The 288,358-nt window shown below is 41.5% G+C and overlaps 2 protein-coding genes and 1 pseudogene across 2 annotated transcripts; 1 reads left to right on the forward strand and 2 right to left on the reverse strand.

The window, feature by feature from the left end:
• The first annotated feature begins 76,250 nt into the window (after positions 1-76,250).
• On the forward strand, positions 76,251-78,382 carry BHLHE22 (basic helix-loop-helix family member e22). The gene has a single exon (XM_089518890.1). The coding sequence runs from the start codon at positions 77,283-77,285 to the stop codon at positions 78,273-78,275; it is 993 nt and encodes a 330-aa protein (XP_089375016.1). The 5' UTR covers positions 76,251-77,282; the 3' UTR covers positions 78,276-78,382.
• Positions 78,383-100,298: 21,916 nt separating this feature from the next.
• LOC149317370 (cytochrome P450 7B1-like) lies at positions 100,299-233,056 on the reverse strand. The gene is made up of 6 exons (XM_089517376.1): positions 232,690-233,056; positions 135,752-135,888; positions 120,290-120,886; positions 119,552-119,758; positions 108,735-108,913; positions 100,299-101,894 (listed from the first exon to the last, which is right to left on the reverse strand). The coding sequence occupies exons 1-6, from the start codon at positions 232,773-232,775 to the stop codon at positions 101,607-101,609; spliced, it is 1,494 nt and encodes a 497-aa protein (XP_089373502.1). The 5' UTR covers positions 232,776-233,056; the 3' UTR covers positions 100,299-101,606.
• A 13,006-nt stretch (positions 233,057-246,062) lies between these two features.
• Positions 246,063-247,698, reverse strand: LOC149317371 (early growth response protein 1-like; annotated as a pseudogene).
• Between the last annotated feature and the right edge of the window lie 40,660 nt (positions 247,699-288,358).

Consider the following 288,358-nt stretch of genomic DNA (forward strand, 5'->3'; position numbering starts at 1 on the left):
GGACCTGGCATTGCACAGGAGCAGAGACAGGGTTTGTGGTATGGTTGGAATGACCCTCAGGTCCTTTTGGTTAGGAGGGGGACAGGAAGGAGAGATAGATATTAAGCATCGATCTCGCCTTCCCCTGTAACGCAAGTCCACACTCCTACCGCCATACCTCCCCCTGCCCCTCACTACCTCAATAGGAGCTCTGCTCGCACAAGAAGGATTACCCTCTGCCTCCCCAGCCAAAACATTCCCCACATCCATATCCTCCCCCTCCCCCTGCAGTACAGCAGTGAGGACAGAGAAAAAACACCACAGTCATTCTCTGCCACAGGAACGCCCCCTCCCCGCCTTCTCTCCAGTTGTTCCTGGTTCCCTCGATCCTGGCTGCGATGCTGAAGCCCAAAAGAGTCCATAGGCGGCTTCCCCTGAGTCAATGCACACATGTGCAGGTGTCCTCCAAACACAGAGGAGCCGCACCGGCAACAGCAGCAGCGACAGCACAGTCCTTCGGGGCCTTCAGACTACCATTTGTACCAAATTGTAACCCGGATTAAAAGTTGGAAGTTCCCACTGGCACTGGTTTAAACACATCAAAATTAGGGTTTTGCATACCCAATCCAGGGCAAATCCCCCTTTGAGTGGTTTTTCAAAAAGTGGATTATTTTCCGTGTCTTTTAGGAAATCCCATTTCTTCCCTGCTGCTGGCAAATGTGAACTTGGCCCTGGTCATGATCAGGTCAAGTTCAGGGGAGGGATTTAGGTCAGAGGGAGGGAAGAAAGCAGAACATGCCTCCCCTCACGCAGGCAGCTTTTTCACTCTCTCTCTATTTTTTGTAATTTTATTTTTGACAGATTATGCGAATGCTTGTTCTACAGGTTGATACATATTGATAGAATGTGTCTGCTTATGCTACATTTCCCTTTTGTTTGCTTGATGCCGGCACGGCAGGTCACTTTGCAAGTGGCATTTTTTAAAAAATAATAATTTTGTGTGTGTGTGACAGAATATGTGAATGCTACAATGCAAATGTTACAAATGTTTCCCTTTCAATTTGGCAAATTGATACAATGTGTGAATGCTTTTGCTACATATGTGTATGTAAGGAGAGATGGCATTCTGGGATGGCAATTGGAGGAAAAGCAAAGAAAGAGGATGCACAGATGGCATTCAGGCATTCAGGTGGCCTCCTCTGCAAGCGACATTTGTTGTTGTTGTTGTTGTTATTATTATTATTATTATGACAGATTATGTGAATGCTTTGGGTTGGAAGCGAAGGGAAGAGGCTAGCGTCAGGGGAGGAGGCAAGGGCTTCAGAGGTGACATTGGGCTGGAAGCGAAGGGAAGGGATAGGTTCCAAACAGGAGGAAATCTTGGGCTGGAAGCAAAGGGGAAGCTAGAGGCTGGCATTCAGAGGGAAGGCTGTGGAAACATATGACTTTGTCACACTCTCTCAGCCTCAGTGGAAAGGCAATGGCAAATCTCCTCGGAACCAATCTTGCCATGAAAACCCCAGGATGGGGTCGTTTTAGGGTTGCCATAATCTATATTGACCCAAATATACACACACACATACACCTGGAGGTTTTTTTCAGTAAGTGCTTCATGGCCCATAAATAAAATGATATTGTTCTTGTTGCCATGTATGTTTACAGTACATGTCCAAACACAACTATTTGACATCCTGAGGCCCATATGAAATGGAAATCTTTAAGCCTCTCATATTATCTAGGGGAGAGGCAGGCAACTTATGGCCCACCAGATTTTTTTTTTTTAATTTCCACTTTCATTAACCCTTACTACTGACTTGCTAAGTCTCATGACACTTTCAGTCCAATAGCATCTGGAGAGCCACAAGGGTTTATTCATACATACATATGTATCTTGACCTTAAAATGATATATTCCTGGACAGCTTACAATAAATACAAAACACAACAATGTATTAATATCAATGAATATGAGAATAAAAGCAAAGAAGAGAAATAAAGCACGTTGGTTCTTTTCAAATGTCCCTACACACCATAAGGTATATTTGTAAATATCTGGGAGCAAAATGTATTTCTCTATGTACAATGGGGAACTGTGTGCTTTCCAAACCTAATGGGAGGTAATGTAACCCTTTAACTGCTGACAGTTGCCCTTCCCTGCTATAGTGGGTCTGACCAGCAGGTATTTGCTTCTGTAAAGAGGACACTCCTCTGGAATTTGAAAGTCAATATTGAAGACACTAGCAATGGGCCTGTCTCTTGTTTTCATCTGTTCCCAGGGCAAATACGGAACAGGAATTGGGGAAATGTAACCACATGTCAACTCCATTTGTGGCCACCAAGGGTCCCTTCCCCCTCCCAAGGGTACCTGAAGTATCATTTGTGCCTCCTACAATGGTCCAGAGGCTACACTGTACTGCCATGCTTTCTATTTTGGGTGATGAGAAGTGATGTCACTTCTCCTTTGGTTGCAATTGGGACTTTGGGTGGTCAAGTGGAACTGAAACAAGATTTCAAGGTGCTTGGGAGAATTTTGGAATGAGAGGGAGCATTTTCTGAATGAAAATAAATAGTCAAAAATGTGGGTGCTGCTGAACATTTGCAGGAGTGGAGTGGGTAGTTTTCCAAAGGCATCTGCACTTGACAGCAAAAGGACACACAATTCCCACACTTGAGGATATTTCAACATCTTTTCAGTGGTGTCCCTCAATACACATCAGCCCACTTCCAATCCTTTTCTGATTTCATTTGAAGAAACTGTACATCTTTATTCAGTCAGTTCTTCAGGACAATTTTGTATGCTTTCCATTGCTCTAGGTCCCTATTCAGGATTATAATCGTCATTTGTAAAATCACTTAGACATATAGTTAATGAGAATGGCTCTAAACCTGTAATTAAATGGCTTTCGGATAGTTATATTTTTTGTCAGTCATTCCATGGGAAGTATTTGGACTGCTAGAGTTATCTGCAGTGTTGATGGTTCTTGGGATGTGTGCTGTTTCCCCTAGTTATGATAGGAAAGATTTATTTTAAAGCATTTGGCAGTGAAGACATCACACAGAATTTCTAATCCTCCCCAAAACTATGCCATTAGTTACTTCAGAAATAGTTGTGTTAAGCAATGTCTATGGAAAGGAAGTTAAGCTCTATTCCTCTTTTGGAAATTGTTGCCTAAACATTCTGTGCATCTGCTGAAGTCCTATGTCACTAACTTCAGGTTTGAAAAAAGAAAGTACTTGGTGTATTTTGGAGAAGGCTATTTTTGATAAATCTGTACCACATTACCAAAAGGTTCTCCTCAAGAAAAAAGATGTGCCTGCTAAGAGAATGTGTGGATTTTTTCTGTTATTCTACCTTTCCTTGGCAGCTGCTTGCAAACCTAAAAATACTATGCTCTAGTTGGTTAGAAGACCACCTGACACAGCATGGTATGGAGGAGGAATGCTGGAAGAGGGCAAAATCAGCACACACTGGTTCGTATCGGTTAGTGGCATAAGTACAGCATAAGTCAACTTTATGTGTGCCTATGGGGCAGTACAGATGGGAGGCTGTAAGCTGCCCCTTCCTGCCCGGGTCAGTGCCACAGCAGCTGCACACTGCAGCACCGGCCTACTCCTTAAAGAAGCTGCTCTGAGCAGCTTCCTGGAAGGACCATCATAGGTGCGTTTGTGCACCATGAAGATGCCCCTTCTGGCCAGTGCCTTTTGGGTGCTGCACACCACGGACATCATCATGATGTGCACTGTGTGGATGGCCATATACCATGATGACAGTGGGGTGGTGGAACTAGGGCTCTGAGCATGTGAATGTTCCACCCTAGTTCACCCTTGTATGCAGTCAGGTTGGCACAAAGTGCCGATCTGTACTGCCTCCCTGTCTTTTTTTTTTTTGTCTTTTTTTTCTTTTGGTCTTTGCAGGACTGGGAATTCCCTTCCCTTCTCCACAAGCCATGTCCCATACTTAATGTAGAACCTCTGTACGCACACACCCAAAGCCATTCCATGACTGGTGGAATGTGAGGGAGGATCAGAGTAGTGTCTGGCTATGTTCCTGTACTCAACCATGAAATGATTACATTGTTCACTAAGATCTCTAGAGGACCTTGGTGGACCTCAATGCAATATGTAATCATTTTGTATCTGACTCTGGCGCATTACAGACCGCCGAAAAGCGGCGGCCTGCACCCACCCCTTTCACCGCCGGATCGGGGCCTCAGTGGCCAGAGCAGCAGCCGCTGAGGCCCCGATCCGCTGCTTTCCAGGCCACGGGGAAGTGGCAAAAGGCCACTTCCTCGAGGCCTGGAAAGGGGTGTCCTTGGGGCTTCAAGCCCCAAGGACACCCCGCGGCGGCGGGGAGGAGGAGAAAGGGGCCGCTTGGCCCCTTTCTCCCTTGTGTTGCTGGGCGCAGCCATCTAAAGGCTGCGCCCAGAGACACAAGACCAGGAAGGAGCTCCGTTTCGGAGCTCCTTTGGCGCGTTACAGACCACCATAAGGGACGTCCTCAGGACTTCCTAGGTTTAAAAAGGGGTGTCACTTCTTGACGCCCCCAAGCCTAATACGTCCTGAGGACGTACAAGATGGCAGCGCCCCATCTACATGGGGGCCGCCATGATGGCATCACGAACGCGCCGCCTCCAAACGAGGTGGTGCGGACGTGACACTGTCACACTGTGCAAGGGCGCTTAGTGCGCCCTTTTGTCGGCGGAGGAAGGAGCTCCGAAACGGAGCTCCTTCCTGGTCTTGCGTTGCTGGGCGCAGCCTTTAGATGGTTGCGCCCAGCAACGCAAGGGAGAAAGGGGCCAAGTGGCCCCTTTCTCCTCCTCTCCACCGCCGCAGGGTGTCCTTGGGGCTTCAAGCCCCAAGGACACCCCTTTCCAGGCCTCGGGGAAGTGGCCTTTTGCCGCTTCCCCGCGGCCTGGAAAGCAATGGATCGGGGCCTCAGCGGCTGCCGCTCTGGCCACTGAGGCCCCGATCTGGCGGGGGTGGGTGGGTGCAGGCCGCTGCTTTTGGCGGTCTGTAACGCGCCTTCCTCCACTGACGAAAGGGCACACTAAGCGCCCTCGCACGGTATGACAGCATCACGTCCGCGCTGCCTCATTTGGAGGCGGCGCGTTCGTGACGCCATCATGGCGCCCCCATGTAGATGGGGCGCCGCTATCTTGTACGTCCTCAGGATGTATTAGGCTTGGGAGCATCAAGAAGTGACGCCCCTTTTAAACCTAGGATGTCCTGAGGACATCCCTTATGCCTGTCTGTAACGTGCCTCTGGGACACAAAATACACTGAATGACTTTGGGCAAGTCGCATGCTCTCAGCCTCAGGAGAAAGCAATGGCAAACCTCCTCTGAACAAATCTTAACAAGAAAACCTGTGATAGATTCACTTTAGGGTTGCCATAAGATGGGAATAACTTGAAGGTACACAACAACAATGGGGATACAGCCAGGTGCTCCTCTGATTCCCCCTCCATCTCTGCTCTCCTCTCTCAAAAAGTTATGTGGGTGTTGCAGAGATTCTATGTCCCGGGGGTGGTGAATGGCCAACTCTAGTATAGTTCTGCATGTGCTATTACTACATGGCACTAAACCACACAGGATTCCAGTGATTACATCCCTTCATTCTCAGTACAGAATTAGATAATGCACAGTCCTCCAGATGTTGTTGGGCTGCTACACTCCAATCCTAGTCAACACAGCCAATGGTGAAGGATGATGGAAATCCACTGTATGGGGAGGGGATGGTACATTGCTTGTATCTCTACTTTAATGGGTGTCTTTGCTGTAGGTATTAGTATGTGCCTTACCTATCCTCCATTCATGGATGTAAGAATGTGTATGTTGTTTTAATCTAGTGGCAGGTGGACAAGTGAAACAGAGGGCAGATCAAGTGACCATACAAACTGCTGGAGCAACAAGATTTTACAGCAAGGATAGAAAGCTAAGATAATATATCAGGGGTGGGCAACCTTTTGGAGCCGGGGGCCGGGTTGCTGTCCCTCAGACAAGTCGGGGGGCCGAAGCCGAGGGGTGAAGCTTCCACCCTCCAGGGGTGGGGCTGCATGCTGGGGCGGAGCTTCCACCCTCCAGGGGTGGAGCCACCCTCCAGGGGCGGAGCCTCCACCGAAGCCCCGCAAGGAGGAGGAGGCGTGTGCCCACCCTCTCCTCCTCGGTCCCTTTCTGGACAAACACGCCCAACCTGCATTCCAAAACACACACAACAGCACATTTGTGCATTTCACACTTTGGAAGGTGACACTCTCTCGGCTTCAGAAACAGTGCCTCTCAAGCTCACTCATCATCATCACCATCATCACACTATCATTGTCAAAGCAAGGGAGACTTGTTAGCATTAAAAGCACCCAAAACACACTTTGGAAGGTGACACTTTCTCAGCTTCAGAAACAGTAGTTGCATGGCTCTCAAGCTCACTCATCATCATCACCATCACCACACTATCATTGTCAAAGCAAGGGAGACTTGTTAGCATTAAAAGCACACAAAACACACTTTGGAAGGTGACACTTTCTCAGCTTCAGAAACAGTAGTTGCCTGCCTCTCAAGCTCACTCATCATCATCACCATCACCACACTATCATTGTCAAAGCAAGGGAGACTTGTTAGCATTAAAAGCTAACTGTGATAGCTGTGATTTAAACTAAGGCAAGCTTTTCAGGTAATGTAAGGAGTGTAATGTAATGTAAATGTAATGTCCAGTAAATGTAAGCACATTTAGAAGTGCAAAGAGTGCAGCCATAGTGTACAAGTGACAACCTCTCCCCCCCCCCAAAAAAAAATGATTTTGGAGGGATGGCATGTGCACACATAGCACCACCCAAGATCAAAGTTTGTTTTGTACCAAACAATTATTTTTCTGCTCCTGATAGCCTTCAGAAATGGCACTTGACCCCTCAGCCCCACTAAAACAAATGCCCAAAGTGGACCTCCAAACACTTCCAGTTTTGGTTTCATTTTTTCCATACTTTTGGGGCTAGTTCTGGGGGGTAGAAAATTAGCCCCCAGACCTCCAAAGTTGTCCTTATCTGAATGAATTGCTGACATTAACAAGAACACCAGGGGCCTGTGATTTGAGCGTTTGTGTGTGGGGGGGTACAGCTCATCACCAAGAGATGAAGCCATGTCTGCCCCTCAAAATGAAACAAACAAGAGATCACCAGTGAATAGAAAATTCCATTTCTTTCATGGAACTTATGTTTAGTTTATCTGCCACTTCAAGTGTTTCTTTGTTTTGATCTGCTTCATTCAGAAGCACCCAAATCTATCTACTCACTCTATGGGCTTTTAGAACTAGTTTGATTTAAAAAAAACAACAGAATGATTAAAAATAATAATGTTTTGAGGAGTAGCATGGAGGACCACAAAATGTCAAGCTAAAGAAGGTATGCATCACATTACATAAGTTCTATTCCTATTTGACAACTTCCTGGTGACACCTGGTTATAAATAAAGGTGGTGGTGATGTGTTTCTTTTTCTTTTTAAAACTAAATCAGATGTCAGTATAAAAACTAGTTACCTAGCTCCCATAAGAAGAACCAATGTTACACCAGCAGAATTTTAAGAGTGAAGATATATGTTATGCTGGTCACATGTCAGCTAAGTTAAGTACAGCATAATGCCACCCATGTGCATTACTGCCCTACAGGATTTAATTGATCATTATGTATCTTTACTGAAATATGTTTCTATCCCTGCTATGAATTTCTGGGTTTTATTGCTTACAATAGGGATGGGTACCTTTGTGACTTAAAAAGACAGGAAGCCCTCCACTTGATTTCCAAAGCCTTCTGCTAGCAATCAGTTCCAACCTTTGGCAAAAGTCATCTATCTCTTCTCTGACATCCAGTTGCACCTGGTGGCTTGATAGCCAACAGGGTACTGAATGCACTTTGGGTTTTAATCCAGTTTTTAAAGAACCTATCCAAGGTGCCATATCCTATCCCTCAAAACAGTTTCAACATCTTGGATACCTTTTTAAAAAAAATTCAAACTAAAAAGTGGAACAGATTTCCCACTCAAATGATACTGGAGCCTTTAGCCATCATGGTTGGAGGTGTGTTGGATGGGAAGAAAAATGAAGAGAAAACTGTGGAGAGAGAAAAGAGAGAAAAATGGGTGATGTAAGAAAAAGAGGACACTCTTCACTTTCAGGATCAGCCCCCAACTGTGGATTTCAGCCCCAGCCCACAACTGACAGATTACTCATGAGAGAAAGCCTGTTGCTGTGGGTCTTCACATTATTTCTGACTTATAGTGACCCTAAGGTAAACCTATCATGGGGTTTTCTGGGGCGGAGAGTGTGCAACTCACCCAAGGTCACCCAGCAGGTTTCCATGGCCAAGCGAGGAACCAAACTCTGATCTTTAGAATTATAGTCCAACACACAAATCACTACAGTACTTCTTGGACTACAGCTCCCAGCTTTCCTCAGCAAGCATGGTTACTCTGCAAGAGTTACAATAGGTTGTTGGAACAAGTGGATACGATCTTTTGTGAGTGAAATCTTGATCTGTCATTACATATTGTATTTATGAATTGAAATACTGTTGAAATGTTTTGATAGGTTAAATACAAATGTGATATACATCTACTCTGCTTATACCAACTGGTCTCGTCTATGTATACAAAAACTGTTGTATAAGTTCCTGTATTTGGAGGGTGTGTTGCATTTCCTCTGGAAAGGAAAGAGTCTAAATATTTTTTTAAAAAAAATGAATATCAGAATAAAGAAGATCACATGGAAAGTACAAAAAAAATTCCAGTGTCAAGTGCTCCTTTCCAGTGTTCCAGCCAGCCAGCCAGCCAGCCATGCCCTCCGTCATGGTATTTCCATTTACTTCCCACATCTATTTCTTTTACTTCCCCCCCCCCCCCCCCTCCATCAGTATTTGGTGTTCATTACTATTGTGCTATGGACAAGATTCATATGGAGGAGGTTTAGTTTTTCAGGTGAAACTCCCCTTCTACCAATGATGCCATTTTGATAAACACCACAGCACTAAGTTCCGATATGGTATCTATAAACGAGACCCTGGATGGCTCCAGTAGACTCCCTACCCTTTCTGCAGTGCAACATCGACTGAAATATATGGCAGTGGGTGGTGGAGAAACATCTCAAATATTTATAAACAAAAAATCTAACACTAATCATGGCCTGAGCAGTAAGAGATTCTCAGATAAAGGACAAGTGATCATACATCATACATAAGAATCCACATTCTTCCCAGTAGCTCAGAAACATAGTAAATGGTTTTGATACATTTCAGATGATTAAAAGCATTTTCATAAATGAACTTGTTATTTCTGTAGATGAAGTGTGTATTTCAGATGATTCACGTCATTAAGAAACAGAAATCTCTTCATTCATAACCATTATCACTATGGCGAGTTAGCAGAAAGCTATTACATTTCAATTAGACAAGTTTGCTAAATTAGGCAGCCAATCAACTCATCTGGCATAAACTGAAAATTTGGAGCATCTGAATAGGAATTGCATGGGAAGTTCTATATTCAAAAAGTATATGAAGTTTAACACAGACAGATAATATTTACTATTTGCATACTTTCATTATAACTAAATTGACAATAAAAACAATTAGGGTGGATTATACATTGACATTCACAAACTTAGGTTAACAAAACCTTGCATGGTATGAGTTGTGGGGCATTTTCTATCTCAGTTTCCAGAATATTTCAGGGTATAAAAACAGCTTTATGTCTGAAGGAGTACTTGTGTACACAGGATTTAGTGTATTCCAACCAAATACCAAGAGACTTAAAACTCAAGGCAAAAATTGCCTACTGGTATCTTGTTAGGTGTTTACATCATTGTAAACTGACTTACAATCACATAAAGGTGAATCATGATATTGAACTATCTTTGCATTCTCAGAAGAGGAGCAGAAATATACTTTCATTTCTGGGACCATTGTACAAATAGTCAACAGTGGGGCCATTGCACAATGAGCATTAGACTGCTCTGGAGCCCACTGGAAAATGTGCACCAGACTACTATGGTATTTGTTGCTCAATGGGAAATCCCATTGAATAATAGGACACCCATAAGATGCCCAGTTACATGTTGTTACAATTCACTAGAAGGGCTTCATGTCTTGCCAAGAAGAGAACTACACTTTAGACTGTAAAGGTACAAATCATATGCTTTATGGTGGTACCAGAGCTCTCTGACAGAGAAGGCTAGACAAGCTTGCCTTCTCACAGAACTGTAGTTTTGTAGTCTCACATAACTACAGTTCCCAGGATTTCCTAGCACTGAGCCAGAGCAGTTAAAGCAGTGTCAAACTGGATTATTTCTGTGGTGTGTTTTGGATCACAGCCTCTAATGCACAATCTTGGCTATTTCTTGTATTGTGAAGTATTACCCATAAAAACCAATTTCTCTGCAAAGAAAAAAAAATAGGGCCAAATTCTTGATAGCCAAGTTTACATGTTTGTGCTAAACTGCACTACAGTTTGCTTAAAAATAACACAAAACCTTTCCCCAAAAAACACAGTACAAAAAAAGGTACCCAATGGAATACACACACACACACCAATGGATTTGCTGAGACATTCTTTGTTCCAGCTGTTGTATAGGGGTGGGGAGACTCTACATACCAGTGGCTGAAATCTGGGGACATTGTTTACAGTTGTGCAGATGACAATGTCTGGCATCCTGTTAGTGAGCTACACAGGCATAATACCAACTAGCAATACCAGCATAACCTAAATACAGTGGGACCTCAGTATCTGTGGGACCTCGTTCTGTTGTCCCCAATGATGGTACGTGTGCACAGCCACACTGCCATTAGAGACAACTGGATGGCTTACATGAAGTCACATTGCCCCTAATGGCAGCTGGCCACATGCATGAGCCACCACTGGGTACAATGGAAGCTGTCCCTAATGGCAACATGGCCATGTGCACATGCCACTTAAATCCGCAGATGGCAAGTCTGCAGCTAACAATATATTTAAAAACAATACCGATAAAAGAATATTTAAAAAATCAAAGCGTGAATATAAGTTATTTTAAAATTCATTTTTAAAAAATCTATATACAAAACATAAAAGCCAAACTACATAGCATTAAAGCACATCCCAATCAGTTTCTAAAAGCCTAGTGGCATAAAAATGGTTTAACTTGCCAGCAGCAGGAGAGAAAGGATGGAGCCATGCTGACCTCCAGAAAGAGGGAGTTCCAAAATCTGGGAGGCTTTTTCCATTCTTCCCACCAGATAAGCTTGTGAAGTTGATCGGACAGAGAGAAGGGCCTCTCCAGAAGATCTTAGAGTTCTACTGCTTTCATAACGGGAAATATGATCTTTCAAACAGCCTGGTCCCAAGCCATTTAGGACTTCCCAGAGGACTTTTTCATCTGCAGCCCCCAGACCGTAGAATGATCTGCCAGAAGAGATATGACAGCTGAAAATGCTGTCTGCATTTAAAACAGCATTACAGACATATCTCTTCTGGCAGGCCTATCCAGTCAACTTTAAATCATGACCTTTTAATCTGTATATCAACTCTTATGAGAGCATTTTAATGATTTTGTAGTATTGTATTTTAACTCTGGGTTTATGTGTTTTTAATTGTGTTTTGTATTTTAACATGCTATACCCCACCTCGAACCTTGAGGAGAGGTGGGAAAGACATCATCATCATCATCATCATCATCATCATCATCATCATCATCATCATCATCATTTCAGCACTTTGAATTGTGCCCAGAAAGGGACCAGTACCCCAGTGTTGCAACAAGGGAATTGTGTGCTCCCTTTGACCAGTCCTAGTGAACAATCAGGCTGCAGCTCTACACATACACAATGTGTATGCTAGCCAAAAAGCATAAACTTTCTGAACCTCTGAAGGATTTCTAAGAGGTCAGGAAGGTGAAGTGTTCTTCAGGCACCCAGCTGGACAGTGACTTCTGCCCACTGTCCTTCCCTGGCCACATATCTATATCCAACGAAGAGAATTCAAATGTGACCTCTAGTACCCCAAAAATTCTCCAAAGTGACCTCTTAAGAAACATTTAAGAGTAACTATTGAATGTGACTCACTATACTAAAAATATGGGCTGAAATTTTGTATCAAAGAAACACAGCATAACTTTATGCTCACAGAGTTATGCCTCAGTTGTGCTATGCCACCTTGTTACAGAATTGTGATATTGCACGAACAAATGCACGTCACCTATCTATGCACAAGGCACAGTCAAGCAATCAAGATATTGTGTATCCTGCCATCCCAACAGTAATGAGTTAACAGTAATATTATTTGTAACATGCTACTTCCAAGCTTTGTCCTCTGCCTCTTGTTTCTCTTCTTCTCTAGAAAGCAGGTTGCAAGGGAATAGACAAATGCCTCTTTCAGCCACCCAAACTGATGTTGCAAAGTGTTTTTGCAATTAAGTGTAGGGCCACAAGAAATTAGACCAAGGGTTCAAGGCTTGAATTATAGGGTGAGAAAAAATACTAGTTTTACCATTACAATGTGAAGAAATCTGGAACTTATGGCCAAGAAATGGAGAAAACAATGGATTTGGTGTTTTGTTTTGTTTTTGCTAGAAATGGAGGAACAGTTTTCAACTTTTCAGTGAGCTCTAAAAGCTGATATAGGAGACAAAGAGGCTATACAGACCCACACTTTGTGCTGGCCTGATGAGCCATGATGAAGCATCCGCACGCTGGATGCCGTGACTCCACCCCACCATGTCATGACACCATGTGCTCTTCTAGATGGCGTGCAGCATTATGGCATGGCCCTGGTGCTGCATCTAAACAATGCAGTGACAAAAGGGCATCACAAAGCTGCGCCATCATGGCAATAATGCCCTTTAGAGGGCGCAAAAAGAAGCCAGTTTTTCCAGCTCTTTTTTGTACTCTCTAGAGGCCAGATTGGTGTGGTGGCATGCGGTTGCTGTGGCACCGATCCAGCTAGTAAAGGGGCAGCTGAATGCCGCCCATCTGTCCAGCCCCACAGTTTGCAGTGAGGTTTCATTTATAAACTAAGTCAGGTTTCATATTAGCAACTACAAGTCTTTGGTTTCTGTTCCATCTAGAGGAAACTCATCAAATCAAATGTTGTCTGTTGAGTCAACATGTAGGTAAATCCTATCAATACAGTGTAGAAGGAAGCTGTTCTGAAAATTTCTGTTACTTGAAGAAATAAGAAGTGTGCAACACTGTTGGATAAATGCAAAAAAAATGCTCATGGGGGTATAATTATTGCAGGTGGATGAACCCAAAAGCATCCATGGAAAGGGCATTCTTACTTACATTTTTCCCTTCCCTTTAGAGACTATTTGGACAGGTTACTCAGGCTATTCAGACTCAGAAACAATCCACGTTTGACTAATATGCCATGCTTTGGTTGCTAAACTAGCTGAATGCTGCCATCTTGTGATTAAAATGTTTAAACACAGCAACACTCATTTATGCTAAGCTTTCCGCTTGACTACTGAAAACAAACTTTTGAAAACATTGCCTTTGTTTCATAAAGAGGTCACTTTGTTTGGCCTCAGAGGGAGTGATCAGGCAGACCCAGCAACATCAGGGACTGCCTGAAGGAAGAGGCCCCTCCCTCCTCAACTGTCATCTTGGCCTCAGAGGGAGCGATCAGGCAGACCCAGCAACATCAGGGACTGCCTGAAGGAAGAGGCTCTTCCCTCCTCAACTGTCATCTTGGCCTCACAGGGAGCGATCAGGCAGACCCAGCAACATCAGGGACTGCCTGAAGGACGAGACTTCTCCCTCCTTTAATTGTCACTTGTATTTGTATTGAATTCAATTTTTACTGTACTATGATCATTGTGGAATAGCGGTCTATAAATAAAACGTATTATTATTATTATATGATAAAGAATTCTGTTAGAGGCAAGTTTCTCAGTGCAAGTCTCCATTTTGCATCTCCTGAAACTCATTGTGAAACAAAATGGCCTATGTTACAGGTTTGCAGTGTATTTTAGAGAAATAAAATAGTCACAGAACAATGCATCTGTTTTAACAATGGAAGGACTAAAAATTCACTGAAAAGTATCCACAAGTGAGCTTTAGCCAACAGAGGAAACAGAAAGGACAAATGTTTTTGTGAAATGGAAAACAGGATGGCACAGGAATGCAGGTGAGATCTAAAGAAACAAAACAAAATCAGTTCTAGAAGATTCATAGGGCGGGGTGGGCATAGTGTGGGCCACTGACTGCATGTGGCCCCTGGACCCCAGCTTTGAGACTCCAGAATCCCATACAAACTCCCAACCAAACCCCATAAATCCTTTAAAAATTCAGAATAATTTTGGAGGAATTTTTGTCCCCAAATCATGGATAAAGCCCTTCCAAACATGTGAAAACACACACAAAAACATACCCCTACCCAACTCCTATAAGCAACCTAGAACTTGGTACTACCTCCCCATGCCTCCATTTCTCTCTACAGTTCCTCTCAAAATGGTTACAGAAAGTGACATGAACTCACTTCCTGTTAGCATTTTGAGAGGGGCTGCAAAAGAAACCAGAAATAAATGGGCCAGCTGGGGATTTGCAGCCCACAGACAATTAGGGGAGAATTTGCCCCTTGGCTCCATTTAGTTTCCCACAGCTTCCCTAGGTCAAGGGAGTTATTTCCTGGGCATACAAGAAGATGAGCAAAATAAAAATGGGCTATTTGACTTTTGTGGCATCTTTTTGTGTCAGGTTGGGGGTGACATGTGGTTGCCACATCCCCAACCCAGGGCTTCCAGGGATGGCACGGTGGCCCCTGAGAGAAAGAAAAAAGTTGGCATCATAAGCTTTCATAAACTTCAGTTTACATCCTCAGGTAATCTCAATAACATAAAAGAAAGTGTGAATAGAATTTTTAGAACTCATTCCTATACATTATAAACATTTTGTAAATTCCTGTACATTTTATCCAGCCTATTACATCTGCTGTCTTACCCCCATCAACTACAGCAGTCCAAAAAGAGGCAGTCTTAGAGAAGACTAGATTACCAGAGCCTCTGCATGTTAGCATGGCTTCCACGATCTCAGCTATACATCATATGCTGTGGTACCTGTGGGGACCAGAAGAAGCCACCACTGTAACAGAGAATCTGTAATACCAGATCTAGAAGACATTTTAGCTACAGATACGGAACCTGAGATGCCTCATCTGGCATACATATCAGGTCTAGATATTATCATCTGATGTGGGGAATAGTATAAGGACTTTATTACAACAGGCTAGAAAAGTGGAGTTTTAACAGGATAAAAGCATCTTTGGCTGATACTCATCACACAACATTGTGTCTATCCTGCTGCTGCAAGGCTGTAGTGAACCTTTTTATTGAGAGGCAAAACTCATCAATAGGCTCTCAGTCTCCTGGTTATTCCATTACTGCCTTCATGCAATAGGTCTCTTCCACTGCTGTTCCACTTCTCAGGCAGTCACGTGGTGTGAATGGGCATCATTCTGTTCTTCTCCCACTTGCTTGCAGAAATAGTGGCCACCAACAACTTGCCAAAGGCTTTGGGAGGATTTATAGCTGAAAGTCAGTTAACAAGAACATACAAGAGAGTCTTTTCTATTGTGTTTCTTTCTAGCAGGACCTACATGTCTTGTTATCCAGAAAAAATTAAATTGTCCCATATCTGATGTGAAATGGGATTATTGATCTCCTCTCACTATCCAAAAGGCCCCTATTTTTAGACTCCATCCAGATATCAGGATTTTTTTTTCTAGCTCATGTATGTTTGTGGATATTAATTCATTAAAAACCGCTTTGGGTCCCAATTTTGGGAGAAAAGTGGGATACATAATTAATATAATAAATATATGGTGGCACCGAAAAGGCCACCGTTTCTGTGGCACAAAAAGATGCCACTTTTGTGGCATCTTTTTGTGTCAGGTTGGGGGTGACATGTGGTTGCCACATCCCCAACCCAGGGCTTCCAGGGATGGCACGGTGGCCCCTGAGAGAAAGAAAAAAGTTGGCATCATAAGCTTTCATAAACTTCAGTTTACATCGTCAGGTAATCTCAATAACATAAAAGAAAGTGTGAATAGAATTTTTAGAACTCATTCCTATACATTATAAATTACCTGAGTAAATAGGAATGTTTTTATTTTTAATTACCTGAGTAAATAGGAATGTTTTATAACTAAGTTTTTACCCATTTATAAAGAAGGCACAGAATGCACCTCGTTCTGAAATTTTCAAAGGACTAGCCATGTTAGTCTGCCTTGCAGCAAAAGCCTTTAAGACTAATGAATGTAGGATACCATAAGCTTTCATGGATTTCATTCAGATGGCTCAAGTGTCATGTTAGAAGATTATGCATAAAATACATGATGGATATGATTGGGAGTTAGATAATGGCTGTAGGTGTAAGCAAACACTCTGCATCAACTTCATTCTGACTCCACAGTTAATAGCCCCCCTTCAAGGGTATTCCAGGGCATCTTCTTTCATTAAATAGCATACGTCTGATGAAGAAGATACTTGGAGCAGGTCTCAATAGGAGATCTGCAGGGCAGGGCACTGCCCTAATTTCAAGCACTTTAAAGGATCCAAAGCACTTCAAAGGTAAACATGCCAACATTGTGATGTACCCTCTGAGTTCACATAACTGTTATCTCAGAGACTTCTACTATGGAATCCTATTCTTATTTTATCTCTTGTTACTCCAGGATGAAGACAAATGCTTATCAAATTTGAGGAATGACTTAGGGAGCTGGATATGTTTAGCCTGGAGAAGAGATGGTTAAGAGGTGATATGTAGCCCCATTTAAATATTTGAAGGGATGTCACATTGAGGATGGAGCAAGCTTGTTTTCTGCTCCTCCAGAGAATGGGACCCAGAACAATGGATGCAAGCTACAGGAAAAAAAGATTCCACCTCAACAGTAGATGAACTTCTTGACAGTAAGATTTGTTTGACAGTGGAACACACTCTTTCCTCGGAGAGTGGTGGAGTCTCCTTCTTTGGGGATCTTGAAACAGAGGCTGGATGTCAATCTGTCAAGGATGCTTTGATTGAGTGTTCCTGCATGGCAGGGGGTAGGACTGGATGGCCCTTGTTGTCTCTTCCAACTCTATGATTGTATGATATCAAGCATGAAGCAACTGTTCTCAAATCACCACAAAATGTTAGGAAATGCATATCTGTAGCTCTCCCCCCTACCCTTTCTTTCATTTTGACGGGAGGTGCAACCATCTGTTTTGCTTGTCTCAATTCCTATTTGTTTAAGATGTGTGCTGCCAGAAATGTGAAAAGACTGTGTACAATGACAAGTGATGGAGCAATTTTCGCACTGGACTTATGGGAACCATGTGCTGCCCATCTGTGAAAGACTCATTTTATGTAAATTTAGAAAATATATTTTTACCTTCATGTCCTGGGATAGTTTTAAACTTAGAAAAGCAAGTGGAAAAACCCACTACTTTGTCTTAACCAGTCTATGATTTGATTCTGAAACAGAACCCTGAAAAATACTTATTAAAGCTATAAAAACATATACCTTTCTGTTTTAGCATTGTTAACATTAGCTTTCAGGGAATCAAACATGCATTTTATCTGGTACAGTTAGTAGATAGAAAGGCTTTTGTTTATGGGGAGGGACTAAACCCAGGGTTGTTTTAGCAAATTTACAGCCTAACCCAAACATGTATTCTCCTATGTAGGTTCAGTTGTCCAATGAAAGTTTCTCATGAGTGTTTGGATTGCAGCCTTCATTTCTTCATTGATCAAAGCAAAATCTCTAGGTGTCAATAGCTAGAGCATCTCCTTCTACTTCTGCTACTTCTTCTGATGCTTCTGTTTCTGCTTGTTAATGTTATAATGTTGGTGAAAATTCAGATGCCTTTCATTATGAACACATAAACCATATATTTGTGTTTTATACAGTTCAGACAACTTAGAAAATTTTGGAGGCCTCATTAAGTTTCAGGGGAAGAGATTCACACACACAGCAATTATCTAGCTCTTTGTCTCTTCCTTTAAAGGCAGCACAAGGATTCAGATGGTCTTGGGTGGGATCATCTATCATGGTCATAGTTTGAGTGTACTCCTGGATACCATGCTAAACCTGGGTGCCTGAGTCTTTGAGAATAACTGTTGGAAGATTTTTGCATTTTCTTTCCTCCTCTTTAGATAGATAGGGATTTCCTGCATGCAAACTCTCCTCCCTTCCTCTCCCTCTCATTCAAACTAACCATGTTATTTAGGTCATTCTCCCTTTGGGACTAACAGAAACTAAAAGATTTTCAACTGAACTGTTGGCTTTCCATCTCCTTCCTATCTCAACTTTATTTTGAAAAGTAGTGAGATAAAGATTCCTTTTTACCTGAACAATTCACTAGCTAGATTAGGATATAGCCTCTATGTATATATAGATTAAAGCCATTAATAAACTTTTGTTTAAACTACAAGCTCCTTGTGTTGCTTTTGAGTCAGTCTCAGATCTTAGGGAAGCATAGTTAGGCAGATTTCTGTAATTTAAAGCTAGACCCTAGGCTTGGCTTTGATATTTTTGATATTTAAATATTTTTGCTTCCTTGACAACGGCTGAAGCCTTGGAAAACTTAAATTACTCTACAAGAACCAAGAGTGTGGTTATGCAGCTAAATCTCATGTATCAACTGTTCCTATCCTTGCAGATGAAAGATATGTCATAGGGACACTGTGTAGACAGGCTCTGTGGTGGCCCTCCCTTTGAAAAGCATTTGAAAATTTTGCTAGTTCAAAATTATGCAGGCAGATTATTGATGGGGCCAGTTATAAGAAGCATAGGACTCCCTTGCAGAAGTTTCACATGATACTACTCTGTTTCTAAGTACAAACTACAAAGTACTAGTTATTACCTATAAAGCCTTAAATGACACGAGAACAAGCTGTTTGAAATAACAAGTTCCCCCATACAAGTCTACTTTAGTTTTAAAATCCCAAGGACCAGCTCTTCCCTATAACCTGGCATCCCTAAAAGTATATTTGGAGAGAATATTGGAGAGGACCTTTGCAGTGGCTGCTCCCAGGTGTTGTCAGGCCTTGAAATGGAAGATTAAGCAAACAATCTTTCTAGTTATTTTTCCATCAGGATGCAAAAATATGTTTGTTCTGACAGACTTTTGGCTTTTCATCTGTTTGCTGAAGTTGTTTTTAATTGCTGTGTGCTTTTTGTTGTATTTATTGCAATTCTTTCCCCCAGCCCTAGGAGTCAAGGTGGCTTAAAAATTTCAAACAATTACAAATAAAATTCCACATCCTTGGAATATACAAAAGTTAAAGTATCATTAAATTAAAATTCAAAGCCATTTTAAATTATGCCTACTAAAAACAGTCATATTAACTGATTTGTTTTTAGCTATTTGCTCATATATTGAAACCATAACTTTGTATTTTACCTCATATTTTCATTTTGTTAGCCACCATGATCATTTTTATAGCAGAATAAGTTGAAGACAATATAACTCTGACAAGTATGAGTATTAGGGTGGGCTTTTTGAAAATTATAGTTAAGGCATGCTATTTTGACCTTGTCTTAAATTGCTGTGGATACTAAAAAGAATGTTATACATTGCTGTTTTCTTTTTTAACTGAGCATTTAAATTAAAATTTCAGTGACATATTGGCCACCTGCAAACGCCTGTCAATTGAATAAACAACATATGGGGTGTGACCAAAATGAACATAGCTGTAACATTTGGAACATTTCCTTTACATGATTCTAAAATGCTCTGGGACAGAATATCTGCTGGATTTGAAAGCAAAACTGTGTTGATAAAATTCACTTCACAGAAGCACAAAGGGGACCTCAAAAGTCCAGGCCTAAGTAGTAAGCCTAGTATTGGAGACAGGAATTTGTATGACAAAGAAGGAAGCAGGATATGGTCATGCCCATATATCTGTAGGTAGGTATACCAGAGGAAATAGAGATGGTGTAGTAACCATGGCCTTCAATTTTTATATGTAAAGCCAGGGGTGAAAATTATACAGCCTTCTATATGTTGGTGGATTACAACTTCCAGTTGCCCTAGTCAGCATAGGCCAAAGTGAGGAATGTTGGGAATGTTCGTTTAGCAATCTCTGGAGGGTCATGCAATTCCTAAAGCGTGGATCACAGGAAGTAAAGAGAATGATCCTGAAATCCTAATTTGGGAAGGTAAGTAGAACCTTAGAGATATCACTGAGACTTGTTGGGATCAGACTTGTGACTGTAGCATCATGTCTGTTTGAAAGGAGCAGACCCAACAGACAGCTAGGGGAAGTAGTTTTACATGGAAAGAATGTATACATACTTGCACAGTTAAGAATGGATGCATACTTGCAGTTGTTGATAGTTAAAATGCTGAGAATTCTGGGGAGAAATTGACAATGGAGATTATCACACAGGGATAAGAAACAGGAGAAAAATGGAATGCTCCTGTCATGACCACAAGATTGCACAAAGATTTTCACATGATGTCACACTTATCCGGTACTTCTCCCGTGAATAAAGTGGAATGCTCCTGGAATATCTTATTAATGCTGAACTCCCATTAATAGCTTGCCAATGACATGAATGAAGTGATATTGTGAAGGTGGAGAAGTCAATAATGTTTCATTTGTGCTATTGCGGAGCAATCTGGGACCTTTCGTCAGAGTGCATTTCGGTAAAGGCAATTCATTATCATTGTTATGATTGTTTTTGAAGTGGGATTTCCTCTTATTTTGAGGTATAGGGCATGAATTTGTTTGAACTGTAAGAAAATAATGTTGTAAAATATATAAATTTTATTTTGTTCTGTTTGGGACAGAACCATGATTTTCACACATGCACAGTAGAGGTGAAATGGCGCATGGGTGAAATATTCAATAGCAATACATGAATGTTGCAAGAATGGATGCATGCAGAACACAATTGCATTTCTTTTCCCTTTTTGTATCATGAATATAGCACGGTTGTACAACGTGTCAAAATACCTATTGCTGTAGCACTATTGTATCTTCCAATAGTGAAATTGTAAGGGGACTGTAATGTAATTGGCCTTCATGTGATAATCTTCAATGTCATCTTGCAATTGATAATGGCAACCATTGTGAAAACTGATTGTAGTTCATTGTAGCTGGCTGTGTTAAGAAAATTGCTTTCAAAGAGGTCAGGGCAAAATTAGATAGATTCCGAAGGTTAGAAATTCTGGATGTAAAAAGAAGATGTGTATTATTTATACGTATTATGCTATTATTTCTTAAATTGTATGCCATGGGCAGGTTTACTTTATCCATTTTATTGTTTGTATGTAGAGCACTGTGTAAATCTACAGCGCTATGTAAATAAAGCATAATAATAATAATAATAATAATAATAATAATGAGATTGAGAAAAATTGAATAATAAAGACAGAATTGTTAACTATTTAAATAAAAAAAATCAACTGTGGTACATTGAAAGAGGCCTCTGAAAAGCTGCATCAAAGAAAAGAGTGTTTAAAGGGTTTCAAGTGAAAAAAGTTTAAAAATTGAATCTTTTCACATTATTTTGTATGACAAGGGTGCATCCATACTGCAGAAATAATCCAGTTTGACACCGTTTTAATTGCCATGGCTAATTCTGGAAACTGTAATTTGTTGTGGCACAGAGCTCTCTGACAGAAAAAGTTAAATGTTCCACAAAACTACAGTTTCCAGAATTCCATAGCATTGAGTTATTGTAGTTAAAGTGTTGTCGAACTGGATTATTTCTTAAACACAAACTTCTTATGTGAACTCCATATTAATAATGGAAAAGTTTTGACCCAGAATGGATAAGTTATACTTACAGCTCTGTGGAATATTGCCTAGATCCAAAACAGTCTGTGATCATTCCAAAAAAATATCCTTACTGCATTAAGAAAAGGAGAAAAGCATTACAACTAATTCAAGTCAGAAGAGTATTCTGAGACTGACATCTAGTGGTTAAAATGCATACAGCAGTTTTCATACTCCATTTTCCCCTAGAAAACATTCCACACTGCACTGTTTGTCCTGTTATGTATAGGATTTTAAAAAAAAATAAAACAAAACAAAAATAAAAAAACACACTGCAAAAGAAATTGGAAGATACAGTTTCTGCTTATAGAAAAAACAAGTTTGTGTTATAAATTGAAGGGATCTTGAATTGACTAGATTAACTAATATCACATATGATTGATCCTAACTGCTTATCTAAACAATGTAAGCATTACAAAAGGTCATCCTAATAGACTTCCACTCTACACTGAGTGCTCAGATATCATAATTTTTCCCTGGACTCTGAAAAAAAGCCCAGTAGATAAAATCCAACCCTACTGCCATCTCTAAATGACTGGACTGTGTGTAATATATCAACTGGCATAATTGATATGATTAGCAAGCATATTTGCAATGGCAGTAAAGTGCTGGATCAGCATCATCCAACCACTCTGTAAAAGAAAAATTGCTAAGGTGTCTCAGGCACTAAAAAGTGAACCATGAAAAGTCACTTAAGACAACAACAGAAAGGGGAAGTCTTCAAAGGCAGCAATCTTAGGTGAACTTAAGTGCCATGATTTAGAAATGTCAGAGCATGCAAGGGTGAAATGTTATGGCTTTTTGATGAACAGGGATGGTGATGTTCTCCACCATCATAAAGCTTCCCTGTTCCCTATGAGTTTAGCTCACCATACATGGAAAGCAAGGAGAGCAATGAATTTTTCCCACAACAACACATTGCCATGAACTGTCCCATGAACTGTATTGGGAGATGGCAGCTTGATTTGGACTGAATGAATCAAATATTTTTTTAAATCTGATCCTGGGGGAGATTAAAGCTGTTAGAATTGGATTAAATGAACTTTGAAATAAATTTATCTCCCTTGTAAAGAATCTTCTGGAAAAAAATTTAGCTGATGGTGTTATGCAGTTTGGACACATGTCATGTTCTTCTCATTCAATTTCTCACACATTTTGGTGTGTTCTGGAGTTAAAATCCAACTTGTTAACACCACACAATACCTGTTGCCAGTTTACTGTTCTCTCTGTCTCTCTGAATATTAAAAGTATGCACTGTGTTTGGCTGGAGCCCATATCCCAAGTAGAATCAATTATCTTTGCACCAGTTCTATGGTTTGTCTGAGTAGGGTCCAAAACACACTGCAGAAATAATCCAGTTTGACACTGCTTTAGCTGCCCTGGCTCAATGCTAAGGAATTCTGGGAACTGTAGTTTTGTGAGATATTTATATTCTTTTCTGGATTTTATCGCACAGTTTTAAAAACCGACTTACTGCTGCCAATTTCAGTTTGAATTTGAGATACATCCAGATTTTTTCACATGTATTTTTGCTGCTGATGCTGCCAGGTGGGTGCATCCCAGGTAACATCTGGCTAGAATCCAAATTCAGATGGCCTCTTTTCAAACCAGGAAGCTTCCTGGCTTTGCAAATCAAATTGAATTTGCCATCAGTAAGTCAGCTTTTTAAACTGTGTGATACAGTCCTTTATCAGAGAGCTCTGGAAAAAAAATAAACTACAATTCCCAGGATTCCCTAGCACTGAGTCAGGGCAGTTAAAGTGGTCTCAAACTGGATTATTTCTGCAGCGTGTTTTGAACCTAAAAAGATTTTCCCTCTGATGTGACCACAGTCAAAGCTCCTCATAGCATTTCTTACTTTGAAAAGTCATACTCTTTGGCTGCCTTATTACCAACTTTCAGAGTTCAGTTTCTGTGAAAATTCTGAGGGTTGGGAAAAGGAGAAGGAAATAGAAGTGTTGGCTGATGTCACTCTTGTGTTTCTAGCTATGGGGAGAGGAGGGAGGGAGGTAAATAATAGAATAAGCCTCCTTCACAAGGCTGGTATTTTGAAAGTACAGTAGAGTCTCGATTATCCGACATAAACAGGCGGGCTGATAGTTGGATAGCTGAAAATGTTGGATAATCCGGAGGGTCCAAGAAAAGCCTTGAAATCACTATGAATTGCAAACGTATTGAAGTTTTATTGCAGTAACAGTAAAAGTAACATTGCAGTAACGTTATAAGAATAACATTGTAATGTATATACAGTCCTCTAAAAATGTAAAGAAATCACTGGTCAACATTGTGATGTACAATATGTACTGTATAAACAGTTCAGTCCTCTGAAAATGTAAAGAAATCACTGAGCAGCGACATTGGATAATCCGGAATGTTGACTAATCGAAGGTTGGATAATCGAGACTCTACTGTATAGGCTGTGATCTTGCATCAAATAGAATTAGCATTGCTTCAAAGGTTATGCATTGGCTGGGCTATCCCATCCCATTGCAGTTTTGCAGCATTATACTGTCCAACCTAATGTCAGGCAAGGCTGCATTCTATCACCCTATTTGTTCAACTTATATGCAGAAACTATCATATGCAGAGCAAGACTCAGAGGAAGGAAGAGTGAAGATCAGAGGAAGGAAGGCTAAGATGACATCATAGTATCAGCGAAAAACACCAAGGAACAATTACTAAAGGAGCTCAAAGAAGAAAGTGCTAAGGTAGGCTTAATATTAAACATTAAGAAAGTAAAAATAATGACCATGGAAAATCTATATGAATTTCAAGAAACTTGAAATAGTCAAAGAGTTCCCATACTTTGGATCATACACTCATCAAAACAGAGACTGCAGTCAAGAAATCAGAAGAAGACTAGGATTGGGAAGGACAGCTATGAAAGAACTAGACAAGTTCCTAAAGTGCAAAATTATAACACTGAACACTAACGTTAGGTTACAACAAGCCATTGTATTCCCCATCACACTATATGAATATTAGAACTGGACAGTGAAGGAATCTGATAGGAAAAAAAATTCATTTGAGATGTGGTGCTGGAGAAGAGTGCTAAGGATACTGTGGATGACCAAAAAACAGACAAATGAGAGCAGATCAGGCCTAATCTGTCCCTGAAAGCAAAGAAGACTAAGTTGGCCACATCAAGCACAACTCACTAGAAAAGACAATAATGCTGAGGAGGGTAGAGGGCAGTAGAAAGAGAAGAAGACTGCATGGCAGATGGATGGGCTCAAAAAGGGAGACCATGGGCCTGAGCCTACAGATCCTGAGTGGAGTGATAGAGAATATGGGGTTTCGGAGATGTCTCATTCACAGGGTCACCATGAGTTGATATTTACTTGAAGGTAGTTAACAACAGCCTGAAACAGATGGGTCAAAAAGTTTGGCTTCAGGCTGCTTTGGGGGCATGACAGGCTGGAGGCCATTCTGAGGCCCTCTAAGGTGACGAAGCCACCAGCAAAAGGAGTGGCAAAAGTCCACTCCTAGCTGGCGGCCCATTTGGGACTGCAATGGTGGACGGCTTTCAGAACAGGCTGTCTGGTCGCCATGGTCCCCAGGAGATTGCAAGGTAATTGCGGCTGGAGCATCCATAAGCCATTCCAAGCTGCCCATCTGCTTTTCCCCTACAACAACAAACAACCCAATGTGCATTGTGCTTTGTGCATTCATGCAGTCATAGAATCATAGAATCATAGAGTTGGAAGAGACCACTAGGGCCATCCAGTCCAACCCCCTGCCATGCAGGAAATCCAAATCAAAGCATCCCTGACAGATGGCCATCCAGCCTCTGTTTAAAGACCTCCAGGGAAGGAGACTCTATCACCTTCCGAGGAAGTGCATTCCACTGTCGAACAGCTCTTACTGTCAGGAAGTTCCTCCTAATGTTCAGGTGGAATCTCTTTTTCTGTAGCTTGCATCCATTGTTCCGGGTCTTGTTCCCTGGAGCAGCAGAAAACAAGCTTGCTCCCTCCTCAATATGACATCCTTTCAAATATTTAAACAGGGCTATCATATCACCTCTTAACCTTCTTTTCTCCAGGCTAAACATCCCCAGCTCCCTAAGTCGTTCCTCATAGGGCATGGTTTCCAGACCCTTCACCATTTTTGTCGCCCTCCTTTGGACACACTCCAATTTCTCAATGTCCTTTCTGAATTGTGGCGCCCAGAACTGGACACAATATTCTAGGTGGGGCCTGACCAAAGCAGAATACAGTGGCACTATTACTTCTCTTGATCTAGACACTATACTTCTATTGATGCAGCCTAAAATAGCATTGGCCTTTTTAGCTGCCGCATCACATTGTTCACTCATGTTCAACTTGTGGTCTACTTGGACTCCTAGATCCCTTTCACACGTAGTTTCATTCAGCCAGGTGTCACCCATCCTATATCTGTGCATTTTATTTTTCCGCCCTAAGTGCAATACCTTACATTTCTCTGTGTTGAATTTCATTTTGTTAGCTTTGGCCCAGCTTTCTAGTCTATTCAGGTCATTTTGAATCTTGATCCTGTCCTCTGGGGTATTAGCTATTCACCCTAATTTGGTGTCATCTGCAAATTTGATAAGTATGCTCCCAATTCTGTCATCCAGGTCATTGATAAAGATGTTGAATAGCACTGGGCCCAGGACAGAGCCCTGTGGGACCCACTGGTCACTTCTCTCCAGGATGAAAAGGATGAAAAGGAGCCATTGTTGAGCACCCTTTGGGTTCGGCCGGTCAACCAATTACAGATCCATTTAACAGTTTCTTTGTCTAGCCCACATTTTACAAGCTTGTTTGCAAGAATGTCATGGGAAACCTTGTCAAAGGCCTTACTATATCCACAGCATTCCCTTCATCTACCAAGCAGGTAATTTTATCAAAGAAAGAGATTAGATTTGTCTGGCATGACTTGTTTCTCTGAAACCCATGTTGACTTTTTGTGATTATGGCATTGCCTTCTAGATGTTCACAGACTCTCTCTTTAATGATCTGCTCCAGAATCTTTCCTAGAACTGATGTCAGACTAACTGGACGATAATTGTTGGGATCCTCTTTTTTCCCCTTTTTGAAGATGGGGACAACGTTTGCCCTTCGCCAGTCTGCTGGGATCTCTCCTGTTCTCCAGGAGTTTTCAAATATGATTGCCAATGGCTCCGATATTACTTTTGCCAGTTCTTTTAATACCCTTGGATGGAGTTCATCTGGTCCCAGAGACTTAAATTCATTTAGATTAACAAGGTGTTCCTCTACTATCTCTTTACTTATTCTGTGCTGAAATTCCCCTATTCTGTCCTCTGCTCCATTATCCTCAGGTTGAGCACCCTTTGCCTTTTCTGAGAAGACTGAGGCAAAGAAGGTGTTGAGTAATTCTGCCTTTTCTCTATCTCCTGTTAGCATTTTGCCATCTTCTCCACGCAGTGGCCCTACCGTTTCCTTCTTCTTCCTCTTGCTGCGGACATATCCAAAAAAGCCCTTTTTATTGTTCTTAACCTCTCTAGCAAGCCTGAGTTCATTCTGAGCTTTAGCTTTTCTGACTTTACCCCTACACATGCCTGCTATTTCTTTGAATTCCTTTTTCGTGATTTCCCCCTTTTTCCATTTCTTATACATGTTCCGTTTCAAACTTAGCTCGGTTGAAAGTTCCTTAGTCATCCATCCTGGTTTCTTGAGACACCTCCCGTTTTTCTTTCTCACTGGAACTGTTTGAAATTGTGCCTTCAGTATCTCCCTTTTGAGAAAGTCCCATCCGTCCTGAACTCCTTTATCTTTTAGTATTTCTGACCATGGAATCGCCCTCAATACTTCTCTAAGTTTACTGAAATCCACTCTCCTAAAGTCTAGGATGCGTGTCTGACTCTGCCTGGCTTCTCCTTTCCACTGTATTACAAACTCCAGGAGAACATGGTCACTTCCACCTAATGATCCCACCACTTGCACCCCATTAACCAAGTCATCCTTGTTGGTTAGGATCAGATCTAAAATAGCTGACCCCCTTGTTGCCTCTTCCACCTTTTGGACCATGAAATTGTCTTCCAGGCAAGTGAGGAATTTGCTAGACCTTGAGGATTTTGCTGAGCAGCAAATATCAGGATAGTTGAAGTCGCCCATCACTACTACATCTCTCTTTTCTGACTGTGTGGTCATCTGTTCTAGAAAGATATCATCCAATTCCTCAGTCTGACTTGGGGGTTTGTAGTAGACTCCCACCGTAACACCCTTGTTGTTTCCCTCCCGTTTGATTCTTATCCAGATGCTCTCCACCTGGCTTCCATGATTGATAATAATAAATAATAAATAAAGTTTTTATTTATATCCCGCACCTTCCTTCGATCAGGGCGGCTTACAGTATAAAATTTCAAACAACAATACATACAATAAAATCCAAAATACATCACATATAAACAATAATAAAAAATACAGGCAAAAAAGCCCCAAAGCCCTTCCTCTTGGCCACGAAAGAGGAGGGAGGCCCACAGGATTTTTAATCAGGGAATGCCTGTTGGAACAGGAAGGTCTTCAACTCCTTCCTGAATTGGGCCAGGGTGGTAGTCGAGCGGAGCTCAGTGGGCAGCGTATTCCAAAGGGCTGGGGCAGCAGTGGAAAATGTCCTCCTTGTGGTGGAGGACAATCTAGCCCCAGGCACCTTCAGTAGCTGCTGCCCAGATGTCCTGAGGGTGCGAGGCGGAATGTACAGGGAGAGGCGGTCCTTTAGGTAACCTGGACCCAAGCCATTTAGGGCTTTATAGGTAATTACCAACGCCTTATATTGGGCCCGGAAGCGGATAGGCAACCAATGGAGATCTTTCAATACCGGTGTTATATGGCTGGTCCTGGGAGCACCAGTGACCAGCCGGGCTGCCATGTTCTGAACCATTTGCAGCTTCCGAGTTTGATATAAGGGTTGCCCCATGTAGAGTACATTGCAGAAATCCAATCTCGAGGTTACCAGAGCATGTACAACAGTTTCTAGGTCCCTCTGGGCCAGGTATGGGCGCAGCTGGCGAATCAGCCGAAGCTGATAACAGGTGCTCTTGACCGTCGCATTCACCTGAGCAGTCAGGTGAAGCGACGAGTCAAGAAGCACCCCCAGACTGCGCACGGAGTCCTTCACAGGGAGCGTGACCCCGTTCAGGACAGGTGGAACCACCGCCATTCCTGGACCAGGGGAACCTATAACTAGTACCTCCGTTTTCTCTGGATTCAATTTGAGTCGGTTTTCCCTCATCCAGCCCATTACTGACTCCAGGCACGCCACGAGAGGAGAGACCCCATCCCCAGTCACTGCATCAGTCGGAGACATAGAGAAAATGATTTGGGTGTCATCAGCGTACTGATAACCCCGCGCCCCATGTCTCCGGATGATCTCTCCCAGCGGTTTCATGTAAATGTTAAATAGCATGGGAGACAGAATGGCCCCTTGAGGGACCCCGGTTTTAAGGGGCCTCTCGTCGGAGCACACGTCTCCCAGCTGCACCATCTGGGACCTCCCAGAGAGGTAGGACCGGAACCACTGCAGCGCAGTGCCCCCGATTCCCACCTCTGCCAGGCGTCCCAGAAGGATACCATGGTCTATGGTATCGAAAGCCACTGAGATGTCCAAGAGCACCAACAGGGACACGCTTCCCCTGTCAATGCCCAGACGGAGATCATCGACCAAGGCGACCATGGCTGTCTCAACCCCGTAGCCCGCCCGGAAGCCAGTTTGAAATGGGTCTAGATAATCCGTTTCATCCAAGACCGCCTGAAGCTGGATTGCAACCGCTCTCTCGATCACCTTTCCCAAAAATGGTAGCAGCGAAACAGGCCGATAATTATTATGAAACAGGGGGTCGAGGGAGGGCTTTTTTAGAATAGGTTTTACTATGGCCAATTTCAGTTGTGATGGAAATTGCCCATCCCTCAAAGATGTATTAACTATCTGGCATAACAAAGTTGTTACCGCCGATCCCCCCTGGGCCGCTAACCACGAGGGACAGGGATCGAGAGAGCAGGTTGTCTTCCGAACACTTCCGAGGATCTTGTCCACATCCTCGGTACTTACCGACTCAAACCGATCTAGTTTAATAAAGTCCACGGAGGCTCCGGACACCTCTACCTTAGGTTCTGCTAAAATGTCGGCGTTCAGACCTTCGCTTATCCGAGAGGTTTTATCCGCAAAAAAGTCGTTAAATAAGTCACAGCAGGCCTTAGTAGGTTCAAGGATCTGGTTCTGAGCGGGAGGGAGCTGAGTTAGCTCCCTGACCACCCTGAACAACTCTGCCGGACGCGACTCTGCGGACGCAATACGAGCACCATAGAACAAATTCTTTGCTGCTCGTATTGCCTCTCCGTAGTCCTCTAACAGTTGGTCTAGGAGAGCCTTGTCGTCTAAGCAAAGGTGTTTCCGCCAACGGTACTCTAGCCGTCGCAGTGACCGCTTCCTTGCCCGGAGATCTTCCGTATACCAGGGCTTGCATTTGGAAGCGGGCCTGAGAGGGCGCTTAGGAGCGATACTGTATATAGCCCTTGAAAGACCGGTATTCCAGATAGCGGTGAGGGCATCAACAGAGTCGCCGTCGCTTCCAACCATGGACCCCTCTAAGGCTTCCTGGAACCTTTTGGGTTCCATCAGCCTTCGAGGGTGGACCATCCTAACTGGTCCGCCAACCCCGGGGGGGATCTGGGTAGAGACCTTGATTTTCGCCTCTACCAGGAAATGATCCGTCCATGACAGGGGGGAAACATTAGCTATTTCCACCCACGGATTCTCCGCCTCCGAACAGAAGACCAAATCGAGAGTATTACCCGCACAATGCGTAGGACCCTGTATGAGCTGGGACAGGCCCATGGCCGCCATGGTATCCATGAATTCCCGAGCCGCACCGGATGGAACATAGCTGGCCGTGAGGGAGATGTTGAAATCACCCAGGACAAGTAGCCTGGGTGTCTCCAGCATCAGCTCCGCGACCAGCTGTGTCAGCTCGTTAAGGGAGTCCGCTAGCGCATGGGGTGGCCGATATACTAACAGAATCCCTAGACTGTCCCTAGCTTTCAGGGTCAGGTAAATACACTCAATATAGGAGGTCTGTCAGATGTGGTTCCTGGTGAGGGATACGGTGTTACTGTGTATCAAGGCCACACCCCCTCCCCGCCCACCTAACCTGCGCTGGTCCTTCACCGAGAACCCGGCAGGCAGGGCCTGAGCCCACACAGCATCCCCTTCAGGCCCAAGCCAGGTCTCGGTAATGCAAGCCAGATCACACTTTTGGTCCTCCAACATATCGTGGAGGATGTGGGTCTTGTTGTTTATTGATCTGGCATTGCACAGGAGCAGCGACAGGGTTTGTGGCACGGTTGGAGCGACCCTCAGGTCCCTAAGGTTGGGAGGGGGACAGGAAGGAGAGATAGATATGATGCATCGATCCCTCCTTCCCCTGGAACGCAAGTCCCTTCTCCCACCGCCATACTTCCCCCTGCCCCACACTACCTCAATTGGAGCTCCGCCCGTGAGGATGTTATCCCCGGCCCAGGCATCCCCCACATCCCAAGCCTCCCCCCACCCCTGTATGGCCATTTAAAGAGCAGAGGTTAGCCACCCCAGGCATCCTCTGCTCTCGGGCTACCCAAGCCTCCCTAGCCCAATAAAGCTGCGCAGCTGCACAGTTCCGCAGCAGCGGTGCTCCCCAGTCCGTGGGCGGCACTCCCGGGGCGGTGCCGGGAGGAGGCCGCCCGGCAGAAGGCGCAGCTCTGGTGGCGAAGGTGGTCCGGTGAGGAGGCAAAAGGGGGCGTGTCAGGGAGGGTCCGGTTGCCCGGCGTTTATACCCGCCGCTCTCACCTGGCGGGCTCCTCCCTGGCTTCCCCCCAGGTGTCTCTTAAAGGCCCCGCGCACACTGGCCGCCAAACGCCAAAGCCAGTCACAACGCCCAGAGTCACAAAAGAGTCCCGCTGTGGTGCTCCCCAGTCCGTGGGCGGCACTCCCAGGGCGGTGCGCAGATGCGCACCTCCGACACCCCGAGAGGAGGCCGCCCGGCAGAAGGCGCAGCTCTGGTGGCGAAGGTGGTCCGGCGAGGAGGCAAAAGGGGGCGTGTCAGGGAGGGTCCGGTTGCCCGGCGTTTATACCCGCCGCTCTCACCTGGCTGGCTCCTCCCTGGCTTCCCCCCAGGTGTCTCTTCACTGTCCAGGATCTCTTCACTGGTGTAAATATCTCTGACATATAGTGCTATTCCTCCTCCTTTCCTGTTTGGCCTATTTCTCTTAATAAGGTTATACCCCTCTATTTCCACATTCCAATCATGAGACTCATCCCACCAGGTTTCAGTGATGCCTATTATATCATATTTGCTTTGTTGTACTAGGAGTTCGAGTTCATCTTGCTTATTTCCCATGCTCTGTGCATTAGTGTAGAGACATCGCAGACCATGGTTCCCTTTTACTTGCTGCCTGTGCAAGTTTTTTTGCCTCCCACTGTTGGGTCCTTGCACTGTTTGCCTTGTTTCCTCTACGTCAGTTTGACTATTTTCGCCATCCCTTTCGACTTCCTTAATATTGTCTCCCTTCCCCTCGGAACTCAGTTTAAAGCTCTCCTGATCAAGTTCTTGAGACTGTTGGCAAAAACATTTCTTCCAACTGGCGTGAGATGCAACCCGTCTGTTGCAAGAAGTCCCTCCTCATGGAACCGCAGCCCATGATCGAAGAATCCAAATCCTTCTCGGCGGCACCATCTGCGAAGCCAGTTGTTCACATCTGCCATTTTCTTCTCCCTTCCTGGACCATGCCCTTCAACTGGCAGAAGAGACGAGATGACAACCTGTACATCCATTCCTTTCAGCTTCCTACCAAGCGCCTCGTAATCCCTTTTGATGTTCTGAATGCTGTGTCTTGCAGTATCATTAGTTCCCACATGGACCAAAAGGAAGGGGTATTTGTCAGTAGGCTTGACCAGTCTTGTCAGCCTCTCTGTCACATCACGGATCTTTGCACCTGGAAGACAACACACCTCTCGAGACATCTTGTCAGGCCTACAAATCACTGCTTCTGTACCCCTCAGCAAGGAGTCCCCCACTACGATCACATGCCTCCTCCGAGGCTTAGCAGCGACTGTTCCCTCGGGTGGGACTCTCAGGCTCCCCTGTTCTGTCCCCGAAGCCTGTCCATGCTGCTCTTCTTCATCCTCCTTGATAAGGGAAAGAGCTTAGAATCGATTCTCTAGCTGCAAGCTTCCCGAACAATTCCTTCTTGGCTTACTTCTCTTTGTGACATTCCTCCAGCTGTCTGCCTCCTCTGTTTGGCAAGTGACCTCTTCCACCCTAGCATCTTCCTCTGCGTGGTACTCATCCAAGATGGTTAGTTCTATTGTGTCCAGGAAATCCTCTTGTTCCCTAATATGCTGAAGTGTAGCTACTCTGGACTCCAGCTGCTGCACTTTCTCCTCCAAGAGTGCTACCAACTTGCACTTGGTGCATGTGAAGTTCTCCACTTCTGTAGGCAAGAAAAGAAACATCCCACAAGAGTTGCAGGTGAATGCGGCAGATCCCTCGTTGTCCATACTGCAAAGTCTTTAGTAGTAAATATACCAAGACACAGTTCACCACTATGCACAGATGCATAGTGATACATGATGCTTGACAAGCATAATTCTGCTTTTGTAACCATCAACTGAATATGGCAGTTACATATCAGCTAGTAAAGGTCCACCAACTTGTCAGAATTTACACAAGCAGATGAGAGGTATCCAAGCCAGTGTGGTGCAGTGGTTTGAGTGTTGGACTAAGACACTGGAAGACCAGGGTTCAAATCCCCACTAGGCCATGGAAACCTACTTGTGGCCTTGGGCAAGTCACATTCTCTCAGCCTCAGTGGAAAGCAAGAGCAAATTACCTCTGGACAAATTCTGTAAAAAGTTTGCATTAGGGTTGCCATAAGTCAGGAATGATAGCATCAAATGGCAGGGAATCCAGGAAGCTAAATGGGAAGAAGCTGGAGGCAGTCAAAATTATCGTCTCTCAAAAAAGAGATTTTCTGTACAAGCAGGCCAAAAATAAAAAGAAAAACAAGAGAAGAAAGAGAAGAAGCAATTGATAATATAACACCTTCTCCTGTACATTTTCTAATTTCTTTTCTAATTCAAACCCAAGTATGTTAATAAGGGGGGGGGGGACCAAAAATGCTTTAAAAATAACGGTAAATTTTTGGGAAAGTTTTAACATGCCTTAAAAGTTGAAGGACAAAAACATACTGATCTGACAACATGTTCTCAGTGACAGGGAGGAAACAGGCTAGGAGTGCCCACATGAAAAGGAAAGTGAAATGGTAAATTTGTTGTTTTACATGTAAAGCACCATGTACATACGGATGATGTAAGGAGGAGGAAGAGGAGATAGAGAGACTCACACTGCATCATTGAGGCATGCTCACTAAAGAATTTTGGAGTTTTTAAGGCTGACCTTTAACATGGAAAACATTAACCATATCTGACAGGAACTATTGGAGGAGGAAGAGGTGTTGAGAACTGTCAATCAGAAATACAACTTGAAGCCAAGCAATGAATCAGGTGGAAGATTAAGTTGTTAGACAGCCACATCTAATATGACAGTATTTGTCACAAACACAGACATCGAGGAATAAAATAAATCATGTCATTTTAATGAATCACATTGTTCAAACGGACAGCCAAAATACTACTCTGTTTAAAAAAAGTCAGATTATTTCAGAAATAGAAAGAAACAGATGATTATGGAGAGACAATGTAACAGTGAACAGTGACCAAATTATCAATGGGGAATTTAATTAGCTCAAGGTCACAAGAGGAGGCCTGTTACTACACCTCAGGGATCGCCCCTTCGGTATGTATACCAGGAACTAGAAATCAAGAAACGAGGCAGAGGCTCTAAGTACAATCAATGTCTCTTTTATTGGAAACAGGGATACAAACACACAGGCACATACACACCTGCATTCATACAAGGCTCAGGAAATAACGTGTTAGATGTGGGATAGATATAGGCTTCACTCAGGTAATACTCATCTGATATAGAGGTTCGACCTTGGGAAGTCCAATTTGTGTGAGGATTTGTAAGTCTGCTTAATGATTAACCTGGACCTGGCAGACCAGGTCAGAGCGACTCTGACTTCAAGCAATAAAATCTTGGACTGACATAGATTTTGGCTGCAAATGACCTGAGAGAGGCCGGTGACTGACCTGAGAGAGGCAGGCAGCACATTCCTAAATTTAGGAAACCTTTTAAAGGTTTAACAGGGTCTCTAGATAAAGGACAATCAGTCTTCTAAGAAAACTGTTTGACGTGTATTTCACATCTTAGGTCCATGTTTTGATCTAACCAGATGTCTCTGCTAGAGTAGGGACCCAAATGGCTATGCAAATGCCATTCCTTTGATTCAGATGGCTCCCCCTCAGTCACAAAGAGAGACATTTCCTTAAGGCATCTGCCTGATAGCAGCTTAAGGCAGCTCCTCGCATGATCTCATCCATTTCCAGAGCTGGGAAAGGAAATTCGTTTACATATCAAAATCCATGGCTTCCCCTTGTTTCAGTGGGAACATGTTATTTAGATCCCATGCTAGGGCCATGCAGCTACTCAGGTCACAATGATTTTGATATCAAAGTGCAGGTCAGAGCCTATCATTTAGATATATTAAAAGGTGCAGATCAATGCCTATCAATGATAAGCAAAATCTTGTTTGGATGGTAGGAAGAAAAGCAATAACCAAACTTCACAAAGCCACCAGTAAAGAATTATAAAAGAAGAAAATAACATATAGAAAACATATATGACCATACACTAACAATAAAGATCTTACAAATTAGTTACCATTGGTCCCAGAAATTTATCTGTTAAACATATTGCACCCCCTATATCCCCAAGTGGAGAATAAATTTTGGAGAATATTATATATGATGTTGACTGCAAGAATGAAGTATGCCAAAAAATGGAAAACCCCAGAAATCCTATGAGAAGAGGATTGACTTTTAAAACTATATGAGATGTGTTACCCAAAGAAAGGTGGGGGTGGGCCTGGGGGGGGGGGGTCCCAACAAAATATTACAGTGTTACTTTAATTGTTGGGGAAATTAGCTTTTACAAGAGATTGGGTAAACTTTAGGACAGTTTGCATTTGTATGTATCGGTAATCATTGAAGAGGACTCCTGATTTGGGTAAATTAAGAGACTTTTATTTAGAAAAATGCAGAGTGCAATCACACACATAATACCAATACACACAGACACAGCATTCAGAGCTAACCAAAATGGAAATATGGATAGTGGGGTTTGAAGGGGGGATAATTACATATCCAATGAGTAGACCACAGAAAGATGGAATGGCTCAAACTGGGAGGTCTGAGGGTGACACAGAACATACACAGAGTGCAGGGATGTATGCCAACTGTGTGCGTAAAAGCTAGTTTTTAAGATCAATATTTATACCTGATAACTAGCCTCTGGGGGTGTGCTTGATGATATCTACTACAGCAGTGATGGCGAACCTATGGCATGCTTGCTGGAGGAGGCACTCAGAGCCCTCTCTGTGGGCACACATGCTGTCGTCCTAGCACAGAGTTTGCCAGAGTTTCTTACTTGAAAGCCAGAGGTATGTAGAACTTTGCAATAAATAAGTGGGGTCTGGGTTGCAATTTGGGCAACCAGTCTGTAAAAGGTTCACCATCACTGTACTACAGTAACAAAGACCTGCTGGCTTTTCCAGGACTGGCTGATGACTTTAATTTCAAGGTGGCAATAACAGCAATAAGATCAGGATATCCCCAGAATGGATGGACAGGAAAGTCTGCCTGGGGACTACAGGGGGTAGTTAGGGAGACTAGATTACTGCTTTGTGTTAGGAAGGATCGAATTAGGGGAATTTTAATTAGCTCAAATACAAGAGGTGTGTCCTAACAACGCACACACAGGATTGTGTCCCTATGTGTATACCAGAGGCCGCCTAGTCCATCCCCAAGAGAGAGACTCAGATGCCAATGATGTGCAATTAAAATATAAACATTTATTAAAGCCACACAACAAAAGGGATCACACATGCACACACACATTCAATGCTATAGCAAGGGAGGGGTGAGTTCGGGGAATAATGGGAGGAAGAGAGAGGCACCGTTGGGGATATTTACCTTAGACGTCTTCTCCAAGAAGTTGGATGTGATGTAGGATGGATGGTGGGACATGGCCGCGGGAACGGGAAAGGAAAGAGCGGCCACGGTGGCTTTGGAGCTGAGTTCTGGCGGGCAAAGCTAACTAGAGGCCCCAAAGGCAGTGAGCTTGGCTTCGCTCAAGTGATTTCAGCAAAGCAAGATGCTCTAGGAACTCAGGCTCGGAACTGGAAGCTCAACAAGCCCACTGGAGGGTTGAAAACTAGGACCTTATATAGGGCTAAACCTATCCTCAGGCTATGGCTGCCTGGCAGGACAAAGGCGTTGATTGCTTATCTTTGTCTAAGCTGAACTTTACACAATGGTTGCACAATGCAAGAGGTCTGCCACTTTTCAGCAGAGCAGATACCTTGATGGCTGAGCCATTAAGTTAATTACTGGCTCATTTAGAAGGAAGCCACATCTATTGTCTTCCTTGCAGAGGTCTCTGCGAGTCTGATTTAGCAACTCCCAAAACTTCCTCTTACAGGTTTGAATCCTGAGACTATGCCTTTGCAAGGCAGCTGTCTACGTGGTCTGCTCGCTTTTAGGTTAATGGCAGCTTGCTGTGGAGTCAGTCAGGGGTCATGGCTTCAGACCGCATATCACCCAAAATTTTATATAAATCCATACTCAGTAACATTTGGTTGCAAGGAGATACTTTGTCTCAAGGGGCAAGAGGAAATGCAGATGACTTGAGGAAAGGAGGGAGCACTTAGTACACCCATTTAGATTTTTTTATTATTACCTGGATGTGCACATGCACCCATCTCTCAAGAACATACTGTCTCCAGATCTGAGATACGAAATATGGGTACTGCAAAATATAATGCAAGCTATGCAGGATGTACCATTTCCCCCCCGCTACCCACCCACACACCATTCCCTTCTCCTTTTGTGTCATGTCTTTTAAGATTGCAAGCCTGAGGGCAGGGAACCGTCTATTATCCCCTCTGTTGTAAGCCAGATTGGGCAGCATATAAATAAATCCTATTATTATTATTATTATTATTATTATTATTACTACTCAGGACAAAAGGCTACAGTCAGAATAGAATTCAGAGAAATAGATTGTTTCCAAATAGGCAAAGATGCATTTCCTCACCATACTTGTTCAAATTGTATGCAGAAAACACAGTAAGAATAGCAGGATTAGACTCAGAAGAAGGAGGAGTGAAGATAGAAGGGGGGAAAAATCAACTAAGATATGCAGATGATGTCATATTACTAGCAGAAAACACCACAAACTTGGAACAAGTACTACAAAAAGGTTAAAGATATAAGTGAAAAGGCAGGCCTAATGCTGAACATAAAGAAAACAAAAATAATTAAGAAAGTGAAATAGTTAAAGCGTTCCTGTACCTAGGATCAAACATCTATCAGAAGGAGATTGAAGCTAAGAGATAAGAAAAGACCAGGGATGGGACAGGCAGCTATGAAAGAATTAGATAAGATCCTAAAGACTAAAGACATGCCAGTGTCAGAAATGTCCATGTCATAGTGTTCCCCAACACCAGATATGAGAGCTGGACAGTGAAGAAAGCTGATAGGAAGAAAATAAACCCACTAGAGATGTGGTGCTGAAAAGAGTGTTGAGGATATTATGGACAGCCAAAAAGATAAATAAATAGGTTCTTGAATAGATCAAACTAGAACTCTCCCTGGAAGCCAAGATGACAAAACTGAAGTTATAACATTTTGGCCATACCATGAGAAGGCATGACTTACTCGGAAAGACACTAATGCTTGGAAAGGTGGAGGGTAGTAGAAAAATAGGAAGACTGCACATCAGATGGCTAGAGTCTATTAGGGAATCACAGGCATGAATCTACATGACTTAAGTAGAACAGTGCAGGATGGGGTGCTTGGAAATGTCTCGTCCATTAATAACAATAACAATAACAGTAATATAATTTATTTAAATTCCACCTTTACCAGAGGAATCAAGGCAGATTACAGCAAAAACTATAATAAATACAAATAACAATAAAATCACATCTCAAAATCACAATATACATGATGTAGGGCAGGTGATGTTATGAGGACAAGTGAGAGAGGGGGCTCAGTTAAATAAAAGAGTACATATTGTAACAATGGTATGCCACAGCCTCCCTTCATTACTGCCATGTCACTGGTGCCTCTCTCACAGACAAGCCTTCTCTCAAACAGCTGGGCTGGAGTGATGTTCCTGGGCTCAAAGGTCTGTGAGCCAGCTTTTAAAGGTGCCTCTCTCACAGGCAAGGCTCCCTTCAAACAGCTGGGCTGGGCTCTAAAATTTTTAGAGTGAATTATGAAGAAGTCTGCTTGAAAGTATTGAGATGACAATGTAGTGCTCAGTAGGAGCCAGCATTGCTTGTCAAAAAAAAAAAAAAATCCTGCCAAACTAATCATGTATCTTTATTTTTGATCAGGTCACTAGTTTAGTAGGTGATGGGAATGCTGTAGATGTTGTTTATCTGGATTTCAGCAAAGCATTTAATAAACCCCCCTATTTTGATTAGCAAACTGATTAAATGGGGAATGGATGGTAACACCATCAGATGGATCCATAATTGGTTGAAAAGCCATGTTCAATGAGTCATCATCAATGGCTGTGCTTCAAACATGGAGAGATGTCTTGAATGGAGTGCCACAGGGTTCTGTCCTGGGATCAACACTCATCATTATTTTTATCAACGACTTAGAGGGCACCCTCATCAAGTTTGCAGATGATACAAAAATGGGAATATAGGAACACAATTCAAAAATGCCTTGCTAAACTAGAAAATTGTGCTGAAACTAATAGAATTAAACTCAACAGATACAAATGCAAAATTCTACATTTAGACCTCAAAAAACAAATGCACACAAATAGAATGGGGGATCCTTATGTTAACAGCACTAAATGTGGAAAAGACCTTGAGATTACTGTTGATCATAAATTGAATATGATGCAGCAATGTGATGCTGCAGGGGGGAAAAGTAATATTTTAGCTTGCATTAATAAAATTGTAGTTTCCAAGACAAAAGGAGTAATAGTCCCACTTTAATCTGTGCTAGTCAGGTCTCATCAGCAGTACTGTGTCCCATTCTGCATGCCTCATTTTAAGATGGTTATAGAAAAGATGGAGCGGGTTCAGAGCAGGGCAACAAGGATTGTAATAGTTATAGAGGACAAAATACATGAGGAAAGGTTAAGGCAGCCCCTCATGTTCAGTCTGGTAAAGAAAAGACTGGGGAATTACACAATGACATTCTTTAAATATGTAAAGGACTGTCACAGAAAGGAGGGTGTAGGTTTGTTCTAAGAGGTCGTGGAGACTCTTTTCTCTGGATGTCTTCAAAAACCCTGAATGGCTACCTGCTAGAGATGCTCTGAATGAATTTCCTGCATTGAGCAAGGGGTTAGATTGAAACTATAAGGCAACATTACTCATGCAAGCCAGTTATTCATTTCTTTTCAAAAAGCAAAAGGAGCTTCCTTTTGGAATGTGCTATATGCCTAGTACCTGGGGATGAATTTATTGGTTCTGTCACTTTCACATATGTTCACTCATAATCTAGTCAGCTGTAATTTTACATTCATCTATTTTTAAAAAACAGCATCAAAAGTTGTGTATATATTTGTACTCCATATGGCTAAATGTAATGCCTTCCATTACAAAATTTCAGTGGAAAACCATGTTGGTGTCTTACAGCAAAATCAAAGTTTGTGGTGCCATAAAGACTAGTGGCCAAGTTCCTACCTCAAGGAGATGGAGTGTAACTTTACATGCAGGGAATTATGCAAGAATTGCACAACAATCCCTGTTTAGTGAATTAGGACTAAATGCACATTACGCATACAGTACATGTATGTGTGTGATGCACATCAATGACATTGCACATCAATCACAATGCACATCCATGTACAATGGTACTGCATGCAAAACTCCACATCCACACCCAAATGTGAATACTTCCATTGTGCAACAGTGTAAAAGATCAGACCATAGACATTTGTTATTGTCATGTGCCTTTAAGTCATTTCTGACGTATGGCAAACTTAAGGCAAAACTATCATGGGGTTTTCTTGGCAAAATTTGTTCAGAGGAAGTTTGCCATTGCCTTCCTCTGAGGCTGAAAGCATGTGACTTGAGGCATTCACCTTTTTATGTCACTGGCCAAACAAGTTTTATTTGATATAAAATTTCACAGACTGAAGCCTACTTCATACAATTAACCAATGTGTTGCAATTAACACTCTACTCCCTCACACACACACACACACAGCTGTGGACTGTACACACACTCAGAAAAACACTAAAAATAAGCATCTCAAAAATGAATTGTCTCAAATTACGCATTTTGAAACATATTTATCCAAAGTATGTTTTGATCCACATAATCTGGTCAAAGCCATGCTGGTTATAGTCCAACTGATAGGAAGGCAACTGGTTAAAGAAAATGTAGGCCAGGAGCTGAATCTGACTGCAAAAGCCTCCAGTTTGGATATGACTGCACAAGCCTCCAGTTCCTGACAACCAGCCAGTGGCTGGGAAGAGAAGCTGCTTCTGGAAGCCTTCAGCTGCCATATGCATCCAGTGGTAAAAAAAAAAAAAAAAGTAGCTACTGCCCTCCCACTACCAGCAATTGGCATAAGTACACAAAAGTTTGCATTATGCCATTTGGTTAACAATGACTTAGTATATATGCCCCCCTCCCGACAACTGTCTTTCTACAGTCTCCATCAACTCCTTTCTCACGTATCCCTATGGGAATATACCCTGTAGCTTTTGGGTCTTCATCTAACTTTTTTAAAACTTCCAGAAAATGGATGAGCTGAGAATTCCTTGGGGTTAAGCCTCAAGTATGGTATCTGCCTATCTGAAAGTCTCACATTATTATCATTGTTATTAAAAGGCAGTATGAAAAAGTGAAATTGATGCCACCCACAGAAGGCTTAAGGTCACTCTTGCCTTCTTTGGAAATTTGAGCATAATTACCTTTCTCCCCTGTACGCACACAAAAATGTCAGTTCAGCATCAGCTGTAATGAATTAAACAGAGGGTTTGATTGACACACTCATTGTTGTGGTTATGTGAGAATGAAACAATATTTTCCCCAAAAAACTGTCTCCAAATCACAGAGTGAATACAGTTCTGAAGAAGATGAAATCTGTTCCATGCTATCAAAAATGACCTTAATTACATTGGGGATGATGATGATGATGATGATGATGATGATGATGATGATGATGATGATGATGATGCCCATTTCCCAATCTGGGATGTGAAACATCTTATAAAAGTTAAAAGAGATACCGCTTAAAAATTATATCACACACACAAAAATAAATAAACAAACTATCAATAAAATGGAAAAACCATTAAAAAGCAACCATTCAAAGAACAACAAAAATTATAAAGAATACAGAACATGAAAGGCCCTTCCCCATGAGCAGTCAACCCACTAAGACTTTCTAGAACAAAATGGTTTTCACTTGCCTACAAAAAAATAGCAAGGAATATTCCTCTCTAAAGAAATTCCAGACCCGGGAGCAGCCACTGAGAAGGCCTTCTCCCATATTCCCCCAAGATACAGTGCGCCCACGTCATACGCGGAAGCCGCTCTACAATAAAAACAATGGTGTGTGCACCCGCGCATGCACACCATGCCGCCGCTACATGCACACACCACATTGTTTCCTATGGTGCGTGAGCATACGTGGATTTTCCCATACGTGGCGGGTGGGTCTGGAACGGATCCCCCGCGTATGGAGAGGGCCCAATGTATATTTATAAGGTACTGAGACAGAAAGAAAGGCTTTCTCAGAAGATCTCAAGATGCAAGCAGATTCATATAGCAAGATACAGCCCTTTAGATAACCCAGACTTCAGTTGTATAGGGCTTTTTAGCACTTTGAATTGTGCCTGAAAACATCAGCACCTGGTAGAGCTGTTTCAGCAATCACATTGTGTGCTTCCTGTACCCAGCCCCGGTTAACAATTTAGCTGCAACTCTTTGGTCCAGCTGAAGTTTTTGAACAATCTTTAAAGGCAGCCCCATGTAAGGAGCACATTACAGTAATATAAGGGACACCATTTTACTATGCCATTATGTATAACAGTACTTGAACATCCATGGATTTTGGTATCCATTTGGGGGGGGGGGGTTCCCGGAACCAAAATCCAGCAGATACCAAGCGTTCACTATATGCCTTTGGATGAAGTTTCAGTTTGTTCACCCTCATCCAGTCCATTATAAACAACAGGCACCAGTTTAGAACTGAGACAGCTTCCTTGGATTAAGGTGTCCTGCTTCCCATTCATGATATTATAAAAATGTGGAACTTTCTAGCTCACTGCAATCTGCAGGTCTGCCTATGGATTCACACAATTTCTAGATTTTGGAGTAATAGAGATGGGAGTCCTCTGCATACTGATGGCCCTGGGCCCAAACCTCTGGAGAACCTCTTCCAGCAATTTCAGTCTAAACTGAGCAATTACATTCTAATTTCTTCAGAAAAAAATGAAAACAGAAAAATCAATCTCAACTGTGAATATAAAATTCAAGTACTTTTTTCTCTTGCTTCCCATTCATGATATTATAAAAATGTGGCACTTTCTAGCTCACTGAAATCTACAGGTCTGCCTATGGATTCACACAATTTCTAGATTTTGTCTTGACTAAAAAAAAGAGAACTGAATCCAGATTCACATAAGTATCGTTGTCACACACCCCGAAATTCCATCAGATATAGAAGCCCCTGACAGAGTACTTCTATATAATTTGTGTGAGTATGGTGATAGTTTCAGATTATTCTTAATAGACAATATATATTTTTCATCCAAATTCATCTTGTTCACAATGCCAAAAGGTAAGCCCATTCAATCAAACACTTTAGAGTACCTGGAGAAAGTACAATTGCTTCTTGCTGTTTAACTCTTGCAGACTGGGGAAAAAAGTCTTCTTCGCTGCAGTCTCTAGGCATTTGTGAGGCATAAATCCTGACTGATCAGGATCAATATATGTTATAAAAATGTTTAGCCTCTGTGCCAGGGTTGCTATAAATAATTTCTGATTCTGGTTTAACAATGTTATTGGACTAAATACTGACACATAGGGCTCATTCCCATTTGCTCTTTAAACTGATTTCCGATTCGTCTTCGCTCCATGTGGGTAATCGATTGCAAAAGGTCCCTCGTTCTCACTATGAAAGGAGATCTTTTCATTATCCCTGTGTAATCGCTTCTTTTTTGACATGATTGTCATCCCCACTAGTACCACCGCTTCAAAATCCCATGTCAATCATCTGTGCATCATCAGTGATATAAGCGGCAGCGTGGGCAGCCCAGCTTGAGAACTTATTGGGGAGATTGGGAGGGCAAGATTTCTTCAGAGGAGGTTTGCCCTTCTCTTCCCTTGAGGCTGAGAGAGTGTGACCCACCCAAGCTCACCCGGTGGGTTCCCATGGCCCAGTCAGGGATTTGGACCCTGGTCTCCTTCTCCACTCCAGACTGGAGCACCTGGTAGGAGCAGCCCTCACAGCTTGGAGGTGGGAAAGACCCCCCAGGCTGCCCAAACCTTTCCCCCATCTCCTCGGGCATCCCCCAGACTCCGCCACATTTTCCCCCAGCCACTCCCAGAGGGACAGTGACGCCCCTCCTTTTGTCTCCTCAGCAGAAGAAAGGGCCGGCTGGGACAGGGAGCCCGACACTCCCTGGGGAGAATGACGAAGAGAACAAAGCCCAGCCTCCAAAGCCCTTATCAGTCTCGGCTTTCAGGACCAGAGGCTGTAAAAGCCACCAGTCCTGCTTTGGCCCTCATTTCCCTTTCCAGCCATGTCCAGAAAGAAAGCAAGGACTGGAATTCCCCTTCAAAGAGACGCCAAGAAAGAAAGAGAATTGGGGGGCTGAAAGGAAAGGTCGTTGGAAAGTCCCTCTAGCCTCCTCCTCGCACCGGACCCCTCTCCTACCGGCAGCCAGGGCCAAGGAGGAGGCAAATCACCCCCCCTGCCCCCCACCCTCCCACCCCAGAGACTCCCATGGGTCCCCACTGCAAAGCATGCATTGCATCTTCTATCAATTTTTTTCAAAATTGATAGAAGATGCAATTCATTGGTTCACAACTACTTGCCTCATTTTAAAGTAGTTGCAAGACCAATGAATCACATCTTTCTATCAATTTTATTTTTTAAACACAAAACAGCGCTGAGAGATGGGGGGAAATTGTGGATCTGCCAAAAACTGAGGAGGGATGGTAAACACCCCTCTACCATTTGTCCCTCCTGTCCAGAATGATGTGATTCAGATCTGTCATTCCCACTTGTTGAGCACACCGGAATCGATTCTTTTCAAAAGAACCACTAAGAAACTAGTTTCTGGAAAAGTCGGGTTTTTGCATTTGCCTCACTTTATCACGACAGGAATCGATCACCTTGCAACAGGAACCAGTTTTAAATGTGAGCAATGGTCATTTAAACTGATCAGAAATTCACTTCAGAAATTCACAAAATGAAGCACCCACCTTTTCTGAGGAAGCTTACACAGTAGTGAGAGGATCTAGACAAGCTTCCAACATACTCTTTTGAGGCTAGGTACAGAAGCAAGGATGAATTATTGCATAGGGTACACCAGAGGCAACACTCACCCCATTCATCAGCCCATGGACCCCCATAGGCCACACATGTGCCCATTTTTAGAGATACATATCAAATACCATCAGAGGTCAAAATAAGGTGTTGAGGGGATGGTGAAAGGCTTTAAAGAGAATTGCACTTGCTGGCAGCTCTGAATGTATGAGTCTCTACTTCCAGACTAAGAAAAATATTAGTGACGGAAGGCTCAGTGAGTTTCCATGGAGGTGAATCCAAGGGCAACACAAAAGGCCATGGATTACACGTGGTCCATGGGGTGCACAGTTCCCACCCTTGCCTTGAAGAAATCAGTGGCCACACAATTCCAGGTACTCTAAGACCTAGAACTGTAGCTTTTATACATTTTTGTTTCCACTTGAAAACTGTTAAGCCATATCTGTTTTCAACCCTTTCAAGATTTACTGTCCTCCCAAGGTTCTCTGAAACAGACAATATCTGGACTGTACGGAGATGTTTCCTTATGGCTTTCTTTGTCTTATTCTCAGGATGAACCCAAGACAATTTTTGCCTTAGATGGAGTGATATCAACCTGTGCCTAGATATTACCCAAAGCTGGCCAGGTTGTTTAGGACCATGAGAGGAACACACAAACACATACACAAAAGCAGTTCTCCTGCTCTGTACCAGTAAAAATCCACTAATAGCAGATTAAATTGATGTGATACTTAAAGTGGGTGCATCACTTTGCCTAATGGTAGGACCAGCCCTGCCTGTTCTTATTCAAACAATTAGGTCCTTGGCAGATTTAAGTGACACTTCACCCCATTAATGTTCCTGTGGAGATTTATGTCTGGCATCATCCCACAGGAAACACAATTCACTCCTTCATTGTAGCGTATACCTGCCAAACACAATCCAACACATTAATTTTTTTAAAGTTATATATGCTTAAGTCCACTTAACGATCTGAGCTTTAATGGACTTAAATGTATTAGACTGCAGCCATTTGTTAAAGAAAAATTCATACTATCATCTGTCAAATACTTTGCGTCTTTACTGTTTGGCTATAACAGGGTTCTGTAACATTATTCCTATTAATTTGTAGATATCTCCAAAATGTAGTTTAGTACTCTCTTTATGCATCTACATTCACACTAATGTCCCTGCCTAGTTTAAAATACAATTTTGTCTAACTGAGCTATACATCATTAAGCTGGGGGAAAAAGTTTGCCCATTACTGCTGTTTTAACATCTTGCCCCATCTTGTCTCATTAGCAGGAACTGATTGAGCATGAAGGTGTTCCCTGGCTGTCACTAGATAAAGTAGGTGCTCTTGGCTTTCATCTGTTCTGAGTTCTCCTTGTCTCATTATCTTTACAAGGTCAGTTTCTTTGACACAGGGACTGCTTGCTTAGCACTCTATTCTGGTAATTACTTGCCTGGCAATCCTTACCATAACTAGATTGCAGGGATTTCACAGCAAGGAAGTCTCAGCATATAGGCCAAAATAAACCCTATTAGAATAGTAGATGTGGTTCTCGTATAAGTCAGAAATAAGTAATTTCAATCATTTTTCTAATGAATGTTGACAGTCACTAGTAATGATCAACAATCTTTAATTTCTGCCATTTACAACAAGACAAGTATTACCCAAATGTACCTTTATAGCCTCATTAATTCTGGAGTCCTGATGCACCATCAAAAGTGCATATTCCTCCTGTGCCTATAGACTGAGTCCTAAAGCACTCAAGTTTTCCCCACTTTTTTAAAGGAAAACCATATTTGCTGATTAAAACAAATATTTAGTGTTTTTAAACATCACCCTTCCAGTCATTTGTGATGCTAAATTCATTGGTTTACCACACATTTTAAAATAAGAGAGCAAAAGCTGAAGCACAGTTTTAACCACAGCTGTTGCTTCCTTGTGTACAAATCCCTACTCCTTAGAAGCATAGAAGCATAGAGTTTGAAGGTACCACAAAGGCCATCCAGTCCAACCCTTTGCCATGCAGCAATAACAAACTAAAGCACCCCTGAGAGATGGCCATCCAAACCTTGCTGTTGCTGTGTGCCTTCAAGGCATTTTTCACCTATGGAAACTGTAAGGTAAACCTATCACAGGGTTTTCTGGCCAAGATTTGTTCAGAGGAGGATTGCCTCTGCCTTCCTCCAATGTTGAGAGAGTGTGACTTACCCAAGATCACCCAGAAGGACAGTCTATCATCCTGCAAAGCAGTCTATTCAGTGTTAAACAACTCTTAGTCTCAGGAAGTTCTTTCTAATGTTTTGGTGGAACATTCCTTTCTCATATATATATATATATATATATATATATATAATTTGTCCTTCAAACAAGACTGGAGAGCAGATGGTACCATTCCATAGCAGAATATCCATCTCTGTTCAGGAATTATTCATGTGACCTGCATCCTTCAACTATTCAACATTGAACCATTACTATTATTTGGGAACTGTCTTTCTGGTATTTCCCCTCAAATCTGGCTGGAAGATTTGGATGAAATTTCTTTGACTTGAGTGCAAATTTACACAATATCCTAATATTTTGATGTATGGGATCAGTCTACTGGGAGACCAGTAAATGTAACCCAGGTTGGGTAGAGCTTTTATACATTAAAGTGGCTTCACTGTAAATGGCTAATATCATGCTCTAAGAATGAAAGGAGAACCATTTGGGTACCTGAATCTGATTGGTATGTGGATCCGTTCTGGGCCCGCCCACAAAAATGGAGGCTCGCACTTATTCAAGCCCCATAGGCTTGAATGGAGCGCACCCCCAGGCACACGCGCCATGTGCACCGCGCACCATTGCAAATAGTGGAGGTTGCCCGTCTGCATATATTCAAGGGTGCAGATCTCAGATTCGTGAGTTAGGAGAGATGACTGTATTTACACATTCATTAAACCCATTCACAACCATATTTCAGTACAAACACAGAGTAAGGAACCTTTGGCCCTCAGATGTTTTGACTAACAACTCCCATCAGCCCACCAAACAGACCTAGTGGTAAGGAATTGTGGGCATTATAGATGAACTCCAAATCATGTTAGGGCCAACCCCTGCTGAATGTAGCCACCCCTGTTATAACTTTTGTAAACTATTTCATGCTTTCTAATATGCTGCACTGCTCTCCCTTCCTTCTGTTCCTGTAAGCTAGCATTTCAAACTGTTGTTGATTTATATACTTAAAACCTACTGGGGAAAGTGTCTACCTTTGCATTCTGTGAAGTAAACACTGCATGGTCCTTAAGGTCAAACAAGTACAAAGTCTCCAGAATAAATGATTAATAAAGATATACAAGATGTCACATCTTGTTCCTGGGATTTGCTAAAATACAGATAAATTGGAATCTGACAAAAACAAATTGTGCTTAATAACCCTTAAAGACTTGATCCCTGAAGCATTCTGCAGCCCTCCAGTTTCCCCTTGTCGAACTACTTTCATCTTAATTTATAGGAGACAAAGAGTAGTAAAAATAATGTTGAGACTTTTAAATAATGAGATCAGTTATAAAATCACTCCCTTTATCACATAACCGATGCATTTGCTTCCCTTACCTCCACCCATACACACACACACACACACACACGTACATGCACACACACCACCCAAAATTTTCTGATTATATTATTTAGGAATCACAATTTATTACCAGCTTGAAAAGCATGGTGCTAAAAGGAGAAACAGTGCTAGTCCCACTTAGAGGAAAACTGCAATATAATCTAAAAAAATTGGACAGAAGAGCTGTGAAACTTTCCAGAGAATTTCAGCCATGGAATCATGATATCTGAAACATGGATTTGAAACTCCATGAAAGTTTCAGTGTCTGTTTAAATGTGGGCAGAGGACAGCAAATCCACTCTGTGCAGATGCTCAATGCCATGATGGTGCGGAACCTGTGAAGGTCCAACATCAGCAAACCTCCTGTTCAACTAGCGATCATCAAGGACATTTTTGTGGCCTCCAGAGCACCCTGAGGTCCAAAAACTGCCCTCAAATGCCCCAAATACATTGTAGAGGGTGGGGGCATTTTCACTGCATTTTTGAAACCGTGTACACCAGTTTAAGACTAGGAGAGGCCTTTTTTAAAAAACAGGAACCAATCTTCATATCAATTTGTGTTGTGTTATGTTGTGTTGTATAAGCCTGTCTGGGCATAAAATGGTCCATGGAAGGAAAAATAATGTGGTTAAAATGCCAACATGCCCCCTAGAGGGCATTTGGACATTTGGGAGAAGCAAAACTCTAATTTTTATATAGCTCTCCAAGGTGACCTGGGAAAGCCAATACAACCCCCTAGCCTCTGACAGTTTCCCTCCGCTGAACTAGAAGTGGCCACAGGAGAAGTGGTAGTAAAATCAAGATTGGATTCATGCTGCCTTCCACCCATGGCAGCAGATCCACTGGCCACCCCTGAATGTGAGTGAATCTAGACACACAACAGAAAAATAGAGATTCATTGCAGAAAAGCAACTATCACTGGATTTGTTGTTGACTATCAGTATAATGGAAACCAGTGTGCCGTAGTGGTTTGAGCATTGGACTGTGACACTGGAGACCAGAGTTAGAATCCCTTCTTGGCCATGGAAATTCACTGGATGAAGTTGGGCAAGTCATACTCTTGCAGCCTGAGAGGAAGACTCTGAGGTCCCTGAACAAATCTTGCCAAAAAAAACCTTTACCACAACTCAGAAATAACTTGAAGACACACAACAACAACAACAACAACAACAACAACAACGTAATCCTGTATATGTTTACTCAGATGTAAGCTATGCTAAATTCAACAGAGTTTATTCTCAAATTACGGATAAGATCATAGATTTACAGTATGCTTTTAGCAGTGGTTTTAAATTTTAAAAAAAGACAAATGTCAAAAGTTTGCATGAGAATAAAAAATGGGGAAAAATTTCCTAGTAAACAAAATTACATACATTTTTATGTTGCACTTCAGAACTTTTTTTGCCAAAGTTTGCATTTGCAGAAGGCACACACAGAGATGTGTCTTCAAGTTATGGTGACCTCATGAATTTCACAGGGTTTGCTTAGGCAAGGAATATCAAAAGGTTGTTGTGTAGGTTCCTTTCTCTGAAATATAATCTTTAATACCTGGTATTATTTGTTTGTCTCCCTCCCATCCAAATACTAACTAGGGCTGACACTGTTTAGCTTCCTAGATCAGGCAGGATCTGATGCATTTTGGGTATTTGGACAAGTTTTCCTCAAAAACATTGGCCCAATTCCTATTGTTAGTCCTTGCTAGAGGAGAGAGATTTAATCAGTTGGATTTATTTAATGTTGACTCTCTATTCACCAATTGAATCAGTCAGTCTACCTGAGTTGGGACTAAACCACAGAATTCCAAGCCATTACATTTGGCTTAAAAATACTTTTTTAATGCAAAAATACAGATTTTTTTTCATACAATACAGTTTTATGCAAAGAAATTTTGTATTAAAAAAACACTTTTGCAGAAAAAATTATTTTTGATCACACTCCCTTCCCCTCCTCAAAAAAAAAAAAAAAAAAAAAAATCTGTAAATGCTGGGCTGTGTCCTTTACCTGCCTGCCCAAAATTGAGGACAGTGCAGCATTTTGACACCCACACACATACCCAGCCAATGATAACCCATGGACGCTTGCACCCTCTACCTTAAAAAACAGAAGAGAAGAAAGCACTGACAAGAGTCTTTTTGTGCCAAAGCCAGTACCCTTCAGAGTCTGACACTGAGGACCCAGCTGCTTTTGGGAGCTGGCTGACAAAGGCTAAAACTTGAAGTAATTGTGTCTGAATAGACACCCAGGGTGATAAAAGAGCACATACGGTTTCATCAATGAACCACAAGATTACCACTCCTGTTTTAACATCTTCTTCAAGTTACTGCAAACCAAAAATAAAAATATTCCCCAAATATACCACTGTAGTCCTATACTGGCTGCTTAATTACATCTGGGTAACTAAGTAATGCCTCCTGGCCCAACCTGTCCCTCTTCTTTCTTGAGAACTGGCTGCCATAATAGGCAAAGAAAATCCATTCAACGTCTGATCAGGGTTCACAGAGGAGGATCTTTCCACCCTCCTCCCACCACCAAGAAAAACTGTGGCAAGGACTTGCAATAGAGGTCCTACTTCTGATTGTAAAACCCCCACTTATCATTGTGCAGAGTATATGGAGATGATATCCGCCTCATATCCTGATCAGAAGCTGAAAGGATCTCCTTTGCCCTATCCACCCACTGGCTCTTAAGATGAGCTGGAATAGCATTTATACAGGAGAACAGGAGGACTACACAGTCTTACCAAAAACTTATCACCTATGGCCTATAACTCTAGACTATGAATCAATAACTCCAGTAATGAAAACCATCCTTATATCTTTTGCAATACCAAATCAGTTTTTAAACCATTTTGTCTAAGCTTATAGTAAGATTTGGGGGGATTTTTCTCCTTTTTAATTCAGATATTTACTGGTGGTGGGCAGGATAATAAAAATGCTGAGATATTGATGTGATTAACTGCATTTGAAACTCTCTATTAATCTTCTCTTTTAAAAAAAATCAAGAAAGAGAAACAAATCACTTTCAACACATTCTGCATGTCAGGATTGTATGTGTTGAATAAGCTTCCATCCATGAACTCATTTGAATGGGATGAACCCCCACTATTTCACTCAAAATGCACTGGTTAAGCTAACAGTAGGAACAGCTATGCACCTAACAGGAATCCTTCTGTTCAGAGTTTTTGCTAGCCAGCCATGCTGTTCTCAAAGGTACATTAATGTTCTGGGAGAACTTGAGAGGATCATCATGTGGGCTGGTTTGTCTCTTTAGTTTTTGAATTGTTTGGAGGCTAGGGAATTTATCAGACAAGGGAAATTGGAAGTATAATCCAATGGCAATCCAAACGCAATCATGGGGTTTCACATTATTGCATGATAGACTACCACACGCAAATTTGGGCAATGGGAAGTCAGTCCGAGCACAATCATGGGGTTTCACATTATTGCGTGATAGACTACCACACACAAATTTGGGCAATGGCATGCTATTTTTGGGCAGTGGGAAGCCAGTTCAAATGCAATTCGCATTCATGTAAATTCACTGAACTAGCAAATTCACATAAATGCATTCTGGACCCACTTTCTTTTCATTCGAAATTAAGAGAAATTCCTCACATGTGATAAAGTCCTAAGAGCATTGTGTTGTAAAAGCCTGTCTGGGGCATAAAATGATCCATGGGAGGTGACTTGCCCAGGGTCACCTAGCAAGGATCCATGGCTGAGCAGAGATTCAAAACCTGGATTCCCAGAATCCTAGTCCAACACTCAGACCATTGCACCATGCTGGAACTAAGGAGACATTTTTCAGAAAGCATTTTTCTGTAAGGTGTTCTCATATTTTTCTCTTTCCCCCTCTCTGTCTCTGCAACACACACACACATACAAACAATCCCAAAATCATGCATGGATACAACATTGTGGGAGAAATACCACAAGAGTGTTCCTTTATTGCCACTTTCAGTGGGAATATATACAACAAATGTGAATGGAAAAAGAAAAGAGGAGCTAGGTTTGTTCCAACTCCTGCCAATTATGAACCCCACCTCTGTAAAAATATTGATGGACTTTCCTTCCCCCTGGAGAAATTAGGTGAAGTGGCATTTCCCTGTTCTCTGCCCACCAATAAAGTGGAGCACTTTGAGGCGCTTTGAGATTTCCACTATCACCAGTGTCAATGGGGCAATGAATGTGCTCTAGCATTTAGTCTAAACTTTGAAAAGAACTAGTCAAAGTGGTAAACTTTAGTCCCCAAACAGGTCCACCTTGTGTAGTTATAAGGTTCAAGCTAAACACTGCTATGGATTCATTGCCCTACTGAGACAGCAGCCACCACTGGCTAGAGACATTACTGATTATACTGATCATTAGCTGTTTAGCCTGAAGGAATAATATTAATAATATTAGGCTATAGTATAGACAGTACTCAGATCTAGTAGCTCATTAGATCCCGGACCATTTTTACAATTGGCACTTGTCTGTGAACAGGGATTCTTATCTTGCAAAATAGACAGGCAGACTGTTACTGTGTCTGTAATTCCTGGAGATGGATTGGGATATTAGACAATATGATTGTTTGGCCTCTACATATATTTCCTTAATAGCAGTTCTTAGAAGTTTTAATACATTCCTATCAAGGCTGGCCCTACCATTAGGCAGAGTGAGGAGGTCACCACAAACAGCAGATACTGAGTAATATGGAGACACAGGAGCCTTCTAGCTAATCATTTTTGTTAGCAACTGTGGTTGGTATCATGTTAGGCAATGGACTAGATATGTCATTTTTCAGTGCCCTGCTACAGTATGTCGGAACGCCTTCACTCACTACAGCTGTTTGGCTTTTAAGTTTAGAGGGTTGGATAGGGTGGCAGAGCATAGCTCTGACATAGTTCTATATCCCATGCAGGATTGTGGCCTGTACATCCTAGACAACCATGCCTTAAAACAGTTTGCTGATCTCATGAGAGATGGAAGACATTTTACCTACATCAGTATTGAGATAAGATTGTGTTGTCAGTCTATCTGGATTTTCTAAAAACAACGATGTGTCTGTTTGTCATCTCATCTATCATCTCAGACACCAAAATATCTTGGCAGCTCATAGGCTTAAGGGAATAGCATTTTTGTGATAAACCACTCCTCTTGGAATAGATCTAGTGCACTTGTATTTGGTGCAGGACAAGAGGAACATGGCATGAAAAATGAAATTAAAAAATCACTGTCTGTGTGATATTTGTTGTTGAGTGTCTTCAAGTCATCTCCAACTTATAGCAATCCTAAGGTAAACCTATCACAGGGTTTTCTGGGACTGAGAGTGTGTAACTCATTCACAGTCACTCAGTGGGTGTCCATGGCCAAGCTGGGAATTGAACTGTGGTCTCCAGAGTCATAGTCCAGTATTCCAACCACTATACAACACTGCCTGTGTGAGCTATGATGTTAATGTTTTGTTTTCTACTTGCCAATATGTGACCATTCCTCATTCTCAACAGAAATGCTTTTAGAATGATACAACTGTTATCAACAAATTCACACAGAAATCAAAGAGAAGTCTAATTGCAGTTACACATCAGGCAGTTGTATTTGTTTTCATTAATATAGATAGAATTTAGCAATTGAAAGCAAAACAATACATATAGAAGCAATAATTCACAGTTTTAGGTATCAACTCCAAATCAAAATAAGCACCATTTGCAGTCAACAACATTTGCATGCCACATGTATGTATGTACAGCTGGTGCAGAATTAAATTTGAACACTATTTGCATGGTACACATGCTGCATATAAAGCAGTTTGTCAACTGTTCACTTCCCAAAAAGAAAGGAAAGGGGGAAAGGAAGCAAAACATACAGAAATGAAAACTAGGGAGGAAGGGAGCACAAAGAAGCATTAATGGTGTGTGATGGGGAAAAATACAGAAATTAGGACATAGATGTAACATCTCTTTGTATCTGGAGTTTTGTAATTTATGACAGCCCATCAGTGATGGGGTGTGTGTTAAATTATCACTAACCTACATGATTATGCATGGCTATAAAGTTATCTGGATGCTTCTGTAGAAATCTCTATGTGGGAGATAATTGTTGTTGCATGTGCCTTCAAGTAATTTCCAATTTATGGTGATCCTAAGGCCACCCTATCATGAGGCTTTCTTGGAAAAAAATTAGTTCTGAGATTTGCCATAGTCTTCGTCTGATGCTGAGAGAGTGTGACTTACCCAAGATCATCCATGGCTGAGCAGGGATTTGAATCCTAGTCTCTTAGAGTCCTGGTGCCAAATTCAAACCACTGCACTATGCAGTCTTTCTTTAGATAACTGGCATCTTCCACAAATTCCATATTTGTATAAAGTAAGAAAATGCTAAACTTTAAAATAATGCCTTTTTAATACTATATCTGGCATTGCACAGGCCACATTACAAAATCCCTCACTGGAGGAGTTTCTGATTCACAACCTCCTCCCCATCCTATGATCAAATCATTGTATGAGCAAATCATATTTCATTATGTTCAAAGGAAAGACTGATAGATCTCAAATATGCAGTCTGTAGTCAAGTATGCAGGACCAGGTGATTGAAGTGCTCTGTCCTGTTTGGATTTGTGTGTTTTATTTAAAGTCTCACATGATTTTGTAGTCCTTTGATCACTCTTCGTAGTCTTTCAGTGCCTGTGGGAATACAAAATAAAAATAAAAGGAATGTAATATTAAAGATGTAAATATTAGATACCAAATTTTACAGGAATGTAACATTCTTAATACTGGATGGCCACCTGGTGATGTCTTCTGCATACATAGGTTCTCCCTCAGAAGCAGCTGGACATTTTTTGTCCAATGTATAATATCTGCATTCAGATTTAAGTTTCCAAAAGTTGATGTGGTGCCATTGCACACGGAAATGTGCATTCAGAAGCAATTGCACATGTGCATTTGAGTGTTCATTTCAGAGTGCATACAGATTTGCAATGTTGTCATTCACCCCAAGGGCTGAGTAGCACAATAACACTACGTGAGGACATTTATGCTATGTAACCCTAATATAGCTCTTGACCAGCACTTCATTTTTTTAAAAAAAACATTACCTGTTGGTTGTTTTTTAAAACATAATATGAAGCCTTTGAAGGTCAGGTTTTCTGCATGTTTCATTTAGCAAGGCTGGATTTCACCAGAAATTCATGGGGCCATTGCTACAACCATTTAACAGCTAAGGGTGGGAGTGGAAAGGTGCAAGAGAAAGGTAAACAGGTAGGAGTGACTGCCTCTTGTCCTCTGCAATTTTCTTGAAAGAGAGACAGAGGAAATACAGTGCTATTATTGTTTCTTCTGGGTATGAACTTCAGGGGGAAGAGAGGCAGTTCCCCTATCTAGTCATCTCCCATTTCCTTTCCACAATAATGACAGCTCAAATGGATAGGGCACCTGCCTTTGACGTGGGCTGAACATGGAACTAGAAGCCATCAAAACGTTTCTTATATCCCATTCAAAACAGTACATATGCATGTCTAAAGCAAGTGTATGTCATTAACAGAAGTGTGGCTATCATATTCGTTTCTAAACATTGTTATATGTATTAAGCAGGGAGAAGTGAGTGGAATTGTATGGGAGGGAAGGGGAGAGAGAGAGAGAGAGAGAGAGAGAGAGATTGTGTTTCTGCCCTACAGTGATGGCAAGAGGCATCAGTCACAGGATGCAGGAAGGAAGGGGATAAAGAAGATGGTGGCTGATGAAGATAGAGACACATTTTACTACTTAAGATAAGGCCCAAATGATGCCCTGCTGCCCATTTCCCCTTGCTAGTAAGGCTAACACCTTCAAAACTTTGCATCACCATTCAGAGATCAGTTTGTGGCTTCATCTGTCTCTTCTCATGGCTTCACCTGAAGAAAGACACTTCATCCTGCTGCATGATAAAGCTAGCACTGAGGAGCCACTCTTTCAGTCTGGCTGGTTAGTTCAGTCCACAACTCATTCCTGTCCCATTGGTGGAAAGGCAAATGTTCCCCTGCAACCCTGATCCCTACTTGAGCCACCTACTTACCTAACACTGCAAGGGCAGGCTACAGTGGCATCTACCTGCTTGTTCACTTGTCCAGGGTTGAAAAAAAGGGCACATAGAAGAGCACTGCAGAAACTGAAGTCTTCACAGCAACACACAGAGACACACACAAATACACATGCATATATCCCTACAGGTCCTAGATTTGTATAGTTCTTGAGTCATCAGTTTCAAGCATAGCTGAGCTGAAGAAGACACAAAGGTGAGCTGCAGTGTGGGCAAAAGGAGAATGTTGTCCCCCATAAGAATTCTGCCCTCATTGAAATTTTCCTTCAGTCCCCACATTTCTAGCATTGCAATAACTTAAAACTTCAACTTTAGAACTTCATTTAGAAATACAATTTAGACATCAAAAAATGGGGGGGGGGGGGGAGAGAGAGGTGAAGGCACCAAGGGTACACCAAATGTAAAAGTTATGTGTGTCAAATTTTCAGCTACTCACCCTCCACAGTGCTAGAAATTTGAGAACCAAAGGAAAATTTCTTGGGAGAAGAAAATGCCCCCCATTATTTTGCCCACATTAGCTACACCCCTCTAAACACAACCTCCAAGTATGAACTTGGTTTGTCCTAGACAGTATCCTGCCACCTGAGGCAACAGAAAAGATGGTGCTCTCCTTCCAATACATACACATGAATGCACACACTTGTCCAGTCACCCTGAGACCAGTGTAGGAGACATGGAAGAGGTTTTCAGAGTAAAATGGCAAAGCGAATGATAGGAGCCAAGGGCTGGAACTACATGGGGCAACCTATAGAGGGATTTTGTCACAGAGGCAATGTCTTCCCTCACACCCAGGAGCAGCAGATGATTTAAGAGTGCAGGAAATGGGACATCTGTCCTTCAACCGAGAGAAATGGTCAAAAGGTTCAAAAGAAACATTCAGAGACTTTCACCCTACATTTGCTGCTACCAGAACTCATTACTTTACACTCTCTAGTAACAAAACTGGCTCTGGTCTAGGCTCTGATAAAAACTTGGGTTACCAGGAAATGAAGTTCTAAAACAAATGCTGTCCATTTGCTGGAATTTTGAACAAAGAGTTGTACCTATGGCTATAATACAACATTATTTCAACCATTGTTAGCTTTTGTGTGGCAGCAAAATGTAAAAGGAATAAGCAACCACTAGTCAGAGTGTTTATACAATTCTCTTTTTTAAAAAAAGTTCAAAACAGTGCCTAGGTAATGCTTCCACAGTTTAACAAAAAGGGAATGTTTTAATCACTGGTTATTATTGTTATTATTATTAAATAAAAAGAGACAGATACAAGAAAAAATTACAATCTCTTACATATGTACATTCATAGCTCTGATATTCTGATTTATTATCTCTAAATACATTAACATCTTCTCATCCTTTTGTTTTATTCCATCTTCCATCTTGCATCATTATTCTTCAAGATAAATACAGTCACTCTTCCATATTCATGGATTCTGAATCCACAAAATCACCCATCAAAATGTTTTGTTTAAATATAAATTTCTAAAGGTAAACCTTGAGTTTGCCATTTTATATAAGGGACACTATTTTACTGCGCCACTGTATTTTATAGAACTTGTGCATGCATGGATTTTGGTATCCATGGGGGGTCCTGGGACCAACCACCAGTGGATACCGAGGGCCCACTGTACATTACTTGTTACTCTTGAAATACTTAACATTTAATGTAACATATTGCTAAGATTTTCCTCTCATTTTAACCTAAATAAATAAATAAAGATGTTGCCAAATCCCCTCAACCCCAAAGTAATATTTCTGAAATAATAAAAAGTAGTATTCATTGTGTAAAAATTCTTGTCCTTCAATATTTAAATGCAACAACATTGGTTACTGTACTTTAAAAAGAGGTAATAACTAACATGATTATTTTTAGCCAGAATTGGTTATTATGCAGACTTTGGGGGCCATAAGACCTGTGGAGGGATCTTTTGCTACCCTTGCCTCTATCATACATCTGTCATACATAATCAGAGGACTTCTGAGACAAATGACTATCCACCCTCTGTTTAAAAGCCTCCAAAGAAGGAGAGTTCATCACCAACTAAAGCCATCTATTCCACTGTTGAAGAGCTCTTAGAGTCAAGAGGTTCTTAATATTTCAGTGGAATCACTTTTCTTGTCATTTGAATCCATTGGTTTGTGTTCTAGGCTCTACAGCACTAGAAAGCAAGGTTGCTCCATGCAGACTGTGGTGTTACACTGCGTCCCTCCAGAGATTTGGAGAAGGCCAAAATGGAGTTATGCAATTCACTAAACTCTGGGCCATTTCCTTGTCTTTACAGTACTTCCAGGCTCTGCCAAAACCCTCTTTTTCTTCTATGCCACATGAAGAAATGAGCTAATTTCACCATTGTAACATTTGGGCTTTATACTGATATAATCAATGTGAGATATTATTATGCATTTAACCTACCTCCATGTCCATGGGAAGACATTGTCAAGAAAACTTGGCTGCTTTAAAACTGGAGTAACACAACAATCAAGACAGAGAAATTTTAAACACTTTTTCTCTAAGACGCTTTTTGCAGAATCTATTACAGAATTGTGTCCTAGCAAGCAGAAGGATTCCCAGATGGATAAGATGACCTAAGAGGTCTTTCCTGTCTCTGATTTCTAAGATTTGAATACACCTTATGGTCCACTGTGTAAATAAGCATTAAGAACGGATGTGTGAAACATGTCTCTTTATTTCCATGAAGTTTTCCACCTTGCCTCCCCATGCTCTCAGATATCTATGGAATGTCCTGGGTTTCCTTGTTTTTCCAAACAACTGCTGTGCATGTGGGAAATTTGTGGTGGGATGGAGTGAGGAGTCTCCTGGAAAAGATATTGCACATTATGATACACATTAAAGCTGCAGAGCAATGATGCCAACTATCAGAACTGATTGCAGATAAGAAGGTATATTGAAATACACACTCCACTGAAATTTGCAGTGCTAACAAATTCCTGCAGTCTAGTGTGAGTTCCAAGGCTCTTCCAGCCTTTGGTTTCATCTTTCAGTATCAGCTTCCACAAGAGATAGAGTTAGGTTTAGTGCACATGCATACAAAACACACTGCAGAAATAATCCAGTTTCAGACAGCTTTGGGGCCATTCAGACTAACTTTTGCACCAAATTGCAACCCGATTTAAAAGTGGGAAGTTCCCACTGGCACCGGGTTTTGCATACCCAGATCGGGGTTTTGCATACCAGATCCAGGGCAAATCCCCTCAGCACAGGTTTTCTGAAAGTGGGGTCTTCCCCCTTTCTTTTCTGAAAACCTGGTGCAAGTGAATGTGACCTTGGCCCCGATCATATAGGGTCAAGTTCAGGGGGAGGGCTAAAGGTCAGAAGGTGGGCAGTGGGTGGAACATGCCTCCCCTCTCTCATGGCTTTTTTTTTGTAATTTATTTTGACAGATTATGCAAATGCTACATGCTCCAGGCATGGGTGTTTCCCCTCCTTTTTTTTCCTTTTAAATCTAGCGGGAATGTTCGCATATTCTTTTATTTTGACAGATTATGAGAATGCTACATGCTCCAGGGAGGGAACCCCTCAGCTCCTTCTCTAGGCCCCTGGCTCCTACCCACCCTTGGAGGCCTCTCCGGCAGGGAACCTAGGCAGAGCAGTCCTGTGCTCTCCCCCTCCTCCTCCTCCTCCTCCTCCTCCTCCTCCTCCCCCCTCTGGCTAAGAGAGTGTGACTTGGCCAGAGAGCGTGCCTTGAACCAGCACTGTTTCCCTTTCCTCCTCTCTGTCCTCCTCCTGCTTCCTCTGCTGGCTGTCTTCCCTTACTCGGGCCTCGCTCGATCCAACCATGGAAGGGATCTTTTGGGGACCCTTGGGAGTCCCCCTCCCCTCTGCCATGGCTGGACTGAGCGAGGCCTGTGTGGGTAAGGGAAAACAGATGACAGGGGAAGGAGGAGGAGGAGGAGGAAATGGAGCACCGCCATGCTGCATAATGCCAGTTCAAGACACATTCTCTGGCCAAGTCACATTCTCTCAGCCAGAGGGAGGAGGAGGAGGAGGAGGGCCCATGACTGCTCTGCCCAGACTCCCCGCTTCCACAGTAAATATATTTCTATGTTTACATGTAAACCCTTTTGAAAATTCAGGAAAATTTCACCATAGGTGACCCTCTGTTCAAATTAAATTGCTCTTAATTGAAAACAACATAATGAACTTAATTGAATACAATGTAAGATAGGTTAGGAGAGAAAAGCAGTCTTTTATACAGATGCTTGTAAGCCAAGAGTACTTGTAGTACTCATAATTTGGGGCTACTTCTGGATTCAGCACTCAGCCCAAAAACCCAGGTATCAGCAGTGACCCGGAGTGCCTTTGCACAGCTAAAACGTGTGCACCAACTGCACCCATTCCTGGAGAAGTCAGACCTGGCCACAGTGGTACATGCCTTGGTTACATCCCATTTGAATTACTGTAATGTGCTCAGAAACTTCAGCTGGTCCAAAGAGCTGCAGCCAGGCTGTTAACTGGAGTTGCCTACAGGGAGCATATGACTCCCTTATTGCAACAGCTCCATTGGCGGCCAATCCATTTCCGGGCGCAATTCAAAGTGCTGGTTTTGACCTACAAAGCCCCTATACGGCTTGGATCCAGGCTATTTGAAGGACTGTATCTCCCCAAGAATATTGAGGATATCAAGAGAGGCCCTTCTCTCTGTCCCACTACCCTCTCAAGCATGTTTGGTGGGAACAAGAGAAAGGGCCTTTTCGGTTGCTGCTCCCAAGCTCTGAAATTCCCTCCCTAGGGAGGCCAGGATGGCCCCATCCCTGCTGTCCTTCTGGCAGCAGGTAAAGATAGTTCTATGCCGCCAGGCCTTTGCAAGACAGGGATGCTGTTTGTTTTGTTTTTTGTTTTAATGAAATTTAAACTGTAAATTTTAATAATGTGATGTTTTTAATTGTTTGTATTGTTTAATCATTTTTTAAATTTGTATTTTGCATATTTATAGTGTTTTAACTTGGGCTGTTTTAGATTTGTAAGCCACCTTGAGTCCTGTACTGGGAGGAAGGAGGGGTATAAATAAACATAACAACAACAACAAATACTATTAGCAGCAGCTAGGACATTCATCTTCATAAAAAAGCAAAAAACAAAAAGGAAGAGTCTTTGTCTTTGTAATGAGAGACATTCTGGTCTTTGTAATGTTACTCACAAATAACACCCATTGTTTGGTTTACTTTGGAGTAAACGAGACTAGTACTAACCACACACCTTTCTAGTTAAAACAGCTCTAATGCAACTAAAAGTGGAAGAGGATGAATTGCACTGAAAAATAAGCAAAGAGAAAAGGGTAACGTGTTGATCAGTGATAAGATAAGCTTCAAACCAAACACATCTATTTGTTTACAATAGATGTTTACATAAAGTATGTAACCTTACACATTGAATTCTCTTCTGAAAGTTCTCATTGCTTCACTTCATTTGCAAATTATGTGAAATAAATTCTTACTCCTTGGTCAGGAAGCTGCAAGTTTTCACAGCTTGTCAAGTAACCAATATCCTGTATGCTTAAGGAATAGTGACAAAACTTCATTTGATCCTTATCAATGATGATCCATGGACTTTACAAAACCTAGACAAGATCTGGCGTCCCCAGGAACAAAACTGCAGGAAGGGGTGTTTAGGAATACCCAAGAGATTAAAGGAGAGTTCAGGTCTGCTTTGATCCTTATTTTTTGGTTTCTGGTTTCCATCAGAAATTGGGGGGGGGGGGGGGAGAGACATCTTCCAGCAAGTTCCTCCATCCCCACACTTTCCACATGCCTACATGTCATTCACACTACCTATTCCAGTGTTATGTATGCCACTGAAGCCTTGTCTACTCATGCTGATACCTAATAGCTGGACTGATAAATATATTAGGGGTTATTTAGAGGCTAATAAGCAACAAATTATATTTTATATAACCGGAGACAAACTTTTGGTGGCCATATTTCTATGATGAGGAAAGCCAAAGGCAGAAGACTTTTTAACAAAAATGGTAGAGTATTTTAGTTTATAAATCCTTTTGCCAGTAGTTAAACCTTCAGAGAGGTATTTAAGCCTTTTAGAATGGGGAAGAATCTGTACAGAATCAGAAACTCACCAAATGATGCTATTGGGGAAGGGAGTGTGACTATGTATGGAATTTCCTACTAGGAGGCCATATTGGGACCCAAAGGGGGCTGAATTTGGCTACCAAGCTTGAGGTCTTCATCCCCTACCCACCATTACAGAAAAGCAGCAGTCCTACATGGTATAAGGGTGAAAGGTATCAGGAGATTTCTCTGTTTCTGTTCATCTACTCTCTTCTCAGAAAAGCAGCCCCATACTTTCAAAATGTGTGATATAAATGGCAAAATCCAATTCTGGAAGAAGAAGAAGAGGAAGGAGAGGAGGAGGAAGGAAAGCATTCAGCACTGCTGATTACCATAAGCAAGAGCACACACATTTAAATCAAAAGTCAGTTGAATTGGAAAAGGTTTAAGTTTTTCAATAAATTATTTTTATAATGACTATAAAAGTTATATAGGACCCAGACTCTTGCTAGAGAGAAACACTTTACTGTGCCTGAATTGCCAGTAACACTTCTTGAAATATAAAGCTGACAATCCGGTATCAGAAAAAACATGATGTACTAAAAGATTCTAATATGTATTTAGCAAAATAATCAAAGAAAAATTCCTCTGTTTTATTTGGATTATTTGGTAAGACACTAAGAAGTAATGCAAGAAATCGTTTAACTAATTTCATTTCTTTTTTAAAAAATTGAATTCTAAAAAGGTCTATTTCTGCATTATTTATATATCTGTGACTCTCAGATAACTATATTTCTTGCATCATATTTTAGATATAATGTTTACTGTAAATTATTAAACATATAAAATTATTTTATAGGGTTCATGAATGCTTCTAACTTGGGAGCCTGAGAATTTCTGCCTGTCTCCCCTCTCTGTCTTTCTAATATTTCATGGAAAGATGTGTGACAATTCTATCATTCTCTCTATTTCCAAAGTTCAAAGGGGCCTTACATTACCAAAAACACTCCATCACAAACAAGAGGGAAGTCTGAGAGAACCCCACTGTATGTATATACATACTATATATATGTATGTATGTTGTGTTGTTCTCGTGTGCTTTGATGTTGTTTCCAACTTATGGCCTATCACAACGTATGCCCTCCAGCCTATCACAGGGTTTTCTTGGCCAGATTTGTTCAGTGCCTCTCTCTGAGGCTGAGAGAATATGACTTGCCTAAGGTCACCCAGTGGGATTCTGTAGCTGAGTGAAGATTTGAACCCTGGTCTTCAGAGTCATATGAGTTTATCAGACAAGGGGAATTGGAAGTATAATCTGATAACAATCTGTACGCAATCATGGGGTTTAACATTATTGCATGATAACCCACTACACACAAATTTGGGCAATGGGAAGTCAGTCCAAACGCAATCATGTGGTTTCACATTATTGCGGGATAGACTGCCACATGCAAATTTGGGCAATGGCATGCTAATTTCAGGCAATGGGGAGCCAGTTCGAATGCAATGCGTATTCACGTAATTGCACAAAACTAGCAACTTTAAGTGAATGCGTTTTGGCCCCACTTTCTTTTCATTCAAATTTAAGAGAAATTCCTCCCATTTGATAAACTCCATTGTCCAACACTCAAACCACTATATCACTCCAGCTGTATATGTATATCTGCATCTGTATACATATATATGTATGATATAAACACACACACGTATGTATAGGGGATGGAGAGACAACTTTTTGGGGGCAATGCCTGAAAGAACTCTGTAAGCATACTCATTGCCTGACTCTTGTGCTTTGGGTGAGCACAAAAAAATGAGAGCCTGAGCAGAAGAATGAAGTATATTGGAGCAGAGCACAGGTGACTGATTGCAACAATGGACAGCATCACTGCACCACATTTTGCTGCAGAATGTCCTTGTGTTATTTGTGGTTGCAAATGCTGCCAGATGAAGATTGTATTTCTGGGAACAGATGAAAGATTTGATCTGAAGAAAGTTGGTCCTCCTTAGCTTTTCAATTTGATGTTTGTTGTAACAGATTTTCCCATAGATGTCAATGGTGTGTGTGTGTGTGTGTGTGTGTGTGCACGTGCACACACACTTCAAGTCACCTGTCTATTTATGTTGATCCCATGAATTTTTCATAGGGTTTTCTTAGGTAAGCCTCAAACGTTATTTTGCCAGTTCCTTCTTCTGAAACATAGGAGTTTATCAGACAAGGGAAATTGGAAGCATAATCTAATGGCAATCCGAATGCAATCATGGGGTTTAACGTTATTGCGTGATAGACTACCACACGCAATTTTGGGCAATGGGAAGTCAGTCTGAACGCAATCATGGGCTTTCACGTTATTGCATGAGAGGTGATCACACACAATTTTGGGCAATGGGAAGCTATTTTCAGGCAATGGGAAGTCAGTTCAAACGCAATTCGCATTCACGTAAATTTGATGAACTAGCGAATTCACGTGAATGCGTTCTGGCCCCACTTTCTTTTCATTCGAAATTAAGAGAAATTCCTCCCGTGTGATAAACTCCATAGCCTACATCATCTGGTATTCATTGGCATTCTCACATTCAAGTACTAACCAGGGCTGACCCTACTTAGCTTCTAAGATCAGACAAGATTTAGTGGCTTTAGGGTATTTAGGCTACTCAGCTTAACTTTCTCTGGATTCAAAATGTTTAAGCTATCACTAATAATGTAGTTCTTAAAGGGAATAAAATAGTTCACTTTATTTACAGGGTGTCTCCTGTGAAGTGACCTTGAGTAGTGTCTACTTAGTGGTGTCATTCAAAATAATTAATTACTGGTTATGTTTTTTTTTAAATTGCCAAAATGTGTACATGTTAAGCAAAACTTTTTCAATTGTTGCATGCATGATTTATCATTGGTGAAGTGTTTATGGATTCTTGTTTGCCTGAAGCAGAGGAGAAGGGAAGGATCAGGGTGGGGGAAAAGTTGGAGAACCACTGATATAGCACTTTCATGACATGTCACAGAATAGGTTCAGATTATTTTCAGTTCTCTCATGCTTTCTTCCATGTTTCTCTGGCTCATGGCCAGAGATGTAGCCCTAAACCCATCCTTGGATTCAGAGAAGTTCTCAGAAACCTTCACTTCCTAACCAGGCCCTCTGCATGTTATTGGTCTCAAGTTGTCATCTGTCCCAGCCAGCCTGGACAATGGAGAGGGACAATTATCATTATCTTAAGGGCAACCCAAAGAGAACAGCCATAGGCAACACATTCTTTATTTTTCAAAAAAAGGCTCCTCTAACAAGGTCTACCAGGAGTTATCTGGAGTCCTTATAGTATGAACTATAAGCTCAAGCAAAGGAGTATAATGTCAAAATTTGCACTGTGTCAAAGCTAAGTCAGTTTGCAGAAGCAGCTGAGCTATGGGTTCTGGTTTCCAGGTCAGGGATGATTGTGAATTCACAATGTGTCTTATAGTCTTTAAAGGAACCTCCCATGGTTTTGAATGCTATATGCCCAATATAGCACTTTGGATAACCCCTTTAAACCTGGAGCTGATTCACCACCCAGCTAACATGGACACCACAATCTATCACTATGCTGAACTTTCCTTTAATTTGAGGCAGGAAGAGAAATTCTGTGGCTGCTTTTGCTATCTAGGCTACCATCCCAGTTTGCTTTCCTCCTGCCACTGCCAAAACCTTGCCTACATTTAGGTTTTGTATTTCTATGACAGAAATTGCTTCCTTTAAATCATGGCCGGTAACCTCAAATGCTTTGGACTATCAATCCTACAATCTCTTACTGAGTGAAGCTGATGGGAATTTGGGCCAGCAAACCAGGATTGGTGTAAATCCTTCACCTCTGCTTAAATGAACCTTTTGTCCTATATTGTCAGGAAGAGGGCAAACATGCTCAAGGGGTGGCAAGGAGACACCAAGGAGAGAACAGACATAGACTTGATGCAGCAAGTATTTTAAAGGTCATCACCAATTCTTTAAATAGAAGCCTGATGGGAAACCAATGCATCTGAGCCAGGGCAATAGAAATATGCGCCACATTCATTTCCATCCTAATATGAGCTATAGTATTCTGTGCTGTCTGAGAGGCCTTCAAATAAAGACCCAAGAGAGCCCTTTGCAGCAATCTGGGAGATTACCAAAGAAATAGATGGCTGAGGCCAGCTTTTAAGCCACAGAAAAAAGGCTACAGGCCTAAACTGGTGATAAACATCCCTTGGTCAGTGGCATTTGTCCAGATATTCCTCAAGGCTGTACCTCTCTGATCTTTTGGAAAGCTAGGGCCAGGCCTACCATTTGGAATAAGTCATGGAAGGGTAGCAAACTCATAATTTGGTTTGTTGTCTTATTTTTACTGTCAAAGAATTTAAGAGTAACTTGGGAGATTTTCTGCCTTGTGGTACTAAAACAATAGATGGCTGGGGCAGATGTCACCATTTACTATCTCACACCAAGCAACAAAATGGAGAGAAACATAAACCCATCTAGAATAAAACAATCAAGGTACAACAGTGTGCCACATACCTCTCTTCAAGATCAAAAAACGTTTGCATTTGAATCCTAAACACAGTCCCAATTAGAGCAGACCCACTGAAATAAATGTTGAATGATGAGTCAACAAGTAGACAAATCCAATTGATTTAATGGGTCTACTCTAGCTGGGATTACCAATAAGATCCAAGCCATAGTGTGTTACAGATGGAATCAGTGGGGCTCATCTAGGTGCTGACTTAACAAGACCCATTTATTTAGCAGGTCTGGTTAGGATGAACCATGGGACTTAGTCCATTCCAGCCTGAATCTGACTCTGCTAGACATTAATTCAGGACCCTTTCACACTACACAATTGTAGCGCTATGATTCCCCCTTTTTAAAATTTATTCTATGGAATCCTGGAATTTGGAGTTTAGGGAGGAGTAATTAGAATTATCAGCCGGAGAGCTTTAGTGCCTCACTAAATTACAGATTCCAGTTCCATAGGAGGCAGCCATGGAAATTAAAGTGGAATCATTTAGGTAAACAGTGGTCCCTCCACATTTGTTGGGGTTAGAAGTGAAGGACCCCCATGAATGTGGAAAAACCGCAAATAAAAAAGCACCATTCTTTTTACCTGAGAGAACACCTCTCTAGGAATCTCCAGATCCCACAGTGCAACTCTGTGGTGAACATCTTCCAGAAACTGATCACAGAATCTTGCAGGAGGGCCTAAAAATGCCTAGACCAGTGTTTTCTGGTGGAACTTCTAGGTTCTCCAGCACAACTCTATGGCCAACTTCTGGCCCAGTTGCACTAAAGGGCCTAAAGATTCCATATTAATCAAACCAGCAAATAATCAAATCTGCAAATGTGGAGGGTCAACTACAACTGTGTGGTATAAAAGAACCCCTAGGAGTATATCACATGGAGCTTTTTGGAGATTTTCCGGCTCAGTTCCAATGTGACTGCACTTCCGCCGATGCACATTCACGTCGTAAAGTGAATGTGTTATCAGACGCCATATGGGAGCTCCTTGCGAGGTGCTTCCGCAGTGATTCCAAAGTGACCCCTCATTTTGGTAAAACTGGAAAAAAGGGATTTTACAGAATTCGCTTCCAGGCTCACTTTGATTGCACTGCGAATTGGTCTGGTGTGGAAAACCATTCCGATGTCACCTCCCTTGGCCCCCTGCGTCCTGCTCCATCATTCCCTTCCTCCTCCTTCATGCCATCTCGCCCCCTCTGCTGCCTTACAACCCATCCCATCATTCCCATCATCCCCTATCTTCTCCTGCATCCCGATCCTGTCCCCAGCAACCCACAGCGAGCTATCCCATCATCCCCTGCCTTCTGCAGCCCGATCCTGGCCCCAGGGACACCCGGCGAGCTATCCCATCATCCCCTGCCTTCTCCTGCATCCCGATCGTGCCCCCAGGGACCCCCAGTGAGCTATCCCATCATCCCCTGCCTTCTGCATTCCAATCCTGCCCCCAGGGACCCCCAGAGAACTATCCCATCATCCCCTGCCTTCCCCTGCATCCCAATCCTGCCCCAAGGGACCCCTAGCGAGCTATCACATCATCCCCTGCCGTCTGCATCCCGATCCTGCCCCCAGGGACCCCCAGCAAGCTATCCCATCATCCCCTGCCTTCTCCTGCATCCCGATCCTGGCCCCAGCGAACCTCAGCGAGCTATCCCATCACCCTCTGCCTTTTCTTGCATCCCAATCCTGGCCCCAGCAACCCCCAGCGACCTATCCCATCATCCACTGACTGCTTCTTCACCCCATGAAGGATGACAGCTAAGGAGGGGGCAGGGAAGGAGGACAGCATCCAGAGCCCCACTGAGCATGTGCAAGGGTGCCGATTTGAATCCTTGAACCCTCTGGTGTGCTAATACAATGTGCACTCACTCCCCTTTGCTTGAATCTGCATCACGTGACTTGCTTGGAATAGATCTCGCTTCCCCCTCACTTTGGAAGGACAACAGAAAGGCAACCAGGTGTGGTAAAACATCACATTTGAACCTTAATTCACATTGCTAGACAGGAGAGACTCTGGATCTGGTGTGAAAAAACATCACACTTTGCATTACTAGAACAGGCGTGACTGCGGATCTGAGCTGCAAACCCCTCCCCCCAAGTGTGATATGGTCCCTAGTCTCAAAGGCATCCCTTTCAATAAAGCCATGCTTCCATTTGGCCAGCAGATGGCGCTGTGGATTTTAAATCTTGAGCCCCAGCTTCCAAGGAAGAGGCTGCAATTTCTCTTCTTTGAGAAAGAAAGTGAAGTCCTACTGCAAAACTTTAATATGTGTCAAAAGAGTCACTGTCCCGTTTCTACAAATGTACAACTTTTGCGGGCAGGGAAGGGAAGGATTCTCTCTCATTGTAATCGCTTGACCTCTACATTTTATTATATCACATATCAATGAGGTTTTGCTTACCTGTGGATTATCATCCAGGGCTGCACCCACACTGGAAAAAGAACCCGATTTGGCACCGCTTTGACTCTTTTTGGCTCAAGGCTATGGAATTTTGGGAGTTGGAGTTTGTTGTGGGGCCCATAGTGGAGCTCTAGAAGTTGGAAATGACTTGAAGGCAGACAACAAGAACAACAATTCGGTTGGCTGCATTAAAAATCGCCCTGGTTTCTGCATCCATGAAACCCGTTGGGCAAGTCACACTCTCTCAGCCTCAGAGGATGGCAATGGCAATGGACAAACCTCCTCTGAACAAACCTTGCCAAGAAAAACCCATAATAAGATCGCCTTAGGGTCGCCAGAAGTCGGAAACCACCTGAAGGCACACAACAGTGGGACTGAGATGAAAAATTCACCTAAACTGACTAAAGCAGTGGTCCCCAAACTGTGCCCTTGAAGATATTTTGGGCTTCAGCTCCCAGATGCCTAGGCCATGTTGGCCAATGTCTGGGATTCTGGGAGCTGAAGTCCAAAATCCCTTAAAGAAAGAGCACAGTTGGATTAAAGGGCGGCTCTGTCCGATGAACTCTGAAACAGTGGATACTCTGTTGGGGTTTTAAAAGATTTTGGGGAGCTTTTCCCTCTTTACCCCCATTTGGGGAGGTGTTTAGGAACCTGTGAAATGCACAACGAACAGGACTGTTTTTCTTTGGGGCCGCAGCTTCTGGGGTCTGGTTGACTCAACCTTATTTGGGAGAAGGCAGACGAAAAGGGAAGCCGCCTGGGAAGAAGAGAGGAACGTTTCTCTTTGGCTTGCCTCCTCTGCTTCCCCTTGATCTTTCTTTTTTGGGGACCATTTCCCTGCAGCCTCCTCTTCCCTCCTCGGTGGTCCTCGGGGATTTTGGGATAACTCTGGGAGGGCCCCAAAAAAGAAGCCATTTGCAGCAAAGCAACGATTCCCAACGGGAGAAAGAGGGAAAGGGTGGGGATCGTTTGGGGACATTGGCTTCGTATGTGGCTTCTCTTCCCTGAGAGAAACTGGGGCTGCATGCACACTGGAGAAAGAAAATGGTTTGACACCACTTGAACTGCCTTGGCGCCATGCTCTGGAATTCTGGGAGCTGTAGTTTGTTGTTTATTGAAGGCACACAACCGCCTGGTCCGCACGGCAGAACTAATTCAAGTCGTTTCCGACTTCTGGCGATCCTAGGGCGAACATGTCATAGGGTTTTCTTGGCCAAAAGATTGTTTCAGAGGGGTTTGGCCTAATGGCCATTGCTTTCCTCTGAGTGCCTCTGTGGCGTTACTCCACCTTGGGTCCCTTCTGGGAGAAAGGCGGCTCACAGATTTATTGTAATCAACGCTCCCAAGCAGGGTACGATTTTTCGACAGGCAACTCGGTTGAATCCTCGACAGCGTAGCCCTGACTGGATTGAATCCCTTGCTTTTGTAACGGGTTATGATTTATATTCAAAGGCCTTTGGTCTAAAAGTAGCGCCTGGACTTATGATCAAGGTCTAGGGCAGCGGTTCCCAAACTTTGGTCCTCCAGACGTCTTGGATTTCAACTCCCCGAAGCCCCAGCCAGCTTGGCCAGCAGTCAGGAATTCTGGGAGCTGAAGTCCCAAATCATCTGGAGGACCAAAGTTTGGGAACTAATGGCGGGGGCCCACAGCTTTTTCGGGGGGGCACACCGAGAGGGGGATTTGCAAGTGTGTGCACACAAAGAAATGGTGGTCTGAGTGCTGGACTGAGGCTCTGGAGAAGGGCAAGTCACACTTTCTCAGCCTCAGGGGATGGCAAGGGCGAAGCAAAAAACTCCTCTGAAGAAATCATCCCTCCAGTGCCACCGAGGGAATGAAGCACAGAGGGAAGGGCAGGGAAGGGGGAAAAGATCCCCGCCGCCGCTCCGCCGGTGACAGAGGGCTGCGCGACAATTAAAGCAGGTAACGAGACACCGGGCAGATGGGTTTTCATGGCAAGGGAAGATAAACGCCGCCTTAAATGCCTGACAACTTCCCAGAAGCAATCAGCAAAAGTTTACGAGTGCATAAACCACCAAGACCATGCCTCGGGTGTATATATATATATGCCCTGCATTTAAGGCTTCCTATAAATTCTTCTCAGCTTAGTGTCGTGGCGATTGTCAAATTGCTCCCCCCCGGGAGGAGTTCAGGAGAGAAAAAGGCTGCATCCGCATTGCAAAAAATAATCTGGTTTGATGTCACTTCGACTGCCATGATTCCATGCTATGGAATTCTGGGAATGGTCGTTGGTTGTAGCCACAACCAACGGTCACTCCCAGAATTCCATAGCATGGAGCCATGGCAGTGAAAATAGTACCAAACCGGATCATTTCTGCAATGCGGATACTGCCAAGTTAACTCCCGAGGATGGTTTCCTGGTTAAGGGGGAAAGCATGAGAAAAGTGGCTGATCCTCTTGATGAGGAAGCAAGCAAGATCCAGGCTTGGGGGGGGGGGGGAGGGGGAAAGGCCCTTCTCTGTTCGGCTCCTTGTTCCTCTCCGACCTTCGCCTCCTTCCACCTGTTCCTTCCCGAGTGGCCCACCTGTCCAAACAGTGACATGGCATCCATCACGCCGCTAAACAGGCCCGGCTTGGGCTGCCTGCTGTGGATGATGGACAACCTCCGAGCAGTTCTCTTTTCTCCTTTTCCCAAAGGCTTCCTGGGGCCCAAGGTGAATCGTCAGGCGGAAAAGTTTAGTTTCAGGACTGTCGGGGGAGGGAGAAGGAGAGAAAAAGAGAGGTCATGAAGCATCCTAGTGGATCAGCGACGACGAAACCCTACGCTTTCCCCAGGTACCAGCAAGGAAGATGTTTCCCATCATCCCCATCCCCTGATATAACAGGAGTCTTGCAAAGTCCAGCCTCATCCCAAATCCACCAGACAGTGATGCTTTATCGGGACAGCCCAAATGCTCAAAATACACGATGCAAGCTTTGGGAGCTCCACCGGCTTCTTCATCAGAAAAAGGATGAAGAAATCGACGATGTTTGCATTTGATCAAGACGTTTTGCAAGTTGTGGTTGAACGAGAGAAGGGGGGTTTTCTGTGGCTTGAAAGCGGCTTCCCCTCCACCCTTCAGTTTAGCTCGGAGTGAGAATGGGGAAGCATAACCCGCGATAGGCACACGGAAAGAAAGCCACGTGTGAAGGCTGCATGTTTGAACGAAGTGGGAGGGAAGGAGGGTCAGCCAAGATTTTTGCAAAGGAGTGCATCATTTGCTGTATCCCAGGCAAGAGGATCACTTTCACGGGCTTGGCTTCTGGGTTTGTATCGCTTGTCTATGGGAAATTTGGGGTGTTGTATAGGAGGAGGTTTTTTTTTTGTATAGGAGGGAATCATCGGCCTTTTGTATAGAAGGGGAATCCTGGGCAAGAGGATCACTTTCAAAAGCATGGCTTCTGTGTTTGTATTCCTTGCCTAAGAAAACCCTATGAAAAATTAATGGGGTCTCCCTAAGTCGCCTGTCGACTTAGGGCGACCCCATTAATTTTTCATAGGGTTTTCTTAGGCAAGGAATAGTCAGAGGTGGTTTTGCCAGTTCCTTCCCCTCAAATATAGCCTCCAGCACCTGGGATTCCTTGGCTGGCTCCCATCCAAGTCCTAACCAGGGCCAACCCTGCTTAGCTTCCATGATTCAGATGGGATCTGGCGCCTTGAGGGTCTTTAAGCTTACTTCTCTTTAAAAGTAGGGTGACTCTTAAATCCTCGGGAGATGAAAATCCTTAGCCAATAGAAGGGAGGGGAAGGGGTTGGCAGTGTGTGTGTGTGTGTGTGTGTGTGTGTATGTGTGTGTGTGGCTTGGCTTCTTTCCCTTTTTTCCCAGGTGACAAATGCAAAAAAAACCCAAAAACCCTGGGTCTGTGTTTGTCGCCTGTGCCTTTTCTTTTACTGAGACAAGGCACCCCAACTGTTCCGACGCCGCCATTGGAAAAACACAAAACAAAACCCAGGGTCCTGTGGCAAACCTCATTTGTGAATCTATTACGGAGATTAATAGATTATTTCTTCTTCTTCTTCTTCTTTTCGCCCCCTCCTCTAATTCTCAGTGGGGAAATTTAACCATATGGTAAGGAGAGAATTAGAATTTCATCACATTAGAGCAAAATGTAATGAAAAGAGTCCAACACCTGGGGCCAACTGTGAAAGACACAATTAAAAGGGCTTTTTAAATGAAAGCAGAGAGAAGGAACCCCCAAATTTCCTATCCTTCGGTGAGTCTCTAACACTGGAGCGATTAAATGGAAGAAGTGTCAGGAAATATTCTTTCAGTGCTGCTGTAAAGACGAAGGGGAAAAAATTAAACCCTAAAAACCGGCATTATATGTCCTAATGTTGTATTTTTTTAAGAGAGAGAGAAAGAATGGAATAAAAAGAGAAAGGGCTCCTGTTTAGAGACGATAAAATGGGCACATTTTAAAAGAAGCATTCTGACTCCTAGACCTCACTGTTACACAATCTGCTTCGAAGGCATCACAAAAAGCAAACAAGGTTAGGAATGAAACGTGACAAGATCAGGTCAATAGTTACTGTAATTGCACAGATAATCCATGGATTTGAAATCTTCAGAAAGTATCTATCCTGAAATTCGGTTAGACACACCTGTTAGGAAAACATAATCAGGAATATGAAAGCAAAAGGAAGGAAGGAAGGAAGGAAGGAAGGAAGGAAGGAAGGAAATTACTCACAAACCCGAAATCTTCAGCTTTTTAATTGAAACGGCATTGCAGTCTTTTTTAGGGGGGAAAGAGAAATTGAATTGCAGTGTTTCAGTGCTGGAGGATACTTCCAAGTCAAGATCTTACACTAAAACCGGATTCTGGCTGAACCCACACTGCAGAAATAATTCCGGTTTGACACCACTTTAAGCTGCCATGGCTCAGTACTATGGAATTCTGGGAACTGCGAGGTATTTTGGCTGCATCCGCCCTGCAGAAATCACCCGAGTGGACCCCGCTTTTAACTGCCACGGCTGAATGCTATGGGATTCTGGGAATTGTAGCTTGATGTGGCCTCAGAACTCTCTGACAGACAAGAGCTCCCAAAACTACAGTTCCCAGCAGGGAGCCGTGGCAGTTCAGGTGGGGTCAACCCGGAAGGTTCCTGCAGTGCGGATGGAGCCTCTAAAGTGCAAAGCAGTTTGAGAGTTGGGTATTTAAGGGAGGAAAAGCAGAGACCACGGTGGTTCTCAGTCTTTGGTCCTCTAGATCTTTGAGACCAACTCCCAGAATTCCTGAACAATGAACCTACTGACTGGGACTTCTGGAAACTGAAGTCCAAAATATCTGGAGGCCCAAAGGTTAAGAACCACTGCTCCACCAAGGCCCTCAGAAGAGGTCCTTGAAACTTTTAAGGTAGTGTGTTCCCAAACTTTGGTCGTCCTGATGTTTCGGACTTCATCTCCCAGAATTCTTGATTGTTGGCCACAATTGCTAAGGCTACTGGGCGCTGAAGTCCAAAAAACATCTGGAGAAGCAAAGTTTGGGAAACCCTGCTTTAAGAGATCTTGCAGCCCCTTTGAGACTAAGGTCCAAAGCACACTGCAGAAATAACCCAGTTTGAAACTGCTTTAACTGCCCTGGCTCAGTGCTAGGGAGTCCTGGGAATTGTAGTTTATTGTGGCAGCAGAGCTCTTTCTGGCAGAGAAGGTGAAAATGTCTCACCAAACGACAGTTCCCAGAATTCCCTAGGATTGAGCCAGGGCAATTAAAGGGGACTCAGACTGGATTATTTCTGCAGTGTGTTTTAGACCTATAAAACGACTACAGCTTCAAATTCGGCTTCACGGGTCGGTCTGAAACGCATCCACTCTGTGGGGAAAGGCTAATGCGCATGGAAATGGGGTTGGTGGTTGAGGCAAAGGTGGAAAGAACAGAGAATAAACTTGTTTGGGGGGGGGGGCTGTGAAGGCCATCTTATAATGGGTTGAGCCCCAGGTGAGAAGACTGAGGGTGAGGGAGCAAGGAGGGAGTCCCTTTACGACCCCAACCCGCCATTCAAAAGACCCCCTCAGCGGAGAGACGTCGACTGGGGGCCTGAGGGGCATCGTCTTGAAATTGGAGCCAAAATTACCACACGTCAGCTGCGAGGGTCCAAAAGTGGGCAGGCAGCGAGCGAGGAGGAGCTCCCCCTCCCTCTTTTCTCTGTATCTCTCTCTCTCTCTCTCTCTCTCTTCTCTCTTCCCCCCACAACAACCACCGCCCTCCAACCCAACCCACCCTCTTCCTCCTCAGTCCATTCGCGGAAGGAAGCCAAGCCTTGGCCTCAAGTCGGGGGGCTTTGGAAGGAGGGAAAGTCGCCCCCCTCGTCCAGCTTTGGTCGGGTTCCTCATAAGACTCCACCGCCTGGCGACCATATGCCTTAAAGCTGCGCCTACAGATGGTCGGGAAAAGATAGAAGCAGCAGCAGAAGAATGGAGCAGGCGCCTTTCCTCTCCCTCTTGCTCGCCGTGGCCTTCTCCTTCTCCCTGAAAGCGGTGTGAAATGAGGGGAATAACAATAATCATTTTTTAAAAACCCACCCAAACAACTCGGGAGAGTCCTGGCCAAGGCCAGGCGCCTGGGCTCCTTTGCCACCGTTTTAATCCTATTAATTAAAACGTTAACCTGATTGGGTAGAGAGCGCTCTGTCCCAACAGGCGGAGGCTGCCTCGGCGTAACCTCCGCGGCGAGATAATGAGGGGCAAAGACTCCCTCGACTGAGCAGAAAGAGGCGGCGGCGGCGGAGGAGGAGGAGGAGGAGGAGGCAACAGCGACAGCGGCAGCAAAAGAGAGCGAGCTGCGCTTCCTTTCTCTCTCCTCCTTTTTCTCTCTCTTTCTCCCTTTTGGGGAGGGGTTCTCTTGAAGGTGAAGCCAAGCAAGATAAAACGGTGCGAGGAGAGGCTGGCTGGCTGGCTGGCTGCTCCCAATGCCTGAGCCCTTCTCTGGGTGAGAAAGAGCGAGCAAAGCGAGAGAGAGAGAGAGAGAAGGAGGGAGGGAAGAGCCTCGCCTCAGTTTTGGAGAGGAGCAGCGTCTCAAACGGCGGGAAGAAGGAGAGGAAAGAAGAGGGAGCGAAGCCACGGTGGAGGCGGCGTTGGTGGCTGCTTTCTGAGGCGACCCCTCAGCCTGAGTCCGGAGTCCGACCCCACTCAGCCGTAGCTCTTTCGGTGGAGCCAAAAGGGGGAAAGGGGAAGGAAGGAAGGAAGGAAGGAAGGAAGGAAGGAAGGAAGGAAGGAAGGAAGGGGGGCGGAGGAAGAGGAGGAGGAGTTGGAGGAGGGGAGCCCGCCGGCCGGGAGCATGGAGCGGGTGCTGAGCCTCCCTTCCGACGAGGACTTGTTCCACAAGAGTTTCAGAGCCTCGGCCAAGAGGATGGAGTCCGCCTTCCGCTCCCCGCCGGGCCTCGACCTGGTCCAGCCCCGACAAGCCCCCTCCTCGCCCCTCGGCTTAGGCTACGAGCCGCCGGACTCGGAGGTGCTGCTGAGGGAAAGCGCGGCCGGAGCGCTGGGAGGGAGCGGAGGAGGCGAGCCTTTGGGCGGCTCCGTCTGCCTCAAGTACGGGCCCAGCGGCACCAGCCGGAGCTCGGCGGCCGAGAGCAGCGGCGGGGAGCAGAGCCCGGACGACGACAGCGACGGGCGCTGCGAGCTCTTGCTGCGGGGCCCCGCCGGCGGCGGCGGCGGAGGAGGAGGAGGAGGCGCCGGGATGGTGGTGGTGGGCGCCGGGGGAGCCCTGCTGAAGGGGCCCGAAGGTGGCGGCGCTTGCTCCAACAGCCACCACGGAGGCGGCAGCGGAGGCGGCGGCAGCAGCGGAGGCGGCGGAGGAGGGAAGAAGTCCAAGGAGCAGAAGGCGCTCCGGCTCAACATCAACGCCCGGGAGCGGCGGCGGATGCACGACCTGAACGACGCGCTGGACGAGCTGCGGGCCGTCATCCCTTACGCGCACAGCCCCTCGGTGCGGAAGCTCTCCAAGATCGCCACGCTGCTCCTGGCCAAGAACTACATCCTCATGCAAGCCCAGGCCCTCGACGAGATGCGCCGCCTGGTCGCCTATCTCAACCAAGGCCAGGCCATCTCCGCCGCCTCCCTGCCCAGCTCGGCCGCGGCGGCAGCGGCAGCGGCGGCAGCCTTGCACCCGGCGCTGGGGGCCTACGAGCAGGCGGCGGCGGCGGCGGCGGCCGGAGGGGGCTACCCCTTCAGCGCGGGCCTGGCCCCGGCCTCCTCCTGCCCCGAGAAGTGCGCCCTCTTCAACAGCGTCTCCTCCAGTCTTTGCAAACAGTGCACGGAGAAGCCTTAACCCGACGGGAGACCTGGACTCGCCCTCGGACCCGCCACAGCCTCCCTCTTCCTTCCTTCCTTCCTTCCTTCCTTCCTTCCTTCCTTCCTTCTTCACTTCCTTTCTTCCTTCTTTCCTCCCTTCCCTTCCCTTCCCTTCCCTTCCCTTCCCTTCCCTTCCCTGGGCTGGACATTTGCTGCTCCTGCAGCCGCCTTTTGGGGGGTGACCTGGGGGCCAAAGGGGACTGAAGTGCAACTGAGACCTCAGCGACATTGAGAGAGACACAGGCACTCGCCCACTCTCGCGACCACGGGGTTGTCAGGTTTGGGGTGAGTGAGTGAGTGAGTGTGGACCAAAAGAAAGCGCCCTCGCTTGGCTTAGGGCTTGAGGGCGACCTCCTCTCTCCTCCTCCTCCTCCTCCTCCTCCTCCTCCTCCACGTGGGTTTGTTCTTGACAACTTCCAAGTGTTTGGGAACTTTTTGCTGTAAGCACCCGAGAGGGGCATTGGTTGGGCTTGGACAAGAGGTGGAAGCGAGCTGGATTGTAAACTCGAGACAAATCAAGAAGGGCACTTACAAAAGAAAAACAAAAAAGGTGTTTGTTTTTCCCTTTTCTCTAATGTTATTTTATTTAATTGCTTCTGAGCCAGGAAACAAGCAAACTTGAAACATAGACTTTTTGAGGTTAGACTTGTGCAAAAATTGCTCTGAAAACGCGTGTTATTTTTTATCTTCTCTGAACTAAAGAGCTGGTGAAAGTGCACAAAGAGTTGTGGGGTTCTTTTTTGGGGGGTGAACTTTAAGAGGTGACAAGGTCTTATATGTGTGGCTGAAGTACTGCAGGTTTATTATTTATTTATTTTTTAAAAAAAGATGTGCACCTTGTTCTTTTCAAATTTGCAACTTGCAATGTCGTGTACAGGAAGGTACCATAATTTATTTCAATGGCCCTCTCACGCCAATAAGACTCACCCTGGGTTGAGGTCATGGGTTTTATGTGATTTTTTTTAAATTTAAAAACAAAAAGAAGATGCTTCTTAAAATCCCCAATAACTTAAAACTTTGTGCCAAGTGTTTTCAAAAAACGTTGATTTGCCAAGGACGCGTGGACCAGAAATCTTGATGTATCCCAGCTGACGAAGCTTCGGAAAGGTCGTTTGGATGTTTAGTTGCATCCCTGTATTTTATCATAAAGTGAGCTTTAATAAATTGCTTCAGTCCAAAAAATAAAAACGAGAGGAAAGGTGTATTCTTCATTACTCAAATAAAGTGGACTGTTGGTGATTAGAAACTCTTTTTAAGGCATGAAAGGATTTCTGTTTCTAGATCATTGCTGTGACAACAAGGCATCAGGCAGTGGCTCTTTGTCAAGAATTTGCAAAGAAGGGGGGGGGGGCTTTTCCAGATGGTAGTGTTCTGTTTCTCCTCAGAGGGACAGAATAAGGCCAGGTTTTTGGTTTGCTTTAAAAAAAAAAAAAACACCACCCTATTTATAAACGTTATTTTCCCTGAAGCTCGTCGTTTTAATCTCTCCCTCCCCTCCGCCTCATATTCATTCTCCCATAAATAAAGGATAGAAGGAAGAAGAGTAAAGGAAGACTTGTTGCCCTGGAAAGTCGAGGCCAAAATGATTTTGTGTGGATTTCTTTCCCAGCCAGTCCATAACCCCTTTTAAACCTTGGAAGTTGTGCCATACAACAATCTGGGGGAAAGTGACTTCTCTCCCTTTCCACCCGAACCCTAACCGCATTGACTTTGGTTGTGTTGTGTTGTTCGAACTGGCTTTGGGCTAAGTATGTTTGGGGGCATTATGGGATTAATCAGGCTGCTTCAGGCCCCAAAAATGAACCGAAAGACCTCCTAGTGTACTGCAGAGACTAAGCTCCAAAACACACTGCAGAAACAATCCAGTTTGAGATCACTTTAACTGCCCTGGCTTATTGCTAGGCAATTCTGGGGACTGTGGTTTGGGGAGACATTTTAACCTTCTCTGTCAGAAAGAGCTCTGGGGACACAGTAAACTACAGTCCCAAGATTCCCTAGCACCGAGCCAGGGCAGTTAAAGCGGTCTCAAACTAGATTATTTCTGCAGTGTGTTTTGTGGACCCATGAACACAACCCTTCTGGGATGTATCTCCCACTGAGTTCTGTGGGCCTTCATCCCAGGTTAATATATAGAATGGCAGCCTGAATGGCAGCTTCTTAGGCTGCATCTGCTCTGGAGAAAGAATCTAATTGGATGCCATTTGAACTGCTATGGCTCCATGCTATGGGATTCTGGGAATGGTCGTTTGTTGGGGCACCAGAGCATGGAGCCATAGCGGTTGAAGTGGTACCCAACCAAACTATTTCAGCAATGTGGATGCAGCCTAAGACGCCTTCTCATGTCGAAGATCAAGGGCCTTGCCTTAAATCACCCTCATTTTAATTTTGACTGACTTGATCCTCCTTAAACCGAAGCACTTTGGCAAAACCGGATTGTGTGGCTCTTGCTGCCCATCCCAGGCGGCTCGCCGAAGTCTTCCTCTCCGCTTCCTTCTGCAAGGCTTCTTGTTCCCCACTCCTTCCTTGCTGAGCATCCAAATGCAGCCTGTCAGCTGGGGAGGGCCAAAGGAAGGCCGCCATGGATCTGTCGGCAGGTCAGGGGCGTGTAAAGAGTGTCTGTTTGTGTGTGTGTGAGAGAGAGAGAGGGAGAGGAGAGATATCTATATATTAAATAGGTCAATCAGACGATGACAGCCACGTGTGGCGGCTTGTATGTGTGTAACCTCTGTCGGAAAAAATCTTTATTAAAATATTTTGAACACATCTTTATCCGGCTGTGCTTTGTAAAAAAAAAAGGAATGGGGCTTCGTTCAGACAGACTTCTGGGGGGAAAGAGAAGAAAAGAGGAGAGAGGATGGTCGAAAAGGGGGGGAAGGCTGGAGATGATCGTGGTGTTGCTGTGGTCTCCTTGGCTTTGGCTGGTGCTTTGAGAAAGGGAGGAAAGGCTCATAGAGGCATTTGCAAGCAGAACCAAAAATAGAAGAAAAGCCCCTTAGGACCAACGAGGAAACTGAACAACCCTTTCCTTACTGGCCCTAAGAGAAGAAGTCTGAACTCCGTCTCTTCTTAAAGGATCCCAAGTGCTGTTGCTGTTGGTGTGTGCCTTTCCGACCTATGGGGATCCTATGATGGGTTTTTCTTGGTTCACAGGAGCTTTTGCTTCGGCCTCCCACTGAGACTGAGAGAGAGTGACTTGTCCAAGATCAACCAATGGGTTTCTATGGACCAGCAGGGATGCCAATCTTGGTTCCCAGAGTCACAGTCCTTGGCTTTAAACCCCTATACCAGTGGTTCTCAACCTTGGGTCCTTCGGGCATTTTAAACTTCAGCTCCCAGAATCCCTGATCATTTGGGCAAGCTGACTGGGACTTCTGGAAGTTGAAGTCCAAAACGTTAGGAGAGCCAAACGTTGAGAACCACTGCCCTGTACCAGTCTCAAAGATGCCCGGGTGAAAGGGAGGGGAGGGTCTGGCATGGGGCGGGGGGGGGGCGAGAATCCCTATTAAACCAACGGCCTGTAGTTCTGAAGGAGTAGCTGGAGATCCCTTTGAGCCCCAAGGATGGTCTTCCTGGTGGCCTTGAGAAGGGTCAAGAGTCAGGCCCTCAAACTAGGTCAGATAGCCACAGCCTGGGCATCTCCTGCCCCCTGGCTCTCAACCCGGCTCCGATCGGTATCTGTCATCCTTCTTCCTTCTCTGCTTCTCAAACTGCAGAAGGCTGAGAAGGTGGAAGAGCTGGGATATTTTCTGCTCCACTTTGTATCGGTGGTGGTGATGGAGGGGAGTCAAAGCAAGAGGGTCCGGGGAGGCCAATGCACGGGGCCCTGTCCCTTCCCGAGGCCCCGAAGTGTCCCGGGTGGGGAAGGGGGCCCAGGCCGGGTGGGCCTCTGAGCCCCCGAGGCGCCGGGAGAAAGCCCCGCGCCGCCGCCTGGCAGACAAAGCCCGGGTGCCCCTAATGACGACGATGATTAAAACAATTTCCATGACGGTGTCTTCTATTATGTTAATCCGAAAACAACTGTGTATGAAAACTGTCGGCGATCATACCTAAATTCATTTAATGAAACACATCGTTAAGGCAATTAGGCCTCCTGGATGTGATTAAGGCCCGTAATTACGACACTGTTCGGCGCCGTAATTGGGGGTCTTTAATCACGGGGGAAAGTGATCAGCCACGCAGCCATCAGTCGGCATTGTTCGCCCCGCGCCGTCCATCATCCCGAGGCCAAGGCCGGCCCCTCCCCACAAGGCTCCCACCCCGCCTTTAGACACGTGTCTTTGGGCACAGCTAGGATTGCCCCTTGCCCAAAATCCAAACAGCCACCTTTTCCCCTCTTACGGGGAGGATGATTGGACCATGAAGGTGCCACTTGACCCGGGCATAAGAGTTCCTGGAAAAATCAATTCCTCAGCTTTGAAAACCTTCCATCCACACTGCAGGAATCAATCCGGTTTGGCCACACTTTCACTGCCACGGCTCCATGCTAGGGAATTCTGGGAATGGTCGTTTGGGTTTGGCTTTTGTGGGGGAAGGCATCGCAACTTTAGACTGAGATAGACAGAGAGAGAGAGCGAGAGAGCTCACCTTAGGCACCTGGGATCATGCTCCTGCCCCCTTTTGCTCTCTCCTTTGGATCCATTTTCGGAACCAGCAAGGCATCAAAAAGTTTGGGATCCTGGTGGGACCCAACTGAGACATTCACGCGTTTCTCTGTCTCTAAATTTGCCCTCTATACACCACTGGGTGAGTTGGATTGGCATCCCTTTGAGCTGTCTCTGGATTTTGACAGTGAAGGGCCAGCCTCCTTTGACAAATGCTCCTCTCAAGATCTAATTCCCAGGAACTCCAAAATTCCAGGAACTTTTAGTTCGGAGTGAGGTGTAGGGCTGGGGAGGAGGGGGGAGAGGGGAGGAGAGCTTGCAGCCCTTGATCTTCAACCTGGGAAGGCTTCTAGGCTGCATCCATACTGGATAAAGGATCCAGTTTGATAGCACTTTAAGTGCCATGGCTCCATGCTATGGAATTCTGGGAATGGTAGTTTGTTGGGGCACCAGAGCGAAGCTCACAAAAGACCATTCCTAGAATTTCATAGCATGGAGCCATGGCACTTAAAGTGCTATCGAACTAGATTCTTTCTCTCTCTTTCTTTCCCCCGATCTTCGGACTCCCTTGGCATGGCCCCTTCCCGTCTTTCTGGAATGGATCCCTTCATTTGAAATGAGTATTTCAAGCCACCCCTCCAAAGTAGGACAGTGAAGTCCCTCCAAGCTCACCCACCCCGTTTCCCCCCCCCCCCCTTTCACCTTTATGTTGCCAAGGCAAAACAATCTTTCTCTTTCTCATTCTCATTCTCATTCTCTCTTTCTTTCTCTGTCTCTCTCCTTAGCCCCAGTTCTAACCCGGCCACCGTCCCAGCCTGAGTGACATTGACTTTCCTAATGTAATGACTTATGAAAGATATAATCATGTGTTAAATTGAATCCTCCGTTTAACTGTTAATGGTGTGCTCTGGGCACATTTGCGGATTAGATGCTATGGTAACTAATTACGGCTCGTGAAAGGAGGGAGAATCCACTTGGCCGACTTTGACGGATCGTGAGGAGCACTGCTCACCTCCATCCCTCCATCATTCCTTCCTTCCCTCCATCATTCCTTCCCTGCCTCCCTCTTCTTCGCAGTCAGGAGATCTGTTGGCATGAATCAGGGGCTCAGTGAACTTGGGTTCGTGGCAAGGATGAGCTAATGAACAGCGGTCAAGTGAGTTTTCTTATTAAAACCTCTAATGAAAATGTGATTTAGGGGAAGGGGGAGAGGAGGAAGGGTGGAGGGGAGGCAAGGAATGGAATGTAATTAACGGCGCCATATAAACATCAGAACAGAAATACGTCGGCTTTAATTAAAAAAGAAGAAAGAAAGAGACGCCACGCATTGCCCGTTTTCCTGCAAAGGAAACTTTGCAGGAATTAGCACTGCAGTTTATGGACACCTCTTCCCCGGTAGAGCAGGATGGGCAGGTTGTGGGCATCGCCAAATACCAGCCCTTGTGTTTCTGCAACATTAAATGGCTCTACGGGTCCAAAACACACTGCAGAAATCATCCAGTTTGAGACCGCTTGAACTAGGGAATCCTGGGAATTGCTGTTTATTGTGACACCGGAGCTCTCCGTCGTGGTGGAATTCCAAAGGATAGCGGCGTCAATCTGTAGAATCAGAGATGGAGAGAGATCTTGGAGCCCCTTTGAGACGAACTAGGTTGCTGCACTGCACTGTTATGGCGCTGCTATCCCGCTTTTGCCGCTCTGGCTGCCTCCTGTTGCATCTCGGGTTTGTAGTTCAGTGAGGCCTAAGACGGATGCCGCCTTTGAGATAATTTCCAACCAACCGTCAAAGGGATACTTTGGGGAAACTGACCAATGGACAACTTATTGTTGCATATGATGATGATGACAGCATCTACACGTATGTCTGTCATAAGGACACTATACAAAGGTCCCAGGTGATTTTGGCAGGACAAACTAGAGTTCCTTATTCCCACAAACCGTTGCTATTGTGTAATGGAGAATTAACTTGTCAGACTCAGGTCTGAGAATTTTAAATGCCCCTCCCTAAACTGCAAATCCCAGAATACAACAGGATGCAGCTAGAGCAGGAACAGCAGCACCAAAAGAGTGTAATGCGATAATCTCCCTAACTGAAAGAAAGAAGTTGGCAGCATGAGCTTTCGTAAACTAAAGCCTACTTCCTCGGATGCATATAGATTTTCCATATGCACCTGAGGAAGTAGACTGAAGTCTACAAAAGCCCATGCTGCCAACTTCTTTCAGTTAGTCTCAAAGGTGCTACAAGATCTTTCTACACCAGAGGTCTCTAGCAGAGAAAGCTAAATGTGCCATGAAACTACAGTTCCCAGGATTCCCTAGGATTGAGCCCGGGCAGCTAAAGCGGTCTCTAACTGGATTATTTCTGCAGTGTGTTTTGGACTTTCATCCTCCTGAGGACGGTTTTGTGTGTGTTATATGGCCTTTTAATCCGATCGCCTGGTGCCAGGCCCGACGACAAAGAAACTTTACCAATAAACCACTCTTGATTCTCTTAAAATGCTGTGAGGTGCAGGGTTTCAAAATAACTTCAATGCAACATTATTATTATTATTATTATTATTATTATTATTATTGTGGGGCAACTCAAGTTTCCTAAGGCTTCAGCCTTTGCTTAGGAAACAAAAATATTTAAATATCCAGAGCCAAGCCTGTTAGGCTCTAGCTTTAAATCTGCAGAGGAACAGAGACGCGGTCTTTTAACATCCAAGCCATGATACCTTTATGGGGCCAACCAAAATGCACAACGACATGTTGCAAGCTTTCGAAGTCACACTGGCTTCTTCATCAAGCAAACAGGAGAAAAAAATTGAAGATGTGACTCATAGGCCTGCACTTTCTGTTTCTGGTCTTAGTGCAGATGGTAGGGAGGGCTATCTGTATGTTGGCACCTTCCCCTTTTTTGGCCACTGGGAGATTTTCAAAGCCAAGGAAATTTAGTGTCCATCTGCAATTCAAGGAAGATGCTTCCTTGGAATCCAGCTTGTCTCCTTGTTTGGCAAGGCTTCTCTAAAAACGGAGACTGACTCAAGAAACTAGATGGCAGTTTAACCAAAGTTTCCTAATGGCTTGAATCGACCTCTGCAAGGAGGCGACAACAGCCCAAAAAATGAATAGTTTAAGTGAAAGAAGGACTCTTTAATCTCACCATCTCTAATAAGAGCAAAGAGAATCTCTTTCTAACTTTCTAACAGGAAACATTTCCAAGGGTAAAATTCAAAGATATAGCCGTGTTAGTTTGGAAAATCAGTATGCAAAGGGATCTTGCAGCACCTTTGAGACCAACTGAAAGAAAGAAGTTGGCAGCCTGATCTTTCCTAGTAGACTTAAGTCTAGGAAAGCTCAGGTTGCCAACTTCTTCCCTGCAGTTGTCTCAAAGGGGCTACTAGATCTCTCTCTATACTGATTTCCAGGGGTGGACAGCAAAGTACAACATCATCCAAAACCCACAAGACAGTGATATCTTTTATTGGATCAATCCAAATGCACCTGGTATCCACGTTGCAACCTTCCCAAGCGCCACTGGCTTCTTCATCGATCAAAAGTGTCAAAAATGAGACAGGAGAGAGAAAGAAAAATATTTTGACGATGTTGGTCCCAAACACCTCAGAAACAATAACAATCCGGTTTGAGACCGCTTTGGCTCAATTTGACGGAATCCTGAGAACTTGTAGTTTTGTGAGACATTTCACTTTCTCTGTCAGAGAGCTCTTTTGCCACAGCAAACTACAATTCTTAGCTAAACGTTCTCAAACTGGATTATTTCTGCAGCGTGTTTTGGACATATGGCTGCATCCAGACTGGAGAAATAACCCGGTTTGGCACTGCTTTAACTCTCTTCTTGCCCAAGGCTATGGAATTCTGGGAATTGGAGTTTGTTGTGGGGCCCACGACAAACTTCAGCTCCCAGAAATCCATAGCCTTGGGCCAGAAAACTGTTAAAGCGGTGCCAAACCGGGTTATTTCTCCAGTCTGGATGCAGCCTCTGTGTCTATTTCTAATCGTGTTTATGAGGGTTCCCCCCCCCCCCCTTGGTCCTGTCCTCCATTTTTTCTGGGATGTCCTCCACTTCGTGGTTAGGAAGGCCCTGCATCATCACCCCCTTCCCTGCAAAGCAGTACTGTATTTCTCTTTCTCAGCCGCAAGAAGGAAGCGGCCAGTCCTTCCCCTCCCAACCGGCTGATTGACTTGGGATTCAGAGGATCCCCTCCGGCTTCCCTTTCTCCTCCAATCAGAAGGCCGGTTACGCCCCTTTCCCCGCCCCCTTAGAACGTTCGGGTCCAAGCAACCCTTTCGCTCCCGGAGTCCGCCTCTAGCCTCTTAGGTCCCAAACACACTGCAGAAATCGTCCAGTTTCACACCGCTTGAACTGATCTGGATCAGGGCTAGGGATTCTTGGGAACTGTTGTGGCACCGGGGCTATCTCTGACAGAGAAGGCTAAAGGTCTCCCAAAACGACAGTTCCCACAATTCTCTATCGTTGATCCAAGGCAGTTAGACCGGTCTCAAACCGGATTATTTCTGCAGTGTGTTTCAGTCCTTAGGGAGGACTAGTCAGCATGGAGCAAAAGGAGACTAGAGTCAGCCATGGAAACCCACAAAGTCACACTTTCTCAGCCTCAGGGAAAGGCAATGGCAAACCTTTCCTGAACAAATCTTGCCAGGAAAATCCCATGAAGTCGGGAACGACTTGAAGGCACCTAACAACAAGAAAGTTTGGTTGGCTTTTAAAACAAAACCAGACCTACCTATAGAAATACATCCCAGCACCCGAAAGGCCCATCCACACTGGCTGACTCCACACTGCAGAAATAACACGGTTTGACACTACTTTAACTGCCCTGACTCAATGCTATGGAATTCTGGGACCTGCAATTTTGTGAGACATTTAGCCTTCTTTGTCAGAAAGCTCTGGTACCGCAGCAAACTGCAATTCCCAGCATTCCCCAGCGTAGAGCCACAGCAGTTAAAGTGGTCTCAGACTGGATTATTTCTGCAGTGTGGATGCAGCCTCAGTCAAGGAAGCGCGGGGAAAGGAGTTCAGCCGCGATTGCTCCCCTGATCTTTCCTGCTTGAACTGGATTCAGGGAGACCAGGCATCCTCCTTTTCCAGGACATGTCCTACACTTCAGCCTTCTGTTCAGGAGAAACTTGCATAACATCCTCCAGTTTGAGTAGGACAAAGAAGAGGAAATTTACATTTCTATGAGCGTTTTGCGCATTTCCCCCCTTGAAACTCCTCCATTTCGCGCTGCCTTATTCCTCCTTTGTGGTGAGGAGGACATCTGGATCACCCTTGGCTTGATTTCCCTTAAATATAGCTTTCCAAAGCATAGCTGATGTCCATTGTCGTTGTTATGTTGTGTAGCTGTGAGTCTCCTTCAAGTCGCCTCCAAATCATTTGTGAGTTCGGACGACCCGAGGGAGACCCTATCTTGGCAAGTTGCCTCTGAGGGAGTTTGCCATGGCCATCCCAAGGTCTCCCAGTGGAAGGAGGGTATGCTTGAGTGGGGATTTGAACCCTGGTCTCCAGAGGAGCAGCATCCAACACTCAAACCACTATTCCAAGCTGCCTCATAAATAATCCGCAAAACAACAAACCCTTTCCGGAGCTGTCCTTGGTGCTGAAACTTAACGAAAATGTTCCTCTTCTTTCCTTCTGCTCAGTTCTTTGCTAACTTCCTTCTCTTCCCTGCCCTGCTGAGAAGTAGCTTGCAAAAGTTTGCTGAAGTCACCAGATCCACATTGTAGAAGTGACCCGGTTTGACACCGCTTCGACTGCCATGGCTTAATGCTGTGGAATTCTGGGAAGTGTTGTTGGTTGTGGCACCAGAGCTTGACCCTGGTGCCACAACCAATGACACTTCCCAGATTTCCATAGCATTAAGCATGGCAGTCGAAGCGGTGTCAAACCAGGTCACTTCCACAATGTGGATGCAGCCCTCTCTTTTGCAAGTAGGTTCTGTCCTTAGAAAAGCCCAGATCAGGGAAGGAGTTAAGTCTTCTTCTTCTTCATGGTTGCCCTTGTCCTCGCCCCCACAATCCCAAGGAGCTGCAATAAAAAAGCAAAGGGGATTTACAAGGTGTTCTTCCATGCACTTTTATGGCTGCATTTTAACATTCAGGCACACACAGAGAGAGAGACACCCAGAACCGCAGGACCTTAAGATGTGCGAAGGAGTGTCAGACTGCAGAGCATCCTCAGGCATGGAGCCTTGGCAGTGTCAAACCAGATGGTTGAAAATGTGATATATATATTCACATTCACATTCAGGGCTCATTCTCCCCACTTTTGAGCAAAAATCACACACAACAGAGTTGTAAACTCCCTGCAATCCAAGATCACAAAAGTCTCAAAACCTTGCTGGCATGGCATCTATCTGAATGTTTGGTTAGTAAATGGCCAGGTTTGCAAAGGGAAGAGGGAGACTGTTCACGATCTGTGGCCATGTCATATTTGGGTTGCCTTTCCCCCCTTCATCTAAGGAGTTTATCACACGGGAGGAATTTCTCTTAATTTCAAATGAAAAGAAAGTGGGGCCAGAACACATTCACATGAATTCGCTAGTTCAGCAAATTTACGCAAATTCAAATTAAGTTCAAACTGACTTCCTGTTGCCTGAAAATAGCTTGCCATTGCCCAAAACTGTGTGTGATCACCTCTCACACAATAACATGAAATCCCATGATTGCGTTCGGACTGACTTTCCATTGCCTGAAATTGTGTGTGGTAGTCTATCATGCAATAACGTTAAACCCCATGATTGTGTTCAGATTGCCATTGGATTATACTTCCAATTTCCCTTGTCTGATAATGTCCCAACAAGGTTATCACACCTGATTCCAATTAGGTTTGACCAGCTTTCAGTTTACATTTTAAACCATACTGGTTCTGTTCCTGGACATGATTCATGTTGAGAAATTAAGTGGCAAAATGGATGATGTTGAATAGGCATTAAAGTAGTTCACAAGGCAAGAAATGACTAAAGTATTGACTTTCTGCCTGCTCAAGATTAACACCACGACTATCTAGAGAAGTGATAAGGGCAAGTGCAGAATGATATATCCTTGGTGGTGCTGGCATACATTTACTGCTCTGTATGAGGCAATTAGGATTTTCTTTCCTCTGCTGATGTTAACTGTTCAAAGGGGTGGTACCTCCACAATTAAAAGAGAAAGCAAGCTTGCATTCAGAAATGGCACACTACTTTTAAAATGAAATCTCTTCAGTCTATGTGGATCTCAAAGTGGAAGTTTAATTTTAATCCGGCAAAAAAATTATGAAGGGCTTGCATAGATCAGGGTTAAGACAGAGACATCTGAAGAAGCTTTGCAATAGGAGGAATGACCTATAATAAAAAGTGGACGGCATTCTATCAATATTCTCTAGTTATAGTCACAGTATATTCTTTATGTTTTCACTTTGTTCTTCCAGGTATAGAATGAAGGGAGAATGATTTGCTGGCAAATTACAAACCTTTTGAAATGTGTAATGTGTCTTACCTGCTTCATATGATACATTTGACAAATGAATATGCAAAGCCACCATTTTGGGGGAAAATACGGCAACAAGGATACATTGGAGTTATTTTCTTCAGTATAACAACTGTACGTTTGCAGACAAGATCTTAAAATATTTCAGTCTACAACAACCTGTAGTTTTAATTGCATTAAAAGTTCAATAAACTGAAAGGTTAGCTTCTCTGACATATACCATATAATTTATTGCACTTCATATAGCTGATGTCAAAGCAAATATTACTTTCTAATACCATAAAGAGGAATGGTGTCACACAATTTTTGCCAATTGTAAGACCAATATCACTATAAAATGGGCAATTTATTAAGAAACCAGCATTCTGTAGCAATTAGCTTTAATACGAAGAAGAGGTGAAAGCTTAATGAATCATTTAGTGTTAACAGGCTTTCAAAATATCAGTCCATTTATTAAATGCCACAACTATTCATTGCCCTTTTTGTGTATATTCACCTGGTGTACACAACTTATATGCATCAAACGGTAGCTCTCTTCAATCCCTGTGTAACTTGGAACTGAATTAATTTTTACATTGAATATTATGATCGACAGCAAGAATAAATTGAAGTGCTTGCTAATGGCCTAAGTTGTGTTGCCCATGTAAACCATGTGCCATCACTAGCAAAATACCCACAGGTCAGAGTTTTAGAAAAAGAATGTGTTTATTGAAGTGACCAATGGAAGGCACACTTTTTTAAAAAGCAAATTTATCCTCCGAAGAGGATCTTTCTCAATAGAATACCACCCATTCAATTTTGGCTACAGAAAGTGCTTTCCTCATTCTCATCAGAATGAATGGCAGCTATACAGGTATTTTTTATACATGCTTCTATTATATTCCCAGGGTGGATTACATGTATAAAACAATATGCTTCAGTACTGCATATATACAATTTAATATATAAAGGTATTACACAAATAGACAGGGCCAGATTATCAATTGTTCAGTTGGTGCAATTGCTTCGGATCCCTCACATGTTAGGGCCCAGAACTGAAGGAAAAATGAGTAGCTTGCATTCTCTTTCTACAAGCACTTCATGAATCTCCTGATGCTTTCGTTATTCTCAGAGTTCTGTGTGCAACTTGCATAACTGAGTAAAAATGCATGGCATCAGGCTGTTAGCCCCACTAAAATGTCAGGATTAAGTTGCATATATTTTCCAACAGACCTTTTTGAATAATTCAGCCACCCATTTGGTAGACTATTATGTAGCCTATTTATTTTATCATATCCCATTCTCCAGTTTATTTGTTTTTATTTGTTTTAATTAATCTTTTTAGTATGAATTTTTTGATATAACTGTGATTTAATTGTTATTTTAATGGGGTAGGGTATGGGGACTACTGTATATTGTTATTTTAATATGTTTTGACTGTTTTACTGTAAGCCGCCTTGGTCCTAATTGGAGTAGGCGGGATAAAATAAAAGATGATGTTGATGATAATGATGATGATGATTATATAAAGATTTTTGTGCTGTTGTCTATGCCTCTGTCTATCTATCTATCATATCGATTCTTCTATTTATCATTAATTAATTAATTAATTAAATTAATGTCTTTGCTACCACCTTTAGAATAGGCCAGACATGCACAGAAAAGGACTGCTATTTTTGGAACTGCTCCAGGGCCCCAACCACCTTAATTTAGTTTTACACGCGCACACACACACACACACACACACACACACACAGCTGAAAGCTAGAAAATTCTAAAAGCAGGAGAAAAAACCTATCTGTATTAAAACAGTGTTTAAAAACAAAAGAAAATGCAGTGTGTCAAGAGGACAATAAGAAGGCAAACCCTTCTGAGGACAGCAGTCATTCTAAGCGGTTCCTCTACTTCCAATGAATTTGATAAAAAAAGGGAAAACAGAGAGGTTTTGTTTTGTTTTTTGGATGGAGGGTCTTATTTGGATAACCTTTATTCATCAATTTTATAGAGATGTTAAACAACCTGAGGGACAAAACAGCATCCTGCAAGATAGTCTAGTTAGGGATTTATTTATTATATTTATTAATTTCATTTATATCTTACCTTTCTCCCAACAATGGGGCTCAAGGTGGTTGACAAACTATTGAGAGCAGAACAGATTGCAAACTAGGGGGGGGGGTCATTAAAATATAAAAGTTATTTTTAAAAATTGATTAAACAATCCATAGCATTACAACTATTTAAACATTCATTAAACGGCAAGATATATCCCTCCAGTAAATCAACACATCTGTTTGCTCTTTGGAAAAAAGACAAATAATTGAACAGTAGTCCTGCAGGGTCGTGTTCTGCATTTGGCCTTTTAAAGTAGGAATGAAACCACTAACTACCAATACTTTCCATATTGGCTAGTCAATCCCGGAGGACACTAGGGCTGCTGGTATCAAAAGCCACTGAGAGGTCTAGAAGAAGCAGCAGTGCCACATTTGTCTTATCTTTGTCAGTGCATCAGAGCAAGTAGTTGAACATTTATGGATTAGAGTGAAGGAATGTTATCAGATGAGTAAAACAGAGGGGCCAACCTGCCTCTGGTAGCTTCAGATTCTGAGCAGTGTAGAGCCCTTATTTGTCCATCCACCAATAATCCTCCTTTCTGCATTGCAGTCACTCTAGAAGGCTGTCCACAACTTTCTGAGTAGCCCTGCCTTGAATTATTTTTCCCTGTCATAGAGGCAACTATGCTATAAAAAGACAAATGGGGAAGCTATCAAAATGTACTGTCTTAATACTGTATTATAGTTATTGTTCTGAAGCATTTGATGGTATTAAAACAGATAATTTGGCATCTCCAAAATATGATATCTCCACATTGTTAAAGATATGTAATGTTCTTCCTTATGAGAAACGTTCAAATACAACTTTTGTCAAGATGCAAATGATGAAGACTAAATCAAATTAGGCTGTTTTGAAATGGTTAATAATGAGGCAAACATTTGCAGGATACGGACGAACAAAGATCCTTATTTGTACAAAAGTAGCATTACATTATTTAGATTGAAAGAAGATCTGATAGAAGTGCGTGAAAACTTGCTCCTTGCTAGGGCAGGATCCAGCCAAAGTTAAGACCAGCTGATGTCCAGAAGAAGAAGTCATCACATATATGATTCATTCCCCTGTTCAGGAATTTCATGTGTTCTAAATTCATTGTGACTTTAAGTTTTTAAAAGGTTTTAAAGTTTATCTCAATATGTCTCATGATATTTATGCTGCAATCTCTGCAATCTTACTTGGGGATAAGAGCCATTGACCTGAACAGAATAGCATGATTTTCATGACTGTTCAACAGCATCCTAATTCACATCAATTTTCATTATTTTGTGGGGAAGGGGGTCGTTTTAGGTTCTGAGGGGTCATGTGGTGATAAATAGTGGGTGCATGCTGCAAATGTGTGTGCATATGCATACCTGCATGTATGCATGCATACACATATGCGTGCACACCCTTTTTTGTTTTCCCATTTCAGAGAGTAGAGATGAGCAGGTTTAAGTCCCTCTACCTTGTGTACTGTGAACAGGAATATCGGAGGTGGGTAGATTAGGAGGTTACATTTTCTCTCACCGCACACTGGCCCTCACTGCTGCTGTTCCCTTCCCTCTAATTTGCAGTGGAGATGTAGCAATCCCAGCAGCATCAAAATTGCTGTGGGGCTGGTTTGAAAATCTTTTACCAATCATAGTCAGCCAGTCCAAGATAGCAGCAGCACTGGGTGGTCTTTTCTCAGTTTCTTCCCAGATAAGTAAGTCAGTAGAAGGGAAAAGTCAGTGAGGCTGTATCATAAGTTGTATCTGCACTGGACACTATGGCCCACATATCACCATCACTACTACTAGTTCTCCAAATGATGGCCCACTGATATCTAAAGAAAATAAAGTGGGGTGAGGGAAAATACAGAGGTCCCAATCATCATCATCATCATCATCATCATCATCATCATCATCATCATCATCATCATCATCATCATCATCATCCCACCTCTCCCTACGGAGAGGGAAAAAGTGTGCACACACATGTGGATGAGTTGTGAGCTATGATTTACACATTCTGCATTGCGATTATGTCCAATTCTTGAGGTCAGGACTTTGCTCTGACCTTCCCAGCCACATAACTTTTCAGGAAACAGAACAAACCCCAGACTCACAGTGAGGAAATAGCTTCATTAGAATAATCTAAAAATCCCATAATAAAACAGACATTTTTTAATTCTGCACATCTTAAACTACATTTTTAAGAAAATGGTGAGTGCTGACAGTCCAGAGAGTCAGTGTGGTGAAATGGTCTGAGTGATGGACTATGACACTGGAGACCAGGGTTTGAATCCCTGCTTTGCCATGGAAACTCATCGGGTGACCTTCACCAACTCTCTCAGCCACAGAGGAAGGCAAAGACAATATCCCTTTGGACAAATCTTGCCAAGAAAACTCCATGATAGGTTCACCTCAGGGCTGCCGTAAGTCAGAAATGGAAATGACTTGAAGGTATACAAGAACAAAATGAAAGTCTACGCTACATCCTCCACTATAGGACTGAGTTGAACTGCAGGTGCCATGGCTAAAACATGTTTTCCAGCTAAATCTTTGGTGTCCCATGTTTGTCCCTGCCCTATCCTAATTTTTGCTATCTAGCTTAATGAACAGTTCTACAGAATTTAGGCCCGTTACAGACGGGCCTTTAAGTATGGAGTCAGTCCATACTAGGGTTAGGAAGGTGAGGTACTTCCGCACCCCCCTAACCCTAGTACGGACTGAGTCCGTACAAAATGGCGGTGCCCCATCTACATTGGGGCCGCCATGACGACATCACGACCGTCCCACCTCTATACAGGGCTCTTTCCTGGTTTGCGGCGCTGGGCGCAGCCTTCAGATGGCTGCGCCCAGCAACGCAAGGGAGAAAGGGGCCAAGCGGCCCCTTTCTCCTCCTCCCCACCACCGCGGGGTGTCCTTGGGGCTTGAAGCCCCAAGGACACCCCTTTCCAGGCTGTGGGGAAGCGGCCTTTTGCTGCTTCCCCGCAGCCTGGAAAGCGGTGGATCGGGGCCTCGGAGGCTGCCGGTCTGGCAGCTGAGGCCCTGATACCCCGGGGAAAGGGGTGGGTACAGGCCGCTGCTTTTCAGCGGTCTGTAACGCACCTTTGAAAATTTTGCATTATTGTGGAACTTTTGCTGGCCCTAAAAAGACATTGCCCTGTTGTAGAATATGGAATTTTGTTTCTTAATGGAACAACATGGTCACCGTCATTTCATTTCTTTTAAAAGAAAGTAAAGAATCTTAGCATTTATGAGAACTGTATTTAGCAGATGAAGAACTGAAGTGACACCAATTGTTGTTGTTTTAAACAAGATTCAGTCATAAACTTTGCAGCAAATCCTATTTTAAGATCCAACAACTCTATTCTGCAGGGTGGGGGCTCAGTCTAGCACTTCCCAGTATGTTTCTATTTGCAAGGAAAAATAATTTGAATGGCAGCTGGGCAACTAGCAGCCAATTGTGCTCTTCCACAGATTTCATTTGCACATTTACAAATGCTCTGCTATTGGCTCCAACAGAGACAGTTCAGTTACAGTTTTGTGATTAATCAGATGTATGCTTTGCTTTTATATTTGACAGAATGCCATTGCATCCTATCATGTTATATTTCAGCACATGATATTTATAATGCAGAAATCCCAAAAACACAGTGTGAATCAAAACACAGGTCATGTTTAAAACAAATACCTGTTTTTCATCTTTCACAGTTGCTACCCAAAGGGTGCCAAAGAAAGATTGTTACACCTATAGCAGCAGACATTTGACAGTGTACAATTTTGCAAGAATGTCTGTAATTCAACACTGTAATGACATCACACTTTTGTTCCTGAAAACAGAATGTAAAACTTAAGCTGAATTGTGAGCTATGACTTACAGGATAGCATCCTCAAAGACATTTGTTTGTCTGTATCAGTATACAAAAGATTCTTGTAGCACCTTTGAGACTAGCTGAAAGAAGTTTATAGCATAAACTTTCATTGTATCTGATGAAGTGGATGCACTACAGAGAAAATGCTGTTTGACACTGCTTTAAGCTGACATAGCTCAATGCCACAGAATTCTGATATCTGTAGTTTTGTGAGATATTTAATAATAATAATAATAATAATAATAATAATAATAATACGTTTTATTTATAGACCGCTATTCCGCAATGATCATAGCGGTGTACAGTAAAAATTGAATCCAATACAAATACAATGTGACAATTAAAGCAGGGAGAAGTCTCGTCCTTCAGACAGTCCCTGATGTTGCTGGGTCTGCCTGATGACTCCCTCTGAGGCCAAGATGACAGTTGAGGAGGGAGGGGCCTCTTCCTTCAGGCAGTCCCTGATGTTGCTGGGTCTGCCTGATGGCTCCCTCTGAGGCCAAGATGACAGTTGAGGAGGGAGGGGCCTCTTCCTTCAGGCAGTCCCTGATGTTGCTGGGTCTGCCTGATGGCTCCCTCTGAGGCCAAGATGACAGTTGAGGAGGGAGGGGCCTCTTCCTTCAGGCAGTCCTTGATGTTGCTGGGTCTGCCTGATGGCTCCCTCTGAGGCCAAGATGACAGTTGAGGAGGGAGGGGCCTCTTCCTTCAGGCAGTCCCTGATGTTGCTGGGTCTGCCTGATCACTCCCTCTGAGGCCAAGATGACAGTTAAAGGAGGAAGGAGCCTCTTCCTTCAGGCAGTCCCTGATGTTGCTGGGTCTGCCTGATGGCTCCCTCTGAGGCCAAGATGACAGTTGAGGAGGGAGGGGCCTCTTCCTTCAGACAGTCCCTGATGTTGCTGGGTCTGCCTGATCACTCCCTCTGAGGCCAAGATTTAGCCTTCTCTGTCAATGAACTCTGTGCCTCACCAACTACAAATCCTAAAATCTGATAGCATTGACCTATGGCAGTTAAAGTGGTGTCAAACTGCACAGTTTCTGCAGTGAGGATGCAGCCAAAGGCGCATTACAGATCACCCAAAACGGGCAGTCTTGTGCCGCTGCCGGATGCTGCGTCCGGGAACCACAGCAGCCAAACTGTGCGGTTCCTGGGCGCAGCAACAAAGAAGTGCCAAAATGGTGCTTCTTCCTGCGCCCTGGAAGAGGTGCCGCAAGGCATGAGGCACACACTTGTGGCACCACTTCCGGTGTGTGACGTCCGGACGCTGTGTGTCTGTGATATCAAAAGGCGGCGCCCATCTGTATGCGGCACCGCCATTTTTACGTAGTCGTTACGCATGAGGGACAAGGCGCGTCAGGAAGCACCGCCCCTCGTGCGTAACAACGGCACCCCATAGGGCCTGTCCGGAACACGCCTAAGTCTAAGAAGGTGCATGCTACAAAGGTATTTCACTCTTGATCCCTTACAAGATCCCATTCTAGGCTAGTATCCTCTCAGTGACACATGCAGATGTATGTGGACAATGTGCATTGCTCATATTCAGCTGACAAACGCATAAGTGGAATTCTGTATGTGGAACTGTTGTGCATGAAGTAGCATGCTCAAGTTCCTAGAGTAGCATGTGAAAGCACATTTGTGCCTTGCAACTGCACAATGGGATATCAGCCAAGCACACTGACCATTTATCCATATTAGTTGTTTTTACACTACTATTCAGTATAAGGGTTACATAATGAAACCATAATGTCACTCCTCTGTGCAGATATTATACTATACTGAAGTAATGTAGGATCTGATCCACTATATGCAATAGCTGCAATATCCACAAACTGCCAAAACTATCAGAATCTACCAGGAACATGAAAGTCATTGGATATGAAATACACACAATCCCAGCAATGCTGGCATCTGAGGAAGTAGCCTCAAGTATACGAACGCTCATGCTACCAACTTCTTTCAGTTAGTCACAACAGTACTACAATATCCCTCAAGTATTTGGGAGACAGATAAATGGCTGGAATTGATGATCTCTTGGATAGATTTTCTGTTGCTTTTAATATGCCTGCATTTAGAAGCATATTGTGTTTTTCAGCCTACTTTCCAGCTCTGGTAAAGTATCTTTGTCGTTTTTAGTCTAATTAATCAACTGTGGTATAAAATGAAATATAGATGAACTGCCAATGCAATCCCATGCATGTCAACTAAATTCAGTGTGACTTGCCTCTTGGTAAGAGCAGTCAGCAGCAGCAAGTAACTAGTGGTCCTTCTACTGTAACTGGACTGCAACTCCCATCAGCACTAGGCAGCACAGAGAAGGGCAAGGTATGCTGGAAACTGCAGTCCAATAACATTTGGAAGACCACAGGGTACCTATACCCAATTGAATTAGGATAGAGTAAACAGAGTGCAGTCCTGGGATAGCATGGGACCCCAAAGCTATTTTTGTGGTTTCCACCTTTCAAAACTCATGAGAATAACTTTTATTTTGGCTTCCCAAGGTGAACCACTCCTTCTATCTGCAGTATTGGCAATTCACCTTTTAAATAGGTAATGGTGGTGGTGAGGGCAGGCTGCACTATTTAAGATTTTAAAGTATGTGTTTGTCAAAACCAAAAGTGTATTTCAATTCACTTCCGGTTTTATTTGTTGGCATGTTTAGAAGTCCACACAGCCCCTGGAGAGTCCTGGAGGGTGGCAGAAAACTTTTCCTTTCCTAGATCCATTATACCATTTCTCAATTAGGATTACTTGACCTGAACAGTTTTGTCCATCTTATGGCTATAAGAGCACATTTCAAACGTAATACATAAATTGCTCACTGAGAGATAGAGATCTGAAGGAATACAAGGGAAGCCTGCTCTTTCCCCATGCAATAATTTCAATCTTTCATATAACACCAATATCGAAGTCACTCCACTCGCTGCCTATCAGTTTCTGGGCACAGTTCAAGGTGTTGGCTATCACCTTTAAAGCCCTACATGGCTCGGGCCCAACCTATCTAAGAGATCACCTCCTTCCATATAATCCGCCCCGTACACTCAGGTCCTCTGGGAGGAATTTACTACAGCCCTTAAACACCAGATTGATGTGACCTCCCAGAGGACATTTTCTTCAGCCGCTCCCAATTTATGAAATGGCCTGCCGGACAAGATCCGTCAAATTACTAATCTAGAGAACTTCAAAAAAGCCATTAAGATGGATCTCTTCCAGCAGGCCTTCCTGGAATAAAATATTTGGCCACGAATAATACTTCCCTATTTATCGAACTCTGCCCATGGTTATGGTTATTGTTTGGATTTTAAAATGTTAGTTTTAGTTTTATCATTCATTATAATGATGATGATAGTTTTATACTGTTCAGTCTTGTTATAAGGGGGGGTACGATGTATATAGGGATATATTTTAGCCTGTTGTACGCCGCTTTGATTGATTGGCAAAAAGCGGGATAAAAATAAAAAAAATATTATTTTATTATTATCTCTTGTTTGCAGGAAATTGACATATCCATATAACCATGAATGTCTGATTCATTCTTTATAATTCTTCCTACGAGTGTACAACCAAAATATTCAAGTTTGCTTATTTGACTATCATAACCATCACTATCATCATTATGACTGAGAACCATTCGTTAGTCAAAAAAAAGATCAATTTATGTTGGAGAGTCTCAGGGAATGTGTAGCTTCGTGGCATATTATGCATGAATACGTTCCTGCCAGCCGGACCTCAGTAATGCCGTCCATGTAAGGCTATATTTATGTAGAATCATCACTGCTGTGAAGCATAAAATGCCTTCACACTACTTCACCATGTCAATGACTATAGTAATTTCCAAGTTACCGTACTTGGTATGTGTGTGGGGTGGGGTGGGGGTGGTAGCGTAAGTGTGCTGTTCGAAGAAAAATGAGTTTCCTGTGCATATGTATCCTGAATTAAATCTATTTGTGCTCAATAATGATAACTTCTTAACAACTGTATTTAGGAATTCAGCATTTATTTATTAATTAAATTTACACCACATCTTTCAGCCAATAAATGGCATTCAAGGCAAAACACATGGCTAAAAATCAAATAAAGACTATTAAAACACAAAGTACTAATTAAAAACATAATCACAAACATATCAGTAAAAATCCCCCATAAGCAAAATCTCAGGTCAGATGTTCAAAATCCTGTATGAATAAAAAGATCTTTGCCAGTTTTAGTGTTACTTCCAGCAGGCCAGAAACTTTATTGATAGGTCAGTGCATGGGATGGACATAATTGTCAGTTTGATTTTTCTCTGGAGTTCAGTAAAAAAAAAAGCTTCCAGTTCTTCCAGTTCTAAATATACAATTTACAAATTCTGCATGTCCCATTAGAAATATGTGATTTGCACATTCAAAAATGAATTGAAGTGAAATTCTCCCATTTGTACCAGCAAATGTAGCTATTCCTATTATGGAGAGGTCCCTGTTGCATCTGTCTGCTATTTTTGTTAAAAAAAATGACGGGTCTTTTTTTTCAGAATAAAGAGATGTGAAGACTAATATAGACCTAACACGACTGACTATGCAGGGATTAAAACCCAGATTTTTAACAGTCCTAGGCCTGATCAATGTATCCATTTTGCTTTGTTCCACACTCATTCAGAAGATTATGAAGAAATTTTATCATCCTAAATATGAAGAAATTTGTGAATGTTGGTAAATGCTAATCAGAAACAAACTGAAACGAACCCTGATCTCTAGCTAGTACTTGTGAATCCTTGAATCTCAAATCTCTTGTTTTCATATATTCTAAGACTTCTTTAAGATGTTGCACAAAAGGTGTACTGTATCATCGAAATATACTTTTTTAGTCCCAAGTAGAGATGCTTCCTTTGAATCAGTGGAACTTACATAAATATTGCCTTACCAAATATCCCATTAGTTCAGTGGATATACTTCAATTTGGACTAGCAATTGGATTTACAACAGCTGTCAGAATTATACAGCCTTCTGGATGTAACTGGACTGAAAGTCCCAGCAACCCTCTCCACCATTGCCAATGGTGCGAAATACTAGGAGTTGCAGTTCAACAGCATCTAGAGGGCCACATGATTCCCACCCATGATTAAGATTTGTGTTTATTGCCTTGTGCAAAAATAACCATGGCTCTTTGCAAATATCATCTGAAATACTTAGCAGCAATCAAAACATGGCGAATTTCATACCTAAATATACCAGAAAGATACGAAAACCATACAGAATTTAATAGCAAGAGCCAGAATGAATCAGAGTAGGATGTTCAGTTAACAACTGAATTTACATATTAAGGCTTCAGCTTGTAACGGAACATAACATCGGAATCAGGCAAGCATATTCCCAGGCCGATTCTACTCTTGTCTAGTCCAATTGATTTCTCTTCCAATAATTCCATATCAAAATAAGACAACAATAAAACCAAACACAGCTTAATTTCATTAACTGCAAAGAATCTGCCAGGGCACATGCTGGCTCCAGAGCCAAAAGGCATCAGAAAGTGTTTTAGTTTCTTCCCCTGTTTGTAGAAACCCGTCTTCTTCTTTCCATTTTCGACATAACGGTCAAATTTGTATTGCTGAAAGGGAAAATAATAAAAATTAATATAGTGATTCCAGAGATGGAAAAATGGATCTATGAAGTGATCAGCTAAGAGCTAAGCCAGGGATGGGGAAAATGGAGCACTCTAGAGCTGATAGGAGTTGCAGACTAAAAGCATAGTTGGTCACTTCTGATCTGAGGTCCGGAACAGACAGGCAGGAAAAAGCAGCTCAATCCTGCTTTTTCCCAAAGCAAGTAGAAACCTTGCTGCCTGCAGAACCAACTCCCAAGGCAGACTGAATGTGCATGGCCTGACCACACAATGTGGCATCATACATGGACATCATCACACAAACACACCCTTGCTGACCCCCAAGTACCTCCCACATCCACCCAGATGCCATCCATTGGATGGGAGTCCCTTAGAATGGGCACACAGTTGCATGTGTGATGTTCCATCCATACAGGGCATCAAAGCACCGTTGTGTGAGTGATACACTGGCAAAGCACAATCACGGAGCCCCTCCTACATGCCCCTTCGGCCCCCTGCACACCATGGCCCCATGTTGGATGGTCTGGTTTGTGTATGTTGTAATTACATTGTAGAGTTGTCACACTTTCATTTCTTTGCTTTGCCGCAGCCCTCCACTTGCATCAGGCCATTTATATAAGGGCACAAAAATGCACATTTTCTGTGCTAAGCCAGACTATCCCGGGTTCTGTTTGTTCCATTTTTTAGCCCTGGAGTGTAGCTTTGGTCTGGAAGTGTGCATCATTTAACCTCCCCCAACCTTAAAGTGGTAACCACTTTATTTTGCCCATCTGTTCCACCCCTAAGTTAACAAGCAGTCTGGTAACTACAGAGGGAAGGGCTATGATTGTGTCTTCAGTACTGATGAAATGAGGACAGATACATGAGAAAGCATATCTAGAGGATTATGAGATTTCATATCTTGTGAAGATAACTGCTCTAGTGTTTTATTAACTTAGGTCCAAAAACACACTGCAGAAATTATTCAGTTTGAGACTGCTTTAATTGTGCTGGCTCAATGCTAGGGAATTCTGGGAAATAATTCACTTTGAGACCACTTTAATTGTGCTGGCTCAATGCTAGGGAATTCTGGGAACTGTAGTTATATGAGACATTTAAACCTTCTCTGTCAGAGAGTTCTGGTGTCACAATAAACTACAATTCCCAAGATTTCCTAGCAGTGAGCCAGGACAGTTAAAGCAGTCTCAAACTGGATTATTTCTGCGGTGTGTTTTGGACTTTAGACAGGGGTGGGCAAAATGCAGTTTGAAAGCCACATGTGGCCTCTAGGACTGTTTCTATGACTCCTCAAGTGTCTAGTATTTACCCACTCTCCAGACCTTTTGGTCCCAAATGCCCTCTAAGAAATATGAGGACATTTTCATTATACTTTTGCCCCTCAGGCCATTGCAGGGCCAGGAATGGCCTTTTAAAAAACAGAATGTGATCGGAAAATGACTCCCAGACACTTTATGTTGTGAAAAACAGAGATAGGACACCAGATGAATAATATTATATTAGAATTACAGACTCCTATGGAAGGGACTCCAATGGCCAGGCCCAAGACCCTGAATATAGAAGAGGTGGGATCTTCCAGCTTCTTAGACTTTTTGCAGTGACCATGTTAAAATAAGTGGATGGGTGCAGAAGCTGTCTTAACAAACAAACAAACCAAAAAAAATGCTCAATTTGAGATACCTCTCTGATTATAATTTAAAACAGCTGTCACAGACTGGGAATCATCTAGATCAGTGGTTCCCAACCTTTGGTCCTCTAGCTGTTTTGGATTTCAACACCCAGAAGCCCCTGAGAGCTTGGCCAATAGTCTTCCATCCATGAAGGTTTGGTTCAGGGACCCTCAGTGGATGGGACAAAATGCAGATGAATAAGCCCCGTATTATTCAATTGTGATGATGTGTTTGCCGATGTGTAAGTGTGTCCATGTGTATGCACCGCCATTGAATAATATGAGGTGTGGCAATCCATGGATGGCCAAATTTGTAGATGCCAGCCCACTGTACTAGAAATCCCATCATCACAAGTAGCACAGCCATGGTGGTGGGAGGATCTGTACTCTCGATTCAGATCCAGTTATTTGAAGGACCCTATTCTCTTGTATGGAACAGTCTCTGTTTTGAGACCTTTTGGGGAGGCCCTTCTCTCTATCTCACCACTCCACAAAGTCCATTTGGTAGGGACATGGGAGAGGATCTTCTCAGTGGCTGCTCTCTGGTCTGCACCTCCCTTCTGAGAGGGGCTAAACTGGAACCCTCCAAATCACTTTTCCATAATCAGGTAAAAACCTTTCTCCTCCCATCCCCCAGCAGACTTCTGAGAGTTTATTTTTTGGGGAGAAACAGCTCTTATATAATGTGCTGGAGTTTTATTTGTTTTATGTTTTTAACTAGTTTTAATTTTATGATAGTTTAATTTCTTTTAAACTTTTTAATGATGAAATGAGTTTTAGCTGCTGTAAACTGCCTTTAATTCAATGCTGACAAAAGGACAGGATATAAAGAAATAGCATCATCATCACCATTCCATCTGGTGGGGACCAGGTTAGGAAAGGTTGGTGTAAAGCGGTAATTCCCAAACTTTGGTCCTCCAGATGTTTTGGAATTCAGCTCGCAGAAGCTTCAACAATCTTGGCCAATGGTTTTGGGATTTTGGGAGATGAAGTCCAAAATACCTGGAGGGAAATCACTGCTGTAAAGTCTTCAAATGCAGCGTCTCATGTCTAACCTGCATGTCTTCTGTTTTCAGGGTTGCTACTGAAAACAAGTCACCACCTCATCATCCAGAAAGCTCATGTTCTGAAAATGTACCTTGAGGATAATGAACGCACTTGTTTCTGATTATGTTGGATTGACTATGCAAAAATTCAAATCAATATTAGCAGACATAAATGACAATGACAAATTTCATAAGACTGGTGTTTAACATGGGGGAAGTTTTAAAATATTTGTGTTTATTTTTTTAATGTAAACCATGCACAAGTGTCAAGAAATTATGGCAGCTGAGGAAATTTTATGGAAGATGCTTGTTTTTCTCTTAAGTACTCCATGCACCAACAAAAGAATGAGAGGTTTCTCTGCTATGGCACCCAACCATGGCACATGCTCCTCAGTGAGTGACTGCCATTAACACCACAACTGCTTCAATACTACATCACACCTTTTTGTCTACCAAGGAGTTGTAATTGGTTGATCTGCTCTATATTTGTCTCTCATTTGTTTTTGTTTATACAAGGTTTTACAATATTTCCATTATAGATGTGTACTCCCTAGTACATGTACACTCTCTGGTACTGATATAAAGGACTGTATAAAGAAGGTAAATAAAAGAAATACATTAAAAACATATACTAGAGCCAGTGCGGTGCAGTGATTTAAGTGTTGCACCAGGACTCCGAAAAACAGGGTTTGGCCCCTGCTCCCCACTTGGCCATGGAAACCCATTGGGTGACCTTGGGCAAGTCACACTCTATCACTCTCAGAGGAAGCCAAAGGCAACCCCCCTCTGTCAAGACAACTCTGTGATAGGTTCAACTTAGGGTCACCATAAGTCAGAAATGACCTGAAGGCACACAAGAACAACAACAACACATGAGAACTGTTTCTTGTACAAATAAATATATTTTGCACAGAAGTCCAGTATTTATATGCCACAGATAGCAAGGTTCCAGATCATGCCATAAAAGGGGGTCGAAGTGTGGATGTCCATGGATCAGAACTTGGGGAAAAAACTTTGGTGCTACAAGTGGCTGATAGTTATGGACCTAACTTTTGCCTTGAATATGTAATTCTTTGGTGTTAAAAAACTAAGGCTCACTGGCTCCTAATTTCAGAACTTGGTTCTTTATACTTCTAAAGGTCGTAGTGCCAAGATACCCCAGAAGACTGCATTTCTCCACATGGATCTATCCACTTAAAAACATATTTGGCTCCACCCTTCCCTCCCCAGCAACCTGTCTTCTGACGTCAGGCAAGTGGATAGTAAACACAGAGTTCTTTGTGGCACTATCCAAAGGGTAAAATATTTCATTTAGACATGTTCACCTGGTTCCATTCCTTCTTTTTTAGATACTATATGTCAGTTTTGTTCTCACAGGCTTTTACTGGTATTTAAGATCCAAGAAAGATTTCTTTTTGGTAATTTTTAACTGTTATTTATATTTGCTGGCTTGCTTTCCACTTGTGTGTTTTTACTGTTTTGGGGAAGTGTTTATTGTGCTAATTGGTTGCTTTAAGCAGCCTTGGGCACTCACTTTGAGAGACAGTGCATAAATTCTGTAGATCACTCAAAGAAATTTATATTGCGGTAGTAATGTACTTTGCAGTCTGCAAGTCCAGAAATGGAAAGCTATGGTAGATAAGGACAAAAATTGTAGTGTACATGAGTCACTTTGCTATTTAACATGACTACAGACATTAGTGAAATTCCAGTTGTTGACCCAATTATATTAAGTTTATTCAATCAATGAGAACTGATTTAGTGGGTCTATTCTAGTTGGGATTAAAAAGTGGTCTTAAACAGTTTAGCAGCAGCTTTATTTAAATACTGCTTCATACTGAACTAAGCAGCCTGTAAGCAGTTTACAACTGTAAGCTAATTGCCCCGAACAAGCTGGGTACTCATTTTAGCAACCTCGGAAGGATGCAAGCCTGAGTTGAGCTTGAGCCCTGGCTAGTATTGAACTCACAACCTTATGGTTTTGAGTGAGTGGTTGCAGTACAGGCATTTAACCACTATGCCACCAGGGCTTCTCCTTAAGTCAGTTAAAAACACTATACTGTATGTATTTGCTATTGTTATCTAAATCACCACATGGTCCTTCAAATATTAATTCTAGTTCCCAGTCCTAGTCATCCATGGTAGTTCATCAGCATCTCAACTCCGACACAGCGTACATTTGAAAAAGAGAAAATTGTAACCATTAAAGCACCGTGTATTTTTAGTGGGGCCAAATGCAAATTTATAACATGCACCAACTGTAATATGTACCCACTAATGGTAACATATAACATCTCTAGCCAGAGATGTATAAATTGATATATATGTGGTCTGTGTTAAATATGTTGTTTTAAAAACATGAACATTTGCATTTATTTTTGTACACTACTGCCTTTAACAAACATTTTGTACCTAAATTTCCCTAATGTATGCATTTTTGTATTCATTACTGAGCTGAGAGTTCTACTACAAAATTTAGAAGGAAAACATTTGACGGATAATTGTATTTCAGTGCACATATTGGGCTGGGAAGTACAAATTCTGGTTTACTCAAAAAGACAGATTACACAAAACTGTTTTCCCAGCTCCTGTGCTGACACACATTAGGGAACATTCCATCCTATACCAATCTCAGCAAAATGTTAAGATAATCAACTGACTCCCTGGTCCTATTGCCATCTCTGTTAGTGGTGAGATACGTCCTCAAAGAGAGAAAAGGCTCCCCCGCACCTTCCATTGTGACATTCCTAGGGTAGTTCGCCAACTTTATTACTTTGTAGGTTCCAGCAAAGGGTTTTAACATTTCAGCTGGGAATTTTAAACAACTAACTGCCATGTTTATGCTTATATGCTTCATATTTATGTTGTTTTATTCTTAAAACTTGTACATTGCCTAGAAACATGCAGACATATGCCAGGACAGAAATGCAGTAAGTCATCCTGAGTGCAGGTAAACATAGGAAACAAGACTGTTTTATTTGTGATATAATTTTCTAAAAATATACATCCAACAAATCTCCTATTATAGTGGGTTGTAACCAGCACCAACCTGTGACATTTTGTATGCTTCCCCAATCTGTTATGGAGAGCTGGATAACTTTCTAGAACAATGGGATGACAGTAGAGTGACTAGGCATTAGAAACAGAGGGCAAATAGGCAAAAAATTCCCTCTCTCCACTTCCATCAATGAACATAACTCTCAGTTCAACCCACTATATCTCCCTTTTTTGTGGAATAGACTGCAATTCAAAAACATCAGAAACAGAGGTGAGACTGGCAAAAAGTCCCCTAATGCATGTGCAGCACACAAAAAAGCACCGACAGTGATTTCTATGGCTGATTTTTGCAAAAGAAAAACAAAACAACCCCCCTCCAACCCCTGTTTTTTCCAGTGCTGACCCCTCAAGTCAGCAACAAAATACCTCAGTAAAAGTCTTAGAATGCAGCTACTCAATCTGCATGCAGGTGATGAACGTCTGAAGCTGTATTAAAGCTGTGCTAGGCTGGATTAATTTCCAGTCTTTGATATTCATTAACTTTAGCTTCAGAAGGGGGGAAAATACAAGGAGATGACACAATTACCCTCAAAGCTTCACAAAGCAACAGCTTTACAATCTTGAGTTGCCATACTAATTGACCACGAAAGGGCCAATCCCTATAAAGAGAGGTGAAAAAGCATCCGGCTACAGAAGGCACTGCTATTATAGGGGCTTTAGAGAGTCAATGATGCTTTGGGGGCACTTAGCTAAATGGCCCACATTATTTGCTCTTTAAGTCACCTTCTATTATTCAGCCTTCTTTGGGCATCCAATGATCCACTTCCAAACAAAGCCCACATTTAGCCTCAAGTTTATGGTAGTCAACGCACAATTGTCAGTTCTTCTCAAAGGAGTAGCAGTCAGTCTGATCACCATATTTCTCTCTTTAGAGCCATGAATACTTTGGCCTGCAGGCACCTTGAAAAGATCTAAAAGTAGGAAAATTTGTTCCACAAGAAGGAACAGCAATGCCCTCCCTCCCCCTTAAGAAGAAAAGAAATCTATATATTACAAAAAGGCCTAGTTGCAAAAATATGCCTGAAGTAGTACATGTAATACCAGCTGAATGTTTACCTCGGGATCCTGGTAGACCTCGGGGTCCATGTGAAGAATCGGAGGATAAATAGCGATGTAATCTCCCTTTCTCAAACTGACTTCCAGATTCCCTTCGAGCTTCAGAATAAAATCTTCCTTTGTGAGGCGGATGTTCATTGAAGATGAGCACATTCGTAAACTTTCATTTATGGCACTCTCTGAATTTAAATAAAGAAGGGGGGATAACAACCCCCAAAGCATTAAAATATGGAAGATGATTGGAAGTTGTAAGTTGTTACAGCTGCCAGGGATCTACAGGTTTACTAGAGCAGACTAGGAAAGGAAATGTGGAGGGAAAGGAGGGTAAAAATGGGTAATAAAACTTTCCCAGAGGGCTAGAAAAAGCTCTGTGATTCGGGACTTTTAAATATAACTCTTACTGATAGATCTAAATGAATTTTGTTAGGCTCGAGGCAGTGCTGTGGATTTTGAGTTGAAAACCATTATTTGGGCATCATGTTGAAAATGTCAACAATAAGAAGGGAGGTTGCTTTCATGCATTTACACACTTTGTAGGCTTGTGAGCAAACACCAGCCACAATAACAAAATCTCTGCTCAGCCTGTTTTTCAAAAGCCCCATGTTACACTTCAACCATGCATTACAGAACTATCAGCTCAAATAACCATGCTATCAACTGTGGGTAACTATATAAGGTATTAAGGAAACTTTGGCAGTATCATTGTCACGCTGAAATTTTGATTACATGCAGGGGTAGCTGTGTTGGCCATTTGGTAAATTCAAACAAAATTTTGTACATGTAATTTTGATTGTTTGCTAAGAAGATTCAAATAATGTATGGTGGTTTGACAAGTCAAGGTGGGGAACTTACATATTTTGTAATATCTTGACAGAAATTCCAAACCTTTTCCAGAAACCCAGCATAAACTTGGAAGGCTTGAGAAGGGAAATGTCCTTGGTTTCCCAGTGGCCTTCACCTCTCTTGCTCCTAGTACGACAGATTTTATGGCTAATTTCCGGCAATTTATCCTGGCAGTTTGAGGAGGAATTCCTTTGGGAATAATATGCATAATTTGCATAAATCATTCTGATGGCATGCATACCAGCATGTAGCTCCTGTCTGGGCCTGCATCTCTCACTTTGTAATCAAAACTGACTATTTTTCCACCAGCGTGGCTGGGTGCTGTAATAGGCGGCATGATTCCTTCAAGTCATCAGTGTGAAAATTAGCCTAATTTTTGGGGGGTGGAAACTCTCCCCCTCCCAAAAAAAAATCCCAGAGCTCTCTTCCCACAAAAGATCAACTAGATGGTTGATATTGTGTTTCTTGGAATATATATCAGCAACCCCACATGAGATTGGATGACCCACCCACCCCCCAGCCCCAAGGTTAGTTTACTAGAGAGAGGAGAGGAACCCCAGCATGGACACATCTGAAAAATATAATAAAAAATGTTCTTTCACTAAAAATTAAATCTGTTGCAGAGCGCATCGTAAATAAAGTGGCCTTGGATGCTTTCTCGCCAGAGTTGTGGTTTTTTTTTCCTTAAGCGTGCATTTGTCTAAAGAAATGAGGCTGCGGTCAGCTCTATGTGGCCAGGGCTGTGATTCAATGTGACGTACAGTGAGGCTGTGCATATTCTTTTGGACTGCCTTCGTTACTATAATCAGAGAGAGTCAAATCGGCTTGTTGGTGACGAAGCCAGAAAAGAACCCCGGTTCCAGAACATGGCCTCTACTGCAGATAGCCACAAGGCACCTGACACGATAGATTTCAATTGGCAGTGTTGTGGCTACAAAAAAAACTTTACATGGTTAAAAAGGCAAGGTCCAGAGAGTCCACTCCTAGGCTGTCTTCAGCCTTGGCAAAATGAAGCTGATAACACCCATTTTAGTCTGTTGTGTGGAAATGGTAGCTGACATATGCAATGCCACTGTACACTGAAGGCTGCGTGTGTTTTTGGGGGTGGGGGAAGTGTGGATGAAGAAAAAAATGCAACAACATTGAGCAAAATAATCAGGGAAGTGAGGTTGCTGAGATAGCAGGTTTATACAGAGCAGCACAAGCTACACAGTCACATCAGATTGGCTGATGGTTTCCCTGGAAAGCGTAGCAGTCTGTTGCCCACTGTGGTATTGCAAATGACAATCGGGCAAGCATATCTTATGCAGGAGTTAATCACAATAATGGAGCTCAAAAGTGTGGCTTAGTGGTCAGATCATAAATGACAAATCTGTTTTACCTTCCAGTACCAGTTATGTGGGGGAAGGCAAGCTTGGCTCTCGCTCTGAGCGATCATGCCGATAATCCTTAGATGACAAAAGTAATGAGTCACATTATGATCAACAAAGGCGGAGGGAGCTTGTGCGGGTCTGTGTGGCAGTCTACCATTAAAACAAACAACAACAACAACAAAAGGGATGCCTTTCCCCCAACATCCATACGCTGCAATATCCCAACAGTCCCTGTTTGGAGGCTGGAATTCTAAGCTGAGAATGACAACTGGATGATAAAGCTGCAGCCTGTACTTGCTGTTGTCATACTTCAGTAGGCAGAAGCCAGTGCTCCTGTCTGACCAGCTGGGTAGCTTGGGAGGCCTTCCATTCTGCACCATGAGGTACAGTAAATTATCCAGCACGGTAGAGCAACATCTGTTTCTGTGCTAGTGCCGAACAAACAAGGCAATTTAAAGCATACCAAGGGATAACCAAGCAGCAAATGAACATGACCCTCATCTCTCCCCCCCACCACTTCCTGCACACATGAGATGTTGAAAATTCACTACAGAAAGAGGGATTGTCAGAAAAGTTGACATATTTTTTATGTTGAGAGGGAAGGGAGGGGGAGAGAGAGAAACCCACAGACTTCCCGTAGTATTGTTATTTTTAGAATCCCCCTGTTCCTCTTTTCTCTTATATAGCCAGCACTCGATTCACCAAGATCTTTTTTTAAAAGTCGAAGCCGTTTCAATATACTTATAAATATTCAGTCTTTAAACCTAATTTGCTATACTTAGTTCACATGCCTTCAAGCATTTGTCTTCCAATTTCCACTGAATAAATGCGTACTAATGAGAAATAGAGCAAGCTGCTGAGGCAAAGCTGGGCGACTTGAGTCTGGCCTGCCACCAGCTTGTGATAGGCAGGCAAATTGAGTTAAAATGAAAAGTCTTGTCAGCTGAAATACAACACGGTAGCCAAACAGCAAGCTGTCAATCATCCAGCCAAAACAAGGGACTGCAGGTAATAAAAGGTCATTGTGAATCATTAGTGCATTTGGCTTCCATAAGCAAGTTAATTTTAATTAAACATGATCTCGATCTGTAACTCTTTAATAAAAAAACTTACTGTGCATAATAGACTGTTAATTTTATAATAAGCATTTAGCAGGTAATAGGACCCGATAAGCATTAAGAGTATATGAAAGAAAAATAGTTGACGGGTATGTAAATATTTTGAAAAAGGTTTTGTTCCATCCAGGGTGATGTGATTATATAAATAACATCTATGGTAAATTCACTTGTAATACTGTTAAGGTCTAAAGAATCTCAAGGATACTATAAGATGCATTTATAAAAGAGTACATGTCCACTGCATCTTTCTGTCTGAGTTAAACCCCAACACTGAATAGTTTTTCCCCTCTAGCATTTAGTAATATCCTGGGGGAACAATAATTCACAACAGAAATGTATGTACCAGTTTAAATGTATTCAAATAAAACACGACCAAAAGCTAAATGAATGCTAAATGTATATCTATTTTACCCACTGGACTTCTGTGATAGTCATAAAAACCAACAGACCATTGTTGTGCTTCAGTTTCTGAACTAAGATTCCCTGTCAGCCTATTATACCCAATACAGTATGAATGCTGCTATGAATGCACAAATAATGTTTTTCCTTTATTTTCTGCAAATCACAAATTAAGAGCTAGAAGTTGACTAGATTGTTATGGAGATTCCTTGTAAAAAGAGGAGGCTAAGATATGGGTTTGGTTAGGATTGGTAGGTCCATCCATTTCACTTTCTCTTATATGCAGGGTGTGTGTGTGTGTGTGTGTGTGTGTGTGTGTGTGTATCCCCACTTTTTCTTATTGAATTCACAGGGGGAAAAATCTATGAATTTTTGCAAATACTAATTAAAAAACCAAATTAAAAAAAATCTCAGTCAACTGCACTGGGCAATTTCCATAGACATACTATTCCCAATAAAGAGTTGATTTACCCGGCATGAAACTGTTGGAGCACCTCAAATAGGGTTGAATAAACAAGGCTTCAAAACTTTTTGAGAGCTAAGCACTCAATACCCTGGGTCTAGATGGGTGACTATCAATTCTACAATCTTCTAAATTCAGTTTTTTAAAATCTCAAATTCTTTGTCAATTTTTAAACGGGAATCTGATAGTTTTGAAAATTCTAAATAAAAAAATATAAGCTGAACAATATTCTCAGTTATCCTTAGATCTGATGGACCAGGATGCCATATTCAGTCATTCAGGATAGGGTTAATTGGAAAGGGAGCAGTCTAAGACCACCCATCTGATCTTGCCTTCTTCATGTGGAGACTGATATTCTGACTGTGCTATGCATGGGAAGTCTAAAAAAAATATTGAACAATAAGGGTTTCTGATGACTTACGGTGGCTGCATGTTACTGTCTGCTTCATACTATCCTAAAATATGAAAAAATGGCAGCTATTGGCATTTTTAAATACTCTTTCTCATCAAATATTGTTGAGAATATTGTTTATACTGCTGGAATAAATCTAAGAGCAGCTTCAAAAAAATCAACTAGAGAAATCTGTCTTCAAACCATAAAAGCAGGAAGAGTGCAATCTGATCACAACTCTAAGTGATGCACATTCAAGTGGGTGAGAAATTATTTTATTAAAAATTTAACCAATTTCACACATTTCATCATAAACAAGATAGAAAGAACTTGAGGTTAAAAGTACATGAATGTTGGGCAATTTGACAGACTCCTCCATCAAGGCAAAGGGCTTTGCCTCCTTAGCTCTTATAAATCCAGTTTGAATTTGTTTATGTTCAAACTTGTTGGTAGTGTACAATTAAGGATGCTAGCACTTTTTTCTGAGATGGAGTAGGGGGGAAAGGTTTGCAAGATTCTCTCTGGCATGAGGTGGGAAAGGACAATTGAAGCAGGATATTAAAATTATTCAATATACAATAGTATATAGTCTGACCTCTGTATCCACGGATTCCTTATCCATGGATTCAACCATCCATCATTTGAACATGTGAATATATATACTAAAAAGCAAGCCCTGAGTTTGCCATTTTATATAAGGGCACCATTTTACTATCCCATAGTATTTAATGGGACATGAGTATCCATGAATTTTGGTTTGTATGGAGGGTCCTGGAACCAAATCCAGCAGATACCAAGGGCCCACTGTAATCTATAATTTTTGTATACAGCCATGACATTTGCAGGGGTAAATGTTATGAATGTTTTGTAGATAAATTTATAATTTATATGTGTTCTTGTTATGTGCCTTCAAGTCTTCTGAATTGTACTGACCCTGTCGTAGGTGTTCTTGCAAGTCTATTTCTTTCCCCTAAGGCTGACAGTGTGATTTGCCCAAGGTCTACCAGTGAGTTTCCATAGCTGAGTGGGAAATCAAATCCTGACCTCTCAATTCAGCCTACCATACTAGCTCAGTATGTTTGTGTGTAGACAAATGTTAAGAATTACAATGTACTGTCATTTTAAAAAAAATGACAGTAGACAGGCAGATCAGTGGTAATAGGTATTAAGTCAAACACATCTGGAGGCCAGGATGTTAATAAGGTCTTTCTTGGATGCATTCACCTTCATATCGATGACACCTATTCTATATGGCACTGACAACTTGGAAAGGCAGAATGGGAGATGAGGACTATGCGTTTAAATGCACTGCACCGAAGAAGTGTCAAAAAGCCACCACCGCAGCTAGGGAGCGCTTTCAGAAGCTGCCTTTTGCGGCTTTTTTGCGCCATGGAAAGGGCAGATTAGAGCCACGGCATGCAGTTGCAACAGCCCCAATCTGGCAAGGAAGGGGTGGCTGTCTGTAAACCCAAGGATATGATTGCCATGTGACTACTGAGTTGAAGGAGCAGAACAACAAAAATCACAGAAAACAGACCATATCTTTCATGTACTGAGAAGACATAGCATGAACAATAGTAAAGTAAGCCTACTACATTTTTGACTGACTAAACTTAGAGGAAGTAATGAGGTATGGAGCCAAAATGCCAACCATCTTATTCACACTAAAGGGATGGCTGCAACACCAGGGGCATTTTCAAGAATCTAGTAGAAATGTGCACCAACTACAAGATTTGATTTGGATCCCAATTCCATGCTTTGAAAGATGTCCTGCTTCTGTTGATAATGATTTGGAGCCACTCCACTTCAGTTCGTGTCCTGAACCCAAGTCTAAATTTACAAGCTTAAAGGTTTGTATATCTCATTGACTAACATGGGGGATCCAAATTTAGTTAATTTTTTTCCCTCTTCATCCCTATTGGAAAATATTAGTAGGTTTAGTAGGCCATTAGAGAAGCATTAAGCTTGCCAAATTTCAGTGAAATAGGTGAAGATGTTTTTTTTTTTTAAATGTTAAACACCTTTAGCATAAAAAAAATTAAGGGGACTGCCAATAACTTTTTACTTCTTGGCAGAATTGGAAGCTCCTACTAGGGAATTAATTAGCTCATTACACCACAAATAAACTTACACACAAGGATAAACAAATGAAGCAGGAACAAAGGTGTATAAAATAAACAACCATAGACCAAGTTAAATTAATTATGCAGAAGATTTACTCAGCACATGTTGGAACAACATGAGGAGTGATGCATGGAAAACCAACACATGAAGGCTGGACTGGATTTCTAATTCTGAGAATTAGGGAGTCTAAGAAAAACAGGGATTCTAAGGCTTCTGGGAGAATGGCTGGGCAGATAAAGAAACATGGAAGACTGAAACTACTGGGAAGTTGGTTATCCCAGATGCTAAGGATTTTAGTCCCAAAATCCAAGTCCTAAAGACAATCCCTAGGATTGCCAGACTGAAAATTGGAGAGGGGCCCTGTATCTTTAGTGATTGTTTAGAAGAGTGAAATTTAGCAGCTGTTCCTTGTTACTGGGAGCCATCTCCAGTTTTTGGTTCGGTAATTCTGATCACTACCCATGTCAAAACGATGTCACAGCATTCAGCCATGTTATATGCTTGATGTGTTAAGCGCATGGGTGCATTTGGCTATGACTGGAGAGCAGGGTTCGAATTCCTCCTTGGCTATAAAAACCCACTGGGTGACCTTGGGCAAGCCACACACTCTCAGCCTTAGTTTGAAGTAATGACAAACTCCCCCCTAAACAAATCTTGCCAAGAAAACCCCATGATAAGTTCACCTTAGGTTCACCGTAAGCCGGAAATGACTTGAAGGCACACAACAACAGAAACGACAGGAAAAATTTCAGTCAATTCAATCATGGTTCAACACCATCACCTTGGGAAATATTCACATTCAGAAAGGCATTGTTCATCTCCTCTTGCTGCCATGTAGGTAATGCAGGAGAATGTGGTGGGGCTACCTCAACATGAAGGATAAAAGGAGAGGCAGAACATTCACTTTGACTTCCTCCTATCTGTTTACTTATGCAAGGAATTCAAGGACTGCTTTAAACTTAAAACTTTATTTTATTATCTTCTGTTATTTCTACTGATGTTCACAATATCAAAAATGCACTTTTGTCATAGCAATATTTGTGATGACACTCTGAATGTTAAAGGAACTTAGTATTGCCATAATTTGGAAATGACTTGATGACAAACAACAACAAAAGGGAAGCCCACTGCCTCAGAAAGTACCAAAACTCATCTGAAGGAGCCCAGTTTGACTTGGGCATTGGTTGCACAGACTATGTCTTTCAAATAAAAGACAACAGGCATAACAAATAATACACACACAAACAGCACACAAACCAACTTTTAAAGACTTGCCCTGAATTTTCTTCCTCTCACCAAAGGCTTGAGCAGAAGGCTGGATCCTGAGACTCAGCCCTAAGTGAACTCTTTGGAGCCCTTTTGGGTGGGGAGTGGGTTTCCAAAATTGTTTGGAAGGAGTGGAAACTATTTCTCACCAGGAACAGCCTGCGGTCTAACTTATGTTCAAGCATCCCACCACAGCAAATTGAAACAAACTCCCTGCTTCAACCAATGCTCACTGGTGGTTCTTGTACTGGCTTAAAATGGCACAGATGATGGGTGTCAGACACACAGACAAGCCACACTAGGAAGGGCTAGGTTTCTGAGTTGCCAACCAGTCAGGGCTACTGGAAGTTACCTACCTTGACCCCCTTGCCTTCTATGGAAGGAGAAAGGTGAGAAAACAATGAACACAACATCAACAGTAGCTGTAGCAGCCACTGTAAGCTGAGAAAGTAGGCCGTTATCATCTCCACCCTCCCTTCCTCCTCTTTCCATGGCAGGGAAGGTGAATAGGTGGAGGTGCATCCATGTACATACATGTCTGGGGGAAGAATTAAAGAATGGCCACAACAGATGCTTTTTAAAAAAAACCCAGTGAGTTCCCTCATGGTTGCAGAAGAAACAACAGGGCACATATGCCCCATTCCTGCCTCTTCCCACTGAGCCACTGGCTGCTAAACCTCACCATTGACATACACCTGATTTTGGTTCCGTACCTTAAGTGGTCAACCTATAGCCCTTTCATCCCCCAGCTTTTTCATTTCTTTTCTCTTTTGACTGAATGAGCTTAGTAAAACATGGGAATCAAGAAGAAAGGAGAGGGCACTAACACATGCACACACACACAATGCAATCTGACTGTGACCCTTTCTACTGGTGCACCAGGAAAAAGACTCTAAATGGCTGGGCTCCTGTCCCAAAACTGATATAGAAATAGAACTAAATTTTCCGCAACACACTCTGCTGCTCCTCTGCACACAAGTACAGTGTCTGAGAGACAACTACAATGTGTAGGGATAGTAGTATCCTAGAACATACTACATTGGGGTTTCATTAAGCCTGTTCTGAAGAGAATGGGTTACTTGCAAGTTGCAGCAGTGAGATGTTGCCAAAGCTTTTGGTGAAATGAGTCCTGTAAAGCCAGAAGTGGAAGAATGGCCATCTAACAGCCCTATTCCTGCCTCAACCCAAAGCACAGAGATCAGAGAGTCTCTAGAAGAGAAGATTATTTTTTCAGTCATTTAGCCTCACTCCCTCATCCAAGCCTGCCCTTTATTTTAAACATTGTCACAGAAATAAAATCTAAAGACCACATGAGGCTTTGCACAAATCCACGTCCAGTTCTGTTGGCCTCAGAAGGAAGCCCACTTTGCCTCAGAAAGTATCAAAACTCATCTGAAGGAGCCCAATTTGACTTGGACATTGGGCTTCATCCAAGGCCAATATGTATCCAGTACAGTTGGCCCTCCTTATCTACAGATTTTTTATCCACGGATTCAAGCATCCATGGCTTGAAAATATTTTTTAAAAAGTATAAATTCCAAATAGCAAACCTTGATTTTGCCATTTGAAATAAGGGAAGCTATTTTGCTATGCTGTTGCATTTAATGGGACTTGAACATCCACAGATTCTGCTATTCACAGGGGATCCTGGAACCAAACTCCAGCGGGTAACAAGGACCCACTGTATTACAGCTGTGTTGAGCTTCACATTTGATAAGAGTTCAACTGCTGAACTGTGAGAAATCTATTTGATGCCAAGGTTGCTAATCCTCAACACTAGAGCTAAAGAGCAACAATTCTTGCTTGCTTGCCATTCACTAAAATTCTTACCATTCAATATGATTTTGAACCAATTTAAAAATTCAGAAAGGATATCTGGTACAGATCGGTTTGAACTAGATTTTAGCATCTCAGAATGCATTGGACAGAGAGAATATATCACTTGAAAGTAACATTAAAGTAATTTATCAGGATTCTTAACCTAGTATTTTCAGTGTATAATTTTTTACATATCTTAATTTTTATATGTGCAGACAGACACTTAGAGCTGTTTTTCCAATTCCTCTCACATGCACTGTATAAAGCTATATTCCTACAGGAGGTTTGTACTGTGCATCATTGTGGATGTTTCAAGTGACTTTCATTCTAACTTACATTTTAAAAGTCAGGATGATAGACACCTTGCTTCTCCAGAAAACTACTACTGCTGCCACCACCATCACCATTAATTTCTATTCAAATATTCTTTTCCAATCAGATGTGTTTTATAACTTGGTTACCAGCTGATTTCCTTGTCGTATATACACTATATTACAAAAAACTGTTTTGCCTGAAAAACATTTGTCTTTCCTTCAGCTTTGTTAATAAACTATCTATACCATACATTAGAACACATTCTTTACTTTAAAGGGTTTTTTAAAAAGACAGATTATTGTAAAACGTAATTATAATTTGAGAGTACATTGATTGTTCCAAATAACTCCCTTTCAATTTAGGTAAAGGCATGCCTATACAATAGAGCACTGAGGCTTTTAAAATGCATTACCACTTCAGCAGATGTTTAGAATCAAACCTAATATGCATAAACTTTTTGTAAATAACTGCAAGGCTTTGATTCAGCCTTTTCCACACCTTGCCTAGTTAATTACCTGGGCTTTTTATGTTTACATGCAGCAAGTGTATCACCAGCTATAAACTACATAATTTATATTTGATGTAAATGGTTGTTATTATGTCAATTAAGCAGCTGTGTTCTCCACCTTCTCACTAAACAGAATGAGTGATAAACTGAGTTTACAGGGAGATACCTACTTTTCTTCAGGTGGAATAAAATAAATTACCTAGGTAGACCAGGTTGTCCAACTGTTCTCTGGTGAGGCGGACGTTGAATCCTGGCCCCCTCTCTTGACCTGTTGACTGCAGCAAATGGTCAATTTCGTCACGCACCACTGCAAGAGCTTCTGGGTGCCGCAGAAGATAATACATGGTCCAGAATGTAGCTGGAATTGTGTTTCCCAGAGAGGCCCACATGAAGGCAAAATGATGTGCTGGGAGAAAATAAGTGAAAAGGAAGATTAATAGCGTTTATTACACTGATTAGATTTGCAGTGTGCTAATTAAAAGATGTTAGGACACAGACCCAGCCAAGGATCAGTGAATGCTAATGAGGACCAATAGGCTTCTGAAGTCTAATTTTCTGCTTAATGAGAATAGTTTGAAATGTAATTTCAGGGTGGGGGTGGGGGCGAAATAAAGAGAGGAAATGCAGCTCTGTTATAAGCTCTCTCATTATCACCATTAAGTATCTTGTTTTACCACCTCTGCCAAAAAAAAAAAAAGAGTGAGAGAGAGAAAGAAAGAAAGAAAGAGAGAGAGAGAGAGAGAGAGAGAGAGAGAGAGAGAGAGAGAGAGAGAGAATCAATTATCGTACAGGGTTGTTTCAGAATAAAACATTTTATCATTAGCCAATTAGAAAAAAAACATTAAAAATGTTCAAGGTCGCCATTTTGCCATTTTATTTCAAAGGTCTCTAATAAATTATCTGATTCTAGACAAGCAATCATTCAAAAGTTTGCCACCTGCTTTGTCGTAGTCTCCAAGCTCCTCATACATCTCAAACATATTTTTTCTGTCTTGGATTACTTCAGAAACTCCCAACCACTTTGCCATATTTTCATGTTTAAAAAAATTGATGAGTTCTTTCCGGATTCCCTTGGTTTCTCCCAAAAATTCAATTGGTATGCTTGCAGCCAAATAGGAAAACTTGGCATCAAATTTGAGAAACTTGTCTCCGATGGCATCAGTAACACTGTGGCCATCTGCATCAGGATCTTTTCCATACAGTGTTCTAAAACTGGCTTCAAATATGATGGAGAAGCAGAACTTATTCACTGTCTCCATTTTCCAATCTGTTACTTGTGAGAACTTTGTCTTAAATATACTTTGGAGGTTTTTCATCATGCTGTCAGAGAGTGTGTCCAATGGTTTTCCTGTAAGGTACTGATAATTCCTGTGCACATTTTCACTTAGGTTTGAGTAATTCTCTTTTAAAATAGATGGATGGTCAAATGCTTGAGATGATATCCGATCTGCAATTTCTTTGAATTCCAGGTGTTTGCCATTCTTGATTACAGAAGCAAACTGCAGGGGGTCCAATACAAATGTAATATATCTACCTGAAACAGAAAAATATATTGGTCAAGCACAATATGACAATTTAACCCAACATGTTTTCTTCTCTGAATGCTTCACTCAATTGGCAGTTGTGAGATGAATACTATCTTCAGTGTGGAAGAGGTGATATCTGGGAAAATACCAAAGTAAAAGGAATGTAAAGTGTTCCAAAACTAGAATAAAACACTTCAGAGAAAGATTAATTTGACGTGTGACAACATGACTACATACTTGGGCCACAGTAGATGAAAGCAGGTATTATAGGTTGAAAATAACTGTTCTTTAAACAAATGTTTGTTCTTTAAACAATCTTTCTCTCTTGTCGTTGTGTGTTTTCCTGTGGTTTCTGACTTATGCAACCCTAAGGGGATCCTATCAGAGGGTTTTCTTGGCAAAGTTTGTTCAGAGGAGGTTTGCCCTAGCCTTCCCTTGAGGCTGAGAGAGTGTAACTTGCCCAAGGTCACCCAGTGGGTTTCATGGCAGAGCAAGGAATCGAACCCTAGTCTCCAAAGTCATGTTCTAATGCTCAAATCACTATACCATGCTGAGAGAGAGGGGGGGAGATTACCTCACATTCCCCCTCCCCCCGAAATAAGTGTTATGCACACTTGTTTATCTGTATATTAATTTTCATCAAGAAAGTATGTCACAGATTATTATTGTACTGCCACTTGTTATTATGTACAATCAAGTTGGGTTTGAGTTATGGCCATTTTAGGAATGAGAGACCTCTAAGAGATCATGATTTAACAGCCCTGATCAGATCTTGTAAACTCAAGACTGTGATTTCCTTTATATCAGTAATGTGATCCTTCTCTAATGCCTTCAACATTTTCCAGCATTACTACCTTTCCCAGAGAGTTGGGTCTTCTTGTGACGTGTCTGAACTGCAATTCCCTCAGTTTAGACATTTTGGTTTCTGGTGAGAATTCAGGTTTGATTTGCTCTAGGACCCATTTATTTCACTTACACATCAACAGTATAATGTTCCTCCAGTACTGACCTTTTACTTATTTCCAATTCTTCTACAGCAAGCATCCTTGCTCTTGAAAACAAATCGATTGCTGTAGTTTCTCTTTTTATAGGTTCATAAATTATTTAACAATATAACCCACAGGATGAATTCTGAAACACTTTACATGATTTCTTATGTAACACCCCAATCCTAATCCCTAATCACTCAAGTCAACTGTCTGCAATGGAGCCTATTTCCCAGTATACTTGTTTAGGATTCCACTTACGCAGAACAATTTTTGGCATGTTTACTAAAAAATATGTCCCATGTGTCCAGTTCATCTTACATGGGTAAGTGTGCAGAAGATTGAAGCCAACACTTTTATTATAACACAATGGCTACAATATATTGGGAAGCATATGACTACTATAATGAATTTATATTTTTAACTGTTTCCATTCATTTGGGCAGACATTCAGATGGGAGAAAGAAACAATGTCATGTTTTGCTGCCCTACAATATAAAAACTAAAATAATGCTCTTGGACACATTAGTCTCACCACATTCAAGAGATGAAAAACAAACTAAAACACCACAAACATAAGCAAACATTCAACCCTTGATTACATAATTTTTCTGAAAAGACAAAAACTTCATAATACTATTCTAGGTGCTTTTGTAAAATATATGGATGAGACATTTACTCCAGTGTTGTAATTGACATTCTTTGATGACCAGGAGGGTGTTTCATTATGTCCCATTGCTCTAATTTGACATAGCACCAGTTATCCCATTTTAATCTTCACTGGCCCATTAGAAATTATTTACCTTCTGTTAGCTAGGTTATCTGTTATGTTTCAGAAGCCTGCAATAACCTTTGAATACAATTTGGTGTGCAAAAGCATGCACAGTTCTCACACTAGCTAGGATATATTTGAAATAAGTAATATCTTAAATGAATTTGACAAGTTTTAAGTGGTACGGTTAGCATCAGTCCAGAATAAAATCTGAGGGAGTCAGGGCAAACTATTGCTTTCTGGAACTACTGAAAATTGTGAGATTTATATTGGTGAGATTAGCTACCACCATTTCCATTTAGAAAGAGTGGTCCTTATACAGATCTATCTTCCCTCATTTTTATAAGAGCGCTTTTGCAATGAAGCCCTGAAGAATATAGCCATCAAAAACGATCTGTGGAGAAGGACAAAAGGGACACCTGTCAGAGTTTTTGCCAAGTGCTTCTGTCTCCTAAGTGATGAGCACTGAGGAATCCATTGCCCCTGTCAAAACGTTAGGGCAAGCGTGGCATCTTAACTAACTCTGGTGTAACTTTTTTTCAGTCCCAAAGCTGGAAGCTTTCCTCATACTGTAAAACCAGATAGAATGATAAAATTACCAAGAAGTGGACACTCTACAACTAAATACAGATAATTAAGATTTACGTTAAGCTTAAGAACAACAGTTTAGGCTGCAAAATGCATTTCACTGTAGAATTTAGTTGTGAAGTTTTTGCAACTATTAAAATCTGAAGGTCCCAGAGAAAACCTGAACCTGACAGTAAGATGTTAGTGAGTCCCTCTAAAAAGAGTAACATTTGGATACAGAGTTTTCTTTCTGTAAACAGAAAGAACTCTCTTTGACAGAAGGGACATTTCTGCAATGAATGAAGTACAGTACTTATATTTGTGAAAGGGAATTTTTTGGATCCAGCTCAGTGCTATTAGACAGATAGGTGGTAGACGGATAGATGGCATGACTGGTTCAATTTGTCAAACATTCTCCTCTGGTCAGAATAAGGAAAAAACACACCAGTCACACATTCCTAAGGTGTGCTGCCTTTTAAATACATCCATTAACAAAAATGACATTTAGAAGTTAAAACCTAGCCTGATCTAGAAACTCCCAATTTATAATTTCCCCAGTTGCGACTGTGAAGGGCAGTGACCTCTCCCAGATACTAATCTTTCATTACCTTTACTATCTCTAGTAAAATAAAAGTATGACGATCCTAAAACATAGTCATATAATAATTGTTTTAGAAAAAGACAATAAGAAAATTCTACATTTTCAAAAGTAATATTGACTTAGGGCAGGTTAGTGTTTTTAGACAAAAGAACAAGAAAGCCTTTAAAGCTGAAATCCTGTATCCATTCAGCTAGGAGCAAATCCCACTGCATGCCATAAGATTTTCTTCTGAGAAGAAACATATTAGTTTGTCTAAAATGGTAGTATTACTATTAGTTTGTCTAAAATGGTAGAAGCAACTGTTCAAACATAAGCTCAGTATATGTGCATTTAAAATATAGCTATCTTAACAGTTTGTAGACAGAGGTAAAAAAATATGAGCTGTCTTCAAAGTTTAGCCCCAAACTGTTCAATAATTTGAATATTCTTTCCCCCTGGCCACAACCCAATCTTTTACAATAAAATCATTTCAAGATTCACTTTTTTATTCCAGGCATCAAAGTTGTGACCAAAAGACTGAAAATACTACACTCTGCTCTGATATTTAACGAGCTGATTTTGAATGCTATTAACCTGAAGATGTCAGCTAGCTTCCCAACTTTGAGCATTCAGGGTAAACAATTTAAGATTTCTTTAAAAATTAATTAATATTAATTTAAACCATCTGTCCGCCATCTGCTATTTTCAGATGAAAAATATGAGCTGCCTTCTTTGTGATCTCCACTCCCAACATTTAGCAAAACAATCCCCAATTCTTATATATTTAAATATCAACACAATGTCAAGCAAATTCTTCTTATAGCATGGGCACACTGTTTACTATCAGCCCTCTTGTGAGTACATTTGCCTAGAAAAAACACCTATATAATTCTAATATCATCCCCCCAAATTATGCTCCCCTAGAAATCATTTGAATTTGTTTCCAAGTCAATCTGTTTAGCACTCAGCTCTCTGTGTCTTTATACACACTTATTCTATGTAAGTCCATTCAAGTGTAGGGCTTCACGCAATACATCCCTGACAAAGGAAGTGTCAGAACATCAACACCTCTATTCGTCTGATGATTTTTAGTTATTACATGCCAGAAAGTGAACCGTCATTTTGCCAAGTCAGTTTTCAAGTCAATACAGAGATTAAAATGGAAATAAATGGAGTAAAAAAGGGAGGACATATAGAATTCTAATACAGAAAAAAAGTATTTTTGTAGCTCATCGAATTGTGTTATGCTACAAATGCAAAACACATTACATGGATGCTTACTACTGCTATTCCTTACTTTAAATTGTGTTTTTCTTTTCTTTTTTAAATGCAAGCCCCAAAGGCTAAAAGGGGTTTGCAACAAGGGAAAACTTATGACATTTTTCTGCACTAGAAAGCAAGTATCTTACACACTAAGCCCAATAAACATGGTACAAGTTAATTCTGAGTGAATATGTCTAGGTTTGGATTCCATGGTCAATTATTCCATAGAGGAGTGTTTATATAGAAAGGTTTTAAATCGGAGTTACAATCTGTGCTGGCAAGTGAATTCATTTTCACTCTAGTAACTGCTTCCGAAAAAGAATCAAGCTACACTTTATCTCACCCTTATGTATGAGCACACAAGACACATTAGGAGGGTAAGTCCTGTGGGGCTGAATATTTTAACAATAAGGCAAACGCTACTACATGTGGCATTTGAGCTGCATAGCTCTAAGAGTTCAGTGAATGTACACAGGACTGGGCCATCAGATTACTTAGAAGTGTCATCTTTTTTTTTTCTATTACAGAATCTAGTGGCCATCCTCACTAGCTTGAATCCTATCGTTAGTCCCAAATAGAGCTGACCCATTGTATCAGATGGATTTACTTACATGATGACTTACCATTCAGCTTTTGATTCACTGAAATTACTCCGGTTGAGACTAATAACAGGATTCCAGGCCAAAACCTTTCCCTAACATATAAAAATGTCTACCAAGAGATGCTGCACACAATGATAAATATGTACATGTTGTGCATGTGTATGTGTGCATATGCGTGTGTCCATCTGAAGCATGCACACCCATCAGTACAAAAAGAGACTAAAACATAATTGTACACACTACCTTTCCACAGGCCAGTGCGGCTCACACAAAACTACATAGTAAAATGAACACGTGGACCTAAAAAATAAATAACTCCCCAACTTAAATGGAATGTACTTACTTTTGTTGGCTGTGAAAATTCATTCTACCGTACTCCCCACTCACCCCCATGCCTGCAGTCAAGACACTGCCTTTCCTACACTTGTTCTTCACCTGTTGAAAAACAAACATTCCTTCCAAATTCGTAGAAATGTCTGGCCAGTTGTAAAATACCCAAGAAGGGTTTTATTTCTTGCTTGAAAACACTGAAAGCCAAACCAGCTCCACCTGCTCATAAGCCAGAGCATCTACTGAATTCAGTTGCAGGAGCTGATTCGCACATCTGCCAAGGAGTTCAAGGGATCAGACCACAAGTCTTCCTAAAAGCTTTCAGTATTAGACTCATTTATACCAGGTCTACAGTGACAGTTTAATGAAGCTCTTCTTACGAGTCTGGCAATGTCTGCTGATGCTAAAATTCTTTCTTCCCCCGAGTGGAATATGAAGAGACATGTCGGTATTAGAGAGCTATGGGGAAATTCTTAATAAGCAGAGTCAGCTTTTCCATTTAATTGCATGAAGGGAACTTTTTTTAAAGAAGCCCACAAAACTTGAAGTGGGTCCCCATTTTCTTCCTTCCTTCCTATGGACACTATGGCCCATTTACTTCTGATGTATGCTACAACCTCTGTGTTAAATCTTCATTCAGTTTGTTTTCTAGCAAAATACCCCAAATGATTAGTAAGATATGAAAAATCTTCTGTTACAGGACAATTCAGTAACCTAGCAATAAAACAGGACAGCAATATATCCAAACATATTTTAATATCAGCAATTCACTTCCTAAATGGAAGTAAATTTACTAGGAAGTAAATCTAAAATCATTACTCTTTGCTCAGGTCAAGCATAGTGAGTAGTTTTATTCTAATCTTGCTTCTTAATTGTTCTATGAATTACAAGTCCATGGTCTGCTGTACCAACACACACATATGATAAAGGAAACAGCCTGCTTGTAGTATTCTATGACACTGTGTTTAGGCACAGGAAGATATGGCTCACACAAGCATTCGAGATTAGGTTTATAAAATTAGTGGCTTCTAAAAGAATAATCGTAAGTGGAATTGAGAGTACCAGGGAAAAGAAGAAGCAAAAACTTTCTACCATGTTTCTAAACGTGGCCAGGGTGGGCCATTGGAACCGACAGGGAGACATTGCCAACACATCTAAGAGGCCTTGGTCCTGCAGATCAAAATCCTTCCCTGCCCCATCTCCAGAACACATCGCTTGACACCACCAGTAGTATATTGTCGTTACACCTGCAGAGCTTTTTAAAGGATTATTGGATATTTTCATATCAGACATACTTTCCCAAAACACACAGAAGATGCATCTGCTCCCCAGAAAGCTTCTGTAGCTGTTAGGAATCTATTGTCAGAACAGTAAGAGGATATAAATGGGGCAATGAGCTTGTAATGAAAGGGCCACCTTTCTATAAAATATAGAATAACTGTATCACAAATATTGCATCTAACCAAATTGGCTCCAGTGCATGAAAGTATGTACCATGCAATGTCACTGATATATATATTTATAGGTCTTTAACATACCACAAGATCCTCAGTTGTTTTGATTAACTTTGTATTTCAGAATACAGTATTTCAGAAGCAGCAGATACTGTCTCATGAGAAATAACAAAGGAAAAACAGAGACTTTCAGGTTAACAGTGCAGATGCCTAGCTAGATGGTTGAGCCATATAGGTTAGGCTTCTAAGAAAGAATTCTTTTGGGGGCTGAAAGAGGGGGAAAGAAGATGATCACATTTATGTAATAGTGGTCTTATTAGGAAGATTTTGCTGAACTGTTGACAATGATGTACAGTAGCGATTCGTTGGAATGACGTTTAGGGAAAACGATTCTGCTGCACCACCACACAAAACCAATTAGAGAACTATTTTCTGCGACAGGTCAGGAATTTACATTGTTTCTCATGGAAAGATGTGCTTTTTAATTTCTTTATTAAGATGACATCCATGTCCCTTAAGACTTTTCAGGATGACAATCATTTGTTCATCACTCGGGAAAGAACAATCAGTGAAATCACGTCACCAGTCTAGGGCAATGCCAGAAACTCCAAGCATCATTCTGTATTTTCCAAATGAACTATTCTGAGAACTAATAATTAGAACAATATATATTGGCAGTATTTTTGACAGGACCTTTAGCAACACACCAAAGCGACCGAAGTAACAAGAAATACACACACACACACACAGAGAGAGAGAGAGAGAGAGAGAGAGAGAGAGAGCAGCAATGTTGTGAAGAGTTTGATAAATCAGTGTATATCAGTTTTGTCAATTTAGAAAAACATAGTGAAATACTATGTATAGTGGAATCTGAAATAATGATGCACAGTAGTTCTAAAGAAGCAGATTTATTGATCTTTTTTTCCTTTATAGGCTTCTAATATTCATTATTAACAGAAAATGAGAAGATTAAAACAATAAGTGTCACAAAGACATAAAAACCCTGGTGTTTGAGAGAAAGAATACCACCTATAACTCCTCTGCTTGTTCTTCACACTGTTCATGGCAGTCATAATGCAATAGGTTAAAAGGTGAAATTTAAATCATAAATACATCGCTTCTCTTCTAACTTGGGCGCACACAGAGATTACCCTAAGAGACAAATGAATTAATTAGCTGTCATATGTTTGAAGTGTGTAACATTATCATTTTATTATCATTATTTAAGTAAAGGTATAAGAAGAGGAACCTAGTTACACCTATGCTGGACTGGTATAGTATTTATCACTTTCATTTGCTGATGTTCAAAATGAGATATTATTCTTGAAAATTTGGAGAGGGATGATAGGAATTCCTAAATTGGTTTTCTTAACTGCCATTTTATAGTGTGTAAAATACAAATCAAAAACAGTTATTAAGAATATATTCAGAAGGGCAAACTTGTTTTGGAATGTTTTGGAGAGAGTGCATGATTTTAGGTGAAATTTAGTTGTTTGAGTTAACAATTGAATGAAAGCTTGACATCAGACCTTTGGCATTTTCCGCAGGAAGCAAGAGCAAGTAAGACTTTCTGCTCCCTCAGGCCCACCTCCTGCTTGCATTGGCCTCTTCCTCTGAAGGCCCGAGCTGGCATTAGACTCTAACTGCTTTAACACCTCAGAAAGAGAGCCAGCTACACCTCTCCTTTTTTCTTTCCTGTCTCTCCCATTGTCACACCTTCTCCTGTTGATCACTGTGTAGTGAATCCCATCCTTCCCATGGCTCCACACATTTCTCCTAACCTGATCCCCATTCGGCCTCTCCCTGTCTCCCTGCTTCCATTCCTCTGTTCCCTCTGGAACTGTTGCTCTGCTGCCCCTAAAGCAGCAGCAATCCATGACTTTTTTCTCTCCAAATCCTTTAATCTTGCTCTCACCAAAACCTGGCTCTCAGCCCATGATGCTACAACCTCTGTTGCCCTTTCTTTTGGTGGTCTCTCCTTCACCCACACAAGCCGCCCTGAGGGTCGAGGAGGAGGGGTTGGTACCTTGCTATCTAACTCCTGCCAGTTTCAAGTTCTACCTTTCCCCCCCAGCTATCATTTCTCTTCTTTTGAGTTTCATCCTATTAGGCTCTTTTTTCCTCTACAGCTCCGGGTTGCAGTTATCTATCGCCCTCCTGGCTCTGCCGCCCAGTTCCTCTCAGACTTCGAATCATGGCTGACATTCTTTCTTTCAGATTCAGTCCCCACTTTGATCCTAGGTGACTTTAATATCCACATTGATGATTCCAATAACCCTACAACATCTCGCTTTAACTCTCTCTTGGCTTCTTTTGGCCTCCAACCACACTCCAACTCCTCAACTCATTTTCTTGGTCACTGTCTTGACCTAGTTCTTGCTGCAAACTGCGCTATTTCTGACTACCTGGCACTTGACTTTCCACTATCTGATCACCATTTAATCTCCTTTGCTCTTACTCATACTCCACCTCCTCGTCATACTGTTCAACACCATTTTCGTAACCTTCAATCTGTTGACTCTAACCATCTTGGTCAGACCCTGGACTCATCTCTCTCTTCCCTAAATCTTGGGGATTCTGCTGACTCAGCAATGTCTTTATTTAACTCCACTCTTTCCTTGACTCTTGACCACTTTGCCCCTGTCTCTGTAAGCACTTCTTCCTCTAAGACTAGGCCTCAGCCCTGGCTTACCCCTATCATCAAGTTTCTCCAGTCCTGCTCTAGAGCGGCCGAACGTCTTTGGAGAAAGTCCAAAGAGTGGGCTGATTTTATTCATTACAAATTTGTTCTTTCTTCCTTCTCACGTGCCCTGTCTATGGCTAAACAAACTTATTACAAATCATTGATCTTCGCCAATGAGAGGCGCCCGCAGCGTTTGTTTGTTTGTTTGTTCAACTCATTGCTTAAACCTCCCTCTCCTCCTGTCTCTTCATCATTCTCTCCTAATGACTTTGCTAATTATTTTGGCTCTAAGATTACCACCATTCGCTCTAAGATAGTCCCTCCTGATTCTTCTTCTGCTCATAATCTTCTTTCGCCCTCCCCTAACAAAATTTCTGTGTTTCCTCCTGCTTCTTTGGATGAACTCTCTACACGTCTGAACTCTTGCAAACCTGCAACCTGTTCTCTTGATCCAATTCCTACTCGTCTTCCAATCTCTATCGCTCCTTCTTTTCTCCCCTCGCTTCTCCATATCTTCAATCTCTCTCTCTCTCTACAGGCTCCTTCCCGTCGGACTTCAAACATGCTCTCATTTCCCCAATTCTGAAAAAACCTTCCCTTGACCCCTCCTCTTTGTCTAGCTATCATCCGATTTCTCTTCTTCCCTTTCTTTCTAAAGTTTTGAAACGGGTTGTTTATTCTTGCTGTCTTGAGTTTCTTGAAGCCAACTCCATCCTCAATCCTTTTCAGTTTGGTTTCCGCCCAAGGCATTCTACAGAGACAGCTCTCACTAAGATCTCGAATGACCTTTTACAGGCCAAGGCTAATGGCCTTTACTCTGTTCTCATCCTTCTTGATTTGTCTGCAGCCTTTGACACCGTTGATCACTGTCTCCTAGTTGACATAGGCGGGTTACAAACCACCATTTTGTACGTATTCACTACGTATTAGGGTTAGGAAGGGGCGGTGCTTCTGCACCCCCCTAACCCTAGTATGTAGTGAATACGTACAATATGGCAGCGGACGTTCCGCACAGTCGCCGCCATATTGACGTAGCAGATGCTGTGCGTTCGCATGTCGCGCGGCGTTTATGATGTCGCGAGTGTGCCATTGGCGCCTCGCAGCGTCATAACTGCACCGCAGGAAGAAGCTCCATTTTAGAGCTTCTTTTTCGCTCCGCACGGGAGTCACACAGTTTGGCTGCTACGGCTCCCTCGCAGAGCAAACAGCAGTGCCGGCAGACCGCCGCAAAGCGGCGGTCTGTAACGCACCATACTCTCTGACCTTGGGTTCTCAGACTCTGTTCTCGACTGGTTTAGATCTTATTTGTCAGACAGATCTTTTGTAGTGGTTGCAAGTGGTCAGACTTCTTCTCCTGTTCCCTTATCTGTTGGAGTTCCCCAGGGCTCTGTTCTGGGCCCCCTTCTGTTTTCTCTCTACACACTGTCCCTAGGTAAACTCATCAGCTCTTTTGGTTTTTCCTACCATCTGTATGCCGATGACACCCAGTTGTATCTTTCCGTCCCTGACCTTTCTCCAAGGCTTGAACAGCAAGTCTCGTCTTGCCTCACAGCTGTCTCGCAGTGGATGCGCCATCGGCGTTTGAAGCTCAACATGTCCAAGATGGAGCTTCTTGTCTTTCCTCCTAAGTCCACCCTTCAACACTCCTTTTCTGTCTCTGTGGACAACAGTTCTATTCAACCAGTCCAGCAAGCCCGTAGTCTTGGTTTTATCTTTGATTCTTCTCTGTCGTGTATCCCTCAGATCCAGACCACAGCCAAGGCTTGTAGATTCTTTTTCTACAATATTGCTAAAATCCGACCTTATCTTTCCGCCTCTACTGCCAAGATCCTGGTCCATGCCCTAGTGATCTCACAACTTGATTACTGTAACATCCTCCTGGCTGGGCTTCCTCTTTCTCATCTCCGTCCTTTAATTTCTGTCCAGCATTCAGCTGCACGCATTATCACATCCGCCCACCACTGTGACCATATCTCTCCTGTGTTGGCATCCCTTCACTGGCTCCCCCTCCCTTTCCGCGTTCAGTATAAGCTCCTGCTGTCGACATTTAAAGCCCTCCATGGACTGGCCCCTCCTTACTTATCAGACCTTATTTCTCCTCACCTTCCAACTAGGGCCCTCCGTTCTGGTAGTCAAGGTCTACTGTCCCAGCCCAGGATTTCCTCTGCCCCATCTCGGATTCGCCCCTTTTCACTCGCTGCCCCTCACTCCTGGAACCTTCTTCCCCCGCGAGCAAGAGCCATCACTTCTTTAACCAGCTTCAAAATGGAGTTGAAGACCATCTGTTCAGAGAAGCCTTCCCAGGCATTGCATAATTGTCGCTTACAATTTGATGTTCTTTTGGTGCCTGTTTTATTGAATCATTTCCTATATTGCTATGTATTTTATATGTATTATCCTACTAGAAAGGCCCCTTCCCCACCACCACTCCCTTTGTGTCGTGTCTTTTTAGATTGTAAGCCTGAGGGCAGGGAACCGTCCAATTAAAAAGATTGTATTTACAGCGCTGTGTAAATTTACAGCGCTTTATAAATAAAGGTTAATAATAATAATAATTACAGTATATGGGGAGACTATCTCCATCCTTTGGCCTACAACATTAATCATTTCCTTTTCTTTTTTGCTGAAGTTTGGTTCCCGAATCAAAGTGAACTCTTTGTTGGCATCCATGAGGGAGACCAGAATGATCTGCATTTGGCACAAGGTGCCATACTGCATCACATGCAGGGGGGAAAAGAGGACCCTATTTAAGAGCCTGTCATCCTGTCTTGCTTCAGCATACAGCAAGCCACGACAGCAGATCTGTTTCTCTCCCATAGTGCTGATTTTGAAATAGGGGGCAGCATAGTTCAACCATGGTTTGTTTATTGAAATATTTGTATTCCACGTTCCATCAAAAAGTTGGGACATCTCCAGTGGCAAACATTCAAGCACGGTAAGAAAACACAATGTGCATAACACTGAAAATAAAGAAAAGGTATAACACAGAGACAAAAGAGCAAAATAAACCAAAGAAACAGATTAAAAAAGGAGAGGCAGATTCAACTCAAAAGCAGATGAGAACAACAGTATTTTGATTGGGTGCCTAAATGGCAGCAGATGGGACCAAATTAGTTTTCCAGTGCAGAGAAAGCCATAGCTTTGGTGTCATACAAAGAAGATCCTACTCAGTATACTTTCTGACATGAAGGGAATGGCATTGAAAACAGGGATTTCAGCAAAGAGCCAAGAGGACATCAGAACATAAACATATAAGAATGCAATATAGCATGCTGGATCAGACCAAAAGCTGATTTAGGGACACATTCTGTTTCCACATTGGCCAGCAAAATGTCAATGAGAAGCCTATAAGCAGGATATGAGTATAACAGCACTCTCCTGTACATCCTTGAAATAAATAAAATAAATAAATACATGTACTCTAGAAACTGGCATTGAATATTGGCGTCAGTATATACTCTGATACTGGAGTTAGTATATAGCTATAATGACTAGCAGCAACTGTAATTTTCATCAGCCTATGTAAACAAATTTTAGTTTGTCCAGATTTCTTGGTGACTATCACTACACAGTGTCATAGGAAATCTCATAATTTGTCTTCCTTTTACCAGAATTTCCCAATAAACTTCATTGGATTACTCCTGATTCAATGGGCAAACATCAGATCCGGTGACAAACAATGTCTTCATTTACTCACCTTTTCTCTTATAGGGGATTTGTTCCAGATCCTTCATTCTTTTTGTTCCCCTCTAATGCAAGGATAGTTAGACTGGACTTACCATTGAAGAAGCCATGTGATACTTTTTAAGTAGGATGTTTTCTTCTATATCTGCTAATTTAATTTTTAATACTGCTTTCCCTCAATTTACATGGAACCAGCATACCCCTAAATTACCTGCAATATCCTGGCTCCCTATTTAAACCATGGTGCTATGAGCCACTTTCTAACCTCCTGGTACAGAATCTAATCTTAGATCTAGTTTCTATTTGAACACAGGAAGCTGCCTTATACTTAGTCAAATCACTCATCCATCTAGACTGGTATTGCCAACATTGACTACAGGGTTTCAGACAGGGTTCTTTCTTCCAGTCTATCTAGACTGAATCTGAAACCTTTTTCATGCACAGAATATCCTCAGTATGCAAAGGGATATTGCAACACCTTTGATACCAGCTGAAAGCTAGAGCCCATCCCTACTGAGATTGGCAATTTTACATTTGTAATTATAGGTTGAAGAGTAACTCATTACAAATAATAAGTTGTAACTAATTCATTTCCCCCAAAACCAAGGCATAAATAGCTCTGTTACATTATGGTTGTACTATAAAGAGGGATAACCTTTGTGGGGCAATTGTAAGTTTCTGTTACTTTCATAATTACAAATGTGAATGGCCTCAATACCTTGGTCTCTACTTTCTTTTAAAAATCAAGAGTTAGTATTATTCTACTACAGTACATTCTTAGTTATTTTTGAATAGCAAGAAAGTAAAGATTAACTTCCTTTGCATACATAAGAAAGGGTGTTTTGATACTTCCCTCCCTAACTGCAGTTTTGTTAGTTATTCCTCACCTCCATCAGCTTAAAAAACAACTACCCTCAATTGGTGCACTGTAGTTGCCTACTGGGGCAAGGAGTGCTATCAGTAGAACTGCAACCAATGAGGTGAGTTAAACCTCATCTTCCCCTTTTGAGGATTCCCAATAAAAGCAATAACAACAACAATGTCGCTACTAGTTATATCTTGGCTTAGATCCTATTATCAGTTCCAACTAGAGTAGACCTATTGAATAAAAGGGATTTACCTCTGTGTTGACTCATCATTCAACAATTGATTCAATGAACCAAATCTAACTGGAAGTACAGTTGGCCCTTCTTATACACTGATTTATTATACACGGATTCAAGCATCCACAGTTTGAAAATGTTCAAAAAAAGTATAAACTGCAAATATCAAACCTTGATTTTCTATTTTTTATAAGGCACACAATTTTGCTATGTCATTATATTTAATGGGACTTGAGCATCCATAGATTTTGTTATCCACGGGGGATCTTGGAACCAAACCCCAGCGTATACCAAGCGCCCACTGTAATCAACAAGATTTATGCCTTTATATTTTAAAATGTATATTTTTTGTACTAAATTGTACTACAGTCGGTCATCTGTATCCTGATTTAAGTAATCCAAGGCTTAAAAATATCTTCCCCCCCCCACCAAAAAAAAAGGATTCCAAAAAGCAAAACTTGATTTTGCTGTCATATATAAGGGACATCATTGTACTCTCTCCCTGTATACAGTGTGACTTGAGCATCCATGAATTTTGGTATCCACAGGGAGTCTTGGAACCAAACCCCAGCAGATGACAAGGGTCCATTGTACTACAAAGGCAGTTACACACCTGGACATCAACTTCTAGGGAACAGAAGAAAATATGTAATGCTCTGGTTTGTGAGCAGTATATGTATTGTGAGCAGTATATGTCAGATGGCTGTATCAAGATGCTGTCACTGACGATGCACCAGTCTGGCTAATCATATGTTTGTAAGAAAATAAAATTTAAAAAAACAACAATGGCCATTGGTACTTTTACTGCACTTATTAAAAGTCTTAGGGGAAAAACAAAATGCCTCTCACCAGCCAGGTAGACTGTGAAAATATCTCCGTGTTTTTGCTGCAAGGATAATAAAAAGCTGGTAGCATCATTTTTAAATTTCAGGGCCTCTCCCAAGAATGGGATCCAACCAGTTTCTAATGGAGGTTCTCCAGGTCTCCTGAAAAGAAAAGAAAAAGGAAGGGGGGAAAAGGGGAAAGAATGATTAATCCTGTAATATACCAAATATGATGAACATTTTATTATTTTCATCAATTAGCTACAAAGGATCTTGTCCAAACATCTCTTTCATGGGGCTAGAGTTTGTCTATCAGTTGGTCTGTATGGGGAGGCTGTAAGTATGCAAGTTAGATGCATACATGGGGCATTCCCAGACAATGAAGAATTTCTTTTTTCTTGTGTAGCAAAACTGCTAAGAATACCAACCCATGACAATTTGTTGTTGTTGTTATGTGTTTTCAAATTGACTCTGACTTGAAGGCACATATTCTAGGGTTTTCTTGGTAAGATTTAGGATGAGAAGGTGTGACTTGTTCAAAGCCACCCAGTGAGCATCCGTGGCTGAGCCTGGTCTCCTAGAATCCCATGCCGAAACATTACACCCATGCTGGCTTTTCATGACAATGCAGTGCAAATGCATGAAAAACAGAGAACTGGATTGTCTAGAAAATCAACTTAAATAAATATTGTAAAGTCATCTACAGTTCCCTTTGGAAACTTATATAGACATTCCAATGCAGATAATCAGATACAAATTATTAACAGGAAAAACAGACAAAACAAATGTTTCATGTTATTGTTAATTTTTTAAAAAGACAATATATTATGTCCAGAAAAAATATACAAGTTCATTCAATTTTTTGTTTACATAGTACAACATACAGCTTCCAACAGATTAAAACAAACATATCCCACTACAATTTCTATTAAATTGAACTATAATAGCTACATACACATTTTCTAATAATACTGATTCAACTGCAAATTCAGAAATGCAGCTGGCATTTGTCTCCTTAGCAGCCCTGCTTAGATTCACCAAAAATGATTTTATGGAAAGGAACAGAAGCCAGGTCTATTATGGAAAGGATTAAAACAAATATAAATATTTTTAAAAGGCACTGATGCCACGGCCCCATCTGGAAAGGTGACTTATTCTACATCCACAACAACTCATTTTGATTAATCACAAGATATTTGCTAGCTTGAATCTAATCAACGATCAAGGGATCATAGGCTTTACTACAATCATACATGCCATGGAAATTTATGTGTCTAGATTAACCCTATCATAGCCTTTTGTGAAAGGTTAGAAGAGATTCTTCTAAATTAAAAAAGAAACCTTTTGCTCAGTATTAATCTTTAAGGTAAAAACTATTGGTTGAATGATATGGATGAGTAAGAATTATTTTTCAGCTTTGACAAAGCTAAGAGTGTCATGCAATGGAGGGAAAGACTTAATTGATTAAAGGAATTAGATTTAACCTCTACAAATCTGCATGTCAGGAAAACAATTGTAAGTAAATATGTACTTTGTATATAATGTACATGGGTTACATCTGGCATTAACTCCATTTTGTTCACATAGAAGACTGAATTCCTAAAATGGAATTTGCCCTTTGAAGTTTGTTCATCTCCCTAAACATATTCTGATGTTCAGTTAACTGGGGACAGATTTTTATTTGTCCAAAATGGCTTTAGCCATGCAGATGGGAGATGATGGGCATCACATTGGGGAGACTGGATTAACCTAACCAGTTGCTTAAAATACATAAATTACATTGTCCTATGCATAGATTTAAAGAATACACACAAGGGGAAGCAAACCCAACCCCCTACTCCCAAAATCTTATAATTAAATTCTGAAAGAAGGGCAGATGAGATGGGAGACACAGGTAACAGATGAGGATGAGAAATATGAGTGAATGTTATTACATATATCCTATATCAATTTACCTGAAAATAAATCCCATTGAATTCAGTGGGATTTAATTCTATGTAGATATGTATAGAACTGTGGTGTTAGGTTTTTCCCCAGTTATGGATGAATAATAATAATAATAATAATAATAAATTATTATTTCTATTTCCCGCCTCTCCCAATGGATCGAGGCAGGATCAAAGCAGATAAAATACATACAGAGCATATAAATTTACAACATTAAAACCTCAAAAAAAAATAACCCTCAAGTTACAAAACATACACAATAATATAATACAATACAGGTCAAATGCAATAGCTGAACCAGAGTTAGGGTTTGTATCTTATGTAGTTGGGGATAGGGAGAAGGATGGATATATAGCTCATGTTGGCTTTGCTGGAAAGGCCTGCCAGAAGAGATCCATCTTAATGGCTTTCTTAAAAGCATCCAAGGTGGTAATATGACGGATGAAGATTGAAGAGTAATACAGCTGGCCCTTGTATCCATAGATTCTTTCTCCACAGATTCAACCATCCACAGTTTGCAAATATTATAAAAAATATACAAATTCCAAAAAACAAACCTTGATTTTGCTATTTTATATAAGGGACACCTTTTTACTACAACATTGTGTATAATGGGACTTGTACATCCAGAGATTTTGGTATCCACGGGGGGCTCTGAAACCAAAACACAGCAGATACCAAGAGCCCACTGTATAAATGTTTCACAGAAGTTTGGAGACATTTTATTATGGAAGATTGACGCTATGTTCTAATTCAGTGATGGCAAACCTTTTGGGGGCTGAGTGCCCAAGCTATAAGGCCTTCCAGCACCGTGTATTACCCAGCGCTGAGGGCGGGACTTCCACCTTTCAGCGGCAAAACTTCTGGGGTTGGACTTCTTCCCCCTTGCCTCCCGGGCCTTCATCTGCCTCTCCAGGAACAGTTGAAGACCCCAGGGATGTGGAGGGGGGGAAAAGAGGAACAGACATGCCCCTCTTCTTTCTCCTCCCCCTGCATCATCCCGGAGAGGCAGCTGAAGGCCTAGGATGGCCAGGAAGGAGGAGGAACAGGCGCACCCCTCTTTTTCCTCTGCCCCATCCTCTGTGTGCCAGGGAAAATGGCTTCATGTGCCATCTCTGGCATGCATGCCATAGGTTCCCCATCACTGTTTTAAGTGAAAAGCAACATGTGAACACAAAGCCCCATTCCCTACTGGGAGAGGTGGAGCTTTGCAGATTATGGAGATAGTTACCTCTATCGCTGATGGCAGATAAAGAGGCCTGTCTACATATAAAGGTTTCAATCACTGGCATGAGATTTTAATCAGGTAGCCAGGGTACTCAAAAGTACCTCTCACAGAGGGTATACCACAGGACTGGCTGAATGACTTGTTGCTGCATGGGCAGGTTTTAGCATTTAGCATTTTAGCATTATTTCTGAGTGGCAAAAGGGATGAAAGCGAACTAGAGAGAGAGGGAGAAAGAGAAAGTGGGCTCTTTCCATCCACATGGGAGGGCCATGGGGAAAATAGGGAGAGAGGATGGACAGGCAGACAGAGAAAGAGATAAGGGGGGAGCAAGGAGGCAAAGGAAGACGCAGCAAAGGCTAGCAGCAAGGCTAGAAAGAGACAGTGAAAGAGACAGCGTAACCTCCAGCTGCTATTCTTGGCTCAAGAACACACACAAAAATGCATTAAATACACATGTTGAGGGATAAAAGCCATTTAGAAAAAGTACATATACAGATCAAATACATTTGTCAGTAAACATGTGCAAATTGAGTACTTAAATAAGAATTAGTATATGCAATTTTTGGAGTCTGAAAACATTTCTCACATTAATACACAAACAAGACACAATAGATGCAGAAATTAACAAAAATTAACAACAGAAGCTGGCTGGCCCATCCATCCCCATTTCCTATTCTATGTTTCTGTGTACTGTATTTTATACTTTGTAATTTCCAACAACTGGTACACGTGGTCAGCCTTCATGTATTCACTACTCCAGAAATTTTCTACACTTAGCCAACTTTAAATCCATTGACTTTTATGAGATTTATGTTGCTTAACTAGATGTAATACTGAGCCCAACATCTTGTAATTTATATTCAAGAATCAGATCCCAAGCAAAAATCAAATATATTAATAGCCTTAAAAAAATTTGCTTATAGTAACAAACAGCTACTAAACATGGTGAAAGTGGGGGAGCAATTGGCCATTCATCCTATACAATAGTGCAAGATTACCTTGTCACCCATTCCAGGGGCTAAGTATAATTTGGTTTGGTGTGCCCTAACTAGATGTTTGGAAACATCTCCATTGCTTATTTCACATTTTGGTACATTACTGGGATGGCAGTAATATGGCTAATGTGAGTGTCCAGCAAGATACTGGGCCTTAGGCACTGGGGAGGTGAAAGATTGTTAGTATTTGTCATCACTGACAAGCTTGAGAAGCTGATAAAAGAAGCACCCCTTGCGGTCTATAAGATCATTGGATGCTAATCATTGCGGAGTGGTAAGGGATCCCTTTGATCCAGCTTCATGGTAGGCAGCCAATGAACTCCAGGTTGGATCCCTGGGCTAGGATGAGATTGTCTATATTTATCTTAGATTTATTCCCATTTCAGATACTGGATGGTACTCAATTAAGGTGAAACTCTTTCATTCAGATATTTGTTTGTGTCCTCATTCTGTTATTGTTGTTTGCCTTTAAGTTGTTTCTGATTTATGGTGACCCTAAAGTAAACCGATCATGTGGTTTTCCAAGGCTGATTGTGTGTGACTTGCTCAAGGTCATCCAGTAGGTTTCCATGGACAAGTGGGGATTCGATTCCTAGTCTCCAGAGTTACACATTGTCACTATGCCACATTGGCCCCTTTCATTTTGGTGAGGGATGGACAGCCATTATATGAGATTATGAACATAGCTGCAAGAAAAGCATTTTCAATAGGAGCCATATTCTTCTTTCCAGCAGTTGTTATCTGGGTAGCTATCATTATCACATTACAAGTGAGGTTCTGAAACTATGGCTATTTTAAAGACTACCAATAAATTTACAGTGAAGAATGTGAATAGTTCTCCTTTCTGATGGCTGTGCTATAAAACTGAAATTTGGCTTTGTAGTCTGCTACTTATGTAGTCTTTGATGCCTAGCTTTTAACAAGCTTATACGCAAGAAATATCTAGCAGTGTGTGTCAGCTGAAATGGCTCAAAATCCATCCTGGATACAGATTCTCCATGAAGTGACAAAATGGAGAGAAATAGAGCTTAGATGGAAATATACCCATAGCATCACAGCAGTCTACAGTTAACTTCTCAAAGCAACTAACCTATGTGGATGGTATAGCTGTTTTTCGTGTGTGTGTGTGAGTGAGTGAGTGTGTGAGTGAGAAAGAGAGAGAGAGAGAGAGCTTTCTTCAATGTGGGAACAGGACAATATATTGTTTAAGTAACACTGTGACAGATACATTTAGATAGGCAGTTTGTCATATTCTAATTGAATGCATCTAATTTCAACCTATCTGCTCTGTCCTTCGGTCAAAAGCTGTATTCTTCACATGCTCTCCCCAGGGTAGAAAAGACCACAGCTCAGAATCCAGGAGGAAATTAACTTAATACTCCAAGTCTGCAGGATCACATCAGGGAGACATCTTGCCATTGCAAAGACGCAAGGGTCATCGTTTACTTCAGACATGTTTAGCTCAGCCACAAGAAGCTATAAGATAAATGGGACCTGCAACAAAATGTTGCTATGTGGACTGCTCCTTTTCATTATGGCACCCAATAAAGTCAGTTCTACCTGTTTTGGGATACTCCATTCCATTCCCTCTCTTGTAATAATAATAATAATAGGTTTTATTTGTAGCTCGCCTTTCCAGTAACATGATCAAGGTGGCATACATACACAAGAAAAATATAACAATACAGAGTTAAAAACAGAGTTAAAAAACAAAGTCAAATACAAGGGGCAGGCAGTTGGGAAGTCAAAGTACAGATTCCGGGGTCGATGATAAAGGGTAAAGAATAAAAAACCATTTAGGGTGGAAAGGCTTGCAGGAAAAGATATGTTTTCAGATTCTTCTTAAAGAGAACCAGGGATGCAGTGGAGCGGAGCTCGGTAGGGAGATTATTCCAAGATTTAGGGGCAGCAACAGAAAAAGCCCTCTGTGTGGTCCCTGCATATCGCGTTTTTGGGACCTCCAATAATTTCATCCCAGTTGACCTGAGTGTGCGGGGCGGTGTAGAGAGGAGGAAGATAGAGATCGGGTTGAGCGGGCAAGAGAGGGGCAGGAGGACCCAGGAGAGGAGAAGGGACCAGGAAGAGGCCAGCTGGAGATGGGGAGGCAATTAAGGGCAACTCCGGGAGAGAGGGGAGGGGCTCCAGGGAGCCCGATAAGAAGGAAGGTAGAGGCGCCACGCGGGGGAGAGAGAGCGGAAGATTTGGACGGGAAGAAGGCTTCGGGAGAGGGAAAGAGAGAGAGCAGCCGGAGTACAGGGAAGGACGCTGCGCACAGAGGGACCCCTCACTGGGAGGCAGGGTCCAGGTTGGCCCGATATTATCTACTCACCCGGCCTGCCCTAGGCGGGAGATTGAAGGAGGTGCCCAGCCGTGGAACCCGGAAGTGAGTAAGAGGCGAGAGGGGCTTAGAGAAGGAGAAGAGCCTTGGTGGGTGATACGCGAGAACCGCTACAGGGGAGCCGGGTTGACGAGAGCCCCAGAGGATAGAGAACGGGAGAACCTCGCGAGGGAGTACCAACCCCAGCGCCCTCGGACCCTGTGAAGAAAAGTCCATCCGTGTGGCAAAGGGACAGACTTTCCCAGTGAAGTAACTGGGTTAGTAACTGGACCGCGCCAGGAGCCGCGAGGTGCAAGGACTCCCCTCCGTTCCAGTGAGGCAACTGGACCTGAGGTTAGGGGGGTTAATTGTGGCTGGTGAAGGTGTGAATAAAACAGTTCGTGGTGTTATTAAACAATCCTCCTTGGTCTTAGTGTGTGTTTGCAACATACCTACAGCAACATGGAGCAAATCCCAGGGGCGGCTCCCGTGGGCCGGGCAAACACGCCCACAGGCGGATTGTATGGGGATAGGCGGTCCTCTAAGTACCCTGGGCCCAAGCCATTTAGGGCTTTATAGGTCAACACCAACACCTTGTATTGAGCCCGGAAGCGAATAGGCAGCCAATGAAGATCCTTCAAAATAGGTGTTATATGGTCAGACCTGGAACTACCAGCGACCAATCTCGCCGCCATATTCTGCACCAACTGTAGCTTCCGGGTTTGGTACAAGGGTTGCCCCATGTAGAGCGCATTGCAAAAATCCAATCGAGAGGTTACCAGTGCATGTACAACAGTTTCAAGGTCCCTACGGTCCAGATAGGGACGCAGCTGGCGTATCAGCCGAAGCTGATAACAAGTGCTCCTGACCGTCGCATCCACCTGAGATGTCAACTGGAGCGAAGAGTCAAGGAGCACTCCCAAGCTGCGCACCGAGTCCTTCAAGGGGAGCATGACCCCATTCAGGACCGGGTGACAGATCTCACCAACCAGAACCGGGGAACCTATCACCAGTACTTCCGTTTTCCCTGGATTCACACTGAGTTTGTTTTCTCTCATCCAGCCCATTACCGACTCCAGACAGGCATTTAGAGGAGAGATGCCATCCTTAGTTACTGCATCAGTCGGAGACACAGAGAAACATATTTGGGTGTCATCAGCGTACCGCGCCCCGTGTCTCCGGATGATCTCTTCCAGCGGTTTCATGTAGATGTTAAATAGCATAGGGGACAAAATCGCTCCCTGAGGGACACCAGATGTAAGGGCCCTCTTATCGGAGCGACAGTCCCCCAGCTCCACCATCTGGAATCTACCCGAGAGGTAGGACCGGAACCACTGCAGAGCAGTGCCCCCGATACCCAGCTCCCTCAGGCGCTCCAGAAGGATACCATGGTCGATGGTATCGAAAGCCGCTGAGATGTCCAAAAGCACTAACAGGGACTCGCTTCCCCTGTCCATGCCCAGACGGAGATCATCAACTAAGGCGACCATGGCAGTCTCAACTCCATAGCCCACCTGGAAGCCGGTTTGAAATGGGTCCAGAAAATCGGTGTCATCTAAGATCGATTGAAGCTGGAAAGCGACTGCTCTCTCGATCACCCCTTAAAAAGGCAGCAGCGATATAGGCCGATAGTTGTTATGAATCAGGGGGTCTAAGGAGGGCTTTTTTAGCAGGGGTTTAACCACTGCTAATTTTAATTTAGATGGAAATTGTCCCTCTCTTAGAGATGTATTAACTGTGCAGTGCAACAAGGTTAGCACCACAACTCCCCCCTGAGCTGCCAGCCACGAGGGACAGGGATCAAGAGAGCATGTCGTCTTCTTAACACTTCGAAGGATCTTGTCCACTTCCTCGGTACTAACAAACTCAAAATGATCTAGTATAATAGGGGTCACAGACACTCTGGACACCTCTCTTATAGGATCTGTATGAATACTGGCATCGAGATCAGCCCTTATCCGAGAGATTTTATCCGCAAAGAAGTTGTTAAATTCATCACAGCAGGCTTTAGATGGTTCTAAAATAGGGTTCAGGGTGGGGGGCAGTTGTGTCAGCTCCCTCACTACCCTGAACAGCTCTGCTGGACGCAACTCTGCGGATGCAATACGTGCAGCATAGAATGAATTCTTTGCTGCATCTATTGCCACTCCGTAGGCTCTCAAATGGGAGTCTAGGAGTGTCTTGTCAGCCAAGCGCTGGTGTCTTCGCCACTTACGCTCTAGTCGTTGCACAGCCCGCTTCTGTTCCCTGAGATCTTCTGTATACCAGGTGTAGGTGTTCTGACCCCTTTGCATTGAGTTTACTCAGCCTTCTTTGGGGGGGGGGGAGGGGCAGTGTCTCCCCCCAAGATAGACAGACAAGCAGACAGACACAGAAACAAACAACTGTACTTTTGCAGACCACAGAATTCCACAAGCACACTGCCTTTCTCTTTTGTTTTACAGTGGTTGCAATCTTACCTGTAATCACTGTCTTACGAAGGCTATTGAAGGAGTTAACCAACATTAAGGCTATGTCTATGTCAGAGAAAAACACAACCCTTGTACTATATGGCCCATAGGAGACTGATAAGAGAAATCAGTCTTTGCTTAGGAAGATGGCAGTAATTTTAATTATTTGTGATTCTCTGCCATGTCTATCAACAATATGTGCATACTTTACCCTCTGAGTACATTTGTGAATGAAATTTGTCATGGCAGAAATCATTAAAATATAAAACACAAGTGATATTGCCTATTATTTTATATTCCCATAAAGTGTAATGCAAAACTTATAATAGAATTTGGAAGCAGAGCTGGCATGATTTGTGCAACTCTGTTTTAGTGAATGCTCTGAAAGTAATGACTCTCCTTCTAAGTGGGAGGATGGGCAGAAGCAACTTGTAGTAAGTACAATCACAGATTTAAAATGGTACTCAGTGGTCACTGAAGTGTATATTCTATCTTGCTGATTTACTTATTGAATAATAATTCTCAATTGCTAGTTCCCAGTTCAGGTCTAGAAGTCATTACTTAACATGGGGTTTGGGCTAAACAGTATGCACAGGATTGGATCCAGACTCCATCATATGTAGAGCAGAGTCAATTATCTTCATCCACTGTAGGTTTTTAATTCAAACTTTTGGAGGATAAGGAACATCACCTTGGATAAATCTTTAAAGTTCAGGCTTGAGCTACTGTAAATGAGACTCAGTCTGGATCTAATTCAGTAAATGGCTGCATGAATTTCCTCCATAAAACTAGAGTCTGCCCATTAGGGCCAGTTGGGTGGTGTCCTACCTTTATGCTACATCTGCCCATAGCTAGCATACTTCCACTTGTCCAGTTACTTACAAACTGTCTGGGGACAGCAGAGTCCCCCCCTCCCCAAAGAAAGTCCCATGTGGTAATTACCATGTGGTAATATGTGCTCGTCTATGGCCATAAGAAAGATAAACTGAACATATGGTAATCAATATAAGAGTTGTTTTTTTTTCATTCAGTGAGACCAGTGGTGGCTAGTAGTTCTAATGCCCATGGAGTGGACTTGAAAGTTGCTGTCTAATATGCAGTATCTATTAGGGGGACTGAGGGGCTGTACAGACTGCCGCTAAGAGGTGGCCTGCAGCTGCCCCTGTAGCAACCATATGCTGTGGCCCTGATCATGCCTTTTCACAATGCAAAAAATGGCTCTTTTCTGTGCTGCGGAAAGAGTGCCACAGCCGCCAGTGCTGCAGCTTTTGGGCACTCCTTTGGTGCTGTGTCATTTAGACAGTGTCAGAGGAACGCTGTGATACTGCACACCGTGTGATGTGGTGTGTGGTGTCATGCTGGCTTGGGAGCAGAATTGGGGCATTCATCATATGAATGCCACACCCTGACTACACCCCCAGGCCAGCCTTAATAGCCGGTCTGTACAGCCTCTGAGTTCAGTACTTTGGATAGTTCCTTTAAATTTAAGCTAAAACTCAGAGTGAATTCACTGCTACATTGACATCAGAGCCACCAGTCTCCACTGGGTGAGATGTTAAATACTGAGGGCATCTACTGCAGTATCATGACAAGGAAGCAGGGGTGGGGGACAGGATGAGTTGGCTCTGCTTAATGGTAACTCCAAATTTATATTTGAAATGTTGGCCTATCACTCCTGCTGGGCAGCAGCCACCACTGCTGGGACCTCACACTGTTTTGATGTATGATCAAGATACATACACTGCTCAGTGTCCAAGGTGGTGCCAGGGAAACTGTTTCACCCAAGCTGTCTAGAAACATTACTCAATTTGCTTAGTTATGAAGGTGTACAGAACTAGCTGTTTAAATAGCATAATAGCATAATTCAAGATTGCTGTTTTCAGTTTTCATGCAACCTGACATACATATTCTTTTGCAAATCTGAGGACTGATTTTGTTACATAACAACCAGTAGACAAGGCCTCCCAAACATGTGAATTATCTTAGACCAATGTATTACACATATATCAAAAATCGTAATACCATTTTAAGGTGAAGACTGAGAAAAATCTGGTGAAATGTAAAATTACCTCCTAAACAAATATTAGGGAATATAAAGTCCTTTAAAAAAAACAAAAATTGAACATATTTTAGTTAACACACTTCAGTTAAACACAAAGTAAGAGTTTGTGGTTTGGGTCTTTGTGTTCAAAGTACTTGATGAGCTCTGGCCACAGAGTTGTCTATGTCAGAGCTGGAAAGTTGCTTTTTTGGACTAAAATTCCCAACATTTCTGCTCAGATGGGTTGGGGGATTCTGGGAGTTGTACTCCAAAATCATAATTATTCCAAGCTCTGGCCAAACCACCCTGAACCTTGGGAATGGGGATGGGACACAAATCACCTCAATAGCTACTAGTGTGTTTCCCTCCAACTCCTGCAACCTCAGTGTTGGGAGGAAGCCTTGCTATTTGTCACCACTCACTCAAGAATGGTATCATGTTCACTCTAGTAACTGTGATATACAGTATACTTCCATGTAGTGTCATTCTGGGCCACTGAAGAAAATTTAAAATGAAGAGTTCTCAGCTCTGTTACCTAGTGCAGATTATGTATAGGTGGGAGGGTCATCTGCTGTCTCCATTTATTTCAGAACATGTGATGCAAGGAATAATCAGATGTTAAAAAGAACACAACTGTAAGATATGGATGATTAGAGGAAAGCATTTTAAATTTTTCAGTTATTGCTGCCTTTACAGCTGATGCCAGCTTGGATATTCTCTGCACTCCCACCTCCACCATAACAGTGGCAGTGATTATGAGACAGAACCTGTAGCTCAAAGCACTGTTATCAATAGTGCTGTATTGTTCTTTTAATACAAGGAGGAGAACTATGTTACCCTTCAGATGGTGTTGTACTGCATACCATAGCAGTGCTAGCCAATGGTGAGAACAGCAGAAAGCTGAAGTCCAACTGAAATGCCACAAAACTCTCACCTCTGTTTTACTACAAGTAAGTTTAACATTTCAAGCATATTTTAGTATCATTATCCAAAATAAAGTATATTAAAATTTGGTCTGCTACTATTCTTACTTAGCTTTATGAAGCAGCAGCAGCAACACTGTCTTTAATTTACCTGCAAAGTAGTCTTAGTGCAGGATATGAACAGGTAAATTCTTCCTACAGAATATAATAGATCATAAAAGTATAACACCTGTAGTTGCCTTTCATGAACATCTGTCTAATAATGTCTGTTTACAACCAGGAACAGACATATAATAATCTCTTGTTTGGGATAAACATTAATCCAGATCTGTCTACAATACGTGCACACATGTGCATGCATGCGCACTTCCACACAAGTTTATTGCTTATGATAATCTCTACTGTGGCCTGTTCTTAACCTTCATCCTCTACCATCCTGTCCTAAATCTAGCAAATCCACTGGTAGCATGTGATGACTGACATCTGCTCTTAACATAACTTTTGCAGTAGCAAGAATAATAGAAAAAGACTGCCATGAAGATGTCACCCCTGTAGGGAACTAGCAGTTCTACTGAATATTTCTCAGGAGGTGGAAACAAAAGCCTAAAGGGTTTGAAAAAGAGCTAACAATGTTGTATTTCCATGAAAAATATCTTTTTCATTTTACAAAGGGTCACTGTTAAATACACATTAAAAGGAACTGATGTAAAACAAAGTCCCGGTTTGATCTGGAATCCAGAAACAAGACTATGCATTCATTCCCCTCATCAAAAAATGCAGACTTTAAAATCTAGCAACATGGACCATTTCTCTGTTAAAAATTGGGTGGGGTGGGGTGGATGTTCTAGTACCTAGATGTACAGCAAAAGCTAATGTGAACATGTCAGAACAGTTTCCATACATTCACTCACTCTATCATAATATTTAAACAGCTTTAACATGCATAAGGTTCCTGGGGGCTTCTAACATTATTGAAACTTGGACTGTAATATGTACAATGAACCCAGAGGCTTTATGGCCCAGAAAGTACTCTGAAGAAATGCAATACAGAAGTCTTCCTTGTTGTTGTTTTCAAAGGATGCTTTTGAAGCATGAAAGAAGTGTAATTAAAAATTAGTCTGTCTTCCATTATAAGGAAACCGTCAGTTTTATTTTACACATAGGCATGAGAAGGGGCCCGACAATTATACAGATTCAAGCAGCTGCTTCAGGAGGCAGCTGCTGGTTGTGCTGAAGAGCTTTAGTGTTTCTTTTGGGTACCCACTCTCTTGAAAGACAAAATTGTGTGTGTTATACAGCCTGTCCAACACCCCTTAAACTAGCCCAAAGTCCTCAGATGGGCTGGAGATTTGTATCTTGTTTCTAAGTGTTGACAGAAGGTTCAACTGCCAGTTAATTTAGCTTCTGAACACAGAATGGAAAGGATGGCCAGTTGTTCTTTCTCTCCAGCAGCAAGATCTCTTGAGCTGGCAGTCAAAGACACAAAAACTTGAGAAATTCACTTGGATCTGATATTTATTTTAAATTCATAGTTGGCATAGGAAGTCCAGCAGCAGAAATATATATATATGGAGAGAGAAGGAAAGCCTCTTCTCCCTTCATTGTCCCCTGCAACTACCTGCAACCCATAAAAGGCCATCATCATCATCATCATCATCATCATTGCATTTCCACGGATCACAATTTAAAAGAGCAATATAAATAAAAAATACAAAAAGTGAACATTAAAATAGAATTAAACTATTACAGTAGTAAAACAAATCACAATAAACAATAAAATGCCATTTAAAAAGATAAAAGATCTTAACAACAGTCCAAATAATACATCATCCCTTAGCATGTTCTTTAAAAACTTTCTGTTTTAAAAGCCTGTCAAAATAGAAAGGGGTTTTTTTTTTCTGCTGATGAAAAGACAACAAGGCCATTGTGGCCTCCCTGAGAAGGGAGTTTCAAAGTCTAGGGGCAGCCACCAAGAAGACACCTAATCATCCTTGCGATGGTGGTGGGATTGAGAAAAGGGCCTCTCCTGTTGATCTCAGAGCCAGGCTAGCTCATACAAGGAGAGATGGTCTACCCAATAGCCTGGACCTAAACCAAATGGGGCTTTATAGGTCAACCAGCACATAACCGGGACCCACCCCAACTACTAGCAACATGGAATGGGATGACGGGACTGCTGAAAAGGACTTGGGGAACTTCTGTGAACTTCCTTATCTTATGATTGAAGACAAATGTTAAAGAATTTTCCCCTTATTCTGTAGACACTGCACTACTTCATATATTGTTCAGAAGTGTCTCCCAATAGTACTGGCCCAACTCATTTTGCTGCTGAGAAAAAGATGAGACTTTTGTTATCATACTACAGGTATATATAAAAATGGCCAGGTTGCTGCCATTTTGTGAAGCTGAGGTGAGAAGAAGGATCAGAGGTGCCGTGGAAGGGGAGAAGACCCAACCAGAGCCCAGATGGTGAAATCCTCCCTGCAGCGGATCCTCGACAGTCACTGCTTTGCCCATGAGAAGGAAGGAAATAAAAGGACCCACACCACCTCTGACATGCCCACCCTGGCTGCCAATGCTGCTTTGAGGAGTTCCAGGTTGGCCTTCAATTGCTGTAGTAATCTGGGCCCAGGGCCTCAGTGGCCTTTTCCCATTGCTCCGTATTTTCAACTTCTTGGGCTTTGAGATCGTGAGACCAGGGCAACCTCTTGTCCCTAAGTGACCCAACACTTGCTTTATGGCCTACACCTTTGAACAAGACTGTTTGGAAGAAGATTAGATTTTGCAGTGTTTTGCCTTGTACAGCTTTTTCTTGTACTTTCTCAGAAGATGACATCTGTAGAAATTTTATCAACATCTTATACATACGCGCACGTGTGTGTGTGTGTGTGTGTGTGTGTGTTATGCATTCACATAAATAACTTCTTTGTATGAATGATTGTGTGAGGCTGCTCTGGTGGTGGTGTTTGGGGAGATGCTGAAAATTTCCAACTTTTGCCATCTTTCGTTCTCTCTTTCTCTCTTCCCCTGCCCCCCGCATTTTGTCTGCGTGTTGTGACTATTCAAAAATAAATAAATGCTCATCCCAAATTTTTAAAAAAAGAGAAGATGACCAGGTTAGCAACTTTTATATCCTCCACCACTCCTGAGGGCTGTCTAGATTAAGTGACATGACAAAATGATGGCACATGTCTCCAACATAGCCTTATCACACAGCTTCTGATGTCTGAGGTAGCAACCACACTGTGCCTAGTTGCACAGCTGGTTCTCCTTTCTTACTCACAAAGGTGGCTTTTGGGGAAGCAAGAGAAGTGAACATTCTCTTCCAATGAACCTATCCTAGAATAGAAGCCTCCTTGGCTAATTATAAAATGACCTCCACAATTACCCACTGTCCACCGTAGTTCCCTATGAAGTAAGAGTTCAAGAATAGGAGAGAACAGATTAAAAGCACCCCCATCTCATACACCACGAAGGACAAAATGTGCAAGCAGCTAAAAGACACATACTGCAGTTTTATTTAATTGTTCCATGGACATATTAAGACACACAAAATTAATCTTGAACCTGAGGCAGGTTATGGAAGCATCTCAATTTTCCTGATCAACAACAAGCATGAAGAACATCTGTTTTATGGGCAGCATGCTTCATTCAAATATATAACAATGTGAATAATTCAATATCATCTGGATCATCTGTATGGCTATTGTATGATTAAGGACCACATCCGGCTTATGCCAAATGATGTAACAGGAGTAGTCCAATCATGTTGTTGATATATAGAAATGTCAGAATGGTGTCCATTAACCATCAAACTGGCCAATGGTTATACTGCTCCAGAACAGTGTAGCTGAAGTTTTCAGTTTAGTATGGACACCAGGGAATGTTGAGATGCTAATGATGTGTGGCCAGAGTTTCGGTATGAGATTTAAAAGTGTTTGTGCCTGGATAAAACTAAATTTGAAAACAGGTGGCCTGGTTGTTCCAGCGCCTACTCGATATCACACTTGTTTGTTAATACACACTACATTTAGTTTTATGAACTATAGAACAGAGTTTAATTGAGCTGCTGACTTGCATCAGGATAAAGAAATGAGCAAGGTTGCAGTTTTGCACAGCATATTAAACAAGGAAAATATCAAGCATACTACATCAAGTCCTTTCTGTAGGAAGAATCTGTATCCCATTATCAGAGCACCTGTTTTGTAAGCAGACTATTTCAGGTTCAACCCCCATCATCTCCAGAAAGGCCTGAAAGCCAGAAGAGCTGCTGCAAGTCAGAGTTGACAAAACTGGACTAGATGGACAAATGGTTTGACTCAGTATATGACTGCTACTTATTTTTCCAAATTCTAATACCAAACAATACTGAAAACATATCCCCAAAGATTTCAGGAGGCCTGACTTGCTTGAACAGTGGAGACCTGGCAGTAGGCAAATGGAATGGGAGCGGGCATATGGAATGCAACAGTATTGTTCCAGGATGATAACAGCTTCTAGGCTGTTAGGATGCTGGGCTCAGCTTGTTCCCCAGATTATACTGATACTTTTTGGTGAGGGGAAATATTGAAGTTCCCTTGATGCATTCAAGAGAAGCAGATGTATAAAGGATGATATAATATTCTTACTGCAAACTATAGCAATCCACTTAAATTTTGAAAGGATAAACAGGCACTTGAAATCGCAAGGATAAGGAGGCAGAAAAGGGTGGCACCAAAGGGTCAAGCCCCCATGACATGTTTCAAATATAACTGAAAGTTTCAAATCTAATTTTATTATAAAAATACATCTTACACAGGTCAGCCTGTAATGTATAGATGGACTCTCACTTGTCACATTTTTGAATGGGACCCACCCATTAACTGGGCAAGGCCTTCTTCATTTAGGTATATTTTGCATTCTGAGTGTTCAAAACAATGCATCAGAAATGTCTTGGCAGAAAGCCCATTCATGCTTTTGTTAAAATCAGAAGTTCCTTCCAGATACATTAACATTACAAACTTGATAATACTTAAAAATAATTTGCAGCACTGGATCTTGGTGGGAGATAATACTATAATATTCAGATATACCGTTATCAGAAATCATGGCTGTCTTTTTAAAATGGCCGATGCTCCCAATATTTTTTTTTCTTAACACATCAAGTGTGATAGAAGCTTCTTTTTGCTGTCAAAGTGATCAAAGAGACATTGAGAGAGAATCTATAAACAGATGCTGCCCAGTGACAAACCTTAAAGAACAAGATTGCAGGGCCAGATGTTTGAGTGACCTTCGGACTACAGAACATGTTGACATGGTGTTGATTTAGATAGCTGGTGGCAGGGCTTTTCGATACAGCTGGTAAAATATATATATCTAAATTATGGAAATTTTTCCCCTTCTTTTCTCCCCTAAATATAAAACCTGAAACTACTGGTCAACAGGGCTGATGGCTGTCAAAGAAGTTGAATTCACCACAGTACTCTGCCAGTAGGTATCACATCAAAAGGAGTTAGCTGAATGAACACGAACATCTCGAGGCTCTGCCATTTTATATCCCCCCTCAACTTTCAACAGCTGTTTCTTGAGTGAATACAGATGCAAATTAATTATACAAAAATGTTTTACATTTTCAGTATTGAACATGCACATACGGCAATGGTCATAATCTAAGGATGCAACAAAACAATTAATGAAAGGTGGTTTACTGATAGAATACCATTTCTAAATATGATTCTTTCCTTTTATTATAATTTGGATGCATTGAATTTTAGGCAAAAGTAGAGCAGAACTTTGAACAAATACTGATGAAGTCTAGAAAATAACAGAAATTATTACTGTTCATAACAGCATTTATTATTTCACATGTATTTACTGGTAGGTCCTTTATGTTATTTCAAAAAGCTTTTCAGTATTTTCTCCATTAGAAATTAAGTTTTATATTAAAAGAAGACAAAAAGATGCTTGTAATCCCAAATTCCAACATCTTCTCCAGAATAAATGGCTATGAATTGCTAGAACAAATATAAAATGGAAAGGTTTTGCTTTGTAACATTAAATGTGATTGAGGACTGTACAGTTCTTCTTACGCTTTTGGACATTTTGTCACTTTACCTGGAGAAATATACACTGCTTATTCTGAATTGCTGCTGATGTCCAGCACTTGTCAAAACTACTCTCTGTCAAACATTTCACAAAGTGTTGCAAAATGACAGATCAGGATGTCTGAATAGATGAAGCCCCAGGAAAAACAGAACAGATAGAAAATTCATGACTCTAAACTACATCAAAGCGACTTCTGTCAACATCATGTCAAAGGAAGAAGGGGGAGAAAATGAACTGTTCATTTCAGACAGTTTTTAAAAATATTATAAAAAACACTTTTTCAAGTATGAGCTAAGTGTAAGGGAAAAAATAGCTTCACATTATAGCATGATATCCCATATGTGCCAAAATTACTCTTGAAAAATAATCTAGGAATAACAGTTATAAATGTATAACAACAGTTATACACTGTCTGGCAATTAAAATCAGTGACATCCCAAGGAATGTATGAAGTATCTATCAGATTAAAATAGGATAAGCCATCTGGCTGTAAAGAAATAGAAATACTCTAGCCTGCATGTTTGTTGAATTCTCAGAATCCCTTCTACTAGTTTACTCATGAGAAAATTTCCCAAGATTAATAGAATGCTCTATTTAAGGAAACTAACTCAGCAAAAACATTAGTCAGTTTTTGTACAAATTACATCTTTCTTTCTTTCTTTCTTTCTTTCTTTCTTTCTTATTTATTTAACTGTGCTCTTGAAGATCTCTCATCTAGGTAACAGGCTGACACAAGTTCCTTCAACTGCAGAGAATGGACAGAAAAAGGTATGCTTGTGGGGGGGGGGGCATTTCAGTCAGCTTTTCTTTAAAATGTATATCTGTTCATATATAAAACGTAACATAAAGGTGAAGCAGCTAGCACAAAAGGTCCATGCTGGGACCACGCCACCACCATTCACCCCAGGACCACAGCAGTCACATGTGTCTAACCTTGATTGGGGCTGCCGCTGCGGTCCTGAACCAGGTGCCAAAACCAGTATTTCACCACTCTTTTTGGGCCAGTTCTTCCTGGATGAGGTGTGCCTGGGGTGGCTTCTGGTCAGGTTCGGGGCATGCGTCAAAAAGAAGGGTGAAATGAAAATATAACAACTAAAACCAACAAAGAAGTTAAAAAGGGGGGAAGTTGCAGCATCACTTAATAATGGGACAGATAAAATTACCAATTACCAGTCTTGACAAACTTAAAAAATCTGGGGCAGAAATACAATGAAACCCTGCTAATTAACTTTGAAGATGTGCATCCAGGCACTGGGAAGAGTGCTCCCATGTTGCATTGTCATGTCAGTATATTTTGTATATACCTAAGTCCATTTATGAAGATGTAAGTACCAAGCAGAATGCCAGCCCTTATGAATAACAAAGATTCAGCCTGATGGTGAACAGAGTTAATACTGTGTGCCAGGCAAATCAATCTGTAGAGAAGATTCCCCAAGTAGACGACACCATCAAGTAGACCTAGAAGGTGGGGACCTAAAGAGACCAAGAGAGGGAAAGTTCTCTCTACTTTCTGTCAAAATTCATTTAACTGTCTCTCAGAGGTGGTAAGTGTGTAGCCCTCTGATATTATTAGTTCCCAACGATTCCCAATCATTCCCATCTCACTATAGCCAATAGTAAGGGATGCTGGGAACTGCAGTCCCACAACATCTGGAGAGCCACACACACTCCCCATATCAGCAAGTAAATCAGAACCTTTAGCTCTAATGGTACAAGGGCTGAACAGGAAAGCCAAAGAAGTGTTTTTGAGGTAAAGTCGAAGGCTTTCATGGCCAGCATCCATAGTTTTTTGTGGGTTTTTCGTGCTATGTGGCCATGTTCTAGCAGAGTTTCTTCCTGAGGTTTCGGCAGCATCTGTGGCTGGCATCTTCAGAGAATGAGCAGAACATGCCACAAACCATCCTGGGCATAAAATACTGTTTGAAAACACTGAAGTTCTGGACCATGCCAACCACTACCATGTCAGCATGCACAGGGAAGCCACTGAAATCCACAAACACCTGGACAATTTCAACCAGAAAGAAGAAACCCTTAAAATGAACAAAATTTGGCTACCAGTCCTGAGGAATAGCAAAATAAGGACTCAGCAAATGCAAATGGGAAACCATTCAGAGTCAGGGGCTTTCCCAGCAGATAATGATCACCAATTAGCAGACATTAATTCTCGTTTGCATTAGTCTCCCAGCCTGAGGCCAGCCATCAGCACAGAACAATAGACATGCAAATCACTCCTGCATTCCCAGGCTCACACAGTATATATACACCCATTTTTTCCAGGCAAAGCATTCTCTGAAGATGCCAGCCACAGATGCTGGCGAAATGTCAGGAAGAATCTCTGCTAGAACATGGCCACATAGCCTGGAAAACCCACAAAAAACTGGTTTTGAGGTCATTCCCACTTAATCTTTTTCATTCCTACAAATGCTGCAACAACATTTACAGCAAGAATAGAATTTCCTTCAATCATCAAATGTCCCATAAAAGCAGGGTTGTTGTCGCCAGCTGCCTTTGAGTCAATTGCTACTCATAGCGACGTTGTGAATGAGACATCTCCATGACCCCCGATGCTCAACCTTTCTGCTCAGGTCCTGCAGGTTCAGGCCCATGACCTCCCTGATTGAGTCTAGACATCTGGCATGCAGTCTTCTTCTCTTTTTACTGCTCTCTACCCTTCCCAACATGATTGTCTTTTCTAATGAGTTATGCCTTCTTATGATGTGTCCAAAGTGTGACAGCCTCAATTCAGTCAACTTGGCTTCCGGGGGGAGTTCAGACTTGATTTGTTCTAAGACTCATTTGTATTTTTTGGCTATCCATGGTATCCTCAGCACTCTTCCCTACCACCACATCTTAAACAACTTAATTTTCTTCCTGCTTTCTTCAGCGTCCAGCTCTCACATCTGTACATGGTAATGGCTTGGCCAATTCTGACTTTGGCATTCAGTTGTACATCTTTACACTTTAAGATCTTGTCTACTTCTTTCATAACTGCCCTTTCCATTCCTAATCATCTTCTGATTTCTTGATTGCCGTCTCCATTCTGTTCAATGTTTGATCCAAGGTATGGGAAATCTATAATTATTTCAATTTCTTTGTTATCTAAGTTGAAGTGATACAATAGTATTATTACCAAGTAAGTTCTGAAAAAGTGGTTCATGAGATCAGACCTGAAATTCTTTCTTCCATACAAACATTAAGAGGAGTTCTCAATATGGCAACCTTAGTGCCATATGCTTTAGTGAAGGATCTCAGTGCCTTTACCTCCAACCATATCTGCACTGAATCTGAAAGGTCTCAAGAGTTTTAGCTTTGAGAAGAAAGAACTAGGCCAACTACATGGTTCTGAAAAGACTTGGCACGAAGATAGAATTCCATATACTGGATTTCTGATCCAAATCCATAAAATCCAATTGTATTTGTACATGTAATCTGAAGTAGAGGAGCTGGGGAAGGAGGATGAGGAGTAAAGCCAGGAGACTAGTCACTGCTGTCCTTGATTTTCCTGATGCAAAAAACGTGGAGGCTTCTTGAGAAATCCATTGTCCTCTGCCTATAAAGAGGCCTGTGGCCTTACAAGAATGGAGGCAGACTGGATTGCATGAGAGGAGTCCTTGTTGAGATGCAACTGGACTGTAAATTTCCTGGGCTTTGAAAATCTCCCACATGGCCAGAAGAAGGAGGAGCCAGCCTGCAAAAGATGCCCTCCGCATACCATCTTAACTAAGGACAGAAATAACAGAATGCAGGCATCTTACTAACATTTCTATTTCTTCTCCTGTTTGGTTTGTAACATCTTGTCTGATGAAGAAGCCAGTGGACCTTTGAATGCTTGCAACAAGTATATAGTGCATTTTGGTTGTCCAATAAAGATGTCACCTGTTCTTGATCAGTGATCAGAGATAGCAGGTATTTCCTTTGGGGCTGTCCCAGGAGCAAGTTTTAGAAAAGGAGTACACAGTGAGACAGGATGATTCCCCCAGGGTATATAAACTGTATGCTTTTTTTAAAAAAAAATCCAAAGAATATTTGGGATTGAATTCTACTTCCAATCCTAGTTCCAATAAAAACTTTATATGAGACATCTGCACTTGGTTGCATTGGGCTGGATCCAGATTTGGTCTACTGGTGTAGATTAATTTATGGGCAAAAAGTTTTAATACTGAAAGTAAACTATGGAATCAAGAGAATAATTATCAATAGAATTCAAAACAGATTACCTCTCCCCTTTGTTAACCAACCTTTTGTGTACTTCACTTCTCCATTTCATTGCTTTATGACAATGTGGGCTCCAAATTAAAAACTATCTAAAGACTAAATATGAGTAATGAAATGTTTCAAATTCGAGAATTTACCACAGTTTGAAATCTGCTTCTAATCATGGTTTCAATTCTGGGTTATGGAAGCACTGTGGACAGCATAGGGGCTTTAAACACACAGTGCTGAAAAGACAGGTCAGACTTCAACAAATCTAGTCATCATGGATAGATGGCATTGTCCTCCATCAAACATGCCAAATGACTAAACAAATGCCTCCCCACTCCTTATCAGATTCTCATACTCCACAGCAAGGAACCCTGCACACTACTGCTGGACAGGACTTGAAGAATCTCTGGACATTATCACCCAACTGGTGCCCCAACCAATTAGAGGAAACTGGTGAGAGAGGGATTACAGGATGATACTGTCAGAGATACTGTGACAGGATCTCTGACCAGCATAGTTCAACCTGACACACTTCTCCTTGCCTTTTCTTTAAGAAAGATCACCAAGGTGTGATGGTGGATTACCCATGAATGAAGAGGATTGGCAGATACAGTTTTTGGTTTGGTCACCAAGACTAGCCAAAACATGTAGACTTATGTCAAAGGGAGGAGGAATTTAGCCAAAGAGCACGAGAGTGGGGGAAATGAAAAGGGCCACACAATACTGAGGAGTTTAAAGATTATGCCAGGAGCTGCAGGATTGGTGTACATCTGTTTATATAGAATCATAGAGTTGGAATAGACCACAAGGGCCAACTAGTCCAACCCCTTGCCATGCAGGAACACAAACCAAAGCACCCCAACAGATGAGCATCCAACCTCTGTTTAAAGACCTCCAAAGGAGACTCCACCACTCTCCAAGGGAATGTCTTCCACTGTCAAACAGCCCTTATTGTCAAGAAGTTCCTCCTAATGTTGAAATGGAATCTCTTTTCCTGTAGCTTGCATCCATTGTTCCAGGTCCTAAACAAGCTTGCTCCATCCTCAATGTGACATCTCTTCAAATATTTAAACAGGGCTATCATATCACTTCTTAGTTGTCTCTTCTCCATCTCTGGAAATTATCATTATCCCCCTTATTCTCCTTCTCATCTTGGGCTGGAGCCATACGCTGAAGAAATAATCCAGTTTGATCCCACCTGAAGTAGACAGTAGCTTCTCTGTAAAATATCTTCAAGATCAAGAGTGATACCATCCACTTAAAACTGTGAATCATCCCAATCTGAAGGATTTTCTATTCCAATACAACCTTGTCCGGACACTGAAGTCTTTCCAAAGGTCTGGCATGTTCTTACACACTTGACTGTCCTTTACCTTTGCTCTCTGACTTGCTCCTGCCCCCTGAATTGATCTTTGGTTCTGTAACTAACTCTTTAGTCCCATGTAATAGCCATGTAAGACTGCTGCCAATGGCCAGGTCCCAAAAACGTGATTGAGAAATGTTACATCTGCACAGAGCCAATGGCATGTTTATACAGCAATTATCACCTGAAAAATGGATCCATTAACAGTTGGACAGAAAAGTCTCATTGGATTGAAAGGATGGTGAGATTTGTGGTTAATATTTTTGTTTTTTGTTTTTTTTAAAAGACATGTTTTAGAATACCCAATTGCACGTGTTATGTGCAAAAATACTGCTATCAATCAATACTGAAGTATAGTTGGAAGGATCGCTGTTTTACTGTGCCAGACCTAATATATCTTGCTTCCTACTTATGAAAAGATGTTTATTACCTGTAACTGTACAGAGGTGTGTGCTTCACAGCAGCCGGGATTGGTAATAAGCCTCCTTTTCTCATTTACATTGATAGCAAGCATTAGTGAAGATATATGCATTTCATTTCATGGTTCAGAAAGAACAAAGTATATGTATATGTGAGAGCGGTGGGTGGTTAATGAAATGGTCTGACAAACACAAGCTAATACATAATCATACCAGAATGCGGACAGGAACACCTGTTCCCACTTCCCAGACTTGAGGCTCTTAAAAGAAAGTTACTGCTTGCAACGGAAACTGCTACTATTTAGACATCAATATGCTCCAAGGAAATTTTTGTCATTTTTTTCTTTCTTTCCTTTTCCTTTTCCTTTTTTTGAAAAACTCTAAAGGAATGGAGGGAGGGGGATTTTAATGATATCAAGTCTCTTTTGCTTGTGTCCTAAGAGTAATGAAAACTTCACACATGCATGAAGCTCCAGTAATTATTTTAAACTGCCTTCTGTTGTCCCCCTGAGGAACACGGTGGTATTTGTTTGATGCAGTTTAATTAGTGTCAGGGTAATTAATGCTATGCTATCTACATGAGATCAAAACCCTTCCTTTGTAACGTTCTAGTAACTAAGAGGCAAGGCACAGATTTCAAAATAGGGAAACTTGGGTAAGAGAGATTCAGAAGAGCCCAGCATGTTACTGTCTTTCCTCTTCCATCAAATGTTCTCTATCCACAGAGGGCGCAAGCTGCCATGCACTGCTCTTGTTGAACAAGTGCTACTTATTTCTGTGCAGTCGGCATTGGCCATCCATTCAAGCCCCATTGAAAGTGTATAGTTTGGTCACTGCCTTCCAAGCCAGGACTAGAATTCTAATTGCTCCAGAAAGTTATGAAGTCCTGCTTCTTTCAGCCCAAGTCAAATTCTTTTTCTATGGCTGTAATTAAATTAACTGAAACTTTCATGGACACTGTGCACCTTGTCAATGTTAATAATCAAATTACAGCCATTTTCAAAACCAGAACCCCATAGCTTTTAACAAGAAAGACACACTGCTTCAGCATGCCTTATGTGCTTATAAACAAAAGCAGCAGTTAGTTTAGGGGTAGTACAATTTCACCTCAATGCCTGAAGAAAACACAAATGCTAACACAGTAAAAGAAGAAGAAAATCTATATGAGAGGGGATATCCAAGATATACATCCATAGATATACACAAATATCACCCCCACCACCTCGATCTTCATAAATTCTCTTAAGCTCCCCCTCTTCTCTTGGTCACCACCGTCCACAGTATAAATCTTGCAACATACAAACTCAGGCTGATTACAGGCTTAAGGAAATAGCTACAGCTATCTTGACTGGATAAATTATATCCTAAAGGTTGTTCCAGCTTTTCTAATAAAGCTCCGGTTTGTGAAGGCTGGGTGAAGGAGAGAGAAAAGGAAAGAGGAATGGAAAATGCTTAAGAATTTCACTGTCTTTTGTAACCATGAAATTACAAGCTTGACATAATGCCTTTGTGATTGCTTTGACGTCAAAAGAAGAAGAAGCAGGAGGGGGGAATCCTTGACATGTTTAAAGGAGAAGAGCCACTGATCTGGCACAAAAATGATTATCCATGAGAAATAATATCCTGTCATTAATACAATAGTTATGGGTTCCTACAATATTAATTTGAACTGTGTTAAGCTTCTGGGTTTTTAAAGTCATATGAAAAGGTCAGTTTCTCTTATGGAAATGTGTGTATGTATGTGCATATGTGCGTGTGTGTGGGTGTTTTCATGCCTTCAACTTATGGAGACCCCATGAATTTCATAGGGCCTTCTTAAGCAAAGAATACTCAGATGTGGTTTTGACAGTTCCTCTGAAATATAGGTCACCATCATAGTACACTGTTATAGGATTCTGGGGAATTCTGGGCTTTGCAGTTTAGTGAGGCCTAAGAACTCTCTGGCTGAGAATTCTAAATGCCCCTCCTTAAACTGTAAATCCCAGGATTCTACAGAAGGCAACCATAGCAATTACAGTGGAATAATGTTGCAATAACCGTTTAGTGTATATCCTACAGCATTTTGTATTTGTTGGTGGTCTCCCATACAAGTATTAACCATTGCTGACCCTGCCTTGCTTCTGAGACCAGATGAGATGCCTTTAGGATACTGGAATGTAAACAATAATCACCCTATCCTGATTTAGAAAATATCTTTGTCTAGATTGCAAAAATTGTCTGACAACCATATTGGTGCCCACCATCTTGGTAGTAAGGCTGAGCTTGCTCTTTTATTTTCAAACAGAGAACTCCACTTAGCAGCATATATCCTAGTTTACAAAGGAATGTCTATGCTGAACACCTCCACTTCCAAACCATTCATTACCAGGCGCCTGCTGGGATCAGCTGACTAGCAAAATATGCTTTTTCACATCTTTAGTTCTGCTTCCTGCAGCCCAGTTGTTTATCAATTAAAGTGATAAATATAAGTGACTTTGATAACACAACCAACACATTATGGAGTAAAGTAACCTCTGGAAACCCTGCCATAAGAACTGTATGCAAAGTTCAACAACTGTGAAAGAACTATTAAAGAGGACACACAAACAAGTGACCTTGACTGACAAGCGCACTTCATTCCAGCAATAAACAGCAGCGGTGCTGATAAGTGTTCATTGGCGCAGAGAGTAATTACCTATCTGTCAGCATTGCTGGTGTATGCGAAATAGTATAAATGAAACATACATAATGTACAGCAATAATACCAGGCATGCAGAACCTAATGTATTATCATCATTCTCAGGGCCCAGGTTTATGTGGCTGCCACCACTGAGTAAATGCCTTCGAGCCACGATAATTTCATTCTAATCTCTGTTCCATATTATAATTTTCATAGCTAAAAGATACTGAGGAGCAATACGTTTCAATCAAGGGCTAAATAGAACACAACCTGTAACTGGATATTTTATACCCCTAGATATGTAGTGATATAAACATGCACGTATATATTATTTTTTATTTCATTTAAAAATAGTCAACTCGTGAACAGAACAAAATAAGCTGTAAATTTATGGATACCAAACGCTGTCTGTGGCAGTGCCGCTACGTCTGAAGATGGGCTTTACATACGTATCATGCAAGAAAAACACCAGCTTTCAGACTTACACAATGCCATTCAGTTGTCCAAAAAATTTCAGCTCACTTTCCCAATGTGAACTGTCGTTCACACTAAACAAAAGAAGTGTAGTTTGATTTTTATGCCATTTTAAAAAGCATTGAGAAATGAATTGTGTTCCACTGGGTAAGCACCTCAAATTCATTACATAACAGTCACAGCCGGTCTGCTAATGATATCAACACCTTGCATCTATGTTTTCAGCCAAGATGCTTTAAAAGCAAAGTTACCTTTTTAAAATTCCACACTTAGCTGGGGGATGAATAACAGCTCAGTGGCAGAGCACATGCTTTGCATGCAGAAGGTGCCAGATTCATCTCAAGTTGAGAAGACTGGGTAGCAGGTAATAAGGGAGATCTGGGAGAGCTGAACCAAGTAACATTAGTTACTGCTAAAAAAATAGTTAACCTGAGTTTTTCTTTCTATCTTAGTCAGAGCATGGAAAAGTCAATACAGATTTGGGGATTGTGAGAGCTTCTGTTTAAAAAAGTAACTGATTTTTAACTTTTTCTTAAAGGGTAGCAGTATTATTCTATTGCAGCAAAAGTGACAAAGAGGCATGTAGCAATTTAAAGGCAAATATTTTTATTCTTTATAATCTTCTGTAGATTGTAACAAACGTCATGTGTCTGATGAGGTGGGTTATAGTTCACAAAAGTTTATGGCTTAATACACTTGTTAGTCTTTAAAATGTCACAGGGTGCTTTTTCTTTTAACTATATCGTTTAGAAACTGCTGCATAGATATAAACAGTAATTGCTGGCTGTGGTTTCATGTTGTCTTCAAAATTATACTTAAGAACATATACGTATCATGCATTTCCTACAAGGGATAGCATGCATTTTCGATAAAGCCTGGAAAATTTACAATTTTTGTAATCATTCTCTAAACTATTGGCATCAAGACAGTCGGCAGCAGACACACCACACCAATTAGTTTTATTTTATTTTATTCTATTTTATTTCAGACCCAAGGTGATTCCCAAACAGAGACAATTAAAAAAGAAACCTTCACAATAAAAATGTAAAAAAACAATTAAAATCCACACATAAAACAGTATAAAAACATTTAACAGACACACAAAAGTTTAAAAAAAAAAATAAAACATCCCAATAAGAAACTCAAGGCCTTTACAGACTGGCCTGAAAGGCTGCCCTGGGGGCAGAGTCAGGGCACAGCATCCTCACGATGCATGACTGATTTCCCCTCCCAGGGCGCCCTGACACTGCGCCCGCTTCAGATGGCGTATGCCATCATGGTGTGCCTCTGACACTGTGTCCAGATTATACAGTGCCAAAGGAGCACCATATAGCCGTACTGCAGCTATGGTGCCATTTTGAAGGTGCAAAAAGAAGTTGTTTTTTGAGCCCTCAAAAGGCCATATCGGGGCTGCTGTATGAGGTTGCCAGGGGTGGCTGCTTATATAAACAAAAGATATCTAAAATATTACAGAAAATAAAATGTTTCAAATGCATGCTAGCACGTTTCGTTGCAGCACCAAAGGAGCTCCATTTAGCCAGGCCACTGTGGCTATGGCGCAGTTTCAAGGGCACAAAAGGGTTCCTTTTTTCAGCTCCTTTTTGCGTCCCCAAAAGGCCAGATCAAGGTCATGGTGTGAGGTTGCTGCGGCCCCGATCTGGCTAGGAAAGGGGCGGCTGCTTCTATAAACACAAGATATCTAAAATATTACAGAAGGTAAAATGTTTCAAATGCATGCTAGCATGTTTCCTTTCATCAGTGACAAGTAACATAGGTATTTATTAATCCTTCAAAAGAGGAGCTTATTCTACTATCTAAACCTGAGCTTGAGACAAAAAGATGTTGCAACAGAAAGACAAATCTAGGCTAAACTAAGAAACCTTGTCCAATAGCACTCCATTCCACTCCGACCCATAGTGAGTGCTATTGGATCCCCAACATATGACTTGGCCAAGTTTCTGGCCACACAATTACAAACCCATATAGGGCAAACCCCTCACTACATCAAGGACTCAGCTCACTTCATAGGAAAAATCAACAACCTTGAACTTAAACCCGGAGACATACTAATCAGCTTTGATGTGGTCTCCCTGTTCACCAAAGTCCCTATAATGGACACCATGGCACTGATCCGACAGATTTTTCCAGAAGACATCACAGCCCTGTTTGCCCATTGCCTCACCACAAGCTATTTCCAATGGGACAATGGATTCTATGTGCAGAGAGATGGGGTAGCAATGGGAAGCCCTCGAAGCCCTGTGATAGCAAACTTTTACATAGAACACTTTGAAAAACAAGCCCTGGAAACAGCACCGAAAAAACCCACAACTTGGTTCCAATATGTGGATGACACTTTCACCATTTGGAGCTATGGAGAAGAAGATCTAGCTGTGTTTCTGAACCATCTAAACAACAACCATCCTAACATCCAATTCACAATGGAAAAAGAAAAGGAAGGAACACTGCCATTCTTGGATGTCCTAGTCATCCGCAAACTGAATCAATGTTTGGGTCACACAGTATACAGAAAACCTACACACAGAGACACACAGGAACTCCAACCTTCACCAAGGACAAAAAAGAAGCACAATAAAAACACTGGTAGACTGGGCAAAATGGATCTGCGAACCCCACCTCTTGGAAGATGAATTGAAGCACCTAGACCGGGCTCTACAGGCTAATGGTTATTCCAGCTCAGACATCAGAAGGGCTTCCAGATCCAGAAAAACCCAGAGGAGCGAAGACAAGCAAGCACTCAAAGGGAAGGTATTTTTACCATACATCAAAGGAGTCACAGACAGAATAGGGGAAACTGGTGAAGAAACACAACATGATTTACAAACCAACCAAGAAAATCCAACAAATGCTGTGCTCAGCGAAGGACAAGAGAGACCCTGTCACAGCCGCAGAAGTTTACTACATATCATGCAGCTGTGGACAAGCCTACATAGGGACCACCAAAAGCAGTGCACAAACACTAATCAAGGAACACGAGAGACACTGCAGACTGGGTCAGCCAGAAAAATCAGCAGTAGCAGAACATATTATAAACTATCCTGGGCATAAATACTGTTTGATAACATTGAAATCCTGGACCATGCCAACAAATGCACAGGGAAGCCACTGAAATCCATAAACATCTGGAAAATTTCAACCAGAAAGAAGAAACCCTTAAGGTCAACAAAGTTTGGCTACCAGTCCAGAAGAATAGCAAAATGAGGACTCAGCAAATGCAAATAGGAAATCACCCAGCATCAGGGGCTTTCCCAGCAGATAATGATCACCAATTAGCAGATACTAATCCTTCTTTGCATATCCTCCCACCCTGAGGCCCTGCCATCAACAACAGAATACACAGATTAACATGGAAATCATTCCTGCCTATTCAGGGTCACATAGTGTGTGTGTGTGTGTCTGTACATGCATGCACAGCTCTCTTCTATGCCAACATTCTCTGAAGATACCAGCCACAGATACTGGCGAAACATCAGGAATAAACTCTAGAACATGGCCACATAGCCTCCAAAACCCACAAAAAACTAAGTACACAACTTGTTGGGACAATTGGCTTACACGCTGAAAACCACTTAGGGAGTGCTAGTTCACTGATAAGCAGTATAGAAATATAGTCTTCCCATAAGATCTGGAATCCTCCATTGTGATGCTGTGCAGCTGTTTACAATGCATCCCAGTATGCCATCTAGTGCCAGTGCCGCTATCATACATCATTCACTCTAAGGCCAGAATGAGGCACTCAGCCTTGTGTTTCCTACTGGGTCTCTCGTTCTGACCTCTGAGCAAATGAGTGTGGTTGTGGCAGTGGCACCAGGTGGCACAACAGAACACGAGTGTGAACAGCCTCCCAGCATTCAATGGAAAGCCCAGGTAACAGTGAATTCTGGGAAGCTCCTGGACTATTCTGGCCCATCCAGACACCACCTTGATTATTCAATCCAAGCTTCAGTCCTTTCTCCTTACCTCAGAAATATTCTTAGATCTTAATGGATCCCAGTGCTCCTGGTTCACTACAGCCTATGGTCCTAATTCAGGCATGTTTCTCCTCTGCCTGGTGGGAGGTTTATTACAAATCTTTCACTGCCCCCATTTGTAATACAATGGCCATATTAACTTTGTTTAAATGCTTCACAACATCATGTTTGACAGAGGACAACAGACTGGAAAATTGCTTATACAAAATGCAATAGCAAGTTGAAGTATTTCCTAGTAAGCAGCATTTCTTTTTTACTCTGCCGATGTCCACACTACTCATTGCAAACCATCACAACTCCTGCTTGCACAAGACATTCTATTGCTACAGCAATAAGTCATTGAGGGTAATTCCAAAGTTAAATATAATATTTTGTAGGCAAAATTAGTAAGTTTACTGATTTCAGTTTAGAGCTTGTCATGAAGGTTAGGCTGGGCAACAAATGAAAGCCAGGGCTACTTTCAGCACACAGCAGAATCTTTGTCTCAAGCGCAAATAACAGATGCTAACATAATCATATTTCATTTTAATGATAAAATGCAGGTTTTTTGAGCTTATGGCAAGGTTTAATTACAAATTACAAATTCTTCTTAAATCCTTTGACATCTTTCTCTTTTACAGCACAGCTTAGGACTGGACTGGGGCAAATTACATTGAAGCCAAGAATATGGTTGCTCGGGATATAAACCTAGCATTTCGGGTCAAGGACATTCTAAAGAGTAGCTGCAAGCTAGAGCAACTGCATTTTGTCAAACATACAGAAAACACATGGGCACAGAAGTAATTTGGCCCTCACCAGCTCCTTCATCACAATAGTAGCCTTCTTAAATATGAGAATGAAAGCCATTGTTTAACTTATACTATTGATGAAAGGTTTTTGTCTGCACCTTGTTGGTTTTTATTTATAGCATTTTCAGCCTACGTCTTAGCCAAAAGGTTCCCAATATTAATTTTAATTATTTAAAAAATTGTAAAACTTCAATTTTATTGATTTTATTTTTTTATATCATCAATACATTTAAGACAATCTCTGTAGGATTAAAATCCAGAAAAACATGACTAAGAAGAAAAAAGAAATATGTGTGTGTGTGTGTGTGTGTGTGTGTATGCACACACACACATGTGCATGTGTGGTTGAGTAGTGGTGGTGTGCAAATAATTTACCAGGTTTTGTGGCACAGAGTATCCCTCCTTTTGGGAAATTTTGTTCAAGACCCAACTCTGAGCTAAGAGTAATTAAGTCTAAGGAACCAATGTGACACAATTTATAGTCTTAAAAATATTGCTCTCAGAATAATGCTGTGGAAACACAAAATCCATGGTCAAGTTATTGAGATCTATGTCTCTCAAGTGCAAATCCAGGTCAGTGGTCGGTGGACTTCTCATAAAACAAAAACACATACTTCTCCAATCCCATTAGAAGAATCCTCTTTTCCTTTTGATAACAGGTTTTTGAGAACAGTATAGTGTCCAACCTTGAAATAAAAGAGTTCAGACTACACAGATCAAAGAACTCCCATTTTATGTCAGGTTTAGCATAAATGCAAACGGGAAGCTGCTTGGCATTTTCCCCAGAATTTATGCTACAATTAAGGTACTATACAAGAACTGACAGACAGAATAGTGGTTGAATCTGTCTAACTGAAATTCAAACTTCCCAATAGCACAAGACAATCCAAATCCTACAAAAACCTGAATAAGAGACACAACACAACAGAAAATCTATGATGGTAACAGACCGGTAGGTATGGCTATTATAACTGCCTAAAATTTTCAGGAATAACTAACCAAAATAAATAAAGTAAGCATCAAAGTATGAAATGTCTGTCTAATCCTCTCCCCCCCCCCCGCCCCCGTCACTGTACTGAGAGACAGACCTTTTAGAGCAAACAAATTCTCAGAGGACTACGGATTTCAAGCTACTCTATAAAGCTTTCAAATGAGCTACCCAGCCCTCTTCTGTTCAGTTAAAGTCTTCAGGGCCTTGTGTGTCCGCCAGATTGCAGTTTGCCTCTGGCTAAAAGGCCATTATTTGAAGGTAGGAGGAGGAAAAGGGTTAGAAACCAACTGGTTTTTTTTTATGCAATTCATTTACAGTACCTCATAAGTTCACTCTTGCCAAGTGCCAGAAGTATCAGAAAAGTTAGGAATTATTCCTGCTAGGCAGAGCTAGTTACATGTATTTTATTTACTTCATTGTGAGAAAAATTAAATAAACCCAAACCAAGATGAACAGTGACAAACGCATTCTTGCTACCCCAGAAATTGGAGCATGAGTCCTCCAAATAGCCTAGAATGTCTATTCTGACTTGTTCTCAATGACAGTCATTTCTCAATTATGATGTTCTCAATGACAGCTCTATGCCTCAATATCCTTTTAACAGATAGGCCCGGAATGAATCTGGAAATCTTCCTTCCCACCACCAGTTTTTCCAAGTTGTCCAATATCCAGTCTTTTCAGGAAAAACCTAATGAATCAGGCATCAGCTGATTCTGTATAGTAGAGAGCTGTCAAACAAGGTAGTGATAGGATGTGAGGGTGCTTCAGCACTGGTAAGGTTGCAACTGAGCAGCTTTGTAGTTGGCATTGATGTGCCACCCCTTCCTGGCATGAGATTACAGCCCAGATTAAGAGCACTCAAGGTAAGCAGCCTCCATATGGGTGAGACCCAAGAAGCTATATGCTACCATATGGCTGAACTTGGGGGAATTTGGTGGGCCTGAAGTGATGACGTGAAGCCATAGGTTGTAATAGGTATGAAACTTGTGGCCATCCTCTGACAGAGAGTCCTCTCCAGTAGTAGTCTAGGGAGGGGGACTCATTCTTCTAAGGTAAATCAAAAGGTTTTCTTATTTACTTGATATCTATCTATCTATCTATCTATCTATCTATCTATCTAATCAATATCGCACCTTTCTCCCAATGTGGGACCCAAAGCTGCTTACCATGTAACTTAAAACAAAGCAGCTAAAGCAATACATGGTACAAAAGTTAGCTGCACTGAGTGAAGGCAGTCTTTTATCAACTAGTCGGGCCTCAAGGAAAATGACATTTCTAGCCCCATCCCACCAGCAATTGAGCTACAACAATTAGAAGCAAGACCCTTGTTGTAATTCCTTATTGTATCCTCACTCACTGCTGAGAAGGGCTTGGAAATCTTATCCTCCTTGCTCCCAATCAGCAGCTGAACAGACCTCCTTTGCTTGATCTGGCAACTGGGTCTTAATGTGGGTTGAGGCAGTTGGGCCAGGAGATCTTACTTTGTTATGCATACATAAACAAGAACCCCATACAGAATATCTATGCACATTATTAAGAGGAATCATATTCTTCTTCAGTACAGGAATTTCTACAGACGTTTCAGTAACTGGTAGTGAAATTTTGCCTGAGAGCCAATTTCCGCAGCTCAAAAAGCAATGACATAAGTCCCTTAACGTTTATTATAAATTCTACGCATCATCTGGGTAGAAGAAGATGTATTTAGAACTATTTTCAAATGTATGTTAGTTGAGAGATTCCTGTTTTTTTGAGAAGGAACATGACTTTTTCATTTTAGGCAAAGTTGCATCCTGGAGAGAAAAAGGGGAGCACAAAATACAAAGCAGTATGCTCCATGATTAAAACTGGCTCTAAATGTGAAAAACATTAGTTGTATGTGACCCAGGTGACAAGATTCCAACATTCAAATACACATGCAATTCTTCACCTGAATCTTTGCCCCTAACAGTTTACAGTAGTCAGAAGTTTATCACCTGTCCTTACATTCTAGAAACACTTGTCATGCCAAAAATATATCTTTCAGATGAACTGAAACCAAGTGAGCTAATACAGAACAGAAAAGAAAAGGGGAGAAAAAAAGAAGCTTGTCGGCCTCATTCCAATCATTACAACTTTGACTCCCTGAATTGATGCACTGAAGAGGTTATAGCTAAGAGGATATTGATGCTCTTGTTTATTCCTGTGAGATGAATATGTTATTTCTCATTGTGCTATTGTTTCTCATTTAGCTTGTACAATAAGCCCCACAAATGTGATGCTGATTTGCTATTTGAGTTGAGAGCAAAGAAGAAAACAATGTTTTGGAAATATAACCTTTTTCTAACAGATAGGTTTAGTTTCCAGAGACAATTCAAAATATTTTGACTTGATTTAAGGCCTGGGGCATAGGAGCCTTGGGTAATCCTCAAAAGAGTCCAAATATACACAAAAAGCCAAAAACATTGAAAGAGAAGAAAAATATGCATAATGAACAAACAATAAGAGTCAAAGAATCTCTGAAGTTATGCAAAATGAGGAAAAGCTAGCTACAGATAAATGTTTGCTCTATAAGTTTGCTATAAAAGTTGAAAATACAAAATACAAAAAAAAGGTATGCAAAATTTGTTTCAATCCCAAGTATTGTGATTTGTGTTAAAGCAGGTGCGGCCTCCAGCCACTCGAAAAGGACCCACAAAAAGCTCCTATAGCCCAACTCCACTCCCAGGCGGGCCCAAAGTGCCAGTCTGTGCAGGACCATTATTATCTTCTTCCCTAGGAGGTCAAGGTGGTGTACATGTTTCTCTTTTGCATTTTGCATGATTTCCTTCCAAAATAAATTTAAGGCTGCATAGTTTCACAAGAGAACAGTGGCAAATGTTCACATATGTATTCATTACATCGAATGTTTTGATCCATTCCATTTTGACTTTTGGCGTTATTGTGAGATTAAAAGGTGTTTGCCTCACCAAATACCAATGCAGAATACTAATGGTCACCATATGCCAAAACCGAGTGCTAGCTTGCTGGTTCTCCTAGACCTCTCCAGAGTCATAGTTCAATGCTCACACTACTGTGCCAGATATGGTCCTTCAAACAGCCTGGACCTATGCCTTATAGGACATTATAGGTCAAAAACAGCACTTGGAATTGTGCCCAGAAATAGACTGGCAGCCATGCAACTTTTGCATCAAGGGAATTGTGTGCTGCCTGTAGTCAACCCTGGTTAACAACCTGGGCTTCTAGGCTCAACAATTAATCACTCCCAAACTGTGAACCTGCCTTTTCATATGCGCAAAGGTATTCAATGTAAAGATTATTTACTGTGTTTAACTTGTTCTCTTTTTGAAATTCAGATTCTAAAATAAATAATCTAGAATTAAGTAGGTTAGGCTGAGAGATGGTGTCTGGCCCATTGATATTTCAGAGATCCAGACTATCTGAAAATCTGTATCTCCCCTGAGTCTTACAATCTTTTGAGGAAGGGTTCTGTTTTAGTCTCACTACCATCACAACTAGTGCTGGTGAAGACACAGGATCTTAACACACTTAATGCAGTTTAAAGTAAGTTACCTGTTGTTCTAGATCTTTCAGAAAGATCCAGAGCTCTACAGTCCTGCACTGCAGCAACTGTCTGCACAGACATTCCACAGTGCCACCTAGTATGTCTACTGCCACCACAGGTCGCTGGCTGTGAAGTCAGAAAAAGGCACACTGCCTTGTGCTCATCAGTGGGCACCTCAATTTGGCATCAGAAGAGAGTGATTTGTGGCAGCTGCAGATGCTCCAGGCATCTCAGTGGGATGCCTGTGCACAGCTCTATGAGGCAGGAACAAAGGGCCAGGTAACAGTGGCAGGCTGGTACAGTTGCAGAGATGCCCCTGGAATATCTGGTTAGTGCAGACAAGTCCTATTTGCCATTTTATGAATGTGGCAAAAGAAGATCTTCAGATCTTCACAAACTCTTTTTATAAATATCACTTCAGAAAGAAAGCATGAGAGTGCACTTCCATGGCCACTTAGTGGACAGGAGAGGTGAAGGAATAATAAGAGGACACATTGCTTTCCTCTTGAGGAAGCATCACTAGCCCATAGTTTGGTGACCTGGAACAGCATTGCCTCCTCTTGTCTCGCATCTGCAAAACTGCAGCTAACCACTACTTGGGCTCCTCATCTCCCCTGCAAACTGAATGGGTATACTCTTCCATTGGCTATGTGGTTTCCAGAGGACCCGTCAACCTGATGGAACTCCAGAATCTCAGCTTTGCCTTTTCTTCCCACAATGAAATTCACACCTTTAAAAAAGCCAACAACCACATTTTCCCAAATGTGCACCATTCATCTAACTTTCCTTAATGACTGAGGTAAGGATGGGAATTGTGTTGCCAGTGGCCTGCATTCATCCCCTTGAGGTGTAGCCCTTGGAGCTTCCATCAGTTCCCCAAAGCCCCTAGCCCAAATATCACAAATTTTGGGGCCCAATTTTGCTTCAGTCCAAACTCCACCACTTAGATTTACCAAAAAAAGGGGGGAGGGGCTAAATAATCTCTTTTCAGACTGGCACTTACCATCAAACAACAAAACAGAAACAATCAACCCCTCTTGAAAGGTATTTGTCACTTCCAGTCATCCAAAATGGAAGTCGTAACGTTTAATAGCAACCCAATATATCATGGTGTGACCCTCCAGGCTTCAGAGCATGCCCACTACAACATAATTCTCTTTATTTTTCCCCAACCACATCCATTTTAGCCATTCACATTTTTAAAAACATGCATTACTTTCTGCATACATTATATCTTGGAAACACCCTGTAAGTCTTGTAGATGTGTGACTGCTTGAAGTAAAGTGAACAAACCTTTTCTCATAAGAAGTCTTGAGAGATGTGAAAAATGCTATTTTCATTGTGACTGTAAAATTCAATTTCTTCCCATCCCTGGATTTCACTGATATTTTATGCATAGCCCTGTATATCTATCCACTTCCCAAACATGCCTTAGAAGGAAGAAGAGAACCTTATTAACAAAAAGCTTAATAGGACATGCTGTTATTAATTTTTTTAAATTTTTAAATTTAAAAAAAAATAGGACATGCTGTTATTATTAATAGACAGCAAATTCTGGAATATCTATTTTAATCCTGTGAAATGCTAAATGTGACTAGAGACACCAGGTATCTAAATAACAACAGCATACCTGTTTTATTGTCTAGTGCACATTGAAGAAGAGATAACAAATTAACAAATTATGTCTATTCTCATTTTACTGAAAAAGACACCAAATTAACCCCCTTTTTTAAAAAAAATAAACAGGCAAGATTTGACTGTACTACTACAAAAACTGGGAATGGCTGGTACTATATAGTGAAAATAGAAAGGGGGAGGAAAGTCTGCAATTTTGTGGTCTCAAATCACACAGAAATATAGCCAAATGGTTCCTGACAAATCCATGACTCAAGTATATCAAGTATTCCTCATGGGCATAATAATGAATTCATATAAGGAATTAATTCTGCGACAGTGAGTTTCTCCCCAAATAATTATTCAGCACCTCCTATCATGAAGACACAGTGACATAAGAAAGTGGAGATAAGATGGTAAAGACTAAGCAGTAAATAGGGGTAAATATAGACAGGAAATCTTCAATTTTACCCCTTTAAGTCAACAAGAGAGGGTTGTGGCTGACATATGCAGCCCCTGCTTGCCCTTTGTCATGTATGTGTTTCACCTCAAAAACTGTCAGTGACTTGTCAGAATCAATCAGAAAATCTGATGCTGTTAGGCAGTGATGTACAAGGTTGGACAGCACGACACCAAATTTCTGGTGGTGTGTGTCAAGAACCATATGAAAACAGTTGTCCTCATTACTCCATTGCTTGGGTACAAAGGATGGCCAGTCTTACCTTTCTGACCCACATTTAGCAATAATAAAAGCTGGATAGGAGAGGAAGCAGAGCAAGTATATTCTATAAAATAAACAGAGGAGATACTACTTTCCTGAAGCTAAAATTACTAGAGTTTCTCTTTTCCTAGAATCTACATTAATCATATCAGAACACAACATCTAGGCTAAATGGTTATTATATAGAGACTGAAAAGAGAAACTGAGTTTCAGAAATTTAAGAATGAGGTAGTTAAATGAAGAGACCTACATCTGCAGTGTCCTCAACATTTTTTTGACAGAAAGGCAGGGTACAAGGCAAATTAATCAACAAGGGAGAAAGCAAGCAAGCAAATTAGCTAGCTAGCACAGAAATTAATTTGTAATGGAATAACTGCTACAGGCTATCACTCAACCATTTCCTTGCTGTGCTAGTTTCTTTCTTGCAGGGAGTCTGTGTATACGAAAACTGCACAAATGTGATCTTCCCCTTCAGACTGAAGTGATGCAGTCTCCCTTTCACTGCTCCTGTTGCATAAACAGGTTGCACCAGAACAATACTGAGTAATACTGAAGAATATATACAAATATTCTAAAGGTGAAAGGAATGTTTAGTGCCAGTCCGGGAAAGCTGTCAACCTAAGAACACTTTTGGGAGAAGTCAAATGTTACTTTGAATGAGAAAATAGATATGTAAGAATGAGGGAGAAATGGAGTCCCAAAATCCACTTTTCATTTATATGCATGAGCCTTCATTTCCATGTAGCAACCAGAGTTCTTGCATTTCTTTTACCCATTATGCACCCTATTAATGGAAGATGTAGATCACTCAGTTTAACACTCCCTGAACAATCCTAATGGGGGAAAAACCCTATTGCTCAATTGCAGGGAGAATGGCAGACAGAAGGCCCCATAACATCTTCAAACAGGAATGGGGAAAGGATTCTGTAGGAAGCCCTAGAGCAGTGGTTCCCAACCTTCCTAATGCCGTGACCCTTTCATACAGTTCCTCATGTTGTGGTGACCCAAACCCATGAAATTATTTTTGTTGCTACTTCATAACTGTAATTAAATAGGTGTTTTCCAATGGTCTTAGGCGACCCCCATAAAAGGGTCATTCGACCCCCAAAAGGGTCCCAACCCACAGGTTGGGAACCACTGCCCTAGAGTCACTTGCAGACTGTCCATGTGATACTAAACTATATGGACCAATGACAGCTTCCTTTATTTCTAATGGAATATGTATTAAATACTTCTATCTCACCTTATATCACTGGATCTATATCATCAGTGCCTTACAAATAAAATAAAATCATACATTCTAAAACAATTTTAGAATTTAAAATAATAAAAAATAATATAAACAACCTAGAAACATGTTAAAATTTTTAACAAATCAAAACAGGTTAAAAGGTTGGAACAGTTTAAAACCACATGCATAAACATTTTAAAATAAATCAAGCCACAAAAGCTTTGATAAAAAGACATGTTTTAAGTTGGTACTACAATGACCTAGCACTTTTTCATATGGGCAAGAGATGGGAACATAGCGCAATGCTCCCATCAGTGTCGCACAATTTGGTGAAGATTTTCAGATGACATCATGCAATGTAGTTATAATCCTTCCATTATCCTGTGAACAAAGAAGAGTTTTCCAGCCACTTTTCATTCATGGGACTTTCCTGTGAATGAAAAGCGGCTGGACAGCTCCTCTTTGTTCATGGGATAATAGTGGGATTATAGCGATGTCACACGATGTCGTCTGAAAATCTTCACCAAATCACGTGACACTGACGGGAGCATCGCACTATGCTCCCATCTCTTTTGCCCATATGAAAAAGTCCCTAGTTAGAACTAACTGGGGCTTCATCTGCACTGCAGAAACAATCAAGTTTGTCACCACATTAACTGCTATGGCTTTAATGCTATGGAATTCTGGAAATTGTAATTCTGTGATACATTTAGCCTTCTTTCTAGTGCCACAACAAACTACAATTTCCCAAATCCCATAGCACTGATCTATGGCACTTAAAGTGGTGTCAAACTGGATTATTTCTGTAGTGCAGATACAGCCTGGGTCTCCAAAGGAAAGGTATTTCAAAACCAAGGTGCCACAAGAAAGAAAGCTCTCATCCATGTCCTTTCACTGTGTATTGTACCCACTGACATTAGACAAAGGAGGGCCCCTCCACCAGACTTTAGTCCCTGGGCTAGTATATAGAGGGATATGTGCTTCCTCTTGTAACATTTTCACCTATAATTGTTTCTATCTATTTTAACTGTGGCTGCATCTGCGCTGCAGAAATAATCCAGTTTGACACCACTATATCATGACATTATGGAATTCTTGGAATTGTAGTTTTGTGAGACATTTAGCTTTCTTTGTCAGAGAACTCTGTTGCCACAACAAACTACAAATCCCAGCATTCCTTTACTCTTACCTACATTCCACCTCCCCGTCATACCGTCCTCCACCAGTTCCGCGATCTTCATTCTCTTAACCTTAACCATCTCACTCAGTCCTTGGACTCATCCTTCGCTTCTCTCAATCTTGGGGACTCTGCTGACTCAGCTATGTCTTTATTAAATTCTACTCTCTCCTCAACTCTTGACAGCTTTGCCCCAGTATCTATGCGCGTGTCCTCCTCTTCCTCTACGACTAGGCATCAGCCCTGGATCACTCCCATTGTTAGATTCCTCCGGTCCTGCTCCCGAGCAGCCAAATGTCTCTGGAGAAAGTCCAGGGAGTGGGCCGACTTTATCCATTTTAAGTTCATTCTTTTATCCTTTTCACACGCCATGTCGATGGCAAAACAAGACTACTTCAGATCATTGATCTACGCCAACGAGAGGCGCCCGCAGCGCTTGTTCTCCTGTTTCAACACACTGTTAAAACCCTCTCCTCCCTCCGTCTCTCCATTATTTTCTCCCTCCGACTTCGCCAATTACTTCATTACAAAGATCACTACCATTTGTTCTGAGTTAACTCCTCATGATTTGGCTCCCACCATTAATCTCCTCGCCCCTCCTACTAATAAACTCTCTGTGTTTCCTCCTGTTTCTTTGGAAGATCTCTCTTCGCTGCTGAACTCATCAAAACCCACCACCTGCTCTCTTGACCCACTTCCTTCTCGCCTTCTAATCTCTATAGCCCCCTCTTTGTTACCCTCCCTCCTCTATACCTTTAATCTCTCTCTCTCCTCGGGTTCCTTCCCCTCAGTCTTCAAACATGCCTTAGTTTCCCCTATCCTGAAAAAACCCTCTCTCGACCCCTCTTCCTTGGCTAGCTATCGTCCAATCTCTCTTCTTCCTTTTCTCTCTAAGGTGTTGGAACGAGTTGTCTATTCACGCTGTCTTGAGTTTCTTGAAACCAACTCCATTCTAGATCCCTTCCAGTCTGGTTTTCGCCCACGGCACTCCACAGAGACGGCCCTTACTAAGATCTCGAATGATCTTTTGCGGGCCAAGGTGAATGGCCTTTACTCTATCCTTGTCCTACTCGATCTGTCCGTGGCCTTCGACACCGTGGACCACTGTCTCCTAATAGACGTACTCTCTGACCTTGGTTTCACGGGCCTTGTTCTCGATTGGTTCACATCTTACTTGTCAGATCGATCTTTTTCAGTGGTCTCGGGTGGTCAGACCTCGTCTTCTGTCCCCTTATCTGTTGGAGTTCCTCAGGGCTCTGTTTTGGGTCCCCTTCTGTTCTCTTTATACACACTCTCCCTTGGCAAACTTATCAGTTCTTTTGGTTTCTCCTACCATCTGTACACCGATGATACCCAGCTGTACCTTTCCACCCCTAATCTTTCGCCAGAGCTAGAGCAGCAAGTATCATCCTGTTTTACAGCTGTCTCCCACTGGATGCACCATTGGCGTCTGAAGCTCAATATGTCCAAGACCGAGCTTCTTGTTTTCCCTCCTAAGCCCACCCTTCACTACTCCTTTTCTATTTCTGTCAATAACGTCTCTTTCCAGCCGGTCCAGGAAGCCCGCAGTCTTGGTTTCATCTTTGACTCCTCTTTGTCATTTATCCCTCAGATCCAGACTACAGCCAAAGTCTGCAGAGTTTTTCTCTATAATATCGCCAAAATCCGTCCATATCTCTCAGCCTCTACCGCAAAGACACTGGTCCATGCCCTAGTGGTCTCACGACTAGACTACTGTAACCTCCTCTTGGTAGGGCTTCCCCTCTCTCATCTCCACCCATTAATTTCTGTTCAGCATTCAGCTGCACGCATTATTTCACTCGCTCGCCATTATGATCATGTCTCCCCTCTGTTGTCCTCCCTTCACTGGCTCCCTTTTCCTTTCCGCATCAGGTACAAACTTTTGCTACTCACCTTTAAATCCCTGCATGGGCTGGCCCCTCTTTATTTAACTGATCTTCTCTCTCTCTACATCCCTACTCGCACTCTCTGCTCTGGTAGCCACAGTCTCCTCTCTCAACCCAGGATCTTCTCTGCCCCATCCCGGATCCGTCCCTTCTCTCTTGCTGCCCCTCATTCCTGGAACCTTCTTCCTCTGCATGCACGGCTCATCACTTCCCTAACCAGCTTTAAGGCTGAGCTGAAAACCATATTGTTTAGGGAAGCATTCTCAGGGAATTTGTGATTGTCATCTGGCTGTCTGATAATATTTGATGTGATGTGATTTGTTTTTATATTTGATGTTTTAATTTTTTTTTCTATATGGTAATTTTATTTATTCCTCTTTTAATTGTTATTATCTTAGAATGTACGCCTTGGGCAGGCTTTTATATACTCTTTAATTTTACCGACTTTGTACAGCGCTGTGTATAATTACAGCACTTTAGAAATAAAGTTTAATAATAATAATAATAATAATAATCCATAGCACTGAGCAATGGAAATTAAAATCGTGTCAAACTGGATTATTTCTGCAGTGTGGATGCAACCTGTATCTGTAGATAATCTTATTATGAACTGCCTTGAATTCCTTGTGAAAAAGTAGGATATAAATCAAAAATTAAGAGCAATAAGTTGTTATTTAAAGTACATGTCTGGATAAAAAAATAGAACAGCATTCTGGAACCTGATAGTCAGCTCTCTGTATTCACAGATTCATTATCCATGGGTTCAACCATTCATGGCTTGAAAATATTTTTTAAAAATTATAAATTCAAAAAAGCAAACTTTGATTTTGCCACATAAGGGACACCATTTTACTATGCCGTTGTATATAATGGGCCTTTAGAATCCATAGATTTTGGTATCCATAAGTGGTTCTAGAACCAAACCTCAGCAATACCATGGGTCCATCATGCCATCATACATAAGCAGTTAAATAATAACAATAGCTGCACTCATGTAAGAATAGTTTAGAATAAAAAGGAAAAAAATCCTTTGACTTGAAGATATTCCTAAAATATTTTAAGAAACCTCAGATACGTTGCCAAAAATTTATGGTTAACAAAAATATAAAGCTTGATATGACACATCCTGAAATAAGCATTAGTGCCTTATCTGGAAAGCAAAAATAACTTGAAATTAGATTGTGTTTCTAAAACTGTGTGCCAGACTGTATATTAAGAAAGAAATACTTGAATCCATCAAATTATACAAATCATGGATGAGGTCTACTAGATGTGTCTAGCAGTAGAAGGCAAGTGAATCATGGAAAATAAGACGTACAGCTATGTCTTTATTTAAATGCAATTCCCAAGGACTTCTTTCCACATACATTTTTTGTTATTTCAATATGTAAGCAATGATTCTAACAAGCAAGACTGCTAAACTTGTGGACACACAGTGTATATTTGCCATACACAGCATTCTATCAGGCAGTCTAAATAAAAATAATAATAAGAGGCAGGCAGTTCTGGTAAAACAGATCATGCAGTGGGACGGCAGGGTCATCATATTAGTGCAAGAAAACAGCAGATGTCTTTGGCAGAATTTAGACTCATCCTAGTCATCATAACAGCAATAGCTCTTACATTGACAAACAATTTTGGCTCTTGCTAGATTATGGGCCTCTAAGAAGAAACTTTGCAGTAGAGGATGGAAAGCAGGAATTTCTGAGAGCTTATTATGCAAGGCCATAACACCAGAACAGTCCTGGTTACCCAGTTTTCAAATAGCATGTCTGGTTATTGTTTTGGGCAGTGCATTTGTTAAGATGGTTTTAAAAGGAAAAGGGAAGGAACTTGATTCTGTCTTACATTATAAATTCTCAACAAGTCTGCAGAAACACACAATCACACAAATATGAACAGACACAGAGGCAATGATGAGTGCAGACTACTCGCTATCACAATCATTCCTTTTGCAAACCTGAAGAGAAGAAACATTTGGCTTCAATGGAATGTTTTTTTCTATTGAGATTAGAGCCAAATGAAAATTTTCTCCACTTGAAAATTTCAAAATCATAGAACTCCCACCTATTTAGGAATTTTATGAGTACAAGTCATATTTAAATTTCAGCACTATTCTACATTATAAATGTTGGTGGGAACATTTTTAGAAAGAAAGCCTTCCATGTAGATGTCTAAAAAAGTACATTAAAAGAAACACACATATACACATATGTGCACATACCCCTCAGCTTGCTTAGAAAAGAAGAAATTACTCTTGGGGGCTGTACAAGCAGGTTGTAAAGGGTGGCTCTATGCCGCCCCTGGAAGCACTGGGTTCGGGATGCAACAACCACATGCAATGGCCCCAACCTAGTAGAAAAAGGAGCCACAAAATGCGGCTCCTATTTCCACTGCTACAGGGGCGCCATAAGCATTGTGGCATGGCCTTATGATACCCCTTGTGTGCAGCGCTGTTTGGCCACTGTGCAGGAGTGACATCATCATGGCACTTACCATCTGGACAGGCGGGCACCAAGATGGTGCACGGGTGCTACCACAAGGGTTTCAAGCATGTAAACGCTCAGCCCTCACAGAACCCTAGTTTGAGTCCAGGCCGGCACAAAGTTCCGGTCTGTACACACTCTTATTCAAGTGTTCTGGATGATTGTCTCACATCTATAAAAGACCAAGAAAAGGGGTACAATTTTTTTTTTATTATACGACTCAAAAGATGCTCACAGGTGACACCACTTGACACCACCATTGAATATTCAAAATTATTTTCCTCTAGCGATCTTCTCAAAATGTACTGTGGTTGCATGTTATGACTGCTATGGCACCGCAGAAGGGCTGAAAGACTCAGAAGTGTAACATCCACTCTCTTTTCTAGGCCACTGTGACAGGATTGTACATAGCTGCTACTCAGGTATTTACTTCACAAGTTCTTTTAACATGCAGTGTGTCATCTCAAATATTACTATGACAAAAATGCATTTCTTTGTATCTTGAACCTCAGTAAAAATAACAGAAGATACTAGAATGAAGTTTAAGTTTAGAGGAGTCCTTGCTGTTTAAAGTATCAATTCCTTGCACAAGCAAACATATAGAAGAAAGTCAAAGCACATATTCTGCTTTTCCTTTTATTGTTCATGTCGGGGCAGCTCCACCACATTCTTCTGCATTACCTAGATGACAGCAAGAGGAGATGAACAATGCCTTCCTGAATGTGAATGTTTCCCAAGGTGACGGTGTTGAACTACAACTGAATTGACTGTAATTGTTCCTGTTGTTCCTGTTGTTGTGTGCCTTCCAGTCGTTCCCCACTTATTGTGACCCTAAGTCAAACCTATCACAGGGTTTTCTTGGCAGGATTTGTACAGAGGGGGTCTTTGCCTCCCACTAAGGCTGAGAGAATTTTACTTACCTAAAGTCACCCAGTGGATTCCAATGATAGAATGAAGTTTTGAACTCTCCTTTCGAGAGCCACAGTCCAGTGTTTAAACCACTACACAAGGCTGGCTCAGAAATACAATCACCAAAACACCAGTACATTTGAGAGCCAGTATAATCTAGTTTTCACTAGGACTCAGGGACATCAGGATTTGAATTCCCAGTCAGCCAGGGAAACCCGCTGGGTGACTCTTAGGAAACCACACTCTCTAAGCCTTAGAGGAAGGTAACAGTAAACTTCCTCTGAATAAATACTGCCAAGAAAGCCCTAGGACAGGGTCATCATAAACTGGAGTTAATTTGAAGGCACACAACAACAGCAGACATTAATGAAATTACTTCAATGAATAAGGGGCAATGATAGGCTAGAAAGAAGCAAAAAAATCTGACTTATTGAACAATGAAATGAGAAAAAGTATTCTGCGCAGATATCACAGAATATTTCAATGGCATTTATATTTGCCCTCCTGTCCTCCAGAATCTATTCAATCTAAGTGACAAGTAAAACTGACCATCTCCAGTAATGCTGCCTCCACAGAATGAAATGCATATGTCATTGAAAAAGTAGGTTAACCTTAGGATTTCTTCCTGTAACCACTGCAAGCCTAGTTTCCCAATGGGTTACCCCCCCCCCCTCTTTTTCTCTGTAGTTGCTATATTTTTCAGTTTATCAACCAGGCAGTTCTATTAATTGTGTCCCAAAATTCTGCACAGTCTGGCAAGAGCTAAATTTTCATTTTCCTGTTTACATCACTAAGTTCCAACCAAGGACAAAACAATTTTATTTCTGCAAACAGCAAAAAATGTTTCTGATAAAAAAAATCAGCAGTCCCAACAGCCATGTATTATAAAGTTAATAGTCTGTCAAGACATTAACAATGTTGATTCCTGAAGAGAAGTCGAGAATTTTAAAAGACAAAACAGTGTTTATCAGATGGGACAGATTGCTGCTTGTCTGACTGACTTAGTTTGTGTGACAGAGCTATGCACTGCCTTTGGGTTCACAAGTCCTTCAAAACTAAAGATTCATGCTAATAGAAAGCTTTTCAGTGGAAAGCGCCCAACAATCTGAGCTAAAGTTTTATTTATCGGCTTTGACCATCTACTTCTGTTATCAACCATAAGGGCCCGCACACTTCATCAACTCTCAACAATAGCCGCAAGCTTGGACAATCTGTCTTGTGTCTTCATTGGGATAAAACTTCAATGGAGCAGCATCGTTTAAAGAGCAACCCACGCATAAAATGGAAACTCATTAAAATAGACTTTTTCAAAAGTGGGGGGACCCTCATTTCAATTGAACTGAACCGTTTTTATCTCAGAGATGAAAGGTCCATTACTTGGCTATACATTCATGTGGTCTTGACTTAAGTGCTCTTTATTTGACTTAAAACTTTGATTCCTTCCCATGTCTTTTTGAGGCTTTAGAAACATAATAGAAAGTCAGTCCTTGCCGCAGACAGCCATGAACCTTATAACAACAATTTCATGGACCTTTTATATTTATCACTGCAACATCTCTTTTATCTAGATGACTGGGAAAAGAACAGTGCTGTTTTCACAATATTTGTACAGATTTTTGTTGTTTTTTAAAAATTCAGACTAAATGGATGCCCTCTAAAAAATAGAAGCTGAACAGAATACAGGTATAGTCATTTACATTATAGATGGAAGACTGCATAAGCAGTAGACGTCAAGAGAGCTTTTCTAACGTGTTTATATGCAAACTGACTTGCAGCTTACTGCCTGAAAACCTCACCTTGAACTTATTATGAGGGCAATAATAATATAAAAGCCACACTTTGTAACCTGTGCTACATGGAAACTTTTGCTGAGCACCCAGCATGCCTGTAACTGTGCAGTCTACAAAGTGTGATTAAAACTAAATAATAATACCCCAAAATGCCCTGAAAGTCGATGATAGAACACTAAATGAAATGAACTATATTCTCAGTTACATACATACACTGAATGTCAAGGGAAATTTGTTTAACATTGTGCAGCTACAAAGAAACATTTCACTGATTTTGCTATCAAATAGCCTGGCGGTGAGGAAAAATGAATCTAGGAACATAATAGAAAAATCTGTTATGTCATGGTCTTGAGCCTTCAAACCCACTGAATGCATACACTAAGTCTATAATATATGTGTAATACTATTATTTTATTAATAATGCTTATAAGGGAGCCAGAGTAGTGTAGTGATTTGAGCATTGGTCTATGACTCTGGAGACCTGGGTTTGAATCTCCACTCCAGCAAGCAAACCTGCTATGTGACCTTGGACAAGTCACACACTCTCAGCCTCAGAAAAAACCCTCTGTACAACCTTTGCCAAGAAAACTCCATGATACATTTGCCTTAGGGTCGCCATAGTCAGAAATGACTTGAAGGTACATAACAACAGGTCAAGTAAGCTGCTTAGTCGCAGCTTACTTGGGACCACTGTTTGTGTTTAGGGAGGGGGAGGTTCAGAGACAAGTAGAGGCATGAACCTGTTCCCCAGTGGACCAGCACTGGTCTGGGAATGGCGCAGCTTACACTAATGTCCTTGGAAGTTTCAGCATGATTGGCTGATCAAACTCAACCTGGATGGCCAATCTGTTTGGCCTTGCCAGAAGGCTTCAGCAATGGATCTAAAAAAAAAAAGGGGGGGAGGATGTTTTCAGTGTGGTCCACTTAGAGAATATACAACTGCTTTCTCAGAAAGGCAGTGTCACTTGGCTGCAGGATTGTTTTGGCTGAAGTTGCCAGCAACAGAGTGCCGGACAAATGATCTGCACATGCAAAAACTGGTCCAAAGAGCCCTCAAGAAGTCTAGGCATGTTTTCCCGAGAAGTGTGCAGTGGAGAGTTACAGGAGGTAGCACCTCAGAGACTAACTTCATGTCTCCCTCCACCCCCTCAGCAGATGAAATCACATAGGGGAACATCTTCATTGTCCCATGCTGCCAATATAGCACATATATCATTATATTTTTCCATCTACTTTCCCTAGCTCCTGGATAGGGAGTTTGAAGCTACATGAGAGGGAACACCGAGACCAACAACTAACAGGCATGCCCATCACCCTTTTCAGTGATGCAAGTGTGTTTCTATTTGTGTTGGACTGTTTGACTACTGGCCTGGTAGGTCTCTAGAGACAAAGAGAGCATAGTTTCATTGCTACTTTGGGGGCAAGCAGCCGATTCAAAGCACAAGAGAAAGAGGTGTAGCAGGCCTCTTTATAGGCAATGGGCCTAAAGTTTTTGCAGATATCAATTAGTTCATGGCTACATTACAGACCCAGGCTGCTTGGGAGTGCTCACTACTTCCAATTCAAAACAATCATAACCACCTGCTCCTGATAGATGTCCTGCCTAAGTTGTAGCCAACTCATGGGCTATCTAGATACAGCAAAACTGTTTAGCAATTCAGGGTTCTTTGGCAGGGCATACACCTTGCCTACAACAAATGCTGGATCCCTCCTTCTGATAGAAATTATTTGTTCTTTGCTCTGAGGCTTATCTTTATCTTTTGTTATTGTTTAAGCAAGGGTTATTTAAAGTGGTGGTCACCACAACAGTCCCTGAACCATTGACTGCTGGTCCCTGGCAAGTTGCCAGAAAAGAAAGAAACAATTGTGCTTAATGAGCACAAATGTGGTGTTAGCACACTGGAATAAATAATAATTCCCAGTCACCCCATTTCAGATGACGACAATGATGATGATATTTATTTCTTACCCATCTCTCATTAAGAAAAACAGTTTAAAATACAGCAACTAATACACACGTAACACCATTAAAAACATGAACATAAATGTATAATCAACAAAAGGAGCATAACATCACTTATATTAAATATAATCAGTTTATAATGTAACAACCTGTAATTTAAATAATTTAAGATTGATCTTTAATGCTGTTTTAAACACAGTGTATCCTAAGAAAATAGGCTAAGGCCTTGTCTACCTTGGCAGCCTGGAGTACCTTAGCACCTGTTGCCTCCATTTCTGCACTGTGGCAGTTCTCTGCTTGGCTGCCTGGCACATCCACGACTGCCATGGGTCACTTTCTTCTTAGGTAAGAAAGAGGTCACATGCTGGGTGCCACATTCTGACCTCAGAAGCAAATGACCTGCAGCAGCAGTGGATGTGCTGTGTGGCCCAGCAGGATGCATGTGCAGACAACTGCTGTGGCATGGAAACAGAGAGCTTCAGATCTTCCTGAAGTAACAGGTAAGTGTTTTTAAAAATCATATTAACCTTGTTATGCCCTGGACTGTCCACACCAAGACCAAAGTTTGGGCCATGCATCAGCCAAACAGGACAACACCAGAATAGGGTTGGGATTGGTGATGGGTCTTTTGGCCCATGCAGCCAAGGTCTTGGAAGTACTGGTTTAAACTGACTCTGGCAAATATGCCATCTAGGAACAAGACATCATATCAGGCTTGCCAGCAACTGGTATCACCACCACACTGCAGGATGCAGAACAGCCAAGCAAGGAAATCTTGAGCTTCAAGGGAAATGCTGCTGAGTAAATTGGAACATGCTTTTGATAAATACTTTGGCCCACTCAAGACTATTTTGTCTAATACATCTTTAATCATAATGGCCCATAGCCCTTTATAGCTGCACTATGGCTAAGAAAGGATTACACACATTAGCCCAAGGTTCATTTGCACCCCTAGGAGAGGAAGAGAACCTGACTCTTAATTATGTATTACTAATCTTTAGTGTGGCATTGCATTTGAACAAAGGCTTGTGTATCTAAGATCAAGCCACATGTAACATTAGACAAGCAATTTAAAACTTATTATTTGGTATTTATTTATTTGGTATTTGGTATTTAGGGAGAGAACAAAGATAAAATTCCCTCTGCTTTTTTCTCTGTTACAAAAGGCTGAGGGAGATGCGTGAACAAAGTGGAAAGCAGGGGTGCTGACCAAGCAGAAAGGAGCAGCTACTAGCACCTGAAGCCAGTGATGGTTGTATGATTCTTTCTACTAAAAGTAGCCAGAGTGGAATAGAGCATAATGTAAAACAGATTGTAAAACACAGTTTAACAGAATTTAATCCAGCACCATGCAAGCAGATGTCTGCTTATGCAACAGGCCTTCCTTCCCTTTCTCTCTGCCCCATTACAATCCTAATCTGCTCTGGAGGGTACTTGAAACCTCTGGTGCAGATTTGGCAGGGGTATGGGGAAATCTAATTTATATTACAATTGGACATTTGGGGCTTGGAGGTATCAAACCATTGAATTTACTATGTTATGTTTTGATAATCAGTTTTGTAGGTTTAAAGTTATTGGCAGTTTCACACAAGTGGCTGGTTAGTAAACCACTTTTGATCCTGAATTCTTGATTGAGCCATTTTATAATATTGCAGTAGTTAATTAATCCTGCTGGTGTGTTAAGTCGGAATATGTTTTCAAAACATAACAGATGACCATTATTTCTGTTGTTCATGCTTTTCACACAGGGAAACATGCTTTGTGAAACTTGTTTCAGAAACCGGGCTACCAAACTTGTTTATTAGTTCATGAAATACTGTTTGGAAATCATAGTTGTAAAACAAGCACTGACTATCAGACCACTTGAACAACTTCCAACTAGTGGTTGGAGAGGATGGGAGCAGGTACTGCTTTAGAAATACATGTTTTCCATTGAAAAGGAATACTACTTTATAGTGCAAATTATATCAGGTTGTGTTTGTTCACTAGTTCCAGTGGCTAATGACAAAGCATTTTCTAGAGACTAGTCATTGTATAGCAACCACACTGACTAGCAGTAGTTTGATTAAATTTAAGAACATCAGACAGACAGAGTTTTATTTTTAATTGTCTCATTTAGTTTTGAAACATAAGGCCCTGCTCACTTCACTTAAGGCTCACAATGAAAGGAAGCCTGATCAATCTGTCTTGTGTCTTCTTAGGGCAAAACTGCAATTGAGTGGAAGCAACAGAGGAACAAAGCCCACATTCAAATCTGTAGCTCATTAAAATATGTTAAAAATAGGGTTAAATCTCAATTGTAAGTGAACAGTGGTTGCCTCCTTTCAACTACATACATCTGATTAATAAACCATACATTCATTAGCTCTGAACCAGAGGACTGCAGAGTTAAACTAAAATTAATAAATCCTATTGTTTAGACCCTGAAAAAAATTAGGCAGGAGAAATTGTATGTGTGTGCATGTTTAACTACTGGAAGTACTATGCCTGATAGAGGACAGTATAAAATGCATCAATCTCAAATTAATTTCAAATGCCTATGGGATTATTTCTCTGGTGTACACAACACTGTGGCACAATCTTGATGAGGTTTTTTTTGGGGGGGGGGAAGAAAGGTTTTGTCTTAAACTGCATTCAGTTTCAACCACTACAAAATGTCTCCTTACCACAATCAGATTTTTAATGTTTGAGTGAGAGCTATCATAAAAGAAAGAGAGTGAAGAAGAAAGTGTTTTGAAGAGAGAGAGCAGAAAAGTTTGTTACCAGAATAAAAAAAGGTATCCCTGCCATAGGAAAAGGCATCATTGCCATACAAAGGCTTTTTAATGCTTGATTGTAGATCATACTAGAAAGAATGGGAGTACAGCAGAAAATATTCTAGGGGAAGAACGCAAAAGTATAGTATATTGCCCGGAGAGCTCCTAGAAGTCAAGAAACAAGAGGTAGTGGAGGAAGATCTCCTGGAGTTTTCTCAGAACCAGGAGAAGCAAGGAGGGAAGAAAGACCAGAGGTAGCCAGTGCCCCTCCTGCCTTCTAGGGTCTTATGTAACTTCACAGAGGTACAGCTCCCAGAAATCTCCAGCTTCCAATAACTGAGGATTATGGCTGGGAATTATGTTAATTTCAGTCCAAAAAACTAATTTTCCTAAGCTCTTCCTTTAGGAAGCCCCAAAGAGCCACAAATCATCAGGATCATCATACATTTGGCCAAAAGAGAAAGATTAATGCATGTGTATTATTGTATGAAAGGATACCAATTCCAGTACAGTATTTCCACTATTTGCCAAACAGCCGGACTTAAACAAAGAGCCTGAGGCTGATGAATGCGAATGTGCCTCTAAAACAATAAAGACAGTATATAGATTGGAAGAAGAAATTCTTCAGAGGCACTTAATCTGCATGCTCACAGTAGCTACTTGAAGAGGGGCCCCAATTGTCCTGATAACAGGGACAACCCTGATTTATCCTTAGTAATTCCATTTATTTTAAAGTTGCTTTTAAAATGTCCTACTTTCTCTTTCTCCCACTTTCCTCTTCTGTCCTCAGCTTACTCCAATTGCTGCAAACTGAGTAGTGCCAAATAAAGAATGCAGAAATCAAGGCGTTCCTCTCCAGTTAGAGGCAGGAAAGATAAAAATATGTTCCATGGATATGGAATTATTTATTTATCTGTATCAAGTCCATATCAAAGAGCATTTTTTCCCACTGAAATGAGGAAAAGGCTCTGAAGCACTACCAATAGCCAAGATGTCTTTTGTTCTTAGAAGAAGCCCCATACCCCTTAAAACAGAGGATTCTCAAATTCCTACCAGTAACCTTCAGGGTCCTTTCACCCTCACCATTGAGATTCACTGAGCTCTCCACCAACATTCAGCCTTGAACACACTGATAGTTCATGAAGAATCCACCCAAGAAGGAAGAACAGATGGCTGGCCTTACAGACCTATGGTGTCTTAATGTGGCCCATGGAAACGTGTCAGGGGCTGAAATCTAACAGTACTGTCAGTAGGATTAAATTTGTATCAGAATACTTCCACTGGGCTTCCATTGTTATCATCTGTACAGCACAATTTGATGCTTCTAGATTACAGTCAGTGGCTGGAGGGGTGCAGGACTCCTGGGCACCAACTAGTTGCAGCTAGTGAAAAGGAACAGCTGTTACCCAGCCAGATAGGTGCCCACCTCCAGCCAGATGGTGTCCAGGAACCTCCTACACTTCCACCAATTTTATGGCATTATATCATATGCCAGCAAGATGAGGTTTCATGCAATGGAGGGGTCACTGCACAAGGAGGTACCAGATTCCTTCTTCTGCAATAAACAAAAAGTACATATATTGGAATAATTAGAGAGATTTTGTAGCACCTTTTAGATTAACTGAAAGAAAGAAGTTGGCAGCATGAGTTTTTGTAGACTTAAGTCTACTTTTTCAGATGCGTTTGGTGACGAAGTAGACTGAACACTACGAAAGCTCATGCTGCTGACTTCTTTCTTAGTCTCAAAGGTGTTACAAGATTTCTCTACATATTGATACTACTGAGTAAAATGGCTATATCTTTGAATTCAAGTATAATGAGAGTTTATGCCAGCATATGCCATGAAGAGGATTCCAGCCAGGATTCTGTTCATGAAAGATACATCTTCTCTGAGGAAAAGGAGGATACAATATCTCTAATGGAAAAATAAATATTTTGTGAGCAAAAAGATATAAGATGTGAATAGTATGGTATTTATTTCTCATTTTGTCCTTGGGGAAGAGTTTGTTAACTGCCCTCGAGTCAATATTGACTCATGGTGACCTTATGGATGAGACATCTCCAAGACCCTCTGTCTTCCACTGCTCTGCTTAATTCCTGCAACCCTATACCCATGACCTCCTTAATAGAATCCATCCATCTGGCATGTGGCCTTCCTCTCTTCCTACTTTCCTCCACCTTTCCCAGCATTATTGTCTTTTCCAATGAGTCCTTCCTTCTCATGATATAACTGTCAAATCATCTTGGCTTCCAGAGAGGTTTCTGGCTTGATCTGCTCTAGGACAAACATTTGTTTGTCCTTTTGGCTGTCCATGGGATCCTTAGTACTTTTCGCAAGCACCACATCTCAAATGAATGAATTTTCTTCCTATCTTCGTTAACTGTCCAGCTCTCACATCCATACATGATAACAGGGAATATGGCTTGTATGATTCTAACTTGTGTGCTCAGTTGTATATCTTTGCATTTTAGGCCCGATACAGACAGTGCGGAAGTGCCATCCTAAGGCCAAAACTAGGGCTGGGGAGTGCGCAGCAACTGCACACTCCCCAGCCCTAGTTCATATGGACGGCGCCTTTTTGAAGGCATGCTGTCCATACACAGCGTGTGACGATGGTGTCACACACATGCCACCTCCACATGGACCAGTGCATGTGTGGCATCACTGCGCCGCTGGAGGGCACTTGCAGCCCCCTATCTGCAGCACAGAAAGCAGCTCCACAACAGAGCTCCTTTTGGGCACGTGCTTCATTCCCGTGGCAATTAGATTGCCACGGGAATGAAGCCAGGGAGAAAGGGTCTGGACAGCCCCTTTCTCCCATGGTTGCGCTTGTTGGGATGTCTGAGGGCATGCAGCCCCAAGGATACCCCTTTTCCAGGCCATGGGGAAGCGGCATTTTGCTGCTTCTCCGTGGCCTAGAAAAGCGCCAGATTGGGGCCGCAGGGGCTGCCAGTATGGCTGCCCTGGCCCCAATCCTCCACGGAAAGGGGCGGTCTGTACAGCACCTTAGAATCTTTTCTTATTCTTCCATAGCCACCCTCCCCATTCTTAATCTTCTGATTTCCTGACTGCAGTTCCCATTTTTATCAATGTTTGATCCCAGGTATGGGAATTCTTTTACTATTTCTATTTCTTCATTGTCTAGGTTGAACTTGTGAAGGTCCTCAGTGGCCATTATTTTGGTTTTCTTTATGTTCAACATTAAATTTGCCTTTGCACTTTCTTCTTTGATCTTCCTTAGTAGGTGTTCCAGGTCTGTGAGGCTTTCTGCTAATACTATGGTGTCATCTGCATATCTTAGATTTTTGATATTCCTTCCTCCTATTTTCACCCCTCCTTCTTCTGTATTCAAGCCTGCTTTTTTATATGTTCTGCATACAAGTTTTATATGTTCTGCATACGGTGAAAGGATACACCCTTGTCTGACCCTTTGCCAATTGGGAACCATTCTGTTTCTCTGCGTTCTGTTCTGACAGTAGCCTCTTGTCCTGAGTACAGATTCCTCATCAGGACTATCAGATGTGTTGGCACTTCCATGTTTTAAGGGCATCCCATAGCCTTGCATGATCTATGCAATCAAAGGCTTTGCTATAGTCTATAAAGCGCATGCTTTTTGTTTTGTTTTTTATTCCCTGGTGTGCTCCATTAGTCATCTTATGTTTGGAATGTGGTCCCTAGTGCCTCTTCCTTTCCTGAATCCCACTCGAACCCCTGAGATTTCTCTCTCCATAGAGACAGGCCAAAATAAAGCTGTTTTGGGTCACTTTGGAGGTATGCTGTTTAAATGATGCATGCATACTAAAAGTCCAGAAGTTGTGCCAAAGCTGTGCTCCAGTCCTTAGGACTGGATTGTGACTTTGGCACAGCATCTGGACTCTTTGGCATAGCATCTGCACAGCATCTGGACTCTTCGTATCTGGTACACCTGCAGATTGGTGCAGATGGTCATTGTTTTAGTAACAACCCACTTTCTTTTTTGTTACATTTTGGTTACTAACCAAAATTAATTAGTGCTATAAAATTTATTGTTGCATTTGTTTTGTTTATCTTTCAGTTCTTTATCATGGCCAGATGAGAGCCACTCTTGACCATGTGGCATCCACTTCCTAATGCATATTTAAATATGTCTCCCGTTTAATGTGCATTTGATCTAGGCTTGTAAATGAAAGCTTGTAAAACCATCAAGAGACCAGACATGAACATTACATTAGGATCTGCACATAGGAGAATTAATTTTAAAAAAAAAAAAAAAGGAATACATTTCAAAAGGGTTTATTCTTGAGACATTGGATGTGTACAACTCTCTGTTTTTGATGTGTGGTTGTTTGCAAACCAATGTTTCTAATATTCATTTTTCAGGCCATGCAGTACTAATATATCTTGCCACATACCATTGAGGACACCGGAGTTCACTTGTAAAAACATGGGGGTAGTACTATTTCAGTTGGCGAAAAGTTTTCCTCCAGAAAAAGATAGACAAATTTGTCTTTTAATCTTGTACTTATCACAAACTCAGCTACTGTTGCATATGGAACCAAACACACTGTAAATGGCCTGTTGCAATTTGATTGTGTCAGGATTATCAATTAAATTAACCTCTCATGCAATAACACATTATGAACTGTCAAGATACATTAAATAAATGCAATTAAAGAAGAAGCTTGTCATACTGGTTTCTGCATTTTGATTTTCTTTTAACTACCATAAGAGATTTCTGATAAATCAAGTAACAATGCAATCCTATACATGTCTGTTTAGAAGTGCCATTACAAGACAGGTGGCAGTAGCTAAGTGCCTTTTTTGACTTTTTCTCAAGAGTACTGTAATCCTATTGGAAACAGAAATGGATTTAGCTACACATGTCCAAGTTATGATGTTGTTGTGTGCCTTCCAGTTATTTCTGACTTACAGTGACCTTAAGGTGGCTCTATCATGCAGTTTTCTTGGCAAAATTTGTTCAGAAAAGGTTTGTCATTGCCTTACTCTGAGGCTGAGAACATGTTACTTGCCCAAGGTCACTCAGTGGGCTTCCATAGCTGTGTGGGGAATTGCCCTCCAGAGTCACAGTCCAACACTCAAACCAATATGTCATACTGGCTATAATATCCTGGGATTTCTTGTGCCTGGTCAAGATATTTACATATGAAACTGCCTTTGAACATGACTCAGAAAGTTCAGCTGGCAGAGATGGAGCTAGAAGGTCAGATCATATTACCCTACTTTTGTATCAGCTGTACTGGTTGTTGGTATGTTTTTCAGACTCTATTCAAAGTGTTTGCTTTGATCGGAAAAGCATTATTTGGTTGCAAATCAGGTGAACTGAATAACCACCTATGATCATTTGTACCTCACTGTGTTTTCAGATCATCTTTGGGAGTTCTGCTCACTTATCTACCAGCAAAATCAGTAAAGGTTGGGGACACTGGAGGAAAGTACATTTTCAGTTTTGTTTCTTGGGTTCTATCACATGGAGGAGGCAAGCGTCATTAAAGCATGATTAAATCGTGATAATAGCGTGATCAGGGGGAAGATTATCACACCCCCATGCACTTCTCCCATTCATGTCCTATGTGTATTCAGTAATGTGTCATTGGGTAATAACAAGAGTTTCCGTTATTACCCAATGACGGGTCCATTACTGTTTACACACGGGACACAAACAGAGAAGCACACGAGGGTGTGATAATCCTCCCCTCGATCATACTATTGCCACAATTTAATCACAATTTAGTGACGCTTGATTCCCGTGTGAAAAAGTCCTGTCTTTGTAGCAATAGCAATAGCATTTATATTTCTATACTGCTTAATAGTGAACTCAGCACTCTCTAAGGCCCTCTCCAGACGGGCCCTTTGCGGCGCATCCATGACGTGCTAGGGTTGCCTCGGGGCGACACGTGCACATATGGAGCCGCGCAGCTGCAATGTATATGCGCCATCTTTGGTGCTTTGCAGTGCAGCAAAAAGGAGCCGCTTTTTTGAGCTCCTTTTCTGCTGCACAGCTGTGCTGCGCAATCTGTATGCTGTGGCGCAGCTGTGCAGCAGAGAGAAGCGCTAAGAAGGCGCCTCTTCTGGGCGGTCTGTACCCCGCCAAAGAGGTTTACATTCTGTAAGCCAATTCCTCCCAACAAGCTGGGTACTCATTTTACCAATCTACAAAAGGATGGAAGGCTGTGTCAACCTTGGAGCCCTGAGATCAAACTCATAACGTTGTGGGTGCTGTACTGGCATCTAACCTCTGCTCCATCAGGGCTCCTTTTTATAATGCCTTCTTTCTCTTTCTATGGCACTTCTTCATGGCTTTTAATTGAAATCTTTATGTTATTTGTTGCTGACAGAAATTTTGAAATGGCATTTCATTGAAACTGATTTTATTTAAAACTGTTTCTATTTATGCAATTTTATTATTATGTTTGTATCAGTGTAGTACTATAAACCACCTGGGGAAATCTATGGTGTTGAAAGGTGGCTAGAAAATTGATTACATTTGCACAGAGTCTAATAGAGTTGCTTTCAGGCAAGTAGATGATGATGATGATGATGATGATGATGATGATGATGATATATTTATATCCCGCCTTTTCCCGAAGGAATGAAGGCGGGTTACAGAACTGGATAACTGGATTGCAAAATAAGTCACCACTTGAATCATGACCACATCCTTATTTTGATTTTTCTCTCTGTGTGAAAGACAATAGATAAATTACATCCATTCCAATGAGAACTGCTGATAATTATGACATTGTTACCAACTCATTACTGCCATATGAATTTGGTTCAGAATGTGAAATATTCAACATTAAATAAAAACAAGATGTCCTCATGTATAGTAATTGGCTGATCATACAAATACTTATTAAATATAAACACATATGCTTTTGTAGATTTGTTAGAAAGATTCGTTAATTGCTTAATGAAAGATGTCTTTCAGATACTAATGTCTTCATTTAGTTCGACAGATTAAATTTTATATGAAGAGATATTAGTATGCATACAATGAAGTGACAAGGCCAACTGCAAAAGATTAAGTGTTAATGAATGAAATACTGCTATATACTAAACTAAAATCGATAATCTTCAATGCATTCACAAAATATATTTCATTTATAAAATAGTCAAATTTAATAAGATCATCAAACATCACAATATGTTTTGATTCAGTTGTTTTGTCTCTACCATAAATAAATAATGAAATCTTTAAACTGTGCATGAATTATTCCTAATGAGCAATAAAAATGTCATCTTTCTATGCTACAAAAACCACTACTTTGCTGACATTTAAAAGTCCAAGCAAATATATTTAGTAATTATTCTGCTTACTAACAATTCCAGTTTGCATTTAGCAAAACCAATCCATTTTAATTGATTAATAAGGGGCAATGCAGTGGTAATGTCAACAATTTTTGCAAAAGCAAATTGCTGGCAGTGCCAACAGACCTGTGTCTTCATTTTTTGCTTTAAGCTAGAGCGTAGTCTGGCATGATCTTTTCTTTTCCCCCAGTAGGGTGCATGAGCCCTCTGGCTTCCAAGTGCGTTTCCTACTGTGGTTACATCTTGGCCAGGTTACAGCTGCTCTGAACAAGTCTTTGCATCAACAATAGGGTCATCCCACCACCTTCTTTTCAGATCAATATGATCGCTACAAACAATAGTTTGATTTTGATTGCTCTATAGCACGCTTGGGTAGACCCTCTGAATGCAAAAGAATTGCTCCAAAACAATGGTCTGGTTCATCATCCAAAGCGTCCCTTTTCAGACAGCTGCCTCTGCCACACTCACCCTGACAAACGTCCAGAAAAACAGATGGTTACAGCATTCATGGGCAGTTTAGTGAAAACCCCAGAGTCAACTATTCAAGACATCGTATCATCAAGCTCATAAAAGGAGCATTTTCTGACGGTAAAAACTGAAAATAGATTTCAAAATTCTGTCCATACAGTGACACCAAATAGTTGTTTTGGTTTTGGTTTTTTTAAAAAAAGTTGAGCCAAGGTGGGGAAAAACACCAATTCTGTGCCATCACTGTGTATGAACAGAATTTTGAAATGTAATCTTAGCACTAGAAATGTTCCTTTTTATTAATTTGATGCTGCGTCCTGAATTGCTCATTTGTTGTTGTAGCCCATTGCAATTATAATGGACCATCATGTAATTCACAGACTTAATGTACCACTTGTAAATAATAAATTTATTAAGGGAGAATTCATGTTAGCTTCAAACCTTCTGTTTTAGTTTTTTTATTTTATTTATTTATGAAATTTTATCCTGCCTGTGTCAAAAACAAACAAACACCAAACCCAACACTTTAGGGCACTAGCTAACATCACTAGTGTTTAATATCACATATTAGTTATGTGATTTAAACACTACAACCATAAAAATAATCAGATTAATTAATAAGTATCCAAACTATTCAAAAGTCTACCCTTCCCAAGAGCCACAAAAGTAGGAAGTGACTACAACATCAAAACAAGTGCATTGTACAATCTGGGAACAATACATGAAAAAAGCCCACATCTGTTTGTGTCTGTCAAGTTGTTGTTGTGTTCCTTCATGTCACTTTTGATTTATGGTGACTCTAAGGTGAAGCTATCATGAGGTTTTCTTGGTAAGATTTCTTCTGAAGAGGTTTGTTCTTGCCTTTTCCTGAGGCTGAGAGCACGTGATCTACCCAAGGTCACTCAGTGGGTTTCATGGCTGAGCAGCGAATCAAACCCTGGTCTCCAGAATTGCGTTCCAACACTCAAACCACTATGCCACAGAAGGTATTCCCAAAGTAAAGGTATACTCAGAAAGACTTCTTCAAAAGATCTTTATATCAGATAGGTTCATAATAAGTTGAATCTAAGGTAGTTGCTTAGATACCTAGGCCCCAAGCAATTTACGAGCTATTTTGATATCCTCTAGTGAATGAATCTTGGGCCTTATTTGATTGTTTTACAACTGGGAATTTGTGAGCATTTTTGGAAGAGGAATTTGATCTCATGGACATGAAACCTCCAGAAAAAAATTCCCCCATCCTCTTCTACAGGATCCTTTTCTATAGGTATGTGTGATGCCCTTTGCTAAAGGAACTGAGGTTGGAGAATGCCTATCCCATCTTAGCCCAACTTTCCTACCCTTTACAATCATTTTGATAACAAAGAAATAGCCCTACTACACTATCAAAAGTGTAGTAACTACTACCCTATATTCAAACCTAATCCCATTTCCAAAACCGTAGAGTCTCAATTATCCAACATAAACAGGTGGGCTGATAGTCGGATAGCTGAAAATGTCAGATAAAACTGGGGGTCCAAAGAAAAGCCTGGCTGTGCCCGTCATCTTCCCCCATTGTCATGCTTTGGTCCTTGTTTTGGGGCCTGAAGGTACTTGCCCTGCTCACTCCCACTGCCACCGCACTTGGAGTCGTGTTTTGGAGCGAGGCTTCACTTGTCCTTCTCTCCTTGTCTGTTGCGGCTGCTATGTTTGGGGGCGCATCTGGGGGCACGGAAATGCCTACAGCCTCACCTCCAAGCAGCCGTGACATCAGATAATCCGGAATGTTGGATGACCAAAGGATGGATAATTGAGACTCTACTGTATCAGTTTTTTTGCCAGCAACCAAACACCAACCAATCCCTGGGAAATGGCAAGCAAAAACTCACCACAGAGATTGGCACCTTGTCCTATGAACTACTGGAACATGGCCATGCCTACTTCAAAGTTGCCTTTCCACTAAGGATCTAATTCTTTGCTTGCTTCTCTCTTGAATGAAGCAACAAATAATTTTGGTAATCTTCTTTCCACTATGAGAAACTCTATAAATGGTATCATTGTAGTAAATATATGCTATTTATAAGTTCTACAAAATTTTGCATTATTTTCTAGGAAATGAGTATTCATATGTACCACTTTTTCCTTGTTAGTCTTTTAGAGAACCAATGAAAACAAGGTGCTGTATGCTACACTTCAGAGGAAGGAACTAGCAAAACCACCTCTGAATATTCCTTGTCTTAAAAAGCCCTATGAAATTCATGGGGTCACCACAGGTCAACAGGAGATTTAAAGGCACACACACACAACTGCTAGCCAATTATGCCAAACTATGGTGCGTTACAGACCGCCTGAAAACGGCAGTCTGCCGGCACTGCCGGTTGCCACATCAGGGAACTGCAGCGGTCAAACCGCGCAGTTCCCAGATGCGCCAAAAAGAAGCCCAAAAATAGTGCTTCTTTTTGTGCCCCGGAAGTGGTGCTGCAAGTGCCCAATGGCACACTCGTGGCGTCACTTCTGCCACGCGATGTGCGGACGCTATGCGTCCTCTACGTGAAGATGGTGGCACCGTGTGGAATGGGCACCACCATTTTGTTTGCTCTCTGCGCATACTAGGGTTAGGGGTGTCCGGAAGGGACGCCCCTTTGTAACCCTAGTACGCATGGAGTGCCTACTTTCAGCTCGTGCGTAACATGCCTATGCTTCAAATTACTACCATTTTGTGACTGGCTTTGCCCCTCTACTATTATTATTATTTCTATTGGTGGCCCACAATCATGTTCAGTTCTGTTAAGAAGGAGGGAAGTTTGACAATGCCCTGTTTAGAATGTGGTGGTAATAACACCAAGGTCTGCTCCCTACATAAGCCATTTTTAAAGCATTGTTCTTGCCTCCTCCTCTCTGCCCTTCTCCATTGCTTCAGATCGTGATATCCTTCACTCTTTCCTTCTTTGGAGTCATTCAGACATTTTTTATAGTGCAATGATGTGAATAATCCCACTCACAGATTCTGGGTTTGTTATTCACACCATGGAACCACACTAATGTGCATCTCTGCGAGTTCAGTTGCTCACACATGCAAACATTTGAATAAACATGGAGTCAATGATGTGAATACATTTGGAACCCCTTTTTATTCGCATTGGTTATTTGCATCACATTGGTTATTCACACTACCGACGACATGGATATTTTTAAAAACGTGGGGGAAAACCAGTATCAATTATCCTGGATTAAGTGGGTTTTCTGACAGCCCCCCCTCAATTTAATCAGATGCATTTGGGATGTGTATAATAATGGAGATTTAACCTGGATTCATCCTGGATTATTTTCACAATATGAATGACCCCTTTCTCTCTCCCTCTCTCCAATGTGCATCAGCTGAATCTTCTCTTTGAAAACTGCCTGAAGCATATTTGAATATGAACAGAGTGCACTCATATTATGTCTGTACAGCAGATCCTGCAAAATTTTGACCTCACCAGCACATATCTGATTTTTGGCATTCAGTTCCCCAAATGAGGAAAGAAAGCCCCTCTCCCCTCTAAAAAGAAAGCCTTCCTCTCTGTGTTTGCAGAAAGACCATAACTTCCAACTATCCTAATTTGGCAGGGAAATTTTATTTAAACCTATGTCATTCCACTTTTTTTTTTTGCTGTTTTTAAAATATCCCGATTTCTCTGCTCTTCTTCCATTTCTGCTTTCATCTTCAGTTTTATTTCAACTGATGCAAAATGATGTCAGGGTGCAAAAGTAGTTTGGACTCAGTTAACTCACTAAGAGTGAGGTAGACTCAGGTCCAAAACACACAGCAGAAATAATCCAGTTTGAGACCACTTTAACTGCTCTGGCTTGGTGCTAGGGAATCCTGGGAATTGAGTTTATGTGGCACTTGAACTCTCTCACAAAGAAGGTTAAATGTCTCACAAAACTACAGTTCCCAGAATTGAGCCAGGGCAGCTAAAACCATCTCAAACTGGATTATTTCTGCAGTGTGGTTTGGACCTCAGACAAAAGGACACTGGTGCAGCCTCTCCTAACTTATGCTGATGTTCCTTGGCCACACCTGTCCCAGTTTTTATCTGTGACATGTTGGAGGGTATGCAAATACACCCACCCATCTAAAGAAGACATATACTATATTCATCACTCAAATATTCCCTCTTTTCTCTTTTGCTGAAAGTGACTACATCCAGTGGAGTCACTAGGACTGGTGTCACCCAGTGCTCACGGTGTCACCCCTCCATTGACCTCCTCCCATCCCACACCATACAGAATCCTTAGTAATGTTTTTTGTACTAATGTTACTCATAAATCATAATTCCTGTACATCACTGAATGTAATGGCATAGTTATTATGATATAAATAAGTAGCAAAATTAAAGTTGTACCTTTAAATTAAAATAGAATATGCACACCCTAAATGTATATACATGTACACAGTTTCATGTGGATAAAGTGACAATTTGGTAAGATATGATGTTTTTAAAGAAAATGTTAAAGGAATGTAAATATTTTAATAAAATATTATTTTAAAAAAAAAAAACTAAAAAAAATCTGGGGCCTCTTGGTTTCTTCTCCCACTGAGCCTGACCCCACTGACCCCATCTCTTCCATATTTTAAGGGGATGCAAACAAATGCCGCAGCCCGTTTCTACCAAAAGGTTTCTGTTTGGGGAGCAGTGATATCACCCCCTTTAGCATGTCACCTGCTGTGGCTGGCACTCCCCAAACCTCATAATGATGCCCCTGGACCCATCCTGAGGAGGTGTATTCCAGTGCACTATAAATTAAGGAAGAATAGATGGAATTTGACTTACAAACTTCTATGGCACACTAACACTCTTCAAACCCCGACTAAATAAATAAATCTTATATAATGTAATGTAATGAGGAAGGGGGATGTCTGAGCTTGTGCAGTGTGCTCTACTCACACCACCATGGATTCACTACAACCTCCACTGCCACTTAGTAATTGAGACAAATGTACATTCTCTGTGTTATTTCCACTTCCCATAAATTCCTGTCAGAATAAATGAGATTTGTTTTCTGAACTGAGAGTAATGGTAAATGTTAGAAAGTTTTATTATTATTAGTTTATTAGTTTTATTTATACCCCGCCTTTCCACAGGAGCGTGATCAAGGCGGCTTACAACAGAATCTCAGAATACAAAGCAAACAATGCACAGGAAAAAACAGTACACAATACCATACAATGCCAACAATATAAAATTACAGTACATAATACAATGCAGAAAAAACAATATAATACAATGCAGAAAAACAATCCCCTGACAATAAAACCTGCACCCCCCCCTCTCAAATTCCCTCCCTCCAAAAAGGCCACAACGGCGGCGCCAGGCAATTGTCCTTGGCGCTCCTCCCCGATGGTATAGGGGTAAAGGAGAGTCCCTTGGGCCGCAGCCCAGATGGAAGCGGGCGAGCGGGCGGCGTCATCTCCGGGGAGGCCGGCAAGCCGGCTTATGAGGGGCCGCTCTCACCTGGCCCCTCCCCTTTCAAAAACGCCGCCGCGGCGGCAACAAAGAATCCTCACCGGGCCGCTGCCAGGTGGAAAAAGGCAGCGGCGTCCTCCGGGGCAGCAGGGAGTCCCTTGGGTCGCAGCCCAGATGGAAGCGGGCGGCGTCATCTCCGGGGAGGCCGGCAAGCCGGCTTATGAGAGGCCGCTCTCACCTGAGCCACAGATCTTCTCTGCTTGACATTAAGCTCCCAGAACTACAAATCACGGAGTTCCATAGTCCATGTGGACATTTTCTGGAAAAAGTGAACAAGTGAACACTGAAAAAAGATGAATTAACATCAAGGTGATGAGAGAAAGAGGCCAGTAAGAAAAAAAGATAGGAATAAGGAAAAAGAGCTCAGGGAAAGAGAAAGACCACTAGGGTGGATTAGACAAAGAGTGAAATTCAATTTACAAACAAGGTCAACTCATCCCTTTTTAAAAGGAAAAGCAGCAGTGGCAGCAGCAAATTAGCAGCTGCTGCAATCCACAGATTATGAGCTGCCCAGCCATGTTTTATAAGTCATTTTTAGTGATATGTATTTACCACATATGATTTTGATGTGTTTACTATATAAGATTTTTTTTTTGTGTTTTATGTGTTTACTATATATGATTTTGATACATATAATTACTATGATTTCACTTTAAATGCTGTGGTTCCATTCTGTGGAATCCTGGAATTTGCAGATTAGAGAGGGATAGTTACAATGCTCAGCCAGAGAGGTCTTGAGCCTCACCAGACTACAAAGCCCAGGAATCTATGAGATGGCAGTTGAAGTGGAAACATAATACTGTAACTATGTAGCATGGAAGGATCCTGGGGTTGTCAGATCAGCAGCATTCCAGTCTCAGAGATTTTAGGGCCAAAACGTGAGACTAGTGGTTGATGTCCTTGTGATGTTATATAAGCAGGCCTAGGGAGGTGTCACTGTGGTATCACAGAGGAGGAGTGACCAAAGACTGGAAGGTGGTCTGGAACTGCTGCTAAGTCAACTGATTGTGGAAACTGATATTGAGAGAAGATGAATTACCACAATTTGAGTAACTAAGGCGGGTTATAGACCATCATTTAGTACATAATGAATACGTACTAGGGTTAGGAAGGGGCGGTGCTTCCGCACCCCCCTAACCCTAGTACGTATTCTGTACGTACAATATGTCGGCGGCCGTTCCACACGGCCGCCGCCATATTTACGTATCGGACGCTGTGCGTTCGCACGTGTCGCGGCGTCTATGACATCGCAAGTCCGCCCCTGGCGCCTCGCGATGTCATAGAGGTGCCGCTTAAAGAAGCTCCATTTTGGAGCTTCTTTTTTGCTCCGTAACAGAGCCGCGTGGTTTGGCTGCAGTGGTTCCCTTACGGAGCAAACAGCGGCAGCGGCAGATCGCCGCAAAGCGGCGGTTTATAACCCACCTATGAAAGCCTAGTCTTCCCTTATGAGCCTGCCTGAGGTCTACTCTGTCCTGCAGAAATAATACAGGTTAGCTTTAACTGCCATGGCTCAATGTCTTGGGATCCTGGGATTTGTAGTTTGTTGTAAAACATAGATGATGATGATTATTATTATTATTATTATTATTATTATTATTATTATTATTAAGCTTTATTTATAAAGCACTGTAAATTTACACAGTGCTGTACATACAATCTTTTTAATTGGACAGTTCCCTGCCTTCAGGCTTACAATCTAAAAAGACATGACACAAAGGGAGTGGAGGTGGGGAAGGGGCCTCTCTAGTAGGATAATACATATAAAATACATAGCAATATAGGAAATGATTCAATAAAACAGGCAACAAAAGAACATCAAATAGCAAGTGACAATTATGCAATGCCTGGGAACGCTGCCCTGAACAGGATGGTCTTCAACTCCGTTTTGAAGCTGGTTAAAGAAGTGATGGCTCTTGTTCGCGGGGAAAGAAGTTCTCTGATAGAGCAGGCTAAATATCTTACAAAACTAAAAATCCCAATCCCTACAAAATCTTTTTTAATTTAACAAAAACCAGAAGATTTAAAATGAAACAAATGTAGAATCATAAAATCATAGTTGGAAGAGACCACAAGGGCCATCCAGTTCAACTCCCTGCCATGCAGGAACTCACAATCAAAAACTCACAAACCACAAAGCAGTAGAATGATAAACCTCTCGTAGAACCTCTCTCATGAGTAATTCATTTCATAGCATGAATATTCGCTGGCATTCCTGTTCTTGTTGACTAAAGAAAGTCCATCTGCAACAGCAATGCAACACTCTGCTTAGAACTAAAAACAAAATTGCATTTCTTTTTGCATGAGGAAGTCAAGAGTCCTCAAAACAGCACTGTCTCGTTTTGATTTCCCATGTATTTAGGGGTGAGAGAAAGTGGTGAAATTAAGAAGAATGCTCCTTTAAATCTCCACCACTTCCCCCCTGTTGAGTTAATCACATGTGACAATGATTTGAGCCTGTATTCAGAACCTGTTAAGAATTCTGTCCAGCTGAAATACAAACACTGTTTCAATTACTACAGGAGGCAGGTATGTATTAAAGAGACACTGACTTCCTTCAGTGTCAAAATAGACCTTTCGATTTATATGCATACATAGAAGTGTGTCTGTAAAGGCAAGATGGTGATCCAACCGTCATAAACAGTTTCTGCTAGTGTCTAAGATTTAAACAAACAATCATTGCTTTTCAGAATACAACTCCAACCCATTAGTGATATAGGAGTGCACAGGAGGAAAAACGATTGCACGTTACAGAATTCAATAGAAAGACAATAATTCTCACACTACTCAGTAGCAGCAGTTCGAGGTGGGCTTTCTCCCCCTGCCTTCATGCTGTGGGTTTTACAATCTAAACACAGAAATTAAATTCCCATAGCCATAACTCATATTCTCCAATTGCTCCAAAAATGGACATTAAACTCCTCAAAGGGGTTGACAATGTCCTTTTAAATTATAGCTGCTGATTTAGATCACTGTAATATGACAAAATAGATTTCAAGTCCTCAAGCTTGGAGACAGGACAATGATTCCAAGCAGATTCTGTGTGATCTGCCCTCTGCCGTTCATCCAAGAAACAACCAGTACTGCTACTCTTCACCATTTACACAGAATCAGGAGTGTGCTCAGTACTCTACAGGAAACAACAGAAGAGTTGTACTAGATCAGACCAAAGTCCTGTTTTATCCTGCCCTGTGTTCCCATTGTGCAGCTGCCTTTCTGAAGGCCTCTTGCAGGACATCAGCAAAATAGCATCCTCCTACCCATATTCCCTGACAACAGATGTCGACAGGTTATCTTTCTTCTCATACTGGAGGTTGTATAGCAATGACAACTGGTTGGCATTGATAGACTTATTGCTAAAAATGACACAGCCACTGCCTAGAGAGGTGACAAATGACAACAGAAGCAAAAATAGAAACCTAGCATATTTTATACCTGGCGCAGATCATTTTTTTAAACATCCTACTCCCAACAACATTGTTTTCAGTAGCCAGAAAAGAAATGCAAATAGTGCAGATTCTCTTTTATTGAACGTTGTATATATATGCACACAGGTCATAAATACATAAATAAATATTACAGTTGTAAGGTCATCTACAAATTGTAGGTTCAAAATTGTAGGTTCATCTACAAACGGTTCTTCCTTGAATGCACCTGTCATCCTTTCACCTCTTTTACATAGTGCTTCAATTCACTATTTCATATTTCTTCTTGATCATGTAGTATGTTCTTCTCCTGGCCATACTGCATTCCCACTCTTAGTTTAGATTTCCCTTTGATTTCTTGGATCTTACAGATGGTCTCTTGTTCTACATTTCTTGTTGTCATTCTCTATTTTGCTGCATTTATTAGTATAGTAGTTCTCTTTGTTCCTGTACACAAGTTGCTGAACAGTTGCATTCAGGATTCTGACCCCATTTCTGCCACCTTTTTCTTTTGCTTCTTGTCTTTCCTTGTTTGTTTGTTAAGGGTCTTTAAATTACAAGGATGTTCTTCAGGTTCCACTGTAGCATGATGATTTAGTGTGCTTTAGCTTTAGCCTAATTTTGATATTGACAGTCCATGGTCTGTACCACAAGTTCTTTTTGCAAAGGAAATAGGGCTTCTCCATTTTCTCCAGGACCCGGAACAATGGATGCAAGCTACAGGAAAAGAGATTCCACCTCAACATTAGGAACAACTTCCTGACAGTAAGGGCTGTTGGACAGTGGAACACACTCCCTCAGAGTGTAGTGGAGTCTCCTTCCTTGGAGGTCTTTAAGCAGAGGCTGGATGGCCATCTGCTGGGGATGCTTTGATTTGGATTTCCTGCATGGCAGGGGGTTGGACTGGATGGCCCTTGCGGTCTCTTCCAACTCTATGATTCTATGATCTTTTGCTTCCAATAATGTAATCTATTTGTAATTTTTTCAACTTCACATTTCCTGACACCAGCGGTTCCCAACCTTTATTGGGCCACAACCCCCCTTGCAGCTGGAAGTCCCACTCAGCATCCCCCTTGATTAGTTGGGAGGCCAGGAAGGGGTGGGACTTCCAGCCACCTACAAGCCCTAGCAGTCTTCGTGGCTGGAATTCCCGCACCTTCCTGGCCTCCCAACCAATCAGGGAGGCCGCCGGCCAGAAGAAGGAGCAGGACTTCCGACCACTGATCTGGTCATCTACACAGGGTGACCAGGCCTACTGCTTCATCACAGGGATTCCTCCCCAGGGAGAAAGCCTCATGATGGAGCAGCCAGGAAGGTCGCATGCTCACACCTCCTGCACCAAAGGGAGAGGAGGGCCCAACCAGGTGTCACCTCTCCTCTGGGTTCAGTCCACTGACCCCCAATGATGCCATTGTCTCCCACCTAGTCTTGTGTGAATGATAAATCTAATGGGCATGGTTCCTCTGCATCAAGCAATGGGCAGCTGGAAGCAGTGCCATCAATGAAAGATAATGTGAAATAAAGTTCTGGCACATATGCTGAGGTGCCACTGTGTGTAAGCATGTCATGTCAACTCTACACCACAGCCTATTTCTATTATTCCTATATGAAAGGGAAGGGAGTGTATGATACCCATGAAGTAAAGTCCAGTGTTGTGATCCAGTCTGTTGAACTTTGAGGATGTGGTCCTGTAGGGAAATGTATCTGGAGTATGTACAAAAAAGGGTTATACAGGAGCCTGAAGGAGTGAAGGAATTAGGGGAAGAAAAATGGCCAGAAGGCCGTCTCAACTGTGATCTGACAGTAGTGGCTGGTGCATGGGGAATGCAAGACCTGGATATATACAACATGATGATGTGACACATTAATCTTACCCGCAGTGGGGTAATGGAGGTAGGAAAACATGAACAAAAAGCATCAGCTTCAACTTGAGTAACACAGGCGGTTTACAGACCGCCCTTTTTGGGCGGCCTGTTCCCCCCCTTTCCCCGCCGGATCGGGGCCTCAGCTGCCACAGTGGCAGCCTCTCAGGCCCCGATCCGCTGCTTTTCCAGGCCACGGGAAGTGGCAAAAGGCTGCTTCCCGTGGCCTGGAAAGGGGTGTCCTTGGGGCTTCATGCCCCAAGGACACCCGACAGCAGCGGGGATGAAGAGAAAGGGGCCGCTCGGCCCCTTTCTCATTTGTGTCGCTGGCGCAGCCGTGTAAAGGCTGCACCGGTGACACAAACATGGAAGGAGCTCTGTTTTGGAGCTCCTTCCGGCACCGCGGAAAGGGCGCCACAGGTGTTTGGAAGCAGTGTGTTCTTGATGTCCCAATGTTTTGTACGTACTAGGACGCCCTTTCCTAACCCTAATACGTACCTAGTACGTACTTTTTGCGCATCTGTAATGCGCCACAGTATCTAATTCTGAAATTTATGCCATATCTTCAATGGCCAATCAACATTCTCTCGACAGCCACTTTGATGGGATAATGTAGTCACAATGATAGAAAATATTTAATTTGAGCCTATTTAAGAGCATCTCTTACCCCCTCGCCCCTCCATATTTCCATTCAGGTTACAAAACAACTTTGGAAGATGTCCTAGTAAGAGACATTCAGTGAATGAATAGTTAAATATTTCCAGGAGCACCACAGTGAAAAACGTGTGCCACTTTAAGATGTCTTGTAACTGCAATTCCCAGTTGTCCTAGTCAGCATAGCCAACAGTGAGGGATCATGGTGTTGTAGTTCAACCACATCTAGAGGAACGCAAGTTGACCAATTGTGTCTTACATTTACCAATATGAAGTGGAAGCAGCATACATAACCAAGTAAATTGCAAAACTCCCTACTGTCACAAGAAAACAAACTTTCTGGCTACTTGAGTTGGCTGGAACCTAACTATTTCACCCCTTTCTTCATCTGCATGCCAAGCTGCATGTTTTTAAAGCCAGCATCATCACAGCAGTCTTCTGGGAAAGTGCTTTGAGAGTCCACAGTGTTCCAAAAGTTCAAAATCTGACTGTCTGCCCAGAATTTGTAGTGCAAAGTATCTTTTTGTTTGCAGTGGCTGTTACATATCAAAAAGCAATTATGTTTTCAAGATATTGACTTGTGACTTTTTATCCTAAGGGAAATGAACAAAAATAGCTGTATTAGAATTTCTGGGGGGTTTTCTTATTATTATTGCAAACATGTACCAGAAAAGAAGATTTCCTAGAACAGTTTTCAGTCTTGCCAGAGAAAGTGTTTTTGCAGCTTGTATCAATGCAATAAGCCTCCTCCAGCATCAATGAGAAATAAAATAGAGATGGTAAATTTTATGCAGTTATATGATCATCCTGAAGCCTCACCTGCATATCCCACACAAGAAGTATCCATACACTAGGAGATCTGTACACATGAGGCTACCCAATTACCCCTATAACAGGGAAACACAAAAGGGTCTTTGATGTCCTTGGAATGCAGCACTGGATAGTAGCCAAATAAATAATTTAAGTGTATCTAAATCAATGAGATAATAAGATTCTATTTCCTTAAAACAATAATAAAGAATCTAGAACCCTTTCACATTGCTCAATTACAGTACTGTGATTCCACTCCAACTGTCATGGTTCTATCTTATGAGAACTTGGAATTTGCAGTTTAGGGAGATGTAATCAGCCCAGAACTCTAATGCCAAACTACAAATGCCAAGATTCCATAGGGAGTTGTCATGGTAGTTAAAATTGGAATCATAGTGATATAATTGTACAGTGTGAGAGGGCACCTGGTGGCATCTTAAAAACTAGTTTTATTTGACATAGATTTTTATGGACTGCAGCTGATTTTAATATTTAAGATACCACTAAATTCTTTAATCCTGTTGTGATTGGTTTAACAACTCCCAGAATCCCTCATCCAGCATGGCCAGTTACCATAGACAGATCTCTAACCTACAACAGACCATGGTAAATAAAAAGTACAGGCCAGTTCAGATACAATATACCCAAGGCTAACAAACCACAAGTCTAAGGGAGAGCATAAAGCTCCTTCTCTTTCTTCCTCTATTTGTTTATCTGTAGGAAAGTTTGTTTATCTGTATGTCCTGGTTTATTAAACCACAGTTTCCCATAAAGTCAAAACTAGGGAAATTACAATTTAATTACTTGTTTCAAACCCAGTTTGAAAACTTGATCGCATGAGAGTGCCCATGGGAGTACACCTAAACTGGGCCCCCGTGTGTGTTTATGGATGAATATTCAGGGGCACACTAAAAGCCACTACTCTGTTTTAGTTGAGTACAGGGAGAGATGGAAACCACCTGAAACCAGAGAACAGATGTAGAATCAATTTATTAAAATCCCTAAATGAGTGTAATTTGAACAGATTTAGCTGAGCAGAGAGATTAGATATAAATTCATGTAATGGCTTGTATTCTATAGTTAGCATAGCATAGTCTATAACTAGGACTATGCTGCAGAACTCTACACAATCTGTGAAGCAGTATCTAGTACAAAGATACACAGCCTATAACCGACCCTATTTTGCATGCGCAGTCACAATTAGTCCTCTGCCAATTAATCCTCTGAGGCGGGTTACAAACCGCCATTTTGTACGTATTCACTACGTATTAGGGTTAGGAAGGGGCGGTGCTTCCGCACCCCCCTAACCCTAGTACGTAGTGAATACGTACAATATGGCGGCGGCCGTTCCACACGGAACCCTAGTACGTAGTGAATACGTATAATATGGTGGCGGCCGTTCCACACGGCTGCCGCCATATTGACGTAGCGGACGCTGTGCGTCCGCACATCGCGCGACGCTTATGATGTCGCGAGTGCGCCATTGGCGCCTCGCGGCATCATAACTGCACCACAGGAAGAAGCTCCATTTTGGAGCTTCTTTTTTGCTCCGCGAGGGAGTTGCGCGGTTTGGCTACTGCGGCTCCCTCGCAGAGCAAACAGCAGCACTGGCAGACCGCCGCAAAGTGGCGGTCTGTAACACACCACAGTTTATTTTCTCTCTCTTCCTTTCACTTTCTCCTTTTGTCCTCAGCTTGCTTCCATTGCTGCAAACAGAATTCAAAGAACTCAATTAACTCAGCAACAGGAGGCAGTAAGATCTTGCCCTTCCCAGTACCCTCAGAAAATGCAAACTGTTGCAGCATCTCCTAGTTCAGTGGTCCCCAAATGGTGCCCTTTAAGAGATTTTGGGCTCCCAGAAGCCTCAAGCTTATAATGGGCAATGTTGGCCAATAGGCTGGGATTCTGGGAGCTGAAGTCCAAAATTTCTTAAAGAGCACAGTCTGGGGACCACTGTCCATCGCTTGTCTCTTCTTTGTCATTAATAACTTTTGCTGTCTTGACCACACTCCTGTGCTACTTAGCCAGAAATGTCCTGGTTTTTGTCTGTGAAATATTGGAAGATATAAAGTAGATAATAATAGACACTGGAATATGCCATGTGGTGGGACAAGTTATCCTCTCATGCCCTTTAAGGTATATCTTTTTCTCATAATTGTTAAAAAAAAATCGCAGCCACCACTGAGATGTGCAACACATCTATCCCTGGTTGTCTAATGCCATTGCCAAGATAAGAACTCAACTTATCTACTAAAAGTAAACATCATAAAGTATTACACACATAAAAGGGAGAGAGAGCACTTTTTCCATTCTCATGAGCTAAAAACTGCAGTATGAAAATGTCATCTCCAAAAACATAAATGGGCGGTTAGGTTGACTCCTTCTCTGCTCTCTTTCTGTCAGCATGCAAAGACCTTCTTATTTATCCTGGCCTCTGCTGTTAGCTGGCCATTGCGGAAGGATTTTTTTAAAATTGGAATGTGTTGTGCTTTTATCATTATATTTATGTTTGAACTGCCTTTTAAAATGTTTAAAATTAATGTTTATAATATGGTTGATATTTAACTGCTTTTAAACTCATGTATTATCCATTGCTTTAACCGAATTTGGTTTTGACTTATATTGTAAGCTGCCTTGAATCTCATACTAGTAGAAAAGCAGGATGTAAGATAAATACACACACAAACAAGCTCACCATCATCCTCTTTAAAGGGGCCCAATTTCATAACCGACTGCAAGACCATAAGATCACCTGAAAAATCACAGTTAACTCCCCCACTCCCATCCTTTTATAATTGCTTCTTAGCTGTGCCAAGAACACAACAGGCTTCTACAATGGACGTTTATGTCTCAGTTGTGCCAAATTACAGGAGTTGCCCAGTACAAAAGTATCTTTGTGCAAAGTATCCATTTAAACCTGATATGGCCAACTGAACTTTGCCTTAAAAATATGTCACAAAGAGCACTCTACTGCCCATATGCATACAGATTTATGATGCTTTCCAGTGCTTTTCTGTTTCCACTCTGACCTGTTTTCACCAGTTGGGCAGCTGAAAATACAATTCAGAATAGCCCATTTGCCAATGTTTGCAGAATTGTGCAGTAGGCTGGAGAAGTAAGTAAACACACTTTTCCCTCCACACTTGGCATAATGACAAAGAGTAAAGTTCAACAGAGAGCAGCAGTAGAACAAATATGTAAGTAAAGTTTGTAATGAAGAAACAGGTAGAAGGGGAGTAGACTGTGTAGACTGATAAAAAAATGACTTGACATAATTGATAGGTGACACTGATCTATCATCTGTCCATCTAAAAAGTGAAGATTTCTAAAACACAACATACTAGTTCTGAACAGTCATATTCCAAGATAATTAAGAAGTGTTTTCCTTTAAATTCTTTATTCTAAAGAGCTCAGTAGTGTGGGTTAAATGTTGAAACCAATGGATCCATGCCAGCAAGATAGGTCAGCAGAGTAAGACTTATTTCTCTCGTTGTTTCCCAATCTACATATAGCAATGGGGAAGGATTTTAACCAGTGGTGGTTGTTTTGATTTATACACAGTCCCATGGGTGCAGGAAGGATACTATTTACTTGGTCCCAGGGAACCACATCTTGAGATGCAGGACCCCTGTGAAAGTGGAAAGGGGGAGAGAGAATGCTATCTGTATTTGAATGCCCCACTGCTGTTTCCATTTCTCCCTCTAAAAATGAAACAAAATTCATGTAGTCCGGCTGTTGTGGCTGAGCACCTTCCCTGAGCATCTCAGACTACAGGCATTCGGAACAAAGGACTAGAAGGCAAAAGTTTGCGGCTTACCCCAAAAGGTTGTGATCACGTATCTCTAGCACAACATGGCTGCTCCTTCCTCTCTTTCTTGTAGCATTTAACAGCTGCAACCACAACTCAGAAGAAGCCCCTGACTGACTGAGAATAATGACATTTACTTCCATGTAAACCAACACAGGACTGCACTGTTGTTTGGGTGCTCGGCTTCTATTGCATTACAATAACAGCAGGGAGCAAACACTGAAAATATTTATGCTATACATACTTCCCAGTGGAATAAGTGGGACTTACATTGAGGTAAATGTGGTTATTTAATTATTACACTTACATCCTGCTTTCTTCCAGTGGCATACATGACTCTTCTCACAATAACACTCTGAAGTATGTCAGGCTAAATGAAAGAGAGAGACTGATCCAAGGTGGAGTTTGGTGGTCCAGGAGAGGCTAAAACCAGGATCTCCCAAATCCCAGTTGAACAGTATAACCAATAGACCACATAGTTGGTTATAAATAAAATAACCAACAATGAAATAAATGAATCTAATAACCTAACACAATATTATTGAGTCATTTTAATGTTGGTATGTAGAGAGGTCTTGTAGCACCTTTGAGACTGACAGAAAGAAGTGAGCATTTGTAGACTTAGGTCTGTGTCCTCACATACATTTGGTTCTTTCTTTCAGTTAATCGCAAAGGTGCTACAAGATCTCACTACATACTGATTCAGCAGACTAATATGGCTGTATCTTTGAATTCTATTTTTTTCTATTTATATACCGCTATTCCAGAGATCATAGCGGTGAACAGTAAGCTAATTTTGCAAGTAAGCTAATTAGCCCCCAACAGTCTGGGTACTCATTTTAGTGACCTCAGAAGGATGCAAGCCTGAGTCGAGCTTGGGCCCTTTTGCTGGTCTTGAACTCGCAACCTTGTGGTCTTGAGTGAATGGCTGCAGTACAGGCATTTAACCACTGCACCACCAGGGCTCCTTTTAATTTAATTTTAATTTTTTTATTTATATACAGCTGTTAAATTCATTGACTCATTTTCTAATTTTTAAAAACATCGCTCAGTCCAGTGTGCACTATTAATAAGTATTTCACATATTTACTAAAAGTTGAACTGAGGGCCCAGAGGGTATGGAAGTGAGAACTTTTAATACAAGACACTGGCCCGTTACAGATGGGCCATATAGTACGCGCGGAGCCATGATGACGTCACAACCACGCCACCTCTATACGGGGTGGTGCAGACGTGACATCATCGCTCTGCGCCAGGGCGCTTAGTGCGCCCTTAGCACGGAGCAGGAAGGAGCTCCGTTTCGGAGCTCCTTCCTGGTTTGCACCGCTGGGCGCAGCCTTCACACGGGTGTGCCCAGTGGCGCAAAGGAGAAAGGGGCCAAGCAGCGCCTTTCTCCTCCTCCCTGCCGCCGCGGGGTGTCCTTGGGGCTTGAAGCCCCAAAGACACCCCTTTCCAGGCTGTGGGGAAGTGGCCTTTTGCCGCTTCCCCGCAGCCCGGAAAGCGGCGGATCGGGGCCTCAGCGGCTGCCGGTCTAGCCGCTGAGGCCCCAATACACTGGGGAAAGGGGCGGGTGCAGACCGCCCCAAACGGGCGGTCTGTAACCCGCCACTAAGATTAATTTGAAGTAAAAGGTTTGTGAATATACCTTGAAGTGTTCTGTGGTGGGGTAACATAAGAGAGGAGGAGATTCTGGATATCATGAAAATATAACCTATTTGCTATTTATATTCTGTTTTGGGATTTTGGGGAGGAAGGGTGCCACAGAGATTAGGAGAGGTGCTTGCTTGTGGGATTTTTCTGCCTTAGGAACCAAAATAACTTGGTTGGACTTAGTTACTACTGAGTACTTCAACATTCTGAACAAATCAGAAGCTGTTTGAAAGCGGGACAGTATTTTCAACAAGTGCTGTCATAGACCATTTCCAAGTGCAGAGTGTACTCATGCTGCAAGCAGAATTTTGCAGGTCTAAATCCTACCAAGTAAATGTCTGGTGGACAGATGTAGTGTGTATAAAGACACTGGCTCACATTTACCAACCCCACACCACCCCTTGCAGTCATGCCTAGGTATAAATACCAAACATGAGAATGTATATTGTGGGTAAGGTCTCATGTTGCATATTTATACTGGGTGCCCTCCAAATGATGTTTAAGCCTGCGTAATGAATGATTCTTGTAAAACAAAGGCCCTATACAGACAGGCCAAAATAAAGCTGCTTCGAGTCACTTTGGAGGTATGGTGTTTCCATGATGCATGTGTCCTAAGAGTCTGGAAGCTGCACCAAAGCTGCATTCCAGTCCTTAGGACTGAAGCGTGGCTTTGGTGAGGCTTCTGGACTCTTAGGACGCATGTATCATTTAAACAGCATACCTCCAAAGTGACTCGAAGCAGCTTTATTTTGGCCTGTCTGTATCAGGCCAAAGATACTTTTGTATAGGTTCTTATTTAACCTTTCATTGTGCTATCATTGTTTGTTTTTCAAAACTTGGGAATTTGCACCCTCCCATGGAAGCAGAAAACTCAGTGTCCAGCCTTGAGATCTGGCAACTCTAAAGAAAACACAGAAAAATTGGTACTTCATGTACAGTTGTCCATCCATATCCACAGATTCTTTATGCAAAGATTCAACTATCCATTGCTTGAAAAATATTTAACAAATACATAAATTCCAAAAACCAAAGTCTGATTTTACTATTTTATACAAGTGACACCATTTTAACACATCACTGTATTTAATGGAACTTGAGCATCCACTGATTTTGGGATCCATGGGGGGACTTGGAACCAAACCTCAGTGGATATCAAGGGCCCACAAGGAATTTGATAGCCATGCAAAGAGAACATCTACTGAGAGGGGGACATGATATTAGCAAATATGCCAAGAAAATTTTCTCCTTCATGCACCCAGCTTCCTACCCATATGTGCTTATGGGATTAACTGAAAATAATCTCTTGTCAAATGTTAGGCAAAAGTTATATTGAACCTGACTAATTACTCTTAACCCATTCACTTCTGTTTTAACTTCAACAAGATTTCAATTAATATTAATGTTCCTCTCAGAAAGACTGGTGCCTGCAGCTAACATATCTTGCCCGAGAGAGAAAGGCAAATTTGTCTAAGCTCAAGTATTTCAGCAAGACAGGTTTCTTCAGTTTAAGCACTCACCAAGGAAAAAGTAAATTATACATGGAGCTGGGATTAAAAAAGACAATCAAAAGAGGAGGAGGAGTGTTAATAAATCTGCCCTCTGATGAGGATATTCTATTAGAAAATCATTTGTAAGTATATTAACCTGTAAAAACAAATTGCTGATAGGTTCATGGGTTGAATGAAAATATTATAGAGGCCATTAAATGCAAAAGAGAATGGTCAGAGCACACACTTTCTAGCAAGCAGTCAAAACTGAAATCCTCCCCATACAAAAAAATTACCACTACTAGCACCATCATTCAGATAAATGTTCAGACATTAGCAGATATTTATAGTTAATTTACGACTTTCAGCATGGAGGTAGCATGGATGTTGGTAATTCTAACTGTTTCTACATCTAAGAAAAATAGTAAAACAGATGAAATTAAAACTAATATTTACTATTATATTTACTTAATATTTTATGATAATAGCAGTAACAATTCTTATCCCTTCGTCCAAAGAATGTGCGAAGGGTTACATCTAGTTCTTCCTTCTTAGCATAACTACTACAAAAAGTAGATTGTTGTTGTGTACCTTCAAGATGTTTCTGACTTAACCCATCATGGGGTTTTCTTGGTAAGATTTGTTCAGAGGCTCCGAGGCTGAGAGAGTGTGACTTGGCCAATGTCACTCAGTGGGTTTCCATTGCTGAAGTGTCATAGTCCAACACTCAAACAACTACATTATGAAGTGGCAAGTCTGTTATATGCTGTGTATGTACTACTCTTGCTGTTATTTAATTTGTTGCTGTTTTTTATATATATACTGCATATGGTTTGTTAACTGAAATAAAGGCATTCATTCATTCATTCATTCAAACAACTAGACCTAAGAGAAATTGGCTAGCCCAAGGCCAGGGATGTAACTATAGGGGGAGCAAAATGAGGCCATTGCATATCCCAAATAAGAATTCTGCCCCCCAAAAAACTTTTTTCCTTCAGTCCCTAAATTTTAGCATTGCTGTAACTTAGATTATCATCTGAAAATTTAGAAATACAGCTTAGGCCAGGGGTACGCAACCTGCGGCCCGCGGGCCGGATGCGGCCCGGCAAGGCCTTGGGACCGGCCCCAGCCCGGTCCTGCCACCGATTGCCGCCAGGGCCTTTGGGGGGTGATTGTCTATAGAAGCCTCAGAAACATGCATTTATCTTAACATTTTTTAAAATATCAGCAATTTTTTTCACGTGTCCTCCATTTTTTATTTAAAAAGTGCCCTCCATTTGAAAATTTTGTCCTACATTTGTCCCGGTTTATTTATTTATTTAATGTTTTTTAAATTATTTAATTATTTATTTTTTGGCTTCGGCCCCCCAGTTGTCTGAGGGACAGCTACCCGGCCCCCGGCTCAAAAGGGTTGCCTACCCCTGGCTTAGGCATTCAAAAAAGGGGGCAGGCAAAGTTATTAAGGGAATGAGAACAGAGGAAATTCAACAGTTTTAGGTACAAATGATTTTCAATTTTTCATTTTCTGCAATCCTGGAAATTTGGAGGTGCAATATCCTCAATTTTCTGTATCCCCTGCCTCACTAAATAGCTACACACTAGTCCAAGATCAACGTGTCAGCTTTCCTGGGAGTGGGATGGAGACAGAAGGGCATTCTAGCCAATATACCAGAGTGGTTCTTTTTATATTTTAATGGAAAAGAAGAATGAACTTCCTATCAACCTGCCATACCAAGTGGTTATTTTCAAAGGAGAATAATGCATGTTTTAATGTGAACAGTTGCAAAGAGCATAAATTCACTCACTGCATGGTTCCAAGGACAGGCAAGTAGGGAAAGGAAGCAATTTTCTCTTATTCCTACCTCACTGTAGATCCCATCTGCTTTGGAGAATTGGGGGACCCCCTAAAATAATGAAAGCAGTGCTGGGAATTACAGAGTGGAGGAAAAATCCATGAAAATCATAACTTTCCACCTTTCCTCTAGCACTAGGGCGATAATCATGTACACCTCCAACTGCTGTTGGACTCCAACTCTCCCCAGCCCTTGCCAGCATAGCCATAGTGAGGGAGCTACAGTCCAAAAATACTCAAGATTTCCAGCCATAGTTGTTCCCGGATATCAAGCATTTGTGTTCAATTAAAGCTGACTTGTTATCCTCTTGCATGGAAGCAGGCTTTTAAAACAAGGATGAGCTACTCCCCTCTCAGATTCTCTTCACAAACTTCACACACACCAAGCATGCCCAACCACCCCCATTACCCTTTGTAATCCCTCTTAAACTGGTGACTGGAAATGATGGTGCTTCACTTCCAGTCTCATTTGTGAGCAGCTACCACAAGGTCGCCATAAGTCGGAGAACAAAACAAACAGAAGGAAAATGAGATATTTGAGAGCAGTTTCGAGAGGGCTATATGGGTGGGGTTGTGGTACATCCACATGTTTTCATGTGTCTGGGGTAGTTTCAGTACAGACTGCCCCCAAATTGCACAGAATTTTTTTTTAATAATATGGGTTGGGGGAGGCTTTGGGTGTAATGATGAGGGCTTCAAGAGCTGCAAAAGTTGGGACCAGGAACCACATGTGCTATCATATATGCTCTGTGTATCCCATTTTTAAAAAAAGGGATGAGCTGAATGATGAAATAGGGAAGTTATGAAAGTGACTCATCTTTTAGGATGCATGCTCTTTATTCCAACATTCTGCCTAAAGAATCCAAAGAGTGGAAATGTTTTCACAGGACCAGAAATAATGAGGAAGGAAAAGAGCCTAGCTCAGTGACAAAGCAGATGCCAATTCTCCCAGGTTCAGTCCATGCCAACTTCAAGAAGGACTGAAAGATGGCTTTCCCATACCTTGCAGGAGTGATGGAATGATGGGAAGAATCTGAAGTCCACATCCACTCCATTTTCAGTCATCCTAGACTTCCACAGGCTGAATACGTCATTTTTTCCAAAACCAGAGGATAGCTTTCTCTGGCTCGTAAAATTTTTCGTATTGAAGAGGCCAGGTTGGACTCCCCCCAATGCTGAATATGGTCCACATACTTGTGCACAATTCCCACCCCTGTCCTAAAGAGCCACGGGCCACCAGTGAAAACAGTACCAAGCTAAATGGGCCAACAGCCTGACCAGAACAAAGTTACTTTGTGAAACCACAAGGTCCCAGAATCCCACACCCAACATGGCCACTGGGCATGCAGGCTGAGGGATTCTAGGACTTGTAGCCTAGCAAGTAACTTTTCCAAGCTTGGGTCTGTCTGACTCAGTGTTAGGCAGCTTCCTATGTTTTGTTCTGACAGCCGTAGAGGAGATAGCAACTGTGTTGCTCAAGAACTGACACAAACGAAGGGGACTGCATTCTCATCATTGCTGCCACCCCCCATTTATAAACATAAAATAGAAACATTCAGATGTAATGAAAGAGATCCACAATGCACCCATGAAGAGGCATCAAAAGCAACATTGAAAAGAATGACTAATTATGGGCAAGTGGGAGGAAGACAAGGCAAGCACACTGTAAAAGTCAAAAGCAAGATTTTCTTTCTTTGAAACTGATTTTTCACAATAAGTTTCTTTAAATGTACTTCACTGTTTTAAACACACACACACAAGATTCTACTATGTTTAAACAAATGGGAGACAGAAGGTCCCTTGGACAAACTTTCATAATTTCAAAATACACACACGGGGTGGGGGAGTGTAACAGAATACTTTGGTCAAGAAGTATCACCCTTCTTGAACCTACTGCGAGCTCCCTATGTTCTCAGAATATTTTTAACAACTGGCATACAGCTCGGCACCATATGGTACAACACATTAGCAAGTAAAGGACTAGATTTAAATATACAGAAAAATAAAAATAAATGTTATACCTATAGAGGCACCAATAAAGATACATACTCACAGGCTCTGTAGCTCTTCTTACAAGAAGAATTTTGGGGTTATTCCAAAATAAAATATAAAGTAACGCAAATTGATAACACTTTACTAAGTGTTACCACTAAATATAACAATCATTTTATCACTATTTAAAGCTTTTCCCCTTGTTATCATAGCCATGGATGGATGGTACATGTTCCTCTCCTGAAAAAAAGAGAAAATTATGGAGCATTTGGTTTGGAGGCCTAAAAAGAAGCACCTGCCCCAGATTTAGTTTCTGTCAACCAACCCTGTGGCGAGTCACTGTGGTTTAGTTATTAGAGATAGACTGAGACTTGGGAGTGCCAGATTCAATTAGCCACAAAGCCATGAAACTTCACTGAGTGGCCTTGGGCTAGTAATTTTTTCCCAACTCAACCCACTTACAGGGTTGTTGTGAAGATACAATGAATAAGAAGACAGGCATGCACAATGCTTCAAACTCAGGAAGGAAAGACTGGAAATAAATATAATAAATAGATACTTTAAAAGATGGGAGATTTGCCTGATTATTCCCTTTTATTTACTCTTTATCACAGAGTGGTTATATTTACCATTTTTAGACACCCATGATATCTTTTAGAGAGCTAACATAGTGTAGTGGTTTGAGTGTTGGACTAAGGCTCAGAGAGGCCAGGATTCAAATCACTGCTCAGCCCTGGATACACAGGGAAAAGTCACAGACTCTTAGTCTAAGAGAATGGAAATGGCAAACCTCCATGAAAACATTAAAGTAAAGTCACCATAAATCAAAGTTGATTTTAAGGCACATAGCAACAACAAATGATACCTTTTATGACAGAAAATTAGGGAGAAATATTTCAATAACCAAGATGATATCACCTATTACTGTACATCTTGCTGCCCTGTCTTGCTGTGATTATATACCTTCATCTTGTTTCCAACTTGTGACAACTCTAGGGTTCATCACATGGTCTTCTTGGCAAGATTTATCCAGAGAGAGTTTGCCATTGCCTGAGACTGAAATAGTGTAAATTGTTCAAGGTCATCCAGTGGGTTTCTGTAGCTGAATGGGGTATTCAAGCCCTGGTGTCTTAGAGTAAGACTCAAAACACTACATCACACTAGCTCTCTGAAACAGCTTCCCTCAACTTGGTGCCTTCCAAATTGTTTGTATTTTAACTCCCAACAGCCCCACAGCTGTCAAGCTAATGATAACATGACTATGGTAGTCGGAATCCAAACATCTGGACATCACCAGGTGTCTGGAAAATCCACACACATCTAACCACTTACCAACTAAATTCTAGTTTGGAAGAATTTGAAAAACTTTTAAAGTGCTAGACTTGGCTGATACTTGGCTCGATCACTTAGTAGAGTGAGATGGTCACCACTCAAAATAGATGATGGGAGGTGGCAGCAATGTGGTAGAGAAAAAGAGAGTGGTGGCTTCCCCATGAAGCCACATGGCTGTTTTCTGATATGGTGGACAATGAAGTCCTATCACCAGTGCTGAAGAAAGATTAGACTGTCAATCTAGCTGGCTTTGTATATGTAATAGGATTTGCTTGTATATTTACAGTCAATATAGTAATAGCTGTGTAGCTTTAAAATGTAATTACTATACATTCCAGCCCATATACACATAGTACCAGTACACCAGTGGTCACCCCATAGTTGGCGTACCAACTTTTCATAAATATCTAAATAAGTTTCTTTTAAATATGCTGCTGGACACACTGTTTACATTTGGCACCATTACATCTAAAGGTTGGGAGTAGAAAGACTACCCATTTTTGAGCAAGGTCTGAAGGCCAGAAATAGCAGAAACACATCATATTATCATCAAATCTGACAAGCTCCCAAATGGTAGAACAAGTTCCAGAACCATTTTGGAGGTCCAAACATCAATCTCTTACTAAAAATACTGTAAATTAAAGAGTGATATGCAGCTAATGCTGAGGACAATCATCCTCAGAATTTACAGGTACATATTAGTGCTAGAAATTAAGAAAAATCACACCTCTCAGTTTTTATTTGTGCCAGGAGAGAAAGCATAGTGTGTTAAAAGTGTGTTAGCTGAATAAACCCACTCAGGTATTTTATTTGAATGCTAATTATTTTTATAGTTACCTTTTCTTCTGCTATTAAAATAAGAATAAGAGAAGCATTAGTTTTCCTTCCCAAAAACCTGAATACTAAAAAAAAAGATCACTTAAGTGAGGAGCACATGGCTAGACAACAATGGATGTAAAGACAGAAAGAGACATGGAGAAAGAACTGGACAATTTACAGAGAGCAGAACCCCAAATATACTTTTACAGTTATGAAAGGGTATATACTGTATAACAAAAATACAAATACAGGTAAATCCATGAGTAATCAGCTGTGATGAGAGTGTGGAATATGGATTCTTAGGGCTTAGGACAACAGAGTATATGTGTATATCATTCCAAAAATATTCATCTGTTTAACCTTGGTTTGTAAACTAATGTGGACAACACATTGTCAGACAATAAAGAAATTAAAACTGGCATCACTTTCTAGATATAAATCACCTACTTTGTGGTTGTCGGTCAAGATTAAAACAAGATGAATCAGAAATATTTCTTAAATAAGTATTTTAGTTAAATTATGCTAATGTAAATAAAACCAGATTTGAGAAATGTGTCTTAAGGCATCCAAAATCTCTCAGAGAAGTGCCTACCAAAAATAAATCTTGGACCTACTGGGGACAGTTATTTTCAATAATGCCCAGTGTATATATAAAGAGATCTGATTCCTATGGGTTAGACATGCTAGTGTGATGGTACCTGAACAGAGTAGCAAATACATTGCGGCATAAGCTTTCAGGGACCAAAAGCCCATTTTGTCAAATGCATCATGAGCCAGTTTGAGGAGATTCTGGCTAGCTGAAGAGAACCCATAGCATTCTTTTATTATTTGCCTTAGAGAAGAGAGGGCTTGTTAAAGGGATGTACTAAGGTCACTTACACAGTACCAAGGGGGAAAATACATAAAATATACATATGCTAGGGGATATTTGGAGAGGGACATATGTGTGTGCCCATGTCCCCACACCTTTTCATGCCTCCACACACTCAGGCAAATACCTGAATGTAGTGACAGAGAGCTAATTTTGATATGGCTTGACCGTTAAGTCTCACTGTAGATTCACTGTAGTCAATGACTGCATGGTGTGAGAGTTAAATGTCACTGTCATCTCATGTTGCATTTATGGTGCCAAGTCATTGCTATATACTTGTTCTTTAAATAAAGACGTTTATTTAAAAAGGAGCCAGTTGAGTTAAATTACATTGCAAAAATGTCAAGTCCATCTGAACATAATTTCTTGGAATTAGAATACAGCTTGATGATGTTGTATTTTAGTTACAATACTGATGCTGTCACAGTGGCAATACATTTATAGTGAGCTGTGATTTTCCATAACCTAAAGAGTAGCAAGTCTCCCCAACAGATCTTCTGAGGGTAGTATTCCCTGACAGCAGCAGAGTTCCCAAACTGAGATCTCAACAGGCATGGGATAGTCAGCACAATCCATATACATGCAATATATTGGGGCACACAGGAAGAGGATTTGCACATGGTTCAGTGCCACTCTTTCTGCAACTCAGTGAGCCCTTAAATTTTTATCACTTAGGGTCAGGTTACCTGAAAGGCACTGGTCTTGAATATGAAGATACGTGTGCATTAAACTCATTAGGACTGACTCTTTTCAGCTCAGGTGCCTCTGGCAGGGATATAGGCAAAAGGCTTTTCAATGGCTAAGCCTATGAAATTTCTTCCCCAATAACTGTTCACTGCTATGCAAAGACCTTTCTGTTCTGGCAGACGTTTGGTCTTTTGATTATTCTCAGCTGTTAGCTGGCATTACATTGTCATTTTGGACTCTGGTGCATTATTTTATTGTATATTGTTGCAATGTTGCATTTTATTATTGTTAGCTACTGTGGGCATCTGGTATGGAAAGGTGCTGTATGAATAAGCAGAGACAACTCAAAAGACATTGCTTCCATCTGATTTTGTGCCTCGATCTTCATCTTGACTTAGAAACAATGGTGTTCTAATAGAGCCAAGCAGCGGTTGGAGAGTTATGTTTTAAGAAAAATAAGAGTAATGACACACTGAAGCCACTCTGGATCCTGGAAAACCATCCTAGTGCTGTTCAGCTATGGATGACTTCATCATGTCATTATATTCATTTTTCTCAAAAATAACTTTCCAAGTTCTGGAGCCAAGCAACCAAATGGTAATGTACACTGAGCATAGCAGTTGGCATTAAGGAAGGCCCATCAAGCACTCTTAAAAACCTGCAGCTTGCCCTATAAAGTACCACTGTTGGGTCTGTATATCTAAATTCAGGTGTGGGAAAAGCATGACCACATGCACCAGATTGAGCTGCTCAGATCCTTGTTGTTGTTATTGTTTTACAATCCCTTAATCTCTCCACCCTCTATCAATTCCCCTAAAATCCCTAGACTGCCTAATTTTTTAAAACAATTTTTTGAAGCATGAAAATCTACCAGAGCCCACAGAACTCCACTGAGAGTGACATCAGTATGCAAAGGGATCTAGTTTCCCTTTTAATACTCCATTTCCCTCCACCACCACCACCACCACCACCACCACCCCGCACCTCAAAACTGGCTAAAAATTAGCTAGAAATCCTGAGAGCAGAAACTGGAAATAGATTTCCAAACACTTCTGGGAACTTCCAGGATACATTTTTGGCTTATTTTTTTGCCCCAAATATGGTAGTGCAGCCCACCCTACAATCCAGAATCAGGCCTAACTGAAATTGCTCAGCCCTCATCTAAACAAATATCCAGAGGCATCATCTACTGTTACACAGGATTCTTGAAGATTTCTCTAATTTCCAAAATCCAAACAGTGAACTATAGACACAAGTGTGCCACAGTGTGCTATACCTCTAGATGAACATTTCTACCACCGAGCTAATATTTTGACCAAAGCCTAGCAGGAAATGCAATAAACTACTCAATGAGTGCCATCATGAAAAGGCACTAAGTAGTGCACATTACTATGGTATGGCAATAGAAATTTGAGTGTTCTCCAAGCAACTCACTCTTTTTTGCCGTTAACATTTTATAAGCTAGTAAAATCTTCTTGCTATTTTCATTTCAATTAAAAACATCTAACATCCTTTTAGATATAAATTTAGTCATTTGCCATTTACATTCTTCCTCTAAATGGACCATTTGAGCCTTTGAAGATGTTAAAAGACACAATTTAAAGGTAAAAACAGCAGAAGCATTCTTGGCTCAGGAGTCATACAAATAGCCTAGGCACTCTCCAAAGAATGCAAAAATATATAAACAGGATTTCCAAATGTGCACACTAAACCAGAATGAGGCAATGGTTTATCTAACTCACGTTAATATATCCTAAGATGATTATATATTCATGGATTCATTTTAAGAGTCGCTGGCATGTATGAAATGAAAAAGAAACACTGGAAATGTGGATATCTGCCACTGTAATAAGAAGACCATCAACAGAATGGGGTTGAATTGGATAGCCCTTGTGGTCTCTTCCAACTCTGATTCTATGCGAACATCCACACAATTATTATGTTCATACTGGGTATATATTAGTAGGTGGAGCACACCAGGCCTCATTTTTATGGGCTGGTTATGCACACAACTGAGTCAGACTTGCTTCCTACACTAGAGAAAGTTGCTTCTACAAATCTTTGTTTTGAACCTTCACCTCTACAGCCCTTCTGGTGATGATTTGCAGCAAATCTATGTGCCTGGCAAGTGTAACATTGTATTTGCAAAAATGGACCAGGATTTGACTGTAGCAGTGGTAGGCACTGAACAGAACTAAACTGGGTAACAACCCACATGTTATCCAATCTAATCAGGGACCTCTGGAGCTTGCCATGGAGTGAGTGAAGAACCTGTACTATAGTACAGGTTGCAATGATTTTTGTGGTGTGAACTTAAGTGATACCAAAGTATGTATTGCTTACAGCTAAGAGTCAGATCACACAATGTAGCCATTGCCTTCTTGTTAAAGTATTACCTCCTTGTGAAAAGCCATGCCTATGCTTTATTAACTTTATTTATGCCAAGGCAAGCAAAATGTAGCAGCTGCTTCATGTCCAAAAAGTTCAGAAGTTCCTAGGGGGGAAATGTATGCTTGGTTGGGGTGCCAAATGATTAAGATCAACATGGGTCAAACTTTTCAGAAATTCATAAAGAATATGTGCTTCATGCTTCTGCATGAGTTAATATTCTAAAATCAGAAAGACTTTCAAAAGAACCTTCAGACATGGATCAGCTTCTGAATCAGCTCTGAATCTGAGGTCGTCATACTTCTAATCAAAGCATGCATTTTATTTGTTTGTTTAATTGATTGATAAATATCCCATTTTTCTCCCACCATGAGACCCCAGGCAACATACAACCTTTTGGACAACACAGTATCACTAAAAAAGAAAAAAAAACTTAGTACAGAAGTTCAAACACAATTAATATGAACTTTTATTTAAAAAACACAAGTTAAAGCAGTTTTAAAACATAATAAAATAGAAACACAAATCCGCCATAATCTGCCATAACATTCAGTTGGCCCTCCTTATACACAGATTTTTTATAGACAGATTCAAGCATCCACAGCTTGAAAATATCCAAAAAAAGTATACATTTCAAGTATCAAACCTTGATTTTTCCATTTTATATAAGGGACATCATTTTGCCATGCCATTGTATTTAATGGGACTTGAGCATACACAGATTTTGTTATTCACGGGGGTTCCTGCAACCAAACCCCAACAGATAACAAGGGCCCACTGTATTAAAAATCAAATGCCTCCTTAACTGAAAAGGTCTGTATCTGCTGGAGGAAAGATAGCAGGAAAGGAGCCAAATGGACCTCCTGAGGATAGGAGTTTTATAACCTGGGAGCAGCCACCAAAAAGGTTCTCTCCCATGTCTTCACTAAATATTCCTGTGATGGTGGGTTACAAAGAGAATATCTTCCCCAGCAGATGAGCGTGGGCAGGCTCATATAGTGTAACAACCACTGTCAAGTAATATTCTACTCATGCCACAAGGCATGCATTTCTGGTAAAAAAAAAAAAAAACACTACAGAAATAATCCAGTTTGAGACCACTTGTAATTTAAAAGTATAATTTTAGTTTTACTAGTTTTTAAAGTCAAAACTATTGCTATTACATTCAGTGATATATGGGAATTACAATTTATGAGTAACGTTACTACAAAAACCTAATGACAGATTCTGTATGGTATGGGAGGTGGTCAGTGAGGGTGGTGATACCCATGAGTTACTGCACCAGGTGACATCAACCCTAGTGACCCAACTGCATAGTGATACCCACATTGTGGCATTTACACTCCCTAGATGTGTGTACCTGAAAGCAACTTTATTATATTTTAGGAACCAAAGTCCAACCTAATCTCTTATGACCTCTCTGCCTTCTTAGTATAGCCCACACCTGTCATCCTCTTCCATTTTATTGATATTATTTTGCATTTTTACTGGCATTTAAAAAAAATTATTTTGTGCTTTTATGGACTCTTACTGTTGTTCTGTTCTTTTAAATCTTGTTAGTATAAGCCACATTGGCACCATCTGGACATTAAGGCAGAAAAGCAATACTATAGAGAAGTAAGCCAAGTTACTCTGTCAAGTAATCATACAGTTAATGTATCTAGATTGTTAGAGCATGAAAGTTTTCACAAGTGGTAGAAACGTATTCAATTGGTTAGAGCTTTACACCTGAGAAATTTTCAAAAATCTATAATGAAATTCAGATCTGGAGTCTGACAACACAGGAAGCAAAGTGCTGGGTTCAATATGTATTTGCAAACCTTTCCAAATAATGTAACTGGCCTGAAAAGTTATTTTGACAAATCATCAAGACAAGTTGAGAGCCAATATTTTAAGTTGATTACTGCACTGTGAATCTTGCTAATCATATCCACAGCAAATCATATCCAAAATCTAAAACATGCTGCTGAATTCAACATTTCCCACTCAAGTTCACTTCCAGGGTCCACATATATTGTTCTGAAATAAAGTGTAAAAATCTACATGTACTTCAATAATACCAATATGCCTGTGGCTGGGAGTGTCCACAGGCAAGAAAATCCTGTCTTGCATGTATTTAAGTCCTTGAAAGATTTGAATCTGGCCTCTGCAAGGCACAAAATACTGAACTGAATAGCAGTGTTCTGACTTCACATTGTTCCACTTTCTATATTTTAATGGATTCTGCACTGCTCAGAGAACTGAATCAACAGGAAGTAGAAGGTATGAGTATTAAATATTGTTTTAAAAGACTGTATAGGGTCAAGTCTGACCCAATGCTTCCTTCTAGATGTCCATAACTTTGCCCGCCATTATGAAGTCCCTTTCTTCTGTGGACAAGCATGACAAATTCAACCTTCATCCCATCTGTCATAAAACTAAATGCTCCCCCCCCCCCCCACTAAGACTGTCCAGCACCACAGGCCTCGTCCATCTCTTTCCATTCCTCAAAGCTAAATAATGCTCTGACTTGCCAGTATCCCCCACCAGCACATCCTTACAGGAAAAAGGGGTGACACAAGAGCTGCTGCAGCTAATGGGCTGTACACTGAGAGATACCAGGAAGTGTGGCATGGAAGTTCACATGTTCAGTGCCACTCATGTCAAGACTATTCTGTGTGAGAAAGGAAGGGGAGTGTTGGCCATACCATAGGCAGGTAAGAGAGAGGAACTAGCTCAACAAACTCAGTGGATCCAAACTGAGAAAGTAGACAGATCTTCCTTTTTTACACAAGGCTTCAGGAAGCACTTCCAAAGTACAGTACAATATAAATGTAAGCAAGCCTTTCTTCCTATTTTGAGACGGGAGAGGACTATTAATGATCATCAATGAGTCTGAATTCACTTCAAATGCATTTCCTTCTGCTGTTCAGAAGAACATCACATTCAAGACTATCATTAATAACCAACCAAAATGTGTTGTTGCCTTGATTCTCCTCTGGAAGGTGGGATGGAGAAGAACAAGCAGTTTTTTGGCTGCCCACCAGAAATTCAAAACTGTAGCCTACTGTCATTCCAAAATTCATTCTAAGATTTGAATCTAGAGCATGTGACCATTAAAGGGGGAGAGGAGAACTAGCTTCCATGATCCAAGGAACTGGGGGGGGAGGGTTAAAATGATTTCCAGTTGCCAAGGCATGATTTTTTTTTAGAAATGAGTCACTTCTGATTTTACATTTGCACTGGTTTGCAGGCGTACTATAATGTGTGCTTTTTTACTATTATAATACTTCTATTCCCATTCCAAATACACTATCAGCTGGTGAAGCCCTGTTCCAAACAAGTATTATTTTTCAGCATCAGGTTGCAACAAGCCCTGCATAGGGATCTCCAGAGCTGTAGGGTTCAGAGAAATCTAAACAGATCTTTGTTCTGTGAAAGCTTCAACAGCCAGGCTCCTAAAACTGTTCTCTGTAGCCCTTGCTGTCTTTTAGTGTTGGTATAATGTCTACTTTTATGTTTTTATGATGTTACATTAAACTCTATCTTTTTCTGCAGAACTCATTTACAGAACACTTGTGTGGGAAGATAGCAGTAGGTACATACAATTTAGTCAATAAATGCTGGTCAGAATCAGTACACCCAGAATTTAATTTGAGCTATAGGTCAGTCACGCCACAGATGATGGAAGAGAACAGCATTCCTCTACCAAGCAGAATGGAAGAGACATGACTTCTGACCCTGCAGGAATTCAGTCAATCTTCTAAAGTGCTGAGAGATTTTGGCTCCCTTAGATGGGTGTGCTCCCCATTTTGGCCGTGTGGAGCAACTCTTCCACAGATTACTCTCCTTCTCCTGCCTCAGTTCAGAGGACAAGTGACACAGCACACAAGAATTACTCCTCTATCCCTTGGGAAACCAAGCAAGTAAAGAGTGCAAGGCACAGCAACTGTTAACAAAAGATGCTCAATGCCCCTTCTTCTCCTAAAGTAGTGGACAAACTGAAACACTTAAGTCCTTTTTGCACCCCACAGTGTTCCCCAAAATTTGTACTTTTTTTAAAATAAAAAAATAGACAGAAAACTGCTAAATTCATGAGAATCAATGAGGAAAGGGCCTAAATGCACTATCATCAATAGCATATTTAACACAAGAGTCACTTTAGTTCCATTCAGTTCAGTACCAATAGTCATTACCATACTCAGGTCAATTTAAGCATATTTAAGGTGCATAGATAGTGCCTTGCAGACGTATTCACCCCCTTGACTTTTCCACATTTTGTTGTGTAACAATCAGTAATTAAAATGGGTGTAATTGGCACTGTAACCATCTGATGTACACACAGTATACAAGACTATGAAGTTGTAACAATTATGTTTTAATATAGCACAAAAGTTAAGCAAATCTGTTGGTTGCATAAGTTTTCACACACATACCCTGAGAGAGTACTTGGTAGAAGCACCTTTGGCAGTCATTATAGCTGTGAGATCTCTTGGGTAAATCCCTATCAGCTTTGTGGATTGGGTCTTTGTTCCTTCTTCTTGGCAAGATTGATCCAGCTCTGTCAGACTGGATGGAGACTACTAGGGAACAGCCACTTTCAAGCCTTGCCACAGAGGTTTTTTTTACTGTGACTGGGACATTACAAGACATTCAGGGTGGATGGGTGGTTGTTTTGTTTTGTTTTTAAATAACTCCAGTGCCCTTTGGCTGCGAACACAGACTCTTCATTGTCCTGCTGGAAGGTGAACCTCCACTTTTGTCCCAGGACCCTGGCAATCTGAAACTGTGTTTCCTGCAGAATTTCTCCCTACTGCATTTGGCTCAATGCTAACCAGCTTCCCAGTTACTACTGAGGGAAAAAAAACCACATCTCTACAGTATTATGCTACCATCACTATACTTCACTGTTAGTGCAATACTCTCAGGGCAATGAGGTAAACAAATTAAGGTTTGTTTCATCAGATCAGAAAGTATTTTTGTGTCTCCTACTAGCTTTTTTGCAAACTGAAACAGGCTCCGATATGGTTTGTTTCAGAAATGGTTTTCTTTTCAACATCTTTCCATACAGCCCAGATCTGAGGAATGTTCATTAATATTGTCCCATCTAAGTTGTGGTTCTCTCCAGCTCCTTCAGACTCCATTCAACTACTTATATGACTTCTAGAGCCAACATGCTGCACCAGAGATGATTTCATCATGTCAAAACTAAACTTATGCAATCTATTTGTTCCAATTTGTTTTTATTTACTTTACTTTTGTACCTTAAGGGAAAGAGATCAACATTGTACCTTCAGTCTGTATGGGCCCTTAGTTAATAAGAGATAACAAGCCCCTGTCCCAGCACTCATATGCTCAGTGCCCTAAACTGTAGCTCTCTCACTTTAAAATTGTGTCCGGGCATAGACTTGATAACTTTCATATCAGACTAACCCATATTTTCACCCTCTTGTGCCTAACATTGATAAAAAGTGCTATTGCACTCAAAGCAGCTTGCAATCTTGAAACGATTTCACACAACATGTGAAAGCAGTCATAAAGATGTTAATGTGCATCTTTTTACTTTCGGGATCTCAGTGATACTGCATTTCCAATATCACTTTATTTACACAATTGCGTGTGATAACCATTTGCACAGTTACTTGCCATTTCCGCTTCATTTGCGGGATGCTTTAAATGCACTTTAATCTCTCTTTAATGCCCAAAGTAACCCCAATGTGATACACTCATTAGTCTGAAAGGGGCTACAAAATCTCTCTACAGTACTGATACATACACATATAGATAGCATACAGTACAGGCTGGCTCCTGTTTCTTTTTCTTTTTAAAAAATAAATACTTTTATTTATTGACTATAGTAAAACAAAAACTCTACATATGTATGCATATAGAACATACAGTATAGGTTGGCTTCCGTTTTTGTTGTTGTTAACTGCCTTCGATTGTATTTTGACCCATGGTGACCTTATGGATGAGACATCTCCAAGACCCTCTCTCTGTCTTCCACTGCTCTGCTCAATTCCTGCAGACTCATACTTGTGATCTTTCTAAGAGAGTCCATCCATCTTGCATGCAGCCTTCCTCTCTTTCTACTTCCCTCTACCTTTCCTAGCATTACTTTTTTCCCCCAATGATTCATGCCTTCTCATGATGTGTCCAAAGTATGACAATCTGAGTTTTGTCATCTTGGCTTCTAGGGAGATTTCTGGCTTGATCTGCTCCAGGACCCGTTTGTTGGTCTTTTTGGCTGTCCATGGACTCCTTAGCACTCTTTTCCAGCACCAGATTTTGAATGAATTGGTTTTCCTCCTATCCTCTTTCTTAACTGTCCAGCTCTCATACATGGCAATAGGGAATACAACTGCCTGTATGATTCTACCTTTTGTCCGCAGTTGTATATCCTTGCATTTTAGGATCTTTGCTAGTTCTTTCCTAGCTTTCCTTCCGATTCTTAATCTTCTTCTGATTTCTTGGCTGCAGACTCCCATTTCTATCAGTGTTTGATCCCAGGTATGAGAATTCTTTTACTATTTCTATTTCTTCATTGTCTAATTCAAATTTGTGTAGGTTCTCTGTGGTCATTATTTTTGTTTCCTTTATATTCAACAACAGGCCTGCCTTTGAACATTCTATTTTACTTTAATTTTAATTTATATTTTATTAATATTTATTTTATTTTATGTTATTTTATTTTTATTTCTTTTTTATTATTTAATTTAATTTAATTTTATATGTTTGTTTATTTTATTTTATATTTTTATTCTATTTTATTATTTATTTATTTTTACTTTTACTTATTTTTATTTATCTACAGCAACAACACCACCATCATCTCTGAGAAGGAAGGTCCATGAAGCCTGGAGAGTGTGGCAGCGGGGTTTCTCCAACTTTGGTCCTCCAGTTCTTGGGGACTTCAGCTCCCAGGTTCCCTGAGGTTTGGCCCAGCTAGTAGGGCCTTCTGGGAGATGAAGTCCAAAACACCTGGAGGACCAAAGTTTGGGGAGGCTTGGCAGCAGCAAGCTCCAGCCCCTTCGCCCAAAGAAGGGAGCAATGAATGAATGGAAGAAGAGGGAAAGGCGACCGAGGACTGAGGGAGGGAGGGCCAGGTCCCCGCTTACCTTCGCCTCCTCCGGAGGAAGAGCCCCGCCGCCCCGAGGGCCAGCAGAGTGGCCAGGGCCAAGCCCCAGGAGGGCAGCAGCTCCATCCTCCCTTCTGGGTCTCTCTCCTCGGCTTCTCCTGCTCTGGGCAAACAAGGCAGAGGAGGACAGGGAGGCCTTTCCCTTGCCTTGCCTTGCCTTCTCTCCGCCTGGAAACTCCCCGCCTCCAGCCGCCCTTCTTCAGGAAGTTTGGCTCCCAAAACCAAGGGGGAAGGCCAGGTGGGAGGCTCCTCCCGCCCAGGCTGCGTCCGCACTGCAGGAGAATATAACCCGCTTTGATCCCGCTTTAACTGCCCTGCCTCAAGGCTCTGGAATTCTGGCCGGTGGGTTTGGCCCCAGTTCTCCGCTCAGTCGATACATGATGAATCTGGCAGGTTTCCTTCCAGTTCACTTGAAGGAAAGAAGGAGAGAAAGAAAGAAAGAAAGAAAGAAAGAAAGAAAGAAAGAGAGAGAGAGAGAAAGGTGGAGGGATATCTGATTCTGGAAGGGGATGATAAAGAAGGATCTGTGGGAAGGCTGTAAAGAGAAGGGAAAGAGAGAGTAAAGGGAAGGAGAGAGAGTATGTATACTATTATTATTATTATTATTATGTTTATGTTTCTATCCAGCCTTCCTCCCAGTACAGGGACTCAAGGCGGCTTACAGACCCTAAAACAGTCCAAGTTAAAACACTCTAAAACGTACAAAATCCAAAGATGTAGCCCTAGAATCAGAGAGATCTTGTAGCCCCTTTGAGACTCACTAAAGGAAAGAAATGGGCAGCAAGAGCTTGCCTAGGCTTCAGTCCACTTCCTCAGATGCAGTTTGGCAAAGTGGACTGAAGTCTAGGGAAGCTCACGCTCCCCGTTTCTTTCTTTCAGCGAGTCTCAAAGGTGAGGAAAAAACGACAATCAAACAATTCAAACAATTCAAAACATTACATTCTTAAAATTGAAGTTTAAAACCCTTTCAAACAAAAAGAAAACAGCATCTGTGTTTTGCAAAAGCCTGACATGCATTAAGAAGGAGAATGATGAAAAGGTGTATGCAGTCAGCCCTCCTTTTCCATGGATTGTTTTAATCCACGGATTCAAGCATCTGTGGCTTGAAAATATTCCCCCCCAAAAAGTATAAATTCCCCCAAAGCAAACCTTGATTTTTGCCATTTGATACAAGGGAGAGCTTTATGCTCTGCCATTATAGTTAATGGGACTCGAGCATCCACAGATGTTGTTATCCACAGGAGATCCTGGAACCAAACGCCAGCGGATAACAAGGACCCACTGTAACTGAGTTCAGCTGGTAACTGGATGCAGTACTGATCAGTGTGTAACTTGTTTGAAGAGGTATGTTTTTAAATGTGTTTTGTTATTTTTGCTTTGTTTTGTATTATCTGTTGTGTGTGTTTAATAAAAAAATAATAATTAAAAAACCCAAAAGAAATTCAGTTTGCAGCCACCGAAGGAAGCTGAGGACCGAGGAGGAAAGAGAGAGCAAATGTCTGCATGGGGTCAGTCAGCCCATGCGCCAAGGAGTGTTTACACACAGTTTATGAGATGCACCAAATGGGACTCCTGCAGCATACAAAGTAGACGCTGAATTCAAAGGCCTCCTTGTCTAGGTGCAATGGTTCAGTGAATTCATGAAATACTAAGGAGTTTATCACACAGGGGGAAATTGGGACTTTAAACAGTGATTAACCTGAGAAAATCACATGATTGACATTAAAATGAGATTAACACAAGAGCCATTATCCTGTGAGCAACCAGGGAATAACTAGGCAATAAACAGCAAAATCCTGTGAAAATCTCATGAATGATTTGCTGCTGCTTCTTGCCTGGTTATTCATGGGTTAATGGCACTTTAATCACGTTTCACCTCAACGTCATGTGAAAACCATTAGCACAATTGTGTGATAATAACGGGTTGTTCACGGGATAATATCACTTTGAACACAACATTGTGTGAAAATTATTGGTCCAGGCCTCAGAGGGAGGGAAGAATGCTGGACCTGATCCCCTTAAATCCACTTTAAGACCCCCCCTCCCCACCATTCCCTTCTCCTTTTGTGTCGTGTCTTTTTAGATTGTAAGCCTGAGGTCAAGGAACCGTCTATTATCCCCTCTGTTTTAAGCCGCCCGATTCCCAGTGATTGGGCGGCATATAAATACATCCTATTATCATCATCATCATCATCATCATCATCATCATGGGTTAATCACCGTTTATACTTCCAGTTGTCCTCCATGTGATAAACTTCTAATAGTTGGTGTTTTGTAGGATTCTTCTACTGCACTGTTGTCCCAGAAACTAAGTTTAAGTTTAAAACTGCTTTAACTCCCCTGGAACAATGGTAGGGAATTTTGGGAGCTGTAGTTTTGTGAGACATTTAGCCTTCTCTGTCTCGGGCCAGAATAAACCACAATTCTCAGGATTCCCTAGCACTGAGCCAGGGCAGTTCAGGCAGTCTTAAAGTGGATTATTTCTGTAGGGTATTTTGGATCTGGGATATTTTTTAAACCATCTTTTCTTGGTGTGTGTGTGTGTGTGTGTGTGTGTGTAAGAACAGAAGACTATTCAGGACTGTCAATACCAGCTCAGGACACTTAGAGGGTACTGGTATGTTCTGTCAAGCAAGGACATTTCACACTACACCACTATAGCACTATCATTGTGCTTTAACTGCCTGTGGAATCCTGGGATTTATAGTTCAGGGAGAGAGATTTAGAATTCTCAGCCAGAGAGCTTTAGTACCTCCCCAAATTACAAGCTCTTGGAGTCCATAGGATGCAGCTCTGGCAGTTAAAGTAGAAGAATAATGCCATAACAGTGTAGTGTGGAAGGGATCCAGGACACCACCCGCCATCCAGCACAGCTCCCATGTTCCCTCTCAGCTCAGCTGCAGGCCAGGCAGGGGGGCAGCAAGACAATTTTCTCTACAAGGGGAATGCAGAAGGGTTTGTTTTCATAAGTAATGTTTGTTTTCATAAGCTACTCAAGGGGATGAGCTGTGGATCAGTGCTAGTATACGAGCTATTGGTTGCCGGACCACAAGAGGTTTCTAGGAAAGAAACACTTTCTAGCTAAGGGACATAGATGCAGTGTTGGTCCCTGGCACATTAGGAGGGGGGGAAAACTTGCTGGTCTACCACATCAGAAAGTTTAAGCAGTACTGTCATAAATAACCACCATTTAATCCATTTGAGTGAGAGTATGTTATGATGCTTCCCCTACAAAAGGAAATTATTTAAAATACAGTGTTTCCTTCTTTCAAAGCAGTTGGGTAAGCTATGGGTCAATAACAGTGACTAGCATATTGTGTAACCCATCCTCCATATTGTGTAACTCATCCTGCTAGTATGATTTTAACGCTTAATGAAGTCTAATGTGTCATGATTTCTCTGTAAATTTAAGAAGAAATTCCATCAGATATGTTACTTTCAAAAGGCAAGATTACTGACTTTGCTTTTCTCTGATGAAATGTCTGTCTCTTGTCAGCCAGCCCACATGTCAATGGATTTTCACAGTTGCAGCTGTTGATGTATCAAATGTGAAATCTGCAGGATACAAAGTATACTTGAATGCAAAGGCCTCCTTGAATATGTACAATGTTTTAGTGAATTCATGGTGTTTTGTAGGATTCTACTGTATTCCTTTCTTTAAATACCTAAACTCTATTTTGAAATACTCAGTTGAAATCTTAAGCTGCTGCAAGGCTAGAAACTGGGAGATGAAGGAGAACTTCACACAGGGGAAGCTTTCTCATTTGGAAAGAAATTCCCTAATAATTCCCTCACATTTCTTAGTCCAGGAGGCTTCTTGTAATACACAGGACACAAAAGGTGAAATTGGGGAGAACAATTGTTGGTTGCTACATAGAGGTTGTTTGCTTGGGCCAAAAGGCCCATATCTCCCCCTGCCCCGCCACCACGTTGCATTATCCTGTTTCAGCAACACAGGCCAATGTCCTCGAGCCAGGATCAGGCCAGATGCTAGCAGACCAAGTGGATCTGGCCCTCTCCTTTATGCTTATTTGGTTCAACCCTTCCTCCCAAAGTGTGACAGAATTTGTACAGTTGAAGTATCTACTTTAAAAACAAAAACAAAAAAACTGCTGTAGTCCTTTCAGAGGTTGGTATGGAGAGAAGACAATGATTCCCCCCCCCCCCCAAATGACACATCGGTGTTATAAGTATCTGTGGTAATCCCAAATATTTGTGGGTACTTTAATCCCCTTACAATCCTCCTGGTGAACACAGATACCTTCCTTATTTTTTATTTTATTTTTAGATTTTTGTTAATATCCAGGGTCTCTGGCCATAGCCTGCCTTTTAATCTGTATCCCCATCATAGTGTTATTTCTATGATAGATTGTAGAGGGTATGAACTGATCTTTACTTAAAGAACTTCGTACCTGATTTTTTTTAATCAAAATGTTCTCAGAATTGCTTCCATACAACAAATCAAACAAAGCGGATTATAGCTGCAGGCTTACAATCTAAAAAGGAACAGTACAGAAGGGAAAAGATGGGCTGAAGAGGGTGTTTTGTTGTTGCTGTGCACCTTCAAGTCATTTCTGACTTATGATGCCCCTGAGACAAAACTATCATGAGGTTTTCTTGGCAAGATGGGTTCAGAGGGGGGTTGCCTTTGCTTTCCTCAGAGGCTGAGAGACTGTGACTTGCTCAAGCTCGCCCAGTGGGTTCTGTTTACACATAATTAAGAAGGAGAAGGAGAAAGAGTATATCAGGCCAACCTGAATTAAATTAGCTTCTATTGTTCCAGAACAATTCTGAAAATTTTAAAATCCTGAAAGAAACCCCTGATTTTCACCCTCCCCTCCCAGCAAAATGGAAATTTGTGAGGAAATTTAAATAGATCTAAAATTTAATTTTTATCAAGACCAACATATTTTATATTTAGTAACAAAATGCTTCATTCATAATCTAGTGTACTGTACTATTTGGACTGTTTATGAAAGTTGTATATAAAACCTTAATTTTGTTCAAACAAAACTGTGAATATATTACATACTGCTGCAGTCTATGCTAATTAGCCACATCTGAGAAGTGCATCAGAAATGTACAGAAAATATAAGAACAAATCAAAAATTTGGTAAGATGAAGGTGACGAGGGTGTTGTTGTTGATAATGGAGACGTTGTACAGAAAAAGTCTCAAACAATTTCAATCTTAAAGCCTGGATTAGCAGCATGTTCTGGTGTGGCATTTAACTCAACGTTGAAAACACTGTATTCTTCAGCAGCATATTATCATCATAAGCAATGAAGATGACAGCACACATTATGAGTAGGTGCAAAAATGCATCTTGGATTTACAGGATGGACAGTAAAGATCTAATTCACAGAGCTGAACTGAAAGTGGTTAATAACAACAACAAAATCTTGTATTTTGTCATTCCAAAAGACAAAATATTTCAGTTTTTTCAATTACTGTTTAAAGTAGAAATACAGTTGGTACTCTGTATTCACAGATTCATTATCAATTGATTCAACCATCTACAGCTTGAAAATATTTTTAAAAGATATACATTCCAAAAAGCAAATCTTGATTTTGCTATTTTATATAAGGGACACTGTTTTTCTAAGCCATTGTATTTAATGGGACTTGAGCATCCATAAATTTTGGTGTCCACAGTGGTCCTAGAACCACAATTCAGCCAATAAAAAGGGCCCACTGTATTTTAAAAGTTAAAAAATTGCCTGAGGAACCCACAGGAATAATATTCCCACCTCCTTTCCCTGGTTTTCTCAGGCTTTCACATCTCTACTAGGGGAAGGATAGACAATATTTAGTTCTTGATCCAATTTTTATTTTTGTGTGCCATCAAGTACTTTGCAATTTATGATTACCCTATGGCAGACCCATCACAGGCTTTCTTGACAAGATTTGTTCAGAAAGGGGTTTGCTTTTGCCTTCCTCTGAGGCTGAGAGAGTGTGAGTAGGTTTTCATGTCTGAACAGGAATTCAAACTCCGGTTTTTATCACTCAAACCTGGGTCTCTGTTAATAAATTCTAATGCATCCTCATACTTATTTGCTTGCCTAGCTCTACTGTTAACCAGCTCTTAATACTAGGACTGTATTTTCGATATTGATATTATTTGCATTGTTGGGAGAGAGGAAATGGATAATACCTTCTCAGATTCTTCATATACGTTAGTATGAACACATTTTGATCCACAGCAAGTTAAATGGTAGGGAACAATTTGGACAATTGATAGTGTCTCTTCATGAAATAAAGATAGTGAATCTGGAGAGCAGGCCTAGCATATATGGTTGTTGTTGTTTTTCTCAAAAAGGTTACTGAAAATCTTTCTGTTTTGCCTGGCCCTGTCTTGTCTAAATTGCTAAAATACCATGTATTCTTCCATGCAAAAACAATAAGTAGCATTTCCTGTTCAGAGGACTGTTGACCAGTCTTAGCAATATTATCAGCTGCTAAAATCAAAACTGGTGCTATGCAATTGATCTGAGTGAGAGAAATGTAGAAATGTCTCATCCTCAGATTCTCCTCTGTTTCCATTTCTGTTGTTGCTATCTGTGCCCATCATTTTCTCCTTGTGAAAAAGAGGCTTGCCCCTTGAGGCTAGAGTTGTCAGATCTCCAGCTTGGCCTCTTTTTTTCAATTCTCAGGACAGAGGAATCCCAGGGCAAGAGCACATTGAACAACCTGGACAATTTTTTTTTAGAATTGGTGTTTTTTTCTTAGAAAGGTAGATATACAAAGGTTGATGTTCAATGGCTGATGTAGTGGTGTTACTTAATGGCATCACCAGGGCCAGCCTGTGACATCACAAGAGGACATATGTAGGCCTCAGGTTTTGGCTCTGAAATCTCAGGTCCTGGCATGATCTTATCCTGACACTCTAGCTGAGGCTAAGACGCGTTACAGACCGCCGAAAAGCAGTGGCCTGCACCCGCCCCTTTCCCCGCTGGATCAGGGCCTCAGTGGCTAGAGCGGCAGCCGCTGAGGCCCCGATCCGCCACTTTCCAGGCCGCGGGGAAGCGGCAAAAGGCCACTTCCCCGAGGCCTGGAAAGGGGTGTCCTTGGGGCTTCAAGCCCCAAGGACACCCCGCGGCGGCAGGGAGGAGGAGAAAGGGGTCACTTGGCCCCTTTCTCCCCTGCGTCGCTGGGCGCAGCCATCTAAAAGCTGTGCCCAGCGACGCACAACCAGGAAGGAGCTCCGTTTCGGAGCTCCTTCCTCTGCCTACGAAAGGGCGCACTAAGCGCCCTCGCGTGGCGCGACAGCGTCACGTCCACGCCACCTCTTTTGGAGGCGGCACATTTGTGATGCCATCATGGCGGCCTCCATGTAGATGGGCCCCCCCTCTTGTACATCCTCAGGACGTATTAGGCTTGGGGGCGTCAAGAAGTGACGCCCCTTTTTAAACCTAGGACGTCCTGAGGACGTCCCTTATGCCTGTCTGTAACGCACCTTAGTGGGCCTGATTTGGTCTGTGCATTACCAAGCAGGAGAACTTCTATGTATCAAGATGTCTCTATATGTAAGTGTCTTCAAGTTGCCTGTCAACCTATGGTGACCTCATGTATTTCATAGGGTTTTCCTAGGCAAGGAGTACCCAGAGGTGGTTTTGCCAATTCCTTCCTCTGAAATACAGCCTCCAGCACCTGGTATTCATTGGCAGTCACCAAATCAAGTACTAACCAGAGCTTAGCTTCCAAGATCAAATGGGATCTTAGGTGCTTCTTTAGTTTGGGTTGTACAGCAGTCCCACCATGTTGGTGGGCTAGCAATCCAAGGATTGAACCATTGCCAGATCCCCTTGCTCCATATTATCAAATGATGGCATTTGTCCGTGGGTGTGGTGACGCAAGTGTGTGCACATTGCCACCCACAGAATAATATGAGATTTGAGTGTTTGCATTTTCTCAACAGCAGGGGGCTACAACTGAATCCCCACAGATGGGAAGGGTCCACAATAACTGGTTTTTAAAGTGTTAGATCAAAGCCCTGTGGAAAATTGGTTAGTTTGGTTTAATCAAACAAATGTAGTGGTTGCCCTGTGTGTTGATCATAAGATGAATTCTAAAATCCATAAAGTGGTAATGCTTTAATTAGGTCAACCAAAAAGCTGTAAAAAAATCTCTGGCCCAATACAGACAGGTCAAAATAAAGCTGCTTTGGGTCACTTTGGAGGCATGCTATTTAAATGATGCATGCATCCTAAGAGTCCAGAAGCTGTGCCAAAGCCATGAACTAGTCCTAAGGGCTAGAGCACAGCTTTGGCGCAGCTTCCAGACTCTTAGTATATGTGTGTCATTTAAACAGCATACCTCCAAAGTCACCTGAAGCAGCTTTATTTTGGCCTATCTGTATGGGGCCTCTGTAAGTTTTTGCAACTAGGGCCCGTTACAGACGGGCCTAAAAGTGCGCGCTCCGCACGTGCTAGGGTTAGAAAGGGGCATCCTTTCTGGATGCCCCCAATCCTAGCACGCGTGGAGCACGCACAAAATAGTGGCGGCCATTCCACATGGCCGCCACCATTACGACCTCACGACCGCGCCGCCTCTAAACGGGGTGGCACGGTTGTGACGTAGTGGGGCCACGCGAGGGCACATAGAGCGCCCTTTCTGCGGCCCCAGAAGGAGCTCCATTTCGGACCTCCTTCCGGGTTTGCGTCGCTGGGTGCAGCTTTTACATGACAGCGCCCAGCAACGCAGAGGAGAAAGGGGCCAAATGGCCCCTTTCTCCTCCTCCCCGCCGCCATCAGGTGTCCTCAGGGCTTGAAGCCTCAAAGACACCCCTTTCCAGGCTGCAGGGAAGCGGACTTTTGCCCCTTCCTCGCAGCCTGGAAAGCGGCGGATGGGGGCCTCGGAGGCTGCCGTTGTGGCAGCTGAGGCCCCGATACACCAGGGAAAGTAGCGCCTACAGGCCGCCCCAAAAGGGCGGTCTGTAACGCACCTCAGTTCTTCCTCAGGCAAAGAAGTTTTTGAAAAAAAAGCATATAGAAGAAAAAGGTTGTGCTAGACTCACATCAGAAGAGCAGCATGGTGTAATGGTTTGGGCATTGGACTAGGACACTGAGAGACCAGGGTTCGAATCCCAGCTGGGCCATGGAAACCCACAGGCTGACCTTGGACAAGTCATAATTTGTCATCCTCAGAGGATGGCAGTAGCAACCCCCCCCCCCCCATGAAAAAACGTGTCAAGAAAAACCCATGATAGGTTTGCCTTAAGGTCACTCTAAGTTGGAAACAACTTGAAGGTATCAACAACAAACAAAAAAGACCACCAAAGTGCTATGATTGTTTAGTGTGAAAGACCTTCATATGCTGTATCCTGATAGGATGACTATCATGTTAGGCACTTAATGCTATGGCCCTGGGCCCATCAAGAAGAAAGGCAGTAAAAAAAAAAACACAATAAAATTTGCTTTTCCATTTGAGAAAATAAGAGACCCCCTAAAATCTTAAACCTATCTCTGTCCACTGTGTGCCTCAAAGGCTGCTTTGTAGAAAGAGAGCAGAGAATTCCTCAGTCTCTCTATATTACCAAAGCTGAAAATAAACTTAGACACTGGATAAGCCAAAGCATACTGACAGATGTCAATCCAAGTAGCTTCACCTTGGGTTGGAGGGAGCCGTCATTCAAAACAAGAACAACAACAATTCTATCACCTCCACCCCACCCCCTTTTACTTTTTATGCTTTCAGGTTTTTTCTTTTAAAAAGACTCTAACTGAGTAACCCTTTGCCTAGTAAATTTTTAGCCTGTCTTTTTAAATTGACTGGCATTGACTTTCATCAGACTGCAGTGGGGGGTATGTTGATAAAGAGTTAGGCATAATGGGATAATGTGTATTATAGGGCTGCTGAATGCTGCAAGTTTATGTCCAAAACAAACATTTGAAAGAGCTCAAGATGCCAGAGTGTCTGTGGCTCCTTTTCCTGTCCTGTGCTTTTTCTTGTCTTAGATGTCCTCGCAAGCTTCCTGCTGGGATGTGCCAATCCCCAAATTTATGATGCCCTTTTTCTCAACTTCTCTTGTGAAAGGTCCCCTCCAAGAACCCCTCAGCCCCCTCGTCCACTTTCATGCACGGCTCCTAATGTGGCAGTGTTCTCTTCACAGTGCTATAGTGTATTTTGAGTTGAGGCAGAACAGCTTGCAAAACACAGCGGGAAAAACTGGGATGGGTGACTTCAGGAATGTAGGGCAAAATCCTAGTTGCACTGTTGAGAGTTTGGAAAGGTTAAGTTTGTCAGTTGCAGCTCTCAGAATCCTCTAGCTACCATGGCCAGGGTCAATTGTGAAAGACAGGTTCTGGGAGTTGGAGTTCAAAAAGTAACTGTTCCTCCAAACACTGCATTAATGTGAATGTGACTCATCACACCCTCCCAGACTCTGTCCAGTAATCTTCTATTAAGTCATTTAAAAAAAACCAAAGTGCAATAAGGGTGTTTGCAAAAGTGCCTTGGTCAGAAAAAGGAAGATAATTGACTTGCAAAGGTACATAAAGAGAACGGCTTTTCAATGAGTCCAAGTCCAACATTTTGCTATCAGCACTATGATGCCTCAGGCACCCAAGAAGCACACTTTGAAGGGAGCAGTTAGCTCTTGTAGCTGAGCCTCCAGGATCTAGTGTTGTTGAACATTGTGATCCTATATAACCATCATACAATGACAGTTCTAGAATGTCCTACTAGGTATTTGAACCTACCGACCCCTCAGTCTAATCTGGTCTGGCAAATTCTGTAGAGCCATTAGACTGAAACTCCCATCATCCCCACTCAGCATGATTCCGCTTAAACATTAGGAGGAACTTCCTGACAGTAAGAGCTGCCTGATAGTGGAACACACTTCCTTGGAGTGCAGTGGAGTCTCCTTCTTTGAAGGTCTTTAAAAAGAGGCTTGATGGCCATCTATCAGGGATGCTTTGATCATGAGTTCTTGCATGCCAGAGGTTTAAACTGCATGGCCCTTGGGGTCTCTTCCAACTCTAGGATTCTATGAAATGTATTTCTGGACTATACTTACTATGATTTCACTGTACATGAAATTATTACTAGTGTGCTTGGGTTTAGAGTTGTTTCTGACTCATCCGTCATGGAGGTTTGCCACACTGAGCAGAGTGTCTTGTGATTAATCCATTGAGCAAGAGGCCTCATCAGGTGATCTTGTGTCAAAGCAACTTTAATATCAAATAATCTGGAAGACGGTGAAAGCCAATGTTGGATTGGCAAATCCTGATGGATGTCCCTATGGAGTTATGCACTTCACTAGGGACCTTATCACACTAGATGAATCCTGCTCAGAAATGGGATTTAAAAGTAGAAAAAACCTGCACATGTGGGATTTTTTTCAGACAACATTTCTTCCAAACAGCAATAACACCAAAATAAAGCAAATGGAAAGTGGACAAAAACAACACCTTTTTACTTTTGGGAACTTACTTTCAGTGACCTTGGTCCAGTCAGTCTTTCTTGCAGTTTGAGCTACCTCACAGGGCTGTTGTGAGTATGAGGAGGAGAGTGACATAGCCCACCTTGAGCTCACTGGAAGAAAGGTGAGAAATAAATGTAACTAATTAAGACATAATATGCAAAAAGAAACTCTGAAAAGTATGTTGGGCCAAGGCAAAGTGGCACAGAAATCCACAAGAAATCTAGATGGGGAAACAAGCATAATTATGTCAGACTTCAAGGTTTTGACAAACTGAACATATATATTTTGCATTAAATTAAATAAACCTCAGATGCATAAGATCATCTACCTAAGGAAAATGTTTGCTGCATCTGCACTGCAGAAATAACCTGGTTTGGCACCCAGTGCCCCAACCACCAATACTTCCCAGAATTGCATAGCATGGAGCCAGGGCAGTCCAGGTGGTGTCAAACCAGGTTATTTCTGCAGTGTGGATGGACTTGTTGAAAACTAATCTCAAACGTTCAAAGTCCTAGCTTCCAGCTTTGGAATATGAAAATGAAAATATGAAGCAGCCTCCCATAAACTGGTGCCTTCCATACCTGTTGGACTACAACTACAGAAAATCTCTGGTGCCACAACTGACAACCATTCCCAGAATTCCATAGCATAGAGCCATGGCAGTTAAAGTGGGGTCAAACCGGATTGCTTCTGCCATATGGATGCAGCCTTGTGCTGCAAAAGCAACAGCCTGGCAGCTCTGCATGAACATGTGGAGGCGGAGAGAGGCAAGGTTGGGGCTGATTGCAGTTCTTTCCTCAGTTTGTGGTTCACTGAATATTTTAGCAAGCTGCCAACATTCCCTGCGGGGATGCAAGTGGGAGAAGGAAAACGGAGGTTTAACACTTCAGACTTGATGCAAACCTGAATGAAATGTTCCTGGGCGTGGAAAAGTAACTTTGTTTTCTGTGGAACGCAAAAGGTCAGTCGCAGTTGAAACAGAGGGCCAGTTTCAAGAATTCCCTCTGGGGATGGTGGTTAGGAAGCTTCATCCAAGTGGGTCCCCCCCCCTTCCTGTTAATACTGGCTTTAAAAAAAAAAGTTGGATTGTGTAATATTATCTGTGTTTAGTTTTCTGATCACATGCACATTTTTTTAAATATATGCTCTACTCCACAAAACCAACTCCAGGCAGCTGATACTATTTACATTCTGGAGAAAAAGAAAACAGTGACCACACATTTCCACTTACTTGGGAGTAAATCTTACCACGGTCTGATCTGCACTGCAGGATACATTTCTTTAACTGCCGTGGCTCCATCCTACAAAATCATGGGATTTGTAGTTTGGTGAGATATTTAACTTTCTTTGACAGAAAGGTCTGGTGCCACAACAAACTAAAAATTGCAAAATTCCATAGCATTGAGCCATGGCAGTGTTGCCAAACTGTATCAAATCTGCAGCGCAGATTAGATTTCAATTAAGTGGGATTGACTTTTCCATAGACATGTGTAAGCAAAATATCTTTACAGGTTTGTTGCTGTGTGCCTTCAAATAATTTCTGACTGATGGGGACCTTAAGGCAAACCCACCACAGGGTTTTCTTAGCAAGATGTGTTCAGAGGGGTTTGCTTTTGCCTTCTTCTAAGGCTGAGAGAGTGTGACTTGGCCAGGGTCATTCAGTGGGTTCCATGGCTGAGATGGGATTCAAATCCAGGACTCCAGAGTCGTAGTCCAACACTCAAACCAGTACACCACACTGGCTGTCATATTCAAGGGACTTCCCTGTCCCCACTTTCAAAGAAAACTACTCACTCCTTCATTTCTCCTGATATTTGTAAATCAGAGCTTGGGGAGGGGAGCATGCTTTTTGGACTGGGCTGGCTTGCTGGGGGTGGAGTGTTCTGAGGGTTTTACCTCCCCCCCCCCCCACACACACCCATAACATTCTTAAGCTATTTTCAAAAGGAGAATTGTGGAACTGCCATATTCATCCGTGATGTATTCATTCTTAATGGGTCTAGATTCATCCTCTGTACATAGATTAAGGCAAAAATTCTTATTTGCCCCTTCCACTTGCTTAATCCTCAAATGAGTGAAAGCCAAGGGGCTAAGGATCAAGACTATTCAAAGCTGCTGTGTTCTCATGTGAGCTCCCATTCATTCAAAGCAGGCAATGCAGAAAATGCCCAGAAGGCCAAAAATGAGCACATCTAATTATGAAAGGAGGATGAGTTGGGCATAAAACATAGGGTTCATTCCCACTTGAAGTTTAATACGATTCCTGATTCACCCTCGCTCTGTTTTGGAAATCGATTCCAAAAGGTCCCTTGTTCTCACTATGCAATGGGATCTTTTTCTTACCCCAATGTAATCGCTTCTTTTTTGGCACAGTTGTCATCCCCACTAGTTGTGCTGCTTCAAAATGCATGTCAGTCATGAGTGACATAAGCACCAGCCCGGACATTTGACAAACCAACACTGGCTTTCACCATCTCCCAGATTATGTGATATTAAAGTTGCTTTGACACAAGATCTTCTGATGAGGCCTCTTGCTCAATTGATTAATCACAAGGGACTCTGTGCAATGTGGTAAACTTCTGTGACGGATGAGTCAGGAACAACTCTAAAGCCAAATACACTAGTAAAAATGTCATAATTTGACAAGCCTGTGCCAGGGGAGGGGGGCAGAGGAAGACCTTGGGAATTCTCTCCTGGACAGCAGACTGAAATGGGGGGCATGTCCTGGAGAAGGAGGACCAAGTCTAGGGGCACTGCTCTGACTGGCGAAGGCCTTGATGGTGGAGAGCGGCATGAGGGAGGACTGCAGGCCAGGAAAGGGCTTTTGTTCCCCCGCTGAGCCCCCCAGGCCAAGCTCCCCCACCTGGTGCTGCTGCTGCTGGGGCATCGATGAAGGGAAGAGGTAGTCCAGGATGATGGGCAGTTGGAAGCCGGCATTGCCCGGAGAGAACTGGAACGAGGAGGGCCTGAGGGATCCGGGAAGAGCTCCCCGCCACCTGGCTTGGGAAGGTGGACACTGCTGAGTAGGTAGGGCTGGGGGTCGCAGGTCAGGACGGAACAGCTGAGGGTTGGACTGGGTGCTGGAGGAAGAGGAGGGGGCCAAGGAGGGTGGATGGAGGGGAAGTGGGTTTGCCATCCCCACCAGGCCACTGACCAGGCTGAAGAGGGGCTCCGGCCAGAGCTGGTGAAAGTTGCTTCCATTGCCGCCACATTCTCCTCTGCCACCGCCCGAGGCCGGCTCTAGGGAGAAGCAGCCCGAGTAAGTGATGGGTGGCAAGTGGGTGCTTTGGCTCAGGAAACAGGCCTCCCCGATGGCCTCCTTGCCACTCAGGGGATCTCCGGGAAAGGGTCTGGGGAGAGAAGAGAAGGGCAACCTCAAGGTCAGTCCCCTCCTGGGCTCCTGTGCAGCCCAGGCCCCCCAGGGAGATCTCCCTTTCCCCGAGGGGGCACTATCCTCCTCCTCCCAGCTCCCTCCTCCAGCCCCTTCACTACCAACAGCGCCCAGTAAATCCCTCCTTAAGTGACCACTGCCACGGAGGACCAGGCACCACAAAATGGAAGGCATCCCAGGAGAATGAACAATGGAGGTGCCAGGGCTGTGTGAGGAGGACCAGGAGGAGAGGGAGGCAAGGAAAAGTTGGGGCACTGAGGAAAAAGAGGAGGAGGAAGAGGAGGAGACAAAGGCAAGGCAAATTGGTGTGACCTATGGATGCTTTTTTTAAAAAAAAATAAATAGAACGCAGAATCAATAGAATGGTTTTGCAACTACTTGCAAAGGAAAGTAGATTCTGCAATTAATGTTATTATTATTTTTTTAAAAGACCACCCATAGGTCTCATCAACAAGTAAAAAGGCAGCACTAGGGGTGTGTGACATCTCCAAAAAAACTGGGGAGGGATGGTAAGCTCCCCTCTGCCATTAGTCCCTCCCCTCCAGAAAGATGCAATTCCAATCTGTTGTTTCCACTTGCTGAACACTCTTTTGAACTCTTTTGTGTTTGCCTCGCTTTATCATGACAGGAATTGATCACATTGAGACAGGAACCAGTTTCAAATGGGAATGAGGGTCATTTAAATCCATCAGCGATTCAATTCTTTACATAGTGGGAATGCAGCCATAATATACATAATGGGCCAAATCCCTGTCCTCCAGAAGAGACTTCACTGCAATACTCTCCTGCTCCCCGGCATTATCCAAGAAATAAGGTATCTTAATAGACCAAAATTCTGAAGCCTTAAGAGAATGATGCAGATGAAACTGAGTTGTTCCTACCATATCCTCACCTTAGCTTACCTCTAAGAGCAGGGTATGTTTTTTTAGAACAGTCCATATGGTTCCTAGGTGAAACCAGGACAAAGGGGGAAACAATATTTCTTGTTCATGAGCCTATCCTACTGAAATATAAAGCAGAGTGTGGGAGCTCTAGAGCCTAGGAGCAACCACCAAGAAGGTCTTGTCCTATGTTCTTTCCAGATGTACCTGTCAGAATGGTGGGACAGAGAGAAAATCCTCCCCAGAACATCTCAGAATAATGAGCAGGCTCAGATAGGGAGATACTCCCCTTCACATAACCTGGGCCTAAGCTGTATTGGGTTTTATAGATCATAACCAACACTTTGAATTGTGTCCAAAACAACCAGCAGCCAATGGATCTGTTTCAACAAGAGAGTTGTGTGCCATATAGCCAATCCCAATTCACAGTATGGTTGCAGCTCGCTGGTTTCTGAATATTCTTCAAAGAGATACATAGTTTCTACATTTCAGCCTCATCACATCCTAATTTTTCATACCTACTATTTTTAATGCAATTCAAATACTACCTGTGACTTTCAATTCTCTAAAAATGTGCATTCTGGCTATGGTCCTAAATCCACGTATGATGTCTAAACCTCAAAAGTGTTAACTGGAGCCTGCCAACCTAAATGTTTTTAGGCAAACACAGCCTTAGATTCTAAAACTTTTGAAAACATTGCCTACTGAAAGTCATCAGTGCTGTTTTGAAACGTTCAGATGAAACTATACACTGTAGGAATCAGAAAGCTACTGTAGGACTTTATACCCCTTCAGGGTTGCACATGTACAATCTCCACTTCTACAAGATATTATTCTGAAACTTTATTTCAAATTTGCAAAAAAAAGTGATTTGTGTTTTGGGACATTCATTCATTTTGAGGACTTTTTTTAAAATCATCAACGGCTATAAATGGGCTGGAGCCAGTTGTGTCTGAAATGAAACCAAAAGGCTCAAAAGCAGATGGCCTAACATGTTCAGTGAAAGTGCTGCCTGGAAATGTAATGCATTCTTCACTAGCCTCAAGGACTAGCCTCACTGCTCATCACCAACCTTTGAATCAGCCTCATTCCCTTATTCTCATAGGCTACTAATGAGAACGGCCAAGAGCCAAAGTGATCTGAAAGTCACACTGTATTTTCATTCCCTGCCCCATATTAGTACTCTTGTTTTATTTATATATCCAGTAGTTTAAATCTTTAAAACAAGTAACATATTTATATACAAAAAGATATATATTTTATATACAAGAAGTTGCATGTTTATACATGTTCTTCTTGTCTCTATATCACATTTGATAAACATTTAGCCTTCCATATGTTGCTGGATTCAGGGGTATCTAGCACTTTCCATGTCATGCTGGATCCACTCTGAGGTTCAATCTGAACTTTAACAAAGCTATTCAAGATACCAATCCAATTCTGAGAATAGAGTGATGCACTTCAGATTGCTTTGGTAAAGGCTGAATTAAAACCTGAAGAAGGTTCATCACCCCATTTACATAGAAACCACCAGCTGCCACTGGTTGGATTGCAACCCATCACCACCCCTCACCACTGGCTATGGTGGTTATCCTGAGCTGTAGTCTATCCACATCTCAAGATTCTGTTCTACAGTTTAGAAAGTAAGGAGAGGCAGCTGGGTACAGCCAGCATCATGTAATGGTTTGAGTGTTGAACTAAGCCTCTGGGACAGCAGGGTTTGAATCCCTGCTTAGCCATGGAAATCCGCTATATGACTTTAGACAACTTACACTCACAGAGTAAAAGAAAGGCAATAGCAAACCTTTGAATAAATCTTGCCAAACATACTCTGAGAGAATCATCATGAGTTTGAGTATACTTAAAGGAATGTAAACAAGAAAGGTCAGGACTGGTTTGTACTTGGAAGAAGGCAGAGAGGCTTCCTTAGCACCTGGAGAAGCTACATCATTGTTTCCAAGTATTTAGAATTCTTTGAGATAAGGTGTGTGTGTGTGAGAGAGAGAGAGAGGGGGGGGGGGAGATTCTGCAGCCATTATATATTTTCTTTTTAAAAACTTTTGATAAAGTCTCTTGCCAAAGGCCGCTACATAAAATCTGTAGCCATGTGGTTGAAGGCTGGGACCTCCTAAAGAGCAGTGACAACTAGTCAATGAACAAGAAGATGAGATAGGAAGGAAATGGAGTTTTTAAAACTGAATAGGTAAACAATATGCAGGATGGATCCATAAATGGTCCAAAAACTGTGTTCAAAGAATCACCATTAATGACTGTGCTTCAGATTGGAAGGAGATCTCGAGCAGAGTGCCACAGCATTCTATTCTAGGACCATTACTCTTCAGTATTTTTTATCGGTGATAAAATGATAAGATGATGGGGTGGAGGGATTGGGAGGGATGGCTAACACATTGGAAGATAGAATCAGAATTTTTAAAAAAACCACACTAGAGCCAAAACACACTACAGCCAGTCAATTTTAGAGGTCAGAAGTTCCCCGACTTCGAAAAAGTGCTGGGTGAGCGAGACATTGACCTGGGATGCATCCGGGCAATGACATCCCAGCTAGATAGGTGGTGATTTAGGTTTGATAACATCCGAGGGCAACCGAGATCGTGAATTCAAGCTGGAAAAAGTAAACCAGCTTATTTGTTAATGGGATAAGCTCCCAAGTCTTCTCTGTCAGAGGGCTCTAGTGTCACAACATACTACTATTCCCAGGATACTCTTACACTGAGCCAGGGCAGTTCAAGCAGTCTCAGACTGGATTATTTCTGCAGTGTGTTTTGGCCACTAGATAGACTAAAAAAATAGCCAGAAATTAATGAAATGAAATTCAGTGGAGACAAATGCAAAAGTCTACATTTAGGCCAGAAAAAACAAATTCACAAGTAAAGGATGGGAATATATGGCTGAGCAGTACTACATGTGAAAAGGACCTCAGGATTATTGTTGATCATAAACTGAACATGAGCCAACAGTGTAATACTGCAGGAAAGAAAGTGAATGCTATTTTAGCCTACATTAATAGAATCTTTGGCCCATTCCGCACGAGCAAAAAGTACATGCTCGGCACGTACTAGAGTTATGAAAGGGCATCCCTTCCAGATGCCCTAACCCTAGTACATGCCAAGCACGTACAAAATGGTGGCGCCCTTTCTACATGTACGTCGCCATTTTGACACAGCGGACGCTTAGTGTCCGCACATTGTGGCACAAAAATGCCACCGCAAGTGCACCAATGGCGCCTTGCAGCATCATTACCGCACCTCAAAAAGAAGCCGCTTTTTGCTGCTTCTTTTTCCACCACTGAGAACCCTCCCCGTTTGGAGGCTGAGGCTTCCTGGTGGCGGAAACGGAGGTGCCAGCAGACCGTCCTTTTTGGGCAGTCTGTAAAGCGCCATAGTTTCCAAGTCAAAGATAAAACCTATTAGGAAAGACTGAAAGAGCTAGGCATGTTCAGCTTGGTGAAGAGAAGACTTGGGGCTGACATGACTGCTCTCTTTAAATATCTCAAGGACTGTCATAGGCCCCTACATAAGAAAAGAATGCAGGCTGTTCTCTGCTGTCCCAGAGGATAGGACCTAGTCTAATGGTCTAATGGTTTGAGGTTACAGGTGGGTAGGTTTTGATTGAACATTCAAAGACATGTCTTGAGAGGAAAAGTGGTTCTGCAGTGGAACCAGTTGCGTAGAGAAGTGGTGGGGCTTTCTCCTCTAGATGTCTTCAGAACACATTCACACATTCATGTTGATCATGTCATTAAACTGTCAGTGAAGTGGAATTACATTACTGCATTCTTCCATTAATACAAAATGAAGGGCAAAGATGGGACAATTCCATTTCAATGACAGGATAAGCATGACATTATGTAGTTGAAAGTCTTTCTCGCGATCATGGTCAATCACAGTTTAATGACGGGACACTGACAGGATAAGCTCGACATTGTATGAAAATCTTTTTGTGATCACTCCATAAGGACAGGACAAGGACCCAGTCTGATAATCTCCACTTTCCTTGGCTCTTGGTTTTTACTAAGCTGCCTTTCCATCTCTTCTGCCCAACCTCCAAACTACTGTTTTGTGCACAGGCCAGTCTGCTTTTTTCCTGGGAATTCTCTTCATTGCTGTTCATCACTAATACATATCCTCTTGAGACTGCACATCACCACTAACTTCTGTAACTCTCAGTGCAACTTTAGCAAGCCCAAATAATATGGATTCTTATCCCAGTATCTAAGCGAAACCACATCCTCCTGTTTTTCCCTGCAGCTAAAAGATCTGTTCATGCATGGATACACTCCACCTTGTGTTCCTCTTCTATAATCAGATAGAAAAAGGAAACGACATAGGTTGCCCTTGCTTTTCATATTCGTATTTAACTTGTACTCAGAGCATTTCTAACTTTTCTTATTTCTATGTTCCCCTTCCAGTTTTATTTCATCAATGTACATTTCTCCAGTTTCAAAGAAGGGTGACTTTGTTTATTCATTTATAAAAAAATATTTATATCCTGCTCTATACTGTATGATCTTAAGATGGTATACAAGTAATATCAAATTAAATAATTGTAAACAATTTATAATTTGGAAGTAATAAAGGTTAATTTAAACTGACTAAAGCATATTAAACTATTCATCAAGATAAAAACAAGTTGCAATTCAACAAAAGGTTAAAGCACCTTAAGATCATGTGCATGCACATTTTGAAAGAAATCACTCAGGCCCCAAAGATTGTAATGAAGTGTTTTGGGGCATATTGGTAGTCGCTGCAATTCTTTGAATATCATGTATCATTTCTATATGGTACTCCAGTCACTGCTGCTGAGTTTTGCACTAACTGCAGCTTCCAAGGTATGTACAGGGGTAGCACCACATAATGGAATTGCTTTTATTATTTTTATTCTGTAGAGGAGAGTAATGTAAACTGCTTTTAGGGACACTAAAGTTGTGCCCAGAATGAAATTCAGTAAATCATAATTCAGCCTTGTTTTCAAACATGTACATATGTGTGTGTGTGTGTGTGTGTGCATGCGTGCATTTAAATATGTGTTGATTTGGTCATCTGGTAGAAAAAGATTGTGTTAATTTACTCCACCTTTCCACAATCTTGTATCCTCCAAAGCATTTAGACTACAGTCCCTGTTAGCCAGCATCACTCAGCATAACCAAAGGTCAGGAACAGTGGTAACTGTAGTGCAAAATGACACCAGTTTGATAAAATGGATTTCCTCCTTAAAACTAGGAGTGTATTTACACTGTAGAAATAATATAGTTTGACACCACTTTAACTGCCATGGCTCCAGCCTACAGAATCCTGGAATTTGTAGTTTTGTGAATCTCAGGAATCTTTGGCAGAGATGGCTAAAAGCCTTGATAAACTGCAAAGCCCAGAATACCATGCCATGGAGCTGCAACTCTGAAAGTATTGTTAAATGGCATTATTTCTACAGTGTAGACACATCCTGGGCTACACTACAGTAGGAACACCTTCAGCCTTTAGGTAACTTCTTTTGTATCCACAGAACCCCTCCTGTCTTCTATAAAGACAAACATCTTAAGACCATCTTTCTTCTGCTCGTATAAGTGGTTTCAAGCAGAAGAATAATGTCTCATATGTTTCAAATTGCTCATATGAAGCTCAAATTGCAGTATGGTTATTGCTATGCAACACCGTACTACAGAGCTTAGAAAATAAGTCATACTTTTTAAAAAATAAACATTTGGAATCCGTTTAAAAAATAAACATTTGGAATCCATCAGTCAGCAGGGCCATTATAGTCCAAAATGTAACTTTTCCCCAGGTTCTGGCATATTGTCCGGTTAGCTTGGGAGATTGTAGCTATACCAGATACTACCTGATCCTTGTGCATGGAAAACAGCCAGAAAAATCCAGATGAATGACCAAATGTGTCATCATATTTCCCTATTAATAATAATAGTAATAGTAGTAATAGTAATTTCAAAAGCATTGTGTAGAAGAAAGCATTATTTTATGATGGAGAAGATACCCTTGGAACTCCACTACATTGTCTAAATTTTAATTAGTTTGTACTGAAACAAATGTAAGTGGAAATCAAAAGCTTCTTAGGCACTTTTCTGATTGGTAAGGTCAGCTACATTGGCCTGAACCGTATGCAGGTAAGTAAAACCTGTCACAAGGGCTGTGCTACTAATGGAAGAGACACAAATACCTGACTTTAAGCAGACTTTTAAAAAACACTTCTCGTATGAAACATTTCAGTGTTTTCAGTTTCTCTGGGCATAGCTACTTAATCAAGGTAAGTTATCTTGACACAACACCCCTGGAGCAGCTCATCTTTGGGGGATGAACAAAGTGTTCTGTGATGCCAAGCTGGCTTGCTATCAGTTAGAGCACACATGATGCATCCTTGGAAAGTACAACTGAGGCTAGGGGAAGTTCTGGAGACAGCTTTTTCATATATTTATATGCCTCCAAAGACAAAGCGATCAGCTTGATTTAAGAACATATGGGCTGTGATCACAAACCACTGAAGTGGGCATGTTTGCCCTTAAACTAGGGATGTAAATCTTCATTTATTTCATACTCATATGGGAGAATGATTTTTTTTCAAAGGTTTCCTCTCCACTGGGTGAGCTTATGAGTGTTTTGGCACATTTTTGTTGATGTTTTTTCACATTGTAGAAGTTATTTTGCAAAACAATTTGCAAAGTTTCTTGCACAAAATGCCATTATTTTTGCACCAAAGAATGAAAATGAAAAAGCAGGGGCTGGTCTTTACACTCTCACAGAGAGGTACAAGGAATCTTGCAGGCTGATCTTTTTTTCAGTGAGGTGTCTCAACATATCAAGGAATCCTGTCTCACTGAAGCACGATAAAATTTGTGAATATTCTTTACATATGTGCCTTAAAACGATGAGCAGCCCAGAGGTCTCTAATTTTTGTATAGGTAATTATTTATCCAATGTTCAATTAGTAGACAGGAGAGCCACAGATGAAGAGCAAAAGTGGGAGGAAGAGAGGGAAACTGGGACTTTTAAAAAGCAGCTGTAATGTTTTGTTTTGTTTTTTAAAATGAGATGACAGAAAATTGATCACTCTTATGATTAAGATTAATCAGGGCTGTCTCTACAAAATCCCTACCTGTATGCCATGCTGAAGTAAATTGTTAAACTTTGAATGCCAGAGGATTCTTTATCTCCTTTGTTCTAACAGACCAAGGGTTTCTCCCAATAATCCTGGAAAATGTTGGGCTATTATGCTCCTGAGTTGCATAACTTCTAATGGTTGTTCCCATTGGTTGCACCCAGTCACAGTTCATCCATGCCCCAAATATATCAAGCTTCCATTCTTTTCTTTTTCCTTCTTTGTTTTTTTCCCCCTTAAAGTATGTTGTTGGTGGGGTTGTCTCTGCTGAGAGAAGGAGGAGCAGAGGACAACCTGCATGGCAAGGATCAAGCCCTCATTTAACTTCTAGTGGGACTGTCCAGAGGTAAAGGAAGAACTGAAGACAAAACTTGGTTCTAGTGCAAACTGTCTGGATGATGTTCAGACAGTTCAGCACTGAATCCAAAGTATAACACCCTTAAAACATTTAAAAGTAAATTACCTTTTGCCCCAGATTTTCCTGGAAGATCTTGAGTCCTATGTTGCAGTGCCAAGTGACTGTTTAGCGTGTGTCCCATTATGCCACCTGGCACCATTGCTATTGGTGCACATGACTCACTCTGAAGTCAGAACAAAGTGCTCAACCATGTGATCGACACTGGGTGCCTCATTCTGACCCCAGAGCAAGCAATTTGCACCAGTGGCAGCAGCTTTGGCCAGCACAGCAGGATGCACACATAAACACACTCCCAGCATCACAACCTAGTGCACAAGGTAATAGGAGGGTGAGGGATGTCCAGCAGCTCTAGGACCAGAATACTCCAAACTGCTCCCAGACTATTCTGGCCCACGCAAACCCAGCCTTTGACAGATTCTGTAACAATAAATCAGGAATTATTAGACCTCCTTTAAGCACTCACTCCTGTCACTCAGTTATCCATGTTTTGTTTTTTAAAGGGCCTCACCATGAAAGGGGGCTTCTCAGATCAAATCAAATTTCACTTCACATAATCTAGCATATGATGAAAACCAACATTTGAGGTCCAGCATTTCAGTGTTGGACCAGCAGCTGGGAAATCTAGCTTCTAGGCCCCATTAAGCCTTGAAACTCATTGGGCAAACTTGGTATGACTTTCTCTTACCCCAATTCATTTCACAGGGCTGCTGTGAGGTTCAAGGCAGGCAAAGGGAAGGCATGTATCCCACTTCTAACTCGCTGGAGTAAAGGTGTCATATTAGCTTATAAATACATTTTCACCATACCATAACCATCAGGGAGCTTTGCTCACAGCCATATTCTCCTCAGATCATCCCAAATTGGAAAATAAAGGGTGTTACCCAAAAGGTGCATGTCAAGATACATTATAGTGGCATTGATAGCCTCCCTCTTCTTGTATTACTGCCTGCTCTGAATCAATCTATTAATCTCTTTGTCCACAATTCACAACAGTTAAGAATCTTTAAACCCCATAAAACGGATAAGCTTAATCGCACAGAACTCTATTGGAAGATTGTGTGCTTTACACTGTAATGGGATTGTTCAAAGCAAGAATATATACATTGGCTTAAGTGTCTTGTAGGCTGCATAGATGATAAATTAACTTGGTAAGTGTTTCTTCTGGCACACATGCTTGAATCTCCACGAAATGAACTATTAAACAGGCCTTGTAATTTGTCTATGTGCAGTTTATATATCTAAAATATAAGATATCTTAACATTTTTCAGAATCATTTTCTTCTAATTCTGTGCAATTCACAACAGAAATCATAACAACTGGCCCTGCTGTGGTCTGAAATGTACATATATTTTAACAATACATAACCCCTGAAACCTACGATATTTATTGTATTCCAGCATAATTGTCTTGACACCCCAGCATTCACATGTCTGAATCAAAACAATAGTCACTTGACCAGATGGCCAAGAGAAATAAATCTGTATTGCAACATGGGAAACAAAGACTTTTTATCTCAGAGTTCTGATTTCTCATTAAATAGTAAGTTGCTTTTGACAGATGTGCTGTACTTGTATTCATTTTTAATCTCAGCCATATGGTAGCACAGTCTAATGATATTTCAGACATCCTTACAATTTGTTATTAAAGATTGGAGAGCATAATGTACATGAAAATTGATAAGCATGGAGGTGCAGGGATTTTTTGTGATTTGGATTTGAGAAATCAACCCAAATTGCCATTGGTCTCTAAATGATGAAATGGTTTTCAAAGTAATGTGGGGGGGGGGGGAGGGGTCTGACAGACAGCTTTTATTTTTACAGTATAAAATAGATTGAGCCCCCTTATAGTGAGTCACAGTATGGATACCTTCCATGTAGCTTTGTCTACCAGCAATACATGCTGATTTCTCAGAAAAGGTTTTATTTCTTGGCCTTGTCATCATCTGAAATTTTTCAAATCAAACTGTAGCAATGCCAGGCTCAGTCAAACAGTTCTGTGTGACCTTTTATCTTCCACTGTGATGTGGGAATACATATTGCTCTGAGAGATGTGAAAATGACTTGGATTGGTCAAATCCACCCCATTGGACTTTGTATAGCCTAGTGTAGTAGTGGGCAATTGGTGGCCTTCCAGACAGTTGCAGCTCCAATCATTCTCTACCATTGGCTATGTTGGCCAGGACTGGTAGGAGCTGAAGTCTAAAAACACCTTCTAGTCAGCAGTGGTTGGTGGCTGCAAAGTCAATGAGATGGTGAATCTGTCCATTCTGAAAGTTACAGGGACTATTCAAGGTATTGAATTTATTTTGTAGGTAAGGTTCAACACTTTGGAAAGCTGTTAAGTCCAAGGAGTTTGGACTAAAGCCCTTAATGTTTGGATTAGATTCACATCCCATTAACAAAGGAGTCACCAGCCCTAGCTGCATATAATCTTTATCCCCAGTCTGTGTTTTTTTATAAGATAAAACAGGTTCAGTCAGATCACTTAAAACAAGAGGGAGGAACCTGTCACTCTCCACATGTTATTAGATTCCAACTCCCACCCATCTCAGTCAGAATAGTCTATAGTCAAGGATGCTGAAAGTTATAGATATGAGAAGGTCCACAGGTTTCCCATTGGTTCTTTAGAATGTAAAGATTTTTTTCCGGAGAGCCACCATGAACCACACAATCATGGGATCGAACTTTTATAAACTCCACCCTTTCATCCATGCACATATAGATCACTTTTGCAACATCACTATACTTGAGGTTCTCCTGGCAGGATATAAGTTTAAGACTTGGGAATGGGAAGATACAGAGAGAACGCTTCCTTCTTACCTGCTTTGCTGTTTTTTCCTGCCTCCAGAGTGCCATCTCAGTAATTAGAGCCAGGAAATGAAGCCAAGTTCCTCATTTCATTCTTTGACAATGTCAGCATTGGCTTGAAGACCCTGTGGACTTGCTTATGCAGTTCAACAATCACCATGTTCCCAGTGTCAACTGTATTCTCATTTTTCAAAAAGTTGGACATCATATCAGACTGAAAGAGTGTTCTCTCACTATCTACTTGCTGGACATAACATCCTTAGTACTGTTGGCATCATGGTACAGCTGGTGCCACCAAACAGCTCTGCCCTACTATAAGCTTTGGTTTGCTTCTGTGTTATACTGTGTGGGTTTATAATCCGTATCCCATCACAAGGCCACCAAATGTGATGTTTTTCAGTCCTTATGATGCCACCACACTACCACCAAATGTGTAGGCTCACCTCTAAAAATCTCTTCACTGCCACCAACTGTGAGGTTCACCACAAGAAATCCAACCATTATGCCCCAATATGAGGTTTCTACCTGTTAACCCATCAAATGTAAAGACTTCCACTTTGCATACTACAATCTCTGAGAATGAGGTTTGTCCCTGATCCCCACCTCTTCCACTAGAGTAAGACTTCCTCCTGTCCCCTTTGGGTAACTCCAAATTTGCTTATTGTATAAATGCCCTCAAGGTTTACAGAGGATTTACACATCTTCTATCCCCAATGGATACCACCCCTCTTTCATTCAATCCTGCAACCACAGACACCTTGTCTTAATTGAAGTTAGATGGCATTCCTGGATGGCAAAAGCAAGAAAAGCAACTCTTTATATAAGTTAAACATAAAGAAGTTACTCTTTCACACCCACTCCTCTCTAACTAAGAGGCTGAGCAGACCGTCCCTAAGGTGTGACCTGCAGCTGCCTCCATCTTCACCAGATTGAGATTGCAGCAACAACATGCTGCAGCCCTAATGTGGCCTTTCCAGGGCCCTGGAAAGGGCATTGTAGCCACTGCACCGCAGCTTTATGGTGCTCCTTTGGTGCTGCGTCATTTAAACACAGCACCAGAGGAGCACCGTGACACCGCACACCCTGTGGTGTGGTGTGCAGCATCACACCACCAGGGGGTGGAGTTAGGACGTGTGTCATATGGATGCCACACCCCAACTCTGCCCCCAGGCCGGCCTTAATCACCTGTCTGCACAGCCCCTAACTCAGACTCATAAACCTCTCATTTATTCCTAAACGTCATTGACTCTTACCCCTAAACCTTCCACACCCTTTAACCCATACCAAAAATATCAACATCTTCACTATAACTAATACCAAATACCAACTCTTTTACTATCACTTACCAGCCTTATGCAAATATCTTCAGTTAGCATTCACTCTGACATTCCGTTCTCTCCCCTCTCCCAACATCGCCTTACCATATACTCTGTTATACAACCAATGCATTAAATAACATTTTCCAATACAAGTCCATGATATCACACACTAACCATTGCAGCTGAAGCAGATTGTTACATTTTGGGCAATAGTGTTTTCCTATTGGAAGCCTATGAGGGTTTAAGAAACCCCATAGTCCCAATTAGAAGCCACTCAAGCTCCAGGATTAATTTATAAAGTCAGTGAGTTAAAGTGCTTGCCAATAAACTAAGAATGCATTCCTGAGAAAGATGCTTTTAGGACACAACAGGAGTGGGATGAGCATCTACACTCCCATGTCTCATCATCACAAGCACAGCAGTACAAATGCATGAGTCCCAACAATTTTAAATCAAAAATTTTCCTGTTTGTTTACTACATCCAAGAGAGCAGTTTTCTCAGTTGTTTGTTAAATGAAACATCTGTCTACCAAACAGCTGTTCCCCCTTCCCCCAAATTAGCAGATTGTGCAATAAAGGAATGGGAAACCTATTTAAATGTAGAAAGAGTTAGTGAACTGGAGTTATTAACTGGAGAAAGTGAAAAACATTTTCTGTGTTTATTGAAAAATGTTCTGCCTCTGGAGGTTTCCAGCTCAAATTAGCACAGCTTAGAAGTGGCTAGTTACAAACAACTACTTACTTATAATTAATTCCTTTTTTCCAAAAATGAAGGCATAACTAAGTTGCACTATGATAATATAGTTTCACATTTTCTGCAGTGTAACCAGAAGCTTTATGCTAGTTTTATAGTTACGTGGGTCTGGCCTCACTAAATAGCATAGGAGGAATATCACATGGTTTATGGATCATGTACTGTTTCATTGTGAGTGCTGAGGTTGCAATTATGTGGGTTAAACTTTCATAGAATATGCTTTGCTCTGCAGGCAAACACTGTATCGCATTCAGATATATTTTTTAAAAAATAAATAAAGAGTCAGTATTTTGCATACTTTTAAGAAATGGGAAAGTAAGAAGTTATTTTTAAAATGCCAGCTGTAATAGTTATAATGACTTTAACTTTATTTTTTTTTTTTTTTTGAAAGCCTGGGAATTAGCTATATTATTTTTAATTGACTGTAAGAACTAGAGCTTGAGAAAGTTATGTTTTAGAGTTCTGGTTGAAAAAAAACGATATTTATTTCAATGTGGGGTGATGAAGAAGATGATGATGATGAGGAGGATTTCTCTCCTTTTCCCCAGTATTAGTCAAGGTGTTTTACAAATTATTAAACCCAGCACAGATTAAAAATGTATAAAAACAGGTGTGTGTGTGTGTGTGTGTGTGTGTGTGTGTGTGTGTGTGTGTGTCTAAGACCCTAACACCACATGGCCTCAAATAACACCATCATTTTAGGATGCTATAAACAGAGTGTTCTTAACTGTCACCTTATATGCAGTTCTGTTTCATCTTTAGCAAGTCAAGAAGAACAAAACTGAAATGTTTTGCATATGTTATATTTTTGAATCTGGTTTGTTGCTTGCTTACACACACACAGAGAGAGAATATGTAAAACTGAAAGCATTTAAAATTAATCTGACATATTTTTTTAAAAAAAACAAACAAATAACAAGACAGTACACCATCAAAAGCTCATTGCAGTTAATTTCTAAAATCCTGCTAAAACTGGAAAGGTTTTGCTTCATTTGCCAGTGAAAGAAGAGCAAAGAAGGGCCCTCCCTTAGGAGGCAGTCTGAGAGAAGGCCCTTCCCCTGGTTTCTACCAAACTAGATTGGGATTTGGGAAGATAGGGGGAAAGAGAGAAGGACCTCTCTCCAAGATCTTAGACCTCAAGCAGACTCATATGAGGAGCTGCAGCCCAGATTTTAGGACTAAATATGGGACAGAGATGGATTTGGATTTGATGTTATAAGCAAAATAGTCATGCTTGTCAAATGTCAATTCAATTCAACCACCACATCGCCTATACTGGGAAAGGTAACAGATGATTGATGAGGAGACAGTTTGAAATTTTCTCAAAGATTACTGGTGCAACTATGAAAGAATTAGATTTAGTACACAGCAAGACAGGTATGCCTAGATCAAAGTATTAACAGACTGCTGTGAACATCTCCCCTTGGTTGCCTCATTCCTGAGTTAAAAGTGTTTATATTCTTCCTTGAGAGCTGGACTTCATTTCTTCAAATGAAGGATCATTTTCCTTTTTCCTGTATCTTCCTTTCTGATCACTTCTGGAAGCTTCTGGAATTTGAGGAGAAAACTGCATAAAATCTACTGCAACTGTGTTTTTTGACTTTACAGAGGAAGGAGGAGTGTTCTACCTACCTAACACTCCAAAGTGATGTCTAATCATAACCTGGATGATCTTATGGTAAAACTGAGGGGCTGTGCAGACTGGCCATTAAGGCCTGCCTGGGGGCGGAGTTGGAGTATGGCGTCCATGCGATGCACGTCCCAACTCCACCCCATGGCAGCATGACATTGGGCACCACTCCACACAGCACATGGTGTCACAGCACTCTTCTGGCGCTGCATTTACATGATGCAGTGGCAAAAGAGTGTCTTAAAGCTGCAGTGCCATGGCTATCATGCCCTGGCAAGGCCAGGTCGGGGCCACAGCGTGCGTGCAGTTGTCATGGCCCCAATCTGGTGGAGCTGGAGGCAGCTGCAGGCTGCCCCTTAGGGGTGGTCTACATAGTCTCTGAGTGATGTTTTAAAGTCTGCTGTTGCTTTTATTGCATATACTCTAACTTGCCTTTATTATTCACTACTGTAATCTCATTGCTATTTCACCCAAACATGTTGTTTCTTCCTGATTCTCCCTGAACCTGGTTTGGTGCAACTGTGAGCAGATCAGCACTCCAGGATTAACACTCCATGCAATCTCATGAATTTCAGAAGCTAGGCAAGTTAGGTCTGGTTAGTACTTGGATGGGAAACTATCAGGGATCTCCATATGAGCTAGGGAAAGAATCTTCTCTGAAACCATGAACACATTGAAAATTAGAGTTGACAATACTGGACTTGAGAGATAAATGGCATGATCAGTATGTTCCCAAGCATAGGTTTTCGAGTAGAGTGTTGGTGGTGATGATAATGATGCACACATGCATACATTCTTTATTAAAATTAGCATCCTTGGGCAAAGTGATGCAATATAAGAATAATAAGAGCTTCCACAGTCAATCAGTACAATAGTTTAATAAATAATTAGTTGCATTTTACCTGGCTTGCAGATCATTGAAAAGCAGTTCCTGCTGGCACACTTGCTATCTAAAAGAAACAACATTAAAGGAAATATGGTTTGGGGGGAAAGAGAGAAGGCAAACTGGCAAGTGTTTAAAATGTAACAGAGATTTTATAATGACCAGCTCAAATGGAAATTGTTCAGGGAATGGCGGTTTCAGAAGTGGTCCCTCAGCCCTGGTATAATTCTCTCCTATGGCTACAGCCTGATGGGATGGAAGATATTCACAATAATATTATTGTTGCTTTTCCCAGTCTCTTCCAGTGCTGTAGGAGTTCTGCTGATAATCATTGTTTATTTTCTACAAAAAAATTAATAAATAAACTTAGCTCTTTTGTCATGGAAAATTTCCTAAATTCCTTACTTCCCAGGAGAGCTGCCAGGCACATCAATTGAAAATTCTGCAAAAGAACATCTGTTTAGTCATGCTAACTATACAAAAACATCTTCATAGTTATATAAATGTGGGATATATATGTTTGTGCTTTCTAGCCATTAATTACAGGGTATATTACAGTCTCATTTTACTCAGCATTAAACATCTGGTGCCAACAGCAGAAACAAGGAGCAATGCATGATTATATTGTCAGACTTAATAATTCAGAAATATTAATCAGCTCTCATAATCATCAGTAATATTTCACATGCAAATAGCTTTTGATATTCATTTTCTCCCTTGATGTTCTCCTTTCATAAAACAATAAACACATTGAATGAACAAATATTAAATCGTACGAGCAGATCTTTATTAGTCTCCAAGAATTTCTACCAGATGCACTTTTACCATGTACATATGGGCCATGATCCAAAGGAATTGTTTGTGCAAATAGAAATAAAATGCACTTGTAACTTGGGCTTGCTTTTTCTCTGTGTGTGCAGGTGTGTGAACTTGCACGTGTGCCTATGTGTTTGGTGCATGAATGTTTTGACACTGCAGATTCTCAAGTTAATCAGGAAAGCCACTTTCAAAAGCTGAGAAGCCCATTTGATTATTGTCTGTGAGAACTGCACTGGCTAAAGCACCAGAGAAACATTTTCTCTCTCTTACATAAGCACAAGAATTTAGAGACAGAGCCACGTTAGTCTAGATCACTATGCAAAAGGATCTTGTAGCACCTGTGGGACTGAGAAAAAGATAGAACTTGGTAACATGAGCTTTCATAGACTAAAGTCTACTTCATCGGATATATCTGATGCAGCTCTCAGTCTCAAAGGTGCTAGAAGATACCTTTGCATAAGCACAAAGAGTTCTTATTTGTCACCCAGGAACACACAGACCAGACCTATTTCTTCTAATACTTCTTTTCTGCATGGAATATCAGTGTCACAAAGAATCAAGCTATAAGGCTGTTTCAAGCTGCTTTCTGTGACCTCTTGAGTTTACCAACAATCCTCACCGTGACTTGGAGGAGGAGAGATTTTCCCAGCCACAATTAATTGTTATAAGCTACCTTCTGGAGACCAGGGTTCGATTCCCAACTTGGCCATGAAACTGACTGGGTGACCTTGGGCAAATTACATGCTCTCAGCCTCAGGGGAAGGCAATGACAAACCTCTCCAGAACAAATCTTGCCAAGAAAACTCCATGATAGGGTTAGGGTTGACATAAGTTAGAAACAATTTGAAGGCACACAACAATAACAAACCTCTGTGGCAGTGATGGCAAACCTCTGGCACACGTGCCAGAGGTGGCACTCAGAACCCTCTCTGTGGGCACACATGCTGTCTCCCTAGCACAGAGTTTGCCAGAGTTTCTTACTAGAAAGCCAGAGGGACCTGGCACTTTGCAATAAATAAGTGGGGTTTGGGTTATAGTTTGGGCACTCAGTCTGTAAAAGGTTCACCATCACTGCTCTATGGTAATGCAAAACATTTGGGAGTGACTTGATTTTGAATGGACATTAAGGCCCATTAGTTTTACAACTGCAACAACAACCTTGCTTCTAGTGGAGATCAAATCCTGTTTGCTTCCAATTGCCTCCATCTAGGGGTATGTGGAGGTGGTTTTTGTCATATTTTGTGCCCTCAGATATCATTTTAAAAATAATGTCAGGAAACAGGGAGGAGACAACATGACACAAGTGCTGTCTGTGCCTCATGCAAAGAAATTACCTTCTGGGGGGCTCTAGAAGCCTACAGAATTGCCCTGACGTGGCTCATGCAGCCCACAGCCCACATTTTGCCTATCCCTGTTTATATGGATCAATACAGCTACCTTGCAGGTCGAATTCCCTTTGGGTTTACAACTACAAAGACCATCATGTCAAGTACCCACGGACCAACATTTACTATTGCACACTGGACTGGACACTCCATTGTGTAGAGTCTCTAAAGAGCAGTGAATTGAGGTGAATTTTCACTCAGTGTGCCTGGAAATTTCCATGACAAAACAGTAATAAGCTATGTAAAGCCAGTCATCATCATTGCTGTGATGCATCCTATATCCAGACCAATTTCAAGTGTTGTCAGGAATATGCTTTATCCACATTAGAATGCATCCTACAGACTAGCTTTGAAAGGACAGGCTGTCATTCTGGATATTGGTACCATTTACAGCACACCATGAAAACCATTGTTCTGACCTCAGGAGTGAGTGACCTTTGGCAGTTGTGAACATGCTCAGCAGCTCAGTGGGATGTTCATGCAGATAGCTACCACACCACAGAAATGGAGGGTGAGGTAATGGGGGCAGATCAAGGTAACTGTGAGGACAGGATACTCGAGGCTGCCCCAGGAGTATTCTGGCCAGTGCAGAAAGGCCTGAGTTGTGAATGGTAATGTCCCAAAACCATGTTAGAAGCAAAATTCAGACTGTGATGAATCCTTTCTGGATCTCAGTGTAGCTTCAGTAACTATAGAAGTCATTGCTTGGTGTGAAAGAAAATCATTGCTAGCGAGAAATCACTTAGTGGGAAATTCAATAACTTCAGAAGTCATCACAACTCAGTGAGAAGAAACTGGTTGTCTGAACCTACCTTTGGTTAAATATCAGTGCACCAATACAGTATATCCTGCTTCAATTGAAGATGAGGAAACAGAATGTGAAAATACAATAACTTGCCATACAAAACTGCCCCTTTATTGGAATCTAGCATCTGTTTTTCTACATTTGGAATCACCCAAAGCAATTTTTGTTTTGTTCTGCTGAACAGTGCTACCTTAAAAAGTCTCCCATTATGCTGCACATTCTGGTGTGCATTCAACATCTGGTATCAACAATCCAAACAACAAAAAGGCATGATTATGCTGTCAGACTTAATAATTCAGAAATATTAACCAGCTCTCATACCATCAGTGGTTTTTCATGTGTAATTGGCCCTTGATGTGTATTTTGTACTTAGGAAACTCTCTGTATACCAGCGTAGAGAACAAGTGTTCCATCTTTCATGTAACTAACAGGGATCATTTCAGCTAAATGAAATCACTTCATCAGCAATAGGTTGCTTGGTTTTTTTTTGCCTTGGGAAAGAAAGTTCTATCAAGCCAAACATTCAGTGAGAAAACAGCAGGGGATGGAATGTGGTGAGGAAGCTACTGTGTGGGCAATTGTAGATTAGGAAGTCTATTTAGCATTAAGCAAATTTGAGATTTGGGAAGGATAAACTATTTACAAAATGGATCCAAAATGTCTTGCTTTTTCAGTAACCAAATGACTGCTGCATAGTTACCTGTACATTTCATTCTTCCTTCCCATTTTGACGAGATTGCTGGTGCTATGTAGTTGTTAGAGTGCTTGACTCAGAATTAGTAAATCCACGTTCAAATCCCCATTCAGTCATGCAGCTTTCTGGATGATCTTAGGCTAGCCTCTCTCTCTCTCAGCCTGATGGACTTCACAAGCTTGTGAAGATAAAGTGGGAGGAAGAAACCCATATACATCATATTTCATTTCACTGGATTCAAAGTAGCTTTGAGACCATGGGAGAGAAAGTGAACTATTAATGTAACTAATAAATTTATAATAAAAGAAAATATCTGTTTGACTCTGCCATGGCTTCACGACTGTGAAATCAAGAACCTGCAACTTAGTGTGAATACTAAAGAAACCCTGGGGAAGTGCACCTTGCGGTTATTTGGTTTTTAAAATGCATTAATTAATTTTAATCAGTTTTAATCTGTTTAGAGCCTGGGGTAACCTGGAGCATTTTCTTCAATAGTTAAGTAGCAGACTAATCAGTTTTAATATCTCTGCAGCCTTCTGTACCCACCTTCAGTCACTGACTGACTGATTTTCCTAACTGTCACACATTCAGAACAATGGGCCCTATTGAAAGAAGGCATACTATAAGAAGCAGCTCACCAAAGAATGATTATTAGAAGACAAAGTGGCAGTGACGGAGACCCCAGAACAGGAAATAAGAGTGAGAAAGACTGCACCGAGAACAGCAGAGCTGCGAAAGCAGGAACTTGCAAAAAAAGGAGGCGAGCAGAACAGTATCCAGATCAGGACATGTCTGGAACAGCAAATTGCAACAAATAGCATAGAAATTCATGGAGCCCCAAAAAAATCTGGATTGAAAAGAATACTCTGCATTCTCCTACAATCTGAGTTTGAGTTATGATTCTGATCCATTATGTCTAAATGGCACAGTGTCAGCTTCTAGCCACCACTCTATTGGAATCAGAAGGACTGGAGATACATTTGACAGTAGTGATAAGGTGCAGCCGTCAGCAGCTACGTCGTCTGTGCAGAGTTCCTCATGAAAAGGCAGGAGACATGTCTATTGTTCATGATTTCCCTCACAGGCAAAAGAGATATGTCCAATTTTTTGAATTCCATAATGTTGCTTGAAGTATTTTTTTGTATCATATTTATAGGCGTAATTGTAATATATGCAAATACATACTTTTGCAAGATGATGGAAACATCATTGTTATCTTCTGTGAGCACCAAGCAAGGGATAAAGAGACTTACGGTTTGTGGCATCTGTCAATTTTTTTACTACAACCCTGAGCTCCACCAACTGGATCCTGCACCTACACTTTGAAGTAAAGAACCTCTAAGCCCAGACAATTGTTCTGAGTGTAAGAACTGAAAGGGGCTTACAGCCCTTCCACACAAAATCCCACTCCTCTCCTACTTATTTGAACTTCCTCCATGTCTGCAGAATAATTTAGAGCAGTAGTGTATCCATTATGTTGCTGCTGTTTTTAATACTCAGGAGCAAAGAAACCCTTGCTTATCTATTGCAAATCATCCAGAGGCCAGCAATAGATACATGTTTTGTCTTCTGTCTTCCTCCAAACTAGAAGACCACGTGTGTATTCAAGAATGGCTTCTTAATTGATCTAAAATGGGTTATTATGGAATTCTGTGATTTGTAGTTTGGCATGCTTAGAATTCTGTGCTATAGAGGCCTAGTTTATTCCCCTGAACTCTAGAGATCTCTGACCAATAATTCTAAGTACTTCACCAAGTATGCATTTATGTAGTAATATTTTATTACTGATCTTGGTGGTTGTAACGGCTAACCTCTCTTTTGTGGCAGGCACTTGGGACTTCTATTATCCCACCCCGCTGCCCACCAATTCCTGTAAGGAACCCCCTTTAATATATGGCAGGTTCACAGTATTATTCAATATAGTATCGTGGATAAACAGATATGACCGACACGTCTTTAAGATGAAACAAAAACATATGAACTTTATTGAACAAGTTGCTTAACAGGTATGAATGAATGAATGAATGAAATTTTATTTCTAGACCGCTATTCCTTGTAGATCATAGCGGTTTACAAAAACACCATCAAAACCAATACATAGCCCAACAATACAAAAACCCACCCATACAATTTAAAAACAATACAAGGGAGGGCTTGTCTTCTTCAGGCAGGCAGTTGGAGCTCGCCTGCCTCTCTCCCCCCAAGATGGTGGCTGAAGGGAGGGCTTGACTTGAACTTAGTTTAGGTGCTTTCCTTTTGGTTACAAATGTATTGTTCCCTTCATTACTATGTTTCCTTCTTCCCCTCTATCCTCTTTATCTACCCTAGGACTTCTCTGTCCCTCTCTGGGTAATTCTTTTAATCTCCCAGCCACTACAGTTGCTCTATATCTCAACCAAACTAGTAACTCAAACCCCTCTGCCTGGGTCTGGTTACATAGAGTCTCTCCTTTCTAGACTCTTTAATTTAACTCCTTTCCCTCTCTGGACATACTCCTATCAACTGTCTTCCCCAACCTCTCTTCCAGCCTTTCTCCCTTGGGTTCTAACCCCCTAACTGCCTCATAACTGCGAACATTACAACTGCCCACCCCCAATGGACGCCTGGAATGTTCACAAATCCCAGCCCTCATTTCATTGGCTGGCCCTCAGCTGCCTCCTGATTGGTCAGCTGGGCGTGCTCTCCGTTACACAGGTGGTGCTTATTCATGACAGAAAAGTCCTAGATCAATCAGTACCAAGTGAACATGCACATTTGTGCATGAAGATTTTCAGAGAATTTGTGTGTGTGTAAAAATGGTTATTGTGGTTGTTGTTTTTATACTGCTAAAGGAACTAAAGCAAACTTTTAATTAATTACAGTTCATAGAGCATTCAAAAGTGTCAAAAAGCCCTGTGGGTTATAGCACAGAATGTGCTTGTTGCCTATAGCAAAGCAGCTGTCTCCTAGGGGGACCACCAAGAGATGGTGTTGTTGCTCCTAGAACTCTGTCAAGTGCCAAGAGAGCACATGCTCCTTGCTCCTTGCTTTAGGGCGTGCAGTACACTCACTCAAGGAGGTCTGAAGCTGCACTTTTTCTAAAATGCTCACCTTTCAACTCTCAGGAAAGCATCTATGTTTCAAAATCTGAAGATTTGGAATTTTGACTGCAAAGTCTTCAAGACAAAATAGTGACTAATAAGCCTGATGAGAAGAAATAATTCTCCTCAACATATCTGGTCCTGGGCTGGAGGATTCTGAGACTTGCTGTCTAAAAGTAACTTTTACAAGATTAGATGAATGGACTAGCCCCAGTGCACACTGGGACATTAGTCCAAGGTCATCATAAATAAACTCATCCCCTGTCTTCACATTTAGCTTTCACACAGTCTTCAGAACATGAAAAACAGGCTGGTGTGTGTGTGTGTGAGAGAGAGAGAGATTGAGAGAGAGGGGGGAGATGGGGAATGAATAGAGCTTGGAAAAGTTACCTTTTTCAACCACAACTCCCAGAATCTCCCAGCCAGCATGGCTACAGTCCCATTAGCTGGAAAATCATGGGAGCTGTCATCTAAAAAGTAACTTTTCCAGCAGGTGTGTTTTGTATGCATGTCTATGCAAGAAAGAGAAGGAGGAAGAATGACTTCTGATCTTTTCCTCTTTCAAATTTGTCCCTGTGTACCAACTGCACATAGCTCCTGGGTGCAAGTTTCCACATGAGAAAATAGTGGGGAAAATAACCCTAAACTGTTTTATCTTTCTAGCTCAGAGGTTCCCAAATTTGGTTGTGCAGGTCTTTTGGATTTCAACTCTCAGAAACCTGACCCAGTTTGGCCAGCAGTTAAGAATTCTGGAGAGCTGAAGTCCAAAACATCTGGAGGATCAGTTTGGCAACCATTGTTGCTGCTTCTGGGTTACAGTATTATAACTTGTGCTGGTGAACAGCAACTACTATTGTTTTATGTTCTTTTTTTCTAGAGCTTCATAGCCAGGTGGACATTTTAAACCTTAACCAAGAGGATCATGGCCAACACAAGACACATTTCAGAGATATAGCTTAATAGATATGGCTGATGTCCCATTATCCAGAGTATTATTATAACTCCAAGTGCCTGCTTATGCCAAGTTAACTTCATGTTGACTTTTAAAAAAATATATTCCTAATATATTTCTTAGATGGAGACAATGGTTATATAATCTTCAGAAAGTCAAAGCAATTAAAGCACTGAAGATACAGATTTCATATAAATGTTTTAAAAAGAGCTGCATTTTTAATTTGTTTATCCTGACATCTTCTGAGGCAACATCCATTCAGCATATAACAGAAAAGCAAGTATTATTTGGTAAGTGTCAATCAAAACAGCAGATGTGAAAACAGTATCCAATTAATCTCATGTCATAATTGTTCTCATTATTTTTATTACCTGAACATGGAAAGCTACAACTTATCAGTGATATGGGCATTTGTCTTCTTATAGAAGAATCCCATAAAAATTCTTTGAATATTGAAAGTGGTGATTTGGATTCCCACAATTCTTAAATTTAACACCTGCTTAACCAGAAAATTGTACATTCTGGGAAGGAAAAATCAGTGAGAAAGAGATTTGGCTGTGTCTCCACTTTGCTACAGATGAATTCTTTTGATCCTACCACCCTCAAAGGGGATATATATCCTGTGCAATAATGTGGTATATTGGTCTGCATGTCAGATGGGGTCCAGAGAAACCCAAGTTTAAATATCTTCTCAGCCACAAGGCTGAGTACAGCATTGTGAAGATTTCAAGTGTTTCAGACGAGACATAAATATGTGGATTTGTCACTGCCCTCCCCCCAGAGAGAGAGGAGTGGATTTTTAAAAAGTAAATGGATGGAGGCTTTCTGTCTTGTTTTAATGTGAAATTGCAACCGTTGTAGGCTTCCAGAAGCACAAACCAGCATTTTAAGCCCACTGCCAAAAAATCCAGTACATAGAATCATGGAATTGTAGAGTTGAAAGAGACCATAAGGGCCATCCAGGCCAACCCCCTGCCATGCAGAAACTCTCAATTAAAGCATACCCGACAGATGGCCATCCAGCCTCTGTTCAAAGGAAGGAGACTCCACTACACTCCAAGGAAGTGTGTTCCACTGTCGAACAGCCCTCCTAATGTCAACGGGGAGTCTTTTTTGCTGTAGCTTGCACCCATTGTTCTGGGTCCTGTTCTCTGGAGCAGCAGAAAACAAGCTTGCTCCATCCTCAGTATGACATCCCTTCAAATATTTAAATAGGGCTATCGTATCACCTCTTAACCTTCTCTTCTCCAGCTAAACTTCCCCAGCTTCCTAAGTCGTTCCTCATAGGGCATGGTTTCCAGACCCTTCACCATTTTGGTTGCCTTCCTTTGGACATGCTCCAGTTTCTCAACATCCTTTTTAAATTGTGGTGCCCAGAACTTGACACAGTATTCCAGGTGGGGCCTGACCAAAGCAGAATACAGTGGCACTATTACTTCTCTTGATCTAGACACTATACTTTTATTGATGCAGGCTAAAATTGCATTGGCCTTTTTAGCTGCCGCATCACACCGTTGACTCATGTTCAACTCGTGGTCTACTTGAATTCATAGATCCCTTTCACATGTAGTCTCGTTCAGCCAGGTGTCTCCCATCCTATATCTGTGCATTTCATTTTTCTGCCCTAAGTGCAGTACCTTACCTTTCTCCGTCTTGAATTTCATTTTGTTAGCTTTGGCCCAGCTTTCTAGTCTATTCAGGTCATTTTGAATTTTGATCCTGTCCTCTGGGGCATTAGCTATTCCTCCTAATTTGGTGTCATCTGCAAATTTGATAAGTATGTCCCCAATTCTGTTATCCAGGTCATTGCTAAAGATGTTGAATAGCACAGGGCCCAGGACAGAGCCCTGTGGGACCCCACTGGTCGCTTCTCTCCAGGATGAAAAGGAGCCATTGTTGATCACCCTTTGGGTTCGGCCGGTCAACCAGTTACAAATCCATATAACAGTTACCTTGTCTAGTCCACATTTTACAAGCTTGTTTGCAAGAATATCATGGGGAACCTTGTCAAAGGCCTTACTGAAATCAAGATATACTGTATCAACAGCATTCCCTTCATCTAACAAGCTGGTAGTTTTATCAAAAAAAAAAGAGATTAGATTTGTCTGGCATGACTTGTTTCTCTGAAACCCATGTTGATTTTTTGTGATTGTGGAATCGCCTTCTAAATGTTCACAGACTATCTGTTTAATGATCTGCTCTATAATCTTTCCTGGTATTGATGTCAGACTAACTGGACGATAACTGTTGGGATCCTCTTTTTTCCCCTTTTTGAAGATGGGGACAATGTTTGCCCTCCTCCAGTCTGCTGGAACTTCTCCTGTTCTCCAGGGGTTCTCAAAGATTATTGCCAATGGCTCTGATATTACATTTACCATTCTTTTAATACTCTTGGATGTAGTTCCATCTAATTAAAAATAATAATTGTATGCTGCTCTGATAGCCTTTAGGGCTGAAGGGCGGGGTATAAATACCAAAAATAAATAAATAAATAAATAATAGTTCATCCTGGAGATTTATATTCGTTTAGATTAACCAGATATTCCTGTACTATCTCTTTACTTATTCTGTGCTGAAATTCCCCTGTTCTGTCCTCTGCTCCATTATCCTCAGGTTGAGCACCCTTTTCCTTTTCTGAGAAGACTGAGGCAAAGAAGGTGTTGAGTAATTCTGCCTTTTCTCTTTCCCCTGTTAGCATTTTGCCATCTTCTCCATGCAGTGGCCCTACCATTTCCTTATTCTTCCTTTTTCTGTGGACATATCGAAAAAAACCTTTTTTTTATTGTTCTTAAACTCTCTAGCAAGCCTCAGTTCATTCTGTGCTTTAGCTTTTCTGACTTTACCCCTACACATGCTTGCTATTTCTTTGAATTCCTTTTTGGTGATTTCCCCCTTTTTCCATTTCTTATACATGTTCCATTTAAAACGTAGCTCAGTTGAAAGTTCCTTAGTCATCTATCTTAGTTTCTTGAGACAGCTCCCATTTTTCTTCTTCACTGGAACTGTTTGAAATTGTGCTTTCAGTATCTCACTTTTGAGAAACTCCCATCCGTCCTGAACTCCCTTCTCTTTTAGTATTTCTGACCACAGGATCACCTTCAGTACTTTTCTAAGTTTACTGAAATCTGCTCTCCTAAAGTCTAGAATGTGTGTCTGACTATCCCTGGCTTCTCCTTTCCACTGTATAACAAACTCCAGGAGAATATGATCACTTCCACCTAATGATCCCACCACTTCCATTCCATCAACCAAGTCATCCTTGTTGGTTAGGATCAGATCTAAAATAGCTGACCCCCTTGTTGCTTCTTCCACCTTTTGGACAATGAAATGTTATTCCAGGCAAGTGAGCAATTTGCTAGAGCCTGAGGATTTGACATGTACATTAGGGATCCAAGAGGCCTGGTTTGCTTTCCATATGATGTGTGAAGTGGCTCCACAAAATGGTAGATTAGACAGAAGGAAATAATCACTATAGGGATTCATGAGATGTGGCTTAAAGAATATGAAGCAAAAAAGGTTATCATATTGAAGGCATTTAAAAAAAAAAAAAAGCCATCATGTTTTAATAGATAAGAGTGTTGGACCTGGGCAAGGGAGAGCCAGGTTCAAATTGCTATTTGTGTGCCTTCAAGTCATTTCCGACTTAAGGTGACCTGCAGGTGAACCTATCATGGGGTTTTCTTGACAAGATTTAGTTACAGGAGGCTTGTTATTGCCTTCCCCTGAACATGTGACTTGCCCAAGGTCACCCATTGGATTTCATGGCCAAGCTGGAAACAGAACCCTGGTCTCTAGAGTCATAGTCCAGTGCTCAAACCATTAAGCCACACTGGACCATTATGATCATTCAGTAACATATTAAATGAAGGTAATTAACCTTCACAGCTCCTTTAAAATGCATTAACATGTGATGAAAGTTATTAAATTTACCATGCCCCTTGAAAAAATGAAAAACTTCAGGTGTAGAAAAGTGCAAATTTGTAGTAATAGTTTTGTGGCTATTGGTCAAAAGGATAGCATTAGCCGTCCTTTTACATAGTAGGGCTTAATGGAATGCACATTTTTTAAAAACTTAGGCAGAAACAAAAATGAGAAAAACAAATTGCAAAACCATCTTATGCTTCTTTTTACCCATTGCTTGCAACAAAAATGCAAAAGTAATGAGACAAAGAGAAGTCAACTTGTGTGGAACAGAAAACAGCCCACTTTGGAAGCTTTTCTACTGCAAACTTATTGTTGCGTGTTTTGTATTTGAGGATTCTGTGCCATATTATTCCCCACATCTGGGCTTTGGCAGGTGGAGAGGTATGCTTAACTTCCTCCATCTCTGTGCCATTACGTTGTATTAGTTTTCCAGTTTGCACAGATGTAACTGTAAAAACTTGATTCAAATGAGAGCTACGAGAGCTGGGGAAAACCCACCTGGAAAACCAGCTTGCTTTTATATATTCTTTAAAAATAATTTCTAAACATTTCCACTACAAGTTTTACTTGACAATATTTCCATATCTATAACCAACCAGCTAGCTAGGTAGATAAAACGTTCAGTCAGTGCTATAATTTTTTTTTAAAAAAGGAAAGAATGATATAATAAAATCATTGTAAATATGCCAGACAGAATGATTAAATGTGTTATCATTTAGTAGATGAAACATTTAAAGGGTTATTAAAATGAAAACAATGTGAAAATTAGCCACAAGAGAATGAAAGAGATACACCCAGCTTTTTTGGCTTTTCTTATTAGTAATTGAAAGGCTTTACTAAGAGGAAAAAGATGCTTATGGTTGCCCAGTTATTTTGGAGCCCAGTAACCTGATGTGGCTACACTGCATATATGAAAAGCATGGGAAAGTTACTTTTTTGAGTAGAATTCATAGTAATGTCAGCCAGCATAGCAGATTCTGGGAACTTTAATCCAAAAAGTAACTTTCCCCAAAACTCTTTCATGTGGACACGAAGAAAGCTGACCTAGACTGAAGCCCTGATGCATACTGGACCATTCTTGGTCTTCCACTCCAACTGAGCCACCATGGTGGTCCATGAAGCTGTTGCACTAACAGCTTTCAAGCAACAAAGAAAAAGTGGTGTAGTCAGTCTGGATACACCAACTTATTTGATAGGCAATAGAGTCCTGGCAGTTCCAGTCCCTTTCTTGTGATTTATTCTCTTCTTCATTAGGGCTCAGAATGGAATGCAAAAGGCAATCAAATGGGCAGTCAAGCTGGTACATTCAAACTCATGTTCATCTTGGAAGCGTATGGAAAGAAACTTATTTCATAACTGTGTCTCTATTTTCATTTTAGTAACACAGAAGGGTATGGATTGTCCAGTCTTCCATTCTTTCCTAGAGAATTTCACAGTCTCTGAGCTTCAAAATCTCTGTCTACAGAATGCAGAACAGCTTGCTTGGTTAGGCTAGTTAGGTCAATTGGGTCATTGGGGACTCTAGAATCAGTACCACCTATGAGATTTATCTCAGTCTGATCTTGGTGGGACTCCACTGGTACCACAATAGATTTCCATACCAATGTTCTTTTGATGGGATTTGATAATATGAAAGACACTTTACATTTAATGATGCAATGAACATATATATATCCCCCCCCCCCCCCCGTTTATTGTTGTTTTACTACTTGTGCTTTTTTAAAATGTTCTTGGACATAGATAAACAGATGAGAATACAGAAAATGAAATAAACATATATTTTCACTAAATTTATTTTTTAAGTGTTCAATGATGAACACTCAGCAAGGAACAGAAGACAGTACAGTCAGTCCTCCATGTCCATGGATTCTGCATCTATGGATTTAACCATCAACAGCTTGATTTTTTTTTAATTCCCAAAGCATTTTTCTGTTTTATATAAGGAACACCATTTTACCATTTGAGTCCAACATCTGTGGATTTTGGTATCCACAGGGGGTCTTGGAACCAAACCCCAGAAGATATCAAGGGCCCACTGTAGAAATCATAACAGAAAACAACAATTTGCTCATAGAACAAAAAAAAAAATGCAAGAAAGGCATTTCAAATGTTCTTTGAGGCTCCAAAGCCCTCTGCACTGTAACAGCTTTTAAAAATATTGTTTGCTGGCAAAAGGCTTCTCAGCCTGATCTGTCTTCGTTGATTGCTGATATCGCTTGACATTTTAACATGATTCTGTGTTTGCCAAAGCATCTTATGGTGCCACTTCCAATATCAGAGTCGATCTCGAATAACATTTTGAACGGTTTTGCAAACAAACTTTCTCCCAATGAATAATTGAAGAGAGGAACAGCTTGTGGTGTGTGCTTAAAACTCATTTTTACTATATATAGTTGGAGCGAATGAAGATGCAACCAAAGCCTGTTACCATTTAAATACTCAGTCCTTCGTCTGTTACCTTGACTAGTGTAAAGTTGGTTCCCAAGGTAAAAACTAAGTGGTCTGCTGGCATATGGTATAACCTCCATTTGAGCGCTAAAAGCTGGATACTGTTTTTGTGAAACAGATGTTGTTGAGTGCAGCAATGCACAACTGACTCTATCTAACAGCTGGGAATCCTCCGTGACCCATATAGCTGGAAATAAACATGGCCCTATGCTTGGCAAAAGTATAAGGAGGGAAATTTTCATTTGTTAAAAGGGCTGCTTAAAATGAAGAGTAAATGTTTCCCGCTCAAACCTGATTTTTATTCACCAGAGCGATCTCTCCGGCAGTTTCATGCAATGGCCTCATATTATTAGAGGCCCCCTCTGCCAGATGAAGACTGCAGTTGCGCTGACATATAGTGCAGATGGAAAATAAACATCTGCCTCAATCAAGAGAGGAGACCAACAGACAGGGCTGACGAATATTCCCTGGCATGGCTCTCTTTTTCAGGAAAGCACATAAATGCTACAGGACCAAAACCACTGGCATCGTCTGGTGCTGTCCTTATGTGGTTACTGACCATGAAGAGAGATGATTAGTATGCGCTCTCCAAGGAGGAGTGGTGCAGATGCTCAGAGTGATATGCTTCCAACTCACTAGGATGGGGTTTGCTGTAGCCATGTATGCTAAGCTGCAGAGCAGCTTGGGTTGGGGCTTTTTGCAATGTTTCAGTGACATTTAGCACCCATAAATCCTCTTTTTCTTTGGTAGGGAAGGGAGCAGAGAGGGCTTGAAGCAGCACCAGCAAAAGGGCACAGATGGATAGGCTGACAGACAGAGAGACCTACATAGAGATTAGTACTAATAGGAAGTAATAGATAGTAGAGACAGAGATATAAGTAGAGGCAGATATAATGCGTTAATATAGCATTATTCTTAGTAGTGAGGGCAAAAGCACTTCATTCTGACACCTTAGGGTGCATCTACACTGTAGAAATAATGCAGTTTGACACCACTTTAACTACCAGCATCCAGGGATTTGTACTTTTGTGAGATACCAGCACTCTTTGGCAGAGAAGGCTAAAAAATCTGTAAAATTACAAATCCAGGATGGAACTACAGCACTGAAGGTGGTGTCAAACTGCATCATTTCTACAGTGTAGATGCACTCTTAGGACCCAAACAGACAGGTTGAAATAAAGCTGCTTTGGGTCACTTTGGAGGCATGCTGTTTAAATGCTGCATGCATCCTAAGAGACCAGAAGCTGCTCCAAAGCCACACTCCAGACCTAAGGACTGGAGCACGGCTTTGGCACAGCTTCTGGCCTCTTAAGATGTGTGTGTCATTTAAACAGTATACCTCCAAAGTGACCCAAAGCAGCTTTATTTTGGTCTGTCTGTTTGGGCCCATTGGCCCGTTACAAACGGGCATAAAAGTACGGACTGGGTCCGTACTAGGGTTAGGAAGGGGCGTCACTTCTTGATGCCCCTAACCCTAGTACGGACCGAGTCCGTACAAAATGGTGGTGCCCTATGCACATGGGCGCCAGCATGACTACGTCACGACCGCACCACTTCTAAACGGGGCGGCGTGGTTGTGACGTAGTGGGGCTGCGTGAGGGCTCCTTCCAGCTTTGCGTCGCTGGGCGCTGCCTTTACATGGCTGCGCCAGTGACGCAGAGGAGAAAGGAGCCAAGCGGCCCCTTTCTCCTCCTCCCTGCCAATGCTGGGATTCCTTGGGGCTTGAAGCCTCAAGGACACCCCTTTCCAGGCCGTGGGGAAGCGGCCTTTTGCAGCTTCCCCGCGGCCTGGAAAGCAGCGGATCAGGGCCACGGAGGCTGCCGTTGTGGCAGCTGAGGCCCCGATCCGGCAGGGAAAGGGCCGGTTACAGGCCGCCCCAAAGGGCGGTCTGTAATGCGCCTTAGTTTCACTAGGAATCAAGCATGGAATTAAATACACATGCCATTTATAGTGGTAAGGGAGAGAGTAGTATCTCACAAGCAGAGTCATTATTATTCACAAGTAGAAGGTGAGCATCAACAATCCCAAGCCACCTCCACATACACAGATCTGGTGGAGAAAATAAAGGAGGTTTAGTCATCTTTGATAAAAACATATCAAGTAAGTTTACAAATATAAATGATTTCACAACATTACATGGTGAGACTTTGTAACGTTTTTCAAACATGCTACAGAGAGAAAACTGCAGAATACAAAATGAAGGGTGAATACAGACTAACTGCAGCCTGCAAGAAGAGACAAGTGTGTGGCTAGACCAAAAAACAGAAAGTTATATACAACTTCACATGTCTAATTACAGTGGAGAAGATAGTGACCAGGAGAGATATGTGTCTGCTTCATGTGCTGTTCCAATGGTAACTGTTGACAGACAGCTACAAGGATCTTGCTTTCCTTTCTTAATATGGCTTTTTAAATTTAAACTGACTTTTGATGGGATAGGAAATTTTCAAACAGTCCCCTATGAACAAGGAAACATATTCAGGGATAGCTGTGCTGGCCATACAGCAAAATAAAACAAAATCAAAAATCCACAAAGGAGTGGTATTTCTATTATCCAGTGCTTTGTGCATTTTTGGCTGGACCATAAAGGTATCACTCCTTCGTAGATTTTGCATTTTCTCTGTAAACTAGTAAATTATAAACTGGATCATATGGGTATCCCAAAAAGAAAAGGAAAGAAGAAAGAATGTTAATAGCTGCTTGTGCCCACAGTTGCTGGAACCATGGATTGACAACTTGGTTGAATGAACGTTTTCTCAATTCTAATGCAACACTCCACCCACAACACTACATGGGCATAGTATGACTTCCTGACCTTCTAACACTGGGCAAAAAAATATTGGCTTTGATGACCATAGTGGCTGTGCAGCATCACAGAAGTAACAAACACCTCAATAAATTAGGGAGGGGTACAAGATTTATTAAACGCCAGTAGAGCTGCCCACTTTATTGCTGGTCTAAACTTCACTTCTGCCCTACATGGAAAACTTTTAAAAACTGTAGCACCAGAATGTTAATGTACTAGTATGATCTCTGGCTTATCCCAGATACTAGTTCCCTTTAGCAAATGTCAACACAGCCATTTAGAAATCAGTTCCATCCCAGCCTCAGCACTGCACTTATTTAGTGTTAGTGAAACTATTTGGTTCTGTTTCTCTTGGCAATTTATATTCTTTGCCATATGTATTTTTGAAAAAAGCTAAGAAGGATGTCTGTAGGAAAAGATTCTGTTGTTAATGGCTCATTGGTTCCTTCCCATTCACTGTTTAAATACATGGGTGTTTTGTTTATAGAGTGTCCCTTACGACATTTCAGTTTCCTGCCCTCCCTACTGTTGCCTATATTCTCTAGTGCTTCAGTGTTAAAAAAATAACTCAAAATAATAAACTAAAGTTAACTTCAAATGTGGAACAAATCCAGGCAGTGACTGAAATGTTTTTGGGGCTGACAGAAAATAAATATAGAACAATCCACACATACATCCCTGCCCTACCAACGGAATGACAGCCAGAGATGATTGTTTTCTGTGTGCATGTTTTAATCTATGGAAAAACTATAGTGGTGAAAAAAAGGAATGTTTCAAGGCCTTGGGCTGGCAGCAGTAGCAACAGCTTTCTTCCTAACAGATGTCTTCATGGGTGCAGTAGAAGACTCTGTAGCAAGACTGTATTGATCTCCAGTTTGCTTCCTGGTTGAAAAGCTCTCTCCTAGGCTGAACATCTCCCAAGATGCACACTTTTTCCTTCAGGAAGATGGCAGAACTGGCCAAAATAGGTTGAACACCCCTTCTCAACACCCTCCAACATTTCACAGATGAAAACCAGGATGTGTGTGGCCAAGCAACATCAAAGTGTTATCAAGACAGCAAAAGTTATTAATGGGAAGGAACAGATAAGCTATGTGAGGCTTTAGCAGTTTGCATTTCCCTACTCCTAATGGAACTTTTTAAAATCAGCTGGGGGAAAAATGAGACAATAGAGGATTAATTGAGACTATACCTACTATATCAGGACTGGTGGATGGCATGCTTTTCCAAATCCAAGATACATTAGTCTGAATTGATATTGTGAGGATTCATCTTCAATTTATTAGCCCTTCTGGATGCTAATACCAAATGCAGGTGTTTAAACACCTGAACAACGCCAACTGACTGCACAACTCCAATTATATGGCAAAGATGCATTCAGAGGTGGGCAATTATGGTCTTCCATAATGTTTTGGCCTACAGTTCCCATCTGCCCTAGCCAACATAGCCAATGGTGAGGGGCTATGGAAGCTACAAGCCAAAAATATATTTATGGGCCAATTTCCCACAAAGACGCAGTAATCTTCAGATATGATGCAGATTACTGCATTGATATTTGGGAAGTGATTAAAATTCAACTGGAGCTGGTTAATAGTTTATGAATACTTTTATTTAATTGTAAAACAAGCCTTAGGCTTCATATTTGCCAATCCTCCATGTGTACATTTTACCACTTGCTGGTATTTATGTCCTGATGAATTGTGGCATATGACAAACAGGGAATACCAGCATGATACTACCAAATGTTAAAACAGTGCCTGGCTCTAAAAGAAATGGGTGCACCACAACATTGGATCATTCAGATGCGTAACCCAGGGTCAGGACAAAAGGACACTGTCAGGACAGACTATGGAGAAACATATTGATTTCCAATTGGTTAGAGGGTAAAATAAAATTGCATTTGATCACCCAATCTGTTTAATTTATATATAGAACTTATCATACAAATAGCTGAATTAGACACTGAGCAGAGGTCTGCATATTGGATGAAGGAGCATCAACCATTTATGATATGAAGATGACACCATACTACCAGCTTAAAATTGCAAAGACTTGGAACAATTTTTGAGAAAAGTCAAGGAAGAAAGCAGAAAACCAGGGCTATAACTGAACATTTTAAAAAATGACCACAGATTATTTACATAACTTTACAGTGAATGATGAAGACATTGAAATAGACAAAGATATTCTACACCTTAATTCAGTCATAAATCAAAACGGAGACTGCAATCAAGAAATTAGAAAAAGATATGACTTGGAGGGAGAGCTATGAAGGAACTAGGTAATATCCTCAAGTGTAAAGATAGAAAACTGAATACCAAAGTTGTGACTGTGCATGCTGTAGTATTTCCAGTTTCTATGTATGGGTGTGAAAGCTGGACAGTCAAAAAAGCTGACAGGAAGAGAATCAACTCAATTAAAATGTGCTTCTGGATAAGAGTTCTACGGATACCATCTACTAAAAGGATACTACTAAAAGGACAAATAATGGAGTCCTACAAGTAACCTTTGGCAAATCTCACACTCTCAGCCCCCCAAAAAACCAGTGATAGGGTTGCCGTAAGTCGGAAATGACTTGCAGACACACAACAACAGGAGCAAATCAGGCCTGAACTCTTCCTAAAAGCCAAGGTGACTAAACTAAGATTGAAATATCTTGGCCATATCATGAGAAGACATGACTCACTAGAAAAGGCAATAATGCTTGGTAAGGTAGAAGACAGTAGGAAAAGAGGAGAACCACATCACAGATGGGTAGACTCAAATTAAATTGATTAAAATTATTATAATATAGTTAAAAACTTACAAAAATGTTCAGCTGTGTTCGGTTGTGGTGTTACATTATTTTGAATCTAGCATACTTAAGCTTCAGGAGCACTCTTATGAAAACCAAATACACATGGTGCCATGTGAAAATGATTCCAAAACTATTGCAAAAGTACCTGAGGAAAGTGCCACTTGAAAACAAAACCTTTTTTATTTCAAAGGGAAGTGCCATATATCTTCCCATGCAACACCTGATTAAGCATACTTATTGAATAAGGTCTATTATGCTTGCCTGAAAAAGCTGTAAGTTGAAACATTTTTAGCATAATCAGATTGTAAAATTGCACTAAATCTTCACAATTAAGTGTCTGTGCCTTCATTGAATTCCAAATTTTCATTATATCTAATCATATTCCAAGCACAGTAAAAATAATACAGACACTTAAAATTAGGAGGGCAAAGTCTATTGCCATTAGTAGTAATGGAATTAATATACTTATAATATATATGAGAACTAGTGTGGTACACTTGTTTACATGTTGGAGTAGGACTCTAAGAGAACAGGGTTCAAATCCCTACTCAGCTTTAGAAACCTGCTTGGTGAAGTCATATACTCTCAGCCTTAGAAAAAGGCAAAAGCAAACTTACCCTGAGTAAAAGCCCTTTAATGGGGTTTCCATAAACTGGTGTCAATGTGAAGGTATATATCAACAACAAAAACAATACATATACACATACACATATGCACACACACACACACACAAATACATATGCATGCAAAGCAAAATACAAGTATTTTGGTCCACAAAAAATCGTGCAATTCATAAAACATATTCAGTAGTCATTGCTATTACTTCTAAATTATAGATTCCTTTAAAATAATTTTCTAAAGGGGTGGCCATGTTAGTCTCTGGCAGTAAAAGCATCCTATGGCCAAGGAATTTATTACGCCACTACAGTTGACCCTTCACATGTGCAACTTTGACTTTTGCAGATTTGAGTATTTACAGTTTGGATTAATATCTTCACTCTAGGAATCTCTAGGTCTCTAGTGCAACTGTGCCAGAAGTTGACTATAGAGTTGTGCTGGAGAACATAGAGGTTCCTCAAGAAAACACTTCCCTAGTTGTTGTTGTTGTTATTATTATTATTATTATTAGCTTTATTTATTAAGCGCCATAAATGTACATGGCGCTGTACAAAACCGAGTAAAATCCAGAATATATAAAAAGCCTGCCTGTGGCGTACAATCTAAAAGTTAAAACAACAAATTAAAACATCATAAGAAACAAGATAAAACATCAAATATCCAATATTGAGTCATTTGTAGGTCCCCCAGCATGAGGTCCTTTTGGCAGATGTTGACCGCAGAATTACACTGGAGGACCTGAAGATTCCTAGAGAGGTGTTTTTTGTTATTATCTGCCCTCATGTAGCTCTCAACTCAGGGTGACCCTGCTGATGAGACATCTCCAAGACCCTGTCTTCCACAGCTCTGCTCAATTCCTGCAGACTCATACTTGTGATCTCTGTAATAGAGTCCATCCATCATGCATGCAGCCTTCCTCTCTTTCTACTTCCCTCTACCTTTCCTAGCATTACTGTTTTTTCCAATGATTCATACCTTCTCATGATGTGTTCAAATTACAACAACCTGAGTTTTGTCAGGTAGATTTCTGGCTTGATCTGCTCCAGGACCCATTTGTTGGTCTTTTTGGCTGTCCATGGACTCCTTAGCACTCTTCTCCAGCACCACATTTCGAATGAGTTGATTTTCTTTCTATCCTCTTTCTTAACTGTCTAGCTCTCAGATCCATACACTGCAATAGGGAATACAACTGATTGTACGATTCTACCTTTTGTCCTCAGTTGTATATCCTTGCATTTTAGGATCTTCTCTAGTTCTTACATAGCTGTCCTTCCCATTTTTAATCTTCTTCTGATTTCCTGGCTGCAGTCTCCATTTCTATCAGTGTTTGATCCCAGGTATGAGAATTCTTTTACTGTTTCTATTTCTTCTGTTAAGGAATAAAGCCTAAAGTAAAAATGTCCAGATGTGAAAAAGTGACAAAGGAAATTATAGGTTACTTGCAGCTTGTTAACCAGGGAATTGGTTGCAGCTGGGGCTCATGACATCTGATGATTGTACAAGGTCATTATGTGCCAGAGAGCACATAGAACTTTTGTAAATATGCAGTGTCATCTTGATTGAGGGACAACAATTTTGGTGGCACAGGAAGAGGTGACAGGAAGAGACTAGGCATAGTGGCCACATGGCAAATGCCTTTAATGTACAGTGTGAGTTTTCATTGGTTGGTGTAGCTTGTGATTTGCTTTCTAAATACAGCAACTAAAGAATAAAGTGCCTCTTTGGAGTTAAACCTGGCTTCAGTCTGTTTCATCATCAGCTGGACAGAGGAATTCCTGAACTGCCAGAAAGCTCCAAGGTCGCTTGTTGTTTATCTTCACGAAGGCTTCCGAAGACTCAGCTCTGCTCAATATCTTCATTGTCTAATTCAAATTTGTGTAGGTTCTCTGTGGTCATTATTTTTGTTTTCTTTATGTTCAGCAATAGGCTCCTTCCTTTGCACTTTCTTCCTTGATCTTTCATAGTAGTTGTTCCAGGTCTTTGAGGTTTTCTGCTAGTACAGTGGACCCTTGTGATACGCTAGGGTTTGGTTCCAAGATTCCCCATGGATAACAAAATCTGTGGATGCTCAAGTCCCATTAAATATAACGACATAACAAAATGGTGTCCCTTATAAAAAACGAAAAATTAAGGTTTGATATTTGAAATTTATACTTATTTTGAACATTTTCAAATCGTGGACGCTTGAATCCGTCTATAAAAAATCCATGTATAAGAAGGGCCGACTATATTATGGTGTCATCTGCATATTTCAGAGGTGTTATCTCAGAGAAAAAGAATATGGCTTGGGCCTGAGTTACTTGCAGAAACGCCTCTCCCTACACAATCCGCCCCGCACTCTTAGAATAGCTGGGAATTACCAGCTGGAAATACAAAAAAGCAGGCTGGTCTCAACTTCCCAATGAGCTTTCTCCCCAATGGCTCCTAAACTGTGGAACAGCCTCCCAGAGAAGATCTGTCTTGCTGCCTCCTTGGAGGTTTTCAGGGGGACAGTCAAGACGGATCTCTTCCGACGAGCCTACCCACCCAACCTCATTTAAGATATACAGTCCCACCCTACTTGACTAAGACTGGAACAATTCTACCCCACCATCACTCTGATAGAACTAGTTTAATTAGTTTAATTAGCTTTGATGAAGCTTATTGCTTCTTATTACATTGTATTGTATTTTATTGATGCGCTTCGTATATTTTTATCAGGCTGTCATCCCACTTTGATCCACCTGGGAGAAGTGGGAAAATATAAATAAACATTTTATTATTGTGATTATTACTATTACTGTTACTATTATTATTATTATTATTATTATAGTATTTTCTTATTTGCAGTTTTTCCACATTCACAGGGATCCTTCACCCTTAACCCCAGCGAATGTATTTCTGTAAACTCCAACTCCACTTCACCAGAAGACTTTCAGGTCATGGGGTCACCATATATCAACAGCTGACTTGAAGGTACACACACACACACACACCAATCACTGAAGATGGGATTATAGTCAGTGAGGTTAGACAGAAATTGTATAATTGTGACAATGTATAAGTAACACAGGCCATTAAATGCAGTAATCTTTTTGTAGTATAAATTCATGAGGAAACTTCAGTTAATGTGAAAATTAACTTTATTTTCATCTTGAAGTTTCACGTATGAAGGCAAAAAGCAGAGTAAATGCTCTCTTCTCCCCCTTTTTTCTTGTTTTAATATTAATTGCATGTAAATAATTTCATATCATTCTAATGTCTGCTTTATTAGACTTCCTGAGAAATTTTATGCATTGTTATTACTTCATGTAGAGAAAATGTAAAGAAAGAAGAAAGAGGCTCCTCCCTCCCTAACTGTCATCGTTCGGCCTCTGAGGGAGAGAGTAGGCTGGCCCAGTTCCATCAGGGGCTAACCTGAAGAAGAAGAGCCCTCCCTCCAGTCCATCTGCCTTGGTCCAGGCCTCAGAGGGAGAGAAGAATGCTGGACCTGATTCCCTCCCCCCTCACCATTCCCTTCTCCTTTTGTGTCTTTTAGATTGTAAGCCTGTGGGCAGGGAACTGTCTGTTATCCCCTCTATTGTAAACCGCTCGGATTCCCAGTGATTGGGCGGTATATAAATAAAACCTATTATTATTATTATTATTATTATTATTATGTAGCCTTTTGTTTATTTTGTGTTCTTTTGAAGTATGTGAAGCTTCCTTCTTGAACCATATAAAGCAGGGGTGGGCAAAGTGTGCCCCCGGGGGTGGTAGTGGTAAAAATGGTCACTCTTTTCCAAACCATTTTTGGGCTCCAATATACTTCCCCAAATGACCTTTGGGAGTATTGAGGGCATTTCCACTATCTTTCTAGGTCCCCTGAGCCCCAAAGAGTCAAACAAGTTTTTTGTACAAAAAGACTTAAAAAAAAATTGCCCCTGAGTGTCCTTTGTGCAAAGTGATACATATGTGAAAGAGACCCTAGAAATATTATTGAATCCAGTAGAATGGCTGAGCATGACCTTTGCCAGCACATGACTTGTGCTTTATCCAGGTTATCTGATGCTCTTGCATTCTGAATGCAGTGGAGATCTGATAAAATCATTGTAATTTTTCTCACCCACAACTGCTTCTCAAAGCCAGTGATTATCATCCTGGCAGAACTTTCTCTGCTTGCCCACTCTGCAAATACAAGCAGCCATTGTTGTTGTCATTCTCAGCATCTTATTGAAAAGTCATCTCCATTCATGTTACCTGTCCAAAATGTCTCCTGCTTCACATAGATGTAGAGATTGATAACTACACATTCTGAATACATGGCTGTTTTGCATGACAATGATTACTGGGAAATTTAATCTATATCTGTCTAAGGCTATTTCCCCCCACAAAATACTACCAGAACATGATAGTGACAGTGGTGGTGGTGGTGGTGATGACGATGATAACAATGATGATGACAATTTTAAAAAATCAGTTCTCAGACTGTTTGATGCTTTAGCAAGTCACATAAACATCTTCAGTTTTTGATTGCTTTGTCAATTACTCTGCAGTCTAGATGAAGAGTGGGTTAAAATATTTTATATAAATGAATAAATGAATGAATAAGACAATGATCTCATCTAATGATCAAAATTTGGAATCAATTTGTACTAAATATCTGAAGAAAATAAGCATTGATTCCTTCCCCCATAAGTGTGTGCATTTTAGTAATTGAAAATTTCCAC

This window comes from Sceloporus occidentalis, unplaced genomic scaffold (assembly GCF_023333645.1).
Source record: "Sceloporus occidentalis isolate IW3139 unplaced genomic scaffold, rSceOcc1.0.p SCAF_3, whole genome shotgun sequence".
Taxonomy (NCBI): Eukaryota; Metazoa; Chordata; class Lepidosauria; order Squamata; family Phrynosomatidae; genus Sceloporus; species Sceloporus occidentalis.

What these genes read in the sequence shown, in the direction of transcription:
- BHLHE22 (XM_089518890.1), top strand. Translation starts at nt 77,283, where the DNA reads ATGGAGCGGGTGCTGAGCCTCCCTTCCGACGAGGACTTGTTCCACAAG.
- LOC149317370 (XM_089517376.1), bottom strand. Translation starts at nt 232,775, where the DNA reads ATGGAGCTGCTGCCCTCCTGGGGCTTGGCCCTGGCCACTCTGCTGGCC. An exon ending in TTTCACAGTCTACCTGGCTG is followed by an intron (nt 120,887 to 135,751) that starts GTGAGAGGCATT and finishes TTTCTGTTTCAG; the next exon opens with GTAGATATATTACATTTGTA. An exon ending in TGGAGACTACGACAAAGCAG is followed by an intron (nt 119,759 to 120,289) that starts GTGGCAAACTTT and finishes ATTTTCTCCCAG; the next exon opens with CACATCATTTTGCCTTCATG.